Below are 284565 nucleotides of genomic sequence, written 5' to 3' on the forward strand. Positions count from 1 at the left end.
AAAAGCTGTCTACACATCACTGCTCTGCCCCTGCAGCACAGTACAGCAGCTGCTCACCTCACATGGCAGCGCTGCACTTTCCCTGAGGCAATGAAAAGTACTCCGAAGAAAACAAGGCAGCTTTACCCGAGGAGGGAAGAGCTGAGGAGCCGCTCTGGGCACGGCCTGGGCTCCCTGGCTGAGTGGGACGAAAGCAGAGCCTGAGCTCCTCTTTGCTGCCTGGGCTCAGCCTGCTCAGCACACCCGAGGGAGGCTGAGGCCCCACCAGAAAATGAACCAATGTTTGTAAAATAAAAGTCCTTGTCACAACAAGTGAGACACGAGGGGACAAAATCAGTCTGCTTTTGCAACTTTCATCTTGGCATTTTCCATTATGTATATTTTTTGACTTTGCATGCTTTGTACTTTTTCTTTGTTATATACAGGGTGTGTGATTAACCTCTGTTAAAAGGATAAAAGGGCAACTGTCGGGTTATCCTGTGGGATTTTTCAGATGTGAATGCAACGGAGATACAGCAGCAGATAAGAGCCACTACACTTGTTTGCACTAGTGCAGCCACAGCAGAGGTAAAAGTCCCATTGTCACAGCTCTGCCCAGGTATGGGGCCCCTCGGTGGGGGGTGGTTGTTTTTTTACCTTTTTGGTTTCTTTGGTTACCGGCATTCCTGCTTGGATGGGCAGTGTAACCACTCAGTCTAGTCAGTACTTCCTCTCTCTGGTGCATGCCACTTTTCTCTGCATAAACACTAGACACCATTTGTTGCTCAAGACACTGCAATAGCACTTTCACTTCTCCATCCAGGGATGGCTTTGCTTCTTTGGAGCTGTACAATAGAATTACTGCAGTTCTGAAATGCCTTCCTTTTGCTGGCAGGTAGGTTGCTGAATTGTTGGCATCAATTGGATGCCTCCAGTGACATGGATGTGCTGCACACGTTTCCTGTGCCCTGTGTAAGGTCAAGTGCTTGGAAAGGAACCCAAACAGCTTCCTGGCTCAGGAAACGTGGACACAGAGTGAGCAGGACATTGGGGTGATGGAGAGAAAAGAGGACTGACCCACGTGGCCTGCAGGGGTAAGAGGTCCTGGCTACCTGTCAGTGTAATGCTCTCAGGACTGCTCACACAAAATTACCCTGGGGCACCTTGTCTTGCTGTGGAAGCCAAAAACTTTCCTGTCCCATGGACACAAACCATGCCCTTAGCCAGCTCTGACCTTTGCTTACACCCTGAACTGTCATCTGTGGGGACAGTTGTATCCAGACACCCAGACTGTCCTCCCTATCTTAAAACAGCTGCTCAATTTTAAAGAGATTTTGGAAACATTTTTTTGTTCCTGAGTATTGCATCCCCAGAGGAGGAAGGGGTAACAATCCTGTACCTACATTAGTCAACAGTTCTTAAAATTATCAGTGAAGCAGGGGTTGCTTCTCAGAATCACCATTTGGTAAGCACCTGTGAAGAGCTACCAGAAAATATATGATAGACTAAAATAGTAAATTAATTGATGTCTTTGTCTTTTAGTTTTGGTCTTTGATGGTGAAAATTTAACAAGCATAAAGCTCAGTGTCAAAGCAAGAGAATTTCTGGGGGCCAGATGCTTTCCTATGAGTTTTTCATATTTCTAATCTTGATTTCCTTTTTCTCTTTCCATTCAGGATGAAGAAGCAGTCCTGGACTACTTTGTTTGCTGTGGTAGGAACACAAACTGGAGATGGATTTTGATCTGACTGGTACACAACGATGTCTACAGGATGAGGCTGAGTACAATACAGGGGTTTCTTCACTTTTGTGCTGGCTGGAGATGCACCACCCCAGAGCACAAACTTGTCTTTGCTTGGGTTCTCAGGGGGATTTAATGCACATTACACAGCATGAATACTTTGTAAGACCAAAGCAGCTCTGCTTACTGATGTCCTTGATGTGGTCCATGAGGATTGGTTCTATTGATTAGCACTAAAATGCTGTCTCTGCCTATTTTTGCCTATTCCAAAGAAGGTTCTGCTGGCTAAAGCCGAACAAAACATTTTGTACCATTCCACCCAGGTAGCTGCAATAGCTTTGATGTAAATCCCTTGTGATTTCCCTGTGGCATTACTTTTGCCACGTTCCTGGACTCCCTGAGCCTGACACTAAGCACAAGTATTTTGACTGTAACAAAAGGGGTGAGTTCACCAAGTATTGCTTCACAAGGAGGAAATAAAATAAGATAAAATAAAATAAAATAAAATAAAATAAAATAAAATAAAATAAAATAAAATAAATTCCCACTTGTGCTTTGCCCTAACTGACGGTGTCTAGACCTGTGACAATGACGTGGCTGCTGCTGGCAGCCACAGCTGACAATGCTCTGGTGGGTGTGGAGCATCAGGCTCAGTGAGTTCATGGTAGGTATCTCTGTGGACTCAGCTTTCTCTTGTGCAATTGCAACGAAATTCACCACCTGAGCTATGCTATGCAGGACTACTCATTCAGCTGGCACAACCTCCCTGGCTGAGGAAATGCTGTTTATATGAATAAGGGCTGTGGAGCATCTTTGCTGCCCCTTCGGAGCTCCAGTGACTTGGCTAGGAAGTTGCATTTGATGAAGCATGTCCCTAAAGTGCCGTTGACACACTTACTTGGGTGCCACTTGAGTTTTTCACACTCCAGGAGCATTCAGGCATTGTCCAGCTGTTGCTACACTTTTAGACAGGCTACCTGCCAAAGATAAGTCATTTTAATGATAGATGAGACAGCAAACTTTTGAGATTTTTTTTTTTCATTGTTGCTGTCTTTGCTGGAGAAGAGTTGCTGCTGAGAAGAAATGCTTATTATGCCAGCAAGAATACTTGTCTAACACAAACAGTTTCTCCAGTAGAGAAAAGTTTTTGCAGCCTCTGTTAATTTTTAATGTGGCTACAGCTTTTGCTCTTAATATAACAAGGCTTCTTGAAGTATATGTTCTAAGTCACTAGCAGCTCATTGCAAATGCCAAATATAAAATAATTAATAAGAAAATTTACTCCCAAATTAAAGAAAAATGTAATGGTCCAGAAATACTCTCATTAATAATTCTGTAGGCCAGTAGAAATCAAAAGTCATGAATTAGCCCTGTCCTGTTCCTCCCCTAAGCCACAGCTTAAAAATAAGGAGTCATATTTTTGTGGTTAAATAATTCTGAATTATTTTCTGCACTTTGTGGTAACTTGAGTTTGTATCTCATAGTTGGATCATGTTTTCAATTATGATTTGAAGTCCCCACAACAGCTGCAGATTTCCTGTTTAAGGAAAGCCAAGATTCTCCTGCACCTGACCCATTGTGGGTAAAGAAATGAATTTTGTTATTTTGCTAAAAGTGCAGGTGTTGGCTGCTGTGAATACAGGTGGTATGTTTCAAAGACAAACAATAATCTACAGAATCAAGCAATACACTGGACTGACTGTGAAATTTTATCTTCACGTGCTTTTGAATTACTTTTTTGTTTCCTAAAGCATTTTGCCAGATAAATACTCTTTTTCCCCCCTTTGCATTAAGATTTTGCATCTTAAATATTTTTTCTACTGCTGTGCTTCAGGAAAAATTTAAGTTCTTGTATGCCACAATCCACCAGGACTAAAAATGAAGCTAAAATTTCTGATACAAAAGCAGAAAACAGCCCAAGAGGTTTATGAAAAGGCCATAGGAAACCCAGCTTTAGTTGCAGCAGTATTATTAAATTCAAGCCTCAAACAGAAGAAACAGGTGGGCTTAGCAAAGGGTCCTTTATCCAGCATTACCTGGGGAGAGTGAGGATGCTTGTGTAGCTCCCTGCTGCTTGAGCTCTTTTGGTACAGCACTGTGCTTCAGCTGCAGAGCTGTGCAGGCACAAGCCTGGCTGTATGCTGTGCCTAAATTGGGGAGGGGGTGGGGGGCAGATCTGCACATCTACACGTGGGAAGCAAGTTATCACCTGCAGCCTGCAAGACAAGCACATCACCCTCACACATGAAGGCCCAGTTTTGCCCTGTGGTTTCCCCAAACACCCCCCTCCCTGCATCTCTGTGTAGCTGTTGCTCAAACAGGAACTGTTTTGCCTTCACAGCCTTTAGCAGATGATGCTTTAATCTCCCTTTGGCATCTCCCTGCCAGTTGCCAATGCAGCCATGTGCACATCTGAGAGCAAATTTTCTAGGACAGAACTGGGAGGTAACATGCTTTCCCTATTTGTTTTCTTTCTGCTTTCATCCTAGCTCCTCCTGTTCCCTTCTCTGACCCCTTTTTATACCCTCCCCACCTTTTGCTGGCCTCTGACTGCAAAAGCAAACTGGTACTTGTTGCTGGTGCTAGGACCCTTATATAGGTCAGCCCCTGTGAGTCAAGAGTCTGAGCTGCAGTCAGCCTGCAGCTGCTCCATGATGCAGGAGGGTTATTGGGCTTACCACTTCTTGTGCCACTTGCCCCTGCCTCTCTTCTGCTTCTTTGGCAGATCCAGAAGGGCCATGCTGTGCCAGCCCACCTGGCTGCAAGCTGCACAGAAATCCCTGGTTTGTCAGTCTGGGAGCCCAAAGCAACTGAAAGACCTTTCCAGAGCCACAAGCATGGGGCTTGTCCTACTGCTGGGAAATGCTTCTGCACAGTGTCCTTTCAAGCAGACATCCAGAGGTGCAGTTTAAAATGTCACTTGGAAATGCTCTGTGCCTGCAGATGGAAGGGAGGAGGTGGCATCTGCCAGCTGCTGGGTTGCCCTGAAAGGCTGTTTTGTCCACTGTGAGACCCCCTTGCCCTCTCCAGAGATTCAGGTCCATACAAGAGTTGCCTCACCAGAGAGAAAAAGGTTGAATGATGCAGAGCTGCCCTCCTTGTCACGTTCCTTCTTGGCTTGCTTAGGCATTTTTGAAACTCCTCTGAGCCCCCCACACAGTGTTTTGTAGGGTCCTTAGAACTGAAAATCAGTCTCAGCATGAGCCTCAGCCCCTCTCCTATCAGCTTTCAGTAACAATAAATTGAAAGCAAATCCAAATCTTTGCCCCATCAGAAACCGCAGCTGCAAAGCTGTCCTATTGTTTCATAAGCTACTTTTATTTTTGAGCCTTCAGACCTGTGGCACATTCTCTGCAAAGGTTAAATTCAAAATTTGCTGCACAAGCATAGTGAGAAAAGTCTGTTTCTCAGCATACTTGTGAGTCCCCAACCCCCTCCAAAACAAAATGGAAGTGTCTCTGGTTCAAGGCAGCCTACACGGCAGCGAGCTGCAGGAGCTCTAAGCTATTATTTTAGTTCCCAAGAAAAGTAATTACTATAGCAACCAACAAATCCGAATGGCTCTTTGGCTGCTGCCGAGACACAAACAACTTGCACACAAAGGCACATCAGAAACATGCTGTGTAAAATGTTCTTGAGTAGCTCTGTGTTTTCCAGAGCTCTATAAAGTGTGTGTAACAGGCTTCTGAGAAATGACTGCCAAAACAACAGTGAGCAATTGTGCCGTGCCACAATCCCAAAATAACCTAATCAATGGCTCAGTATATTTGCCCCTGAAGAGATGAAGCAAAAAAAAAGCAGAGGCTCCATTTTAAGCCTGTGTGCCGGGAAGTTCCCAGCAGAGCTGAAGATACATTCAACAAACAGACAATAAAATGGTGGGGGAACGTCTCTGCTTTTGTTCTGCCTGCTGATTGCTGATTCCAATTCCCTGCAGGCTTCATGTGCCAGCTCATCCCCTTGGGCTTCTACAGAGAATATTGGAAAAAGGGATTTAATTACAGCCTTGTAATGCTGGAGGGTGTGAGAAGCAATGTCTGTGTTCCTTTCTGTGTCTGTGCAGCAACCAGCCCCCACAGATCACATCTCCAGCTGCAGTGCTGGGCACAGCACTGCTGCTCTTACTGAACAAGGAAGTTTCTTGAGCAACAGCAAGCTGTAACCATTGGCATTGCTTAAGTATTACAGCGTTTGGAGTGTCTCTGTCACATTCAAATCAAAAATGCCACTGGTGTGATAACAGCTTAAGAGCTCCTGGCCTCTGCCTGCAAAGCTGCGCCACTTCATGGTGCTGAGACAAACACCGTGGGTTCCCCAAAACAAGAGATCTGGTCCAAAAAACCTGGGCCAGGAGTATTGTCAAAGTTTCCTCACATGACACACACGCTATCACCTGTCTCGAGGATGGTGAGTGGCATTAACATCCTTCTCCTGTTCCATTGCAGAAGGCAGCTGTGATGAAAATGGAGGTTATGGGTCTGGGTAACTCAGAACAGAGTTGGATCCTATAAGTGAGCACAGCACATCAGAAACCTGAATTGCCCTTTAAAATAATTTTCCTAATCAGTTGAGTCCTCAAATCTTGCTCTGTGTCCAGAATGAACTGAAAATCACAGCTGGATTTAACATAAAGACAAAATGAAGGAAGGAAATGTAGTGATGTAATTTATTACAGAAGTGCCTGATGACCAAATAAAAAGAGATCTCATAGAGACAGAGTTTTGGTTGACTGTAGCCTTTTAAGCAAAGTTACTTTATTTTGGATTAAAGAAAATCATGGGGGGAAAAAGGAAAGTATTTTGAAAAATATATTGAAAAAATAAAAGTATTCCTACAAAAATAGCATAAGCATGTATAATATCCAATGCTTCACTTCTGTTATGCAAAATGGTAGCTGCCCTGCAGGCACTTGGAATTTCCAGGCTCCTGGTCCCAGGTAAATAAATTCTCCTCTGTAATTTTTCTCATAACAACTTTATAGTGATAGGAGTTGACTGTATGTTAAATGGCTCCCTAAAAAAAAAATAATTAAAAAAAAACCCAAAAAAACCCAAAACAAACAACAAAAATAACAAATTTCCTTTTCACAGTGTGCCTTTTTACCAGCTTTGTGGTGGGGGAAAGACAGGATCACTCACAGGCTGACTTCCCAGCTTGCCTCTTGCACTAAACAGAAATATCTTGCCTGGTGTAGAGGAGCTGGGAGCAGTGGGACCAGGCACAAAACCTGCATTCATGTCACTCTTTTTTCTATACCTGCTGTGATAGAGCAGATAAATCCTTGTTCCTCACCAGCATTTTGCATTTTGGCTTGGGAAAGGCTGCTGCATTTCCAAGTGTGAGAGAGGGCAGATAAGGACTAGAGAGCTGATGCACTACCCCACTGTTTTTGCAGAGCTGCAAGGCAGAGAAGTGAAACCAAAGTCTGAGAGATGAATAGCAAGCTCTTCTGAGCACTCCCTGGCTGTGGAAGTGCCCTGCTGCCAATGCCAGGTGTGTTCAGGCCCAGTACTGCAGTTTTCTTCTGGAATGAAAGAGGAGAAAATGAAAGGAGCTTGCATTTGATCATCAGTCTAAGCAAAACTCAGTGTCACAGTGAAGAAGGCCCCAAAACCCCACTTTTTTAAAAGCAGGAATGACTAAAAAGAAAATCCAGTGTGGTGAGATGCTGAACACGACTTGTATCCTGCCCTCCCCCTTGCTCACCTCCCCCAGTCACCAGCAGCAGAGGGGCAGGATGAATGTGAAGGTCAGCCAGGAGAAATCCTCAAAGTCATGGAGCAGGATTCTTGGAATACCTTGCTCAGATCCTAAAGCTGACATTGCTCCTTACTGTTCTCTGCAGGATTCAGGCTTGTGCAAGCTGGTTTCAAGTCTATCTGCCAGCATGAAAATCGTGTGGTTGGTTCATGAACAGATTGGTCTCTGGTATTTCTTTTGCAAGCACACAACCTTAGATGGTCACTGGGGCTCGAGTGGTCTTGTATCTGTGAAGGGAGGTGAGAAAATCAGTGTTCATGACTGTTACATCAGACAAAGAGGTGGATCTGGAGCTTTTCTGGTGTGAATCAGAGAAGTAAATCAAAATGGCACCTCCTCTTGTGTTAAAACCCCCACAGCTTAATGAAATCTTATCTTTGCAGAGCAGAAATGCTTCCTGTGTCAGGAGAAGTACATTAAGAGAGAGGTGTTGAGGGAGCTGAAGTGCTAAGGAGTGAACTTCTGGAAATGCTCTGCACATGAAAACACTCCATGAATCAGTTATAAATGAGACTGACCTCTCATCCATCCATCCATCCATCCATCCATCCATCTGGAGCATTCCTCGCTTCAAAATTTGGGCTGCTCCCTATCCTGTCTCATATGGGAGGTGCTATTGATGAGCAGAAAAAAGGTATGTTTGCTTCAAATGTTTGTGGATAGAGAGCACAGGTTGTGAAGGTGCAGAAGGAAACACAGGAACTGCCTTTGCTAACAAAGAAATGCAGATTTCCAAACCATCTCTGCCCAGCCCTCCGTGGGAGGTTTGGTTTCTGTGTTTGCTTGGAATTCATAGTCGGTCTTGTCAAAAGATGATGGCTGTGTTGGAAATAATTATTTAGCAAACTCTGGTTGGCCGATTAAGTCTTTTTGGTGGGAGTTATTGGTTCTTTGAACAAATTTTGAAAATGGGCCCTCATGGAAATACAACCATACCAAATTGCAGTGAGGTGTTCTTGGGCCTTGACCACTAGAGAGGTCAAAAATGTGCACATACATCACTTCAATGTTGCTTGGGTTTTCCCTTGCGGACTGAAAATACCTGCAAAGACAGGCAGAAGTCAGCATTTCAGAAGATGATGATTTTTAATGGAGTCTGGGTCAAAGCCACAGCTTTGATAATAACAGCACCCTGGCCAGCAAATGTCCTGAGCCTGATTTCCAGCACCATGAGCAGGTGCTGTCTTGTGTCTCTTGTGGAGGGGCTAAGGGAGGGCACAAGGGGAGGAAACAGCATTTTGTCGTGCCACGCTTTGCACGGGCCTTGAAAGCCGTGCCGGTGTGATGCAAGTGGGCGAGAGAAGCTGCTGGAGGAAATGCTCCGGTCCCCGAATTTGCGAGGTGGTGGCTGGGCTGCCCGGCCTGGCGGCTCCCGCAGCCTCGCTCCCTCCCCTCGGCATCCTTCCCGCTGCCCCCGGCACCCTTCCCGCTGCCCCCAGCATCCTTCCCGCTGCCCCCGGCACCCTTCCCACTGCCCCTCGGCATCCGTCCCGCTGCCCTCGGCATCCTTCCCGCTGCCGCCGGCATCCTTCCCGCTGCCCCCAGCATCCTTCCCGCTTCCCCCGGCACCCTTCCCGCTGCCCCCAGCATCCTTCCCGCTGCCCCCGGCATCCGTCCCGCTGCCCTCGGCATCCTTCCCGCTGCCCCTCGGCATCCGTCCCGCTGCCCCCGGCACCCTTCCCGCTGCCCCCGGCACCCTTCCCGCTGCCCCCGGCATCCTTCCCGCCGCCCCCGGCCCCGTCCCGCCGGCCGCTGCCCCGCGGTGACCGACGTTGAACTGTCACAACCGTTCCGCGCTCCGCTCCGCCGGACACGGCACGGCTCCGCCCCGCACGGGAAGCGAACAAGGATTGTTCTGGCTGCCCTTTGGAGCTGGGAGTGCTCCTTTCCCGCCGCCATTGCTTCTTCGTCCTGAGCGTCCTTCCCGAGCGGGGTTGCGGCTCCCGCCGGAGGTGCCTGTGGCCGGCTTTTAGGGAGCGATGACGACGGTGCGGAGAGAGGCGTTCGGGCGGATGCCCCCGGAGAAGGGAGGCGAAGAGGTGGAGAAGTTCGTCCTACAGTCGGACAGCGTGAGAGTGGAGATCCTGTCTTTTGGGTGCATCATCACCACTCTGGAGACAAAAGACAGGGATGGGAAGTTTTCAGATATTGTCCTAGGATTTGACACTTTAGAAGGTGGGTCTTAATACGTTTCTTTGAAAAAAAAAATTAAAAACCCACAATCAGACAGTTTAACCAGCACTTACTGGTTTATTGCCACACTGCCTGACCTGCTTGTAAGGTGCCCCCCCCTCCAATCATGGGCTGAAGAGATACAGTTTCTGCTGCCTCTCCTGGGCTCTGTGGTGGACGTGGAACAGGGACACTGGTGGCAGTGTTCCACTCTGTTGGGGCAGCTCTGAGTCATTCCTTAACTGGCAGTGACAGAGGCCTTTTCTTCAAATCTGCAAAGAATACAAGATCCCATCAGGCTGTGTTAATCAAAGATGCTCACAACTAATGAGCTGTGTGTCCTGTGAAACGCTGGGACTGCAGTCACCTATTTAGCGCTGGAGAGAAGCAGAGAGGGACACTTTGGGTCCATAAGCAGGATGGGGAGGTCCTGGAGACTGCCCATCCCATTCCAGTGGTTCTATTTAACTGTGTGCTGTCTCTCTGGCCAGGTTACACGGGGAAGCACCCGTTCTTCGGTACTGTCGTGGGCCGCGTTGCCAACAGGATTGCAAACGGGAAGTTCAGCGTGGACGGGAAGGAGTATCAGCTGTTCATCAACAACGGGCCCAACAGCCTGCATGGGGGAGCCAAGGGATTTGACAAGGTGAAAATCCCAGTGTCCTGTCAGCATACAACCTGTGGGGCCATGGCAAGAGTGTGTGATGTCTGCACCCCTGAGCCCTGTAGCATTTTCTGGTGGTTACTGAGTTGATCAGGTTACTGAGTTAATCAGCTCAGAAAGTGCTGTGAGTGCAGAAACAGGGGGAAGTGAGACAGATCCTGCAAGCTGCTGGGTTGGCTTGTCTTTGCCTGAGTTTGCAGGACTCACTTATGTCATCCTTGGATGCTGAGCAGAGGGTTGCTGTGCTTCCTCTGTGTGACTGCAGCCCTGAGCCTCATGAGCCCCTGAGTTCTGACAGGGTTGTTCTGGCCAAGGTGCTGCTTCTGCACAGCCTAGGCTGGGACATAACAGTGAGGACCTACCCTCAGGAGCAATGGAGGCTCCCCAGGCACCAGCTGCACCACCTGGAATGCATCATGGAGTTGTGCAAGTGCCCAAAGAAAGTGTTCTGGGGAACAGTGGTCTGTCCATGCAGACTCATTTCCACCTGCAGTTTCTCGGCTGTTACCTGCCCATAGCTCCTCCCAGAGTCAGAAGGACATGAGTTTGCAGAAACTTATCATTGTTGCTTGCCTGTGACAGCACTCCCAAGTAAGGTGAGAGCAGGGTGGTGCTGCAGGTTCAGTCATTGCATTGCCCCCTTTGGTGCCTCTTTCATCCTGCAATATGTCCCCCAGGCTCTCACTCTGACTCACAGCAGAGGGGGATTAGATCAGGCCTGCAAAATGCCCCAGGATCCAGGATCACTGTCTCTCCTTCCCAGCCCTCCCCTATAACCTCCTGTGATGAAACAACCTTTCCCTGGCCCCAGGGCACTCAGCATTTTCTCTGTCCTCCCAAGAGCTGCTGCTCAAGTCAGGTATTTGTGTACAGATGGTAAGAGCAGTGGAGGATCTCTTCTCTTGAAAGCCTTGCTGATATCCCTGCTCCATTGCAGAGCAGGCTCAGAAGTTTCTGCTTTCCTGAAGCCTTGGGTTTTGTTGGATCAAATGCATTTGTAACCAGCAAGCAACAGATCCACCATTTCCCCTAAAGAGCACATGAATGTGCTGGTGCAACTGCTTTTGTGGGTTTAATGGGATTTTTTTTTGTGAAAGGAATCCAGGCTGATGAGAAAAAAGTCAGGGTGCCTGAAAAAAAAAATCACAGTGTGAACTGGCATCAGGTTGGGATGAAATGCTCCTCAGCAGCCTTAGAAAAAAGGGAGTACTGGGGATAGCTTGGCTGTTGTATCCCCAAAGAAGACAGTTTGGTTGGTTTAAAGTTTCTTTATACAGCCTGACACCTGTGATCTGCAGCTGAAAGCATGCATTTCCTCACACCCAGGGCTTCCAGACTGTCTTCTGCAGGCAGGGGATGCGGTGTCTTCTTCTGCTTCTTCACCATGCTTGCTTGCTGAAGTCTCACCAGCTTGCTGGGGACAAGGTAGTGACATCTCCCAGCTGGAGCTTGGTGTCCTCTGCTCCACAGGGCATGCTTGGACACCTGCCCAAGACCCCCTCCAGCCAGGAAACATTCACTGTTCAGAGACAGTGAGCCCTAACTGGTCTACCCTAACAAAGACCACATACTGGCATTTGGCTGTGATTATCTTGGTCATCTTCTGAGCTTTTCCTGATTTTGCAGACATCAGTGCTGCGGTCAGTGTGTGGTCTGATGAGAGCATCTTGCAGCTGCACTTACAGGGCTGCAGTGTGTGACCACACTGCTGGGGGATTTTTGAAAATAACTCTCTTATCTTAGAAAAAAAATAGTGATACCTGTACATTTCCTGGACTTTAATAGCTTTTTTTTCAAAGGACTTAAATAGAAACTCGTACTTAAAACCCGCAGCATCCTTACTGTAGCCATGGGAGCTGCAGTCAAACTGCATGCTGAGTAGGAGGGCCTACTCTGCAGCCAGGTGTTATTTGTCACCCTCAGATTCTGTGTTTGGTGAAAGTGCTGGCTTTTCACCATGCCCCCATATTGGTGATCTCTGTGTAGGACACGAGAGGGATCAACTCAACAGCGTTGAGCTGGCCCCTGTTCCTTAATCTGTCCACTTTGCTTAGACAGTAACTATTCCTCAGGGAAATGTGAAGGTTCAGAGAGCCTCTTGTTGCACATCCATCCTCCCAGCATGAGGCCCATGGCCAGGGCCAAACAGGCTGTCTGGGCAGCTGTGTACAGTGTGCTGGCTTGCTTCCCTTGCCAGCATGTTTGGCTCCAAGCTGAGCACTGGTGCTGGCTGCTGGCAACGACAAGAACCAGAGAGGTCCCAGCTCTCTGGATGTGTCTGACAGCATATCTGGTGCTGCTTAACCCAACCCCAGCCCCTGGGCAGGAGCCCCCACTGTGTTCTTACACTGTCCTAGTGCCAGTGCTGGGTGGCAGCTTGTTGAAGTGGTGTTGCACATGAGAAAATCCGTGGAAAGGGAGATAAGTCCAGCTGCAGGGCAAAAATCAAACATGTGGACTCTCAGGCATGGCATAACACAGGCTGGAACAGACCCCCTCAGACTGCCAAATTGCCTCCTTTGTTTGGCTGCTCCGTGGAAAGCTTGTTCCCTGCTGGTGGTCCTGGCTGACCAAGTGCTTGTGTTTTATTTGGAAAGGTAATTGAAAAAAGCCTTTGTTTCAGTGCAACATCCCTTGTGTGCCTTTTGTCCCTGTTTTTAGGCCATCCTGGGGCAGGAGGGAAGGGCACTGTGCTCCCATTCCTGTCCCACCAAGGCCATGCTCCATGCAGGTTCTCTGGAGCGCCGAGGTGCTCCCAAATGGCGTCCGCTTCTTCCGGCTCAGCCCCGACGGTGAGGAAGGCTACCCTGGTGACCTGAAAGTCTGGGTCACTTACACCCTTAGTGGCAGGGAGCTGGCCATCAAGTACCAGGCCCAGACCAGCAAGACAACCCCCATCAGCCTGACAAACCACTCCTACTTCAACCTGGCAGGGCAGGTAAGTGTGGGGAGATGGGCCCTGTGGAGACACACTGTGCATAGGAAGACAGCCTGGGGACCCATGGGATGGTCATTGGCACCAACGTGCTGGTCTGGGGACACATCATTCTTTTGAGGACACAGCAATGAAGGTTCTCTCTGTGCATCATGGGCTGCATGCAGGAACAGGACTAAATCATGTTGATCTCAGCTGAGGACACATTGTCTCAGGATTTCTTGAACAGAGACATCCAGCTGAGCATGTTGGTTCTCCTTTTGTGTGTAACTGGGGAATTTTGCTCTCTCCTCATCTCTTGGGAAGACTAAGGAGGAGGTGCTGAGCTGGCATGCCCTAGTGGTGGCCTGGCATTTCTTAGTTGTATTCTGTTGGCATTTCTGAGAGGGTGATGCAGGTTGAAATCAGGGCCTGGAGTGGCAGCACCAAAATACCCAGGTCAAAATGGGCAGAAGAAATATCACAGAGAGGGGTGTGAGGTAGCCAGGACTGCAGACTAGCAAGGTTGCAGCAGCAGGACGCAGAGAGCTCCCACACACCTGTACAGGGTCATGTCAACCATACAAGTGAATTGCAGCTGTGTTTTAATCTCACAGTTTATAACTGGGCTTGGAGGAAAAGGATCTGAGAAATAAAGTGTTGCTGGGCAGAGCCATAGGATAATACAGTGCAGTCACACTTGGGTGTGAGATAAAGGCTCTTAAAAGTGTTTGTGAGAGACAACTCAGCCCCTCTGAACAGGAGCCATGCCCAGGCTGCTGCCCTGAGAATGGCTGTGCAGTTGTTGGTGCTGGTGCTCCCAGGGGTGCAGTAATACCAACACTTGCAGTGTGCAACTCAGGCGTGTTCCACAGGAACAGGAGACCTTTGGGCACGAAATTGCTGCTCAGATTACATGGTGACCTGAAGGCTCAGCTTTGAGCCTGCTCCCCTTCCAGCCCAGCAGGTTCCTTGCCAGCATTCCTGAGGCTGTGGAAGAGGAGGAGCACACCCCTGCAGCAATGCAGATGAGACAGGAGGATGGGTTGCATTTCCCCTTGCTTGCTTCCTTCCCCTTCTCCCTGCTGCTGTGTGCTCAGTACCCAGCATGTTTTGGCTAGTCCGTCTGCAGGGTGGTAGCCCTCAGTGAGGTACAAGTACAGACTGATGGCCTCATCCCTGTGGCATTTACAGCTCCTAGGGCCCATGAAGGTTTTTGTCCAGGCTAGTACCTTTGTCCTGTGCCCAAGATCAAGATGGAATGAAGGCCAGGAGGTGCTCCAGGCACTACCAGATCAGCTGGGGCACGACTGTGGACTATCACTTCACAACTGTGCTTAGGGCTGCTTGAACAGGAATCCCAGCATTTCCCATCCTCCTGCAGGGCTCCCGGGATATCTATGACCACCAGATCTCCATTGAAGCAGATTCCTACCTGCCTGTGGATGACACCCAGATCCCTACTGGTAGGTGGTGCAGCACTTGTGGCACCAGGTGGAGGTGATCTTTCTGAGCAATGTTGGTGGGTGTGGGGAGCAGCACTGCCTGGCAAGGGGGACACACCAGCAGCCAGGGGACCCCAGGCACAGCAGGGCCCTCACCTTTGGGTGCAGTGCCACTGCACATGTGCCCCACTTCTCCCTGCTGCTTTCACCACGGAGCTGTTTCACATCTTAGTTGTGGCCAGCTTGCTACCCCTGCCTTTTGCAGTTCCTTCTTGTGTGGGTAGTCTTAGTCTTGGGGTGAAAATAAGATTTGTGCAATTGTTAAAGACAGACTCCTTGTGTGCAATACCTGCTGTATTTTATGTAAATGCCTGAATTGGAACATTTTCATTTTTTTTTCAAGGCACTTATTCTGCCCTCCATGCAAAACCCCTCACCTTTGGGTTGGGGTGACTGTTTTGCAGTGGGCTTAGTATGTCCTGGGGTTGTTTGTGCTGCTTTATCACAGGACACTGTATGCCCATAGCAGTCTTAACAAGGACAAGGGAGAAAATGCTGGGTTTGTACATATACAAACTTTCATGCGTTTTCTTGCTCCTTGTCTGTGCTTTGTCCCTGCTAAGTACTGCAGTGTCTCCAGGAGCTGCAAGCTATGCTGGGGGACAAATAGGCTTTGCTGGCATGTGGCTGAGTGGCTGAGCCTGCTGTTCCCCTTGCTTAGGGGAGGTGGCCGCTGTGCAGGGCACTGGATTTGATCTCCGGCAGCCTGTGGAGCTGGGCAAGCACTTGCAGAAGTTTCACCTGGATGGCTTTGACCACAATTTCTGCCTGCATCAGGGGCAGGATCGACGCCTTGTGGCCAGGTAGGCTGGGACCTTGGCAGGAGTCCCCAACCCTGGAGCCAGGGAGTGCCCATTCAGCCAGTCCCATGTCATCTTCCACTGGCATCTCTGCAGGGTTTTCCACCCGCCCACCGGCAGGACCATGGAGGTTCACACCACCCAGCCTGGTATCCAGTTTTACACTGGGAACTTCCTGGATGGCTCCCTGAAGGGCAAAGGTGCTGCCACATACCCCAAGCACTCGGCTTTCTGCCTGGAAACCCAGAACTGGCCCGATGCTGTTAACAAGGTGAGCTGTCCATTCCCCTCCCACAGGTTACCTGGGTCCTGTGGCAGGGGACATACCCCCACCACCCTCCGTGTCTCAGGGGCCCTAAATGCAGGAACAGAGTCTGCTTGTCAAGGGAGCACTGCAGACCCCAGAAGTGAGGCAGGCACAGGTCACAGTGGCTTTAGACAGGGGTCAGTCAGTGAAGCAGGGACTGTCCTTGTGCAACCCAGCTTCCCAAAGATGTGGGGTCTAGAGCAGATGGCCCCACTGGGGCCTTGTCACATCCTTCATATCTGAGTCATTCCTCACGGCCTGGATTCAACCAGTGGTGGGACTCACCCACTCAGCCCACTGGCAAGTGGTGGGTGGTTACACACTGCTGCTGGAAATGGCTGAGGGGAGCTGTGGGAATATGCCTTGGGAAGAACAAAGGGATTCAGCCATGCTTGCTGGTCCCACGGAATGTGTTCACAGTCACTGATGTGCTGCTGCTTCTCCCCAGCCTCACTTCCCCAATGCCCTACTCCATCCGGGTGAGGAATACAACCACACCACGTGGCTCGTGTTCAACACTGCTTGAGGAGAAGGGCTGCTGACTCCCAGCACTAAGAGGGGTAAGTGCCTCCAGCAGCTGAGCCAGAAATTCTGCCAGGTGCCAAACAGAGCTTTCCAACTACTCTGGGTGAATGCTTCTGATATGGGAGCCTTTATCCTCCTCTCTGGTTTTCACACGTGGTTTATGCTGGCTTTAGCTCCTGTCACCACCTCTGCTGCTATCTGGTTTGTGCAAAAGTCTCACACTCTGTCCAGCCTCTCACCCTGGGCATTGGGTTTTGTTTTGCAATAAAAATGCACTGAAAACACCTTAAGGGGCACAACATCACAGCTCCAACTACAGCAGGGAATATCTAGTAATATTCATGTGGAGCATGTGGGAAGGCTGATGCAGTTGTGGTTGTTTGTTACAACATCTGCTCCTTCCATCAAAGTGCTCTTTCCAAGTGGTGTGCAGTGCTCATGCAGGATAGCTTTAAGGAGGACAGTGTGCTGGGATTATCCCAGCTGGCTGCCCTGGATGCTCTGGTTAAACTCCTATGCTCTGTCTTGGTTGCTGAACCAAAGTGGCCACACCCATTTAGTCCTGAAGATACAACTGCAGGAGAAAACCCATCATCCTAACACTGTGTTTCCACATGAAATCTCCAAAATCTTTTATCAGGGAACTATGTGATGAAAACCTCCGTGTTTCTGAGGGTTCAGAAAATTGGCACAAGCCAGGGGATGACAGGACTGTCTTATTAGGGAGCTAGCCCACCCCCCAGGGAAACAGGCAGACAGTCCTTGCATTAGGCACTGTGTCCCACCTTCTCCTGCCATGCTGCTGCACCCAGGGCTTGCAGCACTTCACCAAGCTTCCTCAGCTGCAGAGATGCAGGAATGCCCTTGCCCCCGGGGGAAGTGCCTGGCCATCGGGCTTGCAAATGTGGCAGCCCTGTCACAGTCAGTTCTGCCACCCTGACACCGAAAGAAGGTGGCCTGCTACTCTCCTGCCCTGCACAGGTCACATTGCCTGTGAGGGCTGGTATCCCTTGCAGAACAAAGCTCACCAACAGGGAACACCAGATCGGAAACCAGGGGAACCGCATTTTCCCTGAGAGTGGGGTTTGCCCACCACACTGGAGACCTCAGATACACTTCCCTTGCCCCCTGCCCCCAGCCAGCCTGTGTGGGGTGTGCACATCCTGCCCAGAGGCACAGGGTCACAGCAGCACCAGTCCCACAATGCACCCCTGTGGCAGGGCATCTTTTCCAACTGCTCCCAAACACTGTGTGGAATTTGTGGTGAAATCCTTCCAAACTCAGGCCAGACCTCAATTTTGGACAGCACAGCTGCACAAAAGCACAGATGCCATCTTTGTCACTGCTCCCCCTCTGCACCTTACAAAGTGCTGGCTGTCCTTTGGAGTGGCTGCCCGCACCAGCACAGCCCCACTCCTTGCTCAGGTTCTCACGTGTGGGTTTAGAGGAACCCCAGCCCCCCCAGAGAGAGCCCAGGCTCTTCTGCTCAGTCTTCCAGTGTCTCTGGGTACTGAAAAACAGGTACCAGTAGAGCTGTCGTGTCAGTCTGCAGGTTTATTGTGGAGCAGGTTTGCCTTGAGAGTACAGAAAAGAAAAGGTGATGAAATTCCAGAGCAGGGGCGTACGTGTGCCTCTCACCAGGTACACAATGTACAACCAGTAAAATATTCCAAACACATATCACAGGCTTCAGGCATTTGGGCTAAATCACTGCAGGGTAACATTTGTGTCAGCTCTGCCACAGTGGGATTTGGTGAGTATGGCCAGAATCCGCCTCCAACACCAATGGCCATGGTGAGCCCCAGAGAGGATCCAGGCACAGTGAGGACCAGGAATAAAGGCCAGAGGATGCTGCAGCAGAACAGCACCTTCAGGATCTGGACTGTTGACTCATCCCCCAGAAAAGCTCCATGCAGTCATTAACAGGAAATCTGTTTCTTGAAAACCATGTGTTACCCCACGTGTAACAAAATCATCTTGCAACTTTATTTAAGCTGTTATGCTGTGGTTTACATAGTGGAAGCAAACTGCTGATAAGAGTTCATGAGAAGCCCAAAGAGGCCTGGCTTTCCATTTCAGTGCTTACTTGCTGCTGAAACTGGCCTTTATTTCTGCTAGATAGCCAATCCCAGCAAGAAGAAAAGATGCTTTTCACCCCTCTGCCTACCAGCTTTTTGTTCACAGTCCAACACTGTTGCCAGTCCCTTGCTGTGATCTGTGTTGAAGCGCTTTATCATGCAATTCCTTCATACAGAATGAGGACAATTTGACACATCTATACACAAATAATGACTCCTGCAGGTTGTGTATTTGCTGTAAGTAATTGGGATCATTCAACAAAGCCATCTCCAGGATAAGGGCTGCTTGACAATCATACCAGTTTCTGTGAAGCAGGTTAGAACTCCTGAAGGCAGCTGATAATCTTTAATTTTAATAATCTTCCCCTCAAAAAAGGAAAATACGCCTTGAGGTACTTTGAAGAATTTTCTTTACATCAATAGCCCAAAGAACTAAAATATGCAACACGTGAAAAGTAGCAATTGTCAAGTTATTAATCATTTCTATTACCTTTAAAGGTTTCTGCATATGTTATTTGTTTAGAAGATGTGTTTTGGAGGAAAGTTTATCCTTAGATTTTTGAGGCATCTGGTATCTACAGTCTAACACCAGAGATTGAGCTTTGCAGAATAAGCAGATCAGGCAGAAAAATGAATGCCCACTAAGTATCAAGAAATGAAAAGGGCATATGCAAATTTTTATCCATCTGCAGACAGAGATGGTATTTAAATTCCATTTCAAGGAGAACAGGAACTGATCCTTTCACCGAAGACCATTCAACAGTAGGTGTGAAAACTGACTACCTTGAGAAGACACCAGCTGGGTTTAGTGATTCCCATTTTAGACATTTTTCATCCACATTACATGGCACACAGCTAAAATTACCCAAACGTTAACAGAAGCAGCAGGGTTACTACAGAGAAGTTTTAGTTAAAAATACACATTTTATTTCAATGTGCCAATAAAAAAAGTCCCACATTTTCATATCACAGGAAGTTAATTCATACAATAAAAAGAGACCTGTGCTAGTCTATTGGTGTGACTAACTCAGAAGACCCAAATCATGCCAAATTTTAGTTGATATACTCTTCTATCTACATTCTTACATTTACAAAGACACCACAAAATCCCTTATAATAATGTAAGCAAAATAACTTTCTTCCTAAAAGATTAACTTCACAACTTTAATCCATTCTTTCAGGACTTGCACTTCGTTGAGGGCTTCCTGATGGTGAACGGCTGAAAGGAAAACAATCCACAATTAACATTTCAGTAGAAATGCTTGGGAATCACAAATACAGGAAAAAGCAACAGGAGTATACCCAGACTCTGGCTCCCTTTAAGTACTTCTTAAATAAAATAACCAGTCACTACTGACAAAAGTTAATGGGCTGATGATCTGGAGATAACACTTTTTTCTTTACTGTTATTTTTAAAATGAGATCACTGTAAGGCCATCCTAAGGGTATTATTAATAGTGACCTCCAAAGGGGCAAGATACTTCTTCACTGTTCTGATACAGCAGCTTGTCAAAACCTATCATGATGATCACTCAGCATTTAGGAGCACTTTTTCATGCCCTTGTGATTGTTTGACTTTAAAGTTGTAAAAATGAACTATTAAAGAATTCTAATTAGGGAAAAATGCTGCTGATTCTGTCACTCTCACACACACATTACTCTGCGCATATACACAGAGAGAGAAAACTATTTACAGACTTACTGCAAAAGAAAAAAATAATCTAACAGCAGTGAACATAACAGGCCCGATCATCCATTCCTGACTGCTGTGGCAGGGTACTCCACTCCATCTTCCTCAATGTCAATGTAGCTTTTAATGAGACTGAAAGCTGATTTCCTACATTTATTCTATGCTTTAAGCTCATCAGTCCCTGTGCAATAAAACTGTCAGTGAACCAAAAGGAGCAGACAACAAGACACTGCTACATAATCTTGAGCATTTATCACCACACATACATATTACCATATAGAAAGCCATAACCACAACATTATTGCTGTGAAGGAGATCACAGCAAAATACCTTTCCAGTACTTTCCTACAAGCAGCAGTCAAACTCCTCAGCAGAGATCAGTGCAGACACCAAAATGCCAGCTCTATGGAGTCTATGCTATTAGTAGGAGACCAACGTACCTTCTCTTTGGAGACGCTGACCGGGACTTGGACCGGCTGCCAAAACAGAACAGCACCAATGCAGCTTCAATGTCAAATCAACTTTTATGTTTAAAAAACCCCCAACCTACCAGAAAGTAAACTATAGGAATCTAGCCAGGTCTTTCCAATGGTAGTTTTCAGATCAACTTTTACTCTGACAGTGATTCTCCATTTATTTAGTGTGGAGTTGCTTTTTAAGCAACTTTCTTCAGCAGACAAACAGAAAAACAAGGGGTGGTACTAAGGTGATGCTTTGAGAAAAGCAACATCACCAGACTGCTGTTTTATGAAAAGCATTAACAGAGCTCAGGTCTTTATCTGATGGATAGAAAAATGTAACAGAACTGAGTACAAAGGCACAAAAATTAGTACTGTGTTGGAAACTACCAAGAGTTAATGAAAACCCGGAGACAGGTAAGGAACCCACCCCAAAGAGCTGCAGAGGAAATGCTGTAATTTCTGTCATATCACAAAGAGATTAGCTGGGGACCCACGTTAGGAGGATATTTTTCTAAAGGACCAGGCTCTGTTAATCATGCAAACCTAAATTTGAGATGCTACTGCAGGCTCTATGTGTGTGTGCTCACCTCTTAGCTGGCGAGCCAGACTTTGATCTGCCATGAGACCTAGACCTGCAAGAAAAAACACAGCTCAGCAGGGAAACAGAACATGCAGGTTCCCACGTTTGGGACAGCAGGATTCACACCCAGTGGATGAGCACTGTCATGCTGAGTACACAGAATCCTGTAAGTTTCCAGGGTTTTGCCTACTAAGTTTCCAAAGAAGTCTTTTTACATGGATGCTGCACATGTTGCTCTGTACTTTGGTTTGGTCCCTAGCTGATGACCAGTGTTTGCTGATGCAGGTGGGAGGAACACAGGAACAACCCAAATCCTGACCAGTATTTTCAGAGAGCTAATAAAAAGCCATGCTCTAAACTTGCAGGTTTTATTAGACTTGAGCAACATCTGCCACTGCAATTGCAGACAGCTCATTCCTAGAAGTATCTTCTCTGTGAAGTTCATCTTATATATCCACTTCAAGTTTTTTTTTTGAACTTTTGAACTTAATCCTTATGAAAAAAAATGTGGAAAATGTCCACCTTTGAGTGAGCTGCTGCACCACAGGAACATTAATATTGCCTGAAAGCCTCACTGAAATTTTGAGGTCCCCCAAGAAGTGTTCTACATTCCACATCCAAGGCTTCCCACAACAATTTCCAGATGTGTGTTGTGACACTGTCAAACCAGCAATGTCATGTACTCATTTAGTTGGTCTCCCTCATGAACCTAGAGCCTGTTTCTGGGTGCAATGCATTCCTTGGGCTCTTCTGTAAAGAAATAATCTTTCAATTACATAAGCACAATTATTCTGCCACTTCTGGCTAGTTGTAGATCTGTAACTTCCTATGCCTCAGTCACTTAATCCCTACTTACAATGCAAAGTGTCACACAACAGTCCAGAAGTGTCACTACAAGTATCCTTAACCCTGCAGAAATCCAGCATGGTACCAGAAGGAGAAAACAATGGTGCTAAAATCAAGATGTTTTCCTCTTAGAGAGTCTTCTGACTGTAGCTGTTTCTGGCCTCATCACTGACAGTGAACAGTGGTGAGCCATGAAGCACAGGCTGCTCTTACTTACTATCAAGTGAAGTTTAAGGGAACAAATAATATCCTGTGTTCCTTCAGAATCTGACTGTTGCTCCTGTGATACGTTTATTGGTACAAAATAATTCTGACAGGTGTTTATCTCAAATCAAAATCAGCTCCTGCAGATTTACACTGATATTCAACAGAGCTGGAATTGTAGCTGTAACACTCAGGACACCAGCAAGCCCTTCAAGACTTGCCAGGCTGCAGACAACCAAACATTAACACACCACTGGAAGGGCATCCTGCTTTCTCAGAAAAATAGTGGGAAGAATCCCAATCCTGTGTGTGCTACACAAAGAAAATGAAACTTTTGAGATTAATTCTACATTTGTTAGCTGTTAATGCAACCTGATCAAACCAGTATTTCTGATGCCTATGGGGACCTAGATATTAGTGGTGTGCAAAAGAATAAAAAGAGGAAGAACAATCTTCTGTGCTGCTTTTCAGAACTACAGACCCCTAAGTTAGTGAAGGGAAAACACATCTTTTCCTGGAAAAAAACCTTAACAGTTGTTAAGAGAGCCTAATGAGACTTCTAAGCAACTTTTGCCAACTACCTATAGTCACGTACCTGCTTCGGGGCCATGTAACAGATCTGGATCTAGATCTGGATCTTGATCTAGACCTGAAATTAAAAATTAAGATAAATTAAAAATAAATAAACTCAAGAAGCAATGACAATTACAGCACTATACAAATTAATGTCTACTTGTGAACTTAAGACATACATGATCATGGATCTACATGATCATTAGACATTTTAGCCAGAGAAATTCAATCGTGGTAGATGCCACTATCTCAAGGCAAGATCTCAAAACTCCTGTGAATTTAACTAGGATTATCAGAAACTTATAAAAGCATGCAGACTTCTAGAGGTCAGCATCTTTTGAAAGCTATTATCCAATACCTTTTGGAATCTAATTAAAACAAGAAAACAGCAACAAAAATAAATCACACAGTAAAAATCAGCACTAATTACCTTGATCTCTTCAAGGAACCCGACCGGGACCGGCGGGGAGACACAGACCTAGACCTACGAGGAGACACGGACCTGGACCTACGATAGGAAGCTGACCTGGACCTGCAGAGAAAACAATTCCAAGAGTTGTTCAAGTGTAGCTTTTTCTAGGCAAAAGAAGGAAACAGGAGTAAAAGACAAACTCAAACACACCTCCTACCACGGCTGCGGCTGCGTGACCGGGAATACCTTCTCCCTCGGGACCTCGAGCGGGATCTAGACCGGGACCTGGGTTTAGGTTAGAAAAAACAGGTATCAGCAGACAGCTGCAGCAACCCGCACGTGTGAGGCCCTGCTGAAGTCAAAACTTTTTTCAGACAACTAAAGAACTAGCATCTGTCAGTTGGAAAAATGTCTGGGCCTACTTGTCTTGAGCATTTTTACTACCTAGAAAAATGTTAAAAGCTGAATTACATTGCAGAATTACATTAGAATAGAAAACACTGTAATGCGTATTTAAAATAAACCTTGCAAGTTTGCAGGTCGACCCTCTTTGGCCCAAGGTCTAGCAGATCTAGACGATCTAGAAGTATCTATAGGCGAGCGCTGCATCTAGGTAGGTGTTCTCTTCAATCTAACGACGATCAAACTGACAGCCCAATGAGCCAGGGTGAGGCTTGATTGACGCAAGAAGATTTTTCTAGGTGGGAATGTGGTCAATCTGGTGTTCCTCTTTCTAAACCGGAGGGGGGCCCCAATTGAAAGCCAAATTTACTGTTACGGCGGTCACCGTCTCAAATTTTCTGCCCTTAAAGAATAAGGTGAAGCTACGTGTAGATGGCTCGAGGGGATCTGGCCTCTTATGCTGATCACCTCAAGGTCTAGGAGGATCTTAAGTGTCGGATTTGCAAGGCGCCTCAGCATGAAATCTTAAGGCTCGTGACATTCTGAATCAAGGCGACTGACTCAAACGAAGAAACCTGAAAGGTTTTGACCAGGTTGATTATTAAAATAGTAACATTTGATAGAAATAGCAACAAATTGTAATATACACCTATACATTTATTCTAGCGTTAAAGTTTAAAGAAAACTGGTGTAACATTGTGTTTTTTGCTAACAAGAACTACACAAAAGCGAGCTGGCGAAGCAACGCGGCCGCCCCGACCCCGCACGTACCTGCTCCTCCTTCGCCGGCTATAGCGGTGACAGTCATAGGCATAGTGGCCTTTCTCACCACACTCGTAGCATCTGTCGTTGGGGTCGAAGGGGCGCCGGGCGGGGGGCCGGTCGTAGCGGGAGCGGCGCGGCATCCCTGTGGATACTTCCACTCTGACTCTGGAGCCGCAGATCACCCTGCAACGAGTCCACGAAGGGTTTGGGTTACACCTCTCAGTCCATGACAGAACTACAAAAGCACAGGGACCAGCGAGATAAACCCCGCTTCTCTCTCAGAAGCCTCGGCAAACACGCGGAATGGACACGTACTTCCCGTCAAGTCCACGGACAGCATCTTCAGCATCCCGGGGGTCTTCGAACTCCACGAAGGCGAACCCCGGCGGGTTCCTGGCGATCCACACGGTTCTCAGCGGTCCATAATAGCTGAAAGCTCTCTCCAGCTCGCCTTTGCCGGCGCCCGTGCCCAGGTTGCCCACGTACACCTTGGTCTCTGCGGGGACAAGCGGACCGGGGGTCAGCGCGGGGCCGGGAGCGGGCTCAGCATCAGCCCCCGCCCCGCCCTCCCCCGGCCGCCGCCATCTTGTCCGCGCGGCCCCTTCCCGCCTTCACCGCGAGCGCCGCGCGCCCGGCCGCGCGCCCTCCCCCACGGCCGCTGACGCAAAATGGCGGCGGCGACAACGGCGGCGGCGGCCGCATCGCCTTCCTCCCCTCCCCACCGGCGCCCGGCACTCGGGAAGCTCCCCACGGTAATCGCCTCTCTCTCAGACCCGTCTCGCCTTCCCGCCCGCGCAGCCGCCCGCCGCCCGCGGCCCCCGGGAACTCTCACCGCCTCCATAGCGGCCGTAACGCGACATCCCGACGGCTCCGCCGCCCGCGCGCACGCGCCGCCGCACGCGCCTGCCCCCTGGCCTGCTCCCCCGCCTCCCCCGCGCCGCGCGGAGGCGCGCATGCGCCAGGGGCGGGCTTCTGAATGGGACTTGGGGCCTGAAATAGGAATTGAAGGAGTGAGTGGGAGCGCCTTTTCCTGAGAAAACGGAGTCCCTGTCCTGTTGCTGGTGCTGCAGGTGATCATCTGCCCGATGGAAGTAAAGCCAGCGGGGCCTTTCTGTCCTGGCACCTCCTGAGTGGGAGCAATCCTTGGACGCATCCAGTATTGGAGGTGATATCCCCATCAGCTGGTGCGTAGCCGTCGCTGGGGTGCAGGCCAGTGCTTATTCTTGGAGTGAAAACTATTAGATTTGCTCTCCCTGCTTTCTAATAAACGAGCTGTGACTGAAAGAAAGCAGTAGCTGAATGCAGTGGCACAAGCCATTCACACAATCCCTGTAGTACTGGAGAGGCTGAATTGAGACCCTCAAAAAGAAAGGAAAAAAAAAAGGAAATAGCTCCTTTAAGCTTCCAAAATATGACTGTCTAATTTTATACCCTTTATATTTTTTGTGTTAGCATTCACAAAACCATTGCGTGTTTGCGTTCACAAATTCCTAACAAATGAGCGAATCAGTGACTAGCAGCTTCTTTGGTTCATCCCCAGGAAGCTCTGCCTGAGTGCTGCTGAAACAGAGCAAGTGTGGGGTGGGTGTTGGAATCAAGCTTCCCACCTTCACGGCGGCACAGCAAAGCCTACTAAAAGCAACTCAACAACCAGGCAGCAAAAATACCTTATTTATATGTAGCAGATGCACAGAGCGTGCATCTACCCCTATTAACACACACGGACGAGGCACGGCCTGGCATGTGCAGGCCGCAATCTCACCGCGCCAGCAGGAGCAGCCCAGGAGCAAATCCAGCAGCTCCAGAGGGGCCGAAGGCAGCGGCATTGAAGTGCCACACGTGCCCCGACTCCTTGTTTTGCGACCCGGCCTGATGCGTGCAAGCCTCCGTGTCATTTATGTGCCTCCCCCCGCAGCTGTAAAACCCCGCACGGGAGCACTTGGTGCTAACCCGGGCCGGGGAAAGGCGCTCGGCGGCGGCGCCAGGAAGCGGCGGCACCGCCTGGGGCAGATCCCAGGGGCCCTCGGCGGGAACGCGAACGGGAACTGGGGCCGGTGAGCGGGAAAGCGGGATGGGGACCGGGGCTCCTGCCTCCGCCCAGCTGGGTCGTGCAGGCTCTTCCTGCCGGGAAGGCATTCCCGGGGAACAAAGCGCCCTCCAGCCCTTTGTGCTCCCCGAGCCGCGCTGCACCCGTCGCTCTGCGGCCCCGCTGGGGGGTGCTGGGCTGGGAATGCTGCACGGGGCGAAAGGAGTGGAACGGCACTTGCTGGTGCTCCAGCGCAGGGGATGAGGAGAGGGTAGGATAGCGCTTGTCCAAGGCGGCGGAAGGGCTCGGGCACCAGTGATGCGCCAGTGCCCAAAACAAAGGCGCTGAACTTTTACCTCCAAGGTTTTGTAACAAAGCAGAGCAATAGATGGAGTGTTGGATGCAACGGGAAAGCTTAATGTTACCAGAACAGTGGGGTTTGAGGCTTTGCTGTGTGCCTTTAAAAACAAGTGGACTCCATGGGGAATTACAGAAGTGCAGCTTTTTACAAACCACTTGTGTGAATGTCGCTTTTAAAAAAAAAGCAAAATTTGCCTTTTTTTTTTTAAAGACAAATCTTTACATAGTGGCAAACACAGTCCTGACGTGAAGAGTGTGAAAAATGCGTATTTTATGATTGGCTTTTTGCAAATATTAAAATGAATATGTGTTATGTTAGAAAATTAATATGCTGTATTAATTTGCTTAAGTAGTGTGTTAAATATAGTTTTAACATAAGGTTAAAATAGAAACTATGCTATGTAGGATACTTTTTTTCTAAAGAAAGGACTCGCACCAAGATAGCAGCCACAGGACACCTAAATCTTTCAGAGAATTTATTGCCCCATTATCAGAAGAAACGAACTTCTTCCTGCCCCGTTCAGCCATGAGACACATTAGGATTCAGAGGAAGAAGTTGACAATGACCAGGCAGAATCCTTTGTTGGAATGGAATTTATGCATCATGTATGAAGTGTATGAATATGCAACAGGGTGTTGTTTTTAAGGGTTAATGCTCTGTTAATGTGTGTCCTATTTTGGACTTATGTTGCCCAGAAAAAGGTACCCAGACATCCATAACTCTTTTTTGCTATTGTCTCATATTGTCCTAATCCAAATTGTCCAAAATTTTTATTACTCTAATTATATTGCTATTTTTATTACCATTTTATTACTATTAAAGTTTTAAAATTTTAAAACAAGTTTAAAATTTTAAAACAAGATTGGTGTTTTTCACAAAGAGCAAACCAAAAAGATTGCATCTGCTGACTGATCTGGTTGTTTTCTAGGTCCTGGATGTAGGAAATATGAATGACTGGCAGAGAAAAAGCCCTCTAGACTGGGAAACGTATGTGAACAAATTGGTCAAAGTTGTTGCAGTTGAGAAACATGAATATGAAGGATGGGTTTTAACAGTTGACCCAGTTTCTGCCACGTAAGTACCAAAGCTTTTATGAAAAGCAAGATTTTTAGGAGGAGAAAAGATTCCAAGGCTGAAGCAAACTTATTTAGAGCACAAAAATGGTTTGTTATCTTGTTAAGTTGCAGTTTCTGCTGATGGCTGCAGCCTCCTTGTCTTCTGGTTTGTACTTCCTGTGCACCTCATCTCTGGCTGAGCATGGGAAACTAAAAAACCCTTGATTTAGAACAAGCACTGCTTAGCAACAACTAAAATATCAGTGTGCTAGGAATGTTATTCTCACTGTAAATTCTAAACTCAGCACTGTGCCAGCTTCTAGGAGAATTGCTAAAAAATCAGCTCTCTACCAGTTGAATGCATGTGTTGAAGGTGAAAGTTCAGAGCTTGCAGCTAAGGCTTCAGCAAACCCAGCTACTCATGCTAAACAAGTAAAGCTAAGTGAACAGCATATTAAATCACACAGTATTATAATTCCAAGTGACTTACTCTAATTTAAAACTTAATATTTAGCTGTACTGTTACCTCTCAACAATCCATGTGTTAAAGATTGCTTTTGGTAATATACTAAACCCTGTTTCATGAAGAGTGCTGGAGTGTTTTCAGTGCTTTAGGTGTTGAAATCCTTAGCCTTTGTCCAGAGTTCTTACATTGATGCCTGGCTTTCCACTCCAGCCAGACACCCAGGAAGGTGTCAAGGCTTCTCTGGAGAGCAAGCAGGGAAAATCAGGGACACTGGACAGAAAGTGGTACCACACATCTCTGATATCCCAAGTGAGTAACTTGAAAACAGGGTTTGAAAGGCAAAATGCACCCGGGAGTAGGCAGAAATTTGTCTCCTTGCTGCCAGAGCTCTTTCATACCTTATTGGATGTGAGCTTGTCCTACATGAACACAAGCTGGAGGCTGAAAACTAAACCATTCAGCTTCTGATGTGTTTCAGAAGACTGGGTTGCTGCTTCAGCTCTGAAGTAGCTCCAGTAATCTCCTGAAGTTTCCTATCGTTTTGGTAAGGAAGGTGCATGGAGCTGTGAGTGATTCTGGTGATGGTCCAGGCCCAAATCAAGGCATATCTCACTGGACACATCCCCAAAAAAACTCATTACTTCACTAGCCTATTACTGCCACTAATGGTGGCAGTAATAGGCTAGTGAAGTGCTGGTATCAAGTTCTGGAATTTTGCTTCCCACAAGAGGAAGAAAATGGTTTCTGATGCTCTTTGTTGATATATGAGGGAGAGATCCTAGAAATATAACCAGCTGCCTTCCTACTTGCATTTTAGGAGTTCTGGGATGCAAGTGCCCTTGGGATAACACGAGGCTTCTATAATGTAAGCCTGAGCCTCCTGTAGTGTGTTCTGTTGTATTTTCATTTCATAAACTGGCAACAGTCATTAAAAAAATATTCTTTTGGCAATGATCAATAAATATTACTTTCTTCATTAAAAGGATCTGGTGTTGTTAGCTGTGTTCAGCATTCAAAGTACTGTATGTATGAAGGTATCACTGTTTCTGAATGTTGAAATGTTTTAGGTTCTTCAGCAGTGTTGGAAAGCTGCACAAAAATATTTAGATTTCCAGACTTGTCTTTATATTTTTTGAAGCAAAGTGTACATTAATATTCTGCTTGATAGTGTCTGGAGTAGTTTCAAATTCAAGACCAGCAATTCTCTGCAGAGCCCCACATTTTTAGTATTTTAAGGGTATAGCAGCATGCTTTTCAAAGGAAAATGCTGGGTGCTGGGTATTGCCTAAGTACCTGGGTTAGGGTGATGCTAATGAGCTCTTATCTCCAAAACCTTGGAAGCTGCTTCTCAATCTTCAGTCAAGAACAGGAACTTACACGATCTTCTTTCCTTGATAGCATTGTCCTTGCAACATTCCCAGAGAACGAGAAAGGATCCATCTCATTCGTCATGGGCCATGCTGTCCAAGAGGTGGAGGTCCTGCAGGAAGGGGACAGTGACATGGAGCAGCGCCTTGCTCGCATCGTCGCGCCCGAGGAAAGCCAAGCCTACAGCGCGGAGGAGCTGGAGAGGAGGAAGAACGCCTTGAAGACGTGGCTGGAGACAAACCACATCCCCGTGGGCGAGCAGGGGGAGCTGGGCAGGACGCTGAGCGTGGCGGGGGTGCTGAGCATCGAGCCCCCGTACGGCCCCGAGCAGTGCAGCAGCACCAACGAGATCATCCTGGCCCGAGTGCAGGGCCTGCTGCAGGGCTTCCTGCAACAGCAGCACTGAGGGCTCCTGCTGGGAGGCCTTTGGACTCCAGGAGCTCTCCTGGTTTAGGAACCACCCTCTTTTAGGAGCTCTCCTGGGTGTCAATATTCACTAGTTGCAGAAATGCTGCGTTTTGCGTACTTTCGTCTTGATTTTTTTGTATGTAAAGGAAGGAATAAAAAAGAATAAACTCAAAGCACAAGCATTTTTTCATGTGCTATTTTTATTAGAAGCAAACTTGGATAATGCTGATGTATTAAACTGATTTGTCAGTTTGTCAGTTTAGAGTTTTTGTAACAATATTGTAAAAGATGATCTATAATACATTTAAACTTTTCCGTTTAAATGTATTTAAATTTTAAATGTTAAATGTTTTCCCTTTAAAACTAGTTTAATTATCTAGTGCTGAAGGCATGTTTATTTGAACTGTTTACCAGATACTTTCCTTTTTTTCTTTAAGAAAGAGAATGATGAATTCCCAAACCAACTTAAAAAAAAAATTCAGAAAAAAAAATGTTTAGAAAGCTGTTTGTTTTGTTTTCCTGGCTGGTTGGTTGGTTGTTTTTCCCATTACTGTTCTCCTAGTTTAGAACATAAACTACAATGGATGTCCGAGTTTGTAAAATTATTAGGGAAGATTAGCAGGCAAGTAGCAGGTTTTAAAACGATTACCTGTCTATATTTGTTATTTTAGAACAGCAGTGCTTGGAAAAACAGTGTTCTGTAAAAGGAAAATGTATTGCAATTCAGTAAGTTTGTGTTTTTTAATGCTCTGTTTCTAGTTTATGCCAACATGTGATGCAGGAATCATTATGTGATTATTCTTGAGATTATTAATGCAGTGAGGAACATTAGAGCCCTCATTTATCTCAGTGTATTTGTTCTGCCTTATTAGGAGATAAGCACACTGGTATGCTCAAAAGCAGCTGGAAAGTCTGCCTAACCCTTGTTCCTAAAAGGCTCTCCTCATTCTTGCTAGGATTTACCTAAAATTACTTTTTATCTGTCAGGTTTATGTTGATTTTTAATTAAAAAATGTCTGCTGCCCATCCATTACTGTGTCTCCCTGGAAAGGTTGGGAGATGCCAACACACAACAGCTTCAGCTCCATGTCAGATACGAGGGGAGAAAGCAGGGCCTGAACTCCCGAGGCTGGTTGGGATGGAGCCAAGGTGTGAGAGATTTGGAGCAACTTGGGGATGCCTTGTTCCAAGGGAGGCACCGCTCCTGGCCGTGGAATACGGACCATGGATGGCGTCAGCTCCTTCACCCTCAGCACAGGCAGAAGCCATGATGGGTCACGCATGAGGGGTGCAAAACGCAACAAGTGGCTCCCGACCGGTCTGCCCCTCAGAGCCGGACAGGAGCTCTCACTGGGGGCTGCCGGGGGCGAGTGTGTGCCCGGGAGGAGCGGGGGCGGCCCGTGCCCGCTGACGTCCCCTCACGCCTGCTAGGCCGCCATGGCCGCCGCGCGGGAACCGACTCTCGCGAGGCCCGCTCGCGCCGAGGCGCGGCCCGCCCCGCCCCGCCCCCCGCGCGGCGCGCAGGCGCAGCGACGGTTCCTCTATATAAGGGTCGCGCCTGCCCGGGCTCGCGCTGTCATCGGGAGGATGTCGCGATACGGACGATACGGTGGGGACGGCGGCGAGCCTAGGGTGTTTCACAATCGCGTCGGGGCTTCCACTGTGGGTAGGGGGGCGAGGAGAAAGGTGGCTGGAGAGGCGGCGTTCTTGCCGCTCCGGCGGTGGAAGAAGGTGATCGTTCCCTCAGACGGCCGCTGAGAGGGATGGTGGCGAAGGGTCGGGGCACGGCGGGGGCGGCCGCCGCGGCCGCGGGGTCTGTGTGGGGCGGGCGCGGCCCGGCGGGAGCGCTCTAAGATGGACGCGGTGTCAAAGATGGCGGCGGGGAGGGAGCGGGGGAGGGGCGGCCGCGTGCCCGGCGCCGCGCGCGGCACTGACATGGCAGCCGCTTGTCCCCTCAGAGACCAAGGTGTACGTGGGCAACCTGGGCACGGGCGCCGGCAAAGGCGAGCTGGAGAGAGCTTTCAGCTATTATGGACCGCTGAGAACCGTGTGGATCGCCAGGAACCCGCCGGGGTTCGCCTTCGTGGAGTTCGAAGACCCCCGGGATGCCGAAGATGCTGTGCTTGGCCTCGATGGGAAGTACGTGCATGTCTGGAACTTCTTTGAGGGCCGCAGCCCTCGATCTCCCTATGCCACACCAATCAGAGATTTCTCATGTTCGTTGCTTGAGCGTGTCAGAAGAAAATATTCCTTTCGTTAATAGCTGCTGTGTCTTGCAGGATAATATGCGGCTCCAGAGTCAGAGTGGAAGTATCCACAGGGATGCCGCGCCGCTCCCGCTACGACCGGCCACCCGCCCGGCGCCCCTTCGACCCCAACGACAGATGCTACGAGTGTGGTGAGAAAGGCCACTATGCCTATGACTGTCACCGCTATAGCCGGCGAAGGAGGAGCAGGTACGTGCGGGGTCGGGGCGGCCGCGTTGCTTCGCCAGCTCGCTTTTGTGTAGTTCTTGTTAGCAAAAAACACAATGTTACACCAGTTTTAACTCTAACTGTCATAAGTCAACAGGTGTATATCACAATTTTTTTTTTTTGCTAATACATATAAAATGTTACTATTTTAATAATCAACCTGGTCAAAACCTTTCAGGTTTCTTCGTTTGAGTCAGTCGCCTTGATTCAGAATGTCACGAGCCTTAAGATTTCATGCTGAGGCGCCTTGCAAATCCGACACTTAAGATCCTCCTAGACCTTGAGGTGATCAGCATAAGAGGCCAGATCCCCTCGAGCCATCTACACGTAGCTTCACCTTATTCTTTAAGGGCAGAAAATTTGAGACGGTGACCGCCGTAACAGTAAATTTGGCTTTCAATTGGGGCCCCCCTCCGGTTTAGAAAGAGGAACACCAGATTGACCACATTCCCACCTAGAAAAATCTTCTTGCGTCAATCAAGCCTCACCCTGGCTCATTGGGCTGTCAGTTTGATCGTCGTTAGATTGAAGAGAACACCTACCTAGATGCAGCGCTCGCCTATAGATACTTCTAGATCGTCTAGATCTGCTAGACCTTGGGCCAAAGAGGGTCGACCTGCAAACTTGCAAGGTTTATTTTAAATACGCATTACAGTGTTTTCTATTCTAATGTAATTCTGCAATGTAATTCAGCTTTTAACATTTTTCTAGGTAGTAAAAATGCTCAAGACAAGTAGGCCCAGACATTTTTCCAACTGACAGATGCTAGTGGTGTGTTTTTGTTGTTTTATTTGGTTTGGTTTTTGGTTTTTCTTTTTTTGATTTATTTTTAAATCCTCTTTTTAGTTGTCTGAAAAAAGTTTTGACTTCAGCAGGGCCTCACACGTGCGGGTTGCTGCAGCTGTCTGCTGATACCTGTTTTTTCTAACCTAAACCCAGGTCCCGGTCTAGATCCCGCTCGAGGTCCCGAGGGAGAAGGTATTCCCGGTCACGCAGCCGCAGCCGTGGTAGGAGGTATGGCTCTGCCTTCTGTGTGTTCGTTCCCACTCCTTCCTCTGTGGGCCCTTCTTTCCTTGTCTGTATTTGTTGTGAAAAGTGCCTTGCAGTGATGGGTTGGTTTTTGCTTTGTTCTGTAGATCCAGGTCAGCTTCCTACCGCCGGTCCCGGTCGATGTCTCCTCGTAGATACAGATCCTTCTCACCCCGCAGGTCCCGCTCTGGTTCTCTAAGAAGGTCAAGGTATGTGGTTGTGGTTAAACCCACAGCATTGTTGATGGGCACATAAGGTGGAGCTGAAATATCAAATATCTATATTTATTTATAGCGTTTATAATGTAATCAGTAAGTTTGTTTTGCAGTTCATGTGTTGATAGGAACTTTTGTGTTGTTACACACACAAGAGCTATTCTGAATACTTTCTTTAAAATCTAAGCCTATAATTTTGGAACTGCTGTTTCTGAGAAGTTACTTTTTTCTTTTTAACATTTTACCAAAGTTACAGCCTCGCTTTGTGGTTAAGGTTTCCAAATTCACCTACAAGTGTACAGGGTGTAATTGCTTAGTGCAGTAAGACAGTGGAACTCATTTTATCTGCGTGGCAGTACTGACCAAAGGTGCTACAGCCTTCTAATAATAAAAATTACTTCTGTAAAACCAACAGATCAACAAAGTTCTCAGTCTTCTGGGACATTTATAAGAACTGGTTTCTGCCTCACCTGTATGAAGCATGTGGTACTAGAGCTTCCATTGTTTTCTTTCCAGATCTAGGTCCAGGTCACGCTCCAGGTCCCGGTCTGTTGTATGGCCTCGAAGCAGGTGAGACACTCATTTTGGTTCAAACCAGTAAGGGATTTGGTGTGTTGTTTGTTGTTTGGTTGTGGTGGTGTGTTGTTTCTTTTTTTTTGTTTTGTTATTTTTTTTTCTTCCCTGGGGGAATTTGTCTGGAAGCACTTAAAAGGCTGTCCAGTAGAGCAATATTTGCACTTAATAATTTATACCTTTTCACAGACAAAAGTAGTGGTGTGCAATTAAAGGTCTGTGGCGAGAATTTTTTTTTAAAAGTTAATTCTTAGGTCTGTAATTAATTGAGGATGGTTTCGTGTGCTGTGCTGCTTTCTACTTAGCAGTGGTTCTGGGTGGTTGTGAGCATTCCCATCCTCAGTAACTGTGGCCCAGTAGGAAGTTTCTTGTTATGGGGGGGGGAAATGGGCCAGACGGCACCTCAGGAGAGTGACCAGGAAGGTTTCAAAGCAGTGGCACGTAATGTTTTGTTTAACATGTGCCAGCAGTGTCCTTGTAGTATTTCTGTGAGGTAATAGGCCAGGTAAAGGTGAATATTGATTACCCCTCAAAAACAGTTCTGAGCAGAAATAGAGTAAAAGTATTCTGCTTTTTTGGCCAAGTGTGTTGAATGGAGCATTCTGCTGTCGAGTGATAGCTTGAATTCTGACACTCTAGGAAGACATTTTTTAAGTAACAACAAATATTTGAGTTGATAAAGTAACATAATAAATGTGGGAGGAAAGTTTCGCTGTCCAAGTAGATTTTAATTCCTGAGATAAACTGGGAATAGTTTACTCATTAGTAGCCAGATATTGGTGCAAAATATATATTATGCTGAATAAAATTGGCATTGGGAACTTGAGCTGAAGAATGCACCAGCCGTTCAGCACACACGCTTACTTGTGGCTGATTCCAGGCTCTTAATGTGCTATTAAAATACTTCCTAAGATGATACTTGAAACGATTCTTCCCTTTCTAGAAGGGATACTTGCAGGTAGGAAGGAAGTGTGGGAGTCTGGTCTGGTGTTTTGTGGAGCTGGCAGCTGAAGCTTTGCTGGGGAGCTTCCTGTGCTTGCACTTGTGCCTTTTGATGAGTGGGGTCTCTGCAGTAGGAGCTGAGGATTCCCTTGGAAGGTCCTGGGGCAGGCCTGCAGCACCAGAGCCTTCCCCCTGTGGCTGGTGCTGCTGCCTGGGGTGAATTTGCTGTTGCTGGTGTAGCTAACTCTCCGTGTGTTTGCATGCCCACTGGCTGCTTTGCTGAGCTTTATTTTTCTCCTGTTGTAGGTCTGAGTCTCATGGTAGATCTAAATCTGGCTTACCTGCTAAAAGGTGAGCGTTCAAATACAAGTACCACTCAGTTGGTTTTTGTTTTGGTTGGTGGGGTTTTTTGTGGGGTTCTTTGGTTTTTTCCCTCATGATTCAAAATCTCTGTTTGGACTGGTATTTCAGTTGCAGGGTTGTTTTTTTACTTTTGTAACTGATTTCAAAAGCATTTTTCATACATTATGGGGTTTTTTTGAACAGCTGATTTTTTGTGGGACAGTAGGCAATTCTTCCAGGATTTTGCATACAGCTGTTACACACTCATTATTACAAAAAAATACTTTTGACAGATTTGGGGCATGTTTTCTCCTACCTCTGTTCTTAAGTGTCTGTAGTTCTCCCTGTCCCTAACTCTGCTCGATTCACTGCTCCTGCTTTGCAGGGTTACTGTGATTACAGCAGCTTTGAAGCTGTGTGTTGCTCTTTCCCCGAGGGCTCCAGCTTCCAGCATTTTTCCTTCTCACCTGCAGCTTCTTGCTTAAAGTACCTGGGTACACTTGATACCAGCAGTGTCAATGCATTTTTAACAACATCAAATTGTTCTGGTTTTAAATGGTCAGAAGTGGGTACTGAGAGCACCCAGGTATACCAGCCACACTGACTGGTCTGTTTGTTTGTTTGTTTTTAAACAGCCGCTCAAAGTCCAGATCACCATCTCCAAAGAGAAGGTAGGAATGTCTTAAAACTGGAGTCTGTTCTATGGTTCAATAGCACTTGAGCTCGAGCAGTTCCTAGAGAAGTTAACTTGGGTAAAGATAAAAGCTCAGGATTTTTAGTTGCCTACATCTGAACTATGAGAAGATGAATTGTTTATGGGCATTTCCTGCTGCTGGCTGTCAGAATGTTATTATACAGCTAAGGAATAAGAATGCTGCTGCTAAGGAAACTTTTAATGAAATGTTTCTGAGGAATTTAGAATCTAGGGAACCAAGTGAGTAATGTAAGGTGTAGAGCAAGCCAATGAAGTGGTGTAGGATTAAATTCCTGCTGGTGACGTGTGAAGGCTCAGGAGTTGCACAGCTGCCAAGCTGTGCTGGGCTCCATGAAGGAAGAAGTTTTCCTCTGTTACCAGAGTATGTGCTGGAATTGAGCTATCTGAGCAGGCTTGATGTCTCAGCTCTCTTAATTAGTCTTCAGCTTTCAAGCTGAAAGCAGTATTTAAGTTAAAGTGTAAAATACAACACTTATTATTTGAAAACTGTAAATGAAAATAGGGGCAGAACTCCACAGGAACCCTGGGGTAGCATGCACAATTTCTGTTGGTTTTACTGTAGGAATTGTTCTTAATGGTTTGTTGTCTTTTTTTTTTTTTTTTTCCTTTCAGTCACTCACCATCAGGAAGCCCTTGAAGGAATGAAAATCCTAAAAGAATGGGTTCAAATTTAAGAAGTTTAGTAAAAAAATTATTTTGTTTACATTGTAAGGGATTTTGTGATGTAAGGGCTTAGTCCTAGAAGGCTGTTTCTATTGACTAGCAATTGGCATGAACCTCTATCTTCTAAAAGTCTTGTTAGCAGACTAATACAAAACTCTTCTGTTGTGTTTGTGTTCTGTGATCTGAAAATGTTGGGCTTTTTTTTTTTTTATTGGTGCATTGAAATAAACTGCATTTCTAACTAAGAAATCAGTTGTGATAAGCCTGCTGTTCATAGTTGGGATGGGGAAGCAAGCAGTGTGCCCCTGGGGTGAAAAACAGCAGGCAGGTTGGGCCAGGCAGCACCAGCTGGGGGGAAAAGGTACCAGTCTGGTTGTGTGTATGCTGGATGTCCATGTCTGTATACCTTTTTAAGGAAGTTTGAGGAGATCACAGGTCCAAAGCACAACCTGCAGGTTGTGTTGAAGTAGCAGGATCTGTGGGGAGTTGAGAGCTCAAGTTGCTCGTGTCTGCCGCATTCCATCCTGGCAGTGAAGCGTACCCGGGGGCCTTGCTGCTGTGCTGATGTGTCCTTGCTTTGGGAAACCAGACTAACCCCATCTCACCACGGATAGGTTACTGAATTAATAAAATAGTTCAGGATTTTTGCCAATTTGCTTTATCTTTGTAGCTGATAATGGCTGTTACCAGAATAGCAAGGAAATTTTGGAGTGCTGGGTAATTTTAGGAATGGTAGGAAGGACAGCATGCTGCTTTCCTGGAGTGGCTGAACACCTGCCTGCCCAAGGGAAGTAGGGAATAAATTCTTTCGCTTTTGTTTTATTAAACTGTATCTCAGTGTGTGAATTTCTCATATCCCATGCTTCTCCCTCTTCCTGGTGCCAGCTCATGGAGGTGGGACAGGAGGGAGTGGAGCCAGCTGGGGCTAATCCATCCCAGCAGAGCTGCAGTGGCCATTCTCTGCACAGTGATGTTGGGCTTGATACTCCTGTCATCTTCCCCCACAGGAGCCTGTGTTGGTGTGAAACTCCTACAAACAATTCATGTGTATTTTTTAAAAAAAACCAAACTTCTCCAAACAATGTTCCTCCCTCCACTCATCATGCCTCAGGCTGAAGGTTGTAGATCAGACTGGTGCTGGAGGCAGTGTTCACTCTGGTGACAGAAAGGTGCCAGCCCAGTCCTGTCACTTAAGGCATGTGGTATTTGAGCAGCTTGGCTGCAGCAGTGCTCAGCACTGCAATTAAAAGCAAGGCCAAAGGGAGGAAATAATAGTTCATAATTGCTACAGCATTTTACCCCACAGTGGAGCAGCCCAGTCCTCAGAGCAGGAGTTTGGCTGAAAGCTTCCAAAAGTGAGACTTCATTCCAGCTGTGCAGGGTGGCAGGAGGACTACCCCATACCAAACAGGTTAGCAATTAACAATGGCAGCTGCCAGTAATTCATTTTAATGCACTACAGCAGTCCCCTCTCAGCTGTTTTACTTACAGTGCAGGCAGGGCTGGAACAGCCTCTCTCAGGGAAAATGTCCACACTGGAGTTTTATCTTGTCACCAGAGCAACCTGCAACTGATCCAAAACCACACTGACTGATCCAGTACATCTCCTTACCACAGAACATTGTCTGAATTGCAGAACCTCAATGCAAAGCTAAAGGCAGTCACTTGTACAAGGACTTTGAGTTGAACTGTAAACAGAGGATCCCTGGTCAGCCAAACTGCCTCAGAAAAGTCTAGTCAAAACGCAGAAGTGAGTTTAAACCAATTTGGGAGCAGCTCCCTATGCCACATGCTGCTTCCAGCTGTGACTATTACAAGAAACAGCTGGCTAGCAGGTGTTTGTGTGACCAGAAAAGACTACTACCAGGGCATAGTCCCATAAAAAACACTCAGAGGTTTCTATTCCTTCTGGAAGAGTTGTCATTTCCCCAGCATATAGTGTAAGTCACCTTAATTTCAACAAGCAAACAAACCCAAAACTCAACAGTACAGTTGCCATCTTGTTTTTCCAGAGGTCAGTGCCACATTTTGGACCAATAAATATGTCAGGACACTGATGTTACTTGGTCTGTTCTCAGGCAGCAGCCATGGGTGATGCTTTACAGAAAGCTGTTTTGATGTCACTGTGTGGTCACAAGCTTGACAATCATCCCGATGATCCGAGAGCCTCGGGGGCACATGCACAAATCCATGCTGGGATTCTTGATTTTATCCTGCAGCAGCTGGTCCAGCTCGCAGCGCAGCTCCTTCACCAGCTCAGCCACCTGGCACAGGGTAAAGCACAGAGGCAGGGGTAAGGCTCAGCTGCAGCTCAGCTCTGCAGCTCTCCCGGGATGGCCCCTCTTCCTCCTCCTCACCTGGTGAGAGGCAGCCACAAAGCGGATCCAGCCATCATCCAGGGAGATGACAAAGTCCCCCTTGAGCAGCTGCATGTGCACCTGGCCGCCGCCCAGCAGCACCAGCGGGTACACGGACACCATGCTGCAGTCCCGGATGAACACACGGCTCGTCTTGATCTTCTCGTGGTACACCAGGTACGGGCTCTCAAAGTGCCTGGTCTGGGACAGGGACACGGCAGCCTGGTCAGTGACACTGCTCTTCCTGCCTCTGCCACAGGGGCCAACTCTGCCTCTTCTGCAGCACTAACAGACCCTCCTGGAGACCCAAAAGAGCTGCCAACAACTGTTGGCTCCAGAGGCTGCAGTTTAACTCTGTGCCCAGGAGGACACTCCTAACTCAGGAATGCACCATCATTTACAGTCCTAATGCAGGACTGGTCAGTCATTAAGATTTTTTATTTTAAACATCAATAGGGATCCTCACTGTAATTTTAAACACTCAAGCAAAAGTGATTTCTTTTATAAAAAGAGAGCATGCTTTACAGAAAAAAGCATCTGACCTGATAATTCACAGACGAAGGATGAATATGAACATAACCATCATTTTTAGTAACAAACTTCAGCTCTTCTGCTTTTGGTTGCATTTTGACTGCTCCTGTACTGGTCTTCTGGTATTTACCCTCTGGCTTTTTCACCTGCATGGTAAGAAAAAAGGTTATAAAAATCTGCTGCGCCAGAAAACCTTTTAACTTCACGTTTTAAAGTTTTCAAAACCAGAAATTCTGTAGTAGCAACATGTCAGGTCACTGGAGACAGGTATTAGACTCCAGCTGCTGTCCAACCCTGACGTCCTTTGTAACCTCAGCCTTCTAAAAAGGTGCAATTTTAAGTGGCTTCTTCACATTTCCTGCTGGCTTCTGTGTGACACTGTAATCAGCCTGTAGGAGCAGCAGCAGTCAGGCAATACAAACTGGAGCTCTGACACTACAAGCAGCAAACTTTGGCAACCCAAGCCAGGCTCAAGGCTGCCACACTGAGCCCAAATGAAAGCAAGGGTGTGTGGATATGCTAGACCAAAGAAGGGAAAAATGAAAAAGCATTCTTTTACCTGGACAACATTGGGATACAGTGCAGCACACAGCATAGCTGAGATCAGCTTGATGTTCTCTGCATTCGAATTTGCCTGTGAAATCAATAGGGGATCATTAGGGATCCTACAGTTCAGTCTGTGAAGGTAAAACCCTGCTCCAGGAATGACTGAATTCCTGAAACTGCTTTGCTTCTACAGCTGCACTCCTGTGCTTTATAGAGTAGGATGAGTCACTGCTCCTGCAGCCTCAGGTTGGACCTGGGCTGTGTTTCCTCCCACTATCAAGGGAACAAATTGGCCGCCACTGTCCTGGTGCCCAGCTGAATTGTTCTCTGACATCTGGCTACAAAGTGGCTTGCACCCTAGAGAAAGCAAGCACAAGTTGTCCCAAAGCACAGGAATCCTACAACTACCAAACCCTGATCACCCTGACCCCAGTCTTTCTGAAGACAGCCCACATGAAAAACTGCAACAGCATTGTGAAGCACCAATGAACTGCTGTGAATTACCTCCTCTCCTGTGGCATCCAACACGCCATCGCCTCCTTGGGACCACTTCTTCTCAATATCCCTGGCTCTCAATCCCTCCTTCACAAAGCCAATGTCAGAAAGCAGCTCTGCAAACTGCCTCTTCAGACTGGCAATTTCCTACAACACACAGAGCTGTGATGGCTGCCACACCCAGCAGGAAGAGTCTTCCCCAGTGGCTCATTTCTGTCACTGGGATTCTGCCAGTCCCTGTGCCAGGCCACAAACACTGACCTACCTGAAGAACTCTTCCTGACAGAAAGTTCTCCCTGCAGTAGTTGTAGCTTGCCTGAGAGCCCTCTTTGATACTTAAACGCCATCCCTGATTGAGAGGATGAGAGGAAGCCTTTAATAAAACATTTCTGCTTGGATATCAAACACATCACAAAACCCCAAGAGAGGCTACTGAGTTTGAACCCACCTTATAGGCCTGGAGAAGAGCCAGGTAGTCACTGTTTCCTACTGCAAACTCCAGCTTCTTTTTGTTTGCTTCTTCCCTTTTATCCCATGGTGACACCTAGACAGGCAGTAACAGGTTAGTGTGTTCTTCCCCTCACCACTTGGACGAGCCATTCTAGAGCTACATGGCACATTCTCTTTGGTATTTTCACAGCACCTCACAGGTCAGAGTGCAAATTTTCCCTGTGGATAACAGAAAATATGAGGCATTCAAAAGAGCACCTGATTCAATAGCCAAAGTGACAGTGAAGACACAGAGACCCAAACTGAGCTCTGCATTCACAGCTCAGACGTGTCAGCTCCATCCATTATCACTATTTCACAATTTATATTACCAGTTATTTTCACACCAAATTCAGACAAAATGTCTGGACTTCTTAGCTAAAAATCAAAAATAACGTTCCCTGTTTCTACTGTATATAAATACCACTCTTGCTGCTACCACATGGTTTTGAACTTCTGCTTATAACTGGACTGTTTTAACAAGCACTGCATTAACACATAAACAATTTAGGCTAAAAAGAAGAATTAAAATATCAAGTGTAGCGTGCTACAAGTCCCAACAGCATTTTGCTGCTGCACAAAAACACGGCCCTCTGGTTAAGAATACTTACAAAAGGTGACTTAAAGGCCAGGCTGGCTGCTATGGTCAGTGCAGGATCCAGGCAGCGGAAGATGGTGCCAAACAGCATGAGCTTGCCAATCCTGACATCCACAGGCAGTGAAGCCAGGTGGTATCCCAGAGGAGTGAGCTTCTCCTCCGGAGTTAACGCTCCCAGGTCCCGCAGCCGCACCTTTGATGCCTGCAAGGACTCAGTCCTGGGGGGCTCGATCAGTCGTGATAAGACAGAGTGAAGACTCTGCTCAGAAAACATCTCCAGGATCTTAATTCTTAAGAAGAGGGGAGGGAAAGTTAAAAAGACAAAACAAAGAAAGAAAAAAAGCAGCTTAGTTCCATATACAGGATAAAAACCCCAAGCTTTTGTAAAAACAGATTGAAAAAAGCAAACAGAAAACATGCATTGAAGCACATGCTCCCTAGAAGAGGGCCTGTAACACAAAGCTGAAGTCAGGGAGCAATGTGGAGTACTGAGTCTGTAAGAACAGATTTCTATTTAGTACACTGAGGTTTAAAATGAAGTTTTTACTGCAAAACTGTAATTGGTGCTGCTTTGTTTCCTTTCAGTACAAAGGGGTGTGCAGCATGCAGCAGGGACAGGAAGGCCTCTTCCTTCAATGTTTGTATGATGATGGTGCTTGCTGTGGGTTGTGGCAGGTGCTCCCTGCATCAAAGGAAGGACATTCTGCACGCTGGCATTTTCAGCTAACACAAGAGCTCACCTTAGACAGAGCTGCTCCAAGGGCACTCTCTGTATTTCTGGCAGCTGCTGTTTTACAAGGTGATGGTTGTAGTGGTGGCTGCTGAAGAGGTGGAAGCAGACGCCTGAGGCCACACGTCCTGCCCGCCCTTTCCTCTGCAGAGCATTGGCCTTGGACACAAAGGTGTCCTCCAGACTTTCCATTCCTTTGCTTGGGTCATATCTACAGGAGAGCAAGAGACAGGCTTGTATTCACACAGCCACAGAATGGTTTGGCTTGGAAGGGACCTTAAAGATCATCCAATTTCAACTTCCTCTGCCACATGCAGGGACAGTTTCCACTAGACCAGGTTGCTCAGAGCCCTCTCCAGCCTGGCCTTGAACCTTCCAGGGATGGGGCAGCCACAGCTTCTCTGGAAAACCTGTGCCAGTGCCTCCCCACAGTGAAGAATTTCCTCCCAACATCCAATCTAAACCTGCCCTCTTTCAGTGTGCAGCTATTTCACCCCTTGTCCTGTCACCCGCCCTTGTAAGGAGCACACAAAGAACAGGCTGGAGGCTGAGCAGGCAGATGCTGCCAACTTCTGTATGGATACAATTCCCACCCCTGCACTTGGATCTGAGCTTAGACTGGCTTTTTCCACCTCACAGCAGCTTTCTACAGCCCAGGTTTCCTTCCAGTTTTTCCCAGCTCTTTGGAAAACTCACGGCTTGAAACAGTTTACAAAACCCCAAGGAATGAATGCCAGTACCTTTTCTCTTTCATCTTTCCAGAGTCAATCACATAGACCACATCATCGATGGTGACAGATGTCTCTGCAATGTTGGTAGAGATGATGATTTTGGTAACTCCTGCAGGAGGCCTGAGGAACACAGACTGCTGTTCTTCACTGGACAGTGAGGAGTGAAGTGGATAAACTACACACCTGCAAGGACAACAGGACAAGATGCTCAGGGCATCTCCAGCCTCTTCCTTCTTGGTAACAATGTGCCTGCACACACTTTTGCCTCACTGATACTGCCCAGAGTGTTACTGCTCCTTGTAACCATCCGAGGCCAAACACAACCACAACTAAATGTAACTCAGCAAACATTCTAGGATTTCAGCAGCCTGGATCATGCAGAGCACAAAATGGAAACCACTCCTCACTAGGATCTCTGAAAACTTCAACAAGTGACCTTCTTGAGCTGAGGAGAAAAACAAAAGGAGGGGGCCAACAAGATAGAAAAGGAATTACCCTGACTGGAGTCAGCTCACACATTTAATCAAGCTAATTTATCCCTGGATAAAGGCGGACTCTGTGCAGGAAATGACTATTTATGGGTAAAGACTGACAGTTTTGGAGCTTTTCTGCCTTACCTCTTGCTGTGCCTGTTATTAAAAAGAGTATTAGTCTGAAGCTGCTCATAAAGCATCTTGATTTCTGCTAGGCCAGGCAAAAATATCAACACAGCACCTATATATGTAGATAAAAAAAATTAAAAATCACTCAACAAAAAGGACAGCACAGTATTTTATTAATGTGCAGTTCTTGTACTAAAAAAGCACACAGGCTGTAACAGTCCTTCACAAAAGACTTCTCAAAATAGACAATTTTCTCACCTTCCCCCTCCAATGTATATCACAAACTTTGGAACTCAACTAGCAATTTATTTTTTTCAATAATAGTCAGTAGCTACAGAACCTCTGCATGCAAATCATTAGCTTTGGGCTTTCCAAGAAACTTCCAAGAATCTTTTTTCATTTATCTCCCAAGGACAATGAAATTACCTGGGGGGTATGAATGTCTGCCAGCAACTATCCATTCCAGCAAGGCTTCAATTAATTCTAGATTAACTTTGTCCAAGTCCATGACAGACATTGTTTTCAACACTGCCTTGCTAACCCCTGGGAAAAAAGAAATAAAAGATGCAGTAAATCCGTGTCTTGTAAAAAACATCTGTGGATGCATGGGACCAGTGACAGCTTTGTTCAAAGAGCACTTGGCTTAGACCTGAAGGGGGCAGATCCATGCTGTGCCTCAAGCAAAACTGCTTCAGCAAGAACAGATACAGAGAGCGAAGTGGAACTAAGAAAGCATCTGAAAAGGGATGGAAAGAGACAGTAGCTGAAAATTGTCCATTTTTTTGCTAAGAGCTAGTTTCAGCCAAGATCTTTGCTTGTAGTTTAAGAGAACAATGGGTTCTCTTTATTTTTTTTAAACTAGCAGGAAGTTTCTCATCTAGAACTTCACAAGTGCAAAACTCTGAATTACAGTTAAGCATTCAGCCTACAGTGATAATATTCCATGCTGTCTGCGTGCCAATTTATTAAATTTAAGAAGGAGTTCACCTTTATATCGTGTAAGGAGCTGCTTCAGAGTTAACTTCTGGTCTGGATCTGAATCTCTGACCACAGTCTCAGTGGTTTCCAGAAGGCCAGCACGCCTCAGGTCTTCCTCTACTTCTTCAAATGCAGTTCTTTTGTGTCTCCCACTCTGTTCTTGCTTTACCTTCCTCCTGTAGGGACTGCTGTCCTCTAAAACATACCTGGGCAGCAAAAGAACATTTGGTAGTGTGGAAAGAAGCCTAACAGTCTCCTTCTAATAATTAACTACAAATAGGGTATCTAAAATATTTTTAAGTCTGAGAGGAACTTTGTACAAATCATAGATAATATGAAGGTCAAGGTGCTTTAGTAGAGCCCCAAGAGTGCAGGTGATGAGGGAGATCTGAGAGGATTTACTTTTAAAATAAATGCACAGAACTACTGCAGTCTCAAGGTCAAAAGTGTAACCTCAACCTCGCCATCCAAATACATCTGAGAACGTGTTTATTTCACACCTTGTCATTGCAATCACATCTTCCAGAAAAAACTGGTCCACAGGAAACGTTCGACCTGAAAGAAAACACGAGAATAAATCTATCTACACAATAAATCTATCTACACAACAGCATGGAGAAAAGAGGAAAAATACCAAAGACTATTGTAATTTTATACAGGTCATTATGACATACACTGGCTGCACAGCTCTCATCTACACTGCACTCTTTAACACAATTTCTGACTAGGACAAACAGTGGGTGTCTTCCAAGCATGGAGTGTTCAAGGCCAGGTTGGATGGGGCTTTGAGCAACCTGGTCTAGTGACAGGACATCCCTGCCCACGGCAGGAGGTGAAACTAGAGGACTTCTAAGGGCCCTTCCATCCCAAACCAATCTAGGATTCCATGGTAACATGCACAATGCACTCACACAGGCAGAGAAGGGTAGATGCACCTAGGGGAACACACCCATGTTCCCCTCCAGCTCCACATCATAACTCAGCAATTTAAAAGGCACGTTGGGCTAAACATGTACACATCCAGCTGGATCCTCTCACTGATCCTTTTCTCACAAGGATACAGGAGAGTCTTCAGCTGTGGTGAAACTAACCCAGGGAACATGTCATGTGCACACCATATAATGATTGTCTTCTGAGGGGGGAAATTCTGCTGGTATACAGACAGCACAAAAATGTCAACATTCCCAAGTCCTTTCTCTCCTAAATCTCATCAGTCTCTCCCCCTAAGTCTTGAGCATCGAATTTCTGGCATACATCCTCATCTTGAATTGAGAAACACTTCGGCAAGAAGAAATAGTGAAAACAAATCTCTAAAACGATGAATGACAATAAAAATGAATGGTTTTCACCTGGTATGTTAATGATTGGACAGGAGTGGAAGTACTGAGAGAAAAGCTCAGCATTCAGGGTGGCACTCATCAGTATAATGCGCAGGTCTGGCCTCTGAACCATTATATCCTTCAAAACCAGCAGCAGGAAGTCACTGAAGAAAACGGGCAAAAGAACTTGAGTGTCTTCAGCATTAACTTTCAGATTATTTTTTTCCCCTTCTGTCTACCTTCCTGGTGTTTTCAACAGTACAGCAACACCATCACAGAAGCATGAGCTTGTTGGAACTGCCTAGTGAAAAGCAATCTGCAAATCTGACTCTTTTCTGGTTGTCCCTTACTGGAGTGTCAGGATTACTTAGCAAAACCATTTAAACAAAAAGTTTTATAAATTACTTACATTAATGAAAACACAAGAACATCAGATAAGAAATTAACTCAAAGTAACAGATGAGTCCTTTTTGCTCCTCTTCTTCACTGGAAGAGTTACTACAAACTTACCCACTCTTCCCTGCTCACTGTATTTTTCCCTCTATTCCTCTATATTTATAGCTTTTGTGGCATGACTACCAGACGGGCTTGAAGTGATTTTAAATGAGAAGGAAGAGGAATCTTTGAGAGACACAAGCACTTTTAAGTGGCTAAAATGCCACTTGAGCTGCAGAATAATGGGTAAGAGACAAAGCCTCCTAGAAACCCATTGCACTGCAGTGTTTGACAAGGAAAACAAACAAAAGGATGCTTTCCACCTAATTTACAAAGATACTGACAGATGGTATCTTTTGCCTGTGATCAAGAGGCAAGTGAGGTAAAACTGCAGGAGGCTAGAGCAGGATAGGATGAGACTGTCTAGTAAAATCTACAGACTGGAAGGAAATGTGAGTATTTGTCCCTTGCTCTGCTGAAGCCTGCATGTGAAGAATTACGGTATTTGATAAAAGTTGAAACAAGAAAACCGTAAGGAACAGCTTTGGTTAAAGTTACTTAACCCTCCAGCCCTATCCAAAACCTCTTTGCAACACTGCTGCAATGTGAGGGCTCTTTGGGGGCACAGCAACTTCTGAGAGATGTGCTTTCTCACAAGCTGCTGCAGCACAATTTCCTACTGCTCAAAGACAAGAACCTAAACCCAGACTCCTTCCACCATCCCATACCACTGCCACAGGATCAGCTACTTGCACCTTAGCCAACTTTAACTAGGTTTCTTCATTTTGCTTACAGGGTAAGAGATTATTTACCTTTCTTCTGTTCTTTCGTGAACTTCATCAACAATAACATGAGTGACTCCCTGCAAAGTCAGATCTCCTTCCAGCCTTCTCAACAGCACACCAGTAGTGCAGTACAAAAGCCTGGTAGCTGAGGACTTGAAGGGTAAGACAAAGCATTCAGTTGACTCTGGGCAAATTAACACAGTGCAAAGAGAGTATGTGCTGCTGTAAAGCATTTGGTTTCAGCTCAGTGCCAGGTTTGACTGAGAGGGAACAAGCAAGCCCTGCTGGAGATGGATTTTTATTTCTTGACTGACACTGACAACACCTGCTTCTTACCTAGGGGCATTGCTACCTATCAAAACATATGAACTGCTTTTCCTGTGGATACAGTTTTCTGATAAACAACTCAGATCTCTCTTCCTAGGAAGATTTGGTGAATCTCTTTTTTAGCATATATCTTGGAAAAAGCAATCAGCTTGTAACACAGACAAAACTTCACTTCCAACACAGCAGTTTCTGTCTGGTTGTAGTTGCACCCTCAGTCTCCACTTGGGAGACACATGGGAATGGCAACAGGCAGAAAAGCAGCCAGCAGCCTTCCAAAGGACAGCAGGATTACTCACACTCTCAAACCCCCTCACCTTGCTCAACAGAAAACAAACCACAAGACACAGCACTGCCCTCTCATTCTGCAAAGTGAACTGTGCAACTTGAGATGAAATAAAATACAGAACATGTTTCATAGTATTTTGTAAATATAGATGATACAAACTTGCTTATGTCACTGCATGGCAGGTTTAGGGCAGAGATTCTGTACACTAGAGAAGCACTAAACACATTTTAATAGGAGTAAATGAAAACCAGCAAGCAAAGCATATGTACCTTGACACTTTCCAGACGGATCTGATAGCCAACAGTGAGTCCAATCCTTTCTGTTCTTTCCTTGGCTACACGTTCAGCCACAGAAATGGCAGAGATCCTGCGAGGCTGAGTGCAGATGATGTTTGCAACTCTGCTTGGAGAGCCTTGCAATGAAGCATCCAAGATAAACTGAGGAATCTGAGTGGTTTTCCCACATCTGCACAACAAAATCAGGAATTAATTAAAAACCCCACAAATGCAACACCTTCCACCCACATAAATTGACTGCATTCCACTGGAAATTTCCTTTGTTTCATTAGTGTGATCCTTCACATGAAGTTCACCTAGGACTGCTGTCACTGGTTACACTGGTCACAGATGAGCCACCACGCCAACCTTTCCAGAACATGGACCGTATTTCATCTTATTCTGTGTATATTTGAGACATAAAGACTGTATGTGCAATCACACTCTTACCCTGTCATGCCACTCACAACAAGAACTTGGTGGCTCTCAAGCAAACCCAGAATGTTTTCTCTCTCTTGCCATGCAGGGAGCTTCTGTCTTTCATACAGCATGGACTGAAAGTGCCTGGAAGACTGATGGACAAAGACAGCACAGCAGTTAAGAACACCACTGGATGGAATAGAACCATCTGAAACAACAGCTTGTCTCTGTAATGTTTTATTTCTCTAAAGTAAGCAACAAAACTGTGTTCTGCACATTGTACCTTTTTCTGCCGAAACTGCGCGCAGATTTTAACATTTTCGTTATACAGAGACTTTGCCTGCACATCATACTTTTTGGAAAGCTTCTTCTTCAAGTTCACATAACTCTCATTCTCCACAACAACTTGTTCAGGCTCTTCCTCCTCCTCTTCTGCCACCACCTCTTCTTCTTGAGGCTCTGACACTATTGAGGCTTGAGACAGAGAGTGTACAGCTAAATATTGTTATTACTAAGGAACAGGCAATGAAGGAAAGAGAGACACGTTCCAGCAGCATTTCCAACAAAGAACCTTGTTAGACTGGGCCTGAGGGTCTGCAGGGCTGTTTCTGACATGTATTTAGCTCAACACCACCAGCACACCTCCCCTCACCTCACCAAATCACCCACAGCTTCTCCAGCCCCATCCCACTTGTCCCTACCCCTGCACCAGGGTCTGGGTGGCCACACATGGTTAAGTGGTTTGCCTTCCTGCACATTTTCCATGTGCCTCAGCTCACTTCTCCAATACACAACCACTCCTATGCAGCACAAAATGCTTATAAATTAGGGTAGTTTTAATTAATTAAGTATTAAGTCACTGCCAAATACTTTTAAACTAAAGCTGAAACTGGACCAGCTACTTCAGCACCTTTGCCTATCAACTGAAGCAGGATTTGCTCAGGCTGTCAGCCAGCCCTTGAAAGTTTTAAGGCTATTTTTACTTAAAAAAAAAGGTATTTTATAACATAAGGAATATTTTATAACTAATGAAAATCATTTGGAATCTCAGTTTCTGGAACACAGCTGTTTTGCTGCAGAAGTGTTCAAAAAATGGAATACTTTGTCTTACTTCAGAAAAAACAGTTTGTCACTATTTAAGAGCTCTAGAACTCTATGCACTTGAAAACTGTCTTGAAAAAAGCTTGCCTTAGATAAAAGTAGTTTTGGAATTGAGTGCTGGAAAGTCACCCTCCCACAAGTGACACAGACTCAACTCTCCCCCTGTGAAAACAACCTGTCTGCACCAGCATAAATAGAACGGGATGATACTTGAACAACATTGTATAACCACTTTCCACATTTGCTCAGCCTTAAATCCACTTTTGTAAGTTAATTTTGAGGAGCTGCTGGTAATTTTAAGTAATCTGAAAAAAGAGGTTTCTGAATTGATGAGTTGCAGATGCAGCAAAGCTTGCAAACAACCTTTCCTGTTCCCTTCCAAGCACACTTCTCTGGTCCATTCTGGCAAGCTCACATCACCCACTGCTTTCCATGGATTGTGTGGCAATGGGCATCACTCACTCTGCCAAAGCAAACCCTGCTCCCAGAACTCAGTTCTGGCCAGCACAAAACCTCTCTGCTGCAGCTTGATTACAAAAGGAACTTCCTGAGGCACTGACAGATCATGGATCTGGCTCACCACATGACTTCAATCTCCAGAAATAGATTTGGAACAGATGGCTGAACTGGGGGCTCTGCCTTATCTCCCTTTTTTCCTTTTAAATCTTTCTGACTGTTCTTAGCCCAGAAACCATAAAGGAGATTTGGTGTACCTTCAGCCTGTTGATTTGAAGCAGGTGCACTCTCTGTCTGTGGCTTTACAGGAGGTGCTGCCAGCAGGGAGACAGGAGGAACACTGAACTTGTGATGAGTATTGCTCAGGAGCTCACTGATCTCGTGTTCATCTTCTAAACAAGTCACCAAGGTGTACACCACCGGCTCATGAGACTCTGCAGCTGCCAAGGCCTTTCCAAAGAGGAATTCAGCAATGTGCAGACGACAAGCAAGAGGCAGATTCTCGTCAGTGGAGTAAAATGCCACAAGAGGTGCTTGAAGAGGATACTTGTTCTCATCAGGAAATCTCACTTCAAGTTCATAGATGGGACCATCACTGTCTCTGAGATGAGCATCGTCTACAGAGTTCTTGGATGTGTTTAATGGATGGTTTGGGGGGAATTCATGCCTAAATCTGCATTTTGAACCAAACCTGCAGCCTCCTTGGAGGTAAAATTTACATATTTCCTTTGAAGTCTGTTTTGCTGTGTCCTTTGTACTTTTTTGTTTAGATTTACTGAACCTGTGTGCTAGGTAGTCCAATTCCAAACTGAAAGTCCAAACACGATTTTTAATCCTTTCTACAAACTTTTCTCCATAAATTGACCGGAGGGCAAAAGCTTCTTCTTGTCTCTGCTCTAAACATTCCTCTTGACTGGCTTCAGCAGCTGCTGCAGAAACCTGCATCTTCTCTCCATACTTTTCAGAGAAGCACTGCAATAGCAAATCCTCCAATGAGGCCCCAATATTACCATTGCAGGATCTCAGCACTGCCCTACAGCGCTCGCAGTCAAAACCGTACCTGCACCAAAACAGAGAAAACAGGGCAACAAGTGAGTGAGAGGCTCGTGTGAAGCAAAATAACCACAGACCTGCTTGACCAGGCTCACAGCAAGGGAGCATGCATGGCACTGCCTCACACCTCAGAATGCAGCACTTAATAGTTTCAGGGTTAGACTTCCCCACTCCACTACAGAAATTGAACCCTTCAGAAAAAGCTGTCACATATAAAAAGCTCCCAAAGCAAAAGTATTGAATAACTATTAACATCTGAGCAAAATGGATGAAGAACACAAGGAGGGCTTACAGAGTATTGAGACCAGAGATCTACCTCTTCATGATACATATTATTCAGTAAAGCATCACCTGGAGAGTTTGTGCACAGCAAATGAAGACACTTCACTGTCCACAATTCTGTGCTCAGCTGGCTCAGCAGACAACCTTGGCATTGCATCAGAAGCTTCCTGTTCTGTTGACCAGCACTGTTCATCATCCAGGTAATCAGGCTCATCATCATCTTCTCCAGCTACACTGATAAAAAGAGTTATCAAGTTAAAATGAAACAAAATTAAAATGTTGAGTAGACATAAAACTCTGCCTCTGCAGTTTTAAATCCTTCATTTAAATGGTAGATTTGGCTACGCCTTTCCCAGAGTTAATACTGTAGACGAACAAAGCAGAGTCAAAACCATAGGATTTGAGATATAATTAAAAGTTAAGGGGAAAAATACTGTTTCCATTTCTAACAGTATGCCTGCTAAAGCACGCTCATGTAGAGAAGATGGAGGTAGTGCCTCCATTTCAACTAACTCTGATTCAGGTGCCAGCTCCTGTCCTTGCAGCTCTTGAAGGAGTTCTTTCACTCTTCTCTGGTTCTCTGATGTCATGTGTATGGTCTGCAGAGGCATTCTTGCTTCAGGTCTCTGCTTCATTTGCCCTCCTCTTCTGGCAGGGGCACTTGATCTGAAAATTAAAATAGGACACAACCATGAGTTATCTGCTGGCTCAAATGTTCTTTACTGAATTGGGATGTTGGGGCCCAAACTTGTAATTCAAAACAGGAAAATCAAAATAAGATAAATCCGTCACCTAAGGATTATTCAGCTGGAGTCACTCTTATGTGACCATGATTTGTGAGTCTTTATCTGCACACACACGTGCATACATGTATTGTATCCTATGTCGAATCCAAAATTATTTAATGAACACTTTGCTAGGTAAAGCTGTTTTTAGACTACAATACAACCACATATTTCTAAGCTAGATGGGTCAGAACTCACACAGGATACTAAAATAATTCTAAATTGCTGATTTTCCGTGGCCCAGCTTCTGTTTTGTAATACACAAATATTAATATCCTGTGTTTATTAATGTGTTCTGACCACAAGTGTCCTGAAATTACTTTATGACCAAAGAAGAAAATTAGAGGTTATAATCTTCAAAAAATGAAACACTTAGCTAGGTATCAAATCCATAAAACATTAATCAAAACAGACATGTAAAAACTGCTTCATACTGAAACACTTTCATCACTCTTTCGCTCTTCTCTGTATTCAAACACATCCAAAAACCAGCCCCAAATGTCTATGGATGTCAACATACAAAAAGTATCTCAAATGGTCCAGAGTATCTCAAACACCTCTATGCCCTCTCAAACACCTCTCAAACCCCCTCCAAACCAACAGAAATACCTGGATTCTAGCCTTGGTTCCTCAAAGAGACAAAAATCATCTCCATCGTCCCAAATTTTGGTTGAACATTTCCTACTTCCACCGAGTTGAGGCTTGTTTGAATGGCCACTGCTGCCTCCTCGTTTTCCACCGCCTCCTTTGCCTCGTCCTCCTCCTCTGTTGGGCTTTCCTTTTTTCCTCGCTAACCAACTCATGTTTCCTTGAAGAAGAAGAGGAAAAAAACAGTCCTTAGTTGTGAAGGTGATTAAGCCCATCACCATGTGTATGTCTGAGCACACATTATTTGTTTTCCTATGTGACAAGGCACCCTCTCAAACCACTGTTGATTGTCTGCATGTTGGTGTGTCTGTATGCACATGGAGCAAAAAGTATTCTTCTGGAACATTGTTTAGTGAGTTCTGTGGCTTTAAAAAATAAAAGTAATATTCCTCAGCCAAAAGCTGCAAGTTTGACAAGACTCTCTGTCAAAAGCATGAGCCTACACTCTGATGGAACCCTCTTGGACACAGAAGCCCACAGGACAAACCTCCAAGGGAAATTTCACAGAAGCCTTGTCCCGTCACTTTTTAACTCAGCAGCGTGTGCAGGGCTGAGGCTAAAAGGTAGAAGGGGAGCTAAAGCCCAAGATGCAATGTTTTTTTTTTTCACATTATCTCACATTGGGCTCCCTTCTGCAGGGAGCTGCCCATGCTGCTGAGCCTGGCCAGGGGAGTGACTGGACTTGTCCTGGCAAACAGGCGGCCTCCTCCCTTCTCTTGGCAGCGTCTTTCCCAGCGCTGACAGCCCAGCCCATCAGCGCTGCCCAGCATTAACACATCCTCCAGCTGCACCTCCTGCTAATGGGACAGGTGAGCAGCTGTGGGCAGCCCGGCAGGAATTTATTCCTGGATCTTTGCACTGGCACCTCCACAGCCAGGACAAGACCTGATGCGGCCGCGCACAAGTATCAGCTCAAACGAGGGCTTGGGAAAGAAGCAAATTTCCTTTTTTCTGGCCGCTTTCCCCACTCCAGCTCCACTGGGGCTGGCCAGGAGCTCACAACCAAGCTGACCCCGCCCGGGGCAGTTCGGCAGAAGCGAGGGACGGAGAAGGGAGACCATGGCAGGTGCCCCGAGGGAGGGAGAAGGGAGACCATGGCAGGTGTCCCGAGGCCTCTGTCACACACGGTTCCGTCTCCTCCCTCTCAGCCCAGAGCACAGAGCCCCGGGCACGGAGCAGCTCCGCCGGCCCGTCCCGCCCTTCCCCATGGCATCTTTCCCATCCCGGCTGTCTGGGGACCTCCATCCTCTCCCAGCCCCGCGCTCCCCGGACCCCATCCCCTGCCCACCTCCCCTCAGCCGAGCCCCCGCGCAGCCCCTTCCCCTCCACCCCCGCTCTCCCCGGAATCGTGACACGCCCCGCAGCTCCACCACTCCTTTTCCTCAGCGTTCCCACCTCTCTGCCCGGTACCTCCCGGACCCCCCGATCCGGATCCGCGGCGTTTCCCTTCCGGGCCACGGCACCTACGCCCGCCCCGGCCCGCCCCGCTCCTGCCGCTCCGCCCCGCTCCCCGCGCACAGCGCCCGGCGCTGGGAATTGCGTGTGGCTTTAGGCTGCCGTGCGTTTGAATATCTGTGTGTGTGGGGCTGGAACAGTGACACCGGCTGTTTGTTTGTTTCTCAGCAGGCATGCTGGTTTTTAAAGTAGCTCTCGTATTCCCGAGTGAAGACGAGAACAATGCTTGGAAATCTTGGTCGGTGCTCGCTGCACCAAGCCACAGGTTCCTGAGGGAGCTGGGGAGGGGCTCGGCCTGGAGAAAGGGAGGCTCGGGGGGTCTTTATCACTGTCTGCAATTCCCCGACAGGAGCAGCCAGGTGGGGGTCAGCCTCCTCCCCTGGGTTACAAGTGACAGGAGGAGAGGAAACAGCCTCAAGTTGTGCCAGGGAAGGTTTAGATCGTCTACTAGGAGATGTATTCAGGGAAAGGGTGGCCAGGCATTGGGGTAGGCAGCCCAGGGAAGCACCATCCTTGGAAGTGTTAACCCCGGGATGTGGCACTTGGGGACTGCCATGGGTTGTTGGTGGGCCTGGCTGGGTTGGGTTAATGGCTGTACTCAGTGATTGTGGAGGTCTTCTCCAACCTCCACTGCAAAACCCAGTGTGGGACTAAAAGGGAGGAAAGTGATACCAGTTTCAGGGTGAGGGTGACATAAGTGACAAGAGCCCCCAAAGCTGTGTCACTGCGGTGGGGAAGGCCTTGCTGCAGGTCCCTGCACACACAGGGTCGCCCATGACAGCTGCCCTGCAGCACATCCTGTCAGGTCTTGACTCTATGGATGGAGATTCCACAACCCCTCCAGGCAACCTGTATTGGGTTGGAGTTTAAAGAAAAAAAAATTACACACTAGCTTGGCTGTGTAAGAACCACCACAGCCCCCAACCCAGAGACAACACCTGCCATGAGGGTGTTTCCTCAGGGTCCTTCTACAGATGGTAGCCACAGCCACCACTCTGGTGGTCCATTTGGGTCTGCTCTGCCCCAGAGAGGCAGAGCACCCCTTCCCCACCACCCCCACAAGGGGAAGAATGGTTCATAGCAATGCTGCTGACTCACATTTCGTGCCACCCAAATGTGCCTGCTCCAGCAGGGCTTATGTACTCCATGGACCCACCTCTGGGAACAGCCTGTCCACAGGGATGGAGACTCAGTTCTGGGAGAAGTGGTTCTCTACAGCTGAAGAAATGCATTGCATGATCTCATGGGGTTTTGCCTCTCAGATGCCTTCTTGTCTTGAAGTGAAAATACTTCTATTCTCATACATATATACACCATTCTCATTTTCTAGAGGCGGACTGCAAAAGGACATCTGAGTTTGTGCTTGAGGGGAACAGTCAATTTTGTTCAATTTTCTTGTTTTTTGCTTCTGAAATAGCCAGCTCAAAAAAAACCCCAAAAAACAACAACAACAACAACAACAAAAAACCCCTAAACCTAAGCAACAACAACAACAAAAAACCCCTAAACCTAAGCAACAACAACAACAAAACCAAACCAAAATAAACACACACACACACACCCACACACACCCACACACACACACAAAAAAATTACTCTGTCCTCTGTCCCTAGACTTTGACTTCATAGGTAGCAGCATCTTCCAGAGAGCTTCTGTTAACTTAGGAGCCTGTCCTTTCAGCTCCTTTGCTAGGGCTCCACATTTATCTCAGCTGCACAGCAATTATACTGATTTAGGCTGTGCAGTTTCACATTTCACATTTTCTGCCTGGAGGGTATCTTTGAAGCAGATCTTTGTCTTTCAGGGAGAAATCAGTCTGCCTTTTGTTACTGTGCCTCCTCCTTTATGTCTCCCTGTTCTTATGCTTCAGAGTAGCTCGGTGGACTGGCCCAAGCACTGCCCGGACAGCCCTGCCCTTGGGTTACTTGCATTCTCCACATGGTCCCTTTGGGGCAAAGAGCCCTCCCCTTAGGGAAGAAATTGAGCAGGTGTGGAGGGCTGCTGCTCCCCACCCTCCAAGCCCTTATTTATTTTTACTCAAGAGAAAATTTTTCATCATCTAGCAAGAAACAGAAGATACTCAAGTGCTGGTTTGTGTTGCTGCTCTCCTGCCATGGCTACTTTGGCAGCCTTGCCCTTGGCCCCTGTGCCTTCTTGGCCCTGGCACCCTTAGGAAAGCCAGGGTGTCAGCAGGCAGGGAGGAGCTGGTCCCGTTTCCCTGTCCCCAACTGGAGGCTGTCTTTTTTGGATGCCACGGGAGGTCCTTAAGGTCCTCTGGGCCTGGCAAAGCAGCAGGGCCACAGCAGCCAGCGCACGGCCCCACATGGCCCCGCCGCCATCACTTCCCAGGGCTCCTTGCCCTCCCTCCCTCCCCAGCCCTGTGCTATGCTAATTAAAAAGTCAGAAATTCTGCATCGCCTTCCTCCAAGTGCACAGTCCTGGTTTTTGCATGGGCACATGAGGATGTGACCCGAAGATTATATAATTAGAAGGTTTTTGTTATGCTTGCATTTCAAATCAGTGATTAGCATGTGACAGTCCCATCCTGGGAAACGTCAAGCCACCATTGCTCTCCTCTCTCTCTCTCTCCTTTCTTGCACAGTGCTAATTCCCAACTCTAGCAACCAGCAGTGCTGAAGGATCTTCAACTAGCCTGGGGTAAGTTTAAAATGTACTCGGCTTGGGATGAAGAGTGGGGTTAATGATGCCATTTTCATATTATGGATAAAGCTAGAGCCATAACTAATTATATTGTGTGTGCAGCACATAAAATGATATTTAAAGTGTTTTGCATCTTCAGTGTCCACAGTTATTTTTAGCTGATTTCTTCTAAGATTCTGATTTCTTCTAAGATTCTGAATGGAGATCTAGCTTCTTAGTGTGCTGGACAATCTTGTTAGGCTGCATTTATAGTGAGGTTTCTAAAATAGTTAAAAAGGCTTTTTTTTTTTTTTTCTCTCACCATTTACAAGCTAAATTGAAGTGTCATGCTGAATTGACTTATTTGGATGACAGCTGCATTAGAGTTAGTTGGACACAAAGTGCAAGAGTGATGAGAGTAAATAACTGATTTTTTGTTCTCTTTAGAGGACTGGGGGTTGTTCTCCAAGTGGGATATTTAAAACAGCCAGCAAGATCAGCCAGCAGCACTGAGACACTCACCAGGAAGATCCCAAGCATTTATTTAGGAAAACTGTGGATGCTTAATAACTGAAGCAGCAAAAGTGCACATGGATTCCTGCACTGTTACCCATGGCATGATTTCAGAAGCAGAATGAGGCAGGAAGCCAGACAAACAGTAACAGTAACAGTTCTGCTCCAAGCTAGGCTGTGGATGCTTTACTGAACCCTGCCTGCTTGCATGCTGAAGCTTGGTGTATCCCTCAGTCTTTTTGATCTGTGATCCTCTGCACAGCTGATTCTCTCCCCCAGCTGTGCCATTCCATGTGGGGGGAGTGCTGGGAGGGGGAGCACGGTCACACAGTTGCAGTTCAGGCTGCAGGAGCTGCCTCCCCTCTCTGCACTGTGCATGGCTTGTGCAGGAACCCCACTCCTGTGCTGCCTCAAGGGCACAAATCACTGGGACCTCATCCATCCATCCATCCATCCATCCATCCATCCATCCATCCATCCATCCATCCATCCATCCATCCATCCATCCATCCATCCATCCCGTCTCCCTCAGGGATCTGATGGGAAGTGGGTGCTGGCCCAGGCTCTATTAACAGGCTGGCTGCTGTGCTGGGCAGGAGGGGCTGCAGTGCCAGCTGCTCGTGCAAGGCACCAGGGCAGGGATCTTTGCTGGCCACCAGTGGCCAGCAGCATGGCAATCACAAACAGCAGAAGTTCTTTGGTTCCAGCAGATTTGGCTGCTGGAGGGGAGATAGAAACAAAAGGGGAAAATACATCTTTTTGCCATGATGGAGGAATCTGGTGGCTTTAACACCTTTGAATTATTTTCTGGGCTTTGCTCTGGAGATATTATTCTGACTAGATGAGAACTGCAGGAGTGTAAATGAGTTTTAGTGCTCACCTCTGAAGAAACAAGCATGTCTTTGCCATTTCTTGTCCCTAAAGTAGGGGACCTGGGCTTGAATGGGAGGCCAAGACAACCTGGAAATGGCTCCCTGTGACTGGGTACTGAGCCTGGCCAGTGGGGAGCTTGCAGAGGAGCAATAACATCTCCTTGCTGATGAGGGAACTACCGTGTGCTGTCTGGCATGTCAGACAAACCTTGGATTGGCCACAGGTGGAGGCCTGGTAGTGGTTTAGGAAAGGACCTTCATGGAGGGCTTGCACTTGCTGCTGATGTGCACAGGGAATCATGTCTGGGTACACAGGGAGGGACTTGCTCAGGACTGAGACAAAAACATGAAGGGGGTGATCCTCTCCAGCATTTAACTGCCTCAAGGGGGCTGGAAAAGATTGAGTCCAGAATCGTCCCAGAGGTGCAGTGTAAGGCACTGGGTGAAGTGAAAGGCACTGGGTACAAGCTGCAGCTAAGGGAAACCCTGACTGGATGTAAGGAAAAATATTCTTCTTCAAGGTACTGGAGGGCCCAGAGAGGCTGTGAGGACTCCAGTGTGGGAACTATTCAGACTGGAGCTGGACTGAGTCCTGAGGAAGTTTGACATTACTCTTGATTTGAGCAGGAAGCTGAACTAGAGCCACACAAGGGCTCCTGCTCACCTTGACTCTGTTGTGAGTTTAGCACTTGTCCACTGCCAGCAGAGGCATGGTTTGACCAGGCAGCCCCCATCCAGGGTCTTAGGGCCAAGTACCAATCTTATTCTCCAACCCATTTTTGCACCCTTTAGGCACAAGCCAGACACTGTTCAGCCAGCTCAGGCTCCCTGAAATCCTGGTCCCTGGTGAGGACAATCTTAACAGCTTCCCCACCCACAGCTGGGGGAACAGAGGACAAATCTTCGCTGCAAACCAGGGCAAGGCTCATGTTCTGTTCCAGTGATGAGGAAGGACTGGTTAGTTTTGCTTCTTATATTCAGCAATTCAGTAGAACCAGGGAGAGAGAGGCAATGTTACATATTCACCAAGTACAGCAGTGAGCACTAAATCCTGGAAGTAGCCAATGTTAATGCAATTATTTAACATAACAAAGAACCAAGGGGTAACTCAGGAAATTGCAGGCTGCAGATAGAGGACACACAGTTATTCTGGTAAAATAGATAAGATTTTCTGGACCCACTAAACCAAGGTCAACCTACTTTGCAGTGCAGTCAGATAGCAAAACTGGTTTGCCTGGAGCAGGAGGGGATGGTGGCATCCCCGGTGTCCCAGTTTCAAAGACTCACTCCTGAGCTCTGCAGAGGACACAGACTGTGCTTAAACATGTCCTTAATAGAATAGGCAAAAATATGCAAAAATGAGATCAATTAATTTCCAGCAAAATGCTGATTTCTTTGTTTTCAGCGAAAACAGAGGAGGTTCATGTTTCTTACATATCTGTTTTGTCTCTCCAACTTGTTCCTCTTCCCCCAGCATTGCAAAAGCAATTCTGAATTTTAAAACTAACAGTTTCTGAATTTTTAATCTAACAGAACTTAACAGTTCTCTGTTAAGCACACTGTTCCTAGTTCAACAGCCCAGTCTCAGGAATTTTCTATGGTGCTGACTAATTTAAATTGGGAGCAAAGTTTTAACAACTTTGCTAGTGAAGTTGAATTTGTAAGTCTGTTTTGCTCAGAGACACACTCTTAAATACCTTGTCCTCAAAACTTCTAGAGAGATTTAGCTACATTAAAAACAACTCGCAGTCTTGTCATTCTCTGGAATACCTAATACCAAAAAAGAATTTTTTTGTTTTTACCATGGGATTGGCTTGGGCACAGCATCATGCCCTCTTGTCCCTGGTTCCCACAGAGGCCACACCTCTGCACATCGAGGTGCCTTGCAGCACTCCTGTGCCTCCCAGTCAGGGAGGCTGTGGACAGAGAGAGCAGGTACAGCAGGACAAGTGCTCCTAAAGTGCTGGCAGAACTGTGCAGCAGCATTCTGAAGGCAGTACTTCTGTGGCCCAAACACAGGTCTCAAGCAGATTTTGGGTGACTGGTTGCCTAGCAAAAAGCTGACCTTGGATGCAGAACACCTGTGCAAGGTGTTCATGTGCTGTTCAAACTAGAGCATATTTTGATTCAGTGTTCATACAGGAAGTATCTTGCTGAGAAAACAGTCTCTGTGGGACTTCATAGAACCTTTTAGTCACCTTTCCATGGAAGCACAAATGGCTTTGGGCTAGGAGGGAAGTGTTTGTACCAGCATCCACTCTGTGGAGGCGCTGTGAAGCCAAACAGATCTTTAGGATGCTTCATTCTCTCTCAAATCCCTCCTCCTTTCTCTGTTGTCTGAACTTTGAGCAGCTCTGCTCAATAAACCCTTTCTGCATCTTTCTGCACTCAGGGTTCAGATGAGCTGACCCAGCCCAGGGCTCACATGTGGGCAGCTCTAAGCCATGGGATGTTCCCAGTGACCAGCCAGAGCCCTCCCGAGTGAGGACAGCAGTCCCTGCGAGGACGCACACCCCATAGCAGCCATGGACACAAACAAACACGAAGGTAAAGCATCCTCTTATTTCACTTCTTGCTAGAATGAAAGGCAGCAAGAGGGAAACATGCTCTCATAGGAGCTGTCTGCTGGCCACCAGCCAGGCCCTGAGAGTACCTCTCAACCATGGCAGCTGTGGGCAAATGTTCAGTACTTTCAGTTCTTAGAAATATCTGGGGGTTGGCATTTTTAGTTATTTTAGAACCATCTCCCTCTACTCTCTGGAAATAATCCTGTGGCATATGTAATGTCCAATGTGGGAAGTCATTCCTTTTCTTGCCTTGTGCCCCATTTCTGCCTTAGGATGTAGAGAGACTTGTGGCTGTCCAAAGCTGTGTTTTACATGAGGGTGCTGTGATGAGGATCTGCTTCTGTCCCCCATGTGCTTTGTAGAGAGGGGTTCTTGTTCTTATCGGTGCCACAACATAGATATCTGCACCAATCCCAATCTTGCAAGCACCAAGATGTATCCAGGCCACATTGCTTGCATGCAATCAGTCCTTGCTAAGGTTGGCTGCATTCTAGAAAGTCTGAAAAGCTCAAATCCAGGGTTTTAGTGGTTACTGATTTCTTTCAGAGGAATGTGGTACTTGCTTTCCACCCCAAAGCCCTTGCATTGTGCTTTGCCTTGCCACCTCAGAGGCACTGTGTCCATATGGTGAGGAACTCTTGGAACTGTGAGCAGGGGGAGCAGCTCTAGGAGTGTCCACAGCTGTCAGCTCAGGAGAGAGACTGGACCACCTCTTTCCCTCTTAAAAGGTGCTTGGTGCTGCCACTATGCATGGCATAGTTATCAGAAAAGTTAATTTCTCTATTATTATTATGATTATTCTAATTTGATGAAATTAGGTCTGTGTACCTAGGCCTTTACACTACAGCAGGCTGAAAAGGAAATTATCTCAGGGATTTTTTCCAATTAATTGTTATGCCCTCATGGGCTGCAGATGTTCACTGCAGAAACTGGGAGATGCACGAAGTCCCTTGTTTCCCACAGTGAGACTGTGAGGAGCCTCCTCTGCTTCAGCTCTTTGCAGTGACTTTATAGAAATGATCTGGGTTTTGACTGGGTACATTCAGAGAGTGCTCATGGCAAAGGAGGCAGTAAAGTCACAGCAGCAGTGATCCTCTCTCCAATTATGGTCTCACTCAGGAGCAGTTCCTCACTTTTAGTAAATCCAAGGACATTACAGACTGATGCACAATCAAATCCACATGAAAGATCCCTACAGATCTCTGCAGGACATGGCTCAGGCCCTCTGTGTTATGTATCAGATTGAAAGACACCCAAAGAAAATTTGAGGAGGCTCTTCTTTGCTGTGCTATGCTTCTACCTGACACCTCCAGTCCTTCACAGAGCTCTGCACTCAATACACCCACCCATGTCGTAAAAACACCTTCTCTTTGTCCTCCCAGCACCTGGTTTGTGTTGTACTATTAATTCAGAAACTTGTCCTCTTGCTCTCTTTGAGTCAGTCCTTACTATCCCCCAGCAAGAGCCCTTGCATGGGCCTCAGTTTCCATGATTTAGGAGAGTCACTGTACACACAGCCCCAGCTCCAGGCATCAGGACAAACTTCTGGCCAAAAGTCAGTTCCTAATTCATGTGGTTGCAGAGAAAATATGGAAAAAAAAGAACCAGAAAGGCCAAAGCTGAAGATGAAAACAACCTGTAGTTTAAAAATTGAAATGTGGGACTTGGTGCAGGCTGGCTGATGAGTTCTGACCCCAAACAGCTGGCAGTTTGCAGTCATAGTCTCTTCTCCCAGTCAGCCTGCTGCTTATTGCTTTCCCTAGGAGGGAGCATGAGAGGATATTCCCCAGAGGCTCAGTGTCTGACCCAGCTACTCAACCCCACAGCTGAGAGAGCCACTAGCACAGGCAGGAAGTGGCACATGGGCAGAGAGGAGCACACAGCCTCTCTGCCTCTCCCTTCTGCAATTCATGGGGGAATTTGCTCTGCAATAATGGGGGAAGTTCCTCTGAATCAGGACAAATCCTAGAGACCAGAACAGGGCCATTTCATAGGTGTCCTTGCTGGTAACCCACATTCCCCCTCAGGGGTAAAGAAAATCAGAATGGAGCTATGCCTTGTACAGCTCTGACTTCCAGGCTTCAACTTTCCACTGGCTGACTGTGCAGAGTCCTCCCTGCATGATTTTCCAGCCTCTGCAGGACTGCATTTCCCTGGTCTTAAAGGCCCAGGTTGGAAAAGCCCCAAGCACCTGTAGCCAGCATGGAAAGAAGGAGCTTGGCTTCCCCTGGAGTTGGGCATGGGGTTACTGGTAGTGTCTGTGACTTAACAGCAGAGATAAGTGAGGCAAATCCTTGGAGGCAAGAGGAAACCCATCTCCTGAAGTGGCATTCCCAAGGGGAATGAGGAACAGAGTAGCATGGTGTTTTCTGGGAGTGAGATCCAGCCAGGGAGCCTGATGGAGGGAATAACACCAAGGCCATTGGACTGCAATTGCCTCAAATGGAGCACAGCCAGAGGTGATTTCTGTTGGACAACTGAAGGTTTCTGCACAAGACATTTGGACTACATGGCCTTAAAAAGGTCCCTTCCAACTCAAATGATTCCATGATTCTAGGATTAATGCCTAGAAATAATGTCTCTGCAGTGTCCCAAACACTTCTGCAAAATAGATATAATCTCCTCCATCAGCTAAGTCTGTTTCAGCAATGTTAAGCTGCAATGTTAAGATCAGCTGAGATCACCATACCACAAACCCCCAGGGATGACAAAACCAATGAAAAGGTGTAATTTTGGAAGGTTAGAAAAGACATCATTACTGCTTGGATTGTATTTTGACAACATAAAACTTAAAATATACAGATAAGGTATTTTGCCTTTTGTGGAGGTAATAGAAATATGTACAGATATAGTAGAGGACAAAATTGACTCTTTCAGCAGAGAACAGATCAGTAATATTTTAGGACAAAAAAAGGTGTTACCTAAGGCTGGTACACAGAACTACACTTCACAGGGAGCAATTTAGTCCTAATTGCACACACAAGCTTTCTTACTTCCTTGCATGGATCAACTCTGGCCAGACAAAGGACAGCAAATAAGGTGAATTTAACATCTGAATTTAGGTGAGTCATTCCTATTTTATAATTGCAGTTTCTTTTACAAACGATATGGTGTTCAGACCTCCTAAAGTGAGACTTGAGTCCTTTAAAACTGATTTGTTCCTCAAGAGGGACTTCAAACCCTCTGTTCCAGTTATTAATAGCAGCCATTATAAGTCATTTTAATTGACTGAAGTTCTTTATTCCCACAGGAGGGACTGAAAGTGTGCCTGTGAGTACCCCTGCAACACAGATTTCCCAGGTAAAGATGAGCAAAATGCCCTAAATAACTCCAAGAGTTTAAAGAGTTACTAATATATAAACAGTAGTTAAAAGCTAAATTAAGTTGAAGGAAAAATGTAGGCATTTACAAGAAACATGGCAACCAAAATGTGCACACTGCATGAATAAATACCATACATCTTGGGCCTCATCTTAAAAAACCTTTCAGTAAAATTTCTCTGCTCACAACCAGTTGTATTTAGACAGGTGATTTGTGAGCTCAGCTAATTAAGCAACTGACATCATTAGCACCAACTAGAGAATGTCAATTCACTGGGCTGGGGGAGATTTCATGACTGAGCTTTGATGAGCTTTCAGCAAACCTGATGAACTGTCCCAGGAGCAACGATCTGTTGACTGACATGGGGCAGGGGTGTCTTATGCAGCTGGGGCCCAAGCCTTCTGTGGGGCTTTGGGTTATCCTGGCAGCCTCCCAGCTCCTCAGACCATGGAGTGCTCTTGCCTGTTAATCCAGAGCAGCCAGAGTGTTGAGTCTTTCTGCATGTCTTTGTCTGGCCTCCCAGCTAGAAACCCTGGTGATCAGTTCCTCCTGAACTCTGCCTTGTCTTTGGGCTAACATTTTTGCTGCTATTGGACACCACAGATGCTGTAAGATTGTCTATGACCACAGCCCAAGGAATATCCATCCTGTAAGATGCAGTTTCAGCCTTTCCACAGTGATGTTTCCTACTCATTTCCAGTCTGCAGGAAATGTTTTAAGCACTTTAATCCCTGGTCTGGTTCAATATGGAACTGTAATCTGAGAGAGGAAACATACCCCTGAAGTGGAAATCCAGACTATTTGAGACCTCCCTTGTCACCATTGCAACACTTATGTCCATAATTGCTTGCAAGTGCACCATGGCAAGTGGAGAAGGCACTGCTTTCCATGAGCTACCCAGCACTTCTGTCATCTCATCCTCTTTTCCCATCCAGACAGCTCCAGGGGTCCAGCACAGTGCATCCAGCATGCACATGGACTGTGTGCTGGAAACACCAAGCACACATGTTGTTTTCCAGCTGACACATGGGTACCTTCATGAGTCCTTACATGTCAGTCACCAGCTGGCTCCTCCCTTCTGCTTCAGCAAAGGCCCTGTGGATGATGCAGTTACCAAAAGGGACTGCACAGATGTGGAACAAGGGCTGATGGGTACTTGTAGCTCCCTTTAAGTCATCCTTCTCTTCTGTACTTTCTCTGCTGCTCTGACTGTATGCCTACCATCCTTGCCTAGGAATATATATGCTGGATATACTCCTAGGACCAGCTTCTTTACCACTGTAAATGACTGCAGCTCTGCTGCTTTCCTGCTGTGAGGCACCGCAAGCCTTCCTAATGCTTGGCTGTAGGAGTGCTGCCCTTAAGCACAGGAGTTAGTAGCTGTTCTAAAAATTAGTTGTTTCCTGGTAAAAGCATGCATCATACAACTCAGAAAAATCAGATCCAGGGCTTGTGTCAAACACTGGACTTTGTGCCAGATTGGTTTCAAGCAGTGTCCTCAGGCAGCCCTCCTTTGAGAGACACAGTGTCTATTTACTTCTTCAGAGCAGCCCCAAAAGATGTGCAGTGATGGACAGTAGATAAGCTGGGGAAGCACCACAGACAGTACTCCTTCAGGGCCACAGAAGGTTCTGCTCTTTTCAAGGATATATTTATAACAGCAGAATTGTTCTGTGCAGTATTTCTTTATCATGAGCCTGTTTTCTACTGCTTTTAACAGGCTCCAGCTCAAGGTCCCAGACAGAAGGTCCTGTTCTAGTGTAGGACTGAGGCAGCTGCCACAGGTGCAAATGGCCATCCCTGTGGAGACAGGGCCCTGGACAGCCTGGCCAGTGCTGGGGGAACCTGTGGGGACACAGCTACTCAGAGAAGGCAGGGCTCCCTCTTATCCTTTCAGTGGCAGCCAGGATAGTGACCCAGCTCACCAAGGCTCTGCTGCCCTCTTTCCATCCCACTCCTTCCTTCCATAAACCATCCCCATCTGCTGTGCAGAACCATCCTCCCTGGGCTGCCTCAAAGCCTGAACAAATCTTTAGGCTGCAAGGACTGTTGTTATCTTTTACTAATGTCTCAAATTGCTGGCACCCACCAAGAGAGAGGGGGGAGACTCTGCAGTTTTGCTGCCTTGGCTCCAGGAAGCAGCATCAGTCCTGTGCACCCTTTGTGAACAGCATGATTTTTCCACACAGAGCTGAAAAACATCAGGGCAACAGGTGAAATAGGAGGCATGGGGCCCAAGAAAGACATACCTACAGACACATGGCACTGGATCCCTCACTGCTCTGCTTTGTCAGGTTTGAGGGCCACCGTCCAAAGCCAGATGGGCGCTGAAATCTGTACCTGGTACTAAATTATTTAGATGCCTAAATGCTTTTTTTGAACAGTTGTTGGACAGGTTTGAAGGACTCCCTGTGACTGTGCAGATTCATTTATCCTCTAGGCATTAGTTCAATTTAAGTTATTGTTTCTTAAATTCCACAACTTAAATGTTAAATTACATCTTTAGTCCCATGAATAAGTGAGCCAGGGCAACACATTACGGTTTAACTGTTGCTGTATTACACAATCTGTCTTTTTTGGTATGTGTTGCACTTAGAAACTTTAGAAACACAGAGTTGGCTTGACTTTCCAGAGGGTCACAAACCTGTGAAGTACCTCTCTGGTCCTGTAGGCATAGGCCATCCCTGTGGAGACAGAGCTCTGTCACTTGGCCAAGACATGGGCAGGGCCTGATACCTCAATGGCTTCCATCTGTTTTAACAGCTTATGGGATTTAAAGGATGGTTTTCTACAGCTTGCTTTTAGAAATGAGCTCAAACTAAAATCCATAGCTACACCATGCTTGGCAAGAGTTTAAAGATAATGTGCTGTTCCTGTACCACTTCACTTGATTTTGGATCAACTCTGCATCCAATGCAACAAGAATGTATTTCCCCTCTATGCTAACCCTGACCTGCTCAGGGTTTCAGCACTTCTTGTTCCATCAGACAAGCTCTGTGGCTGGTTGGTGTTTCTGGCTGCATTCATCCCTCAAGCAGAACACAAGGATGCATTTCAGTGTCTGAAACAGCCACTGCAAGCTGCATGGGGCTGAGGAAGGACATATGGGGCAGGGCAGACTCAGGCTGGGCTCTGGAGCACTGAGATGGACACACAAAGAAACTAAGCTAGCACTGTCACCACAAAAGCAGAGATTGGCCAAAAGCAAATACCAAAATAACAGGTCACTGTCTGCTCTCAGATGCAGAGGATATTTCGTCCAGGCTCTAATCCAAGTCTTTCCTTATGTTGGCTGAACTCTGCTTTCATAGAGTGTTTCAGTGCACATGGACAGCAAACCTTCTGCAGTGGTCCACTTTTGCTGATGCTTTGCAGCATTTCTTACTCTGAAACCTCAAGATCAGCAATGATTCCCATCCCTATACCCTTCAAAGGATCTGTGTAGTTTACCCCCTTTCTGGAAGCATCTGAGAAGGAGATGACCAGGCTTGTGGGCAGAACCATTTCATTCTCAGCTATTCTCCCCAGACCATGTTATCTCCAGGACTGCTTCACTGCTAGCAAGACTTGGGGCTGTGATATCTCCATCCTGAAGCAGATCTCTAAAATGGATAGCATAGGTTAGAATGGAATAGATATTCCAGTTGGAAGGGACAGATCTTGCAAATGAACCCTTGTCACTTGGAGGGCAGTGTGTGATGCCCAGCCCTGATGCAGGCTGGCAGACAGACTGTGCCTTGGCCATGTCAGCTCAGGGGGGAAAGTCTGTCAAGCACCTGCGAGCAAGGATGGGAATATTAACATTTTGCACAGTCACAGTACTTTATAACCCTCCCTCCCCCTTCTCCAGGCACATATGTTAGGATGTCTGATGATGCCATGACCATCTGGGCTGAGATATCAGAAGCAGTGTGGTCATTGTCTGCCCTAAGCACCCCCTCTAACCCTTCAGGCTACATTCACAGGTCACAGGGTGACACTGTGGCCAGGAGGGGTGGGGGAAAGTGTTCATCCAAGGAGTCTGGAACTCCAGCTGGCTTGGGGACTCAGGGCTTCATCCTGATGGAGGAAGATGTCCTCAGCCTCCTGCTCCCCTCTGCACTGTCCCAGTGCCTGTGGTTCCTGTCAGTCCTGCTCCTCCTACCCAGGCACTCTGGAAATGCTCAGAGTGGGGGCTGTGGGGTGAGTGCTGGGGATGGCAGGCAGACATCCTCTGGAAAGACACTGCCAGCCTTGACCAGAGGAGGCTGGTGCGTGCCATTGCCCCGAGGTATCGGAAGCCATCTCTGCTCCATTTGCAGGACTCAAGCGCCTGAGTTCCCGGGGTGGCTCTCCGCTTACCAGCAGTGCTCCCGTTTTGGACTCAGTTTATAACCAGATGTTAGGCCGCATTTCTGTTGTAAAGGTAAAAACCTCTGTGCCGAAGCGCCTTGGGCCGCGACCTCGCTGTGGGCTTTGTGCAGGCAGCACGAGCCTCGCTCACAGCACTGGGGCAGAGTCAGGCTCACCAGCCCGAGCTGCTCCCAGGAGGGAATTCCCTGCTTAGCTCTGTGCCAGCTGCTGATCCCCCTCACTGCCCACCTCCACACCTGCCTTGTCTGCTTGCTCTGCCAGCCTGGCTTGCCCCAGTCCATCTCCTGCTTCACCCAGCTATCACTGGCTGCCTCCAGCTTAGGTGGTGAGCACCAGGGCCTCTAGGGACAGAAAACAGAGAGAGTGGGCACAGTGTCACTGTATGCCAGGGGAAAACCTCCTGTTCCCCCCCCAGCACAAGTTAGAGCTGCCTCCTTCCATGGAAAGGGCCTGTGGCAAAGGACAGAGCTTCTCCACAGCCCTTGGAGAGCGAGGGGTTAGACCTGTGTGGGGAGAGTACCAGCCCCACGAGCACATGTGGGAGGAGGACTTGCTCAAAACCAGACACGTTCTTGATTGCTCAGCTGCTTTGGAGATTAATAATCTGGCTGCTGTTATTGCAAACCTTCTTGGCATGTTTCAGGCTGTCCTCTCCTACTACAGGCTGACAGGCTGCAAACTGCCAGGGAGCCTGGAAAAACTCAAAAAAGTTTTTAAAACAAGTTCTGAAAAAAGGGCACATTGATTGCCCAAGACAAACACCTCCTACTCTGTACCGAGGCTGCAGCAGGGGCCAAACCTCTCCCCATGTTTCCCAGCCATGAAAGGAGGAGGAGAAAGAGGACAGCACCTTACAGGATGGGTTACACCCAGCCTTTGTGACCCTCGGGGACACAAACACCTGAGCCTGGGAGGAGGGACTGAACCCAGCTGTTTGTGGTTGCTGTAGTTGCAGGCATTGGCCTCTGAGCTGAAGGCAGGTTTCACAGAAGCAATGCAGGAGCTGTCACGCATCCAGCATGGAGAGTATGCCCTGGAAGAGAAGGTCAAGAGCTGCCGCTGTGCCATGGAAGAGAAGGTGGCTGAGATGAAGAATTCCCTCAACACGTTCAAGGTAGGAGTGTGACCTGTGGGGAACTGCATGCATTCCACGTGAGCTTGGCTGGCAGAGGGAAGCATTCCCCTGCCTCCATCAGTGCTCCCTGTTTGCAAAGAAAATAAGTGAGCAATTGTTTTGGATACACCTGGGGTACTTCCTTTGGCTTTGGGTCTCCCTTCACTGCTCCAACTCACAAGTATCCCACACTCTGGCCTATTTAGCCTTCTTGACTAGCCATGAGGCAATGCTAAGACTTACCTGGGCACAAAGCAGCCCTTGCTCTGGGCTGCACATGCCATGGGTTTATGGCCTGCTCACAGGCTACTGCTGGGCCACTGTCCCACACCTCTCCCTGGGTCAGGTCTCCTGCATTTCCTGCAGGAACCAAAGCCACTGGGGAGCAGCAAATTAACACAAAACCCTAAAGCCTTTTGAAGTCGCATTTCCACATGGCTGGGAGGAAGTACTGCCTGGTTTGATCTGGCCCAAGAGGATAAAGACAAAGGGCTGGAGAGACAGCCTAGCAAGAAGGCTTGATGTACACTTTAGACCAGCCAGTGTCTCCATGCAGAAACTGGATGGCGAGGCAGGCAGAGGAACTCTTTTATAGTTTTTATTGCAAATTTTCTCCAGGGGAGTTTGCTGAGTCAATAAAATCTTGTGTGCTTACTGAAAAGGCCCATTACTAACCCTGTGACAGGGAGACAGATGGCACCAGGCAAAAGGAGCCCTCAGTGCCAGATGAGCAAGGAAGACAACAAAAAGGGCAAGGGCATATGGGAGAGGTTTCAGAGCAACCAGACACAGGGCTACCCAGGACATTGTCATAGGGGAAAAGGGGATTTAAAATGCAGATACAAAGAATTATGCAAGCAACAGGAGGAGCAAAGGCTGCTCTCCCTCTGCCTTATGCCCATGTTGGCTATTCAAACACTGAGATCCCAGTGAAGTCACCTCCTTACTTGGGGGAAATCCTTTGATTTACATGAAACTCTTGAGTATTTTTCCTCAATCCTGCTGCTCACGTTCATGGAACCTGCAGGAACTTCGTGCATCAGAGCTCTACATCTGAGTAAGGCTTGGCTGAAACTGCTTGAGGGAGGATGGACAGGGAGGATATGGAGGGCCTCGTTTCCTTAGAAAACCAGGCTAAAAGGGCAGATCCATGGCCTGATAGGCAAAAGCTTATACATGTGAGTGCTCACACTGGGATCTGAACCAGGTGCAACATGTGAATACACATGCTGGAAAACTGCAGAGGGAAATGTGCTCCCTAAGGCCCACCTCCAAATGCCATTAAGGGCAGGAGTCTTCCCAGTGCTTTCAGCTGGTGGTGGATGAGTCTCATCTCCCACCAGTGCCTTGATCATGTGGCACCACACTGGCTTGGGTGAGTGGCCTGTAGAATTAAGGATTGCCACACTGTGCCATGTTGTGCACAGCACGTGTCACACATGCTGGCCTTGCAAAGGAACAGTGTCTAATCACAGAGCCACTCCCCAGAGCACCCTGCAGCACCTTCTGTGTACACCAGCCAGCACTCAGAGTTGTGCCACGTAGGGCTGATGGGCACCCTGGGAATGCTGTGCTTTTGCCTGTTTCTCAGGAGGAGCTCAGCGATGCAAAGTCAATGATTGAAGAAATCAGTGCCAAGCAGGAGGAAATGCAACAGAAAATTGAGCAGCTGCAGCAAGAGAAGCGGCGGGAATCACGGAAAATGAAAGCTAAGTAAGGACCCAAACTCCAGGGTCCTGAAAACGCTAATTAGCAGTGGTGTCCATTTTGTTCCTTTCTGTATAGCATAATTTCTTAATTTTTTTCCTGGCTGGATGTGTGTATCAACCCTGTTTATGACCAGAAATGCTACAGCTCACCCCAGACTCCTAGACACACACCTCACAGAGCAAAGACAAAAGAAAAATGCTAACACTTCACTGTGATTCCAACAGCAAAACAGCTCCCGGCAGCTCCTTGGAGAACCAGGGCCCGGTGGAACTGAGACCCACTAAAGACATGCTGGGGCTGTTGAAAGTCAGAAGCCTCCACCATTCAGACAACAGCACTGCAATTTCCCCTTCCAAGCTTGCAGGACTCCATGGGCTCCTGATGGTGCAGTCCTGCCCTGCTTTCCTGTCACCAGCCTTTTCACCTCTGAGCAGTCAGAGAATGTTCTCACACTGATGCTGTGATGAAGCAGCTTGGTCCAGCTTGGTCCTAATTAGCCCCCTTCTGAAAAGAGAGTTTTGATCATGAGTCTATACAGCTGCCTTGATGCAAACACTTTGCAAATCTAGGCTAGCCCCTCAGCTAATTAAGCTATTTAATTAGATGAAATATGCTCTGCAAAATAATAGATCTGAAATAACCTTCTCCTGTAGCCAGTGGAAGTTATTTCCAGAACATTGTTCATGAACTGCCAATTCCATCAAAGCCAGCTCCTTTCCTGGTCTCTGCTAGAGTTGTCCTATTTCTGACAGTGTAGGCCACAAATGTAGTGTAGGAGCTTTACCTGTAGCATTCAGACTTTCCAAGCACCTCATTCTTTGTGTTTGTACAGGAGAGCACAGAAGGATGACCACGGGTCACAGACAGTGCCAACACCTCTCCAGGGCAGCCCGTTTCGATCCATCAACCTCCCAGAACCTGTGCTGATCAATGAAGATTTTACAAGTCTTTTACACAACGTGACTTATGAAAAAGGTAGGAAACAGAGTAGGCAAATGCAGTGCCTTCCTCAAAAAAAAAAAAAAACAGAAAAAGATCACTGGGATAACCTGGGTTCAGGAAGTATTTGCTTTGCAAACACTGTCTCAACAGCCATTTCTTGCCTCCTCCAAGGAGAGGGATACAGGCTGGATCTTCATTCCTGTAGTGCCAGTGGCACTGATACAGAACCAAATGGGGGCTCTTGATAAAAATCCTGGTTTTGTTTCTGTGTGAGGGAGCAGGGCACAGGAAGGAGGATCACACTTTGATGAAGAAAACACTGTCAACTGCCAAACACTTGGAAGTTGGAATCAAAGAAAAGGAGATGGACCAGAGCCTTTCATTATATAATAATTAAGTCTGGAGGTCTAAGCTGGGTCACTCTCTTGCTGTTCAGATAGGAAGATAATAAAAACATATTCATTTAAAATGTCAACAAAGGCAGAGATTAGATGAAAACCATGTGCTGTTTTCTACTCTCTTTTGCTCAGAACCTCCTAACAGTTGTGGCCCTTCTCTGCCCTATGCTCTGAGGTGGCATGTCAGCCCTCTCCCTCACACCCCTCCTGCACAACCACCTTTCTCACCCACTTCTCCCACTGCTCCTTTCTTTCCAGTCTCATTCCTCTTCAGTAAGTTCCTTTCTACTCAAAATATCAGCCCTGTCTCTGTGTCAGGTCTCCATCCTCTTTGTTCTGGTGGAGTACTGTCTACCAATCTGCACCTACATGCCAGGAGCAGCCAAGACTGCTCACATTCCTCTGCAGTCACACAGCACTGAGCACAGCAGGGACCCCACATTATCTGTCTGCAGGGGCTACTGAAACACAGACTTGTGACAAGAGCCCAGCAGAAAAGATCCTCCTTACAGGAGAGTCCAACAGGGGTGTTTTCATAGCAAAACTGAAAGACTGGAGGATTTTACCCTACTGACAGGGCTTGGCAGGAAGAAGCAAGCTCTACAGTTGCCTTCTGTTGCTAAAGTTCCCTTTGTTCTTCAACAGTGTCTGACACCAGGATCATGCCCATGGGAGAAGGAGGTGTGAAAGTCATAGGAGGCCCAGGTAATAAAATATCAAGCATCAAAAGACAGCAGGACAATGATTCAATTAGATTGCTTGCTTTACTGCCCTGAAGAAATGCTTTCAGGGAAGGCATTTCACAGGGATGTCTTTCACTCTGCCCTGTACCTCCATTTTCCTACTTGCAGTTGAGATATGAGGGCAGACCTGTGTCCCTGAAGTGTCTGTGGTGGTTACTGTGAAGGACTTGGCAGAGAAAGCCTTTCTGCTGTTGCTTTCTTAGATAGAATGTGCTTTTGCAGAAAGGAAGAATTGAAGCTTCTTGATGTGACAAAGAATAGTGAGAGCACCACTTTTCCCACTTGGGAAAAGAAGGTGTTTCTGCTTCTCTAACATCTGTCTAATTTTGGACCTTATTTGGCTTGAAAATAAACGCTGGAAGAGTGCAAACTCTTCTGTTCTGCTGAAGAACTTACCAACTGCACTTCCTTTGTTAATTAATTCTACAAGGCTACAGCCCTTGTGAAGCACAAAGAATGCTCCAAATTCACCTTCCAGTGCTTCAAGTGGATGGGAACACTGCTTGTTGCAGCATAACCTGTCCGAGAGATGCTGAGATGTCAGAGTCCATAGAGCTGTCTGTCATTGCAGGAGCAGCCATAGAGACAGATGACAGCCTCAAGCCTTCCCTGGCAACAGAGGGACAGTCGAAAATGCATCTGCCATCAACAGTATGGAAGCAGCCCAAGGACACCAAGGACTGGGGAGATGAATACATTTCCAAAGAGCAACCAGAGAGAGGGAAAGACATGGGCCAAAGCAGATACAGCTCAGCAGACAACATAATATGTGAACCCTCTTTGGCTGGTAAGGAGTAGAAAACTCTGGCTAGGGAGGCTCAAAGCTGGTATGAGCTGGCTGGTGACCAGCATCCATGGAGGGAGACACACAGGCCAGTTTCTGTTGCTGGGGGTAATCTCTCAGGGCCTCACACTCGAAGACCTCTGGAGTATCTGTTGGGCTGTGTGACTGACAGAACCACTCTGTACCCAGGACAGCCCTTCTCCTTTCCAAGACTTGTCAGGTTCAGAGTACTGATGGGATTGCAGCAGAGTAGGTGCTTAAGTGGGTGAAAAATACAACTGCTTATTCTGCAGGGTTTCTTCAGGATGGGAAACCCTAATATGAGTTGTTTTGCCTTTGATTGCTTGTTTTGTTATTCTTAGAAAAATTTTGTATTCATACGGGGAAATACATCTGCTTTGGAGCTTTCTTAGCAAACAGAGGCACTGGTCATGGCTGGGGCATGCTGTAGCATCAGGGTGAAGTTTTACATTTTCAGTAAAGAAGACAGAAAAAGATGAGGCATTGATATAATTTTTAAACAAGTTTCTCCTTTCATGATCCCCTCACCAGTCTAACATGCAGCTGTCCTTGAGGTCAGTATTTTCTTATTTTTAAACTTAACCCTTATCTTCTGGAAGCCAAAAGGCAGAACATCGCCTTGGAGCTGCTGGAGTCAGAAAGGAAGTATGTCATCAACCTTTCCCTCATCCTGAAGATCAAGGCCACACTGCAAGGGCCAGATGTGAAAAGAAGCACCAAAGAGAGAAGGTATTTGATGTAATGTGCTCTCTGTCTTTTGGAGAGTTTGCTTCAGTCAATATTACTTCTGCATTATCACCTCATAAACTTTTCTTACATCCACACAGAAATCTTTCAACACTTAGTTTATTTCTAGTTGAAAACTGGAGGCACTGGGAGGTTTTTGCAGTCATTAAAGACATTCCTGCCTGTCCCTTGCATCTTGTCCACAATCTTCTTTCTGATTCTGGGTGAAATCAACATGAAGTGGCAGAAAGGCAGTAGCACATTTTGACCAGCTCTGCATCAGTGGGTTGTCTTGTGAAAGGGCCTGACAAATGGGACAACACAGAAAGCTGTGGAGCTCTCCTCCAAGCTCTCAGTGGGATGGCTCAGGGCCATGGTCCTGCATCATCAGCCACTGCAGCATTGCCTGGGGCTTTTTAGTGCTGCTAATTCTGGTCAGCTACTCAATGCATTGCAAGGAAAGCCTAAGGAGCTTTCAAAACCCTTTATTAATGGCCAGCTGGAGAGGGTACTTGTGTGTACACAGCAGCCAAACCAGGATCCCCCAATGCAGCCAGGGCTCCAGCTACAGGAGTCAGTAACACCTATGCTATTGTAGCAATAATAGTGCAGTCAATATTACACCTGCAAGGCTGTGCTGAGCACTCAGGAATGCTCACCTCAGCAGATTTCACTTATTAGGGATGAGGTTTTGCTCTGTGTAACCAGTCTGATTTGGTCTCCCATCAGCTTTTTCCCCAACTCTTTGCGGTTCCTGGTGCAGCAGCACGTGGATTTACTGCACGCTCTCCAGGAGAGAGTCCTGAGCTGGCCACGACAAGGGATCCTAGGAGACATCTTCCTGAAGCTGACAAATGATGAGGTATGTTAAAGACCTCTCCAGAATCTTCTGTCATGTTTCATTACATTTTATTGAGGTGCAGGTGGACCAAGACACCTTAAACAGAGGGGCTGTGTTGTGCAGCTGTGGTCTGAAGGGCAAGGCCTTTCAGAAACCCCCTTGGAGCACAGTCCTGGGCCATGGCAGCCCCTCTGGTGTTCAGGGATCCCACATGCCAGATGCACCTGTGCGCAAGCAGCCCCATAGCACAGCTCCATAAACTACATGAGACCCAGACCTGCTTGCAGGAGCCACAGGTGAGCCTTGACAGCTTGAATGGCTGTATTTCCAGTGAGGGTGTGAAAAAAGAGGGGTTCTGATGCTCCCCTGCGCCCCAGTACACCTTGCTCAGAGTTCTGACAAGCAGGTGGGCAGGCACAGGCCCACATGATTTCTTGCATTCACTTCTGTTGCCCTGGTGAGCAGCAGGGATGTGTAAAAACTCATCTGATACTTTATAAATTTTAAGAATCTTAGATAAGAAGAGCCTCTCTACCCCTCCGCACCTGCAGTAAAGCTTTATACACTGTGCTCAACAGCTGAACATATTTTGTAAAACAGACTTTCCTGACAAGTTCCAAGCCCTGAAGGAATGAAACAGCAGCTCTGCTGCATTGGTGACCTTCCAGCAGTGATGGTGGGGAATTAACAGTTTGGTTGGCTCTGTGACCAAAAATCTCAATTAAGTTTGTGTGTTCTTCTCTTTTGTAAGAATAATTTTCTGGACTACTACGTTGCTTACCTGAGGGACCTGCCAGAATGCATCTCTCTGATCCACGTGGTGATCCTGAAGGAGGTAAACTTCCTGCCTGCTTCCCAGCACATGCAAGGCAACATGCAAGCCTGGATCTCTCCTGTTATGCCTGCCCATGATAGGACTCTCCTGCCAATCCACTTGTCCTGTTTCCTGGAGGTTGCCATGGCTGACTGGCACCTACAAAAGGCAGCTTTAACACCTTCCTCACTGTCTGAAATCAAAGCAGCTTTTCTGCTGTGCCATGAAACAATGTCTCAGATTAAACCTCCCAAAAGCTTGCCCATGCAGGTGCTATCCGCTATCCAGACCTTCTCCAGGAACTGTCTCCTGGAAAATGGAGGACTCATCCAAACAGAGGGATTGAGTCCTTTATAGAGAAAAGAGTCTTCACTTTCAGCTTCATCTATTTGGGTCTGGATTCTTGGTTTAAACTTAGAAAGTTAAATATAAAGGTAGTTTAAAGTGCAGTAACCTAACCCCATTTGCTTGCTTCCAATATATTTTAATTTAGAAGTCAATCTCATTTTGTTCAATTAATTTGAGCCTAAACTAAGAACTTCATTCTGAGCAACAGTGTCTTCTTGGGATTTCACTGAAACTTAACTAGTGCACTTTCAACGTGCCCCCCTTCTTTATTAGGCTGAGTGTCCCTAGTAGATAATTCCCAACCTAAATGCCTGGTGTGCCCCTGTGACTGTTGTAACTCCTTACAGCACAACTACTCATTAAACCACAGAACCATCGAGAAGGAGATGTGTTTTATGGGTGGAAAAGACTCTTAAGTTACTTTCTCTATTTCAGGTAGAAGAAGAAATCAAGTCTGATCTCTACATTCTGTTCTTTCATATAGTCCAGCGAATCCCTGAATACCTTATTCATCTACAGGTAGGGCCCCAGGATGGAAACTGTGCTTTGAACTCTAATCACATCAGATGACTTTTAACTCAGAGCTGGTATTTGGGCCTGTACAGGTACAGGGTCCTGACAAACCCAGTGGGTTCTTTGAAGAAAAAAAAACCAACAAAACTTTTAAAGGGAAAGCCAGCTAACAATAGGTTAAGTTTCATCTTTTTCACATGAGGCTTACTTATACTTGCCAGTTTCTCCAGTTGGCCTGACAGAAACAGCTTTTGTCCCCTGGGAAGCCAAAGGCTCTGCTGTCTGCTGCTCTGGGAAAACAGGAGGCCAGAGATGGGATGGGACACATCTGAGAGGGCTCCTAGGGCCCAACAACCTATCCTACAGAGAGATGGCTGATAAAAGGAGTTCTGGTTCACAGAAGGCTTATCTGAATTGTACTGGAACATTTCAGACAAGGCAAATATACAGAAAGCAAGCCCTAGAAAATCAAACCACTGGTTTATTCCCCCTAAGCTAAACTCCACCATTGCATCACCCACATATCTTGTGATTACATTTACAGTGGTTCCTTGTGCATTTGCACTGGGCTAGTGGGAGGCAGTCCCCATCCATATCCCTCAGAAACTCAGGGTGCCTAGCAAAGCTCTCCCAGGGCACTGCCATGAGCACTCCAGAGCGCTAATCCATGGTTCCAATAGTGCCTTCTCCCCAGAAAGGGTCAGGACAGCCTCCAAACAGCCTGCTCTCCTCTGTGCCTCAGAATGTCCTGAAGTTCACGGAGCAAGAGCACCCTGACTATTACCTGCTGCTGGTGTGTGTGCAGCGCCTCCGCGTTTTCATCTCACACTACAGCCTCCTCTTCCAGTGCAATGAAGATCTGCTGATACAGAAGAGGAAAAAGCTGAAGAAGTAAGCACAACATCAGCTCATTCTCTCTGTCACCAGGGAAAGGAGGGGTGGGGGAAGCCTGGCAAACAGGGGGTTTAGGTCCAGGCAAGATCAACAGGCACATTGCTCTGTTGAAATAAAACAAAGCCCTTTGCATCTGAATGCTGGAGAAGAACCACTATTGGCATTTGCCCTCCAAACTGAGGTCAGATTTGGGGTGGGCCCTTCTCCTTAACTCTGAGAGCAAAAGAAAAATCACTTCTAAATCCTTCTAAATAAAGCAGCCACATGTTTCATGGAATCATTTGATTCCTTAAGCTGGTGGCAAAGTCACTCCCAAGTGGGAAAACACATGGGGATTTAGGACTGGCAGCTCCAGGCCCTGCTGAGGGTGAGGACTGTTTCCCTTATGGACTGAGACTCCAAAAGAATGATGTTATTTTATTTTTCTGGGGGAGGAAGTAGGAGAAACAAAAGCCTCCCATAACCTGTTTGAGTTGAACTATGACAGAAATTACCCTGAATGTAGATTCTCAAGTTGCAGTTCAGAACAGTTCATTGAAATCAAGGCTTTTAGTAAAAATCAGAATCTGGTTGCCTTTGCTCTTTGTGATGATTTACCTGAGGAGTAGGACAAGATCAAATTTCAAGGGAAGCTTCCAAGTATGGAGAGTGGTAAAGGGCTGGAGCAGATTGCTGGGGAGGGACTGCAATCAGGAGAGGTGTTAAGAAACCACAGAAAGCAGGATGCCCTGCTGGCTGGAGCAGAATAGGTGGAACAGGCTCTTCCTTGGGGTGGGCAGAGGTGAACAGGAATATTAAGGTCCCTCCCAGTCCTGTTTTCTGTGATTCTACACGCTCGTGCTCATTCCCTGCCTTATTTCTTAGCCCGACGATGGATTTCTCCTCCCTCAGGTCATCCCTGGTGAAGCTGTACAAAGGTCTCACCTCCCAGTGCACAAGCCAGGAGGTTTCTCCAACACCCAGTGCAGCATCAATGCGGGACAGTGGGATCCACACTGAAGAGGCCATCCAGTCATTCCCAGCAGCACCTTCCTCTGGCACAACTACCCCGTAAGCCTGTGGTCCTTGTGGGCAGCTTTCAAAGTAGGCTGAAAATCTCTCCTCACCCACCCCATGCCAGTGACACCAGGCAGCTACAGGCTGTAATTTCCAAAACCACTCCCTGTATATGGAAAGAGAGATGGAGGGCTGGCTCCATCCTGCTATCCCCTGCTGTGTGGTTTACAAGGAGGGGATGTTTCAGAGCTCTAGCCAGGGCTGCCTGCTAAGGCAGTACATGAGGGAGGACATGAATTGGTTTAGGCCTGACAGTGGTGTGCATAATAACACTCTGCATTATTCACTGTTAACATTACAAGAGCTGGGAAACAGGACCAAGGTCTCAGAGCAGGGAAAAAAATACTTTTCCACACAGCACATAATGGAATGATGTGATTTGCTATCACAAGATACAAGTACAAAATGGGTTCAAAAAGACACAAGACTAAGACAGACAGGGCTACTGGTAACACCTGGAAATCTTCACAGAATCACAAAATATTCTAGTTGTAAAGGACAAGAATCATTGAGTCCAGCTCATGGCTCTACACAGAACCATCCTCAAGAGTCACACAGTGTGCCTGAGAGCTTTGTGCAAACACCTCTTGAACTCTGTCAGGCTGGTGCTGTGACCATTGCCCTGGGGAGCCTGTTCAGTGCCCAACCACCCCCTGGGTGAAGAAACTTTTCCTAATATCCAACCTAAACCTCCCCTGACACAACTCTAAGCCATTCCCTCAGGTCCTGTCACTGGTCACCAGAGAGAAGAGATCCATGTCTGCCCCTCTGCTGTCCCTCATGAGGAAGCTGCAAACTGCAATGAGGTCTCCCCTCAGTCTCCTCCAGGCTGAACAGACCAAGTGTCCTCAGCCACTCCTCATATGGTTCCCCTTTGGCCATTTCCAGCCTGACAGGTGCCAAATGAGATGATGATCAGAGAAACACTCTAGACTTACCTTTATTCTTATGCTGGCAATTTGTGGCTATTGTGCTTTCTTTGCTCATTTGATACTAACAAGAGTTTGGCTGCATCATTCCCAGAGCTCCTCTGTTAGCTGTGTTATAGATCAGTCCTTAGCCTCCTTCTCCCCACACTGCCCAAGCCAATCTCCCTCCTCTCACACACAGATTTCTCCAGGCCTCCACCTTGGTAGCCTCAGCTGGCATCACCCCCAAATTCATCCTGAGCTAAAGACTCAGCTGGAACACATGGAGGGTAGGAGCCCTCCAAGTACTCCTGACACATTTTGGGGACAGAGTCACTTTACCCAAGGGGTAAAGACAACCAGACCACAGGAAAGTGAGGCACAGCTCCTACATTACAGAGAGAGAAGAAAAGTTAGAATATAAAATGCAGATGAGCAGGAGAGAGATAGAGCAGTTGGCTTCTCATCTCAGTTTCTATTCATTTCATGCTGTAAAATACAAAAGTCAGACAAAGCTACTGGATAAGCAGTTCTGTCTTTCCAAGTTTAGTCCTCCTAACCAGCCAGGCCATTTCTGTAAGAAACACCTGTTACTGTTCTCCAAGACAGGAGAGTACCTTTTGGCCATAAAATCAACACAAGAGGGCTGGGGGAGTGGAGGGGTGGGGGGAATTTATCATGCTGTCTCTGTCATCCTTTAGTATTCCACTTCTGTCTGTTTTTTTGTTTTGCTTTGTTTTTTATTTCTAAGGCATTTGATGCCGCAGATGAAGAAACCGCAGCCAACAGTGATGGAGAACATCCAGGCTGTAAAGCCCCCTGACTGGGAGATGGAAAGCAGAAAACACGAGAGGCCAGAGAACATCCTTGCCTCCTCTCAGCTGACAGAGCAGGAACTCAAGGCCTTGACGGCCCCCTTGCAATCCATCCCTGAAATGGAGTACGAAGCGCCGCCGGCTGACGCGGTGGGGAACACTGAGAGAGCCATCAGAACCTCCGTGGAGCTGCTGCAGGATGCCAGGAACTTTGCACCAAGCTACGAAGAGTTTGACTACCCTGGGGAGGTTTTCACCATGCCAGGCCCTTACGAAGATGACACCTTCCAAAACCTTGCTCTCTTTGAGAACTGCTCCCCGGCCTCTTCCGAGTCCAGCTTGGATATTTGCTTCCTTAGGCCTGTGAACTTCACCTCAGAACCGGAGAGGACAGACCATGCCTTGCAGCCACTGCCTAAGAGCTGCACTCCCGTGAGCAGCAGCACCTACAAGCGTGAGATGTTCCACAGCAAAGGGAAGCAGCTGAGCAGGTCCCTGAAGGAGCTGCCGCGCAGCGCGGAGGGCGTGAGCACCAGACTCTACAGCACACGGAGCAGCAGTGGGAGCCGTCTGCAGCAGAAGCAGGACAGGAATGTTCAGCCTCACATGATCTCAGCCTCATCCCGAAGCTCCCAAAGGAGCTACTTCCCCCCACAGAGAGGAGCGGGTGAAAAACCGAGCTTTTTGGAAGTAAGGAGGCTTAAATAGGAGGAGGAAAAAAAATGGCACATGGTGGTGCAGCAGCAGCAGCAGCAGGAGAAAGATGTGAGATACAGTTAGAGTAGAACATGCCAAAACAGCTTTCAAGCCCACACATTCCAAGACCTCAACTGCTCGTTTTCACACACATCTTCCGCAGGGACAAGCATGGGTTGAGGTGCACAGCTGGCTGAGCTAGAACACCTTTGAGACAAGGTAGCCTCTTGTGTGTCTCCACTGTCACTGAGCTTCCCCCCCTCAAGGTGAATGTTCTGAGCAGGTCACAAAGTTTACACAAAGCTGTTCAAAATTAGTGCTGTGGTTGGCACCCAGTTAAACAGGTGCCTTTCCATCTGCTGTGAGGAGTGCTGGGTAAGTGCTGGATAAGTCATGCCAGTGTAAACCAGCATGACTTGGCCAAGCTCAGCCTATTTACGCCAGCAGGGATCTGGTCCATAGGTTTTGTTTCACCTGTATTTTTTGCCTGGATTGTACAGACCTATGCCAAACTCTGTGTGAGAACAGTCAGAGCCCACAGCTATGTCCCTCAGATGGGGCATGGCAAGCAGCACTGTAACCCTTCCGGGACACCAGGTCCTGCAGGAGCAATGTTTCTGTAGTTTGCAGTGACTGTTCAGAGACAGCCTTGGGCTGTCACAGCCAAGGAAGTAGAGGCCAAGGGTGCTCTGAGGTGCTTGGATATGAGGCTGTAGTTGCAGATGATGATGGGAGATAGCTTCCAACAGCCTGACTGAAAAGGCAGCAAGGAAACTTCAAAAGAAAAGAAAAAGAAAGCCTAGTGAGTGAAGGAGGTAGTAGAAGGTTGAACAGGGGAGATGAGGCAGAGGGAATAGTCATGGGGACACAGGCACTCCAGAGAAAGGGGACAATGAGCTCTTTGGCACTCACCTGCACAGAACTATGGCCCACAGCAGGGTGCAGATGTGGAGCTTGTCCAGAACTGCAGGACATGTTCTCCCCCCAGTGCAAAGGAAATCACCATGGCAGTGGTGGGCAGCATTGGAGAAAAGGGTCTTGTCCAGTCTTGCTGAGAGGAGCTTGGCACTCTCCCGAAGGAGGGACAGCTCTTTTAGTGGCACATTTACCACAAGGTGCGTGTCCTTTTGCCCCAGAGATATAAAACCATGCAGCAGCAGAGCCTATAGTAGAGTTTTTCACATTTCATCACTGCTCCAAAGCCTGATGCCTCCCTGGTCTAAGGGAGAAAGGAGAGGGTGGGAAGTTCTTCCAACTGCCCAAGCTGGCTTGCTCTCTCACTGGCAAAAGGAGCTAATGAGCTTCTCCTAAACAAAAAGCTTAGCAAGAAAGGCTCCAGTTCCCTCTAAAAATGCTTATCCTTCTATTCCTCTGTCACTGCCTCAGCCCTAGAGCCAGGAACAGGCTCTCTGCAGAGGTACCAGTGTTGCTTCCCAGCCTTGTCAGCACCTCCTCACCCACCAGGTCCCTCCTAGCACAGACAGAGAAATAGAAAGAGAGAGAAGGGAACAAGAATGTGAGGTTGCAAATGCTGGTTAAATTGTCTTTTCCCTTTTAGGAGCTCCATGCAGAAGACAACACCAGGTTCTGCCAGAAGGATGACAATGAGCAAACATCCTTCAGCGACCACAACCCGCGGCACGAGCCCAAGGGGGGGTTCCGGAGCTCCTTCCGCAAGCTCTTCAAAAAGAAATAAGCAGCCCCAAGAGAGGCAGGCCACAGCCAAAGCACAGCAGTGCTTCCCCAGGTCCCCGAGGGTGGAGACAGACAGCAAGGCCCCGGGATCCCCCTGGCTAACACAGAGGGTGGAGGGTGGGGGAGAGGAGACTCTCACAACTGCCTTACAAATGCATCCTGCTCTTTCTAGCACAGGGCAGGGCCAGGCTTTGGGTTGCAGTGGAGCTCAACCAGCAGGTCCAATAAGCACAGGAACTTGCTAGCTTTCATCTCTACCTGACTGAACTTCCCTCAGTTTTGGAAAGCTTTGGCCGAACCCTAATATTTTCTCCTCCCCCTCATCCCCCAAACTGCTTGATTTGCCATACATCTTTGCTCTTCCAAACTCAAGGCAGGTCTTTTCTGGCCTCAACCACAACAGAAGGGTTACCTTTGCAGCCCTGGCATCCTGGCCAGAAGTCTAAAATTCCCTTATTTCCTCTACTTTCCAAGAAAATCACCATCAAAGATGCATTCCAGGAGGCCAGCTCGCAGTACCCAGGTGGTTTGAGAAGGTCTTAGAAGCATCAGCTGAAGCACCTGAGCATTGCACTGCCTCATCAGCAACATCCTTTCTTTTGGACTTCCATCACTCACCAAAATCCTATTTCACCTTTTATGTGAATGCTGTTTTCCTGAATTGTGTCCTGCTGTAGGAATCACTGCTTCTGCTCTCAGAATCGCCTGTGTCTCCAGGCAGGTTGGGCCCAGGGCCTGCCACATGAGACTCTTCTCCACCTTATCCCCAGTGTGGATCACTGCAGACACTGTTAGTGCCAAACAGTGTCCTGGCTCCTGGTCTGTAACACACCTGGAATACACTCTGCTCACTCTTTGCCCTGACACCCTCACAAGCCACATCACGTGCAGCTTTGGAAAGGTTCTTCCAGCTAAAAATTGAGGCATTAGGACAGGAAAGTTGGTGGTGCACCATGTTCAGAGCCATAGCCCTCCTTCTTGTGCAAGGACAGATCAACGAGGCCACGAACAGGCCATCCTCCTCACACCTGGACGTGACAAACCCTCAGTTCCTGACCTCTGCAGAGGACTGAGAGAAGCTCTGCTGTGATACCCGTGTCACACACCAGCAGCGAGAGCACCACTGGCTCAGTGGGTGACCAGTGCAGTCCTGGTGAGCTCTGGTGCCACCGGAAGCTGGGACCTTCTGAGGGCAGTTTCAAGAGAACTCTGGTTTTATCACCTTGTTTTGACACACCTGGGACTCTGGTCTGTCCAAAGGACAGCTTCACCTTAAAAAGTTGTGAATTGTCTCCATGGGGCCCACAGCAATGCCTTGGGGGAAATCCTGTGAGACTGGGGGCTTGGGACTCCCCGCATCAGCACAAGGGTGGTTGGTTTTGGGGCCAAGAGAAGAGCACCCACCATGCTGCATGGCTCTCCTGGCCGTGGCAGCAGGACAGGGAGTCCAGAGCAGGTGTCCATGGATGCAGTGGCCAATACCTGCTGCAGATGCAGGGCCCAGAGCTCTCCAGCGTTGACTGACCTGCACCTACCACCTGCTTTTTCCTCTTCTGCTGGAGGCAGAGGGGTGTGTGTGAAAAGGGCTATCCAGACAGACAAAATCCATCCTTTACTGCAATCAAGGTTTTCCCAACAATTCAAGAATGTGACCAAGCAAAACCCCAAAGATGAAAATGTTTTAGCTGGTCCCTCTCCCATAGATTTTAATGAAACAAATATTCACTTCTCCTCCTTACAAAAAGGAAAGAAGTACCATACTTTCCTCCCCTAGCTTTTGGAAACTACTCTGGGAAGATTTTTTAATGTAAGGCTTTTAATAGCAAAAAAATTCCCTTCCATCTCCTTCCCTTTCCCTCACATCCTCATAAAATTACAAATTCCATGTCCTTTTCCAGTCAGGACTGCTTCATGCTGACCAGCCACTGAATCACAAAGACAGTTCCTAGGACTTGGCAGCTTTTAGTCTGATGCAGGGCCAGGATAGAAATTATATAGGAAAAGTCAGATACTTATAACTGAAGCATCAGCAAAGCCTGTTTGTTCTGCACAGGAATCAGCCACAGACAGAACTGTTTGTTTGTCCATGGAATGAGAACTGTATCATTATGGACAAGTGTCCATTGTAATGCACTGATGCTGTCAAGGGCTCTAATTTTTGTGGTCTCAAGTATGTAATGACACTTTAATCTCACAAAACAAACCTGCTTTTCATATTTGCCAAGCAAAATGGCAGGACAGAAACAGGACAAAGGAAAAAACCCTACCTGCTAACATCTCCTGGGTGAGGAAATCCTTCCAAAGTGGCAGACCCTTGCTTGTAAAATGCATGTGGATTTCAGCTTCTATTTTAGTGATTTAAAGCACAGTCAGAACTGATGGTTATTTCTTTTTGATTCTCTCTGAGTTCTTACTTCCAGGCCTATACTTACCACTTGAGATGTCCTTGTACCTGCTGCAAATGTAAACAGTATGAATGAATGATGCTCAGCACCACACACACACAACCTGTCAGAGGGTCCATTTCAAATCCATCTTTAGTGTACATGTGTGCTCTGGATTATTTTTCTTCCTTTGCCAAATAAACGTTCCCTTTAAATACTGCTGTTGCCTCTTGCACTGAATCAGCCAGAAGGTTGCATCCATTAAGGTGTTTCTCTGGTCCCTCTCTGAGGCAGCATTACTTACACAATCCTCTATCCCTACAAGTCGAGCCATGCAAGCAGACTGTTCCCTACACGAAGTTCTAAGGCCCTTATTCAGAACTCAGCTGATTCACTCTCAAGTCTTCTGGTCAAGATCCTGTTGTTGGTGTAGCTCACTGTGACAGATCTTCATCTACTTAAAGACTCTTCTAGACCACACCTTTCATAGCTACACTCCTGTTTAAGTCAGCCATCCTAGACTCAAAACAAAAAAAGGCTTTCTCTGAAATAGATGCAACAAACTTGTCCAAAGCAATTCCAATAACATGTGCCCTTTATTACTTACCTTTGGTTACCTTCTTTTTAAAAATATTACAGATGTTCTGTACATTTGGCAGCTAAATTGTCATGCATCTGACAAGAGGGTTTTTATTTTATTTCTTCCTTTCAACTTTTCAGCCACCCAGTACAGGATTTCACACTTGCTGGCTAGAAAGGAAAAAAAAACCTTATTCTTTACTTCATTTCCCTCATAATGCACTATTTTCCACTGAACAAAAAAGGTAAATTTGCTCTCAGTGGGCAGAAAAATGCATTTAAGGGTGGTTTGTGTTTTTTAAAATGGAAAATAAGGAATGGGATTTACAAAATAAGTTAAGAGCATTTTATCTTTATGCCTGTATTAGGCCACAGGTTTGTCTCCCGAAGAAGGCCTTCACCTATGCACTGTATTTAGAAATGACAATTCAACAATCTTTTCAATGAAGCACAATAATCTACTATGTTCAACAGTGGTACCTCCAGTGATATCACTGGGAAAATCTAATTTAAAACACACACAAAAGAAAAATGATTAAATAATCCCACAATGTCACTCTGAAACATGAAGGATGTAAAATCCAGTGTATTAGCATGCTCTTACTGAGACAAACCTCTCCCTCCCTTAAAGAGGCATATTAGAGCAGCAGGTTACCTACACTGGAAATGGCTTCTTGAGGATGGAGCACTTCAGTGCTTCCATGGCATCAACCCTGAAAGAGGACAACATTCTCCATGAGCAGACAAGTTTGCTGCAGGGGCTGCTGAATGCCATGACAATACTGTGTCACCATGGGGTCACCAGGCAGCACAACAGTGACTTCCCACATAGCAGCTGGGCACAGGGAAATGTTCAGCACCTGCAAAATCACCTCAGAACCATGAACAGTCTGGGTTGGATAAGACCCTTTAAAGACCTTCTAGTCCAGCCCCCTGCAATGAGCAGGGACATCTTCACCTCGAGCTGGCTGCTGAGAGCTCTTCCAGCCTGACTGAATGTTGCCAGGGATGGGGCATCTTCCACCTCTGGGCTACCTGTTCCAGTGGTTCACCACACCCACTGTAAAAAACTTCTTCCTTATACTTTGTCTAAATCTACCCTCCTTTAGTTTAAAGCCATTATTCTCTGTTCTATTGCAAGAGGCCCTGCCAAAAAAAGGCTGTCCCCAGCTTTCTTATAAACCTATGAACTTCTGCTACATAACCCTGCCTAAACAGCTTGCAGTGGTTTTGGATGACTTTTAGCCATATATCAGCTCTCTACAGTAATACAGCAACTCTCCAGACCTCCACACGTGCCCCTTTCATTGTCCAGGCCACACCAGACCAAATCAGGGTGATTTTACCAAGGAGACAGAGAGCATCATTAAAATTATTTAATTTTCTATCTGAAAAGTATTGTCACTAATGCAAACATGATCCAAGTAAGAAGCCATTCCAGATCAGAAATTATTAACACACAGCTGCCATGACACAAACCAGTGGCTTAGCAATTGTATTCAACTCCTAAATGCTACAGGTTTGATTCTGACCCTGTCCTTCCTGTTTGCAGCTGGGTCAACACCATAATTTGTGCATTGTGACTGACCCCTGGGCTCCAAAGAACGTTTACTTTAGGTTCTTGCATGGCACCCATTGTCACCTGTTGTCTGAGTATCTCACCAGGAAAGCACTTTTATCCTCCACCACAAACAGGGAACAGCATTCTCCATTTCACAAAGGAAAGCAGAAACCTACTGACATTTAAGAAATCTGCTGATTAGTGGGAGCCATATGAGGTCCCTCCTGACTGAGCACCCTGACCACTGGGTGGCCTGCTCTGCCTTGGCTGCACAACAGCACAGACAAAAATGTGCTGAAGAAGAAATACAGATCAGAAAGTCTCAATTTATGGAGTTTTCCTGGTAACCCACTGAGGAGCTAATAATTTAGATAACACTGCCAACAGTATGGCCATCATAGTGTTTTTATCCAAAGAATCCATACCCCAAACTACACCTCCTGTGGCTTGACAGTTTTTATAAAGCTCCCATATAACGTTGTCCTCTGAAGCCAAGGTTTTGAGATTTTCACTCTGTTTTTCTTTTGCCAGAAAAAATGTTTCAAAACAACATTGTTAAAGACATCTAAGAAGGAATACAACTGACAATTTCAAGATCTGACTTTGGTGAAAACTGCCATTTCTGTTGAGGAAATGCTTTCCCAAAGCAATGACCACACCAAAGGATCAAAGGGCCCTGATCAATGGCATTGCTGAAAGCATTAAAAAAGGTGATTTCTGCCATCATTCAACTGACACTATCTGTAAGGGACTCAGCTTTCCAAGATCCTGAGGTGTGTTCTTCTTCCAAAGAGGATATGTGAGGGAATTTTACTTGCCCCATGAGCCACATGAACTGAAGATGAGACACTTTATGCTTCACATACCTACTGCAGAGGACATTACAGAGCTCCTTTTCTTCAACAACTGCCATCCATTACTGTCCCGGTCTGGTCTGGAGTTGAAGAGCAGCAAGCAGGTTTATGGATAAACCATGTCAGAATAGTTACAACATACCTGTTTTGTCATGTGTATTTTGGAAAGAAAAAGCCACTGTAAAGATTAATAGAAGTTTGAGTTTTTCTAACATGTCATACAGGACGTGGGAAACATCTTATAAGGTATAATAATTCACTTTGGGAGTAACCCAGCCTCTCAAAATATTAATGAATTATTATTTGTAACATGCCAGAAACACCTCTTTAGTCTCTCATTACTAAAATACATACACTGAACTAGGAAAAATACGTACCACAAGATGGGCTTTTATCCCCCTCAGTGCTTAACTGAAAAACTAAGTTGAACATTTGTCCATTAATAATTTAACGTATGTCAGCCAAACATATCTTTATCTTTATTTCAATTAAATTAAAAACAATCTGCAAGTATATTTATGCAACATTCACTATATACACACGATTTATGCAACTGCAAGGCAATCCTATGTATGCTGATTAATCTATTGTTAGTAAAACATGACAATAGCTATGGAAGTTGACAAGTGACTGTTTTCATGGCATGACTGAAAAAGAATAGCTACTAGCCATGAAATGGATTATCAGTAAACCTTAAAAAGAACATGACATAACCTAGCAGAGATTAACAGTCTTCTAAATGTAGTATATTTGCTTCAGATGATAGTGCTGCTTTTAAAAAAAAATTCGCTGTCACCTTAATGATGTAAGACTTTCATCAGCTCTATCTAAAGAAAGCAATAATTAGACATTATGCTTCCTGGCAAAAATTTATTTTTGAACTGGCACCACAGTATTTCAGAAAATAATAATAAAGTACCTCTTTGGTGAAGCCTAGGTACCCCCTACTACTCATTGTAACAACTTGTAAACAGGACCGCAATACAGTGCTTTGCCTTAATTCTAGCTCGGTTAGGTACCACAGATCTTCCTCACAGTCCTTCTCATAATTTTAGGAAGGTATTTTAAAGCAGGGAGTAAGTAAAGCAAAGGAAAATTAAGAAGGATATAAAGTTCCCTGTTTGAGATTTAAAAAAAGTGCATAATGTTTTCATTCCGAAAACTGTGCCACTGTATGGAACTGATGGATACAAGACTGTTTTTCCTTCCTGTACTGGGCATTATTGATCATTACACAAACACAGTCTCTGCTCATTGGCCAAAGAAGTCTCTCCAGACTGTTTTCTGGTACAATCAGCTGTCCAATTACTTTAGAACAAAGTCCTGCATACTAAAACAAGAATAGCAAGTTAACCGGGTTTTCCACTAGAAAGTCTGTTTTTGCAATTCCATTTCTGTACACTACATTTCCAACGCATTGGAGAGTTCTTAGTGTTTGGCATACACGTCCCAACTCCTTGACACCACCAGGTTCAGTGCATCCATTGCCAGCAACAGACATAGCACCAGGAAAATGCGACTCCCAGCGCGAGGGACAGTTCAGGAGGAGGGGGCGTTCTCCAGCAAGGGTGGCCCATCCCGATGCATCGATGGGTGCGTGTGCTCCCTTTTGTAAGTTTTTGGAGGAAGCTTTGGGATATGTTGAGAAGTGCTTTGTCGTGGAGGAATGGGTGGTCCAGCAACAGAAGGGAGGTCCACATCCTGCGGTATCAAAGGCGGCGATGGCAGGTGCCTCCGTGCTACATGTGGAGAAGGTGTCTGGGGGGGAGGGGGCGTGAAGGGAGAGGGGCTGTTTGGGAAAAAGGTGTTACCAAGTTCGCTTTTTCTCCCCAGGGGTGGAGGCTGGAGGTGTAGTGGTGAGCTAGAGAAAACATCTGGAGTTCGCACAGGTTCCCGTGGCGGTAACTCGGGGGGGTTGGCAGGGGTAACACAGGAGTCAGAGATGCAGGTCCGATCAGGCACCGAGTACCTTGGAGAATACACTTTAGAGGTTGGCTGCCTAGGAGGGATTGCTGGTGGGTTGTCCAGGTGTGCAGAAGTGATCTGAGGTACACAAACACTTCGGTCAGTAAAATTCCAGAGTGGCAGCAAAGCACAGGACCCTGCTGTCAAACAGAAGCCCCCTCCTGCACTGCAGATTGCTCTTAGCCGGGCTGCAGCAACACACGAGTGAACAGCCAAGGATGGAAGGAATGAAGATGCACAGAGAGGGACAAGGGAAAGGCAAAGAATGGTCAAAGGAACAATTTCCATGCTAGTTCCAGGTCTGCTTGCTGGGGAGGTTTGGATATCTTCCAACACTTCCCCAGTAAAAAGCACTTGGAATGGATTAACATGCCAGGAATTTCTTCAAGAAAACTAGAAAAAGGGAGAGGCTGATGATGCTGAACAGGGAAAAAAATAAGCTATGCTCAGAAGATGGAGTTAAGTAGTCAGAATTATGGAAGTGAGCAGCTCCCAAGTTGCAGACCATACTGATAGGATAACTGATCTTCAACACCGTATCACGTACACAATGTTTTCAAATATATTTTGGTAGGATTTCAGATACATTTTGGTGATGTGTCAAGTTCTGCTGACTGGCAAAACAGTTGCATGTAGTCTGAAAATAACTGCTGAAGAGCCACTTATAAGCTCTCTTCAAAGACATATCTGCTCTGAAGTAATTTTGTGTAGGATTTTCAAATCTGAAGTCACAAATGAGCTTCCACTGAAATCAGGTGAAATTTGACAGTGTCTGCAACAAAGGCTGGATCAGATCCCAGTTGCCAGACAAATGCAAAAGGAAAATGTAGGAATGCCTTAAAGCAGGCAGGCAGACAGGATGGGTAAAGCAAGCACTTGAGCACCACAACATCAGGATCAAATATTCTGGTGAAACTTTCCAGAGGACCGAGTTGTGTACAGCACTTTCCATCATTACTGTTCATCAGTTCTTACTCTTATTCATATTTCCTAAACCTATAGTCTGGAATAATTAATCCCAGATGGAAACACCTGCCTGAAGCCCCAAGTTCTCACAGGCAATGCAAGGGCCTGAGCATAGCACATCAGTAGATGAGACATTTCTAACCCTAAATTTAGGTCCCATCTATTTTCATTTGTCTGAGATCAAGACAGTGAGGTAGAGCTGTGAAGGCCTGAAATACATGGCTGCTTACTTTTTCACATACAGTTCTTAAAAAAATAAATGTACTATCTTTGAGAGTTACTTTTCTATCATACCCTGTCCTTCTTCTCCCAGAAAAACAAATGACCCTTTTTCTGCTTACTTACTTTTGATGGGGAGGATTCAGCTGGGGCAGATTCTGGTCTTCTTCGTGGAGGAACAGGAGGAGGGACAGGAGCATCATCTGAAGTTTTGGTAAAGTTTATGGATGACACAGAAGCAGATCCTAAGGGACATAAAAAAACCCTGTTGATAATTATGAACTTTTGGCTCAATATTGCTGCCAATAGAGGTGCCATAAATAATAAAGCAATTGCTCATAAAAAGCATCATGAATCAAGGAAGTGGCAAATAAAGACAACGAAACAAGCCTCTAACTTGCAGCTGCCAGAGAAACTGCTTTTCTGAATGCAAAGATCTCTGTGGCCATCAGCTCCTGAACTTCCTTAAGTAATCCTTGAGACCAAAACCACACCACAAACTTGTTCTTGTATCACAATATCACTAAAATAATATCCTGAACCTGCAGTCAATGGACCCAACAACAAAGAAATCCTTTCTCCAGAGGCTTTCCAAAGACCTGGCTTGGACACTCAGCAATGGCACAGCTCTGCTAAGGAACTTCTGCCTTTAGGAAGTAATTTCACCTCCCTGTGGCAACCAGCTGAACACAGGAGTAACCTCTGAAAACCCTTGTATGTGAAAGGAGCCTACATCCATTATTAAATACTGAGGACACACCATAAAATATGAGCTTCCTTGGATGTTGGAAAATACATCCAAGAAGAAAAAGAGGTGTGGATAGATCCTGATGGATTTAAAGCAAGCAAATACTGATTTTAACTTCTGCAGGAATACCATCCACGTACACAGAAATCAGTTCCGAACTGCAGGCAGCAGAATAAGGCACCTACAAACAATTCATTTTTTATTCTCAATGTTTACCATCACATACTCACCAAATACATTCACACAAATACATATGGCACCAAATCCCCCAAGTTTGCTTGGGACATATATGGGCCCTAGATATTACCTCTGCCTTCAGTTTTGAAGGTCCTCCAAAGACTTGTATCAGTCCCTATGTAACACATCTAATTCTGTTCAGTTTCTCCTTTACAATCAAAACTTTTAAAGAAAAAGTGAGTAAGAAATATTAAAAGTTTTTGATGCAATGATTTTTACAGTCACTTGGGAAGGCTAGACCTGATTTCCCCTGCCTAACACCACAAAATGTGAGTGGCACGTGCTGCCTGTGAGCACCTACGTGTATGGAAAGGGCTGGAGGGGTCCGAGTCGAAGACGCTGCAGGCGTCAGTGGTGCTGGACGTGGCGGAGGCAGGGGGTGGGGTCAGCGGGGTCCGCGGCGAGTTGGGCGCCGACGCCGTCGCTTCCGTCTCGCTCTCGGGGATGCGGCTGTAGCTGATTTTCCTTGGCTCCTGCTGCAGGGGCGTGGGATGCCTCATGGTGCCTGGCCTTGGATTAGAGGGACGAACACCTGGGGACTTGAGAGGGTAGCTGTACTTCTTGGGCTGAAATGACAGAAAATATCACCCAAAATCAAAAGGCCGTGGGATCACTTAAATGTAGCTTTGTAGTTATGAAGTCAGAGATCTGAAATTACTTCTGCCATCTATGAAAGTCAAATGTAAGCACTTTTGGAAAAATAAATGCAAAAATTGAATACTAACAAATCTTGGAGGAGGCTTGACATTTCGTGGCTCTATCTCCAGTGACTTATTGAAGAGATAATCTGTAAATTCTGTCTCCACGCTGTTTCCCATTGGATTCAGGTTTTCAAAAAATCTCTGCAATACATGAAGGCAGACAACTTGTCAGCTAAGATGCTTTTTAATACTGCTTGTTTCTACAGCACAAATGATCCCAGCTGTTCAAGAAAAGAGAGAAAATGCTGGAGTCAGAGATAATGACAGACTTAAGCTATTAAATCTGTTTGTCACTAGGCCTTTTCTGGACATTGCTACTGCTATGCTTGGCCTGAAAACCAGCTGTGCAAGTACCCTAAATGCTCTCTGCAGTGCAAAGTCAGACCAGGTTTGCCCAAACACTTCCAGAAAAAGCTGCAAACAATCCAACTTTACAGTGATGCAGGGAAGACTGCTCCCATAATGCATTCTGTCAAAGCCTGAGGAGAACAAATAAAAAAAACCTTGCAGAATCTCTTAAGATAAGCGCTTATGTGACTCTCTGAAAGCACACATCTCAAAAAATGTCAAGAAAAAAAGAAAAAAGGAAGAAAGGAAAGCAACCAGAGAAGACACTGCTTAGACAACACCTCAGACCAAGGAAAACAAGTACCATGAAAAGGAAAGAAAGATGTGAGTATCATCTCCATCAACATATGATGTAAACACAGTGCTATCAGGTAAACATGGAACATAAAGGCAGTGTAACAGAGGAGGAAAAGACAATTGGGCAAATAATTGCAATTGAGTGAAGGACAATGAGCATCTGCCAGTTTCAGTTCCTGTCTAACACTGATCAATAAGAAGATCTACCAATATCCCAACAGATGAGAAAAATGAAACAAACCCAAGAAACTGCAAGCATTGAGCTTTCTGCCCTTTCTTACACTGAGACCCAAGAGAGGTTTTATGACAGGTCCTCTGCTCATCTCTGATTCAGTCAGACCAAATCTATGTGAATTCAGTCTGTCCTTATGGTCTGTCAGCTGACAAAATCACCACACAAGGAAATTGTGTCACTTACCCTGATGTCAAATTCCACTCTTAAACAATACGGCTGGTTCTGGTACTGCTGGATTTCCCCTGTTATCTCAGCTACCTTCCTTCTCTTGCTGAAGTTTATAAGGTCTTTCCCATGGCGCTTGAGAAATTCAGGATTGCCTTCTTCTGTTTTCAAAATGTTGGTTAAGTAAATCCCTAAACAGCAACAGAAGAGGTTTTCAACACAGAGTACAAAACAAGGAGGAAGTCAGGACTGGAATGCAAGGAATTCTTAAAAAAATTAATTTGTGCACTGCAATTATTTAGAAAACCCTTTGTTAGGGTCAACAAGAGAATTGCACCTCACCTTCCAACGAGGGCAACAATTTAAATATTTTAACATGCCTTTTCCAGAAAGATGCCTTTTTTGCATCAAAGTCCCAAAGTCTGTGCACCTTTCTATGGTTTAGGAAGCTCATACAACTGAACACTACAAGGGGACACTGAACAGGAATGCTTTCTCTTAACTCCTCCATTAGATATCGCAGCTAAACTCCAAAAATTATTTTCAAGTTTTATCTTGGTTTCATAATTGCATCAAATAATTTGAAGATTAGGAAGTAAAAAGTGCTCTCCACTTCACAGATCATGTGTCTGGAATTGTCATTAGTACTTGACAGAAATAACTGAAGCTATTCACATGTGATCCTGCTAACCTCTACTCATCTCTGAAGCAGGACAGAAGGTTTCTTAGTTGATCTTATTTTTCTTTGCAGAGCTCTGGAGTATATCTTTCCCCAATCTGTAAAAGGCCAAAACCCACTATTTTCTTTCAGTTTTGGCTTGAAGCCTATGTTGGACAAGTGCACTGTCCAGACTTGGAACTGATCTGTAGCAAACATTTAAGTGGATGCTTAAGAACAGGAGTGACATGTGCTTAGCATCACAATCTGCTTAATGTCAGCAATCCACTTCAAAGAAAAACTGTTAAATCTGATGATAAAGAGGATGCTTGCTTTCCAAACTCTGTTCCTACAGAAATTAGACTTTTTAATAGAAATGAAACTCTAACTGTATTTCTTGGCACCCTTGATGAGGAAGAGGATCTTTCTTTTTCTCCCAATGGCAATAATATTTCTAATGTGACCATCTTCTATTGAGAGTATATCTGGATGTAACAATTCAAACCACACTGTAAAACCACACAAAGTAAAAATCAGCAAATATGGATACTGCATAAAATAGGATATTGTAGACATACTTATTTTTACTGCAAACGATATCTTCCTTGAATAGTCACTTTAGGGTTTTTTTCACATATTCGTGTCTGGGCACCTGAAATTCCAACCCATCTGTCCTGTTAAAATTGACTTTTCTTTCTATTGTTCATACTCTGTTTAGTCCCTTAGCTCAATACTTTCCAAATGTTAATGTGGGACATGGCTCATCCAAACCACAGGTACTCACCAAAAAAAGGCACACAAGGAGGATTAATGGACCTGAGTTTTGCCAAGTATTTCTTATAATGGTCCTCACTCAGCTCATAAGCTTCTTCTAAGATCTTCTTCTGGCGACTTGGAATTTGCTTAAAAGAGAGATCAAACAGGTGGTTTGGAAAGAGAAGATAAAGGCATGGCCCAGCAACAGTACTGAGAGTATGGTCTCCCACTGGCACTTGAATCAGGGACCACGAGGACACTGCCCCACCATCCTGAGATGCCTTGCTTAAGTGGGGATGGATTTCTTGCTTCTCAAAGCAAGGAAAAACCCTCTCTCTTCCACCCTGGTTGATTCATTTCTTGGGGGATTTACTTTCCTTGCTCCTTGGAAGCAAATGCTTACTGACAAGACAGGCTTTCAGCGCAGCCAAGGTACCCTGCATGACACTGCCATAGCAAAAGTGGAAAACATTTCACTGTACCTCAAATGTGTGATCCAACCTATAAACTGCTGCGGAGTTCATAGCACTGACAATCTCAAGGACACCATTAAAGTTGTTTAGCTCTTGAAAAACTTGCAGGATCTCAATTATCCGGCTCACTACAATTACTCTCTCCTCTAGGTTTTCTGTTTCTACAATGCATCTAAATACACAAGAACATTGGGGTTTGTATTAAAGCACTGATGAGGTTTCCAAAGTCAAATATTAACTTGTAACACAAACAAATAGGATTTTATCAAATTACTTGAGGTAGTTCTGAAAATGTCTTAGAGATTTGAAAATATTCTAATAATACAAAGCTTGAGACCACTATGTTAAATTTCTCACAGGGACCGGTTTTAGCATCTAAACACCAAAACAGGAATTCTCCTAGAACAGAATTTTTCACAGTATACTTGTCAATGGTCTGTAAATGTCCCAATATGGAGCAGGTGCAGATTCAGGAAAGTCACTTACTTTTCAAACCACAGAGTTAGGTTAGTTGTATGCCTTATCATTTTGAGAAGGTTGGGAGAATTAATTTCTTTATCTTCCTTTGTCCACACACTTCCAACTAGTTCTGATGGCTGCACAGCTCTGGAAAAGTAGATGTTTTACCAAAAAATGTAACTAAAAGCAGGAAGGTATTATTTTTCCAAACCCTCTTGATTTTCACTGAATTTGGAATTCATATTTAGAAATAAATTCTTAAGGTATCCCTTCTACAACATTAGGCTGTCCTCATGACTAAATGATATTTCTACAGTTCTTTTTTAGACAGTAGATATTTCTTAATGTATGTCACTCTTAAGCACCTCTGTACATCTAGATGAAGAATGAAATCTCCATCTCGTTCACTCTAACAAAATGTGAGCTTCCAATGCCTGAATAATTTCTTAGCTGATGAGATCTGACACATTCCTTAATTTGCTACACAAAGCAGGATGTGAAGAAAACTGATTTAATAATTGTTCATACTTCTCAAAGTTTGATCTACTCAGAAAATACCAAGAGAAGGCTGGAGCACAAGACAATTAACAGTATGCAACAATCACACATACTGTACATTAACTTGGGGAGGATAAAACAAATATTGTCTTTAAGAGAGCTTCCACTGAAAAATGGAAACTAATACACAGCACTGGCGAAGTCCCTTAATCTCTGTGGGGCTTCACATCAGAGGCCCACAGAAACAATTTCAGGCATGGAGAATATTTTGGTTTGTGCCACGTGTTTCTCAGTGGAGGAAAGTTACCTGTAAAAATCTGACTCCAGCAAAGTGAGCTGCCGAGCGATTTCTATGGGATGCAGAGTGAGCAAGTCAAAAGTCTCTGTGTGCCCTGGTTTGCTGATGTGCCACTCAATTGCTGGAGGGGGGCTCTCAAAAGTGATGTTGTGGCTCGGCCCAATGGCTTGTGCCTGCTTTTTCCTGTTGATTATCTTTGTGATGGATTCAACCCACTTCTTCATGGCTTTGCCTGGCACACAGAGAAAATTACTATTTAGTTAATACTGTTTTTACTAAGACATCAGTATAATTCAGTAATCAGTAACCCCAAAACCTAATAAATTAAAGCAATCGTATATTCTTTAGGATTGGCATACTCTACACAAATGTAGAAGTATTCAAAGACAGAAAGAATTCCTCAACAGCCAATGCTGAGCACAACTTTGCCCAAGCACAAATCAGAACACCCAAATTAGACTCCTGCCCTGATTTAGGTGCTTTTCTTTCTTTTCTGAGTTTACAGTGAGTTTTTGGGAACAAACCTTGTTTTGCCCAAAATGCACTTCTGCAAACACCTTGAACTTTCTAGTTTGGGGAAGAGCATGTGATTACCTCAGATAACCTAGAAAGTCAAAATAACAAACAGGGAGAAGCTTCTTCCTGTACTGAATTTGCCATCAAAGCTGAGAATAAAATTGAAAGGCTAAAAGCCTTCTTAGCTCTGCATCATAAGAATTTCATGCACCAGTCCATTGAAAATTTACCAGTAACACCCACTGAATTAGCTGCCTCATTCTCCTGCTTTTTAGTGGCTAAATAACCACTAAGTACTTCTCTGACACAGTCTTTTCCTACAAATTGCTCCCATGTCTGTCTTGGCTTTATTTAAAAGGAAACAGGAAAAGTCTGTACAATCACAACAGCAAGGTGTCCTACAGTTCTAATATGCACTGTGAAGTAGCTGGAAACACTTGTTTCAAAGAAATAATGGTTTCCACCATCCAACTTTACAAAAATTACCCCTGTGTAAAGTTTAAAATGACAATCAAAGCAATTATTCTGTCCTCATCATGACTCAGTTCTTATTATTTTTCATTATTTCAGTCCCTCTACAGCAAAACTCATTTATGTAATTGACATATTTAACATTATGTAAATTTAATTCCAGTCCCTCTACAACAAAACTCAATTTATGTAAATAACAATCATTATTCTGAACAAGAGCCAGATTTTGAATAATAGTGTGTGTGTGGGCTTAATGAAAGTCCATTTCACGCTCTTTATGAAGTATTTAATAATAATAGTGTTCATTATTTAATAAGTATTTAATAATGTCCTGTTTTTCCTGAAAGCAAAATTGATCGCACTCTGTATCTCTGAAACGGGATGCTTTAGAATAAATGTCAGCACTTAAGGAACTGTAAATACCTCTTACTGTTCCAATGAACTCCTCCAAACGTTTCAGAAGGTCAGCATCTCTTTCAAAGTCATAGAAATGGTGCTCTACCCAGTGTCGACACACATTTAATACTCTGCAAAAGCAAAGAATAAAGAAACACTCCAGAGCCCAGTCTATCTTCCCTTTCAAAGCAGCTGCAAGAAAGGCCTCTGGCAGCACCAGGAGCCAGTGCAGCCAAAAGGTGGCACTTCAGAAGCAATTCAGGGTGGCTCCCAGGGATGCAGCACTCACCTTAGCTGCACAGGTTGAATGTACTCTTTCCTAAACCTTTTCAGCTCTGCACTAAGGGGTTGGTCTCCGTTCTCCATGGCAATACGGTCGGCCTCCGTGGGCTCAGGCTCTGGAATTTCAAATCTAGCACAGAAGATGGGTGTAAGCACTAGCCCTCTGTTACACCAGTCTTGGGCACAAGCTTCTGGATATAAACTTGTACATTTTACTGGCAATCCTTGAATTGGACAACTTTTTAAAAGGTGTCTGAAGCGACCAAAACCAACTGGAAAGCCAGAATCTTACACACTCCAAGTAAAAAGAAAAAAAATGCACTTCATAAGAACAGTATTTTTAACAGTGGCATACCTTTCTATTAGCAAACTCAGCAACTCTTGAGGTCTACAGAAGGATCTATATGTTGTGAGAAAAGTCCGAACAAAGTTGGGATCTAAGACAAAGAATAATTTTACACTTATGTCAGCAATTACCTGTTTTTTTTCTTTTACAATAACTTCAATTATCCGTTAAAATTAAGGATGTCACCCTGTCAATTTACAGAGAAGGTGATGTAAACCAAAATGGCTTTGGTAACAGTTCAAAACCTCCTAAAATAGCAATACAAAGCAGAACTTAAAACCAATGTTCATTCTCTTGAAGGTTCACAACAATGACTTTCCCTCCCCCCCCCCCTTCAGCTGTTAAAAGACAGGATTCTTTTCCAATGACTTTGAAATTAATGAAGAGATGATTTTATTTATGAGTAAACAACTTTGGTTTTGACAGTGATTGGGACACGAGAACTCAAAAAACACATCAAGTCACTTTGCACTAGATAGAAATGGCCTCTTCCAGGGGAGAATATTTCCCCCAAACTGGCACAACTGATAACCACTCATGGTTAAGGCAGCCTAGATATTTTTTCACCTGACAGCTATGTTAGAGGTTATATTTATTTCACTTCTAGAAAATCAACTGATTTCATTTAAATTGACTAACTACACAGAAATTAATTTAAAATATGAAAATGTGTCTTAAAAACAATCAAAACAATCAGAAAACCAAAGTGTCTCTCATAATTACAAAAGCAAACCCATTTGTTTTCAAATATGAGGAAATGCACTGACAGCTCACTGGCACTGCACAGAGCTGACTAGAAACAAGGCTAACACTGTTATCACTGAACAGAATTAATGAGCACATTGCAACAGCTTTGCATATTAGATCCATATCCAGATTTGAAAACCAAACCCCAGCTGGTAATTGTCCTAACACAGAGTGGCTGAAGAGGGGCTCACAGGACTTGAAGCAAGAATTCCTGTAGGCTATAACATGTAGGATAAAAAGCCTGCATTATTTGACCTAATGCTCTACTGGATTTACTTCCTAAAATATGGATTTTTAAGAGCTGCTTTAAAATCCTCCTTAACTCTTTACCAGCATCTTGTCCATTTGAATGAACATTCCAGCTTCCTTAGATCCCACTGAGTTGTTCATTTGGGCAACAGTTTACTGTGATGTGCTGCACACCTTAACTGTGCCATGTAACACAGCATTTCCTTGCAATTTTGTTGCATGATAATTCTCATTCCTTAAACAATTGGCTATTCTGCTTCTCACATGTCCTCCATTATCCCATTTTCCTAACCATAACCCCTCTCCCACCAGTCTTTGAAACTGTACAGTCCAAAATTATTTTCAAAGGCAGAACTCCAATCTTTTTTGCCCAAAGAAGGTCATCCCTGTTCACATCATCTTCATGATGAAAATACATAAATTCTGCTGTGCTAAAGAAGCACAGTAACTCATACTTTCACAGCTTGCAATCTGTACACAGCATCTACTCTAAATAAGAGATTTTGTTGACATGAAAAAAGAGCTTCCATAGCAATTAAGATTTTCAGATCACTGCAAGCTCTGAGTTGTAGCTATTGCTGTTTACAGGTAGGGTCAGCATAGAAATCCACAATACATATTGAATTTCAAACCAAGTAGATCAGAAAATCAAATCTACCTTCATTATCTTACTAGCAACGACTGTGACTCAAAATAGTGTACAATATATGAGTAAGTGTTAAAAAAATACAGTCAACACCAGTTAGCCAGGATGTCTGCTCATGTGATAATTCTCTCTTCAATGCAGCCAATTTGAAAGCTAAAAAAGAACAATAACTGTTCTACGAGGATTTATAAATAATCACCCTTGAATTCCTTAAGAAAGGAAACGGACACTATGATGACGCACAAACACTCTTAACATATCTAAGCTTTAAAAATAGAAGAGTGCTGCCCTATAGATAAAAAAATGCCATGACTTTAAAATGTTGGTACCACCTAATCCAGCTGCTCTGAAACAAGAATTGGGCAAGAGGAGATAATGAATGCAAAAACACATGAAAGCAAGGAAAACCCACCAGAATATGCAAATAGGGTCAGAACCTGAACTTCTAATTGCAGGGCAATTTCTCTCATGTGAAAATACATGGAAAGCTGCTTTTGAGGAGGAGATTTCTCTCTGTTTTGCTACTCCACCACAGGATAGTTTGGACAGTCTGCCATGCCTTGTGACTATGTGGCCATCAGGGCTGTCTCTCTGTCTGAACTCTTGTAGAAGCTGGATGCCTCCCACCCCTGGCAGAATTGTTTCCTTAGAGCTTTCCCTGTTGCACAGTAAAGAAATTTTGGCTGATAAAATGGTTTCTCATTTGTCAAGGGGGTGAGGGATGACAAATAAAAAGTCCAACACCCATATCTACAAATGAGGTGGACTGTGTGGATCTTCATATATTACAAAAAATTGAGACCTGATTTGACTACAGCAACAACTAAACTGCAACAAATTTGTATGACCTTTGCAAAGTGTACCTGTAATTATTTCTTACACCTCTTGACCTACAAAGATAAAAACCTAGGGAAAAGCCACAGCTATAGTAAATACTGTCTTTAGACTGGCAGATCAAGGGCTGCCATAACCAGCCACACTGAATTTCAGAAAAATTGCCTCAGAAAGGTACACACTTGCTGTTCTGGCATATGAATATAAAGCCAATAAAGACTTTAAAGATCATCATCACAGACACACAATCCTGTGTGGGGCAAGAAAAGCATTTCTACAGACTGTAGCAGTTTTGGTACATATCACCAAGGCACTCTTCCCAGGTCTCCAAGCAGAGGAGAAGCCTTGAACTCAGCTGATGCATGTGTGAAAGAGCTAACCTGGTACTCTGGAGAATTGCTGCCCTACTCACTGCATGTCACAAGATGCAACAAACCCCTCAATGATTTACATCACCAATGGATCATGTTTCCTGTACAACAGAGCATTTTTGGTTGAGTCACTCTATCTTTTATTTCTTTGCTGCCCTGGAAAAGACTGCACAGAATGGGGAGAACAATGATGTTTTTCCTCACAGATAACCAAATATAAAACAGAAGGTATAGAAGATAATAGTGTTGAGAAATTATGCACAATGTAGCAATGCAGCATCACATCCACTAAGATGATTAAGGCTACAAAGACAAGCTACATACATTATAAGACAACTATTTTTATCCTTTTGGTCAAAGTCTTTCAGGCCACCTCTCAGAACCTATATTCTCAGTTTTCTCATACAATACTTTTTGCTAATTCTTTTGCAAAGGCAATGCTAGATTAAAAAAAACCTAATAAAAAGTGTCCTCCTTTCTCTAAAGCTGAGTTGTTTGATTTTACTGTCAAGACTTATGACATAAATTATGTCATAAATCATGCCTATAAAATATAAAGCCAAGAGCTAGAAGTTTAAAAAGGTACAAGAAAATCAAGACAGCTACAAAACTGCCCAGGTAAAAACTGCCAGCACAATATTCCATTTGGCTTTCTAGTAAACATTAGGAAAATCAAAAGAAGAGCAAGAATAGTAATGAAGAGATTAAATATAAATATTTTAAAAAGTAAACAGAGTACTAAACTACAGAAATTATATTCTTCTTACTGCTCACTTCTTTCAAATAAATATTCCTGATCTATGCATGGTATCTAGGACTGAACTGAAGAATAACATTCTACAACAATTAAGAGTGTAAAAAGGAAGAAAAAAAAATTGTTGAATATGAAAAGCACTAATACCAAGATGCACGAAGTTTCAGAATAACTGACATACAGACAGAATCAGAAAAAAAAATCCAAACCCCAAACTAGACCATGCTTTGCAGCACAGCTTATGAAAATCCTGGGCTACTATCAAGAAGAACCCCACACACTGAGGTCAGCCTGAATAACCACATAAATGTCTTTAACATGACATTTAACACAAACAGAAACCCTAAGTCAAAAGTCCTTAAATCAAATCCTCACTGAAGTTCTGATTAAGGCAAAGTTCTGAGGACAAAGTAAGCAAGTGACTGCATCTATCAAGTTGCTATTGGTCCTTCCATGGCACACCAGCATGGACATAGCTGATGGAGTACAACCCTGAACTGAAAACGCTGGGCCCATAATTCTCTCCCACAATGCTGGCCCTTCCTGTGTCACCCAGCTTTAAAAGTCTGGAGGGAAGGCAGTTCTTGTAGCTTGGGGCACAAAGGAAAAAGTATTGTCTAGAGCTCAATTGCTGCAGGCCCCCACCCCCTCCCTTGCATGAGAACAATCCCATACACATGTAATATCCCATGTGAACTGCCAAACATACTCCCTTTTTACTCATTTTATGTATTTTGCTGCATGTATTTAACACTGAGAGAGAAGCATGAACTAGTTATTACCTTGAGTTTTGGGTGCACAAACCAAGTGCCTCACCTGCATACATGTGGTATGTCAGCCTCTCGATGAGCTTCACAACAGTTCCTGCCTTGATGATGGGGATTCCAGATTTGGGCTGCATGTTCTCTTCAAACACAATATTCTCTTCAGAGTCGGGTTCTGCAAATCTATAAAGCTCAGGATTTGGAAATCTCATCTGCTCCTCTTTTTCTTCCTGTAACATTGTTACATCCAACATCCTTTCCAGCGTGCTTCTATATTGCAAAGATATCAATGCTGCCATCCAGTTGTTTTTCTCTTCAGCTGATTTAGCAGCAAAAATAACACTGTTCTCATCTTTTAAGATGATTTCAAAAGCATGTCTATACTCATTAGTGTCATCTTTATCATTGATTTGTACCTTTCGCATGAAGAACTTCTCCTTGAGTCGATATTCTGCATTGCTAGCACCAGGAAGTCTTGGCTGGCCATGATTTGACTTACAGCAAATCATCAAGCCATCAAACAGGAATATGTGTCTCTCGTGCTTTGCTCCTACACGTGTGAGTGTTCCTTCCATGATGAACTCGTTACAGCACTGTCCAATGTCTTTACCCTCCCAACCATCAATATTTTTCTGGATTTCATTCATTTTCTTAATTGCTAGCTGCTTCCCCTTCATCTGCTGAGTATAGAACCGGCATGCGGATTCACTTCAGTGGAGGATGGGAAAAAGGCAGCCTGTTAGTACACATGTTTTTAAAAAAAACACAACCACCACTAACACAAAAGCACCAGATCATCCTTATGAGAAGTGAGGATTTCACTGAGAATGCAATTTCATCATTCAATATCAGCACCATCGCAAAGTCTTGACTAAAGCATCTCATCTGATAAATTTTCTACTTATCTTCAGCAATAGATGTTTACCTAAACACTAACAACCAGAGGCAGGCAAGCTGTGAGTGCTTCTTAGCCCAACAAGCCACTCACTTCCATAACCAACAGAACAATTCTAGATGGCATTAATTTGAAACAAGTACATTCAGAAAAAAAAGCTGTTAAATGTATTCATGTTCAAGCCTAAAGGTTACAGCACAAAAATTGTCTGGCAACAAAAATATTGAAACAATTTTAAGAGTAGTTTCAAATTCAAGAACATTACCTTCTAACCACACAGAAAGGTACTTTTAGAATATTTTTAGGTGGATATTTATTATCTGAGCACAATTAACCCAGCAATGCCGCAACTTTCTACTTACCAGTGAATTCTCAGAACGTCTCAACTACCAGTTTGCAAGGACACATAGAAATTAGAACTGTTTTAAAACAATAACAAATTATCTTGGCTTTGATGTCACTTCCTCTGAAAAAGCAGGCTTGTCACAAACTATTTTGTTCATTGTTTACTAAAAGAGGAAACCGGGAGCCCTGGATTTATAGCAAAGCATTAAGAGCAGAGAGCAGAAAAAGCGGAAACGTTTACCTAAGCCTTCGCTTTGCAAGGCTTTTGGAGCATATCCGTTCCATACTGCTTTGAAGATTTAGCAGGGCAGTTATTGCTTGCTTCAAGCACTCCTTATCCTCTTCATCCTCACTTTTTTCTTCCAATTGCTGTGAACATTGAAAATCAAAGACAGGAAGTGTTACAAGCATTTTGGTATTTGCAAATCGAGAAGTTTGACCCAGGAAGAAGAAATTTAACCTTCTGCTGATTTTCCATGCTCCTGCTTGTTATAGAAGTTAATGGTAATAACCAGGTGTGTTACTGACACAGGTGAGAGACAACTCTCTGCTAAGAGCTTAATCTCATTAAAATACAGCACAGTCACTAAGGTCTCCCAGATACAAACACACTCAGACATGCAGTATTTATCTCAAACTGGTCTGATTTCCCTTACAGCTCCTTATTGGAACCCATTTCAGGTGTTAAATCTTAAGAAGAACAAGAAATGAAGAAGACCCCCATACACACCATACTACAGGACAAGATCAAATGAGTCCATAACACATAAACATCCTGGAACAGGCAAGCTGGACCCAAAGCTAAGCAGAATTCCTTCATCATATTTAAAAATAGAAGATTACAAGGACTCTCACCTCATGAATAACAGCCTAATTAATAAATCAGGTGGAAGCAGACCTTGGAAATTATCTCAAGCCAACCTCCAGCACAACTGCAGAGGCAACACAAATCAAGTTGGCCAGAGCCACAATTAGTTTTGAATTTAAAAACTAAACTAAAACTGGATAAGAAGGATAAGAACACTTAATATTTTGTGTCTAACTATTGTCATGACAGGTAAATTTTTAAAACAAGATCTGCCATGTTAAAGATTGCTTGAAGATTTGCATCTCAAATCTTCATTTAAGCACTAAAATGTTTCACATGAGAGAAAAAATAGGTGACTACAGTTGTGGCTTAGATGTCAAACTGAAATAACATTTGTAGAATTATTAACAGACAAGCATTTTAGACTATCACACACCAAGAATTAGCTCCACACAATTGAAGAATTTGTTTTGGTGGTAGAAGTGAAACAAAGGCCAGTATGAACCAGAATGAGACGCCCTTGCAAAAAGTAAAATTGCGCTGTTTGATTCCAGTGTAAAATATAAGTATTGTCCTTCAAAATTCAACAGAGTACAACAGTCACGTTTGATATTTTAATGGGTCAGAGAACAGCACTAATTTCCCCCTAACTAGAGTTAATCATTCAATGCAACAGCTGTCAATGCCAAAGACTACTTTATTTGTTTTCAGCCATAAGCATGACCACAAAGTTTCTTCTAGGCAGCTTTGGTTCATGTAGTGTCATCTCCTGTGCTCTCAACCTAAGCAGCATTAGGTGGGAGAGCCTACTTGAGTAGCAACCACTGAAATAGGTCAGAGAATGCACCACAGCAGGCATTACTCCCCACAAGATCTTAGGGAGATTACATCATCCAGGAAGGAACAGACCACCCTTTTCATATTCCTCTACTCTGCAGATTTAATGGAGGTATCATCTCCCCTTTGCTTCAGTTTTGCAGATCTGGGTTCAGAGAGGATTTCAGACCAAGGAGGCAAGTCCATCACTGGCAGAAGTCTTGAAAGAAAGCTTTGAAAAAGCTGTAACTACCTCTAAGACTTTGCATATTTCCCGCACAAGGATTCAGAGAAGGCTCTTTGCCTTGTGTGCTGCCTTTTTACAAGCTTCCATCAAAACAGTCTGGCTGGGTTTCCTACAATTTCTGGGTTGCTACCCTTAAGCAGTGGAAGAGATTGTTTAAGCCCAGTCTCCTTGAAAATAATCCTTACTAGGTCCTACAACATTCTGTACATTCTCTTGAGAAACAAACTAATAAAGATTAACATTCATTACTGCAAAGCATTCTGATCTTATGTTGCTTTTTACAGCAACCTCTCTCCAGTTGCAAAAATGTTGGTATTTATCCATGTCCCAAAGCAAAACACATATTTACATATAGAGAAAGCAGTTAATACTTAGAAACTAAATCAAAATCCAGTGAGTGTAATTATGCTCCAAGTTTAACATTTAGAAAGTGCTGTGCAGAAATGTGTGTTGTCTTCTGTGTAACACCAACACAAATGGCAAGTCAAGCAATACTCTGAATCACTATGGAAACACTTATCTGGACACAGGAATTTGGAAGTTTATATTCCAGCATGGTACTGTACAGTTACCAAAACCAGACTTAACCAGAACTCAGTGTAAATTACAGCAATGATTTCATCTTACACTGCCCCTGGACAGTTTAGAAAAGGTGGAAAGTGAAATGGCATAACTGGAAAGCATCCAGAAAGTTTCTCTGCAAATCCCACTCATTCTTCTATAGCTGCACAGTGCCCCCTAATGAAGAAACCAGGGAGATGCTAAGTAAGTGGTGAGGGGGTTTTGTTTGTTTGGGGGTTGTTTGCTTTTGTTTGGTTTTTTACAGAAAGTGCGCTATACACTACAAAAAATAGTATAATATTATATGAAGGAAGTGCAGACTTCTGATTATCAGTAGTATTATAGAGATTGTGGGTTTTAACAATCTTATGAGAAAATACTGGCTTATCATTCATGTGATTCACAATACTCCAGGCACAAGACACTGTTCATTCAAGGAAGAAAACTTGGAAAATAGACTGCTAAGGAAGTCTTTAACAAAAAGAAAGTAGTCTACATTCTAGACCACAATTTCTGAAGAGACACCAAGAAGTGAAAGACAAGGTATTTTGTTCTACCTGTTGCATACCACGGGGATTACATATTTATAAATTCCAAAGAGATAGAAAATAAATCCTTCTCATGCAGTGCACAATTAGACTGTGGCAGTTAACCTCTTACACTGTAAGAGAAGCATCTCTCTGGAAATACAGTGATAGAAAATACAGAGGAGAACCATAGCAGCAGGTGTCATGGCAGACAGGAAGTCTTCTTGAACTTTAGGGTTTGCATCACAACCTAGACTTCTGTCTTCTTCCCAGAAGATTAACCACTGAAATTTGTGAACTGCAAGTTCCCCAACTCCTCTGGGAATCAAGACCACAGCTTCAATACACAGAAGACAGAGCTATTTTGTAATCAACAATAAAAACCAACAGGGTTTCTTCTCTGAGCAAGGCAGGCAGGTCTGCTGGCACTTAGCCACAAACCAATCCTGGAAGGTGGCTCAACTCTCTGACTTTTTGTAATTCCTAAAAAAACCAAAAAAACTCAGTCCAAAGCAGCAGTGTACTGGGGGCAAAAGAAAGTGTTCTCATATCTAGAAGCTTTACATTTTTAGAAAGCATCAGGAAATCATATGGAACAGTAAATGGGGAGAACTGCAGGGAGTACCATGCACTTCTGGAAAATGCTAGCAGACTAAAAAGCAACTCACACCTGAACCTTGAAGGAAACTCCACATGCCATATTCCTGAACATACATACATAGCTTCAATACACTGAAATTTGAAAAGTCATTTTGTTCTCATATAACCTTAGACAATCTCGAGCACAGTGCAGTAAAAATAGTCATACAGTTATCTGTTTATTTAGATCTACATTAGAGCAGGAGTGTCAGTTGCATTGACAGTGGAACAGAACTTAGTATCTTACTGAAGCAATGATAAAAACCTTTTCTCCACTCAAAGTTTAATTATGTCTTCTCAGTTTAATTTTTAAAAGCTACATAAAATAGCACATGACAAATATCAAACCCCAGATATCAGATAATTAGTTACAAAAAGCCTTCAGAATTCTCTTGGAAGTACATTTTAGAAGACACAGATGCTAAAAGGCCCTCGTCTTTTATTTCATGTTATGTTTAACTCACAATATAAAATATGATCAACCCATTGGGAAGCATACTGGACAAGTAAAGCATCAAAACAGAGGAAAACAAAAAGCATTTAAACTTGTAGTACAAGATTCCTTGTTCCTTCACCTCTTTACTATGTGACTTAAAATAGGTCCTAAATATATGTTGAAAATTCAAGTACATCAAATGTCATCCGAGCCCAAAAAAACTTCAAAACATTTGAGCTAAAGAAACATGTGAATTTAAGGAATTGTTACTTTGATTACCCAATGTGAACGTTCTTATTTCGGAAGGGGTGTGTGTGTATGTGTGAAATTAAAATAATTATGTTTCAGAATTGAATTACATTACTCTGAAGTGCAATTTTGAAAATTAGGATGGACACTGAGGAGAAGTCAGGAAGACCCATTGAGAACTGCATACTACACAAGTCTGTCAGCTGATGTTTCACCAATTCAACAGATCAAAAGGTTTCTTATGTGGCCAATTTGCCATTAGCATTCCCATAAAGGGGTACAGCCTGTCAGAAGACCATATTCCACATTTCCTCCAGGGCTACAGAACCTGCTAAAGTGTTTTACCTGGTGTCTCCTCAGCAGGAAGAGGTGCAATTTTGCTCTCAGTTTCTGCAAGTTTGCTCTCAGTTTCTGCAGCTGGGAAGGGATTCAAGTATGCAATCAGTGTTAGGTTACACACTCAGCATCTCCTTCACCAAGGAAGGAATAGAAAAGCAAAGCTTTTTTTCAAATGTCTTCTCTGAGGTTTTCATGAAACTATTTCCTAAACATTCAGACTTTTTGTAGGCTACTAGCAGCCATTTATGCATTTTGCATTCCATTACTGGGAATGGCTACTTTGCCTATAGGAGGCCTTGACTTCTCAAAGTACAGAAAACCCATTTGCTCTGCATTTTTCAGAAATATGGGGTTTGGTTTTTTTTTTTTGCATGTGCTGATGTCTCCTCCACAGCAGCATCATTACCTTTCTGCAACAAATGTACAAGTTCACACAGATCCTTCCAGAGCCTTCATGCTCTGAAACTCTCTTCTCTCTTACTGTCACTTTGGTTTGTCTCATCACTATTAGCAGACCTGCAGAATACATTAGAAATTTAAAACTCATAATTTAGTTCATAACATTTAGTTAGATCAGTATTTGAAATATCACAGAATATTTACCTACGTGCTACCACACTTGTAATTGAGGTCTTCCATCTTCTTCCCCCAAATTTTCCATCAAAGTAAAGACAATGCAATTTGAAAACATCTTCCCTTTCTCTTTTGTAATTCCAAAGTGGATTAAAATCCACTTTTTCTGCTTCAAAACAATTCAAGTCCGATCTTTGCCAGAAAATTTTGCAAGGCTGTAAGCAAAACTGGATGACACCTCTCTGTTTGGACAGAAATGTATGTATTTTTGAACAGAAATGCATGAGTATTTCGATGCTATGTAAGGTGAATGCACAATTTCAGAGATCATTCTGAGAAGCAAGGGTAGAACCCTGTTGATTTTAAGAGGAACCCTGGTGTTAAGTAATAAAACCAGCAGGTGAAATGAACAACCAGCAGTGACAAGAACAAACCACAAATGGTGTTTGTTGTTCCACTTGTGTGTGTTATTTCCTTCGTATTTCCATCAGTTTCCATTGAATATCTCAAAGTATTGACAGAAAACATAAACCTCCATTGTTATAAGAGAAACAAAGAAAGCTGACAGTGGGACTAAATCCATAGCTCCATATCCAGAAGTATTTCCAGTGAAGTTATGCAAGCATATGAAAGTGTCAACCACTGCACTACCTCTTTCCAAGGATCTGCCTTTTGTACACAAGGTGCAGGAGAAGAGGACAGGGAAATACACTACAGTTTTGAAAAGATTATGCAACAGTATCAGAGACTGTATCATGACTGCCATAGTCACAAAAACTAGGAGTTGAAAATCCCAGCTAAAATAAGCTTCTTAACATTCAGTCCTCAATGGATTTTGTCAAAATTTTTATTTAGCAGGGAAAAAAAGAATCAAAATTTGTGAAAATTCCTGTAACACCCATCCATTTTCATGGGAGTTTGGCCTTGGGTGTTCAGCACAGGCTGCTGCCATGGAAGTTGAAGTGCTCTCTACCATCACTAACAGCAGCCCCTGAAAAGTGGGAACAAATCAGTTAACAGAGCTCTTCTAACTCCCACAGGACTACAGAGCATTTGCCATGCAGGTGGCTCTGGAAAATTGATTAGAAAACAGGACTTTGGAACCCTACGGTTAAACACGCAAGTGAAGTCGCAAGTCTGGAGTTCAGGACGTGCTTCATTTGACTTCCCAAAGAAGTCTGGCCCTGTGACATCCTACTCCTGCCTCAAGGGATCAAAGTACAGCCTTTGCTGTTACAGGGCCAGCAGGATTGACTGACACAGCTCAAGTGCCACTGGGGACTGGAAGGCAAAGGGTCACAAGGAATATTTTATGCTCACTTTTGTTATATTTTATCCAGTTTTTGCAGAAAAGCAATTTTAGAGGGATAATAGAAAAAAATATTCTCAGAGGTACCTATTTAGGAAGGAAAGAAGAGTATTAGAAATTATTAGAAAATTTCTTGGAAAGAGACATCTGCTTCTCAAAATCTCAGATACATCCTGTGTGTAAGGAAAAAACCCTACGAAGCAAAACATGCAGCCCCATTACACCTCCACAACAGATGACATAAATCACTGACAAATTAAGTGACACCCATGTCACTTCATGGGTGTGAAGTTTGCATAGATTCATCTGATGCATACACAGGAAACACATCAATGAGTGCCACAGCTAGAAAGAAAATTAAGGACCAATTAATTCAATTAACAATAGCCAAATTTCTGGGAAAAGCGCACACACACCCACAAATGTGTGACAAAGTTTTTTTTTCCCCTTTCAACTTCTCCCTTTTGGCTGATGAACCCATAACTGACTTAAGCCATAAACTCACTACCACTTAAAGGAGAAAAGAAATAGAAATACTGTCAATGAAACCCCACAAGCAAGAAGTAAATACAGAATCTCATTTCCTCATTTCACCTGGCTGTAATCAACTCTGGCTTCTACCACATGACACAACTCCTATACCTTTACAACATTCCAGTTGTAACACAAGTCTTCTTAGCTTAACAATACGAAGTTTCCTAAATTTTTTACCTACTGTCACATTCTAGGAAACCTCTTCTTAGACTTCAGTCCAAATTTTACATCACCCCAGCTTTTTCTCCTAAAAAACACCCAAATACACTGGGTAGTCCTTATCACACATTAGCAACAGTTTGGTCAAGCTACACTTTCTTTATTTAACACACAGACCTCCATCTGTCACAGAGACCCAGAACTACACATTATCTCCAGTGGATGTAATAAGTCATCCACATCTGCAGCTATATACACAGAGAGATGGAAAACTTTAATACTTCTGCTTTTTATTTATTTCAAATGGTACTGTGCATACAAGTTGCTGTCCTTGGAAAGAAGCACTGAAGAAAAAGTGATTTCAGGAAGTAAAATCTCGTGCTGATATTAAGTGAATACATTCTAGAAATAATTGACAGCTTTCAAGTCCATGATTTACTGGTTTTAACAGTAATTAAGGGATACTTTGCAAATTGACTAAAGCAACAGAACCTGCTAACCACAGTGCTCTTACTGAAGACAAGCAGTCCAGACAGTGTTGTGAGACAATGATCTGTAATTGCAGATATTGTAAAACCTTAGCAGACTGACAAAGTTCAACTAATTAAGACTTTGATTCTCCACCCTGGGCTGGGTTACACCACTTACAGATGGCACTCCAAACCGAATTCACTCGATTTGTTACATTCTGGAACAGGACACTGGTGAAACAAGGCTGAGAATCAAAGTGAAGTCAAAGCCCAAAACACTTTTGGATGTGCTGCCCAATAAAACACACAGCAAGAAACTCAGAGGATCAAACTCGAAATCCCCTAGTCCTAAACTAACACTGTACTACCCTGTGCCTTCTTCAGCAACATGTAACAAATTTAATACCAACAGGTTGGGAAAGGGAGAGGTTATCATCTTGAAAGACCTTGCCAAACCAAAATTATTTTTACCATTAGCATGGTGGAAGAGGAAGACAAAAAGGTTCAACTGAGGAGTATTTTACTTGAGCTGAATTGCCAGTCAGTAAAACTTGAAAAGTTACTCATCATCTAAGAACAAAGTTTGAAAAAAAAAATAAACATAATAGATGCTGCTGTGAAATGAAAGTATCCTTTCTTTTAGTATAAAAAATCTTTTAGATTTTTAGTATACTATAGATAGAATTCCAATTAAAATATAAATATTTTAAAATATTAGCATTAATTTAAAATATTAAAATATATTAGCAAAGAGATGATAGTTACCATTCCTAAGTCATGGGACTCAAGTCTGCACTTGGCTTAAAAAAATCCCAACCACACAAAATCCCTACCAAGTTCTCTTGTTGCCCAAAATATATTGTGTTATATAAACAAAGTTTATATATGCTTTGCAGCATTTCTACCTGGAAAAGAAAGAACTTTAAAATAATCTGTTCACCCAATGAAAGAGTATCATACATGCATACAAATGTGTAGCATTTGAAACAGTGCCCAATTCAATTCAAAGGTCTTGAAAAACCCATTCTTCAATTACTAAATATCATAATAATGATTCTATGATTTAGGAAAGCTCATTTATTAGCTGAACACCTGCAAAAAAGTGCAGTTTCACACAAAGCTGCTATTTTACATAGTTCCTATATAAAGTTTGAGGACTTTCAGGTTGGTTGAAGGAAAACACAGCCCTTAGTCCAATGGTAATTACCCAACAATGTAACAGCAAGAAGATTCAGCTAAAAATAGAACATGCATTTGTGCATTCCTGGTACCCTGTCCAACTTCAGGAAGGCTTTAGTTTCTAAATAGGATAACCTTTAGTGAACAGAAATTTACTTTTTTTTTGTAGTCTGGATAGTTAGAAGGTAACTGAAATGCATTTAAAATAGATTACTTCAAAATATGCAACATTATACAACACAGCTCAAAGATAAATGCTAACCTCTCTATCCTTACGTATATCTATATTCAAGAGAAATCAATTTTTTTTTCCACCTGCTACTTTGCCAACATTTTGTCTCTTCATAACCAGAGGTCCATTTTCATAGCATTTTAAACTTGATTATTCATAGACATGCTTGCAATCACTAACTCAGGCCTCTCACCACACAAGAGAATTCAATACCTTGTATCAGTGGAACTGTCAGGATGATATAATTGCACAAATATCCTTCTGTGGCAGATAAAAATCAAGCTGGATTCTGTTCAAAGATTCCAGATATAAGGAAGAAAATGCAACTGCTAGCATAGATTATTTGAGGCAGGGATTCATACTGAATTGCACATTGATGTACTCATTGACAGCTGAAGATGCTGCCACCAGAGATGACACCTCTCTCTTCATGTGCTCCTATTATCCCTCACTGCCTATTCTGTGTACATGACATGTGTGTGCTGACAGACCACAGTGACAGGTGTCCAACTAAAACGTGACATGTGCAACACCGTGGGAAGAAAACCTGGGAGCTTATTATCAGATACAGAATAAAATCCAGCACAACAATATCAGGCTGACACAGGGTAGAGGAGCACTGTGTGTTTGTGTGTGTAGAGCATGGGTATGAAAAGAAGAATTTTTCCGGAAGCAGAGGTCATGAGTTGCAAAAAGACTGATAAACTTTGGAGGAGAGGGGTCAGCTTAGATTCCAGCCTGCCCTAGAAAAGGCAAACACAGGCTGCTCCCTGCTCCATAGGCACACACGCTCTCCTTTCCACCCTAAAATTGCCAGTGGCAAGAAGCAAAGCAGGATGGCTGGGTGTCAGACAGCACTAATCCTTCATGCTTTGTCCATTAGGTAATACAGTGCCATGTTCACATGAAGTATGCAAAGCCCTCAGTACGAAATTTTGAGACTGTGAGGTAACAGTGTGAGCAGAGACACCTTATGTCTGTGCAGGTCTTTACTGTACAAAATGCAAACAAGCTGTGTCAAACCTCACTTCCAATGGACTGCCATGAAAGGAAATGCTTCATATTTTAAAGATGTCTGAAGTCAGACCAAACCCATGAATGAGACAAACAGATCAGGCACACATCCCAAAGTTTTTCAAAAAGCATGTTATACAAGACATACTACGTGCCAAAGGTGTACATGTAGATCTAAATCACTAAAAATGAAGTTACAACTGTAGACACTTATGCTCAAAGATGAACTACTGGCTTATCCAAAGACAACCAACCAAACATTCAAGGAAACACAACACATTTCTTAAAATTGTTTTGGTTTTTTGTTTGCTAGTTTTTTTGTTTACTTCTGATCCAAATTTTCATAAATACTTCTTTGGAACACTGTATAGCTTATGAATTTCCATTAAGCCCAAAAGAAGCTCCTATGGGAATATTTTCCTCAAAATGCTTTACAGTCCTTAAGGATCATTATGCAATACTGTTAAGTGACCCAGAGTAACATTCTGCAGCTATTATATGTGTATGTTATTGCTACCCTATCAATGCAAGGTCTAATTACAAATAGCCCAAGTATAAATATTAACCAAGCCTTCCCTTTGAAGGAAAGATATCACCTTTACAATCCTGTGGGAAGTGCACTGCAAGAACACTGAAGCTTTTATTAAAATAAAATGAAGTCTGAAGGGGAATCTTGCTGTGATTTCAAATTTACAAAGTAACAGCTTGACATTTTCTGTAATACAGCCATGTGCCATCACCTCCTAGCACTGTTGAAAGTCATTCCAAGAATATGAGTGTGTAGATCTCTACTGCTTTCTAGACTGATAGATAATTTAACAGAAATAATTATCAGCTGATATTCAGTTAATTCTAGCATCCACCTGCAGAGCACACAGCCTGCTTTTCTCTCAACACAGCACTTTTATTATTCACATTCTAGTAAAATATTTTACAATTAACTGAGCATCCAAAGCTCTCACCTAACACTGAGAACCATGAAAAAAAACCCAAAATCCCCAAACACATCAGATTTACACAATATTCTTACTTTTAGCAGTTCAAAATAATGAAGACAGTGGTAAACAGGGGCGAGGAGGAGCCGGGGTAGAACATACTGAACAGCTTCTTTAAAGCCTTCACCTATTGACTAGAAACAAAATAAGTTTCAGTCTTAAAACAATACATGTACTGAAGCAATAAGACAATGTAATTAACACAGTAATATCAACAACATGCTTTATTTAAAGGCAAGTTACCTGTAAATAAAATGCTGCTCCTGGCTTTGATAATTGACTTAGAAAATGATCATGAAACCCGGGTCGTAAAATATCTTGTGCATATGATTCATATGGATCAAATGCTAGTTCCTAAAAAGAGACACAGAATAACTTTACAATCACAGAATCCCAGAATGGCTTGGGTTGGAAGGGACCTTAAAGATCTCCTAGTTCCAACCCCTCTGCCATGGGTGGGCATGCCATCAGTTTACAAAACTGATTTAACAGCTAAACTTCATATTTCTTATAGAAAATACATATACTACATATGAGAGACTTTTCTGCATACTTTTCCCAAAACACCTATAGAGAAGAATCCATACTTTTACGTGCACAGACTCATGGATTAATTCAGCCTAAAAGAGATTTCTGCAAGTCAACTGGTCCAGTTCTTTGCTCAAAGCAGTGCCCACCTCAGGGCCAAAGACAGATCCATCATTCAAGCTGGCTTGAGAATGCTCAGGGTCTCTCATCCTGTTGAGTTCTAACTCTAAGAACAGAGGCACCAAAACCTCTCTGGGCAGCCTATCCCAATGTTCAATTGTTCTCATTGCAAATGTCCCCCTCTCCCCCCAGTATCTAATCAGGATTAAACTTTTTGCCATTTTCATGTTCTCTCACTCATCTCTCAGTTCACAACTGAGAAGAATCTGCCTTGGCCATCCTCACACCTTCCCTTCAGGGAACTAAAGACAGCAATAAGATCTCCTGCTTCAGCCTTCTCAAGAATCAACAAACCCAGCAGTCTCAACCCTCTTTCTGCATCCTGGGCCTCAACTCCTTAATCATCATGGCAACCTTCACTACAAGTCTATCTTGCCTATCCTGAAAGCCCAGAACCAGACACAGTACACCAGATTTGGTCTCAAGTTCTACACAGAACTGCCAGTGACACATTCCCTAATACAACCCAGGAGCTAGTTAGCCTTCACATCCATCTCCAAGGATCTCCCAGCCCTGGCAAGCAGTACTGCTCCTCAGCTGAGACATTGCATGGGGTTATTTGTTCCCAGATGCAGAATTTCATGTTTGCCTTTACTCAGCCCTAGGAGGCTCCCATAGGTCCATTTCTCCAGCCTGTCAGGTCCCACAAGCAGCAGCTCTGTCCTTCTGTGTGTCTCCTCACAATTTGTCAGCACCTACCAACTAGATGAGGCAGACCTCCTCCCACACCACCAATACAGACATTAAACAGTATCAAACCCTGAGGAATGCTGGTGACCTTTGTGCTGCTGATAACAATCCTTTAAAAACCTGACAGCTCAGCCAACTGCCCACATTCTACAATCCAACCAGCTAGGCTGCATCTCCCCCATGCTATGACAGACTGTGCTGAAGGCCCTGTTTAGTTCAGATAAGAGATAATAACTGCTCTTCCCTTTGTCCATGGACACAGCCATCACTGAAAACAGTCAGCTGGACAGCTACAGTTTGTCCTTTGGAAATCTGTGCTGGCTTCTGCCAACCACCTTCTAGTCCTTCACATGGCTGGATGTGAAGTCCAGGAAGATGTGCTCATCTTCTCAGGCACTAAGAAGAGGCTGACCAGCTTCTAGTTTTACAGAAACCTCCTCATCAGTGTTGAGTTTTTTTCACCTCCACTCTCTGAACTTTAAACAGCCACTCTACAAACTGAGATTTAGAGACTAAAAAAGATAAGAGCACTTTAAAAAATGGACAGTGCCTTCATCACAGTGGGGTTGGAAGAAGAGATCTGAAACTGAAGAAAGCCAGCTGGAACAGAGATCTAATTGCAAGTAATAAAATATGAATAGCAAAAAAACCCACCAAAACCCACAACACCATTCTCTTACCTCTGCCATATCTTCAAAACAGCTGCCTACTAGTGGGTGAGGACTACCTTCATCTGTCATTTCAACAGTGTCCTCTATATGACCCAGTAACTTCACACTAAGTTCATGGATGTCTGATATACGACTAAATATATTTTCCACATCCTGCAACAAAACAAAAGTCAAACATGCAAAGCTACTCTGTTCTGATGTGAAAGTCAAGAACTTCCTTAAATAGAACAAGATTTTACAGTAATTTTATATTTTTTCTGTGATTTATGTAAAATCATAAAATGTATTTGAAAAATAATGAATATATAAAAATATATCAAACGTACATTATTGAAACATGACAAAGAGCAGTGACAGATATCAAAATTACAGGCCTGTAAGTGAACATAAGTAAATGGGAAGGTTTCTTCCACAGTCCTATAAAACCTGCAAGTGCTCTTTTACTATTTCCATATCAGAACTCAAGAAAAGGGCTTTTTCTACTACTGATACATTAGACTCAACAAGTTAAGTTTGGGAAGTATCCACCTATATTTATAGATATGATAGGAGGTGCCTTTTGTGTTTGTGGTTTGTACAATACTTACATGAGATGAAAACAGTTTGGAGTTGGAGGCATATGGCTCTCTAAAAACTCTGATAATGAGATTCAGTTCCCTTATATACTGTCGAACTTCTGCCATAAATGACTTCACTAGGTCATAATAGGTTTGCTCCCCTGAGGTGGAGGGTTCTTCATCAGATAAAGTTAGTGCACTTAAATCTTCTACATCTTGATGGAACATATCCATTAATACCTAGGCAGCAAAGAGAGGGAAATCTGCAAAATGAGAACCTTCTCGAGATTGACTACTGAGTTACCAATAAAAACAGCCTATTATTCACATGAAATCAGACTGATGAGGAATAAGATTGATGTATTATCACTGCAATCAGGTGAGCATTACAAAACCAACATCCATTGCTATGAATTTGCAAGTCATTATTTGCAGTGGCAATTTCTGAAGACTCCCAGCCACTCACACCAATCCAGGCATCTCTCCAAGAACACGGTTCTAAAATCAATTACAATTTTAAAAGGTGAAGTACACAAAACCAATTAGCATTTAGCTGTGTTCTATTGCTCTGAATCAGCAGTACACAACCTAAGTTTCTGAAGATATTCTCTGAAGTTAAAAGTTGTGTGTATTTTGGCTTTTCAGCTTTAGCTTCACCAGGAACTCACACATGATCATGCTCAGAACCCTGTGACCTATCTGCAGTGAACACTGGCCTGTCCACAGGCTGCACATGGCCCAGTTTCTGTCCTTAACTGCTGAGCTCTCTTGTTAAAATGAACCCTTGAGGAAGGGCAGCAGCTTCAGAAACCAGTCCTGTTGCAGAACTACACACACAACAGGAACTCTAAACACTGACTACCAGACGTGCCAATTCATACCCAAGCAAGATTTACCAAGCAATCAGTAATGTAAACTTCTCAAGAAAAGTGGATCACTGAACACTTCCTCCAAATGTGGGGTGTGAGCCAGGACTCATTACAATGACTCTCTACAAGCAGAAAAATGCAGGACATTTTGCATGAAGCCCAACTTCTGAAGCCCTAAGAACAGAAGGTGATTCATGTTTCAGAGTCAGTGACTGTACACAGAACTTGGGTTAAAATGAGAATCCTAACTAATTCTGGGGAAGGGGACATTACAGCATCACTACTGTAGGAAATCACATGGAATAATCCAAGTATTCAAGGAGACCCCACCATTTCTAACTTTCCTTCACAGATAGAGTTCTAGCACATTGCTAGGAGATTCTAGGCTGTATTCACCAGGCCCATGTCTCACTACAAGGAAAATTGAGCTGAGATGCTAATGAGATGGGGGTTTTGTTTTACCCACTGAAACACTACTTTTTATGTGAAGTACAGTCTAAAGTTAGTGCTGCTTTAATTTTTAAAGTATTCACATGTTGCTGACATTAGGCAGGTACAATCAAGAGAAAGAGAGATTTAACAAGCACAAGCAAGAGCTTCATAAGCTCAATTAGCTTTCTGGTAGTTTTGTTCCATTACTGGAACCATATTTTATGACACTAATTTCTTCTTAGAAGATATAATATTCCATGTACTCACTAAGAAAAAGACATTGTCCACTCAAAATTACCTATAGATTTAGTTGTTTGTTAACTTGACAAACCAGAGTTGTGCTTACCTTATCAGCACACATTGCTACTTTAATATCTTGTTTTGTAATCTCATAATGTCTTATATTCCGCACATAATTCCCAACCAGTTTTAAGATGTCTGCAGAAATGTATTCTAATACTGCTACTATGTAAACAGACACTTGGTGGTCAATTTTGTAGCCTAGAACTTCCTGAAAAGGAAAAAAACAAAAAAAGAAAACAAAAAAGCATTCCACTGTTACTCCATTGATGAAACAGACATTGTAGATTACAACTCAAACCAGTCAGTAAGCTTAAAACCCTGCTCAATAAAGCTTCAACACATACCCACAGCCTATTTTAGGAATAGAAAGAGGCTGTGTGTGCCTACAGGAGTGTTTAGGCCTCGAGAAGAAACAGTCATGTTGGAGATGCTGTTCTATTAAATGTGGAAGTGCCAAGAGCCAACTAACTGTCCCAAAAACCTAATTTAAACATTTAGGGCTATTTCCACGAGTTTCTTGAGTGTTTTCTTAGTCATGGAAAATGAAACACAAAAAAATCAAACTTACACAATGGGTTCTTGGCCTTGTTTGTCCAAGAGAGAATTGAGTGATTTTTAACTCAGAAATAAATATATTCCATTAACTGGAACACTTAGAACTACACACAAACATAGATATTCTAAATTCTTTAGTTCACAGTTCAGGCAGCACACAGCCATTACATGAAAACCAGAGGTTGACCTCTAACTGCATTCTGAATTCAAAGACTCCATCACTGCTTACCTTTAATAAGGGATGGATTTTCTCTACCGGAAGAGACAACGGATTCCTTCGTTTCCTCTTCTCAATAGCAGACTGGGCATCAGCTATTGCCCACTTATCAATAGGATGGGGGAAACTTTTTTGGACACGATCCTTAAGACAAGAAAACATGACCAAGGAGTAAATGCACCATCTGAACGATCTCAGCAATGTAACTGTGTTATCAAACTCCTTTCTATTACTTAAAGAAATGGTTGCTAATATTTGTATTTCAACTATAAAAACTTATACAAGATGTGTAAATGTTATCATTTTGGTACATGCTGCTCACCATGTGCATAAGGCTGTTTCAGAGTATTATCTACTGCTCAAAATTTAAGAATTAAGCTGCAACTGAAGGCACAGTTTGCTCTCCTTGTGCCCATGCCTCATCTTTGAATACATGACTACATATCTGACACTTTATTCCCTGCACAGGATGGTCACTGAATGAAATGATAACAGGCTTTTTGTTTTGCCTTTACTGATCAGCACATGGTCCAGACTGAACACATGCAAACTGCCCTGATGATGACAATAAACATAAGAGGAGAAGAAAATGTCCAACAGCACCCACATATTCTAAACCAGTTTCAGGCTACAGGTGGGCCAGACACAGCCCAGTTTATTTACTCCTTCCAGCAGTGCCTCAGGACACCTGCACACTCCCATGCACTGAACAACTCTCCTGCTGGAACTCACACACAGGTCTCTGGAGGTTTGAAAGCATCACCATTCTTTTTGGTAGCCCTAGTATCCACAGATGCCAGAAATTTACTTTCTCACATAACTTTACATTTTGTTTTTTCAGACCACAGTTCCCACTGACTGTTTCAGTTGTGAGTGCTCACTTACGTAAATATGGCTCCTGTTTGAGTAACCATGAAATGAGGAAGACAAAGTTAATGACCACTTACAGAGAGCTGGCACAGGAAAAAGTACACAAACAAAACTTTTCTAACAAAAAAAAAGTGACAGAGTACTATTCTCTAAAGGTAATACCCAACTTTCCAACGTGCAGGCTTTTTTATTCCTTCACAACACTTTGGGAAAAGGAAAGCGAGGTCCTACCAAAAAAAAGTCTGACTCACTACCTAATACCAATTCACACTCCTAGTGTGTTGACTGAACAAGGAAGGTGTCCCAGGGGAAAAAGGAATGTGTTTGACCATATAATTAAAAACAGCATCACTGTGCATGAACAGCAATGGTGATTGCTTGATTGTCTCTACTTTTTATATTTCTCCTGCCTTCACAGCCATAAGACTCATAATACAACACTTTGTGTCGAGGTTTTTGTCAGTGTTGTTTAAAACAGCATTAAACAACCTTCCCCAAAGCTCTCGTCTCTTGAGCTGCCAGACCAGAATGATGTTGCAAAACAAGTCAGCCATTAAAGGGGACACTGGAACACCACTGGAGGTGTCAGTGCTCAAAACGGAAGAGGAAGAATGAAATTCATCAATCTTGAGCTCTAAGACAGCCACATTTTTAAGGTTTTTTTGTGAGTGAGGTTTTATTTGCCATTAGTCCACTTTCTTCAGAACGTGAGGAAGTCACTTGGCACGGGCCCTGGCGCCAAGCACTGGAAACCAACAGGCACACAGACTCTGTGGCCTGGCACCAAAATCTTTAAATCATGGTTAAGCACCAAGTGCTACCAAGGTATTCATGGTCCTACAAATTTACGTGATACAGCTTCACTAATTTGTTCCTCAGATGGAAAAACTCTTCAGCTCAACCTCTCTTCTTAAACATCAAGCTGCTCTGCTGAGCAGCAGAGGTTGTAGATCTTTGAAGAGGCAATGGTAAGAGATGAGGTCTTTGTAAAGAGGAAAGAAGTGTTCCTAAACTCTTTCTGAAAAAGTGACTGAACTGTTTTTGTTTTAATTTCTGGGACAGCAGGGGATATATCAGCCTAAATTACCATGCTGAAAAAGCAGCACAGAGCCTCAGACTAAGCAGCTGTAGTTTGCATACAATATCAGTGGGAAAACAAAAAGGTTTTTTGAAAGGAACCAGTCAGCTTTTTGCACAAAACTTACACTCACCATCTACTGAAAATAATACAGCACACAGACAGTTTTGCTGTGCATTGAACAAAAAATTAAATTGATATGAAAATGAGCTATTAGGGAACTCAGTAGGCTTTATGCAGAAGGCTGTGCTACATAAAGATACATAATTACTGGTTTCCTTTTTGCATTGTGAAATGGTTAATATAGCAGCTTTCATGTAATAGTTCAAATTATTTGCAATAACATTTGTAATAAGTGTTCTCTATACCTCTACATCCAGAAAACTTCTTGGCTGAGCTTGACACAACATATTTAACAACTGAAGAATTAACTCCTCCACATACTGCAATGCATCTTCAGTAGAGGAAAGCTTAGGATGGACTTGCACCTGAACCTAAAGGAAAGAAGAATTCAAGATTTGAGTTTTGTTCTTCCCCAAACCACATGCTTTACTTGCAGAAAAAAAAATATGACAAAATCCAAGCCAAACAGCCCAGAAAAATACAATAATGTAGCTCTGTTAAGGTCCATCAGACAAACCCAAGTGAAACCCTCGCACCTGACAGAAATAAAAATCTCAAATGCTTTATGTACTCAAATCACTATAAATTGTATTTAATGTCAAGAAAATACTCATTCCATTTTTTTTCCAGACAGTCATGTAACTTCTGAAACTTGAGGTATAATTTTCCTTTGCATTTCTGTAGTTCACAAATTAGCACATATTTAACCACCCTGGTACACAAATTTCAGGTACACAAAGCTCAGTGCTTCAGAGCTTAAACAGACAGTTTAATCTCAGTTCTACACCGATGGCAAATATTATGCCAGAGCAAGCTGACAGATGACTTTCGCAATGCATCTGTCAAGCCCCAATTTCATCATTTTACTGTTCCCCTGCACACAACTCAAAATACCTTCAGTTCTCTCAATCACTAACATGAGAGCCTAACAACTCTGAAGCAAAACCCAACAATCTGCCTCATCCAAATGTTAAACCCATGTCTATATTCAAATAATGCTGCCATAATTATTTAATTTCACACCTGAGTCTTAATTCCTGTTTGCAGTTATAGCAAGAACTAAATGTTATGAAGTTCAAACACACAACAGCCTCAAACAGAAATCCACCTGCCTGCTAAGGCACTCATTAGTCTGAAAGCTTCATGTCTGGGCATAGTCCTGGTGCTCACTTAACTGCTGCTGGGATTCAAATGCGCTGGATCACGCGTTTGGCTTCTTGCAGACTGCACACCCTTATTCAGCAGGTCTTAAAAAACACCTCCAGAAGTCACTGCTTTTTAAACTTAAAAGCAGTCTGGCAAAAATAGAACAGAAGAACTTCTCTCCATTTGACTAGCTAACACAACTATTTTGATTATGCCAACAGTTTCACTTTTCCTAAGAACTTCACTATGCACAGCTAGAGTGTGTTTGTGGAGCTACATGAATAACAGCATGGCAGGCAGTCCCAAACATTATTTACAATTCAAACACTGACATCTGAAATACTGTACCAGCTTGGAACACCTTAACACCAGAAATTACAGACTTGCCAAAGTGTTCTCTTAAAGAGCAGAGCTGATCTGAGCTGTCTGGAAGATGCTGCCTTTAATGTGTGCTTTTTTAAAAGCAGAACTGAACAGATTTGTGTTACAGTGTCCCTGTATTATACTCCAGCACTTTGTATTTCAAGAAGTGTTAAATTACCAAGTCAATGCAACAAAAACACTCTAAAAATACAGAGCATGATGAACTGCAGTGATGAAGAGATTTTCTCCTTTACTTAGAAAACAGACCAGACTTTAATCACCTCATTACAACTCCTTTGGTCTGTAACATACAGCCTACAAGAATAAGAACAAACAAACAAAAATACCACATCAGGCCATAACCTGAAACACTATCCACAGTCAGCCAAAACAGAGTCAACAATGATAACCTACTCCGAGTTCAGGAGATAAAAGTTTCATTTTCCCTAAGCATTTCTGTCTGGGGACAGTGACAACATCCTTCCCAAAGGCCACTGCCCAGCTCCACTTTAACAGAACATCCACCTTGGCAGAAGAAAACATCATGAGTTGCCAGTGGCTTGCCAACACAGCTTATCTATATTAAGTAGATGGTAAATAACCTTCATTGCTACGTGACAGTACCAGTTAGGGTTCAAAGTCATGCAAGTGAACAAAAGAAAACAACCAGACTAACAAGGAAAAGTACAGCATGGTTTGGTGCACAGTTATCACAGAAATGTGTAATTTCAGTATCTGCACTACTGTAGTACCCAAAGGCTCAGACTGAGAATGACAGAGTGTTATTTGAGGGTACTCAGTGCAAGTCCCAAGTCCATTATCTAAGACATGATGCAAGACTGGGTAAGATGCAAGATTTAGTAAAAGAAGACAAGAAATGGGAACATCTGTTAGCATAAACCATCACATGATTAGTTTCAAAAAAAAGAGAAGATCGAATTACCAGGGGCTTTCCATCTTTCTCATAAAGTCATCTCAGATTTTAAATTAAAAAACCTGGGCCACCCTGCCTTATCACCCTTGAAAAGGGGGAGTATGGCTAGAATCCCACCAGATCCTTCAATCCCACTTAGGAAAACACATGATAAAAACAGACTAACAACTTCTGAAGTGTTGTGATGTTTAGATCAGATTCTAATCTAAACATTTAACCTCTCCCTTAAATAATGACAGAACCGTTCCCTTTCCTCCTACATACTTATGATAAGGAAATTACTAAAAAAGCAGTTTAAAAACTTTTAAAACAAGCTTCAAATCTTCAAAATACCCCATAAATTCCAAAGGGCAAATACAACCTACATCAGCTACAAATCCCTGCCACCATGGGTGTTTTCACTCAACTCATGTATTCACTTTTTGAATATCCAATCTTCTCAATCTTTCCTAATTCTCCAAAGAGAAATGGCCAGAGTTTTCGTTATTTAAAGATAAGCAGAGCCAGCATTTCTTGAAGAAGCTTTTCAGGATCTGCTTAAGAACATCAGCAGAGACAAACAGTGCCTGCTTAAAAAAAATATAATTATATCACTTAAAGAAAATGCTACAATATGAACACGGCTTTTTCCCCCCTGCCTTTTTTTGTCCTCTTCCCTTAAAATCCACAAAAGCAAAGGATTTCTACTAGGAACAGCAAGACCTTAAAAATTAGGCAGCCATAAATCTAAACTGGCAGAAAAAGCCAACAAAATCAACAACAAAGAAGGAAGTGATTAATGTATAGTACAAATATAGCTGATCTTTACTTAATAACCCATAGCAGCTTATTCTACATAAAGTCTTCTCAAACAATTTTTTTTTCAAACTCTCCATAATAAATTAGAATATAAACATTCCCACAAGCCTCATGGGGAGCAGTAGGAACTTTAAACTAAACCCTGAGAAACGTTTCATTTCAAAGACTGCAGATCTAACAGCTTTGGGTCAGACAGAGGCTTGGTCTCCCAACAGGTCCAGCACAACAACTCCTAGGCTGGTCACAAGATGACCCAAACCCCAGCACAGAGTGACACTCAACAGCTTGTTCTGCACCAGAAAGAGCTGTTTGATAATAGACAAGGAAGGAAGACACAGTGAATTTAACAATCTGAGTGATACATCCTCAGGAACAGTTTTCAGTTACATCTTCCTCAGTGGCCATGAGAAAAAGCCTAAAAGGTTGCTCGCTGAAAAATTTCAGTTCAGGATGAAAAATCCTAGCTCCAGAAACTTCTTAAAGCAGCTTCACATTACATAAACACCAGCTTTATGCTCCCAAATCATCATTAACAATCAACACAATCAGGTTCACAGGTGCTCTTTTAAATATAGAACACACCAGGCAAATCCTGCAGCTTCCAAAAACAATATCAGACCTGAGTCCATCAGGAGCAGCAGAAGCTCCAGCAGCTTCAGAAAACAGCATAACAAAAGTAAACAATTCTAAAGGAATTCTAAAGGAAGTAATTCTAAAGCTATGTAACAAACTGAAATAAAATGAAGCATCAACTGCAGATTACAGATAATTTTTTCATAACTGGGCAAGACTACCCCTGTACTGCAAGAAGTGACATTATAACCAAAAAACAATTCCTGCTAAAGAACAATTGTACTTCACTGCTGAGCATGGGCTGTGCTGCCAGTCTGCCCTGATGGCAGCTGAAGGGCTTGTAAAAAAGGGTCTAAAGGGAAAAAACCATCATATTTACCACATCATACTGATCATGGAAGGAGTTCTGTAATGAGACAACATGCCAAACCACCCTCCAAAGCATTATCAGAGAAGATGACACTTTACTGACTGTACGTAGTTTTCTAAACTGAAAATTTTCTAAACCTTTGGAAATGGATTTTTAGTAGACATAATCCATCATAGAAACAAATTTGGCAACAGAGGAGATCATTCTGGCAAGAATTTCCTTCAATTCAGCATCTTTGAAAGTCTTCACTAATGCTGTAACTCTCATTTTCACTCAACACATTCTTTCTTTATTTTCCCTCAATGACTAAAAAAACCACTGACAAGCTTACCACTAAACACTCCAGGACAAAGTACTTTATGTACACCTTGCATTGATGAGTGTTCTTATAGAGTCAGCACTCCTTAAAAAGCTTTTTCTTCTATTCTTGTACATCTCTGCTGATATTTGGTAACCCTGACCACGTTTTGTTACCTTGATCAATTAAAAATACAGGAAATTAAATCAAATACAAATGTCTTGGACACTCTTCAGCAACAATTCACCAAGGATGCAGGACTCGGATTTTTGCTAACATTTCTGCTGATGTCTCAAAAGGGCAGCAGTATTATACTGCTCCACTAAGCAGGTGAAAAAAGTCATGCAGTGAAGACTTCAGCTGTAGGAAGTTCTCAGTTTTATCCTCCACAGCCATTAGAAGAACAGATGACCCAGAGTGACCAGAAATTAGGAAAGCTCAACACCTTTTCTGAAGCAATGCTAAGAGTAAGAAGTGCCATTCTGAGTAGCAAGTGGCAACTGGTTCGTCACCAATTTGAAGAGCCAGGTAATTAAAAATCAGGTAGAAATATCTTTGTTAACAGAACTCTGTAGTGACTGAAGCAGCTTTTCCCATGCCTCTTGCTCCACGAGAGGTCCAGACAACACATGGAGTCCCTGGAAGCACGCTGTCAGGAACCTTAACTGAGGAAGCAAATCCCTTCAGCTGCCAAGCCACACCAGTCCAATCGTTCTGACCACAACAAATTCCAGCAGAACCCCTGGTTAATTGCTCAACTGATTCAAAACAACTTGAGGTATGCAAAGAGCAGAACATTCTTTAGTTTTTCTCCATGATCAAATGGCTTAAGGTATCCATCAGTAAGGATGACATGCTTCCTACTGAACCAATGGATCAGGAACAAGTGCATCATACATGTGCAGAGAAATTCTGGCTCTGTGAACAACTTATACCCTTGAGATAAAGTCATAAAGAATGATGTGCAAGAAAAACTATCCAAAAGGTTATGACCAGAATAAAGTGCGCAAATTCACCAGCAGAGGAACACCAGTGCTGGAAGAGGCATCACATGGCAGGTGTCATTCCTGAGTCTGTTTTCCAAGGTGCAATAAAAGCTGTGTGTCTCTGTCTCCAGGTACCCAAGACCTCTGGTGTTTCAAATGTCTTGAATTCTTCATCTTCAGCATCTCCCAGCATCCCACCTTCTGTCCATCCTTGCAATTACAATTTCAGACATCTGTTGTTATTCTTTCTTCCCTCCTTTTCTTGTACCTCATCACCACGATTATTGCCTTTCACCAGCAAACAAAGATCCCTGCAACACTCCTCTTTTGCAGCTTCAAATAACTGTGACCAGGCAGAGAAGAATCTCAGTTGACATCATTTTCTTCCTAATTGAGTGCACTGGAGTCTATCTTGACAGCATCTGAAGAAGAATCAGAAGAAAAGGGATTACATTAAGATCTCAGTGGTACAAGAGCTGCTCTTTGCAAATGCAGCTGTTCAAAGCAAATGCAGCTCTACTGCTAAGGTTCATGTCTAATGAAACACAAGGCATGGTCTCCTCTAAGAACTGCCTGATGTAGGAAGAGATTTATTCTTACTCTATATTCTTGGGCTTGCTGCTTGATAAAAAATAGAATCAAAATAATCCATTGGGGAAAAGAAAGCTATTTGCAATTATTCAACAACACCCATTTTTTAAGAAAGCAATCCCGAGGCTGTAGTTTGAGCACTGCATTAGAAGCCAGCTCACAGTTACAAAAGGGCAATGGCATTTTAATGATTCAGTCCACGTGTGGCAGCTTTCCCTGAGAGCTGCAAACACTCCATCCTGGTATATGTGCTCTTACAACGTTAACTTAAATGCCACTCTCCTCAATGGACCTATTAATTCAACACAAGTCTCCACAAACTGTTAAGTCTAATTTCCAGCTGTGAAATCATCACAGTTCTGCCTCTAGAAGCACCTGGTTTCAGGTGGAGTTCAGCTGCTGTCACTACCTGAGAATGAGTGTCAGCATCTGGTGAGCTAAGGGAGAAGTGAAGGAAAGGTTCTCCTCTAGCAACAAAAGGACATACGTGAGCTTCCAAAAATCTGACTCTCCTGAGACAGCAATGCTCTGGCAATTCAGCAAAGTCACAAGGCACCAGCTGCCCTCCAGGACAGTCCTGCCCTTTGACCCCACCGGGAATTGCTGCCACCCTCTCCACTTTACCAGTCCCACGTGCTGGCCTGTAGGTGCAGCTCAGGTCTTTGGTGAGCTACCCAAGGGGTCACTGACTGCAATGCTGCAGTGCTGCACCTGCCTTGTGAGCCACGACAGAGGACTGAACACCTCAAGGCAAGGGGTGACAGGTTCACTACTTTAGGGGCCTTTATCAGGGCAAAACACCCTACTCAAAACTATCTGTACCTCTGTCACATTAGGAAAATACACAATGTGGTTTGTCCATTAATGAAAAAGACAGTAAGATAATAATTTAAAATTTTCGTCTGTCATTTAGTTTTGCTGTAACTCAAGTATTTGGCTCCTCAGTAAAGCTAGTGACAATCTGGACAGATCCTTTATTTCTATCTTTACAAAAACAGCAGTAAGTAAGTAGCAACAGCCTGAGAGAAGGTAAGAAACAGGTGGTGATCTCATGAAAAGCTGAAGTCAAAAGAGCCAACACCTGCCAGACAGTCACAAGTTTCAGTGTGAAGCCTTCAGAATTAACTCCACCTGCCTCCTGTCACCCCTCTACCCACAAAGAGAAACAGAGCAGACAAAATCAAGACAACTGTACCTTGCAGGGCCAGCTCGTCATCCTTTGTAGCTTGTCCTCATTGGCCTTCTCCTCAGATTGCAGAATTCCTTTCCCCACTGCAGAATTCATCCAGCTCCTTCAGGAAGCATCTTTAAAGCAGGGTGACTTCACAAATGGCTTGTCCACTAGGAAGAAATCTGGCACTTCAGATGTCACAAGTTATCCCAAAGTTTTAATGCTTGCTTGCTTTGAATCCTCGCTCTGTGTATTCCAGTTGTCAGCACTGAGACTCCTTCCAAATCTGACAAACATTTGCTGCACCATGCAGTAAACCATCCTCCAAAGGAACTAGCTCTCTGTGGCTGGGACCTTGGGTAGCTCCATCTTCCAAGCAGGCTTCAGTTGGATGGGTGTCCAAGTGCTCACAAGCACCACAAGTGTGGTTAGTGCTGAAGTTTCAAGGAAGCAACTATCCAGGGATAAGAAATTAACAGCACGTGCTACGGATGAGACAAGCAAAAAGACTTCCAAGAACTGGACAAAGCCACACAATGCTGGAGACCTCAAAGAGCATGCCCAGAGAAGAGAGGCAATACACTGCAAGGGGAAATTAGGAAGAAATACTGCATGGGTACAACTGCAGCGCCTGAGACCTCTCAACCAGCCCATGGAAGGAGCCTTTCAGGCAAAAGTTGCAGTTAATCGCTGTAACTAGACAGTAACTCAGAAAGTGCTGCCGTGCAGGACTAAACCATGTGAAGTTCTGCAATCTGAAGCCAGCTCAGGTAACAGTGTCAGAAAACCTTTTTCTTAAGCCTTCTACTTTCTGGGTTCAGGATGGAAGAGGAGCCCTCACAATTTTTTCCTCTCTTCCGAATAAATTCTTTCCATGCCACAGGCACAAGCCTCACCGTCCTGAGGGAGCAAGACTTGCTAGTTTGTCCTGATTAAGCCTTCTCAGCAAAAAGGTATTTAAACTACGAGAAGGTTAACTAAAAGCCATTAGACACGAACACTAATTAACAAAAATTCTCTCAGGAGCTGCTCATAACAATGCCCCCCCTATTCCCATTCGTGTCACCAAGGGAGACCAGCAGCAACCCGCAGCAGCACCACTTGCGTCCCTCCGGGCCGAGGGGGGACAGGACTGGCGCGTCCATCACACGGTTCTTATCTACACGGCTCCGTCTGTCAGAGCATCGCCCCGGGGCGGCTGCCGGGCCCCTCCGCGCCGGGGCACCCACCGAGGCAGCCGCCTGCGCTGCGGGACGGCGCCGACAGACCCCCGGCAGCCCCGGAGCCGCTTCCGGAGCGCGGGGAGCCCCGCGGCCCGCCCGGCGCCCAGCCCGATCCCGCGGCCGGGCCCCCGGGGCGGGGGCACCCGGCCGCCCCTCACCTTCTTGAGGGCGGGCACCAGCAGCCCCCGCCACTTGGGCGCGTTCTCCTCGCTGAAGAACTCGTAGAGCAGCGCCTGCGCCTGCATGGTGCCGCCGGGGAGGGCCGGACGGGCCGGGAGCCGCGCGGGAGGGCCGGCGGCGCTCAGCGGGAGCCCCGGCGCTCCCCCGCCGCCGGCGGGGGCGGCAGGCCCGCAGCGGCGGGGGGGGGCGGCGGCTGCCGCATTCCCCGCCCCGGCTCGCGGGGGAGGCCGCGGGGGCGGCGGGGGGGGCGCGCGGCGGGACGGGGGTCGCGCGCGGGCCGCGAGGGGCGGGGTCGGAGCGCGAGCGCCGCCGCCTCCCCGGTCCCGTCCTCGCCCGCTCCGTCGGCGGCCGCGGCGCATGCGCGGAGCGGCGGCGCCCCGCGCCTGCGCCCCGCCACGCGCGGCCGCGGCCTTCCTGGCGGAAGTGACGCCGGGGCCGGGGCGGCCGCGCGCGCCCCCTGCCGGCCGGAGGGCGAATGGCCGATCCCTGGAACGGCCGGTGGCCCCGGGGCCGGGACGGGTGGGGATGGATCGGTGTCGGATACACGGGGATGGATCGGGCTGGGACACGCGGGGATGGATCGGGCTGGGATACACGGGGATGGATCGGGTGGGACACGCGGGGATGGATCGGGCGGAGACACGCGGGGATGGATCGGTGTGGGATACACGGGGATGGATTCGGCTGAGACAAGAAATTGGACAAATATTCCAGGAGGCCTTGTGTGGATAGACGAGCTCTTGGACAAACTCTAACACTAAAAGGAGGCCTATGGAGGGTGGAAGCAGGAGCTGAAGCCTGGCAGGAATACAGAGAGGTTGTCCGAGCAGCCAGGCATCGGGTTAGAGGAGATAAAGCTCTGAGAGAATTAAACATGGCCAGGGACATCAAGGACAAGAAGAAAAGCTTCTGCAGGTGTGTGGGTGATAAAAGGAACACTAGGAAAAATGAGGACCCTCTCTGGAAGAAAAGGGGAGATGTGATTACTCGAGACGTGGCAAAGGCTCAGGTGCTCAGTGACTTTTCTGCCCTTGCCTCCACCAGGATGTGCTCCAGCCACACTGCCCGAGCTGCAGAAGGGAAAGGTAGGGACTGGGGCACTGAAGAGTCACCTGCTGGAGAAGATCGGATTCAAGACTATCTAAAGCACCTGAAGGTGCACAAGCCCATGGGACCTGATGAGATGTATCCACACGTCCTAAAGAACTGGTGTCTCCCTCCTCAGACAAATTTCTACAGCTTCTTCTACACTACTCATAGATGACACAGGCATTCCTGTATTTTAGGTGTGTTTCCTTGGAGGGAAGCAAGAAATTTGGGCACACTCCCTATTTTTACCAGCTGTTTTCCCATGCAATCCTTCAAAACCCAGCAGGGCTATTGCAAAAGCTGAGCCCTGTGGGGTGTAAGAAATGTCCCCTGCCTGGGGGACACATCCACCCCCACCAGTGCTCAGCATTGCTGGGCTCCCCCAGACCCACTGCAAGCTCCCCGTGGCAAAGCTGCAGGCAGCCAGCACTGTGTTTCACCTTACACAGCCCTTGCTTTCAGTTAAGGGCTGTGGGATGCAGAATTTGAATCTGAAACCCCTCTTTTTTATGCCACCAGATCCAGTTTCTGACACAGGCAGGCAGCACTTAATGGAGAGATGGACAGGTAAAAGATAAAAGCAGTGTTCATTGCCCTGTGCTCCCAGCTTCCAGGAGCACTTGTGTAACACACACACAGTGCCATTGCTTCCTTTGTTCCCTGTAAGGAGGCTCAGTTTGGGCCAAGGCCCAAACTCAGCCCCTGCACTGATCAGATTTGGCTGCCAGGCTGGTGAGTGCCTGATCCTGTGGTCACATCAACACTCCTGCCTGCCAGCAGCTCCTTCCAATTGCTAGGAACCCGCATGGAAGGGACCAGAAGGGGGAAAAGGGAAGCACAGAGGTGGTTGGAGGAGCTGTGTCCATCATCCATGGCAGAGGCCTTGCTGTAACCTCATGGTGCCTGTGATGGGGTTTTCTGGCTCTGACTGGGCTCCCAGCAGTCAGCCACACACTGATCCCAATCCTACATCAGGATTCCAGTCATAAGCTCCTACCAGGCATGGCTCAGGAGAACTTTAGTTCAAGGCAGCTGCAGGTCTAGCAAAGGAGACCTTTTGATTTACCAGACATCCAGGCTCCTGGGCTCAGCTGTCAGCAGAGTAGGGAAGCAGCCTGAGATGTAGGAAAGGCAGTTTTGTGGCACAAACCCCAAACCCACAATCCTGCAACAGGACAATTCCTCAAAAAAGCAGAAACTCTTCACTTCTTTAAGGCTGGAGAGCAGCATGGAAAAAGCAAAGCTGTTCTGATTATACCAATAGACTGGAAACATACCTGCCCTAGCAAAATGCTCCCTTCTTCCTACATGCTGCTGCTCTGTCCTCTATCCTCAGCCTTTCCAGCTGCATCCCTGCACGCATGCTCGTACCAAAAATGCCCAAGCAGAGTAAAAACCAATAGCCCTTAGCCTCTGGTGCCTATAATTCAGCAATGGCCTGGGGAACCTGGCCCCAGCTGCTGCAGGACCCCCCCAGGAGGAAGCACGTTCACAGCACCTCAGTTGTAGTGCACTCTGCTACATCTGAGTGACTTTCTGCATGTCCAAGTGAGGAACAGTCCACAGGAGGCAGGATGGAAATTGCCCTTGGGGACTTCACAAGAGTGCTGTGAAACACACACAACTTTTCTGAGAACTCAGCTGCTCAGCAGTGAAGCTTATGCCACCACCTCTTCCCCCACAGGGTGAGGTGACACTCAGGACAAGGAACAGCCACGATGGGGCTGGCAGAAGCAGTGAACTTGAGGCTCACAGGCAGAAAAATAAACCTGCTGAAAAAAAAAAATCTGTTTTGCAAGTGGAACAGCAGGAAATGGAGGGAAGAAAGCACACAAGGTGGAATTTGGAAAGACTTAGCTCAAAGCTACATGTCCACTGCCCAAAGGTCAAAAGGGTATTGATGCCAACCCAAACTGAGTGGAGCTCCAGCAACCTCTGTTCATACATTCAGAGACGCCCGGCTTCTGTGTTTGGCACAACCATTTAATAGCAGAATTGAAAACTCTGTATGTTCCATTTTAGTCTTATGTGGAAAATCAGTGCAGGTGATAAGCTAATTGTACAACAACATGTTAAAAAAATTTATTTTACATTATATACATTAGGGAACATATTTCAAAGCATTACCCATCACAACAATAACGCAGGCCATAAATCACTTTTAATTTAGTTTGGTTTTAGTGTATATTATCACAATAAAATATAAAGAACATATACAAAAAAAGGAGTCAAATGTGTGCATTTTGCTTAAAACTTGGCATTTACACACTCCATTGGAAAATAGCAATCAAAAATACTTCTGATCAAAACTAAGTTCCCGTGATGCGTAGTAACCATTGTATTGTTTCAATGAGGTAGTAACTAAATTTTGGCCATGTGTTAACATCCTAAAATCAAGAAAAGTGTGAAAATGGTTATAAGGCCAAAAAAAAAAAAGTCAAAATGGCAACATCTCTGAGCCATTTCCACAATGTGGAATGTTGCTCCTTTTCATCGTGATATGAAAATATTTAGTAAGACAAACAGTAATTAACTACTTTTTATCATTGTATACACTAATAATTCAAACACCTATTGCAGAATTACAGCCAGGTACCACTAGTCTGGGACTGACACCCATCCATAAGGTATTGTTTTCAAGCATAGAGAAGTAATCATAAGGAAAGTTTTAATTAAATATAAAAATACAGGTGTTTAACTGGTTTGTTTCACAAAGGAATCTACCCAAATAAACAAAACAAAAAAAGGAACTTTGAAGCCCAAGTCATATCCACAAAGTCACAGCTTACCTTTGTGACTAAATACATCACATCTCAATACATTGTGCAAACATGAACACCAGTGTGTTGTATTGAAATTAAAACAAGATTGTAATCTGATTACAGCCTTGGTTACAATTTCTAAAAGTTAATATTTATTTGTATTAGTAAATTACTTATAATAAAATACAATAGTGTTGCTAAATGTACTATATTTGTTGCTAGAATCCCACTTTATAATAAACACATGAGACGTCCTTATAATAGTACCCCAATTTAATTTCTGCATCCTCAGTGACTTTTACATCTGTACAGGTAAGACACTTGTACTTAACAGGAGGACCTCTATCTACAGAAAGTCAGTGTAGGGCTTCAGCAAGAAGTTTCACTGAAAAATACTGCATATGTACAAAGATTACATAACAGTAAATTAAGCACTTCTGTGGTATCATAATGCTTCTGTGTCCATACCACAAACAATTCTCATCTTCCTCTCATGCCACAATAAATTATAAAGTAACTGAAGTGGGGTTACTGCAGCTTTTGTGCAATTCCAGCCAGTCACGAGTGCTGCTGCAGCAGGAGTGTTCTCCTCACAGTGAGCTGCTGCCACGTGCTGCTCTCAGTAGCTGTTCTCATGCCCTGCCAGGATGTACAAATTGCTGTTGGCTGTCGGGTTGTCCGTCGGCCTGCTCTCCAGCACCACGACCCTAAAATGGAAATTAAGGAAGCCACAGTGTCAAGTGATCCTTCATTTAAAAACAACCCTGGGTTTAATTAAATATTCTTTCCTAGGATCCATCTGATTGGTTGTTATTTCTCTTTCCCTGGATGCCTTTAGTCCAAAAGCCCCTCAAACCAATGCCAGCCTCAAAGCAAGCTCCTGGTCTTACCCAGACAAGGTCTCCAAGGATCTCCCAGAGCCTCTCTGGGTTCCTACTACAGTGTTGAACCATCCTCACCAATCATGTTTATCCCCTTTATGCAGCTGGAAATTCCCTGGCTGCAATGTATCCCTGTTGCCTCTCATCCTTTTAGTGAGGGTCCCTCGCTGCCCTACTGGGCTTGTGCTTTCCTGGAGCTTTGCAAAGCAAACCCATTCATCAGGCTCCAGTTCTAAGAGCTGTTTTTCTGCCTCTTGCCACAGGAATCACAGATGAACAAAGGTGATTCTTCTGTGAGCACCTCTAGTTAATCTCTGAGGCTGTATAACCTAATCCACAGAAACTGCCTCTGCTCTGAAAGTTGCAGAGACAAAAATTTGCAGGCAAAGAGAATCCTCAAGGAAAGGACTACTATGTGAAGAGTCTTTTCTCTTACTTTTTCTTGCCCCCCACTTTGGGCCATCATTGGATACAAGAGACTGGGTTACATGGGCCTGCAACTGCAAAGGTGATCAGGGGTGTCCTAGACCAGACCTTTCTCTTCAAAGAAGAGAAATTAGCCATCACAATTTTGTTTCACAAACTATTTAAATTTTTTTCATCAGGCAAGAACTGCTAAAACTGCTAAACAGACCAAGACGTTCATGATTGACTTCTCCTCCACAAACATCCTGAAGTGAAGGCAGATTGTGGAAAACCCTCTTGTGGATTCAGACAGGAAAGTTTGCTTGCTGCAAAACTAAAAAACCTGAAAAAAACCGACCTCTACTCAATGTGCTCCACAAAGGGAATGACACCTCATGCAATGAGGCAATTCCCTGCCCGTGAGGAGAAAGCAACACACAAGCTTTTATTAGACTGACATCAGGGTTTTTGCTTCTCTGAACACCAGCTCCTATGAACTGCCTAGGACAGGATCCTGTTACTGGAAAAAGGCTTCACACTCAAGCACAAAACAGGACAAAGCTCCAAGGAAAAGTGTATATGAAGAAACTGGAATTAATGTTTGTTGCAGAGCAAACTCTTTAAACATTGTCTTAGACCTGAAAACTATCAGAGCAAGCCAGAAATAGATGGGAGCATATTTGGGGAAGAGGACACTCTTACAAGGCAATTTTTTGCAATGTCATTCTAAGATGCCACATGGGTTTACTGCAGGCAGTGTAAACAAAGGCAATTCTCAAAAGAAAAGTTAAAGCCTGTCTTTGCAGTTCTTGTGAATTTATTACTGGTGAAACTGTCATATCAGCATGCACTCCCCTGAAGACAAAACAGTTGCTGCTTCTGTGGCTCCTACAGAAGTACAAAGTTCAACACCAGGGCAGAGAAAGTTGAGGAAGTCAGTGACACTCCTAAAAGAGCACTTGGGTCACACACAAACAGATTCCAAAAGCAGATGTCAAAGAACAGCTACACCAGGAGCTATCAAGAGCTCCTACAAGACCTGAACTGTCATGTTGGGAGAACTGGTAGATTTCCTTTCTGGGGTCAAAGTGAGATATTTAAATTTTTAAGTATTTTTTGCACTTATCTCCAGAAGCAGATTTTGATGAGCTACTGCTGCAGAACATCTGAAAGTAAAGATTTCACCAAGCTAAACAAAGAATTACAATACAAAAACGAAAACACTCCTGGAGATTGTGACTGCAGCCAAGGAAAAGCTTCTTGCCTGGCTGAGTACTTCTAGAAGCTCACAAACACTTTTAAAGGTTTTTATTTTTTTAAATTTAAGAAAGAGAAAAGTAAAAGTGAAGAACTGGAAGGGAGACCTGTATACAGAGGAATGTCTAAGATGACTAAAAAAGAATTTGCAAGAAACATGCAAAAAGAACTTTTACAAGGTAGGAAAACACACATTATTCCTTTATTTTAGTATGTCCCGTTTACTTCTCATCTTACCTGTCAGATCCCAGAAGCCTGAATATCCTTGTATTATCAGAAATTTCTTGTGTGATCTAGACAATAAAAAGAAATATTTACATGTTAAGAAAACAAGTGTTTTCATTTTGTTTTTAACATTAGTCGAGAGAAAAGAATTGACTGTGACTGATGTTAACAAATGACTGCCAATTAAAATCCAATAGAGATTATAATGCAACTGTCACTTTTAACTAAGATATAAAAGTTTTCTGTAATTCCTCTCACATTACATGAATTCCTCTGGTAGCCACTGCAAGCAGAACAGCAGGGCACAGCTTGGTACTTGAGTTACCAGTGTCACTCTAGAGTGTATATCCAAAAATGGGTCAGGCAAATCACACATAAAACACATTTTGTGGAAATGCTAAATTATAGTAAGAATGCATTAAGTTCATATTCTGAAAACCTCAGCAGAGAAACAATCTAATCTGTGGTACTTATGCCCACTGCAAAAAGAAAACTTCATCTTCTGACATTTCAGATGAGTGCAACAGACCTGTGTGTTCTGTTGGTGAATTGCACTTGTGTGATACATCTTTATGATTATATGAATATCAAAGCACCCAGAAAATCACCATGTTCATTAATGAAGTCAACCAAAGCCTGGTGCCTACTCCAAAGGGTATTTAGTCACTTTGTGATCAGGCAGCACTGTTTACAAAGCTCTCTTCTACACAGCTGAATTTCACACTCTTGGGGAAAGTAGACATTCTTATCTCCTTTCCAGACCCTAGTAATATTAGCTGATTTAGTGAATTCACTTCTGGTGCAGAGAACTTGCAAGAGAATTTCAATTCACAGCAATGAAATCCTTCACTTTTCTAAGAAAATTAATTTCTACTTTCTGTGAGGCTAAGGCTGTAAAATCTTTGCCCAAATTTTGAACTTCTTGTGTCAGAATTCACAGTTCCCTCTTTCAATTTTCACACTTGATCAAACCACGGCCTAAGGTCACAGCTGTGGAAGGAAATAACTTTGCAAGCAGCTCAAGTCATCCCCAATTGGGCCAACTTTATTAGAATAAGGAGTCTGAACTAATGATGTCTTCAAAGAAACAAATGCTGCAAGTTAAGTCAGTCAGCTTTTTGTCCCAAGCAAAAACTTCCTACCTGCTACGTAGTACAAAATTTCCCCCAAAGTAACAAATATGGTCAAGACCTGAGCCTGGCACTGAAGGCTTTCCATATTACAGCAGAAAATATATTTATTTCTTTTAGCTGCAGCTAGTGGGACAGCTAGTAGAGATAAGGAATTTAAAAAGGCCCAAAAGCTTACCCTAGATATGTTCTACAGAGAAAAAGTTCTAGGTGGCTTGCTTTTCTGTCAACAGCCCAGTTCTGCTTTCAGTTCTTTATTTAGGTTCTGGCTTTGGCTTGACAGGAACAAAGCAAGCCAGTGTCCCTGACATAAACAACAAAATGCATCCATTTGGGCTACAGCCCACTGGGACATGGTCTCTCCCATCTGGAGCAGAGCCACTGAGTGCTCTACCAATGGGTAGAGCAATGCACAAATGCCACAATAAACATTTGCACCTTGGAAATAAGAAGCAGTCTGACCCCAGCCTTTGGTTCACACAGAGCAGGCTCACTGTTAGCACAGACTGGGTCAGCTGAGGCTTTGTGCAAGTCAATGTAGTGCTGGAACAATGTGAGATATCTAAGCTTGGTGTGGTGTGACTGTATGTGTACCTTAAAATACAATTAGTTATAATGAGCTCGATTTCTCAGCCAATGAAAAACTGATGGAACAACTGGTAATATTGTAAATATTTATTAATAACCAAATTAATTAAATTCCTACAAAGCACAGCATTTTCACTAATAGGTACACAACGTTTGCAGCAAGGAAAAATAAAAACTATTGGGGAAGGTAGGTCTAATGGTTTAACTCTGTCTAAAAATTACATCAAATGGGCTAAAAAAGTGACTACAAGGAGATTTTAGGAAAAAAACAAACCAACCATGTTTAGGTCAATTTGGTATTCTTCTACTGAAGATGGAAAAATATTTCTTGTGAAAGCTAAAAAACATCAGGCAACTCATTTGACACTGTGACAAAAAGCTGAAGTTTAGCAGTAGAACCACTGGAAAAGCCCAGATTTTTGCATCCATATGTGAGAGGCTAAGGAACTGACAGTGGTCTTCAAAGCAATTTAAGGTGAATATTAATATCACCAAGGATTAGACTTGGATATTTTCTATGGCATCTTGGCCTGGTCTCTTGTTTCTGCTTTGCCTGTCAGATGTGAGGGGGTTCTTGTTCAGCTCCACCAATGCCTTAGAGCTTATGAAACAAGCTTAGAATGAGAATCCAGCTCCTAGGTCTAACCTAGGAAGTTACTGAAATGTTTCACTCTTTTTCAGACAACAGCATAGTGCATTTCTCCTCCATATGGCTTACATTAGAAGCCAGAATTTGAAGCAAAATGTAGTACTCACCTCATTTGATCTAAAACTCCTTCCTTGCATGCCGTGTTTCCAGAATGCTAACACACTGTCTTGTAGACAGACTGGTAAGAAAGAACACTGGAATCAGTTTTGAGGCATAAACTCAATCCTTGCTTTTAAGACCAAAAGCACAAGACTATAGTTTTGAAATCTGTGCATGTATGTTCCACTGTATGACATCCACCCACTCAGACAGCAGAATGTCTCCCAGAAATCACTGACCCTGCCTCAAAAGTAGCTGCATTTATACATTTATTTGTTTAATGAGCAGGGTTTAAAAACATTTCCACCTAACCAGAAAATATTCTAAATGTCTAGTCCTAAATGTGTCATTTTCTTTGAACAGGAAATCCCTTTAATACTTGCAGACAATATATATGGAATTTTAACAGAAAAGTTCCAAGAGTGTCTTTGGAGACACTGCCAGGACAGTAAAGGCCACTGGAAGCTCATTTTGTAAGAAAAAGGATGAGGACCACAGTACATGCAGAGGTCCCAGAGCAAGAAACTTCAAGTACATTGAATCCTTCTTTCCCCCCCATTCCAAATCATGAAGAGCCATAAAAGTAATGCTTTCAGTGGCCATGTTTTCTTGTCTTCTTCTCTGTGGGACGTTATCTTTGGACAGCCTGAAACTTTAAAGCTTCTCCTCAGAAATAAACTCCCTGCAACTTCTGATGATTTTTAGAACCCACTGTTCTTCCTTTTCTGCTGCTACCGTTCATCTGTGCACACACCCCTCCTACCCCTCTTTCAACAGCAGGTGGTGCAATCCAGGTATGTAACTACTGGAGAATTGCCAAAATAATCTATTCTTTCTGTTTCACAATTCATTCAAATTCTACACAAGGAAACAAAATTTATGCAACCTATGACATATCATATAATTTAGTCTTTGAGCTGCTTTATAAAAATGGACAGCACAAACATACATGCAAAATGAGTTAAGGCATGGGTGATTTAGAGTTTATGTAGGTTCTTTTAAGGTATTGCCTTAGAGGCTAGAAGTCTTCATCATGCTTCCAAGACATTTAGCTTAATCTAAGAAGACTCCAGGATTATTACTCCATTCCAGTTGTTCCTAGGAAAGCATATGTTAAACCTTTCACTGTGTCTTCTCACACAAAGTGAAATGAGTGAGGTAGTGCTCCAAATGCCAAAGACTAGACAAGCAGCATACCTATTCTTTACTGTAACATCGAACAAGTTAATAATAGAAGATCTCAAGTTGGAAGGAACTCATAAGGATCACTTAGAGCATCATCCAGATGTTGCATGAGCTCTAACAGGCTCGGTGCTGTGACCACTTCTCTGGGGAGCTCAGTCTAGTGATCAATCACCCTCTGAGTAAAATGAATTCTCCTAATGTCCAACTTGAATTTTCCCATATGCAACTTCACATAAATTCCATGTCCTTACTGCTGGTCATGACCTTTGGCTGCCAGAGCACACTGCTGACTCATCTTCAGCTTGCTATCAATCCCAACCCCCAGATCTCTTTCTGCAGAGCTGCTCTCCAGCCTCTCATCTCCCAGTTTGTACACATAACTGGGACTACCTCATCCCAGATGCAGAATCCACCACTTGCTCTTGTTAAATTTCATCCAGATGGTGATTGCCCAACTCTCTGACCTACAGGGATATTCAAGACTAATAGTGAAACCCAGCTTACCTATTGATTCAATCTGAAAGTCAAACGTGAGCTCTGATGACAGTTTGCGGCTGGATTTTAACCTGCCTTGCAGATTCACTATTTTTATGCAGCCTAGACAATAAATAAGGATATGTTAACCAAGGATTATCTTCAATACAGAACCTAATTTGAAGACAGTATGCATGTATATGCATACATATATATATATTTAGTTGACTTTAAACTTACAATCCAAACACACCAAAATGGTATCTCTCTCCAGCTGTGTTACATGGACAACACTCGTCTCCGTAGTGTCTGTAAAAAAATGGCAGTGTTAGTTCATAACATACATTAGCATGAAATTTGAAATTCAAGTTCTAGAGATTGAGACATTTTGATGGATTAGTGTGTTTTATCTACTTAAAATCATCATCTTACCAGTGACATTACTCTTCTCTTAGAGATGCATGTCCACTTATCCAACATGTTGGCTGTGACAGGAAAACTGAAGCTACAATACTGAAGTACAGATTTCATTCAGCCTTTTCTGAGCCATGTCACAAACCAAAACTGTCATGTACATTGCTCTCCATTTATTCTCTCTTGGTGCAATTGAATATTGCTGTTGCAAACAGCCAGATATATGTGACTGTCCACACCATGCTGTTTCACTGCACTTTTCTTCTGTCTTTATTTCTAAATCCTGACAGGGACTTATATACTATTACTTAATTCTTGCTGCTATTTGCAGACGTTCCATCCCCAGATATTCCAAAAATAGGGTCTTATTTCCTTCTCCAAAACTTCAAAAGAAGGTCTGTTTTTTCTCTTCTGGGTTACAGCTGCAGCAGTCTCCATCACAGCAAATAGGAATTTGACCCACAAGTGATTAGTGGACATGTCAGCTCAAAAGAGAAGTGTAGTTTTGGTCCATTTGTTTGTTAACATTAAAGTTACATACAAAGCAACTCTTACTAATTCAACATTACTGCCAGATTCTGTAGGCATCTTTCATATAGCAAAAAGAAACTCAGTAAATCCATTAGACATGAGAAATTAGAGCACATTACTTAGAACACAAAAGCAGCTTCCAGTTACAAGTATTAAAAAGAAATAAAAATCTGTTTGCATCATTGCTCTCCTGCCAGCAGGGGACAGGAACAAGCTTATGCAACAAAAGGGTTTAAATTTGATCTACAAAAATAGGAGAAAACAACAACACAGACACAATGTGAGAGCACACAACTAATTAAGGAAATTGTAACAAAGTGTGGAAGGCATAATGCAAAAAAAAAACACAGAAGGGATTAGTACTCTTGTATTTATGCACTAATGCAGACAACATTAAGAGAAATGACAACAGGACATTTCTCTTCATGCTTCTTTTATGGGCTGTGCTATAAATTCACACAGTTACAGGTAGGAAGGAATGAGAATAAAATGCATTGTCTGAAGTAGTGAAGTATGTTAATTGGCCATCCACTGCTCACTTTGGTATTCTAACTATGCTTTAAACTGTGTCAAAATCTGATACATTTTTCAGCAGCAGCAAGGTCAGTGGGTATCTTCCTGGAGGAAACAGCTCTTCCTAGTGAATTCCACAGTACACACTCATCTGGACTTGTGCACATGTGTATGCCAGCACAGAGCTATGTATAAATTCACCATGAACCAAGCAGGGATCTGTGACAGGCAAAACCAAACCTGTTTACTGCTTCTGAACCTGCCAGCTATGACTAGCAATGGTTCCTTACTGCATCTAGGTTCAGGGGGCAACCTTGTAACTCTAAAAAAGTAATTCTTAGCACACTTCTATGAGAGGATGTCTATTGTTGCTCCTCCTATGGTGGCCATGTCAGCTCATGGTGCCCACAATGGCGATGGGCAGGCACTTGGTTTCCTGCTACCAGTGGCCCTAATCCTTTTTGCTTTCCACAAACACCAGAAGAATGCTCTATCTCAGCAGGAGGTGACAACACCATTTCTACCCATAGTGACACATTGTAGGAGAGCCAAAGTACATCTTCCAGAGATGTCAAAAGGAATTGCTCAGAATGCAATTTTACTAAAACATATTAAATAAACAGAAGTCATGGTGCCAGGGTAGAGCACAAACAGCACAGGGGGTAATAAAGTGCTGCCTAATTTATGGAAATGCAAAAAACTATAACTCCATCCTCTGCTATACCAAAAATCTCAAGGAATCCAATCAGTTCAACAAAGAGAAACATAAAAAAAGAGAAGTGCATGTGCAAGCAGGTTCAACCAGATAACCCTTTAAGCAGAGAACTTGCACTCAGCCTTAATGATTTAACCATTTACTTCCTTAGAGAAGTCTGCCTTTTAGTGCTTCAGCTGTAAGAGAAGAGCAAAGAACATTTTGGAATGCAATGACAACAGCACACAAACCTGTTTCTGTAAACCACGAAGAGGTAGAATTTGGGTTGACAGTCTCAAACTTCACCACCTGGTTGAAGTCTCTTCCTCTACTGACACCAACACAAACTAAAGGGAATTCCTGCTCAGGGACTACCAGCATTTCAAACAATCTCAGTGGACAAGGTACAGGAAAATCTATGTGCTAGATGAATAAGCAAAAATAGATATTAGAAGGGAAACAAATGTAGTCTGAGTTGCTATTAGGTATTCAAACTGTATGGTAAATTTTGTGACATAATTTGTAATGTTAGGTTTACTTCTTCGGATAACAGGAATTGGTAAATACAAAAGGCCTGAGTTAAGAAGCTTGGAGCATCTCATGCCAATTCAGTCAAAATAAAATAGCATGTCTTTATCATGTGTATCCTTTGCAGCTGCCCATGGACAACAAGAGTGCTCATCACTGCTCTCCCTGGCTACTGAGCCTCTAAGCCTCCTCTTCCAGGCTGATCAAGTTATAGCAGCTGCCTTTTTATAAACATGAGCCCACCCTGGCTCTGTCTCTTCAGGTGATGTCAGATGGGGAGATAACAAGCATTTCTGGGCACCTCAGGGTCCAAAACCACAGAATAAATGGTCACTTTCTCTCTAGTAAAGGAGCAAGACCACTGTTAACCCATGTCTCAGCCTGCCAGCCTCAGTTTTCTGTTGTGCAACTGAAGGGCAATGTTCATAGAGAAAAGGGCTTGGTTCTCTAACTGAAGTGCACCCCAAAAACAAACATTTAGTTTGAGTCAGTTCATACATGACACATTTAAATAGTTATTTTCAATATAATATAACAGAAGCCAAGAGAAAAGTCTAATAAATCAAGAAATGGCTAATACTTATTCTTAACAAGTCACTACAAGATAACTAGAAGACAACATGAGAGTAATTATAATTTTACCTTGATTAACATAAATTTTTGCATTGGTTCAACCCATTCTAACAAAACAATGCTAGACTGTAGTGCTCCACAAAGGTACTTGTGGCCTGTGTAGGGATTTCTCACTGCCAAGAAAGGATAGAGAATATTAGTGTACTAAGCACATGCAAATTATAAACAATTTCCAACTATGTAACAGTCACTTTACTTTTGGAAAATACTCACTACCCCCACTCTAATCTTTTATATATTTAAAAAATAGCTGATTGCATACACATTTGGAGTGCCTTGGGTCTCCTGTGTTGGTTTGCCTAAGCGATCTCAAAATCACCACAAGCAAGCTGTTAAAGAATGGCTTTTTCTACAACACACAGTTACCCAGCAGGCAGTGAACAGTTCAGCTGCCTTTCAAGCACTAGCACAGCCAGTGTGAAATCCAGGAGCTCTGTAATTCTGATGAACAATTCTAGACCATCAGGAAATCCAGTTGAAACTGAAGAACAATAGAAAAGCAGGAAGTATTGCTCTTCCATTGTCAGAACTCAATTAAAAACTGGCAGAGAACAATAAAGTTGCAAAATTGGGCCCTGTGAAGTTTCACAACTTCAATTCTACAATACTGACAAAATTTCACTCCTTAAGCACTGCCAACATTTCCTTTAAGACAAACAAATGTTATTTTGCACTTTGTACAAATACATCTAAAGACCAGATTTTACTGTGCAGCAAAGTGACTGTGGGCCATCAGGCAATAACACCATTTAGATAACAAGCTTCTACAATCCAGAACTATCACAGAAGTGAAATATGCTCACACTACCTTATTGCCACAGAAACTTATCAGCAATCCCTTGGCACCTTAAACATCAGTGCTTTATTTCATTAATCCAAGTTCTCACTCAACATCAGACTGACTGCAAAGTGCAGTAAATAACGCTTGGTGTGACCCTGAGTAAGGCTGAACTCAGCAACAGAAACCACAAAACAATCACCAACACCTGTAAGGTGCAGAAAGAAGACCAGAAGTTCTTGTCTTTTTCTGCCTCCTGTGGCACTCCTGCTGCCCCAAGGCCAAAAGCAGATTTATGTGCCAGCAGGACTGGAGACTCAAGTCACAAAAATTAAGACTTTTAGAGCCACCCTTGCTGTGTTCACAAATTATCACTCATACCTATCATGCACAAAGGGCTCCAGGCTTAGGAGGCTGAGCCATCTCTGAATATGAAGACTCCCCTCATAATGTCAAGTACCACAGCACCCCTGTTAAATTCTGTGCCTGGCAGGACAGCAATCACAGAATCACAAAGGAGCACACCACAAGGCTTCTTATTTTATGAACCTAGAAACACAGGGACTTCCAAAATTATTTTTTCTGTCAGAAAGTCAGAGTTTTTACATCCTCTGACCCCTGTCACGTCACCCCTGTTATGCCATGAGTGTTCCCTGCAGCATTCATTAACTATCTCATTGGTTTGGGTTTTTTTAATCTATCTGCCTCCCTTTTAGAACATGTCTTAACACAGTGCAGCTTTGAGATTTTGGTAGCTGGCACATTATTAAACACTTTATAAAGGCTTCAGAGACAACACTGTCCTCAAAGAATTAAAAATACTCCTTTGCTTTTTACTCCCCAGTATTGATAACTGAAACTTCTGCTAGGAATGCAGGTGACTTAATCATGATGGCAACTTCTCTAAGTTTCTCCATCCATGGAGATTAGGTTCTGCTTGAGAAATGGTTTGAATTTTGACATCATTCTGGTTCTCTGCATTTCTTGTAAATTGTCTTTAAATCTAAAGAGCTAAAATGGGAAAGTTTCTACTGCTGAAACCCAAGGACTAACTTGAATGAGCTCACCACAGCTTCATAACAATGACAAAAGTCTCTTCTCCCTTTACCTCCTACACTTGACTCAATAATCTTAATATTGCCACCATTTGTGCTGCCCCTTCACATTTATTCTCCAGACCTTCACTTACCAACACAACACTTTTGACACCATTTAGTGTCAGGAATTTTCGTAGATACTGCAAACTTCCTACAAAAGATAAACACAAAATTATTGATCAACTGAACTAATTGAGTGAATTTTCTTTTTAGACATACACTGATAGAAAAACATCTGCTACATCAAAAAACTAAAAAAATACAAGTTAGTATATTTCTTGTGAAAGCATGGAAACAATAATGTGAAAATTTATCAGATAAGCCAAAATGTTATTTGCTGGTAACAGTACTCAGGCACTATTGAGACTGGCCACAGTACTCTTAACAATAAAAACAAGTAATCTGATGCTGTAGAAAAATGGGAATAAATAGATTGATAGACAGATGCTGCACTCAAAGCTATGAATTGAGAAAACAGTTGTGTAACATTTCAAATGGAACTATCCAGAAGTGACTGATTATGCAAAAGGACTGAACAGCATGAAAACTGAGTACTGGCCACAAATTTTCATTGGAACAAGTCATGGAAGGTTTGAAAGGATCTGCTCAAGGACACTCCAGGGAAAGAAGCTGGAAAGGAGACTTATCCCAGACATATTTTCTGCTACTGAATGTCTGCCTACCAAGTATCATAAACTGAGGTTAGAACATTTTGCAAATGAATATATAAACCTCACAAATTACTTCAAATTCAATTTTTCTTTGCCTTTTTTCTACCAAACCTCTGCTTTTACCATTTTGCATGTAGCACTCACCATCACAATATCCAGAAACTTGTTTAAGAATACACTTTATGGTCTAGTAGGAAAAATTACATTCTCTCCTACATACTTCAAATGTCTGTCTTCTGCCTGGCTAAATGTGGCTACCCTGACACCCTATAATCAGAGATAAAACAGGAAAACACATTATTTAAATTAATCTTTCCTGCCTTTGAATGACTGGCTTGGCACGCACATTCAAGTTGTGCTACATTTTTCCTGGGAAGTGACATGAGTGGACAAGAAATTTTCTGAGTCCTCTGCAACTTAGGTGAGGTACCATTCCAGGAAGAATCTAGTATGGTTTTCCTAGCATGATCCTTAAGGTAATTATGGTTATTAGTCCACTGCTGATTCAGTCCTCAAGCCAAAGTCACTCACCAAAGTCAAATTTGGAAGAGAGGAGCAGAACAATAGTGCACGTACACAGAAGGTAACAATTCAAAGCACAAATTATCTCTTAGTTATTTAGAATTTCCCCTCTAGGAAGAACATAATTTTCAGACAAGTGTTACACCATTATATTTGCAGGTAACTGAACAAGAAGAAGCCTTTCTTGAACCCAAGCATTACATGTTAATAGGCCTTTAATAGAACCAAAGGTGGCAGAGAATCAAATTTTCTATAATACAATTTCCTAACAGAAATCCTATTCTATTAGAAGAACCAGTGTGTCACTATGCACTTTAAAAATCAAAGATTTTTTTGCAAACTAAATTCATATTACTACCTGCTTCTGCTGGGATTTGAATGGGCTGCTACTAAGGCTTGTTTGGCAGTGTCCTGGTTCTGGACAGGACAGGGTTACTTTCTGCAGCAGCCAGGAGGGGCCAAAGCTTTTGTTCAGCATCAAGTACAAGCAGGATCTACCACACTAGACTATACCTGAAAAGAGCTACACCCAGAAACAAGAAACCTTCATAACCAGAAGGTAAGGTGTACCAAAATGCATTTCTCTAACAAGAGTAATTCACATCCTGATCCGTGTAAATGTAGGGCTCAACACTCTGATTAATGCACATGAGTCATTCACTGCAATCTGTGAACAGAGCCCCCCACTATTTGGTGTTCCCAGAGCTTCACAAGCATCTCCTGAACTCCCAGAGATAAGATATTTTGATATATCCGATGATGTGTATTTACCTGGGAAGTATTCGGTCAGGGAGTTTATGTGCTGGAATAGCAACAGGTAACTTTTGCATTTGCCTTGCATAATCAAAGAGTCCTGGTAGATTATGGGAATAAAGCTGAGAAGCTTTACCTGGCAATTAGAAAACAAACCACACTTCAAATACGAAACCAAGTGTTTACCAGCGCTACCACTGAAAGATAGCACAGTAACTTACCAGATATTGATAACAAACAATTGTTCATGACATATAACCAGGTACATCTTCGAGGAAATAGCTGATAAATGGAAGGAAAAACAAAGAAGTAGCATTGAATTTGACATACACAAGACAACTATGAATTAGTATCTGCTTAGATGACAGGACAAAACTAATATTGACTTGCTTTTTGCAGTAGAAGTAAGTTTAAGCCAAGTAATGTTTACCTGGATTCCAGAGTTAATTCAGAGTAAATCTTAGGCACACATACTATATTTAATATATGAATTAACATTTAGAGAATTAGCACATTTTATACTCAAGTCTTCAGGTATATTATATTCCATAAGATGTCATTATAAAGATCAATCAACCCTTTTCCAAAAAATTCAAAAACCACTGAATTTTCTCCTTCAAAAAAGAAAAGCTCAATAACAAACTTCAGTAAACCAAGCATGGTCAACAAACCCTGTTTCTAAACAAACCACGCTGTTCTGAAGCCTTTGACAGTCCAAATCTCTTGAAACAATTAAAACTGGCACTTTGAAGGGATTCTTCACCTTCACCTGCATATCACACATTTCCCTTAAATGATGAATGAGTGCAACAAATTTTCAAGGTGGAGCTGTTTTTTTGTCAAATCCCGCAATTCCTGAAGAGATGGGGTTGAAAGCGACATCCCTTAAAAAAACCCAAAAATCCCACAACCACTTTTTTCTTCCTCTCACCTAACTTCTGGAACTTACTGACACAAGATGTCATGGAGGTGGAAAGTACCAACACAAAGAAGGGATTAGACATACTCATGTTCAAGAGGTCCAAAAGGGGACAAAAAATAGGCAGGGATCCTCTAACATCCCTGATTCAATGACTCTAGTGGAGACCAAGCTCATTGACACTTCCCACTGCCACTTTAGGAAAGAGACTACTGGGCTAGATCAATCACTCAGGAGAACAACTATTTTCCTCTTAAAAAAAAATCAACCACAAAAGAAAACAAAACACAACTCTTCCAAAAAAAAGCATAAAATATTAACCCTGAAGCTATTCTAACTCCTGGAAATGTGTATTATGTCTCCTTTGTCCACTGGTGAAGTGAAATACAGAGAAAAATAATCAAGGACAGTACTTTTGCTTTTATGCTGAGTTGTATCAGAGTGAGAGTAAACAATGACATAAAACACAAAACTTGGAAATGCTATTAAAGCCCTACTGACTGTTATCATAAATAATGATGCAATAAATGGTTAGCACAGAGGGTGCACTTCTATTCCTGAAGTCTTCTCACAACCTAAACACACCGTAAGAAACACCTATGGTAATAATCTACCACACTGCTTGTATCAAAATTTAACATGCAAGGTTGATTGACCTTCTGTAGGTACATGAGCATATTGTGACTCAATAGGTTTGGACCTGAGGATTAAAGAACAGCAATTCTTCAAATTAGCAGGTTAATTGACCTGTCACTCATTCCTTGTTCCACATACAACTGGCTGTGTTAGCAAGCATTTCTTCTTGTCTCTGAGTGCTTATTAAAACATTTCCCTGAAAGCTCACTAGGCAACACACTACACAATTTTCATTACAGCTCTTCTCCTTCCTTGCCAGTTAAACCAAACCAAAACCAAACCCCAAACAAGTAAAGAAAAAATCCAAACCCTTCCTTGGTCTGCTTGGCCTATAAAAATTATTATTACATTAGTGATATTTCTCAGGGTAATTGTTACAACTGCAGTGCAGCAGCAGAGTGGTACCTGAGCTAAGTTTAAATCAGGTAACTCGAGCACCAGTATGATTATGGGTTACACTGAGCTCAGTTCAACTAGGCCTCCCTCTCAACAAAACAGACACCTCTAAAATGTCTGGGCCCATGGAGGATGAACAAACACCAGTGCTTCTAGCTACAGTGTGAAGGCTGTCCTTGCAAATTCCTCCATCTTGATGGCAGGTGCACAGCTCCCTATGGCAGGGAGAAGGCAGGAAAGAAACAAGTCTCTTAGAGAGTAACAAAAGAGCTGGAGAATACAGAAAGGCCTGCAACTTGCATTATCTCCTCTGCAACAACCCTTTAAAAAAATTACTTCTTGTAAGACTTTGCAAAGACAGAGCTTTAGGTGGAATTCAGTAAGCTGAGTATCATCAGCAAAGCTGCTTTTAAGACCACAAGAATGGACTCCTGTGAATAAAGGATCTCCTTTCTTCCCTGTAGCTGAATCACAATTTGTTGCAAAAATTCTGCATTGTAATGAAGTTTTAAGGAAAATACAAACTTTCATCCAAAATGCACCAGGAAAATTCCATACTATTTACCTAATCATTTAACTGCAGAACAAGGCACTATGATGAGGTTCAAAACACAGAATAGATGAAGATCTCCTATATAAACACTGCTCAGCCTACAAACACAAACATGACTGAAAAGTATCCTCCACAGCAAATATTTAAGATAATTCTCAGTGTAGCCAGTGCCCATGTAAATATAGTAAAGACCATTTTTACAAGGTTTATGAAACATTAATCTGAGGGGTTAAAAATGTGATTTTTTTTTAACCAGAAATATACCTGCTCCATTGATGTTTCATGAAGTTCATTGAGGTTCAGTGTGTAAATACCTTCTTCTGCTCCAAATATCAAGTACTGATCTGCAAACACAACCAAAAGAGGTATAAATCTTGATTCAGGAAGACGTGTACACCTTTGCAAAAAGCAATGTCTACATACATGGAAACAAATCAAACTATAATAGTTATGGTGTTTGAAAGCATGGAAAATTAATCCTGATAAGGAAGCTTTAAATTATGAACGGGGCTGTTTTAAGTCATTAGGAAAGCTCACAAGGTTTTTTGAGTAATAATTGAAATTTTAAAAAAAAGGCAATTCAACCACAAGCAGGAGATCATGTGAATAATTTCAGCATATCTTACTTAGACATTTCCATATATTATGGAAATATCCATTGCCTTCTTTGAGAGTACTTCTACAGCAGTAGTGACTTGAACATTTTCTCAGTAGCCTGTGGGTGTCTCACCTCTTGAACATAATCAAATCCCTGGATTGTACATAGGCATGCAAACAAGGCAGACATCTCCTATGAGATGATGTCAACTCCTAAGGATTTACCCTTCCCTAATTCCAGTTTCTAAAAAAATCCAAATATTTTCTTGCTGACCAGCTCACAAGTATGTGTACATAGCTTATAATCAAAGGGTGTAATAGCAGGCAAAGTGAGTACAATATTACCAATTACCCCTTTTATCAGGCTAGATATTAAAGCACTAAAATTTATGCAAAAACCAGCTGTAGAATCCTGCAGGGCCAGAAAGATCTCAGCTAAGAAATCAATCTCAGCTAAGACCTCCAAAAGTCAGATTTTTTACAGATAAATTAGGATTGTCTTCTTTTGGACTAAAATGTTGAGAAGAATCTTTAACTTCAATATGTAATTTATTCCTTTTAATCAAAGCAAAAAACTTCATCCAATATATCTTAAAAACAACACACCTAGCAGTGGCATAATTAAAGAATGACTCCTGCTTATATGAATATATGTCTGTTTTAAATATATGAATATATGTCTGTCTTATATGAATATATGTCTGCTGCTCTTCAAGCACTCTTGAAATTCAAGGAGAGGACAAAATGGGTAAAATACTCATCATATAGTACCTCTTGTATCTGGATTTATCCAAGATGTTGCACAATGAATTTTTAATGGACAGCCATTGAAAACCTTTGAAAAGCAAGCACCCATCTGTAGAAGTAAAAATATTAAATACATACATATGAAAAATTAAAATGTGACCTTCCCAAAAGGATTATTTTTACTTCAAGTAGTAGCAAAAGGTTAAGAGTCATACCACTGGCTTAGCATTGCTAAGTCATATTAGGTTTTTTAAGTAAAAAAGCAAATACTACAAACATTCAAAAAATGTGCTCTTTCACCCTGCCCCCTACATGCATTTGTGTGACTCAGCAATACTCACATGTACTTTAGGTGTGGGAGGAAGGCCATTACTAATTGGTTTCTAGAAAATAAAGTTTAAAAGTATGTTTACACTCACATGTACACTATGCTTGAACATGTATATTCCCTCCCCACACACAGCATAACCACAAACATTCAGCATAATTTTCTTTTCATTAAAATCTCCACTGTGATTCCCTAATACCTGCTCATTGAATGTTTGCACAGTCTTATGCAACATTTTCACACTACAGTGGTGCCTGTAAGAATGCCATTTCCAGTACTAGAGAATTTAAGCAATATTGTAACAATTGCTCAACCCTTACAGTATTACAGCATTAAATGTTACCACTCAGTGCTACATGCACTTTCCTGCTCAGTATCAATCTCTCCTAGCACAAACAAGCTTCTGAACAAACCTCTTTTACAGGTAAACTTCTAACACACAATTTCAAATGACAAGTTCAAAGCTGTCCAGGTAATCCTATTTTTTGAAGTATTGCCAGTATTACTGGCACTTCCTTAAAACAAAACAAAGACTTATCACCATGCTTCTAGTCTATTTCCTCTTCACTTCTCACAAAAAAAATTACATTTCCAGACTCACACTTGGAAGGAGCCCTCAAAGAGGGGAGTCTCATGTCACATTTCATCTAGTCTAACTACAGCATATTCCATTCCCTCATTTCCCTGTTTGCTTAAACAGTCATTGCTCAGTACAGCACAAGACATGGCACTCATTATGTCTCTCAGGTGTTGTGAAAGACCAGGAAAATTGCATAAATTTGTGATGATGTTTGTTTCTGAGGAAAATTAAACACTGACAATATGATGTTTGTTTCTGAGGAAAATTAAACACTGACAATCTTCAGACTAAGGCTGTATCACAACTATACAATCAAGGAAAACTGTGTTTTGATTCAAAGTAAACAAGATGCCATCCAGCATAACTTCCATAGTAAAGAGCACACCTGCTCCTTTTCCTTGCACATGTAGTAATGACAACTCTAAAAGGACACCCAGAAGCTTAAATACCTACCAGTATTTCCTTCTTTTCTTTCCTTGAAAAGTTAGTGTCTCTAGCTTCATTCTGTTGATGTGGCAGATCCTCTCTTTCACCATTTAATTGCACAGAAGTGACTCCATTACCTAGAAAGATTCATAGTTAAGAATGTGTTCCTCTGCCTTCACCTCAAAGAGTAATCTAGCCTCAAAACTCTAAGTGGGCCAGAATTTCCAATTAAGCCAGAACATATACTATATACAGTATAGTGTAAAATACCCTAATTTATTTCTGAAGCATACATGTTCTTACATCTGCACATATCCATCAAGCCACATTCAATCTCAGTCCATGACTTTTGGTATTTAATGTAACAACTCTAACATAATAACTCAAATCTAACAACTCTAACAGGAGCACAGAAAGGGACGCAGTCACAGTTACGAGGGAAAATGTGTTGACCATACCTAAAGACATACTTGCCAATAGTGAACACTTCAATTATTGATTCCTTAGAAACACAGCCTTGTTAGAGTCAAATCTTTAAGAGAGCAACAGCAGTACTAAGTATGAAGCAAGGAAAAGCTACCAAAGTAACAACTGAGAGGCAGACATTGAGCTTGCTTAAGAGAAGCCAGTCCAAGACAGCTCTCATGGCATCAGACTGACAAAGGCATAAAATGAACAGTCTCAGCAGACAGTAAACAAACACAATTACCTCCTATACTCCCCAGCCCAGTTCATTACAAAAGCAGACTTTGAAAGCAGAACTCTGTTCTTGACATGACAAATAACAGCTGGCACACTAAACCTAAAACCTACAAACATAATTTACCAATCTTGATACTCTACATTATATAAGCCTGTTGCTTAGGAAAGCAATTGTGTCACCAATGGCATCAGCAGGAATTGTGTCAGTGACTTGGACAGAAGGCACATTTGACCCTTTTAACAGTTAAAGCATGCTTTTTTTCATGACTTTTGGCTTTCATGCACTTTCTGTTACTTGCCCACCATAGAAAAATTACCTCAATATCTTTTAATGTGTGCACAGCTAAGAATAGAGAAATAAAATCCCATAACATTATTTAAGAAATACTGGTATACTCTTTGGGGTCACGTTTATTACCTAAAGGATTAGATTTCTGTGGAGGTAACCGAGGAGGTGGTGGTCTGGGTGGAACATGAGATGTAGATTTTGCTGGGCTCTCTGATGTTGGGCATCTCTTGATTGTCCCTTGGTTTTCATTTTCAGAAGAATAAGTTTCTTGGGGGATAAATATGGATTTAGGCTGGAAGAGACATAGTAATAAACAAAACACAATCAAAAAAGATTCAAAGCACCCATGCCACTCATCAATGAGGAAAAAGCCCTACATGCAGCATCTTGATTCTGAAATTTTCACAAGTAAAGAGCCACCAATACAGCAATTTAAATATTCTCCATTTATTTGTTTATTTAAAGTGCATTTTTCTGGTGAGCAACGAAATCCCCCTCACTTACCTTTGGTGGTAAAGGAGGTGGCACTTTAGGTTTCATAGTAGCACTATAAAGAAAAGAAACAAAACAAAACAGAGAGAAAACTCAAATAGCAGTCTTCAAGAAGAGACAGGGTTTTATAAATGCCATACAAATAAATACCATTAACTTGTCAAGAGCACTATTATATCCAAGTAACTGCATCACAAATACTTTCAAACATTTTGTTATACCTCAGATACTATATGAAAACAAGGATCACATGTTCCCCCCCAGAGAGCAGAGTGTCATGAACTGATTTACTGAAGATGCACAAACTTGTGCAGAACAAAGTAGGAAGAAACAGAAGAAGCCTGACATTTGCTCTGTTGAGAGGAGAAAGTTAAGGGTATCAGTGAGCTGGAGGGGAGTTACAAGAAAACTATTGAAGACCATTCCCTGGAAAATTTACACTGATGACTTAAAACAGCCTTATACATAAAAGTAAAATCCATCTGCAGCAGACAGCTACCCTCATGTTTAGGTTGGCTGGTTGATTTTTGGTTGATGAGTCTCTTTTTTTACAGAAATCTTGGGAAAGACAACTTTTCATGCTAGAGCAGTTTGGTCCAACAGTACAAGATATTATCAGAAAACAACATAGCTGAAGCATCACAAGCATTCTTTCCCTCCTGGCTCTGTGGTTTAAAAAATATGCTGCATTTAAAAAGAAAACACTAAACTCTAAAATTTTACATGTTTTTAAAACCAATTAAAAACTGGTTCCACCGTCCTGTTTCCTAATCTTTCAGGAACAGAAAATTATTTCCACTAAATAAACTAGGAAACCTGACATTCTCCCATAGTACTTTCCTTATTTTTAAATTATGTTCAAGGTAGTAAGATATCTGCCTGTTTGTTTACAGGCCAACAACTTGTCTGCTTGGCTTCATTCTTTCCAGGAGTTTCTGTCCTGGCATCTTATCTGTTGTTTGTATTTCAGAGAAGCTGGAAGGGGATTTTGAGAACAAGTTCCCCCGTGTCATGCATTACAGCTACTTTGGTGGAAGAAATTATCTTCTCTTAGTAATATTAGGCCAAGTTTAAGTCCTCAATCATGAAGGTTCAAGCTCCATTTCCATTTCTTTTGTATCCTTCCTGCACTTCAGACAACCAATGTTACTGGGCAGCCAAAGAAAGCAAAAAGGCAACAATCTAGCATGCATGTGACAGATGTGTGTACAAAGGACTGTGTGCCCTTGTCTCAACAAGAGGGTTTAGGTGCAGTTTGTCACTGCTATTCATGCAGGGCAGTGCCCCAGTAATTGCTGCTTTCCATAACCAGGAAATTCAAGTATCGGCAGCCTTGCTGCACATGAGAGAAACAGAAATATCAAAACAATCAAAATTATTAAATGAAGAGTTATAACTTTACATTGTTCTCTGAAACATTCTCTGCTGCTACTATCACTCGATTTCATGCAGTGGCACCAGTTTGGGCTGGAAGAGGTACACTGGATTCACTGGCTTTGTTCTGGATCTGAAGGGAGAAGTAACTGATGTCACATGTGCTCCTCAACTGCAGCTCCAGCTCACAGAATATAGATCAAACCAAAGCCTTGAATCTTCAGTGGATTCCACAGAAAGATATTCAAGACCAGGCAGATGAACCAATAATTGCAGCAGATGAACCAATAATTGCAGCAGATGAACCAATAATTGCAGCAGATCTTTGGGCTCCAGCAGATATCAAGGGAAAGGAACAGATGCAGAATTTGTCTGATCCAAGGTTGAGGGATTCAAGCTTTTACACACTGTCAGACCCTCTCTGTAGAGCAAAAGTACTTAGGATGATACATCAGAAGAAACAAACAGTACCAAGACAATTCTGGAAGACCATCAGTGACTACTGGTCCCCAGGGTCAGATGAATTAGAACCTCTCCAGAAGCTATCTCAGGTTCTTTCTTGCCTAACATAAAAAAGAAAATCTACAGAAACACAACAGCCACATAAGCAGCTGAAGCCAATGCTGTTTGAAAGTTCTGATGGAGCTCAGGCAAGGAACAAGGATCTCAAAGCACTCAAAGAAATCAGTGCTAGCATTTCAAGACTGCAGGGATCAAGAGGTTCCAAGCCCTGGAATATTACTGAATTGATGATACTGGCTGCAAATAGGGCAAGAAGTGTGTGTGGGGGGGGAAAGAAACATTAAACAAAAATGAACAGACACAGAGCTGTACACAAAAAAACATCCAGAGGTTCATATGGATGGAGGAACCAAGCTGAGGTGGTTCACAAAAGCAGTAAAATGACTCAAAGAAAAAAAAAAGAGAGGTTATAGTTTGGTTCTCTGCAAGAGAGAGATGCCAGCAATAGATAACACATGCTTTAAAGTTTTCTTGTATGAAGCAACAGCTTTCCAAATTACCCATTAACAGAAAGCAAACAAAAATTATGTCTCAGTGACATAATTCCTTTTGGTCTTTACACCAGATTTCTTTAGGAATGCAAATCTACATGTACTGGTTTTGCTATTTAAATTGTTTCAGCTCTCATCTATAATCAAATGGAGCCCAAGAATATTTATACCAGTGAGATTTAATATGAACATCATTAATTTGACACATGCCTTTGCAGTCACAGGTGCTCTCTCTGTAACATTTGCTCTCTCTGAGTAAAGGAAGTCAGCTCTATTACAAAAACCAAGCACCCATACAAACATCCCCCTAGTTGAGAACACGGACAGAACAAACTCAAACATCAGAGAAGCCTGTAATATATATATTTCATCTACTTTTCACGAGCTTTATTTTGATATATAGCTATCAGTTGTAAAGAAGGCACACTAGGACTGTAGTTGGATATATTACTGGCTCAGCATAATGATGCCAAAATTTTGTTCCATAAAAGAAAATAAAAAGAAAACTGTATCACTCAAGGAACACTATTACCCCCTCCTCCCAAATTATAAAAATCAGCAGAATGAGATGACTTATGGTGATGTAATCTAGCAACAACATGAAAATACTTATCTTTAAGAATGCCATTGCAAAAAGAATCCTGAGTTGTTACAGAATGTGATTCAACCTTTTTTTTTTAAATACTCATCTTTTCAAGAATCTGATTTTATTTATTTTTACAAGAAAGACTTACTGTTTAGAATCATCGTCTGCATCATCATCATCTTCTAAATGTGCCACGTGCCCCCTAAGAAAATGAACAAAGTATTATGGTTGAGTGAGTTCTATTAAATTTACCTTGACTGTTGTGAAAGATACTGAGCTCAAAATCTACCTCTTTTATAGAATTTTACTGTCTTGTTAAAAATCATTATTGTTCTTTCAAGTACAGCTACAATCTAGGCAACTATGCCTCTCTCACAGGCTCTCAGCAAGCACAGGGACAAACAAGAAGCAGTTGGGACAGACAAAAAAAATCAGTGCATTAATTACTTTTGAAACACAAGAGGAAAAAAGAAATAGAATTACCGCTGATGTAGTTCTTCTTCAACTGATTTTAAGAGACTCCTTCAGCATTAAATAAGAACAAGAACATGATTTAATTGTGGTACACAAGCATGATTATCAAAAGCACCTACGATTCTTTCAGTAAATAATTCAAAGTATGTTATTTCAGCTGGCTTTCAGAATATTCATCCAGTATCCATATAAAAACCAACACAGCTGCAAATTTTTAAAATTTATTGTTCACACAACACCCTTTCATGTGTGCTTATTAATGTATTGCCATTAAGTGTAATGGTCCTTTTTCCTCTTACTGTAAAACAAGGACTGTGTTACTTTAATCCAATTTAAAAGAAATCCTTAAGAAAATCCTAATACTAAACAAAATAAACAGACTTTCAAGTATGAAACTACTCTTGGGATAAAATAATTCTTCCCTGGTTAATTTTTTGTAACATTCTGGACTTCATACTCATGTTTTTGTCTGAAAACACAGAGAAGAATCACAGGACTAAGGAACAAGAGGATTTCAAAAATTATCAGTACTGATTTTTTCCCAATTAAAGACTGCAAAAATAGCATGCTCTATGCTTAGGTTTTCTGCATTTTTAGTATGATTTAATTTAGCAAATCAAAGGTAGGCATCCTAATTCTGGCATGCATAAATGTAATTAAGTAATTGTGTGCAAAGAGAAAATTACATGGAGAATTATTTCATATGATTAATACATCAAGATGATTAAAGGTATGAGCATGAAGTTAAAGGGCTTGCTAAGAAAAGTAAGTTTTATTTTTTAAAGCATCTATAACGGCATGTTCTAGTGTCCTACAAGATAAAGAAGGGCATAAAGTAATTTCAAAGAGCAGCACTGGCAGTTCCCAGATGGGGTAAAATTGTGCTCTGTGGGACCTATCATGCAGAATATTCCATAAACAAGTAGACCAAGATAACAGCTCTTAAAAGGAAGCCTATACCACCACAAAGACAATATGGTCAATACAGCCTCTCATAGTGCAAAGTGCTGCACTTTGCACTGATTCTCTATCATTAGAGTTAGTATTATTTTAGAAATAAATAAATGATTTTGGAATTTTAACTGATAGAAACAAGTTTGACTTATTTTACTACATCTATTTCAGCTACTGAGTCTTTATATTAAAATAGTCTTGAATGAATTAAAGACAGAAAATGCAGTTGCTTACTCACTTATTTGCACCCAAAAAGTAGCCACACTGAGGACCATGACCATATTCTAGCTGTAGATCCTAAAACATAAGAGAATGAATCTTTTAAGATGAACAGTGAGCAACCAACACACACCCTGTGCCATGCTGCTGTTATCCCCTCTGCAACACCTGAGATACCAAATAAGCTGAATTCTCTGGCCTTCCTGCCCCCAACACCACTTTCAGGCCCACTGCACCCAAAAATCTCCTTTCTGCCAGTTTGCTCCACCTCTAATTCCGTTTAACTCTGACCTTTACCCCTTCCTTGCACACAAGAGATCCTTTGCTCAAATACAGTCAGCTGCATAAAAGGGGAAAAAAACCCAATGAAACTAATATAACAGCAAGAGATAAAAAAATTCAGGAATTTGCAATCTACCAAATTCCATAGAGAACCCAGCTACCCCTCAGTGGAACATTTAGTAGTCATTTCAGAAGGGGAGTAGTTCTGGTAGGGAGCCTGAAATCCTTTAGCACATGGAAACATTTAAAAAATAAGCAGATTACAGTTAGTGTTTTTATCACTCTGGTTATACCAATATGTGTATATGTTAGGAAGACCTTTTCTTTGGAAAAGAAAGCCAAAACAGAATTAACAAAGTCAAATGCTCCAGCAGTCATGGAGTGCAGACTACACAGAAAAAGATGTGCTAATAGGCCTTCAACACTATTTTTAAATAAAAACCATAATGGTATAAATATTTAATGCATTAATGGAATACAGGGACCCCACAGAAGCACAATCAAATCTCTATCTGCTGGAAGAATACTGCTATAATTGCAGTCTATTTTTTTTCTTCAGGTGGATCACAACAGGAGAAATATGAGCATAAATCTGCTCCCAAAATAGTGAGTGTATTCACCAGGAGAAACAAATTATTGATCACCTAAATTAGTGATAAATGGAGCTATGCTCTTCCTTCTCAGGAAACATTTTAAAGGTCTCCCAAAGACCTTCTGTTGAACCTTTCAGCTGTAACCCAAATCAAAAAGTATGTCACCCTTCAGAAAGAGGCCCAGATATCCAAGCTTTAAGAGGAATAAATCTGGATTAGATGGGGATGATCTTTCAAAATGACATTTTTAAAAATCAGAGGAAAGTCTCACACTAGATTTATCAATCTTCCAAGCTGATGAAGTAGAAACCACTGCAGCCCTCAGTTCCAGGCTGAAGGGCAATCACATTAATACAAAGCTGTAAATACTGTTTTTTGCTTGCCAAGGAGTTTCAAGTTGTTTACTGCACCCTTTAGTCTGCCCTGCAAAGCTAAGTAGTAGTTTGCACATGGGTGTGTCTACCACAGCTGTCAGTAGCATTTGGTTGCTTCAGTGACTTTGTGTATTTTCCCAAAACAAGTGAAATACTGTGGAAAAAACACTATGTAACTGATAATTACTTGACACAAAAGAATGTATAGATCAGAGGGCTGAATAAAAATTGCAAATGCAAGCCTGGTGCTGGCATTTCCTGAACCATGGAAAGACTGACTTTTCAATCTCTTTATCAACTTTATTATACATCTTTATTCTAGAATTAAAAGATCCCCCCACACCACCAAACTCCATCTACGTCTATTGATCTGACTCCTCACCACCAGTGGATGTTCTACAATCCACCAGCAAGAAACAGATGCAGCTTTCTTTGCTCCAAGTACTTCTATTACTTCTATGCAATCTCAAAAACTTCCACCTGCAAGCACAGATATTTTGAGGATTCAGACTCTAGAGCAGAAAATCACAAGACTGGAAACATAAGGTGTCACTAGAGTCACAAGCAAATAGGTTAAACAGGTTGTGTCAATCTCTGTAACAGGACAAAGACTGGGAAATTGTGAGAAAAGTAACCCTGGAACAGTGGGGTTACTGAGGGGTGACAGAAATCTGAGATTTTTCACCTTGAAGGGACAAGCCGTCGATGTTGCAAAACACTGGGCAGATCCAAAATGTCTGTTCATCTGAATTTACACACAGTAAATGTATGGATACAGATAGACAGATACACTGTACAGCAATGACAAGGAAAATATTAAGAGAAAATAAATAAATCCACCTAAAACAAAAGGAGCCCTCCTCTGCCACCAGACCTTTTAAGAGTTACTAGAATTTTCCTTATCAAAGATGACATCTGCCAGAATTATTTATGTCTAAATGTTTTAAAAGGCAAAACCTATCTTTTGGTTCCATTTACTGTTGTGTAACATTCATTTGACTATGATTTTAATTGGACATGTATACTCTTCCTAATCCCTTTAAATACTTCTGGTTTTCTCTCCAAAGCTAGGGTCAAGTACTCCATTACCAGGGAAATTTCTCCTTTTGATCTCTTGATAAATACTGAGAGCTAGAGAGGTTTTAAAAGTGAAATATATTTTTCTTCTACCTTCTATTTCAAATATGCACAGAATTTATAATTTTATATTAACTAACTAAACCTATTCTAGCTACATATTTGATACAGAAACATTCATAAAAACTGCATGTATCCAGCAAAGCCTCCAGTGAGCTGTTACACTGCACCAGAATACCCAGAAGAAATAGATTTCTTTAAAGCCACACATAAAGCTATCAAATCTTCTAAGATATGGATTTCTACTGGGAAGAACATATTAGCATCAATTACTAATTTATGCAAAGTTACCCTCAACTTCATCAATCTACATTAATATTTTCATTTAACACACATACATACAATGCTGGTTAGTTAACTCAAATTCTCTGATTTTTGATCAGACAAAATTGACACTGAATAAATCTGAGTGACTAGACAGATGCATTCCAATAGATCTTGAGATCTACAGCCAGTAGCAATGAGAAGAGGTCTATGATCTTGGTATTGAATCAAAGATGCAACCCCAGGTTACCAGCAGCTCATTCCTGAAACAGCTCATCCATGTGCAAGACCAGAGTGCTCTTTGCTGGTAGGGATTGCTTTGGAAAAAAAGGTAATACAGGGAATAATCACCAGCTCTTCTCAGCAGCTTAGGTAACATTAAAGGAAGCTGCCATGTAGAAAGCCACATCATGCCCTTAGATAAATCACATGTGCAAAGTAATCAATGACTAAAAAGAGTATTAAAAACAGTATAGAGATTTCCACAAAACATTTCATGGTAAGGCCATGCCATGAAAAAAAATCCAAAAGAATGATCAAATCTACAATACCTTCTGTGGCGTAAGTTTAAAAACCTGCTATTTAATGTCTGTAGAATTTCACTGTAAGCTAACTGCTACTGTATCTTTAACAGTCTTATCATCCTAATTTGTTCTATAGGGCTGGGCTGTCCTGGAAATCTATTTTTCAGTGTTCAGGCCTTCAAAAACAGAATGTATACAGCAAACCAGGAATTCACAGTTACTTCCTACATTTGCTGTTCTTGAAATCTAACAAGACCAATCAAAGTGGCAAAATTAAGACTTGAAATATACAAAATGCTGTGGGAGTAACTCTGAATTTCAAAGAATACAAATCACCTTTGGACTACTAACACATTAAGTAAGAAGGCACATACACATCTCTATCTCAGTAAAATGACAAAGGAATTCCTATCTCATTGCTTCATCAAAGAGGAAGTTAATTTTTAAAAGAGCCTAGCACTACCTAAGGCATATTCTATATTTTAATGCCTTTATTTCAATAAAAAGTGCATTCTTGAATTTCTCTGGATAGCCTAATGCATCAGAAAAACATCAGAAAAACCAAGTTGAATGTATTTTCTTTTTTGAACAGGCTAAATATAATTCTTCCCTGGTGGATGAGTGAGGTTTTACTGTGCATTACTGCTACACAGCTACTGTTCCCTTCTTCCTTTGTATTTCAGTTCTCCATGCATTTTGTCTGTGAACATCCCCTTGCCTCCTAGCAGTAAAACTGAGCATCTCATTCTCTTAATTACTTTTTCCAAGCAGAAAATACCCAAAACATAAAGGGGAGGAAAACAAAAGACCAAAAGCCACTGGTACTTTTCCACCATTTCCACTTATTTTCTTCTCATCTAAGTATCATGCTCCATTTCACTACCTAAAGATGGAAAAGGTATGAAGACTCTCTGAAATCCAATACTGATAGCTGCAATATGTTTTTAGAGCTAGGTTAGCTAAAGTAGGACAGGAGTCTTCATGGTTTGCAGCAAAGAAAAAGCATATGTATGTATGTGTAGTGAGGAGAAAAATTACTTAAAATAAAGGAAAATGCTCCTGGGTAAGGTTCTGTTATCTATGTCAATCTCTTCAGTTCAATCTTTTCCTACCAATATTTTGGCTTTTCTGCCACACTAATTAAAAAATCACAGAATAGCTATGAGAAACATTACCTTCCTAAAAGTAACTGCTACCAAAAAATGATCACAAATTATTAAACCCAGAGTGTATTTATGAGGCAAAAGAAAACAAAAACCAACCATGACAAAAGTATTTAAATAGGATCAAATGTGTAAACGCACCTGGCAAGGACAACAGTGCAGACAGCATGGGAGCTGCAAACCTCTAACTGAATTCTTTGCTAAAGGAGTCCTGAATGCATGTTACATTTGTAACAAGTGAAAACAATTATAGGTTGGAACCTGAGATACCAAAGCCGAGTTTTATTCAACTCCTCTGTCACTTTAACAGTAGAATTCCACACTTTTTACTGTGTGTTATATCCTTCAGGTTAAATTACTCCAGGCCCCTAGTTTAAACAGAAGTAAGCCAAAGATCACCAGGGGTTCCTTCCCACTTCATCCTTTTTTTGGAATTCTCTGATGATATTTCTCACTTAACAAGGTGTGCAGAACAGTTCTCCATGTATGAACCAGAATTATTTTTCAGCTCACTACAAATGGGAAGAAAAATGTTTTCCCACAGAATTTCACTGTAGACCAGGATAAGCTAAATGAAAATATTTTCATTTGGTTCAATGTGATATTTTGTTTTGAGTCAGAAAAACAATAAGCTTTTGTGACTTGGGTTCAATAGCATAGGTTAAAAATGTCCCAGAATAAGGAACACATATTTTTAAAGGTGACTTTGATTTAGACCATTTCCTGAGCTCACTGCAAATGCAATGCTCAGCTCTGCAACTTATTTGAGCTAGGATCCAAACAACTGCTTTTAAAATATACAGAAAGATGGTGAAAAGATCTACCTTACACAAAGTCTAATGTGCACATAAGACTAAGAAGACAAAATAGGAACATGAAGAACTCTAAATGACAGGAAGTAGCATGTGCAAAAGAATCTTAAAGGATGGAAGGTACCCAAGAAAGTTTCTGAGAAACTTGTTGCCTAGTTGCAGAAAAAAGAAAAAATATCTATCCTGAAAGACAGAAGAGCCTGTATCTAGAGCAAAACAGTCTGTTATTTATTTAGCTATGAATCAAAGGAGTATATTTGTATAAGATGAAAGAGAAGCACTATCTTGTCCTTGCTAATTGCAATTTGCATTTAGGGATACTGGGGTTTGGATACAAAATTTTCTGTGCAAACAAGATCTGTACTCAATTTCTCCATTTTTTGGCAGATCCAGGTAGGTCCCTCAAAAAAGCACAGGCAGAAGGAGGGGAAGAAGAAAAAGAGAGAAATTATTTTTAAGGGTAGCACATCATAGGCATCAAATGTTTGAAAGGTAATGTGCACAAACTGCCATATGATCAATCCAGCTGTACAAAATCCTGTACAATTTTGCTTTCAACATCAACTGTATGTGGCCCAAAATACACCTCAATCTATGGAATTTTTTTTAATGATCTTAGCTCTGCAAGAGAGTTGTTACTTATGAGGTATTTTATAAAACCAGTACAACAGCAGGGAAAGAGCCCCACAGTAGTAGGTGATATATCATGCTTCTGAAAAAGTGTAATTGTTTCCTCTTGATAACATTTGAAAAACTCACATTCCACTTCTCAATCAAGATATCTGAAACCAATACTGTCAGAGCAGGAGTGGGAAAAGGAAACAGAGAGAGAATCTCTGATTAGTGCATCCTACAGAAGAATGAACCAACTAGTAATTATCTCCTCTAAGGGTCAGACCTTACTGAAGAATCTCACAAATAGGTGATGCACTACCATCAACTCTAAATTCTCTACTTTGATTCAAAATAAGCACAGGAGGATGTGAAGAAAGCAGTGAAACAGACAAAGTGCTGTTGAGTGACTTTAAAAACACATCTCATGACTGTGACAACAACACTACTTGCTAAGTTTTAGAATAGTCACAATTTTTGAAGAGTGTATTGAACAGCATGGAGTAGAAGAAGGATGGGAAAGGACAGTCCACTTATGAGACATGTTCTTATTCTGCTCTTAGACCCACAGATACCAGGCTAGCAAGATATGTGACAACACTGAAAATAGCCTTAAACAAAAAAATTAAAAAGTGTTAAACTGCAAAGAGTAAACCAAATGCAAACCAAACTGAAAAGCCAAAACCACAGTCTCAAAACGAGAGGAACTGCACAGGATGGGGTGTTGCCACCAGGTAGGGAAATCTAAGCTACTAATCTCAAAACAATTTGTGAAACATTCTTATAAGGAAGCAACACAGAAATTTCTTTCCAAGAAAGGCAAAGACAGTCTAAGCTTTCACTAACTATGTTTCTGGCAGATTCAAGTCACACCAGGCCAACAGATGATGTAACAAACAAACAAAAAAAACCCCTAAGAACAAAAAACATCACATAAAACCCAAGACATTCTCAAACACCCCAACCTCCCATCTTCCTCTCAGTGCACTTATATTAAACATCTCACAAATCCAAGGAAGTTAGCAGATTAATCCTCTTAATTTACTACAGAACGTTTCTTCCTTTTTCCCAACAGTCTGTGCTTAACTACACAAAGAGAAATAAGAAAACTCACTTTCTAGAGTAATTTCCACAGTGTGATGCTAACAAACCAAATTTTTTAGCAGTGCAACAACAGAAAATGTGGAAAATTTATCAGACTTTAAATGATGCCAAATGCCATTGAAAAGAGTTATGAGCACAGTTTCTGTTATTTCTATTAAGTGTATATTCATTCTGTAACAATTACCATCTGGAGAATTCACAGACTTACATAATTTTATAGTTTTGCATGGGATCATTAAAAAAAACCCCTACCAGACAGAAATACAAAGAAAATGTTTCTTCTATATTCAATCACCCTCCAAAAAACTAACAAATTACACACAGCATGGCAGTAAAGAAATTACAATGAATGCATGAATGCATAACATGGAGCCCCTTCTATAAGAGTGATTCAAGTAAATATGAGTACAGGTTAAATACTGTCAATGCTGCACATAATAAGAATTTCTTTCTACACTACAGAAATACACATACAGACTAATAGTTACATTTAATGATTTTTACAGATGAAAACACTACTACTACAACAACAGGACAAAACATGAACTTTGAAAAAGGAAAACAAGGACAAAACTAACACTGACAAAGAAAGGCATAAGACGAAAAATACCAGGTTAGATCTTGCAGTGTAGTATATGTCTTCTGAATTGTCCAAAAAATCGCTACTGTCAGGCTGTTCATTAGATAGAGATCAAGAAAAGCAAATTATTTATATTGTGACTGAAAGCCAGATGCACATAAAGGTAAATTTTCTTGCTAAAAAAAAAGAGATACTGAAAGTTAGTTAGTTGAAACTCAAAACCATGTTAAGACAGTTCTTTCAATGGAGGTAAAACATAGCTAAAGGAATGGTCACATCATCAAACACCAAAATGATGAATTACTGTTCATCAGCTGAGCTGTGATAATGTGTGACAAACTGTCTCAGCAAGAGTCCAGTTCGACATCTCAGTGCAGCACTGACAGTAACTTCTCATGCTGCAGGGGTCCAGGGCTTTGTGCACTCACACACAGAAGTAACTGAGTGTAAGCTTAAGCCTGCTTGGTGAGACAGAAGCAAAAGCATCAGAACTGCTTTAATGAAAACAGATCCACACTGTTACTGCTGGAGGAAGAGACAGTCATCTCCCACTTCCATTTCAAAGACTTCCTCTGCCAGAGTGGGCAGATTGTTACAAACTTCTCCCACAGGCTGGTTTGTGCTGAGGCTCTTAGCTAAAGCTTCCATTCTTTGAATAGGTCACTTGTTTGCAGTTTGCCATGCCAATTTAAATTGTCCTTTGGTGCTTCAGCTAATCTATAAATATATGTTTTTAATTTGGCCTCTGGACCCAACATCACGTCTATATCAGGTATGCATGCTTCTTTCTGACATAAAGCATGGAGCAGTTAATTTTCCTCTTCAGAAAGATTCAAACAGTTACAGGTGTTCTGTATAGACAGGGAGATGAGGCAAGTTCCTTGGACAGGTTTCACATATGCAACATCTGACCAGAACAAACAATGCTAAGACATTTTCTTATCGCAGAATTCGTCTGGATGGTTCCAGTCCCTTCACCGAGCAGCAAGAACTTCTGAGATTCCAAAGTACAAAGGTCCTGACTGCTAACACACAGTGCAGGAAAAGGCTCAATTCCTCCCTTCCAACAACACCTGTCAAAGAACTGCTCTCAAAAGCTGTGCTTTCAACCCCTTAGAAAATCTCTCTCCAGATTAGCAACGCAAGTTCCTGAGGTGCAATAAAAGCACCACTGCTCCATGGAGTTATCCACTATGGTTTATCCACCACTGCTCCATGGAGTTATCCACTGTATCATCAGTGACTGATAAAAAGAAAGAAATGGGAAAAGTATTTTTAAAACTTCAAGCTCTCCACTAACATATTTTTACGATTATAACTCTGTGTGTGTATAAATAAAACTCTTAATGAGCAAAAACATGACGGTTTCAACTATACAATGCTTCCAATTGTATTTTCTTTACAACAGGGAGGCAAAGACAAAATAACTTGGAATCAGTTCAAAAATAACTTTGAGTTAAATGATGGGGTTGTAGTGGAAGCACTGCCTTCATTATCATACTTAATAAAAACTTACATAACCAGGGCTCCTAAATAATGCTGTTATGCAGTTATGCCAAGGTCTAAGCAACACATCTGAAATACTTGTCTAAATCCCACGTGTCATTTGGTAAGCTGCTCTCCTCCATCTCAAACAGGCACTAGAAACTAAGGCTCCCTGTCCAGCCAGTTCTGAGGACAAGCAAGATTAAATACAACCTCTTACACCCAGAGTCTGCTGACCCCCTAGCAAAAGGCAAAGCACTTGGAAGGATTATTTCAGTACAACCACAGAGCACCACAAGGAAGTCTGCGTCAGAAATCCGACTCACATGTGGTTTGTAGACTACAGAAGTACATTCCTAAGTACACACCCTTCCAAAAACCAACTCTGAGCAAAGTCAGTGTCCCTCCCACATATTTACTAAGCCAACTTTTTCTCCTTAACACCTGCCTTAGAAAAACAGAGAGAACACATAAGTCTGCAGTGAGGAAGCAAAGGAGTGTCTTTTTATCTTGAAGAAATTGCCCAAGTGCACAAATGTGGAAAGCAACAGTCTCCATAGAAGAGAGGAAGCTACTGCAATTGTGAGACTGCACAGACACCTCTTCCCTCACAGCCTGAGTTCTCACACCCCTTGTACTGATGGGTCCACAGGAGGAAACCATTGGCAACACACCTTGACAGAAAATAGCTGCCAGACTCAGCATGGCTCAGCTGCGATGCAGGGCCACAGAAGGATTATTCACAGAGGAGTCTTTTAAAATGCATCATACCTCTTCCCCAAGCTCTCAATTTTATTAATTCCATTGTCAATACAAGAACAAGGGGGAGAAACAGATGAGTACACACAAGAATTCTACAATCAAAAAAATAACTCTGCAAATAAAGGGAATGGTATACTGGGCAGTAAGGGATAAAGGATAGAGGAAACCTGCAACACAAAGGGCTGTTGCTTAGCACATACAGCACACCTGGCAGAAACCACAAATAAGGTGGTTTGCTGCCTATAGTGAATATAATGGCACAAAAAACCCACTATGTTACAACTTGTCAGTAAAATCACTAACAAGTTCAGTAGTACCAAGGAAACATGCTACATATCTTGGATTTCTCCTCCCCCACAGATATTTGTAGGGATTAATGTGTAGTGCACAGCCCATGCTGCTTGTTACTCACAAATTCATGATGTGGCTCTGTCTCTTTCCTCAATGGCGGATCAAACTTTACTTGGCCAACTAAAGAGGAGAAAAGGAAAACAAGAAGTTGGACTCCAGTTAGAAAAGACTTAGCTCCAAAGGCTAACAAAAAGAAAAATTCAGTTTAATGAGTGTATCATATCCCCACTGGCAGAAACTTGTGACACATGGGCATATCAAACCTGTGACTGCTAGAGAACCTAATGGGCACAGAAAGCACTCTTATCACAAAGACAGCCCAATCAGCATTTGCCTCACCTTCTCATTAGAAGGAACAGGAAAACCACTGAGCAAAGTGTCCTCCTCAGAGGTGCAATACAGCTGTACTTTACAGAAAAAACTGTCCTTGATGTGAATTCACTGTTGGATCTGTTCTTCTGAGAGACTCACGAGCACTAAAGAGTCCTGAATGAAGTTTGGTGTGAATTCACCAAATCTTCCAGGACAACTCTTTGGCAGGACTTCTTGAACACTCCTACACTTGATTTTACCTTAAGAAAAGACAGCTAAAGCTCTAAGTATTTAATTCAAGCAAAATAATTACTAGAATTTGGGGAATGGAGTCTGCTTTTAATGGTCAATCAACCTCCTCCCTTTCTGACCTTTGTGTGACTGTTTAAATTCAAAAGCAAATCCAAGATACTAAATTAAGGAAGAAAGAATAATCCATTCTGTTATCCAGCTGAATCTGGCATTGGTCTGAATATCTTTCCTGGAGTAAAATATAAAACAATGTCTATAAGCTCTCAGAAGAGCTCAGGCTGTGTCTTGTTCAGTTAAGATGAAACAATAATGAACTTTGCTGAAGTGCTGACAAAGGGTGTATAAAAATATTTTACACATCTTATATCCTTAAGTGAAACAGCCTAAGCTTTTATTTTCTGATGTATCACTAAAAATGTTTCTATGTATGTCAGATACCCAAAATACCAGCTGAAATAATATCAATGATTAAATACATCATATTGTCACATTACACATGCTTACAGTTTATTTCAGAGCGTGTCTTTTCTTCTCTCCCATTTCTACTTGTTGAATGAATTCTGTGAGGCACAACGAGAGGCTAGAAGGGAAAAATAAAATATTTAATACCAAAATATATTCACTTGAAACCTTGTATTGTGTAATACTTTTTAGCAGGCTTCTTTAGCATAACATAAAAAAAGGAAAAAAAAAATCAAGTGAAAGCTAAATGTAAAGATTGTATGTATTTTTTAATATATTAAAGTTAGAATTATTTGGAGACATTTTAACTGTTGAGTGCCTTCAGTATAAGGGATTTTCGAACACTGCATTTGAGCAAGTAAAGCTAATGCTGGCCAGCTTTTCTCTTTGCTCATACAGCATTTTCTTTTTTCACTATTCAGTTTAAGGGTATTAGTAGTTTTTAAAATAAGCAGTAAGACAAAATCTGACTTACTGGCAGATTTCACTCCATGAGATACTGAAATAATTTTCCCAGCTTTTAACTTAAACTGATTTCTAAAATGTCATCAGTTACATTATTTAAGCAGATGAGAAATTTACCTGAGGTTTTCAAAGCTGACTAGAAAGAAGTATTCCTAGTACTCCTGTACTGCGTAGCACGACAGATAGCAAAATTTCTACAAATTCACTTTCATATTTATATTCCACTTCTATTTTTTCCCTGAATTTTCATTTACTTCTCTACAGGATGAAGTGTTCTGCACTTCAAGACCTGGCTTTCTTTTTTTGCCTCTGTTGGATTTTCTCTCTTCTTTCTACATTCACCACTGCAAGCTCCCTTAGAAATGTGGGGGCACCCTTTTTCTGCATTCTGCACCCTTGTTCACTGCTTCAGGGTCCATGGTGAGCATCTTTGCATGTGAATCACCCTTTTGTTACTAATACTATCGTTGCTGTACTTTCACAGAGTCATGAATAGCTCAGAGACTCTATTTATTCCTAAAATACAATCTGCAAACATGATTTCCCTTCTCCCCTTTGCACCACACACTACTTCCTTCATTCCTGTTAGGACCCAACACATACACATGATGTTTCACCTCCCATTTTTGTTCACTTTGCTCTTTCTTGAAACTGCAGAGATTTACAGACTGTGGATGTGTATTTTCTCCACTCTCACCAGCAGTTTTTTTTTGTTTCTCACAGCTTGTGTTAATTTTTCCTTTCCACAGTTCCATTTTGTCTATTGTGCACTCTTCAGGCTTTGAAAATGGTTGGCTACAGCATGTCAAGATTTGATCTGATACCATGTCCTGAAAGGTTGCTCATTTATAATCTTTCATTAAGAGGCACTGTCTGGTCATGTCTGATGTGTGTGCATCTGCAATTCCAGTGCCAGGAGCCCAGCTGGAGCAGGGCTAGGAGGTATTTTTACCTTTGCAGCAATACCGTGAGAGCACTTGCACCCTGACACAGATGCCTGTGTTGCACTACAGACAGAGGCTGTTCTCCTATCATCTTCTCTATGACCACAGAAGTACATTCAGGATCAAATCTTCATCCCTCAGTCATGAGGACAAAGTCCTCAAGTCACCTTGAAATACCTGCACTGACAACAGGCTGATACAAACACCTGACATCTGAGCTGTGTAGGAGAACAAAGGAATGTAGGTTAACTTCCTGACACAATTGCCATTTGGGCACAATTCCCATCATGGCACAGATCTCACAAGCATCTTACCCCCAAAATTTGCAGTGTGCTAAGCATAAAACATGAACACCTTCCTCTTTGCAACCTTTTCAGCTAATATGACATTCATCCTGGGAATCACTGTCATAGAAATAGGGAGAACAGGCAATCGTCAACATCTCCTAAGCCCAGAGTCCCAAAGCAGCAATCCTGCCCATGACTGAATAGGAAATTAAGTGAAGCCCTCCATGAGCTGGGGTAGGGAAAAATACTGGAAATGCCAGTTTCAGATACAGTTGCTAAATGAACAACAGCTGCATGAACAGAAGAACCTTTTTAATTACACCCAAATAATGGGATGAGTTTTAGTTTTCACACATTAAAGACTTCCTCTTTGAGTTTCAAATTATTTAAAAATGTAGCATGGTACTCCTCAGAGTGGTGTCAAATTCAGATGTGCTTCACAGCTCTGCAGACTATCCAAGCAGTAACAGATTGCATCCTCCTAAAAGCAGCACGGGCCAAGTGAAGACCTGTCACCACAGTGGGCAGCAGACTGACCTTCAAAGACTACTGACAGACAGAAAAGCTCTCTCATCTCCAAAAAAAGAAAAACAAGCCACCAAAAAACTTTAAAACATAAACACGACCACCCAAAAAAATCTATAGCTGTAAACAAATTGAGGAGTAGGTCTGAAGCTCTCAATTCTCAATGGTGTTTTTGGATATGTTATGTTGTACCACATTTTGTCACTTCTTTTGATTTTTGATGGATGCATTCAGGCAATTGTGACAAGCACAGGACTGGCCAATCCCTATATTAACATCTCCAGCTGCCTGTGTGAGCAGGTGAGTTTTGAAGAATGTTAAATTGTGCATAAAAGAAGCACATACACTTCCTACTACACTTGTTTTTATTACCAGAAAGACCACAATGCCAAGATTGCCCTGCCTATCATCTGAAATACAAAACTTGCTGAGCTCCTCCCCAGAAAAGACACAGCTTTTGCTCCTGATACCACACTTCATTACAGGGTAATTGATAAGTCACACAGCAGACAACAGAAGAGCCCTCTTAATGCTAAGTCACAAGGGACATATAAGAGGGAACACTATTTTGTAAGCTAAGAAACACCTCATAAAGGGCCTCACAGCTCTCACTCATCACTGAGCAGTGAGAGAACTAAAGGACAGTAAAGGGCTTATGGTGAGAAGATCCAAGTTACTCAGTGCAGACTCCATGTGGAATCAGACATCTTTCTCTTAAGTGACCTGAAAGTCAACCACATTAAGGGACTTCTTGTGTGTTTGATTTTTAATTTTTTTTTTTAATCAGAAAAAATCTACTAAATTTTTCTCCCACTCCCACCAAGTACATTTGCTTTTAGAAGTACTGACTATTATTTCATCCTTATGCCTTCATCTCTTTCCCTCTTTGGAAAATGTGTAAGCACTGCACTCTATAACACAAAAAAATATCTATTTCACTTTGGCTTCTTCCCACACTTTTTATTTTAGCTATTAAGAAAGACTTGGTGAAAGTCAGCTGGTCTTTGCTGTTCAAGTGCCTAAAAGCTCATTTAACTTGTAAAATCTGAAAAGTCCCTTAAATTAGTTGCCTCTTCTAAGCTTCTCTTCCTCTGAAGGCATTTTTAGATTAGTTTACCCATTAAAAAGAACCAAAAATATGTAATTAAAGAATCAATGGCATTTGTGTTAAAAGGATTACATTTTTTCTTTAAAAGAAAAGGCCATCAGTTAGGGAACTGTAAATATTTGAAAAGTATTCACTAATGTGCAGGAAAGTATGAAGACAGGATGGAGTAACAGAGTATCTCTTTTCTCTTATTTATTAAACACTTCAGTCCTGTGCTGTTTATCATCTTACATAAGCAGACTACTCCTTCCCAGCTGTTTGAGCAGAAAATCAGAAACTCTTTGATAAAACTGTAGGTGAAATCAAGTTTCAGAGTATTCTAAGATGGAAAAATACAATCTGCAAAAATACACACATCAAACTATTGAACAAAATCAACTACAGGATCGTTCTCTTTTACAAGGTTAATGAATCAGTTTTATAAATGCCTTCTTTGCAGATGGAAACATAACTTCATAAAGAAACATACAGCAGAATGCATGACAGAACTCAGGACTGGAAAAGCACATCACATAAATGCTTCAAAATTTTGTTCATTGCTGTTCTTCAACAATTTTGAAATAGTAAAATCTCTTTTTCTTCAATCTTCCCTTCCCAAAAATATAATTATTTTTGCTAAGTGCCTGTATGAGTGAAAGAACAGCACAACTAAAAGTAAAAGCAACCCCTGAGACTATTCCCAGATCACAAAAAGTCCTGGGGCTCAATAAATCACAATAATTTAGTTTTGTTGGCAAACAAAAACTTAATCTGATACTATGATTAGAAGATATTCCTACCTCAGGATCATCATCATCAAAATCATGGTAAGTGGAATGATCAGGATTATTCATTTTATCCAAAAGTTCAATGGCAAGACTTCGATTTAATGGCTGGGTAACAAAGGGATGCTGAAAGACAGAGGGTAACACAGAGATTAAAATTCCAGCCACTCACACTAAGCATATTTTAATTTTATAACTTTAGAAAAGACTCCTCATACATAAATTTATACCTGTAGCAACTTTTCAGCTGTAGGTCTTTTTTTAGGATTTTTTGTAAGTGCCATTTTCACAAAATGATGGAAACTATTGGACCTGCAAAACAAAGTGCTAAACATTAAAATCAATTTCCAAGTACAGTACATTCACTATCTACTGAAACAAAAAAGCACTTACCATTTCATTTTGTCCTTTAATTTAGGAGGTTGGAAGTTGCTTTTTGTCATTAGAAAAAGTGCTCTGAAAAAAAAGAACAACACCATTTCTGTGGGTATGCTGCAATACATGAGATAAATTATTAAACACTTTATTTAATAGGCAAGAAGAAGCCACATCAGTTTAAGAGACTCAACCAGGACTTTATACATTTATGCACCAGAAGGAGTTGTTACAATTTCTGTCCAATTTCTGTTCACTCAGAACACTCACAGCCCAGTGCCCTTGCAGTACACCCAAAACCCACGAGCACACACAGCCATTTCTTCAAATGGATTATTTAATTAGCTGCATTTACCCACCAAGCTCTAACCCTTTACTAACCTCATTGGATGTAGGTCAAACATTGGAGGCTGAAGTTCAGCAAGCTCTATTGCAGTTATTCCAACTGCCCACAGATCACAGAGTTGGTTATAGCCACCTTTCCTTTCTACTGCAGCAACTTCTGGTGCCATCCTGAACAGTAAGAGACATTTTTAGGTAAACTTCTCAGCACAAATCAAACATTCTTTGTACACATAGTATTCTCTTCCTTAAAGCTCTCAATTGATAAGGTCACAGTATATTATAGATATACACACACAAGTGAGTGTGTAAAAAATTATGCAATATACACCTGAAGTTTCCCTCAGTCATCTTCTGATAACTAACAGACAGTTTCTACAATGGTCATTCAGCAGGAAGTGGATGAAATCAATCTGTCTCAGACTAAATACTACTCAAAAACCAAAGACCCTGAAGTATAATTATTCAACTACAATAAAATCCACATAATACCCAAATTTATATATTGCCCAGAAAGTGATCCATTGACTTTGAAGAAAAGAATTCTAACAAGAGAAAAAGCAATAAAATGTCAGCTTTCTTGTACCCTGAAAGCATGAGACTCATTGTCACCTCGGTATACAGCACTCCCTGTTTGTAAAGTCTGTCTCACTCATGTCAGGTGACCTCTTTATGTCAACAAAGTGGTTTCACATTCTTAGGTGGCAAAAATGAACAAACATAACTGTCACATAAATACCTAAAGGAAATTATTCACTTGGAATTGTCACATGTTTTTAATGGCCAAAGTGAAGTATGAATTTGATTGTTCTATGTAGCCCTACAAGGTGGCCAGCATGTAAGTATTTCTTAGCTTTAAGCTTTATCACTCCTGATCACCTGCAAAGTAGCACTAAATAACTCATAAATGTAATACAGATGTAACAGTCACTTAGAGAGTGCTCCAGGAGATCATCAAGCAGCATCTCAACTGATGCACTATTCAAATACAGATATCCTGTGGTCACAGCACTGAGCCTGCCAGAGCTCAAAAAGTGTTTGGACAATGCTCTCCCACACATGGTGTGACACTTGGGGTTGTCCTGTGCAGGGCTAAGAGCTGGACTCAATGGCCCTTGTGGGCCCTTTCCACTCCTTATCTGTAGATCTGAAAACATCAGCAGGTTTGGTGGTAGAACTTACTTCATGTTTGTAAAACTAAACTATATTTAGAAACATTTCTTCCAGAGTTCATTAAAATCCCCATCACTCTAAATCAAAAATGAGGGAGTTACCACAGGAGAGGGGGAACATGAGTTAAACATTTAAATGGAAGGGGGGTTACTAGCACTGCAGTTCACCTGCCCTGAGACACATGTAGATCTAATGACCACTAAAACCTTCACATGGCCTGTTTCAACTAAATTTTCTTCTCTGCAATCTCAAAAATTTTGCTTCCTTGATTCTGCTCTCAAATCTCTCAGAAGCTTTGCAAAGAACAACTGATGCTTTTCATCAGCATTTAACCTATGTAATACTTTCAAAGTTATTATTTAAGGTCATTTGAGAAGCCTGGCAGGATTTGAAAGTTACAGGACTTTCAAGCATTGAGGTCACCCAGACTTCTTGGGAGAGAGACACAAACCAATCACATATTCATGACTGATGGGTGTTTGTGCTATTCTGAAAGGGAAGTGAAGCCTTGGTGTGAAGAAAAATGCTAAAAATACTGTGCTTGGCTATTTCAAGTCAATACTTGAACATAGGGTTTTTCATTATATATATTTTTATCTTGCACCTACTATGCTGTCAGACTACAGAATTTTAGTATTTGTCTGTGAAACATATCACAAAAGTGCTGATTTACAGAAGAGAATGTCTCACATACTTCAAGGTGAAAGGGGACAACCACTTTCAGCAGGAAAAGGATTAAATGAAAGGCAGAACTCCAGATAAGAAAAATTACACACACTAGTTTAATGGGGAAGAATAGAGATGCAGCATAGGTAGAGCTGTATCACAGAATTCAATCAGTTTAGGTAAAAAAGGGAGAAAATGGCTTAGAGAAACAGTTCACAAGTGGCAAAAGTCTGTGCATCTGTGAGGACAAAGGAAACTCGTCAAGTAGAAAAGCTGTATCTAGGCTGGAAGGGAAATAACAAAAAATACCAAAATGAAAAATCAGGGAATAAAAAATACTTAAGATTAAAAGCAAGATTAAACTTGCTTTAAGTTAAAAGCAAGCAAAATTGCTGTTAGTTTTTAGGTTTTACTAAATGAAGATAAATTAGTCAACAGTGATATGGCACTACAGAGTCTTTCAAGTTTTCAGAGCATTAAAGCCTCTTCCCTGACACTCAGCTAATTCAGGGTTTGGAATAAGTAACACAGATATGATCACCAGAAAGTCTGACACAGCCTTTAGAGGTTAGTCTACCTAGGAATGACAGAGCATGCCTTTATCACAATTTTTCAACAGTATTATATATGTTACCATTATATTAATGGTCAAGTAAAAACAGTTACCAATATGGGGTGCCAATGAAGGATTTCCTTTTGGCAATTGTAGCTGTTATCTGTGCAGATACTCCAAAATCAGCTATTAAAAAAAGAAAGCAAAAACAAAATGACAGTTAACAAGTGATATGAAGTAATTAATTGTTAATGAACACAAGTTTAGTTTCCCCACTGTTAAGAGGTCCTTAAATATACTGGAAATATTTAACAAAAAACAAAAAACAGAAGCAAATAATAGAAACTTGGTCTGTCTCAGATACCATTGGTCAGCTCCCCTCAGTCACTTGCCAGACATGCACACCAATGTCCCTTATAGACACAAGGAAGAGCAGGCTGGCACAGAACATAACAGGTACATGAAGGGCTTCATAAGACAGAGCACCTCATTTTGTGTTATCAAAGAGATTTTTTCAGATAAGCTTTTAAGGTACATTTCACATTTAAGGACTCTGGATGGAAGATTTTAGTAAAAAATTTATAAACCCCTGTGATTTAACTTTTTTTTTCCTTTACAATATCAGGTCTTTTACCTCACTGTTCCAAAATTACTCCAACTAATCCTCAGATACTAACTCAATGGTTTAGTTAGATACCACCAGCAAGATAAAAAGAATTCTGATATTCAGTAACCCCTTACATGAACCATCACCTCATTAAACAAAACAGAGCATGCTGCTCCTTAGAGCACATAAAAAGATTAATTTTTAAGCATTAAGATATATTAACTCACCTAATTTTACATGTCCATTATCCGTTAAAAGAATGTTTGCTCCCTTTAAAAAAAGAAAAGTTTACTTGAATTAAAACATGCCAATTCCTCCAATCCAACATTAAAAAAATAAATGTGTGGGATTTTATAGCAAATTAGGGGCCAAACACAAAGCAAGGATTGCGTTCAATAAATCTGCAGCCTTATCAAGGAAATGTTTGTGAAATTAGCAAGTGCCATTCTGTTATTAAAAAATCTCCTTGGATATACAGTGTTTTTCATTAATTTTTAGTTAAGCCTATAGTACTACAGAGTTTGCATTGCACACAAACCTCTCAATAAACAGTATTTGCCTGTGCTGATTATTTCTTACTTTTTTCTATTTACAATGACTCAAAGGAAACAGGAACTCAAAAGGTCAAAGTGGAAACAATTTTATTTTCTTTTCATAAGTAGGAGCTCATTTTCTCTTGTTTGAGAGCCATGCTTATAATTACAGCCTTAAGGACCTGCCTCAATAATCAAGCATTTAGCAAAGCTACTTCCGTCCTTATGCAACAGAGATTCTGTTCCTGCTGGACTTGGAGAGGTCATTTTTGTGTGGCTGTGTGTTCCACTCACTTCAGCTCAACAACCAAAATTAACCCAAAGCAGAGGTTTGTATTACAAAATTACAAGGTAAAAGGACTGAGAAAAACCTGATTTGAAGACTGAAACCAGGTACAGGTTGAGCTGAGTGAAGATTAGAGCTGGCTAAACACAGTTCCAAACATCGGCACTGCACTCCCATCAGGTAGATGGAAAGGCAGCAGAGATGAACCTCCAAAGATCTGTGTTTTTACAGATTATGGCTTTTCCCAGAGCAGGAAAAGTCAGGCCTGCAGCTAACTTGGCCCACACTGCACAAGCACAGTTAATGAGCTTGGCAAACAGTGTAACAGCCCTGCTTACATGCTCTTGACCTTGTTCACCTTTCAAGCTAACAGGACAGGTACTCTAAACATGGAACTTAGTTACTGGGGGAAGCAAACACAGTTCAGCAGTCAGGCAATCTGCAGATGAAGACAGCACTTTCCCATGCTCATGAGAACAGATTAAAAAAAAAATCTTCACAATGCAAGCACTGTAAGCATTTATTAGCACAGTTCTGCTTAGAAAGAGTACCTATGGACTATATCCTTACAAGCATTCTATGAAGTATAGTGGAAAACATTTAATTTTGGTGCCTGAAGTAATCTTTCATTCAGAAATTACTTTTGTGATTGCTCAAAACCCAAATTACTTTTGTGATTGCTCAAAACCCACATATTCTTCTGCAGCCATTGAGAACAACTTGGAATCAGGCTGCATGAAGGCAACTACAGTTAAAGCTGCTGGGGAAAAAAAAGAAACCAAAACCAGCCAAAAAACCAGCACACAACAACACAAAAGAATATGATGATTTACTGTCAGATTTCCAGGAGGAAGCCTGCCAGGTTTGGAAGGGCTTTGGAAAGACTAGGTAGTAAAACTTCAGGAACAAAAAGTCAACAGGAAGCACCAGAAGGAAACTATAACAGAGTATAAGAGTCTGAACAAGCCACTTTTGATGTAGCTTTGCTGAGATGGAGATTTAAGTAAGTCAGTACTAATAGCCTGATTTGCAGCACCCTCTCTATTTTTAGCATGCGAGGGAGGGGACAGAAGTAGTCTCCAAGAACTGCACAGAACAGCAGCCTCTGCCCTGCAATCTGCTCACCACGATGCAAGAAGCCAAAGCAAGAGCTCTGCTCACTAGCTAGTTCAAAAAGAAGGATATATGGAGATCCCTGGAAAAGCTGTGGGAAGAGCAAACTTTTCTTTTGCACAGAGGGCACACCCTGACAGCCATCTGAATACCTACTGCTCTGGACACCAGCTCGTGGCTAAATTCCAAAGCACTAGTCCACATAAACAGTTTGTGTGGTTCCAAGGAAAAGAAAAAACTATTTCCTTGCATATATTTTAAAGAAAGATTTTTTTTTTTGCCTTGGGCAGAAACTTTTATTTTATTCTAATAGATTAAAAATCCCTACATATTCAGAAATGTACTGAAAACTGATACAGAACAGTAAAGACCACTGGAGGTGATGTAACCTATTTTTAAAGCACCAAAGAAACCTTCAGTTTTTACTCACCTTTATATCTCTGTGCATTTTTCCTTTACTGTGAAGGTAATATAGTCCCTGCATAAAATATTTAAATAGTAATTTAGTACAACATTTTTCATTTGACATACATTTCTTATTTAATTACCACATATATTTAGGATCCAATTTAATCATCTAAATGACTCACTGACTGAAGAACATTTTTATATTTCAGTGTAATTTGCTGTAAATTTGCAGATTCAATAGATGTAGCAGCATATCTAATATCTTTATATAAAGCAGCATACCTAAGCATCTTTGTATAAAGATATTTAGACATTCCTCTAAAACACAGGATAGATGGAAGTAATACCAGTCACCACACCTACTGGAAGAAGAATATTCCCCAAACAAGTTTTTCTCTGGACATGGTAACTGTCACCTTTTTAGACCAAAGTAATTACTGGCAAATGGCCTAGGAGTCTTCTACTCAGCAGTCAGATCACTGGAGCACTAGTAAAGCTACTCCTGTATCATTACATCTTTCAATCAAGCCTAGAAGTGCTGGCAGTGCTTTGGGTCTAACACCAGGCTTCAACTCTATTTCATGGATTTTTGCAAAAGTATTTGGCCACCTGGGTCTTGTACCAAAACATTTTAAGACTCAACACAAGTTAGGAACTAAGTTTAAATTCTGGAAGAACTCTGTAGAACCAAATCCCTGCATGGCAAATCAGAGACTGTGTCATTTTGGACATTCTGGGCTTATCTCTAAAATTCTCTTCCAGATGTAAAATCACACATAAATCTTCCTTGCTCTGTGACAATGAACCTTCACAAGGCTCCATGTTCATGGGAAATATACATGTAAAGATTCATATTTTTTGGCCAGTTCATGCAAGACATCAGAGAGTTGACTGCAAAATTTAAAGTGTAAATAATCACAGCATCTACCAGACCACTGCAACAACTGGCATTAGGGAGAGTAGTCCCATGTACACTCCTTAAATCTCTGGATGCTACTGGCATACAAAGGCCATTAATTCACACACTTTTAGTACTGCCCTGGAAAGAATGTGAAGTCACCATTTTCAAAACTGAATGTCAGAGTTTTATTACTTTAAAAGTCATATTTAAAAGATCTATCTTTTCAGAATCAAATCTCACAGATTCCAGCAAAATGGACAGCAGGTATATTTTGAAAATGGAGGATTCAATGGGCTTCTAAATATGGAAACTGAATGTTAACATCAGCATCCAAGTGAGACTCTGGATTCATGGACACTGGTAGCAAAATTAATGTTGGACAAATTACTTCTGTGGATGGACAACAGCCTATATTCTCAGACTTCTTACTTGAGAAAATGGTGTTCCATTATAAGCTGCAACAAGTTATCTGAAACTATATGCATTATATTTGGTCAGAGTATTATAAACACGTATTTACAGACAATTTAAAATATAGAAAAATGGGTCAATGAATAACATTTAGAAAACACAATATAGTAAGCTTTTTTTCTCACATACAATTTATACATATTAACCAAGATATCTTCCCATACAAATAAATGGCTTCATAAATTCCTTTCCAGACTACTTACTCCTCCATATCTAAGAAGATTATGGAATTGATTGATGGACTATCTGGTGGGTAATGAATTGCTACATGATTGTATCCAGAGAGCAGTGGTAAACAAGCTCAATGTCCACAGTGACAAGTGGTGTCCCTCAGGGTCCCACACTAGACTTTTCAGTATCTCCACTGTTGATACAGACAGTGGGATCAAGGGCATCCTCAGCCAATGTGCAGAGGTCTCATAAGAAAGATGGGGAGAAACTTTTAGCAGCGCCTTTTGTGACAGGACAAGGTGTAATGGTTTTCAAGTAAAGGAGGGTAGATTCAGATTACATAAAAGGAAGAATTCTTTTATTGTGATGCTGATGAACTATGGGAGAGGTTGCAGAGAGAGGTGGTGGATGCCCCATCTCTGGAAACATTCAGGGTCAGGTTGGACAGGGCTCTGAGCAATGTCATCTAGTGAAAGATGTCCCTGCTCATTGCAGGGGGGTCTTTAAAGGCCCCTTCTAATGCAAACCATTCTACAAGTGTCTAAGAACAAAAGGGTTTAAAGACTCAAACCCCTTAACGCTCCCAGATGTCACATAAGCCTGATCTGTAAGTAAAAACTAAGCGCCACATCCTGCAAGTCAGAAGGCAGCAGTGTCTGGCATAGCACAGGGAGATGCTAAGTGACAACCAAGGGAGATGGCTTGGAACAGAGCCATCTTCAAAGAGTGAGAGGCAGCAGATTTCAGCTGATGGCATTCAACAGGTTTGCCCTCACTACAATTCAAGAACTGCTCTCTCAGAGGGAAGTAAGACATCCATCAGAAAAGCAGTCTCTGGTTAAGTTTTACTGCTGTATTGAACCTGTAACTTAGGAAAGAAAAATGAAAGCTAGCAAACCCACAAGGAGAGGCTAATGGCTTCAATATCTCAAGCACACAGGCATTTTTTTTCCTATTGGCACAGATCAATTATTAGATATGCAAAATGGAGTGTTTTAATTTTCCTTCAAACATGCAGTAACTAATTTATACCATAAATACAGATTAAGAAAACACACTGCTTCCCCCCTTAAAAAAAAAAATTAACAGCAGAAAGATGACAAGAGCTTTCTTCAAGTGATCCAGGGTAATTGAGGTTATGCAATTATATAAATTTCTAGGCTTTAATATGGGACCTCCTCAAAAGTCCGAGAAAAGCGCTGTGTCATCCAGTTACCGGATTTCCATGGCATCACATGTTATTTGTAGCTTTTATTCTTAACTTTTAATACTTTTACATTAAAAGACAACCACAAGAACCTGAGGAGACACTACCTGTAGTGTTTCTCTGCTAACATAAGCAATCTGTTGCTCTGATAGTGGTCCAGTCACTGAAATAGAAGGGAAAAAGAAAAAAAAAATCTCAAAATTGGGTAAGATACTGCCCATTCCAAATCCATACCTCAATTACTTTCATTCAAACTGACAGGACCTTACACTACTAGTCTCTAAGTTAATGTGCTTAGTCTTTATCCCAGACTGAGCACCCTAAAGATCATAGCATTTTTTAAAGTCAAAAATGTTCAGTATGGTTAGAATGGAAACTACTAATTCTTCTGTATTTAAATCTCACAGTACTTAGGAAAAAGAAGCACAAGTAATGATTTAAGCCTAACTCTTTCCCCTGAACAAACCCATTGTGTTCTTCTATAGAGGGCTGGACTTTCAACTCAGTGACTCAGAGCTGCAGCCAACTCTGTTCAGTCCCCTTTGAGCCCTGGGCAGTTCTTTGTACCATTTGTGACCTGATCTCTCCTTCCATCCTTCCCACTGCCAGAGAAACTGTTCCCTCCAGCTTCTCAGCCTTTCTCTGAAATCAGCTGGCAGCACTGCTGCTCCTGGGCCTGCCACACCAAGCACCTTCTCAAACTCCCCCTGTAAACAGGTTCAGCAGTTTCCCAAGGGAAGGAGAAATCTTTCTCTCCCTCAAGGGTCCAGCTTCACTTACATCTCTTAGAGGAAGACAATTAAATTCTGAACAAATACGCAAACAAAACAGCGAGTGGCAAGCAAGGAATTGTCTGTGACTCGTTCCAGTCACTGGACTTTGATCCTGAAATTAAAGGGGTTTAAGACCAGGAAATGCAGTCCTGACTGTAAGCTCTTCAGGTTTTGCACAAAAAACAAAGAGAAGGTGGATGGAGTTTCTCAAAGGACACTGAAGGAGTAGAAAGTTAAGAACAAATCTAGATTAAAGAATCTAAATGCTTAGCTTCTACAATGCTGGTATCATGCAACATATCTTCAAAGTAAGTCTACACCCAACTTCTCTTTTCTGAAAGAAAAGCTCCAAACCCACACAAAACTATATATACTGGCACCCACAGTAGACGGATATAGGCATCTATTTTTGTTTTGAGAAATTTCATTCTGATTAACTTAAATGACTCAAGGTTACAGAGGCCTATAGTTCAACTGGAATAGGACTCTCTGAAACATAATAAAGAGCAGAAAAGAACCTTCCAGTCTAACTACCAGCAGAGAAGCCAAAAATCAGCTGCAACGGGAAGCCACTCCTGTAGACATCTGCTCAGGCATTTATGTGGCATGAGCTCATTTCCTACTCTACAGGTGTCCCACAAAACAAAGCCTATTAAACACGATGCTTTTCTCAAAATTAGCAAAGAGTTAAAGGATCACCAAGGCCACACTGAAACAACTATGACAGGAACAAGGCAGGAACTTGTGAATTGGTGCTTCTTTTAATTGCACCCAAGGTAAACGTAAAAAGCTGTTTATGCACAAGAGACCCTCACACGTAAAATCTTCACAGGTTAGAATATAAATAGACTTCCTCAATAAAAAAACATCACCTGAGAACCCCAAAGCCATTACTCACTTAGAGCATACTCCTTTCCTACAAAGGTCTTAATTCCAGGGCAATAAAGTCCTTCAAAACTGATTTTGTCTCTTGAAAAATAGCAAGCAGTTGATTGATCCTGTCTTTATCCAACAGATTCACAGACAGCCCTTGTTTCTTTGACTGCTCACTGAAGCCAACCCTAAAGCAAATATAGAGACCACCTTTGCTTTTCACATGTCACACATCCAGCTTAAAAAAACCCTGAAAAAATTTAGAAATATCCTCATGGAATACAATACTGGTATGAAAACATCCAAACAGTTTACAAAGGACAAGAGCATCCAAGCTAATCAATCCACATACCTAGGTTTCTGTAGGAAGTGGTATAGATTATATTAAAATAAAGGTCAAAAGCTCAGAAACAAAATGGCTATGAAGCAAGACAGCACAGATCAAGACATCAATTTTTTCTTTTTACAATGTAAGATTGTCAAATATTTTACAAATATTGCCAAAAATTTTACAGCCTTTGAAAAGCAGTGATGGGCATATGAGGCCCTGAAGGATGGAAATAATTTCTGCAGCACACCCCCCCACCCTGCCCCACTAATGTTATTTACAAAACCCAAACCAATTAAGTAAAAGATAAGCTAAAATTAACCTTCAATGAATTATTATGGACACTAAAATTCCTCCTCTAATTCCAAAACACTGCAATCATTTCAGTTTTTGAAAATAAGCTGTACTTAGATTTTAAGGAATAAAGTCTTAACATACCATGATAAATATCCTGTAGAGAGCCACCTCCACAGAACTCCATGCAGATCCATAGCTTGTCTCGTCTAAAGAGTGAATAAAACCATTCATTAGCTGTCAGATTTGCAGAGGACTTGTAAAAGATAAGTCAGAGGACTCAAACACTATAAAGCACAACACAACATGCTCTATATTATGGAAAGTACAAGTCAAATAATGAGTATAATTTAGTCCTTATGTGACACTTCACTGTCTTAACAGTAACGAATGAAAAAGTCAAAAATATTCTACTTTAATGAAAAAAGAAAAACAGCATTAGTGAAACATTCACACTGATTTTTGTTGAAATACATTTTTCTGAGAGTAGAGACAAAACAGATGTGGGTTCTTATTTCTTCCTTATTTTCACTTCTCCACTTTTTTCATAGCATAGGAGTTAACACAAACAAGAAAAAAAATACAAAACAAAAAGCCCCAGGAGTCTCTCAACTAAATTTCTTTCACAGCAAATTAAATGAAACTGTAGTGCTTTAGTCAAAGCTAGGCAGAGCACAGCCCTGGCTGTGGGTAAGTACCTGCTCAGATAAAGTCTTTTCCTTCAAAAAAACCTATGGATATTTTTGGTGGCAGGGTCAGAAGGTAAGTTATTTAGCTCTTCTTCCCTCACTAAGGGAATCAATTCAGTGTGATTCACTGTACCTCCACAAAAGGTGCTTTCCAAGAATAGATAACAGGCTGAAGGATTTAAAAGTATCTTCTATCATGGCCATTAAGTATTTTCACTCAGTAATTTTCATTGCTAAGATGTGGCCACAAAAAGGCACTGTGCAGAGCAAAAAATCTGGGACTTGCCTAGTCATTCCTGGCCATCAAAGTGCTCAGGTGGAAAAAAAAAATCCCATACAACCACCTTAGAGCAGACAGTAACACAGGAGAACCAAAAGAAAGACTGATGGTTGTTCTGCAGCTCCCTGATGACCTGGTCTTGCACTCCTAAGGCTCTGTTAGAACAGCTGAGACATTTGTGTCAGGGTTTTTGCAAGGCAATGGTGGAAGTGCTGATCTTATCTCCTGAGCTGCAAACTGCAAGTGCTCTCACCAGCAGGTGACAGCTAGAATAGCTGCTGCTCCAAGAAGAACTCTGTCTTTCTTGGATGTCCTCCCCTTTTATGTCCAGGGTGCACATGGTCCTCACAGCTACATTCCCAGCTGCTTCCTCTAGGGGTGAGAAAGGTATTGTCCAAGCATTACAGGAGTTTTAAGCAGCAGAATTCTCTGGCTGTTAACTCTATACGTTTTAAGGGCTCAATTAATGCCTTGCTTGAAATAATATTAAAACTTTCCACTGAAATAGCTGACCAAAGCCAGACACAGAAGTACTGTGACAACCCGTGCAAGAAAGCTGAGTAAGAAAGAACCACTGAAGAGGCATTTCCAAGTCCCTTCTTTGTTCCCCACAATGATGCAGGACTCAAGATAGGGACACTTTTGGGGGCACTCATGGGCCCATGTGGCTGCATCCTGTTTGCTGCCAAAAGTAGCAGCACTGTGGAAGTGGGAAGAAGCCAGAACTCTCCCAGCAAAGTAAGAGACATGAAGAATTAAAGTACTGCAAATTCTCACTTGCTTACTGGGCATTCAATTCCCAGTGTGCAAAAGCCCTACAGAAAACAGAAAAAGAACATAAGAGGATCAGAAGAGGTGACTACATTTCTTAGTTTCAATCTAGCCTTTTATCACTGTGCCTAAGCACTTCGAGACAGGTAAAGATCCCTGTAACAACCAAGAGCAACAGTGTAGAGTCTTTCTACGGAGCATATGGCCTGAGCAGCAAGCAAAACAGAGACAGGACCAACAGTACCATTGAGGGTCTGCAACTTAACACCCAGGCCAACAGGAAGGCAGAAATGTCACTGTCTGAAAAATCCCTACACAAACAAAAGAAATCCTTGGGGAACAATATGCTGATGACTAGCAAGTATAGGACAATGGTATTTTCCTTATTCTTCTTAGCATTGAAATATGCTTGGAAAACAAAAGGTCAGGCAGCAAAAGATCTCAAACAGAGTGACTTGATTGCCCAGACAAAAAAAGAAGCACTCTCACCTCCAGCTTGAGTACAGAAGAGTCAGTGTTTCAATACAAAAATGGTCAAGAAAGTTGAGTGCAACAATAGTAGTTGTTTCTGCACTGTCTTCACACGAAATTTAAAATATCACCAGCAGCAACTTTTTATTAGTTATGCTAAGCAATCTGTTCCCACTACGACGGGTTAAAAGAAGTAGCTGGTAAGACAACTGAGTACATTTGTCAATGTTTCTACAATGCAAATAACCTCACCTCCAGAAACAAACACAAAACCTTCACATTCTGGTCAGAAGTTCACATGTTGGAAAAACAGACATTCTACTGAAACAGATTTACAAGACACCATATACACAGACACTTCATACTTGACATACTTCTGCTTAATTTTCCACTTATGTATTAGATTCAAAGCTTTTAAGCATCAACTTATTTGCAAGAAAACATGACTATGTGGTCACTGAACAATTTTGCTGGAAGAAAGATTATTTAGAGAGAGACACTGTAGTAAATAGAAGATATTTGAAGGTGAATGAAAAAAATACACAAGTGGATAATACTTGGTAAATTATATTTTGCCCATGTCACCTTATAGATTTGTCCTTTACAAGGCAACGGGGACACATTTTTAAGTGAACAAAAGAAACAAACTGTACCTGAGATAGCTGCCAAAATAAGCAACAATGTTCGGATGTTTACAGTCTTTCATCATAATGATTTCCTGCTGCACAACAGCAAAATCTTCTCCTGAAATGCAGTAGAACGAGTATTTTCTTTGGCCGGGGTTATAGTCACATCTTAACTTTCAGCACATGTTTATAAAATAAACATTCTTAGCAATTAAGACTAATTATCTGCAAGTCTCACAGACATAAATCAGCTGTAAATCAGTATTTATTAGCAAGGGCTTAGCAATAAGTAACGATATTCTGAAGTTTCATTCTGGGACAGATGGACCTCACATCTGCTGATAGCTCTTTCTCAAGTCCTTATTTTCCCTGAGACCCCACTGTGTCCATCTGCATAAGCCCTGCCAATAGCCTGGGTTCCTAAAAGCATAACAAAACTTTGCTATTTTTGGCCACATGCCCATTCTCGTTAGCTCATCTTCCTAAGCAAAAAAAAAAAACCCAAAACCAGTCACTAGTAGACTGCTGCTGCAACATTTCAGACTCCACAAGAATGTAAATTTATGGACTGTAACTCACATCCAGAAAACATTGACACAGGGGTGACATTTACCTGAATCTCACCATTTGGTACCATGGTTGTCCCAGTCTTTCTATTAAAGGTTCTTACCAGATGTGCACACTGAGAAAATCATGTGTGAAACTTAACACATGAGATATTTTTCTTTTGGGAATGTTTTAAGTTTTTCCCCAGTACATTAACATACTGATGACCTATCCATTGAGTTATTTATAACCAGAAACATGATACTCCCATATGTTTTATTTAACTGACAGCAAATTTCAAATCATAAGCTGCAAGTCAACATCTATCTGTAGTGTGCTGCTGATGGCTTCCTGGCTAGACTTTTAAACACACAGACACTAAAGAACAGAGGAATTTATTTTCACACATGGACCTCCCTGAAAGGACACAATTCCTCCAGTGTGTGACCAGCATTTTCACTGCATTCAAAATAAAAGTAGCATAAAGCCTTAAAACAAGTCCCTAAACATTGTTAGCCCTCAGTCTGCACACTGTACACCAATCTGCAAAGCTTCCAAAATTAGGCAGCTGAGGTCTACTCTCTGAGCACCACTCAGGTGTCCAAAGGCTGCCAAAAATACTGAAGTGCAAGATGCCAATCATTCACCCATCACCAGAGCACGGGGGTGTTTCCCCAGGGCATCCCCATGCTCTGCCCACAGCACAGTTACTGGACTGATAACCCATGTCATGCACAGCCAAGGACTCCAGCAATGGGAACTTACACAAGAAAAACAAAGAAGCAGAACTTGACAGAAGCATTTGAGATCACACTTTCAGTGTGAGGAAAAGAAGTGTGATTAACACACACTTTTTGAACTACCTAGTAACATACTGTCCTGTCTTGAACTTTTAAATGTGTACGTACTGTGAAAACACAACATTTCTAACCCCATCCAGAACTGCAAGGGGAAAAATGGAAAAAACTGAATACCTTCTTTCCCTTCTTGCCCACACAGACCTTAAGGATCAAACCAGGTAGTTAAAGTATTACACACACCCCAACATTAAATCTGGAAATGGAACACCAGCAGTTAGACAAAAAGTCTGGATGTTTTATTTCCCAGATTAATCCTATTCAACAGGCCTACTCTTATTAATAGAACAGACTGCAGGCTGAGAACTGATCTGTAGGGCACATGTGCTTTGTGAAATCACCACAGAAGCACAGTGCAAGCATAAATCTAGCAGTGATGTCCTAATCAGACTCTCCAAAAGATTTTCAGGAAATGTACTCAACTCCCAGATACTAATGTTCAGCTATTATTTCACCCTTCTTTTAGTTCTTCCTTTACTCTTTTACCAGGCAAGTTTTTTGCCTTGCTGTCTTCTTGTGTTCCAGAAATTTTTATAACACATGGGTCGAACACAGGACAAAAAAACCCCACAATTCTCAATGAAATTTTAATCAGCTTTCACTTAACTGTACTCCAATTACATTTTTCTTCTTACATCTTGTTTCCCATGATTTTTTTTTAGAACAGTGTACTTTTTCCTACATCTTCTTTCAATAAGTGGACTTGATTGATTTTGTACAATTGTTATCTTAAGCACAAAAAATATTTAAGTTAAGTTTCTGTGTCCTACTTAAGTTAAGAAACCACTTACCTGGTTCTAGTTTTATTACTTTAATTGCTGCAAGCTCACCCGTGTTGACATTTCTAGCCTATAAAAAAACAAAAAAGGAGTGTTTAGAACGCAGAATGCAGCACCCACCTCTGCATTCTTGACTTATTGCTCTCTGACAGCAGTAGTCAAAAGAGCAACTGAGGCACACAAGGGTTTAACACAGTGGAACCACTTGTTGGGGAACACTAAACAGCTGATTTATAATGAGAGCTGAAGCTTTAAGTCTGCTTGAATTATGCAAGCCCTCAACCACGCTGTGCTTCTATGTGAAAACCCATAAACAAACCAACCACTGAGAGTCTGAAAAGCAGGTGTAACACACGTGGGTCACTCAGCAGCCAAGGGATCCAGGGCACACCAAGGGCTGTGCTCTGCAGCGTGTGGGACCACTTGCAAGACTCCAGGATGAGCAATGCAATGCTTCTTCTTCATTTTGCTATGTGCGAGACCCCTTGAACCTTCTCCAAAAACAACAGCCTCCCCTTGCTGCAAAGGGTTGAAAAAAGCAAGGCAGCAATAAAGGAGTTAGGGAGCATTCCCCTCAAAACATTCCCTTTAGACACACAGCAGCCAACTGCAGCAGCAATGACTCAGGAGCTTCACTGCATTTTCACACATGGAATGTTCTGAATTGGAAGGGATCCACAAGGATCAGTCCAGTTCCTAAGTGAATGGTCCATAGAGGGATCAAACCCACAACCCTGATGCCATTAGCACCATGCTCTGACCAACAGAGCTCTGTCCTGCTAAGGCCTTGGTTCTACTGAGCAACCAAGGAAACTACATTTTTGAAAAGCCATTAAGAAGCAACATAAATTACTATAAAAATTATTTCTCTTCTACAACTGTACCATTGGACTTCTAAGTGAAAGCCAAGAAGCCATTTGCCCAGGCCTTTCAGAGCATTTCTGTGCCTGTGCACCCAGCCATGGAGAGAAGGCAGCAAAGCTGCTTCCCACCACTAAAGCAGCAACAGCAGCAGCTCCTGAAGGATGCCCAGCTACAGCCTCTTCTCTCCCCAGGGGAGGCTTGCTACCTCTAGGAGTACAGATTGCAGTGCCCAGGCAAGCAGGGCTCAGAGGCTGCTTTTGCAAAGACCAGAACTACAGAACCTAACACATGTAGCCAGGGATCCACCTTGTAAGCTGCTAATAGTCTCATTTAAGTCACTTCAGGAAGTCAGGACTCAGAGCCTTTATGGACTCACCAAGTATGTGCAAGGTTTGTTACATGGCAGCTTGGGACCTAGTTGTGGAACCGAAAGTGGAGGGGAAAATATCCCTAAGACTATAAAAAGTGAACAAGAATAAAGTCTGGAAATAAATGCAGAGGGTATTCCTGTGTTTAGAGATTTACTCAGCTCACTCCTTGGACAGCTATCTCAAGCTTCTCACTATTCTTTGGCATAGCAACACTGCTGCAATGCTGGGAGAGCTGGCATTTGCAAATCATTTGCAGGCAGAGAGATTCTGAGACCAGTGGGAATCCTATGGAAGTCAAGGAGTAGTCCAAATCTGATTGACTGTGGAAGAAAACAGTTAACAAATAAATTTTCTCTGGCAGCCTTCCCTGTAAGTCATTATTTATCCACCCCACCAATGGCAGCAATATCTCCAACCCTCAATGGTGGAAAAGATGCATAGACATTTAGAACAGCAAAAACATGAGTTCCTTTCATCTGTACCACAGAATAAAGGCAACACATGAGAAAGTGCCACCACTGAAGCATGAGCTAGGATCTTTACTCCTTATTTCTTTTCCTAACATACTCTGTTCACAGCAAGAAACAAACAGAAGCAAAATGTTCATTAATCAAACATCAGCATTTTTTAACCTCCAAGACAAACAAGAAAAGTTACTGAAGCTTTAACCAAGCTGACCTGTGATCATCAGGGGGACTTGTTAACACTTACAGACTTGTTTTAGGGCAAACTTGTACCAATAGTATGATCAAAGAGATACAACTGTAGTGGATACAAGAGAGAAGATCCTGAAGTTACACACTCTGCACAAGCCAGTATGAAAACATTTCACAGGCCTCAGAACCCCTGCTCATGATTTTTTTTTTATTTATTTTTAACAATACTATGTCCAGCTGTCAGGAGTTTGTGTCACTGACTATGGCTCCATAGGTCCCTATGGAGACACTGGGACAGAAAGTTTTCCTGGGCTTATGAAAGCCAGAAAGGAGGAAGAAAATCTGATTTAATGCAGGCCACCAACACCTTCAGCAACAGCAGGCTACCCTGTGCTTAAGGGCATAGATTAAAAAAACATGACTCCAAGTTGAGAGCCTGTATAAGTTATAATTTTGCATCTTGTTCCATTTGGGTTATCAGCATTGAAGGTGTTATCAACAGCAGGAATATGAATTGTCTTTGTTAATCTGAATAATAAAAAGATTATTCTGATTGTAGTGACACAAGGGCTCCTTGTAAAGGCTAGGGATGGGAATAAGATACCCCTGACAGGTTTTACTAGATCCCAAACACCTTTCAAATAATCAGCTGTGAAGCAATTCCTTCTCCAAGCTCACTTGAATGAGAGACTGAGAATGACTGAAGCACCGTATGGTTCTGAACACCTGCTGGAGCTGGCTGTGACCCTGAATTTGGGGGTGCCTAAGTATGTACCACACAGCACCTCAGAATGTGGAGGACACCGTCTTAGACTTTTATTTAGGAAAATCCCACTGAAATTGCCAGTTCCTTATGGGTTTTGAGACTGGAAAATCAATAAGCAGTAAGTGGGTGAAGAATGATTTCAAACAGGTATTTCAGAGCTGACAAAATGCAACTTAAATTTTGAAGAGGCTCCGGCAAGAAAACCCTGGCTCATTTTTTGTTACCAATTACACTGTTACCTGCTCTAATTCCCAGCTTTTGTGATGCTGGGGTTTACAGCACCACCCATTTCCATGAGCAGCATCCTTCAAATGCACATTTCACTGTGTCAATGGAAATATGGGTTTTCCAGAGGCAAAGATAGGCCTAGAATGCCTTCATCCACATGCAGACACTTTACCAAATGTATACAGCATTTATAGAATGTTTGCTCTTGAAAACTATAGAAGAATGCTAATTCTATCAGCAGCTGAGAGAACTACACTCTTGCAGAGATCTAGACTGCCATCTGAGCAGGAGTTCCAACTGCTAGGTCAAGCTGAAGGAGCACTACCGAATTAAACAGGAAATAATTACTAGTGTACTCTCTAACAACAGCAGGATATCAGAAAAAAATTTTATATTAAAAATTGACACCAACTAGAAATAAAAGCTAAAAACTGTCAGGCTTTGATTATCCTTCAAATGGAAACTGATAATATAAAGCAAATAATGCTGCAACAAAGCCGAAAAAGCAAAAGTCTAAGACAGAGGCTTCTGTTTTTGACCACTTCCTGTGTGAACTATTGAACAAAATTATTTCTAAACAGGTTACTACTCCATGGGAAAACTGGTCCCAGTGTACAAAGAGGCTTCCTGAGTCTGATTAGCTCCACTCTACAGGAAAATGCACCCAAGCAACTCCCCAGCCCTTAGAGCCCTTCTCTTCAGCCTCTCTCAAACCCTCACACCTCCCCCAGCTAAAAATAATTAGCTTCCACATTCTGGTAGAAAGTGTAATACCACAACCCAACAGAGTCACAGTTTTAGAAAGCAATGCTTTGATAAAGTTGATGTTAAACAAAAACCTCTATGCAAGGCACAGATTACTGGTTAAGGAAACCACAGTCCCAGAAACGAAGCCCCATAGCACTTATTCAGTGCAGTAACAACAGGATGGCAAAACATCCACCTCACTCTCTGCCTACCTGACAAGCTTCAAAAACCAATTAAAGCTGAACAGAAAGATGTCAAAACATAGACATTTATTCCTAACAAAGTGAAGAAGCTTTCAAAAGCTGTAATGTCAATCAGGAAGAATGGAAGACTAAAATGCCTATCAAAAAGCATCGTTTCAACATTTCAGAAGCAGCAAATTGAAGAGGAATTAAAGCTCTTGTGGATCACCCCGAGAAAGAGGAGCAAGGGCACACACATGTAGAGAAGAGGACACCAAAAATTAGAAGTTCATCAAAATTCAGGTTCATCTGACCTGGACACATTCTCCCCCAGCAACACGCAGAAGCTCTATCAGCAACCAGACACCCCAAAATATGGATGGCAGCAGAAAGCAGTAATAGTCAGAACCTGAAGTTTTCAGCATGAGGCAGGTAAGCTGGTGGACACACGACTTCCCTCACCAAAACCAACCTCCCTGCCCAAGGGCTGGTGAACAAAAACCAGGCTTTCCTCTCTGAAAAATGAGACCTCAAACAATGTGCACCCCAATGAGTTGTGTTGTCTTCATTTGTTATCTGGTTGAAGCCATAAATGCCAAAAAGAACTGAAAGAAGACAAACACAGTATAATATATAACCTCTCCAGGAACAATAGTCTCACTAATTATCACAACTGTCCAAATTTCAGCAAAATAAGGGCCTTTTTTGCAGTAAGGTGATGAAAATCTTTGGAAGGGTCCACCTGCACTAGACAAATGACCTGTGAGATGACAAATGAAGCTCAACCTTTATTAAACCAAAGCAATATTGTTTTTTAAAATATGCTACGATATAAATTAATGACATGAACAAAATGGTCCTACATGCACCTCAGAAAATACTTCCAAGCTCTGTGCAGTTACTCCCAAAATCAAACACACAGGGATAGGGACAAACAGGAAACCTAACAACACAGTCTCTGTCAGAAAACCATGGGAAAGCTTTTGTGACCCAAACCTTAAAAGAACGGCACAACTTACAGAGTATCTGGGACTAGAGATTGTTACAATGCCAATTTCATAGCAAGAGACAGAAAAGTCTTCCTAAATGTGAGAAGGATAACTGCAGAGCAAACAAAATTAAGCAACTACCTCATGTGACTTTAGGAATATTTCCTGAAACTGAGCAGGACAGGACATTATCTATGATTCACAATCAATAAACCCTAATTCTTCTCTTACACTTTGCTGACCACTGGATACAACTAAATTCTTTGCAAAAATGAAACATAGAAATACAAAAATCAGAAATGACCCACACAAGAAATACATGCAGAACTAAGCAATTCACATAAGACTTCATCTTTTACAACAAAGTTTCACTGGTGCTAGCTAGAATATACACAATATTGTTGACTGTGAATATTTGATAGACAGCTAATAGCATGACATGTTACCCATTACCTTTCTTGCAATGCATCCATTATGATTTACTCCAAGGCCCTTTTGAAAGCTGAACTTTGGTGGGAGTGCAGACAAGTGCAAAATATTGGCTTGAGCCAAAAATCCGCACTGGCAGTGCACTGACGTGCCCCTTTCCAGATACCAGCCTAGAGAGCAGGACTCACAGCAGCAAGATTGTATCCATCTGACCACATCCTCCTTTCCTTCCAACCCTTGTAGTTCAGTCCCCACCATCAGCTCTTAGGTCAAATTCAATAAACTCCAGACCAGTGACTCAGCCTCTCTTTAATATATATATTTTTTTCCTAAACAAGCAAACATTTAAACCATGGCCTGCCCTAGCTCAGCTCAACTAGAACAGAGTAAGAGAAGTAGATGTCACTCTGCTCTGCATTCAGCTCCTGAATACTTTGCCAAGAAATAAGGTTGCAGAAAGTCAGCATTTAGCAAGACTCAACATAACAAGACTGTCAGCTTATTAAGGCAATAATCCCTGCTTGCTAACAGCAGAAACCCTTTCCTACGTGGCTCTCTCTGTTAAGGGGGCAAAACCACAAATTACAGCTTGAAGCTGCCCAAGCACTCTGCTGAAACCCCACCACAGATGAGCACTGTTGGCACACAGCTGATTTCAGCTCCACACAATTACTTCATCCACTCAAAGTTCACCTACAGGTGACAGGTGAAGGCAAAAGAAAGGGCTTTATAAAACCACTCACAAACAGAAGATAAGGCATTAGTAAGCTCACAGGTGGATGACACTTCAGACAATATTACTACTTGCCACAAGTAACTGGCTTTCATTGTTGTTTTTGGGCTACTTTTATGCTTCACTTTGAAGACACCTTGGGCAAGACCTCATCTCAGAATGAAACAGGCAATAACCCCCACAAGAGCAAAGCACCTCTCATTTTCCCTACAGGGTCCACAATATAACCAGAAAACACTTACTTCTCATCTAGAAGAAATAATTGTAATACCAGCCTAGTGTATCCTGGTCCTGCTATATCACCATCTATCTCAGCTGGTACAGGCATATTGTAAGCATCAACAAATCCACTCTGTGCCTCAAACAAGAAAAAGTCACAAGCAGTGCCAAACTGAAGGTTACTGCAATCTAAGTGTGATAAACATCAAGGAAACCTTCACAAATCTTTAACAGGTTTCACATGCACAGTGGTATTGCATACGTAAATATTCCAAACTCTGCGGTTGAAGGTAACATCCTTAAAATGAAACCAAAAAGACAGATGACTTGGTTAATTCACATCCTTCAGTCACACACAGAACATTGAAAAAAATTCAATTGATAAGGTATCAGAGTCAATATGCCAGTTAAACCTGCAGCAGAAAGATACACACACAACATAAAACAGTTCGCAGAAAAACAAAAACCCAGAGCATACGGCAAGCAGACCTGGACAAGTAAAAGGTCAGCACAGTACACAAATACTCAAAGAAAGCTAGCAAGGTGGGGCAAACAACACAAAACACCCTTTCAATTAAACAATTAATAAAGCAGGGAGTTAGCACACCAAGAGTGCAGTAACAAGAGGATTTAGGTCCTGAAACTTCCATGACATTTAAGAGATGAGATTAAACCAAAATCAGCCCAACTCCAACAAGACTTCATTCTAGGCACATTCACCTAAAGTGAAAGGCAGCATTAGCACCAGTTCTGTGCACCTCAAACTGTGGAATGGCTCTGCGTGTTTCTCTACAGTCCTGCCTCCCAAAGCAAGTTCCCTCACACAAACCCTGTGATGACAAAAACAGGCTAAGAAGATGCTTGGAAAGCACACAGTTCAAACAATGCTTCCACCAGGCTGCACACGACAAACTTCAGCTCTCCCCTCTGCTCCAAGGCCACACAAGAGCAGGTTACAACCAGCGTGATCCTATCCCAGGGAGAGGCTGCCACATCCCAACAGCCAGCTGGATACACAAGTAACAACATTCACTGGCAGAGCAGACAAAAATTACAATATGCATTATAAAAAAAAAAGAAAAACCAACCCAAATTATGTTTAGCTGCTTTTGCTTTGATTCTCCTACGTTTGCTGAAGTTAGGTCGGAATTCTGAAAGACTCTCATCCTAACAGACGAGAACAACTGAACAACAGTTCGCCCTCCCCAGGGTCACGCTCACGTCTCACACCGGCACAAACACAATACACCGGCATTTCCACACAAGACGGCGACGGGAGCAGCGACCGGGACTAATACGATGACATTTGGGCAGGAACGGAGCTAGTAAGCTCCCCACACCCCTACACCCCCCGGCTCGCTCTGGAAGAGACCCGACCCCAAGCTCCGCCCGTGACACAGCCGCCGGAGCCGGCACCCAGCAGCAGCGGCCACAGCCGACCGCCGGGGCGGCTCCACGGCCGCCGGAAGCCGGGACGGGGCCGGTCCCGCACCGCCCGCCGGCCCCGGGGGTCGCTCCCTCGCCCGGTTCTGCCACCCGGGGGACGCGGCCGGGCGGGGGCGGCAGGGCCGGGCGCCCACCGGGGCCGTGCCGGTGCGGCGGCGCAGACCCCGCCGGAGCGGGGCGGCCTCTCTGCCCTCGGGAGGGCCAGGGCACGCCGCCGGGCGACGGAAGCCCTCCCAGATTTTGTAGGACCGGGGTGCTTGACAGCGGAGAGGGGGACACAGGCGACAACCCCGCCGGGTCGCGGTGCAGCGCCCACCTTGTAAACGTCGCCGTAGGTGCCGCTACCGATGCGCTGGATGAGCTCGAAGTCCTCCTGGGGGTTGCGCCGCGACAGGTCGCACACCCGCCCGCCTCCGCCGCCGCTCATGGTGCCAGGGGAGGCCCCGCTCGGCCGCGACCCCCCGGGCCCCGGGCGGAGACGGGGAGCGAACGCGGCGGCCCCGAGCGCTCACCGCCACCGCGCAGCCCGCCCCGCCAACATGGCGCCCTCCGCCGCACCGCGCAGGCGCGGGGCAGCGCCCGCCCCCCCTTCTTCCCGGGGCGACGCGTTCTGCGCGTGCGCGCAGCCGGCTCGGGCTGTGGCGGAGCCGGTCCCGTCACGGCACCGCCGGCCCGCCCGCAACGGGGGAGCGGCACCACGGGTCCGGGGACCGCCCGCGCCCCGCCCCAGCAACCCAGCGCGCCCTCCCGCTAAGGCGGAGCCGGAGCGTGCAGCCGCCCTTCCCCGCAGCCGCGCTCAGGGCTCGGGAGCCCGCGGGTGCCGCTGAGGACTCGCAAACTCAGCAACCCCCGTGCCCCGGGCCGCTGGAGCACCGGAGCCCAACGACACCGCGGTGCTGACCCCGTGCACCAGGGACCGCCCTCCCTGTTCCCTGGTATCCATCTCCGGCTCTCCAGCTTGGGACAGGGCATTTGCCCGCAGCTGGATGTGTGGGAACCCAGCGCTCCTTGTCCTAGCGCACACAACTGGGAAGCCACTGAAATCCCAGCGTTGTCCAGTTGCCCACATCCTCCTGCCCAGATGCATCCTGCGGGAGTTCCAGAGGCTCTTGCTGGCTTTTGGGAGGTATCTGCCTTTCCCCAGTGGGACATGGGAGCCACACGTTACAGATCTCCCCACATCTGTGGACATGCCAGTTCCCTGCCACAGCCTCTTTGGACACCCATCCCATGCACTCCGTCTGGGCAACGTTTTCCTTTCGTCCATGGGATGGCTTCCTCTTGTTTTGTGACTTTTTGGAGTTCTGTGCATGTCCCCATGGGATAAAGACCCCCCTCCTCTCACACTAGTGATGCCACTGTAAGATTTTCTCTCTTGCACACAGGTTTTCCAGCACGGAGGAGGCATGTGAGGTGCTTGCCTCCATCCCTGTCTGCGCTCTCGACCCCCTCTGTGTGGAGAGCAAGCACCAGACAGCTGTGGGAACCCTTGTCCCCAGATGTGCAGTCCCTGAAGTTGTGTGGTGAGTGGGTGCAAGGGCGCATCTTGGGCTCTGTGCCAGTGAATCATACGCAGCTTTTCCCACTGCACTTCTGCTGCCAGTGACTGATGGGTGAAATAAACAGAGTGGGATGAGGGGGAACATTGGACAATAGGATACGCCATCTGCTCGCTGCCCCTGCCTGCCTTGCCAAAGACACTGGTGTGGGGTCTTCCCTCTCTGCTGAAAAGGACTGGGACAGGGGGCTGGGATTGGCCTCATTTCCATGTGTGATTATCAGAGCAGAAACAAAGCTGTGAGGAGCTCAAGAGGAGCTTGAGCTGTGGCAGCTGATGCCTGTGAAATTGCAGATTGTCTATCAGTGTGTTTGTCCTTCCTACCACCCTGGGCCATGCCTTACTGTCCTTGGCTTGGTTTTATGACCTTTGCTCTCACAAGCAAAATGTTCTCAAACCTGCCAGATTCAGATTCAGGTGTCAGTAATTTTTCCTGGCGCGTCACCGAGGTTTTTGCGGCACACTTTGCTGCTTTCTGCAGCGGAAGCACCGGGATAGGCACAGATTAGCTGTGCAGGGCTGCCACAGATGCTCTGAGAGGCAGTCCAAGGGGACTGGGCTCTGTGACAAGTTCAGAAGTAGCAGCAGCTCTGAGTTACAGAAGGAAATGCCAGGGAATTTGAGCTCCATCCAGAAAGGCTGACAGATATCCTGCTGGGGAAAGCCGATAACCTTGTCACCCTTCTGCTCTTGCAGTCTTCATTTTTATCCCATTAGAGGGGAACTGGCTTATAGTTGTTCCCATATTGTGTTCTTGCCAAGTTCTGCTTTGGTAGAAATGGTTATGAATGAAGAAAGCAGGATTATTTTCCCTCTTAAATCCTGCTTTCTATCCATGGCAGCTGCCTGTTCTTCCTCTGCTCTTGTAAAAACACCCACAGGTTTCTCTGGGAGTGTCTGTGTCCCTTCTCTTCAGTAAAAGAGACAGATGGAGCAGAGAGGTGTGTCCTCCACTGCCTTTGGAAACAGGTCAGATCAAATTAGTATCAGGCGTCATTTGCTTTCCCACGCTTTGGGAAGACTTCTCTCGCTTTCTCTTTTTCCTCCTATTCCTTGGATGTGGCTGTGGTAGGACAGTCAAGCCATATGCTGCAGAGAGGCAGGCTGGGCTCCTCTTCAATACCATGGAGGAAAGTCAAATGAACTCAACAGAACTGCATTTGGGTATTGGACATTATCATGAGAGTTCAGTCACTGCCCAGAGCTTGAGGAGTTTTGGTGCCTTCAGGGACCACGAGCCCCAGCTGCAGTCAGTGGCATGGCACCCCACAGCCACAGAAAATACCCTGCTGAGACTGGATGCCTTGTTGTTTCCAGCTGTGTTCACAATCCATCCATCTTGCTGCTACTGCTCCTGCTTTGATCTCAAATGCTGGTTTGTGCTCTACAGCCCCAGGTCCTGGCCACTGCTTCAAGTGGGAGCTCTGGTTCTTTCACCAGCATGCATTGGCAGACTCCACCTGGCTCCAGCCAGGTGACACCAATGCAATTTGTCACAGTTGAAAGCCTCTTTGCAACTCTCTGGCATCTTTCCATGCCAGACTAAAGGGCAAGGCACTGCATCTGATGGTGCTGCAGAGGGAAAGTGGCCACTGGCCTGCCTGTCCCTTTTGTTTATGGGACTGGAGCTGCTGTGAGAGGGAAGGTGTCCTTAGAGGGTCCTGTTTGTGCCAGGTGGGATCAGACATTGAAGCTGGAAAGTTATTTCTGGAATGCTGAAGGTTGTCTTGGTCAGGGAAAGAGCTGCATTTTTGTTAGTCCCAGGGCAGGTTGGTTTAAAAAGTGTAGGAAAGAATTAATGTAGAGGTATGAGCGAGGGAGGGAGGGAGGGAGGGAGGGAGAGAAGGAAGGCAGGAAGGAAGGCAGGAAGGAAGGAAGGATGGATGTGGGATGCCAGTGTATACTAGTCCTATACTGATATAACCCTGCTGCAGTCACTCCTGATATCCAGACAGAAGAGCTATGCCTCACACTTTCAGGGATGACTCTAAGACTGTAAAAAAGCAACTGTACAGCCTGGTAATTTTTCCACTCTCCTCAAACATGAGACTTCTACATTGTACTTCACAGAAAAAAGACAATAAATCTTTCCAGCACGATGCCAACAGTCAGAATACTTGGCTTCTTCTATGCTCTCTTCCTGTTTTAACAGTTCCCAGAGCAGTGTCTGACCCCCAGCCCTTCCTGACCTCAGACAGCATCTCCTTGGTACCTTTTCCTTGCATCCCATGTCCACTCCCATCTGCTCCCAAATGCCTTTTGCTGGTAGCTTCCCATTCATCTGAGCAAGCTCAGCTCCACTTCCCAAAGCACCCAGCGCCCTTGCTCCAGGAGGGGCACCCTGCAGGATGGCACCCTTTGCCCTGAGTACCTGCTTTATTTGTGAAGCAACTGCACAGCCTTTTAAAAGCCTTTTAAAGAAGCCACCTCCATGGTGTCAAGCTAAGGAGCGAGGTGCCAGCAGTGAGAGCTCATGCTAGCATTTGTTCTGCAAAGAACATGGAAGGCACAAATGCCTTTTTTGAGGTAAATGGTGCCCCAGGGCAGCAATGGCTGCAGGGGCAAGGTAGGTGACATCTCTGTGGCATTTGCCAGATGGTGGCCCTTCAGGGATACCAGCTGGTGGTGCAGCGTGTGGCAGCTGGAATCCAGCCAGACCCCTGCATCACTTTTTCCTTCTTTTTTCTTACCCTGCCCCCCTTCCCCTCTTGCAAAAATAAAGCCTGCATGAGGTCCAGGCTGATCCCTGCCTCCTTCTCTCTCTGCAGCAAGTTCATGTTTCAGCCAGCACTGCCAGTGGCCAGCATGGGCTGCTGGAGGGAAGTTAGCAATAGCCAGTTCCCAGCAGGCAGAGTTCCTGCACACAATTTTGCATTAGTCAGAGCCTTGTTTCTCCTGCTGCAGATCAAGCCTTTTCTAGGAAGGTTTTTCTTTACCAAGAGGGGCATGACTATAGTGTGAGAGGAAACACACTGATCATTTTTCCCCAGAAGCCCAGTAGTAAGCATTTCCTCATGTTTTTACATTTCTGGGAAATACTTGTTTGTGTCTTTCAGAGAGAAGCAGTATCCTTTTGGAAAGGACAAGGGGAAGGGAAGAAATCCAGCTCCCATGTAATAGGTTATGTTTTATGAGTGCTGCTGGCCATCTGTGCACTGGCCATTGCTGCTGGTGGATCCAGGGTAACAGCTTGAAGCCCCACATTCTGATTTCCCTGGGAAGGGTCCAGCAGGAACCATGTCAGAAACTGACAGCAGAAGCCACATGCTAAAAATAATTATGGCAGGACCTGTCTGCATGGAAACTCCACAGAATTTAGAAACTGGAGCATTTCTTTCCATCCAAACTACTTTAGATTTGAACTCTAGAAGGAAATAAAGAACAAGAAGTGTATCACTGCACAAAACCATGCTGCGCCCACATTCTGAAGGTCATATGGCTGAAGCTGTATGATTATATGGTTTATATGATAGTGGGAAGCTCATAGCATAACAAAAAACTGCTGGTTTGTAGGAGCATTGCTGCAGCAGCAGTTTCTACTTACAGGTACTCACTCATAGGTGTGGGATCACTCCTACTGCAGGTCTGCCTGGCACTGACCAGCTGCCCTCATGGCTATTTCTAGATGTTCCTCCACTTCCTCCTGCTTGTGTGCCCACTCTTAATTTCTTGGGTTTGGTAAAAACAGACTGGAGAAGGATCATGGCTGGATTTCTGGGCTGCAGCTGTTCTTTGCAGGTGTGTTCTAGCAGCCAACAGCTTCTTTTGAAGCAAATCCTCATCCAGCATGTTGCTGGTCTGCTCTTCGTGACTGTGGTGTTTCTTCTCCTGCTCTTCTAGGCCACTCTAAGATCTCAAGAACTCCCATTAGGCTTTGGCCTTTGTGTAATATGTTGGACAGTATCCCGTGGACCACACCAGGAGCTCTTGATGGCCAAGGTGGAGCTGCCATGACTGTACTAGGAACATCTCTTGCCTGACCAAGGTAGGGAATCAGAGCAGGATAATCAGCCATCCCCTCACAGCCTTGGGATATCACTTACCCGAGGTGTTGCCCAAGTGAAGTGGTACAATTTTTGGTGGGCTTCAGAAAATTCCATTAACTGCCAACATGGATTGTGGCCAGGATGGAAATTTACCAAACTAAAGCAAATTACCTTGTGACCCTATAAACATCGGTCCTAAGTGAGACTCTTTGAGCTGAAAACCCTGCCCCTGCCATGCTGTGGGTGGTATGGAATCAAACAGTTGGTATGGTTAGAAGAAAAAAGGAAGAGGGAGGGAAGAACTTCAGTGTTTGGTGTTTAATACCACCATGTCACAGCTGGAGGATGTGGTTTCCAGCATAAAGCCCCTGGAAGTTCAGGGACTCTTCCCTCAGAAGCAGAGAGGTGAGGGAGTGTGGGACCTCAGCAACATTGACTTCTTTCAGACAAACAGTTTTTCCCGGTTGTTTTTCCCCCATTCCCTATTATTTGTTTGTCTGGAGGAGGGAGTTTTTAAACTACAGAGACTCATTTGCCATATGGCCCAGAGTGGGAACAGTGCCATCCCTTATTTGGGGACAAACTGGAAATACCTTTTCTGCATTTGTGGGTTGAGGCTGAACCATTTACCTTTGTATCTTGTGGTTATTGCTATGTTTTCTTTTAGTAAATTGTTATTTTTTCATTTATATCTCTTTGCACTTGTCTTATTGGTAGAAGGGAGAGAGGTTAAACACTGTCAGGAGGCAACTTAGTTTGGAGTCTCCACTCCATAAATTGTCTCAAAATGAGACAATAGTGGTAGAGACTCCACCCCTTTTTTTATTACCCAGGACAGGATGTCTCTCAGAGCTAGCAAATCCTCATGTGAAGCTGATAATAGGACCAAAATCCTTGAGGTTCAGCCATGGCTCATTGAGAAATGCCAAACATTTCACTGAACACGAGGGGAGGAGATTCTGTCAGAATTCATTCAAGGTTACAATCCCCCCCCCTCCATCACACAAGCGCCAGTGTTGCCCATGATCCACAGCATCCACACATTCATTGCTGGAGCAGTGTTTCACACCTATGGAACACAGGGAAAGAATAGGACAGGCCCCTGGAAGGTCCCCTGGGCTGCCCTGCAAAGGGCATGAGCTCTGTCAGGAATGGAGCAGGCTCTGTTGATGGAACAGAGAAGTCCATTGTGCAGTAAGGGTGGATGGTACAAGGTGAACACGAAAGGGAATGGCAGAGGGAAAGGGTCAGGTACAGATCACTGTGAGCATAGGACTGGGAAGAAAAGAAGGGAGATGGGAGAGAAAGGTTGCTTGAAGGACAAAGGGGTGGGAGAAGAAAGAAGGGGAGCTGAGAGGCAAGGGTGGTGGAACACTAAAGTATTGCCTTAATGCAATAACCATCAATTAGATGGTTATTAGACGACAGCAGAAAAAGTCACTGCCAAATGAGGCTAGGAAGCACTACCATACAAAGCAGACTAAAACCCAACAGATCAATTAATTGATCTGGGAACAATCAAGATGCCTGGAAGCAATGGTAGGAGAAACCAGCAACAGCACTAAGTAGAGCTTTGTGGTCAGCCTTCCCTGGACTTCCATGCTTGGCTTTACCACTGAGCAATGTCTTTCAGCAAACAGGTAGGTCCTGTTGGAGTCATCTCATACCTGTTTGTGTGGTTGTCTTGTCCTACGCAGGTCAAGACAGAAATACTCCCTCCAGGGGGTTTATAGATTCAGATCAACATGAAGTTTCATCTTGGTTCTACTTTGGGTGAAGAGCATGAACAGCCACTGGTGACATTAAACTGGGAGGGTGGCCACCTAACAAATGGCTGCCCAGAGGGGGCTCAGTCAACATGAGAAGTAGCACCCTGTGGTGTCCAAGGAGGAGAGGAGCAGAGCTCTGCACAAGGGGTGACACAACTCTGTGCATTCAGCCAGGTTGGAAGATTCAATCTGCTCAACAGCCCTTCTGAGAAGGACTTGGGGTTTCAGCAGACAACAGGCTGACCATTTACCAGAAATATGTTCCCATCACAGATAAGATAAACAGGCTGCACTAGCAGCCACATGTCTAGCACAGCCAGAAGAGTGATTTCTACCTGCTCTGTCCAGAGGGTGAGGCCTCTCCAGGATTTGTGTCCAGCATTAGGTCCTCCAGTTCAGAAGGGATGTGGCAAAAGAGTAGAGGAGCCACCTGAGACTACAAAAATGGTTAGAGACCTGGAACACAGTGCCTCTGAGGAGAGAGGGCTGGTCTTGTGTAGTTTGGTGAGAAGAAGGCAGAGGGGACATCTTCCAGGAGCCTGTGACTGCTGGAAAGGCAGTGACAGACATGAGAGCAAAACTCCTGCAGCATCAGGCAAAGCAGCAGGGATCACAACCATAGAATGCAGCTTGGGAGGTCTAGAAGTAGATCTCAACAACAGGAAGTTTTAGTCTCCTGAAATACAATTAGCCTTTAAAGTCTCTTCACTTACCCACCCAAAGCACCTTGCCAGAATCAAGGGAAAAAACAAACAAAAGAAAGCAACAAAAACCCAAACAGCCCAAACTCCAGACACACTACTAATTGTATCTCCATCCTAATCATAGCAGATGAACACAATGCATGAGTCCATCTCAACTTGCCAAGATGCAAATGCTTGTCCAATGTAGCATCTGAAAGCAATTTGCAGTAATTTTCTATAAAAATACTTCACTGTCAGATCAACAGCAATAGGAAAGCCTTGAATTAGACCATCCCCCTCCTACCCCACAAATACCTTTTGTATAGGCTGAAAGAACTACTAAGAGCTCTCTCTTTTTGGTAGAATTTTTCCACATGTTTCTTTGCAGGTAGACATCATTCTCAGTTGTTCATCCACTTGGCAAGTTTTCTGTCTTCCACACTGTGCCCTTGGAGTAACATTACCAAGTGAGGAAAAACGTTCTTTTTGCTAGAAATCTCTTCTCTTCACATGAAAAAGCTAAAGCATACCCAGTAGACACATGCAAGTGCTGCAAAGAAATAACACAGAAAACAGTTTATTTTCCACTCCAGGAGATCTCAATAACAACATCTCAAACTCACCAGAAATAAGCTTTAAAGTAATGCTGCAAAACACATGGGAAAACATACATCCAGCTCTCAAAAAGAGCAGGAAACTGCTTCAGGCAAGATGTGCTTCTAAAAATATTGCTGAAGGTGAAAATACATTTACATTTAATATTACCACATTTGGTTTTGCAGTTTAATTGAATCATTTAGGTTGGAAAAAAACCATTAAGACCATCCAGCCCAACCATTAATCTAACACTGTAAAATCCACCACTAAACCATGTTCTTATGTGCCACATCTGCACATCTCTTAAACACCCCAGGGTTGGTGACCCAACCACTTCCCTGAGCAGCCTGCTCCAATGCTTGACAAACCTTTTGGCAAAGTCTTGCTTTACGAAAGAATCTCCTCTCAACACCAAGAGACTTTGACTAAACAAGGATTTTGGGACTCTTATCACATAACACTATTTTACAATACAAAGATTTTAAAGAGTTTTAGGCATCTTCCACCTCTCCTTATAATGAAAGAGAGAAAAGCAGTACCTTTGGATGCCCAAAGAAAGTGAGGTGAGCTAACAAATGGCACATGATTTGTTCCAATCAGCAGGGTTCCACTGGATCACTGCCATACTGCTTTTCAAGGATTATCAGGATTTACATTATGAAGGTTAGGTGTTCATCCTGTTCTGTCTGTGCAGAACTCAACACCACTGAACCTTCAGATGCCAGCTGCAAATATTAAAACACCTAAGCATGTCAAGCATCATGGCTCTACTCAGTAACCTGCATCTCCAAATGGAATTTAAATTCCCTAACTTCATAACTTCCTAAATGGGATAAATAGGCCCTAACCTAACTCCCAAACATTTCTAACCTAAGGAGTTCTTTTCATTAGTTTAGCAAGGAATATGGATCCAGCTTTTTCAGCCTTGGTATTCTTCCATGGATCAAAGGCACCTTCAAACCCCATTTTTGGGTTGCTTGAGCCTCCCACCAGTCTGCAAATGGAAACCCTTCCCAGGGCAGAAAAAACTTCTCAGGTAGAAAAGGCAATTCTGAAGCGAGCTTTTGCTTTGGAAACTTTAAAAGATCTGTCCTTTACCTGTTCCACTGATTCTTAATGGCTTTCAAACTCAGAAAATGGGAAAATTGACCATTTTTTGCAATCCACTCTTCCTAGTATATGAGGAAGGATTACACTTGACTTTGAAAGAGGGGAAAGGAAAGAAGAGTAGCCTGGTTCTGTTCATGACAAGTGGAAATCTTACTGATGGTGCCAGCCATTCATGGTGATGAATTCCCTTCCTCACCTCCAACTTCCCAAGGAAATATTTTGCTTAGGATGGCCCAACAGAGTAAATAAGACCAGAAAAGGATGGGCCAAGGGAAGGATGATCAGTGGAAACTGACAGAAGATTCTCCTGCCATTCTGTGGGGCTGCCTCACCTTCACCATACTGCCACCATATTCCTGCACTGGGTGAGATCGATCAACACTTACTGAAGACCAGTCCTACAGAAGGGGCTTCTTTTCAGCCAAGAAATGAAATAAAAGGAGCAGATGGTTTGAAGTGCCCAGTTGAAGCAGCCCACTATTAGCTTGGCTCAACTCTGAGGCAAAATGACAGAGTGAAGGCTGAAAGGAAACACCTAAAAGCAGATCAGGTGGTGAGCTGGATATCCCAATATACAGGAACAGAAAGGAAAATACACACCAGTGTTTTCTGGTTTGAGATCCTTCCTGCCAAGGGGGACTGGTGAAAGCCTGCTAGTAAATCTGCAAGGAAGGCCTATGATTTTAGAAAGTAGACCTCTTCCAAGAAAGATTATTGCTTTATTTGCCTGGCCATGCTGTCATCCTTTTCTCTTTCTCCTTTCTGCTGTTACCATGCCTTGTAAAGAATATTTGTGAGTGTGGCCTCTGCAACAAACTCATTTCTTGATAGCCTGCACTGCCACTTCCACAGCTTGCAAGACAAGCCACAACAACCTCCTTACGACAAGTAAAGGATTCAGACTTCCCCAGCCTGCACAGGATCAGACCACAGAAGTAGAGAATCTTTGGAATAAAGCAAACCTGAAGCTGATGAATGTCACAAACCATCATGATGTTTACACAAAACCCCAAGCATGTGAAAGGTATCCATTTCTGGGACAATATCCAGTAGGAGCTATATGTCTTTTGTGATCTTCAGCTTCTTCCCAATAGAACATTCAAAGTCACAGAGCCAAAGCTTTCTGAAGGCAATGGCAATGCTGCAGAATAAAGGCAGGTCTTTATCTGTGACACCCTGAGAAATGAGCAGCAGCTAAGCCCCTGCTCACCTTGCAAAACTGCCTGCCAGCTCTTCCATGGGTTATGCAGCCAGGTTCATGCTCCTATTCTTATTCTCACAAACAGCACTATAAAGCCACCAACCCAATGCAGACTGGGAAGTGAAAAATGCATGAGAGTGTGGTTTAGCTTGCAGGTTCCCTGTTATTAGTGCTATGAGAGTATGACTCCTAACAGTGGGCTGCATGGTTGCAAATTAATTGCTGCTTCTGAACATTTAGTACATCTTTGCAAGCAAAATGCAAAAGAGGAGCTGATCTTCAGAGCACTTAGCACAGATGTTCAGATACACACTGACAAATGCCTAGGAACCCCATGTTAATTTCTCTTCATCCCCTTTTTCTCCTTCCAAGGATCGGTTTACAGCCCAAATCACTTGGCATCTGCCAGAGCCAGAGTCTCTGATGTATTTCCCAGGAGCTTCTGCATCCTGGGAACTGTCAGTTCTCTTGACAATGGTGCTACACTGCACCCTTGTGATGATGAAGGCCGGTCACATGCTAGGCTGTACTGGCCAGAGTGTAACCAGCATGTGAAAGGGCAAGATTAAAGGTCCTCCATCCCTCCAGGTGCTCAAAACTGACTGGACAAGGCCCTGAGCAATCTGACGTAGCTTTGGAGTTAGCCTCACTCCCAGCAGATGACAGGATGAAAGATCTCCAGCATCCCTTCTCACCTAGACCCCACTGTGATTCTATGCCAGCCTTTCCAGAACTAGAGATGCTTCTTGGATCAACACTTGCAACACAACAATTTTATCTACAAGAAAAAGGACAAATAACCTACAGTTCTTCTCAAAACATTGGAAAGTAACAGCTTCTGACCAGTGATAGAAACAGAAGTATTTGTTGCATATTAGAAAAGCTTGACATTAAAGTAACTCATTATCCTTGACACCAAAGCAAATCACATCTCTAAAGTAAGAAATCAAGATACATATATTGTTATTAATAGGAAATAATATTTCTTACCATTCCTGTAAAAAATAATATTGCAACATAGCAAAAAAAACCCCCACATACTTCATCATCCATGCACATGGGAAAACCACCTCGCTTTTGTCTGAATTTTGTGAATTTCCTATATAGGACTCACCTAGACACAGGCTTTAAGGTCCAGAATGAGGTAATAAAATTATTTCCTTAAATCCATCTCATGAAGGAAAAGAGATTCCACCTTGTAGGAGTAATGTCTCTTCATTTAAAATACTCCTACTGCAAAACATCAACAGTTCAACACTGAGCTTTATGAGTTCATGTGTACATTTAAGTTACAAGCAACATTTTATCTGGATTTGCCTTGTGTGTGGTCCCATTAGAGAGAAAAAAAACCCCTCTGATTATATGTATTTTTGTGATATTTACAAGTTTACCATTATGGTCTAGGATAAGTGTAAAGCCACACTCAAGATAACCTTAAGTTAATTAAACCCCATAAAAACTGAAAGAGCAAAATGGGATCACATGCCCCACAGTTTTATTTGTTCCCCCACAAAGCTGTTAAAATGTCATTCAGAGCCCTCATCTTTCAGCAATGGATCTTAACCAATGACAACTTCAGCCTATTTACATGCTGAATTTTATGTGTATTGGATTTTGAAATAACTGCTTTTGATACAAACAAGCCTATAAAATAAAATAAAGATTTTGCTTAAAATTAAATAGTGGTTTAGGGTTTTCTTCTGATTCATGGTGGTGTCTGATAAAAAATTACATTGATTTATCCTCTTAAGTACAGGTGCAAGTTTGCAGAAGTTCCTTTTGCATCTGTGTTTGGGGGTTGAGTGGTTGAAGCCCATTTATAGCGCTTCTCTTAGCCTTCCTGGGAATTTCAAAGAAAGGACACCTCTCCATTTCTCCCTTTGTGTCTCTGTGCAAGAGTTGACAGATCCACCCTCAGCCTGAGAGTTTGTTCTTTGAATCAGCTCTGCCTTATGGCAGCTGCTTTGTTCAGCTGCCCAGCGAGGTGGGCGAGGCAGATGCATTTTTGCTCCTCTTTTTGCTCCACCATGCTGGGGCTCCAAAAATAAAAGTAATGTTAACTGTAAAAATACATTCATTAACACTAGATTTGCCTATATATTATTGCATTTTCCCAAAAAGCTTCTATTAGAAGTCCATTCAAAACAACAATTTAATGTAATCACAGGATAGAGCCTATGGGGTAATGCACAGGAAATGAATGTTGTTAATTTGACTTAATGTGAACAGGACTCTAGTGAAAATAGGATCATGACTAAAGCAACAGTAGTGATAATTTTGCTTACAGAAAATTACTTACCACAGGTAATAAAAATGTTTGCTTAAATTATTTTTATCATAGCTCAAGAAAACCTTATCAGAGACACAGTTCCTGTCTCTTGTGGCGTGAAAGCTGTTTTGGGGAGTCAGTGTAAAACCTCCCCAGTGTGAGGATGGAGAACATATTGCACTGTCTGTACATAACTGTTCTCTGCTGGGGAAGATCTTCAATATTAGAAGAAAATATTATGATAGTGCTTTTATATTTTTAATATTTCAGAAAATCTTAATCAGAGAACACTTTTTTGAGGGGACTTATTTTTCCACAGCTGTTCTACATTTTTGTATATAAAAAGTAAGCAATCAAACGTTATGGAATATCACGAAAAAAAATATTTTGTGCCCCATCATGGAACTGAGGAAAGATTTAGAAGGAAAAACCTGAAATTTCCAAGCTTGATTGGTGCTCCAGTTGCATTTTTTGAGGGGTATGTGTAGGCGTCATATTCCCATTATGTCAATATATCATCCACCTTTCTCCTCAGAACACCATCCAGCACTGTAGACAAATGTTTCAAGTAATTTTCCTTTGGTACCTTGAGGCAGTTTGTTCCTCTGCCACCTGAACCGGGATGGTGTAAAGACACGATCCGTTTGCAGTCACAGGCAGAGGCGATTACAGCAAAACCTCTTCATGTCTTTCCCAGTGTTTGCAGATCCAATTGCAGACGCTTGGTGGAGCAGGATATTTATAAGTTGCAATGAACGCTTAATTCTGCGTGTGCATAACGAACAGCTCACGTTGCTGTTGGAAAAACCATACTTTTTCACTACAACCACTTGTTTCTTTGCCTGCTCTCGGCAAAAAGGATGGTAAGAGGACAATGGTACAGGGAGCTCATGTACCCTTCAGTTCCGTTCTCGCCCTCAGCTGAGGAAAGGAAACCTGCATATGCAGTAGCACTGCCTTTAAAATTAACCCAAACAGTAGGTTTAAACTAGATATTCAGAAAAAACCTCTTCACTGTGAGGGTGGTGAGGTGCTGGAACACCGCTGTCAGGACCTCTGGTTACTTCTCCAAAACCCAAAGGAATTGCTTTGGGTTTTTATTTGTTTCTTTCTTTCTTTCGTTCCGCGGGACGCGCGGCGGCTCCTCTGTTGGGTTCGCGGAGGCAATGGAGGAACGGCCGCGAGCTCCGGTGGCTCCGCAGCAGCAGCAGCAGCAGCAGCAGCAGCAGCAGCAGCAGCAGCAGCAGCAGCAGCAGCAGCAGCAACAGCAGCAGCAGCAGCAGCAGCAGCAGCGCTTCTCTCGATCGGTTTTCCGCTCGACTTTCCGCTCGCTCTCCGTCCCCTCTCCGTCTAACACTCCCTCCACTCCCGTCCCGTCTCGTCCCGTTCCATCCTTGTTCCGCCTTTCCCAGCCCGGCTCATGCCGCGTCCCGCAAGGCGCCCGTGGGTGGGTCGGTCCCCTGCCCGACCCTGCCCGGCCCGCCGCGGTCTCGCCTCCGCCAGGCTCCCTCCGGACTGGCTGTAGCGCCTCTGCAAGAGTCTCTGGAAGAGTTCCTCCCCCTGGGTGTGCTGGGGCAGCACCGTCCTCTGGCTCCGCCTGGTGCGAGCTCTGGCCCGGCCCCGGCCCCGAACAAAGCCCCTCCCACGGCTCCGCTCGCAGCCGCCCCGCGGCCGCCCGGCTCCCGCCCCGTCCCCGGGAGCTCCCTCAGGAGCTTTCCCGGTCCGAGCTCCGCCGCTCGCCAGTTCGGTCGCCGGCCCCGAGCCGCCGGTGCCCGGGGCGTTCGTGTGCCCCGGGCAGAATGGCGAGAGCGCGGTGCCGCCCGCACGGGCGCAGAAGCCTCCCCTGGAGCAGCTCTACCGGGAGGGCCTGCTGCTGGGCAGCGGCGGCTGCGGCATCGTTTGCTCCGGGACCCGGCTCGCCGACGGCGCCCCGGTAAGAGACGGGGCCGGGTCGGAGGAGACGGTGCGGGGGCGGCGGGCGGCAAGCTCAGCGCGCCGCTCTCCTTAGCTCGCAGGTGGCCATCAAGCGAGTGTCCCGGGACCGCATCCCGGAGTGGGCGAGTGAGCGGGGCCAGCGGCAGCAGCCGGCGGGGCGTGCCGGGCGGGGCTGAGGCGGGGCCCGGCAGGGCGGGAGCCGGGGCGCTGCGAGGGGAGCGGGCGTGTAGTGAGCGGGGGCCGCGCAGCGTCCCGGGCCGGGCAGGGGGTGCCGAGGGCGCGGCGCAGCAGCGGCCCCGCTGACGGCGTCGCGGTCCCCCCGCAGCACAAGGGCGCCCTTGTGCCCCTGGAGCTGGCGCTGCTGTGGATGGAGTCGTGCCCTGGCTTCCGCGGCGTCGTGCGGCTCCTGGACTGGTTCGAGCTGCCCGACGGCTTCGCGCTGGTCACGGAGCGTCCGGAGCGCTGTCAGGAGCTCTGGTACTTCCTGGACGAGCTGGGGTTCCTGACGGAGCCCGTGGCGCGGGGGCTGTTCGGCCAGGTGCTGGAGGCTGTGCGGCACTCACTGCAGCAGCTGCGGCGTCCTGCACCGCCACATCAAGGCCGAGAACGTCCTGGCCGACCTGGCCACAGGCGAGGCGAAACTCATCGGCTTCGGGTGCGGCACGATCCTCCAGGACTCGTTCTACACGCGGATGTCAGGTGCGCCCAGAGCCAGGGCTCAGCCGGGCAGCGGAGGTTGCCCCCTTTGCTGGCAGAGGAGGAAGAGGGAGGGAAAGACGGGGAATCGTCCTTCAGCCGGCTGCAGCCAAGTTGCTTTTCGGCGGGGCAGGGGCTGGCTGTTGTGGAACGGGAGCTGGCTGGCAGGGTGGGAGGGATCACCATGGGCCTGATGAGCTGCACCCGTGTCCCATAGGAACGCTGGAGTACAGCCCACCGGAGTGGATCCTCTTTGGCTGCTACCATGGCCAGCCAGCCACTATCTGGCCCTTGGGCATCCTGCTGTATGAGCTGGTCTGTGGGCACCTTCCTTTCCACACCCGTGAGGGCATCATCCGGGGCCAGCTCTTCTTCCCATCCTGGGTGTCTGAAGGTGGGGATGAGCCTTCAACACATGGGAGGAAGAAAAGGATTGGGAGAGGGCAGCTGGCACATGAGCATCCTGCTAGTGAGGAGGTTGATCTCCTGGGCTTAGCTGGAGGAGGTGGCACGTGTGCCTCTGTGCTGCTCTCCTCTGAAAGGGAGGATTGATGGGAAGCTTTGTGTGCAGCCCCGAGCCCTCCTAGTGTGGCCTGGGCACCATTGAATCCAGGAGAGCATGGACAGAAACGTTGTCCCGCTGACCAGCGGTTTCTGGTTTGTCTCTGCAGAGTGCCAGCACCTCATCAGGTGGTGTTTATACATGGATCCCACAGAGAGGCCATCCTTGGAAGACCTTTTTGAGCATTCTTGGCTGCTGGACCCCCATGTGGCCCAGGAGACAGCAGAGATCCATCCTTCTGCACAGTAGGATCCAGCAAGTACTAGCTGCATGTGTCTTGTGGCACTGGATGAAAACCCCAGAGCATTTCCCTGTGGCTGTGGCACAGAGTGTAGCCGAGAGTGCAGCTGAGGAGATGCTTCCACTGGTCCCTGGCAAGGTGTGGAGGGAGCTCAGTGCTCCCTGTCCTGTTGGAGAATTGGTGGCAGTGTGGTGAAGTTGCCACGGACTGGGACAGGAGAAACATCCCCCTGCAGCTCAATGACATTATGATGTCCCCACAAGCCGAGGCACAGCTGGCGTGTTCTTCTGGAGCATGACGTGGAGCTGGGAACACCATCCTGGAACTGGCTGCTGGCAGGGCAGAGCTGATTGGCTTTGGCTGCGGCCCCTGCCTGGAGGACACTCTCTGCACTGTCGGGTCGGCGGAGGAAAAGCGGCACTCAATATGAGTGAACGGCAAATCCCAAAGTTTATTGATAGCTCACACATATTTATATTGGTGTTAATGAAGCTTATACATATTACAAAGCTGAGCTCATTATTGGTTAAACACACATAAATCAACCACACCTACTTCTATGCTCTAATGATTATTTTGTTTCTACATCTACATTCCTGTGGCTATTCTACCAAGGCTATCTTCATTTTTCTGGCAAAAGATTCCCTGCCCCACCTTCATGTTGCAACAAGGTCACCATGACTCTTGTCAGTGATTGGACACTGACTACTTAATCCCCAGCTTGTCTCCTTGAAACTTATCCAATGGTATCATATCAAAGTGACCTTTCTCAGCTAGCCAATTATCCACAAAGCTCTCCACATTTCCCCTGTTTTTCTGTTGAACAAGCATGGTCTGATTGAATGTGGCAGATATCATTTTTGCACCATATTCTGTAAGCATATACAAAAACACGGTAAAATTAATACTAACAACAAAGCTACAATGGCTACTATAATGCCAACCTTAACAATAGAGCATAACCATGATCCTAAGCTTAAAGATTTGAGCCATCCATCAATACCAAGGCCTGATTCTACCTGTAAGTTCCCAGTTAACCTCTGCAATTCAGAGAGCTGTGAGTGAACAGACTGTGCATGATCAGAAAGATTTATGCAACACATGCCCTCAAATTCTTCACAATCATGGCCTTTCAAATTCAAGATCAGAAAGCACTAAATGCAAGCTTAATATATTATCAACAGATTTGCACCGATCAACTGCTTGATCGATGGCAAAACTACACTGTCCTTTCGGTTTAAGAAGTATTGGTCGAAGGATGATCAACAGCCTCGCCTCCACTCGCTGACGATCCTCTTCGCTCAGTTGATCGAGGTGTTCCATCTGACACAGCTGCTCGGGTCCACTTAGCAGGTACCCACAGAGATCCTGTAGGGGTAGAAACACAAAGATATCCGCGACCCCAATATAACACCTTAGCAGTACCTTGCCATTGTCCTGTCTTAGGATCTCTGTATCTTACCCATACATCTTGCTTTCACACCATCCTTTTCCTGTACATAATGACGAATCACAGCAGGAACTTTATTTTCCCCAAAAACACACAAGTGGTTCAAAACAAACACTTCAGCAATCTTTCTTGTGGTTCTCTGATATCTGTGTATTTACTCAGATATGTTTTCAAGGTACCATTTGCTCTCTCTACGATCGCTTGCCCTGTAGGAGAATTAGGGATGCCTGTCACGTGTTCTATCCCCCACATTTGCATGAATTGCTTTATTCTTTTGCTACAGTAAGCAGGCCCATTATCTGCCTTGACGCGCTGTGGCACTCTCATTACTGCAAAACAACTACTGAGATGTCTCTCCACCTGCCCTGCTTTCTCACCAGTTTGTGCTGTGGCCCATATAAAATGACTATAAGTGTCTATGGTAACATGCACGTACTTCAACCTCCCAAACTCAGCAACATGTATGACATCCATTTGCCAGGTCTCATTTGTGTTCAGCCCTCATGGGTTAACTCCCAGACCTAGTCCACAGCCTCCATTATGATGACTACATATAGGACAGGCTTTGACTATTGCCCGTGCCTCCTCCATAGATATCTGAAATTCTCTATGAAGGTCTTTTGCATTCTGGTGGAACATGGAGTGTGCCTCTCTGGCTATAGTTTGCTTGGGAATTGGAGTTGCTTGTGTGATTGAGACTAATTTATCTGCTCACATGTTACCTTCTCCCAGACCAATATCCCATTTGTGACTTCTGATATGGATAACACAAAAAGAACGCTTTCTTAGCTTAATTGCTCTCTGCAACTGTATGAACAGTTCATGCAACCTCCTGTTTTGAACCTCTTTTATAGAGGCATCCTCTATTCGTTCACACACTCCTGCAACATACAAAGAATCTGTCACAATGTTGAGAGGCCCAAAGAAATGCATCATAGCCCATACAAGAGCCAATAGCTCCATCGTTTGTAAAGTATCCAACTCAGAAGCCTGGAGTATTTGATGGTGCCATTGTCCCTCTTCCTGCCAGGTTACTGCAGCAGTTTTGGATTTCCTTCCTGCATCCATATAAACTGTTATAGCATCCAACAGGGGCTTCTGTGATCTTTTTAGGCATTGAATCCAACCCCACTGCCCTATCCAATTCAACGGTATATTGAGAATATCATCAGTGGCAATCACACTACCGGCTCCCAACAGAGCCTCTTGTAATTCCATACTGTTTGTCAGGTACCAGGTCAATGTGTCTTTTCTTCATTGGTATCTGTATCTGATCAGGTTCCTTTCCCGTAATCTGTAACGCCCGTTCACGACCCTTTTTGAGCAAATCAGCTAAAATTTCAATTTTTTGAAGAAGGGTTTTATGCTGTTGAAGTGGAGGAGATATCCATTCCAAGGTCCATATCTCCCCCGTTTTTCTGTTTTGCTGAGTAAGCGCACCCAGTAAAAACTTAGCTCCACATCAAACTGTCAGCTGTATGGGAAGGTCAGGATCGCGTCTCCGAACACTGCCTTGTGTGACACAGTCCAGTATCTGTTGCAGTGTCTCAACCTGTTCAGAGGTTACATGAACAGGCTGTGCCGGATCAGTTCCCTTTAGTAAAGGTCAAAGTTCATCTAACAGTTCATTAGGGATACCAACAATCGGGCGCAGCCATTGCAGATCACCAAGTAACTTTTGAGCATCATGCAATGTATGTAATTTAATGTTTAATTGCAATTTCTGAGGGGTAACAATTTGATCAGTAAGTATCCACCCCAGATATTTCCAAGGTGCAGATAATTGAATTTTCTCAGGAGCTACAGTCAGTCCATAAAGCTTCAAGTCATCATATATTGCTTGAATTTGTTGACCTGTAAAAGGTTGTGGCTGTGCAAATAAAATATCATCCATATAATGATAGGTGATTGTTTCAGGCCAGGCTTGCCGCAAAGGTTGTAAAGCATTGTCAACATACAGTTGACACAAGGTGGGGCTGTTGTGCATGCCCTGGGGAAGAGAAACCCATTCAAATCTCTTGTCCGGCTCTTCCCTGTTTAGAGCTGGCAGAGTAAATGCAAATCTCCGAGTGTCTCGAGGGTGAAGAGCAATAGTAAAAAAGCAGTCTTTCAGATCAATAATCAAAAGTGGCCAGTCTCTTGGCAACATAGCCGGGTTAGGTAATCCTGGTTGTAAGGCTCCCATAGGCTCCATTTGTTCGTTTACAGCCCGCAAATCATGTATTAAGCGATACTTCCCTGACTTCTTTTTGACAACAAAGATAGGGGTATTCCATGGGCTTGTTGACAACTGTAAATGTCCTTGTTTATATTGTTCATGTACCAGTATGTGAACTTGTTCCAGACTCTCCCTTTTTAATGGCCACTGCTTAACCCATACTGGAACGTCCGTGGTCCAGGTTAATGGGATTGGGAAAGTCCATGCAATGGCCATTAGCCCAAAGGGTGCTCATTTGTCAGTACCACCCCTATTTGAGCCAAAATGTCCCGACCAATAAGGCACTGTACAGTAGGAGGCAAAGGTACAATTGAGAAAACACTCCACACAGTTTTGCCATCAATAGTCACAGATAGCATGGGTGATTTTTTTGCAAGTGTTAGGCCTCCAACCCCAGTAAGTGGCACTGTGGTTGACTGTAATGGCCAGTTGCGGGGCCAAAAGTCCGGACTAACAATGCTGGAGTCTGCGCCAGTATCCAATAGTCCTTCCAAGGATTGCCTTTCACCCCGATAATCTAGTATTACAGTGCGCTTTGGTCGCTCATTCAGGTACATTGTTAAAAGAGTAAGTCCTCCAGTGGAACCAAATCCATGCTCCCCTCTCGACTGTGTTTGACGAGGGGGTAAAGTTTTATCCAACTGTTCCAAAGGAATCAATTGAGCTATCCTTTGTCTTTTTTCAATTTGTATAGGTGGAAAAAGAATATGCACCATAACACAAATTTCCCCCGTAAAATCAGAGTCTATTACTCCAGGTAGAACAAATAATCCCATCATGGTAGCTGAGGAACGACCCAAAAGTAAAGCCCCCATAGGTAATCCATCAATAATGAGTGGTCCCTTTATTCCAGTTGGAACTTTTTCCGGTTGGGTGGTCATCAGGGTTACTGTTGCTGCGGCTGCCACATCCAATCCGAGGCTCCCGGCGGTGGCTGGTTGAAGGGAAGTTGAGCTGAAGCGGTGACAGCTGCTACTTGTGTCTGAGCGCGGCGGCTGGTGGACGTGCTGGCTCTCCCGTTTCCCGGACGGCGCCTGCAGGCTCCGGTGTTGTGGGTATCCAAGCGACAATTTTGGCACCAGACGCTGACTGCTGGACAAGCCTGTCGCGTGTGCCCTATACCTCCACACCGGTAGCATTTGAATCAGCCAGCAGCTGGAGCCCGTGGAGTATTTATTGTCGCTGTCTGGAGGGGTGTGAGTGCAGCTAACACCTGACTTTGTGATGTTTCTGCCTGTTTCTGTAATCCTGCTCCTAACTCCTTAATAGCATCTACTAACATTGCCTGACTTCCTAAAGGTACATTTGCCAATCTTTCTAAAGCTTCTTCTATAGACCAGTTAGCTCCCAGGATATTTAACACATTCTTAGTAGCCTGATTACTGTTCTGGAGAGCACATTGCTTTAGCAAGGTCCCTTTCATGAACTCAGGGACTCCTGCCCGCTCAATAGCATTGGCCACCTTATCTATAAAAGCTCCAAACGACTCATCTCTACCTTGCTTTATTCCCATGTAAGAAGGAATTCCCCCCGGTTCTTTTATCCTGTCTATAGCCAACCGTACCAGACGCATAGCCTCCCGACACTTATCAGGACCAATTAACGCTTGTGCCTCTGTCCGAAGAAAAGGCCCGGGACCCATTAACTCATCTAGGGTAATTCCGTGTAACGGGTCACCTGGCTGCCGCATTACTGCCACACATTCTTGACAGAGTGACTGCCAGTGTGCGTTAAACAAAAGCTGCTGATGCTGAGTGAAGATAAGCTTCACTATTCCTCTGCAATCAGCCGGCAGCAAAACCTGAGTCCCCCAGATATAATCTAGCATTTGTTTTGTGGGCTCACCGGTTACCCTAAATTGACTAGCTGTGGACCGTAACTGTGATAGCAACTTCCAATCCAAAGCAGTTATTGTTGCTTGAAACCCTCCCCCTGCCACAGGAGAATAAATCACCAGACAGGCAACATCCATAGCAGCTTTTATAGCTTCCTCATCCCCCGTATCCATGATTTCTTTTGCTACCGCTGCCCATGCCTTCCTTCGCTCCTGTGCAATGGCCCCCGCTAGGTCATTTTCTGACCCAGGGATCGGCGCATTACTAGGAGGAGGAGATGGAGGGTTTGACACAGGCGGTGTGGACGGTGCTGTTGCAGCACACGCGGGGGCAGGGGCTGCTGCCTGAAGCAGAAGCTGATGCTGGTGGCAGATTGACTGTGGACGTGGCAGGGGGTAATGGACAGTTATACCAGTCCCCATAACCCGTGTTCTTTTCATGCGCCACACTAGCTTGCTGAGCAGCCTTTTCCTCTGCCTGATATTGCAACAACTCCTCATGCACAACTCGCCACAACTTTCCCAACTTTTTTGCAGTTTTATCATCATCTGTGATTGCCTGCCACAACTTATCCCCAAATTTGCGCCACTCTGTTAACTCATGTACTGTGTGAGGATTTTGAAAAAGTCCCTGTTCATACCCATAAGCTAACAACCCAGGAAGCTCTTTCTGCAAATCTATACACTTAAGCTGATGCTTTTGTAAAAAGCAAGTAAATAAATCATATGCTGCTTGCCTTTCTTTATCCATTTTAAAAATAACAGCGTGCTTTTTGCAGCCCTTCAAGGTCTCGGCAGCACGTATCGGCCGGGCTCTCCGTTGAGGTCACCCAGGGCGCGGCACCTTCCCTTTTTCAGCAGTGCTTTCGCCGTCCTTGCTGCGGTAGGACCCAAACTCCTCACACTGATCCACCGTGGCTACCGGCAATCACGTCTCGGGGTCACCATTTGTCGGGTTGGTGGAGGAAAAGCGGCACTCAATATGAGTGAACAGCAAATCCCAAAGTTTATTGATAGCTCACACATATTTATATTGGTGTTAATGAAGCTTATACATATTACAAAGCTGAGCTCATTATTGGTTAAACACACATAAATCAACCACACCTACTTCTATGCTCTAATGATTATTTTGTTTCTACATCTACATTCCTGTGGCTATTCTACCAAGGCTATCTTCATTTTTCTGGCAAAAGATTCTCTGCCCCATCTTCATGTTGCAGCAAGGTCACCATGACTCTTGTCAGTGATTGGACACTGACTACTTAATCCCCAGCTTGTCTCCTTGAAACTTATCCAACGGTATTATATCAAAGTGACCTTTCTCAGCTAGCCAATTATCCACAAAGCTCTCCACACTGCACCCTGATGAAATCAAGATGAGTCCCCAGCCAGTGCAAGGGTGGGGGATGCTTGTGCTTCCAGGCATGGCAGGGCTCAGCTGGACCATGTGCTGGAGGTTCCCTGCTCAGTGGCGGTGGGGAATATTAATTTTTCCACTGGTCCCCAAGCTGCTTTGTGGCAGGACAGGGGATTGGATGTTGTGGAAGGGGAACTGGCTCCTGGCCTTGCTGACAGCTTCTGCCAGCCAGCCTGGGGCAGGAGCAGCCAGCCTGACAAAAGCATCCATCCATGTGGATTGGGGGCAGAAGAGGGGGACGGGTTCCGAAGCTGTGCCCCAGCTGGTCTGATTTGCAGGCCCTTGAGGAAGGGGTGGGTTTATGGGAGGGAAAGGTGGGGTTTTTCTCCACCCATGAAGAGGTTAAATTCTCACGTGGAGTGGTCAGACCCTCCCTAGGCTTGTGATACAGTGATAACCTTTGACAGATTTTCTTGTTTCCAGGTCTTGTTTTGAATTGATTTTCACGCAATTGTTGTTTTTTTCTTTTCCAGGAAGATTGCACCTGGTGCCCAGACCAGACGGGGAAGCACCTGAACTGTCTGTGGAGCATGTCCAGTGCTAGCGCTGTCCCTGTGGGGGGCATCCCTTTCAAGAAGGACAAGGATCTCGTGTGGGATCTGCTCCTCTCCTGGCAGCAGGTCTCCAGACGGGGGTACCCGGCTCCACAGCTGGGCTGGCAGAAGGGCTCCGGGCAGATGGCAGCGGGCACACGGGCATCATCACACTCTTGCAGCTGCTGAGGAGGTTGCCGTGCTGTGCTGAAGCAGAGTGGGTGGAACATGGAATGCCACACTGCTCTCCTCTAAAAACGGAGAATGGGTTGGGAAGTTTGGGCTCTGAGCACAGCCAGCAGCCTGGCCCGGGCACAGGCTGTGCTGGGACAGGGGGGACAGGAGCCTTCTGTGACTGACCATGGCTCTCTGGTTTCTCTCCACAGGCTGCCAGCACCTCATGCCATGGATACAGCACTGCTCAGCCTGCCGGTCTGGGAGGGCTGGAGGGTGGCGGGTGTTCATTTGCAGTCCAAAATAAATCATTGTGTTGTTGTCATCATTGGAGCTTTTCTTTCATCCTTTTCTGAGCTTTTGTCTCCTTTCAGGGTATCAGCCATAAATAGCATTTTGCAGAGGGGGTAAAGTTACCTAAAAAATTCAACAACAGCTCCTGTTGCAGGCCCCTGGACACAAACACTGGCCCTTTTTTATGGGAAACAAAACTCACCACCCCAGTTTCCTGATGTCAGTTTGCAGGAGGTGTTTGGCACTGCCAGGGCAGCCCGAGTTGTAGGTGGTGGCAGGTGGGGTCAGGGAGACATCCTATGCTGTTTTGAATTTGAGGAGGTGGCAGCCCACTCGGGGCCAAAGGCCCCTGGATGATAAAAATGCTGGCCCTTTTCGGTGTCAAAAAACCTCATCCCCCCAGTGTGGTGTTGCCAGTTTGGAGGAGGCATTTGGCAATCTGAGGGCAGCCTGAGTTCTTGGTGGTGGCAGCATTGGTCTGGGACAAATCCTGCGCCATTCAGAATTTTAGCAGGCAGAAGGCCACTCGGAGCCACAGGCCCCTGAACATGAACACCAGCCCTTTTCCATGGGAAACAAAACTCACCCTCCCCAGTTTCCTGCTGTCAGTTTGCAGGAGGCATTTGGCACTGCCAGGGCAGCCTGAGTTGTAGGTAGTGGCAGGTTGGGTCTGGGAGGCATCCTGTGCTGTTTGGAATTTGAGGACTGCACTTGGCTCCTTCTCTCCTCATTGTGTCCGGCACACACAGGAGCCCAGAGCTCCTGCAGAAACCATCACAGCACTCAGTGGGAGCAACTTGTGTCCAGTGCTCACACAGAGCTGTGGTGTCCAGCACTGCACCTCATTGGGATGAGGAAGTGTTCCAGCCCTCTTGGAAGGAGCTAAGGAGCTTTGGCCTTCAGATCAGCTCCTTCCCAGCTCTTGATTTGCTGCCCTGGCTGAGCTGCTGCTTGTGGCAACACTTGTTTCACAGCTGACAGCCCTGCTCTGCTGACCAGCAGCCATTGCAGGAGCTCGTGCTGGTGACATTGAACCTTTCAGATCTTCCTAAGGAAAGCTCAGGGCAGAACTTGTCAAAAGAGCATTGCCTGGGCGATGCCTTTGACATGAAATCTCTCCTCTGTGTCACACACAGTAAATATTTGAGGAAGCAAGTTTGCTGCTCCAGAAATTCCTGAAATCAGTCAGTTAAACTGTAACAGAACATGATCTGGGATGTGTAATCTCACTTGAATTCATTGTGCAGAAAACTACAGGTGCACTGCTTATGAGCTGTGTGTCTAACCTAAGTGACCATGCCACCAAGAACTTAGAAAAAAGGGGAGACATGGAATCAGTAACACAAGGATCTGCGTTGTGATTCTCCCACAGGCCTGAGGACATGGCCCACTTCCACTGGGCCATGGCTTTTTCCCCTCCATCAAAACTTGGTGCTTCAGATTGTGGTGGTGAATGGGCCCGGCCTTGTCCGGCCCCACGGTGATCTGGGAAACGCTTGTCAGGCCTGGGCCTTGCTGAACAGCCCCTGGGCTCAGCTCCTGCTGAGCTTATCAGGGACACGGAGTGCTGCCAGGAACTTGTGCTGTCTAACGAGCTCCTGGGGTGTCCTGGGAACAGCCTTGGAAACCACTTTTCTTGCCTGAATGGCACGGCATCCTTCTTCTCCTGCTGTCCAAGACAGGCTGCTGCCCCACAGTGCGGCCATGAGGAAGCATTTTATGGCTGAGGCCCACTCTCTTGTGGCCCCTAAAGAGCGCTCCAAAGGAGGCCCTTGGAGCTCTCCTGGACCACAGTGGCTGCCAGCAGCAACCTCCCTCTGAGTGGGGCCTCTCAGGGGCAGCGAGCTCTCAAGTTTGCTGCACTGTCAGGATCACCGATCAGCAATGGATCCTGGGCCAAGAGCCCCACTCCTGGAGGCTCCAGTTTAACCACTGTTAATCTGGAGTGCTGTTAAGCTATTAGGCCATATTCCTTTTTAGCCTTGCCCTTTCTGTCCCTTTGTCAAAAGCACTTAAACACACACACACACACACACACACACACACACACACACACACACACACAAAATTCTCAGAATGTTTCTTATTTGATTGACTGAATTTTGTTTTTTGCTATTTTTTTCCTTGTGCTCTAACCAACTAGTAAGTAATAGTGTGAATGTTGCCAATGAATTTCATGGGCTGTTGCTTAATATTCAATCTGTTTTTTACTGAAGCTTGCCTGGGAATTTTTAAGCAATCTCAGATACTTGTTTGTAACAAGCCTTGGGAGCATGAGGGGCAGGGTTGACACTGTAAAGCAGGAGGGTCATTCCAAAGGGACGAGTTTAACTGTCCATTTTATTGCTCTTCTATTTCTTTCACTCTACTAAGCCAAGCCAAGCTTTTCTTGGAGGCAGAATGTGTGTGGGATGCACTACAGCATTGTCCCATAGCTCTGGGCTGAATGGCACCCAGGCTGGAGTGTAAATAGATTTGAGGAACCCTTGTCACTTGTTATTGGCCTCACAGTCCACTCATCCTTCTGCAAACAACTTGCAAATAACACAGCTGGGCTGCTGTCCTGGGTAAATATACATACAGATGACTTTTCCAAAGCAGTGCACCATTTCCCAGTGAAATACACAACCTCTCCTTACCTATGAAATTGTGATTGAAGACACCTGTGAGCCAGATCTGTGTGAGATTGCAAAGGAGCAAAGCTTTGCCATTTGGGCACACTTCTCTATGTTTATTTGCTCAGGCCTTTGGTGAGGACAGAACTCATTCAGGTAGAAAACTTTTGACTCGACAGGATCCTTTGGATCCATTGTCCCCCAAATATGTCAATGTATGGCCCTGTTGTAATGCCAAGTAAGAAAGAGCAGGACAAATGGCACAAAGAAAACATGGCAAAAGAGGAAGAGGAGATGCGCAGTGAGGAAAGGACGTGGCAAGACACTGGCACATCAAGTGAGCTGCACTCCTATAACCCTTAGGCCAGCAGGTCATGGTTGCACATTCTCCTTTTGGTTTATTTAAAGTTAATTTCTTTATTTATTCTTTAATCATCAAAATAAATGATATACAATTAAAAAGATGTCATCAAAATTTGAAGATACAATCAAAATTACATATAAATATCAGAATATAAATCCATCTGTAACTATGAAGCCCAACACATAAATCCTATTCTTGTGACACTCTTCAGACAGGCAGCAGCTTCTTCTTGAGCTTGGAGGAAAGAGAGCTCTTCTGGATGGGAGGCAAGGAGAACATTGGAAGTGTCCAGAGAAAACTTCTTGATAAGACTGAAGCCAGTCAGATCTGCAAAGGGGAGACACAAAGTATAACAGAGGCTGCAATGCAAACCTAAAGCATCTGAAGCTCCGTATTACATGGGAGAGATTCCTTGGAAACTTCTAAAGAGCTGCACAGGGAAACATGCTCCTGCTGGCAGACACTTGAGGCAGGCCAGGGGAAAACCCTGAGCCATTTCCCCAGAGCTGCCACAGGAACAGCCTGGCCTCTGGGCTGCCCTGGGACAGCAGGGAGCCCAGAGCCCTGTGCTCTCCAGGAATGCCTCAGCTGCACAGGCACCCTCCTGCTGCTCTCCCTGCCCCACAGCTCAGCAGCCCTACAGCTCCAGGGGCACTGCCAGCAGCACAGCTCCTTGCAGGGGACACATGCAGGCCACAGCTGTTCCCTGCCAATGTGCACAGCCTCTCTGGGCTGACACAAGACCCCTCCTCCCAACAGGGAGCGGCCCAGCTCCCACCTCACCTCTGTGTGAGGCTGAGCCATGTTCACCTAACACCCTTCCTTAGGCATCCACAGCTCCTCTGGGCAACTTGTTCCCAGTGCCTCACCTGCCTCACTGTAGAGAATTTCTTCCAAGAAAATCGCTCAGAGGATAAAAATGTTTCTGTAAATACATCAGCAACAAATGGGGGGCTAAGGAGAATCTCTGTCTTTTCCTGGATGTGGGGGGAAACATGGAACAAAGGTTGAGGAAAAGACTGCACTCTTCCCTGGTAAAAACTGTCAGGATGGCTGGGCCCAGGGAGTGGTGGAATTCAGTGGAATTAAATCCAGCTGGTGCCTGGTCACAAGTGGTGTTCCCCAGGGCTCAGCACTGGGGCCAGTTGTGATTCACATCTTTGTCAATGATGTGGAGGGGAGGACCAAGGGCACCTCAGGCAGTTTACAGACGATGCCAAGCTGGGTGGGAGTGTTGATCTGCTGGAGGGCAGGAAGTCTCTGCAGAGAGATCTGGACAGGCTGGATCATGGGCTGAGGCCACTTGCATGAGGTTGAACAAGGTGAAGTGCCCCGTCCTGCCCTTGGGCCACAGCAGCCCCATGGAAGGCCACAGGCTGGGGGCAGAGTGGCTGGAAAGCCACCCAGCAGAAGAGGACCTGGGGGTGCTGGTTGGCAGTGGCTGAAGGTGAGCCAGGTGTGCCCAGGTGGCCAAGAAGGCCAATGGCATCCTGTCCTGGGTCATGCTTTAGTGGTGGCCTTGGCAGTGTCAGGGGTCTCAGGTTATTGGAAGGACTTGATGATCCTAAAGGTCTTTTCCAATGGAAACAGTTCTGCAATTCACACCTCCGTTTGTGCTTTTGAAGGATGCAGTCCCAAACACTGCATTTGTGTTTTTAAGGGATTTAGCATTGACCTCTCCTTGAAAGTAATAGGAATCAGGCTTTAATTGCTCTCAAAACACTTTTATTCCTTGATCTTAAGCTGTATGCTTGAATTGAGGTGCTTTTGTACAGGAAGGTTGGACAAATGGGATAAATGCAGGCAATTTAGCTGCAAGGGCACTTGTTTAATCTGCTTTTCTGCTTCCTTTCCCCATGGGTGGCAGATTTGGGAGTCTTTTCTTGTGCTTTGACTTCTCGTTCAGACTTGTTCATGGATGTGTTGTAAAATCTTAGCTACCCTTTGTAGTGAAAAATGCTTTCAGACTGGTGGGAATTGCTAGAGACAAGGCTTACAAAGCAGTGCCCAGTATGATTAGCCCAGTGTCCCTGCTTCAATCCAGGTATGCTTGTATTAAAAAGGAACTAACTGTTCTAACTGCCCTGCCCCCTCCTGTTTTTAAAATTTTTTGTAGCACTTGGGGCAAGTCCTGTGTGCCATTCCAACTCTTTGTTATCAAATGTGTGAAGTGATGTTGCTGCTGAAGCAGCAGGCTGAGTTCAGTGGGAACAAGCCCAAAGCACTGGGTCCCTCAGCAGTGGGCACGGTGGGAGAGTTGCCTCTGCTGCCATGGCCATCCAGCCATGGGGAGAGCAGCTGCTGGGGCTTCCCCCATTCTGCCAACAGCAGTCTGCCTCCAACATGTGGACTGTATGGCCATGATTTTGCCAGAATGTGGAAAACACATCGTTTGAATGTATTTTGATATTGTTTGACATCACCTGAGCGGAGCAGTTTGGTGGGCAGGATGCCCTGTGGGCAGGATGCCGTGTGTGCAAGGGCCGTGGCAGGGATGGGTGGCTGGCCCTGGCACTGGCAGTGTTATTTTCCCAGGCAGGCTGCTGATCCAGCTGTGGGGGAAGGCAGCAGCAGCTGTATCAGCGCAGCCAGCAGCAGCACATGGAGGAGACCCTCATCTGCACAGAGCCCGTCACCCCCATTGCTCCCCCCATGGCAGCGAGGGATGATTCCGCCGCAGGGGAAGGGCTGCAGCAGCCTGGAGACTCCTTCAGCCAGGACTTGTTGCAATCTCCTTCCTGCAGCTGTGCCTGGAGCATGTTGGCCTGCAGTGGTGCTGCAGGGTCCCAGGGATGCTGCTCAGCTCAGGGGGCAGAGTGTGTACAAAAGCTGATTATATCGGCCCACTGAACACTGGGGGCACCTAATGCAGAGTGCAAAGGTTCTTAGAATAGATAGGAGAGATGAGACTTGAAGAAAAAATTCTGCAGATGCAGAAAAAGGGAACAGACCCATGGGTCCCGTGGCTCAGGCTTAGTTCTGCCAACACAAGGATGATTAATTTTATCTGCTCTGTTGGGGAGTATTTTAAAATTACCTGCCCCGTGCTATTTCCATTAAGAAAAATTTGGAGTTGTCAGGAGCTGCCAGGATCAGAAATGTTTCAAGGCAGATCAGGTTTATGTTGGGTTTGGGTGTCTCTGCAATAAAGAAAGAAGAAAACAAACCCCTGGTACAAAGAGATACAGTGAAAGAGGAACATTTGGATGGTCAGAGAGCCTACAGCTCTTGGACAACTGAATTCTGGGGTGATGTACTGGGGAGTGCAAAGCTGCTTTTACTTCCAGTGCCTGGTGCCATTGTCTCTGTCCCACCACTTTGTTTGATGTGAAGAGAAATAAACAACATCGGACACCCACAAACCCTGACACACTGAAACCCAGAACTGCATGGGAATTACAGAATTAAGGGCATTTAAAAGTAGCTTTGGAAAGGGTCTACATCCTAGACAGTGTGAAAGCCTCAGGCCTGGCCTGGCTGGGCTTAGGGCTGGTTGGGCTTGGGAAGGGAATGGAAGGGGATGGAGTTTGCAGCCATGGAAACGAGAGAAGCATGGGGAGCGTGTCACAAAGGGGCAGCCCCAGGCTGGGCTGGTGCAGGTTGTGCTTGACACGGCCCCAGTGGCAGCAGACGCGTCTGGCTCTGCCTCTCTGTGCCGAGCGCTGGCGATTGGAGTCACCCTTAGGCCTTGTTCTAAGGCTGGGTACCAAGCTCCCGTCGCTGCCACCTCCCAGAGCCATCCCAGATTCAAACCCAGACACTTCTGCCAGGCAGAAGCACGGGTTTGAAGATGGATTCTACTAGAAAAGGAAAGGCCATGGAAGGAAAAGGTGTGGATAGAAGAGAGCTGTAGGTCTGCTGAGCTGTGGGGCAGGGAGAGGAGCAGGAGGGTGCATGTGCAGCTGAGGCATTCCTGGAGAGCACAGGGCTCTGGGCTCCCTGCTGTCCCAGGGCAGCCCAGAGGCCAGGCTGTGCCTGTGGCAGCTCTGGGGAAGTGGCTCAGAGTTTTCCCCTGGCCTGCCTCAAGTGTCTGCCAGCAGGAGCATGTTTCCCTGTGCAGCTGTTTAGAAGTTTCCAAGGAATCTGTCCCATGAAATATGGAGCTTCAGATGCTTTAGGATTGCATTGCAGGCTCTGATCCATTTTGTGTCTCCACTTTGCAGGCCTGACTGGCTACCCTCTTGCCAAGAGGTTTTCTCTGGCCAGTCCCTCCATGCTCCTTCCCTCCAAGCCGTTACCTCCCATCCCCAAGAGCTCTCTTTCTCCCATGGCAAGCCAGATATGCAGTGGAGAGCAGGAGATTGGGAAACCTGGCACAGGAAGGGAAGAGGAGATGAGAAGGAAACAGCTCAATTCAGAGGGAAAAGTATGTATGGTAAGGAGACCAAGCTATGTCCAGTGTTGTAAATTTTCAGTTTATGTGCTGTTGGCAGAGCTCTGAGACCTTTTTCCTGACAGGAACTGAACCCTTTCAGTGAACTTTGAACAGGTCCTGATTTGGCTCTTTAGCTGGGCCAGCAATAATGGGATACTAAGGGTGGGTGTGCATCTATGCCCAGTGCCTTCAGCCTCATTCCTGGCCATGGCATGGGGGCCCTGGAGCAGCTTGGGCAGGCAGAGAGCTTGCAGAGAGCAGCAGGGCAGGGAGCTCTGCTGAACTTCCCAAATGCCAGTGAGCCTGAGCTGATGGATGTGTGGGAGCTGGAGAGCAGCGAGCATGCCGAGAGCTGAGCAGCATCTGGGCTCAAAGGCTGCTGGGGAACTGTAGGAGGGAAGGGCAGCAGCAGCAGAACTGAGGGCCTTGAGAAAAGCAGGTTTAGACATCCTGCAGAATGGCTTTGTGGGGCCATGGCTGGAACTCAGCAGTGGCTGTGAGACACCTTAGGGGCAGGGAGAGAACAGTGATCTACAGCCACTGCCATGCCATCCCAAAGGCCAGTGGGGGCAGTGGCACCCCAGAACATCTTGATGTCAAACATGGGGATGGCAGCTGGGAATGTAGCCACATTTCCAGGGAAGTGAGAAGGCAGGGAGTGCTTGGAAATGTGGGACATGGTCTCTCCCTCACCAGTTCCCTTTGCATTCCCCATCCTGTGCCAATCTGCTCCATCAGTTTGACTTGTTTATTCCTGCCAGGTGCCAGATGAGGGCCTATCTAAATGTCCTGAGATAGGATTGGGGGCAAGGCAGTTTGCTTGATCTGAGCACTGTGTTCTACTCTTTCCAGGCCTCCTTGCCATATCCCAGTGGTGGGGAAATGAAGAAGGCATCATTTGGACTGCCTTTGATCCCCCCAGTTCGCAAGGCAGGCCGCCCCCATGTTGGGAATGCAGCGGGGTCTGTCGGAAATTCTGCCCTGCTGGATTTGCAGGAGTCCAGGGAGATGAGGTAAGCCAAGGTGTCTGCTGCTCCAGTGTGCTGTTCACCTCACTCTTCCCATCTCCTGTGGTCATTTTGCACAGTCTCCCATTTAGGCAAAGCTCTGTGTATTCACCATTTTGCCCATCCAATGTCAAAGCCAACAGGAATGTCCCAAGAGCAGAGATAGTGGTGAGGAAGAGGAGGCAGGGCTTGAAAGCACCTCCAGAAGCATCCTCTGATGGATTTGGTTTTTGATTCCCTCTGTAATTGTTGTGGGGTCGTTTGGGAAGTGTTTTGCATGGGCCTGGATCCTGCAGAAGTTTGAATGCTGAGATCCTTGACTGTTAAATTCTGCAGCCAGGAGAATATGCATGGGCAAATATTGCCTCCTGGAGAGGTGTCTGCAAATTCAGGTGCTGCTTCTGCAAACATCAGGTGTAATTTCTCTGTGCCTGGGCCTCCACTGTGAAATGAGATCCCTGATAAGTTTTGGGATATAAATGTATAATCTGACTAATGTTTAGATCTGGGCTTAAGATCAAAGAGGGCAAGGTGCTAGAGAAGAGTTCTAGGACTGTACCTGATGGAAAGATATTGGCTTGGGATAGGTGTGAGAAAAGGAAGCTGTGAAGCTTATCCAAGTGATAACCATAAAGAGGGAGGCACAGAAGTATCATTCCAATTGAACATCTTTGGTAGGGCTTTGAAAGTGCAACGTGAATATCCTTCCCTAGCAGCTGAGTAGGAAAAGGCCATTTTGTTCTGGAAAGAGCCAGGAGGTGTAATATCATTCTCAGGAGGAAGCAGCGCTCTGCCCACGTGTAGCACAGGGCTGCCACCAGTGCAAGGCACGAGCAGGCAAAGTCAAACTTTGTGAGCAGTACAAAAGTAGCTGCCCTCCATCCAGGCTGGTGTCTCAGCCCAGCAGCTCTTGCTGCTTCAGAGAGGCTGCAGGAGATACTTGGCTCTGAAAGGAGAGGCAGCAGAATTGGGGAGTTCTGGTGCAAGTTGAAGTTTCAGCAAGTCTATGTTTCAGCCAGAGTTTGGCCAGCTCTGTGTGGCTGCAGTAACTGAAAGCTTAAGGACAATTAATCATCTTTGCATCCTTTTGGGTTTATGTGTTGCATTCCCTCCTTCAAAGAAGTGACCGTGCTAAGTAGCTTTGTCTCCTTTCATGGTACACCCATTCCCTCCCTTCTCTTTCTACCTCCTCATATGTTCTTTTGTCCTCCATTTTCTCCAGGCCAAGATCCAGCAGCAGAAGCCCAGAGAAGACCTCTGAACATGCAGGTGTGTACAGGGCATGTCTGTCCTAAAATGGCCATTGGAATCTTGACTCTGAGGTGACATTTTTAAACCTTGGTTAAAACGCAAACTTTTGAAAATTTCTTTAAATTCATTTCAATTCCTTGATGGGCTCAGTGGATTCTCCCAGAGCCCAGTTTCCTTGGGAGTGTTCTCTGGTGGTGCAGTGAAAATTCCTCCAGTGTGAATGAAGTGTTGAGTGGCAGGAACTGGGGTGGTACCTTGAGGTCCTGGAAATGCAGCGCTGAAAAGAAAACATTCCTGTCCATCCTGCACATGCCTTTTATCTCCCTGCAGACTTTATAATGTCAGAATTAGTAGAGAAAAGGAAGGCATTTATCAGGAAATGAGAAATGTTCTGAATCCTTCTGGCTGCCCGTGTAGTAGAAAAGATCTTTCCTTGGGGTGTTTCTGAGCTGAACCCTATGGGATGTGAAGGAGATTCATGGACATTGCCTGGTTTTGCAATGAAAGGAATAGGGAAACCTCTTATGACAAAAAGTCTCTTTGACTTTTCCTTTTAAAAAGGAGCCTTCCAAATGGGTGCAGCCTAGGCAGGGTGTGAGTTTGTCATCCTCTGACAGCACAGTCCCAAAGCCACCTATGGCAGGGTCACAGTGACAAATCTCTTCCCTGGCTGTGTCTGCCTGTGTCACTGTTGCAGGCTGAGGCTGGGGCAGGAGATGCCTTGTGCCTTGTGCCTGTCCCTGCCTTGCCTGATCCCTGACAAGTGGAATTGTGCCAGACAAAATAATGCTGGGTCAGGTGCATCTGGTTCAGGGAATGCTTTCAAGTTGAAAGCCTCATTGACACTGTTGTTGTTCCGTTAGCATCTCTGGGTGTGTAACAATAGGGGAGGTGAGACTTGGAGAAATAATTCTGCTGATGCGGAAAAAGGGTTCAGATCCCCTGGTTCCTTGGCTTAGAGTTATTTCTGCCAAATCCTGGGTATGGCCCCTTTGGAATGACTCCTTTTATGCTGATCTGTAGCTGCAATGCTTAATGCAGCTCGGGAGAAGTGTTGAAGAATTTAAATTTTTTTTCTGGATTAATTCTGGACTAGAAATGACCTATCTCATTATTCCTTACCTCTGTCTCTATTATTACTTATCGGGACATTTTACAAAGGGCAAGAAATCCCATTTTTCGACAGGATTTTCTCTCATAGTGCTTGGCTGCCACATGATTTTATCTTTTGAGAAGCCATGTAAGGAATTGGTTCTCCAAGTTCCAAAAGCTGTGTTGAGGAATATTTCAGAATGACCGTCCATCAGTTATTTCCATTAAGGACATTTTGAATTGTCACTATTAGCCAAGATCAGAATTGTTTTCAGATAGGTCGTGTTTATTTGGGTTTGGGTGTGTCTGCTGAAAAGAAAGCAGGGAATGAACCCCTAGAACAATGATGCACAGCAAAAGAGGAACATTTAGATACTCAGAGAGCCTACAGCTCTTGGCCAATAGAATTCTGGGGTCATCGACTGGGGAGTGCAAAGCTGCTTCGACTTCCACTCCCCAGTGCCATTGTCTCTGTCCCATCACTTTGTACGATGTGAAGAGAATTAAAATCCCTCACCAACAAGCTGCAACCCAGAACTGCATGGGAATTACAGAATGAAAGGCCTTGAAAAGTAGCTTTGGAAAGGTCTACATCCTAGACAGTGTGAAAGCCTCAGGCCTGGCCTGGCTGGGCTTAGAGCTGTCTGGGCTTCGGAAGGAATGGAAGGGGATGGAGTTGGGGTGGGGTTTTGCAGCCATGGAAACGAGAGAAGCATGGGGAGCGTGTCACAAAGGGGCAGCCCCAGGCTGGGCTGGTGCAGGTTGTGCTTGACACGGCCCCAGTGGCAGCAGACGCGTCTGGCTCTGCCTCTCTGTGCCGAGCGCTGGCGATTGGAGTCACCCTTAGGCCTTGTTCTAAGGCTGGGTACCAAGCTCCCATCACTGCCACCTCCCAGAGCCATCCCAGATTCAAACCCTGACACTTCTGCCAGGCAGAAGCACGGGTTTGAAGATGGATTCTACTAGAAAAGGAAAGGCCATGGCAGGAAAAGGTGTGGATAGAAGGGAACTGTAGGGCTGCTGAGCTGTGGGGCAGGGAGAGGAGCAGGAGGGTGCCTGTGCAGCTGAGGCATTCCTGGAGAGCACAGGGCTCTGGGCTCCCTGCTGTCCCAGGGCAGCCCAGAGGCCAGGCTGTGCCTGTGGCAGCTCTGGGGAAGTGGCTCAGGGTTTTCCCCTGGCCTGCCTCAAGTGTCTGCCAGCAGGAGCATGTTTCCCTGTGCAGCTGTTTAGAAGTTTCCAAGGAATCTGTCCCATGAAATATGGAGCTTCAGATGTTTTAGGTTTGCATTGCAGGCTCTGATCCATTTTGTGTCTCCACTTTGCAGGCCTGACTGGCTACCCTCTTGCCAAGAGGTTTTCTCTGGCCAGTCCCTCCATGCTCCTTCCCTCCAAGGTGTTGCCTCCCATCCCCAAGAGCTCTCCTTCTACCAAGACATGCAGTGGAGAGCAGGAGATTGGGAAACCTGGCAACGGTGGGGATGAGGAGATTAAAAAGAAACAGCTCACTTCAGAGGGAAAAGGAAGTAAGGTAAGGAGACCACGCTAAGTCCAGTGTGGTAAATTTTCAGTTTATGTGCTGTTGGCAGAGCTCTGAGACCTTTTTACTGAAAGGAACAGATCTTTGCAGTGAAGTTTGGCAAGGCCCTGATTTGGCTCTTTAGCTGGGCCAGAATTGATGGGATACTAAGGATGGGTGTGCATCTACGTTCAGTGCCTCCAGCCTCATTCCTGGCCATGGCATGGGGGCCCTGGAGCAGCTTGGGCAGGCAGAGAGCTTGCAGAGAGCAGCAGGGCAGGGAGCGCTGCTGAGCTTCCCAAATGCCAGTGAGCCTGAGCTGATGGATGTGTGGGAGCTGGAGAGCAGCGAGCATGCCGAGAGCTGAGCAGCATCTGGGCTCAGAGGCTGCTGGGGAACTGTAGGAGGGAAGGGCAGCAGCAGAAGAAATGAGGGCCTTGGGAAAAGCAGGTTTGGACATCCTGCAGAGTGGCTTTGTGGGGCCATGGCTGGAACTCAGCAGTGGCTGTGAGACACCTTAGGGGCAGGGAGAGAACAGTGATCTACAGCCACTGCCATGCCATTCCAAAGGCCAGTGGGGGCAGTGGCACCCCAGAACATCTTGATGTCCAACATGTGGATGGCAGCTGGAAATGTAGCCACATTTCTAGGGAATTGAGAAGGCAGGGAGTGCTCGGAAATATGGGACATGGTCTCTTCCTCACCACTTCCCTTTGCATTCCGCAACCTTTCCCAATCTGCTCCATCAGTTTGACTTGTTTATTCCTGCCAGGTGCCAGTTGAGGGCATATCTAAATGTCTTGAGGCATGGATGGGGGCAAGGCTGGATGCTTGATATGAGCACTGTGTTTTATTCCTTCCAGACCTCCTTGCGTTATTCCAGCATTGGGCAAATGAAGAAGGGGGCATTTGGAAAATCTTTGATCCCCGTAATGCGCAAGGCAGGCAGTCTCCATGTTGGCAGAGCTGCGGGGTCTATGCGTAGATCTCTCCCGGTGGATTTGCAGGAATCCCGGGAGATGAGGTAAGCCAAGGTGTCTGCTGCTCCAGTGTGCTGTTCACCTCACTCTTCCTGTCTCCTGTGCTGATTTTCCACAGTCAGCTGTCCTATGTAATCAGGCAAACTTCTCTGTATTCAGCATTTTTCCCATCTATGATGATCCAGCTCAATGTCAAACCTGACAGCAATGCTGCAAGGGCAGAGACGGTGGTGGTGGGAAAGAGGAGGCAGGGATTGAAAGATTCTCATGATGGGTCGTCTGCTGGATTTGGCTATTATTTCAGCCAGAGCTTGGCCAGTTCTGTGTGGCTGCAGCAACTGAAAGCTTAAGGACAATTAATCATCTTTGCATCCTTTTGGGTTTATGTGTTGCATTCCCTCCTTCATGATAAGAAGGTTTGCCTCCTTTCATGGTACACCCATTCCCTCCCTTCTCTTTCTACCTCCTCATATGTGCTTTTGTCCTCTATTTTCTCCAGGCCAGGATTCAGCAGCAGAAGCCAAGAGAAGTCCTCTGAACATGCAGGTGTGTACAGGGCATGTCTGTCCTAAAAGGACCATTGGAATCTTGACTCTCAGGTGGCATTCTGAAAGCTCTGTTTAAACCCATTCTTTTGAAAATTTATTTGAATTCATTTCAATTCCTTGATGAGCTCAGTGGATTCTCCCAGAACCCAGTCCCCTTGGGAGTGTTCTCTGGTGGTGCAGTGAAAATTCCTCCAGTGTGAAGTGTTGAGTGGCAGGAGCTGGAGTGGTACCTTGGGGTCCTGGAAATACAGCATTGAAAAGAAAACATTCCTGTCCATCCTGCACATGCCTTTTATTTCCCTGTTGACTTCCTAGTGTCAAAATGAGAATAGAAGAAGAAGGCAATTAGTAGGAAATCAGAAATTTTCCCATTCCTTCCTTCTGCTTTTGAAGGCGAAAACCTTTCCTTGGCGTAGTTTCTGATCTGAACCCTATGAGATGTGAAGGCGATTCATGGACATTGCCTGGTTTTGCACTGGGAGGAATTGGGAAACCTCCTATGATAGAAAGTCCTTTTGACTTTTCCAGTGAAGGAGAAGGAGACTTCCAAATGGGTGCAGCCTAGGCAGGGTGTGAGTTTGTCATCCTCTGAGAGCACAGTCCCAAAGCCACCTATGGCAGGGTCACAGTGACAAATCTCTTCCCAGGCTGTCTCTGCCTGTGTCAGTGTTGCAGGCTGAGGCTGGGGCAGGAGATGCCTTGTGCCTTGTGCCTGTCCCTGCCTTGCCTGATCCCTGACAAGTGGAATTGTGCCAGACAAAATGCTGGGTCAGGTGCATCTGGTTCAGGGAATGCTTTCAAGTTGGAAGCCTCCTTGACACTGTTGTTGTTCCTTTGGCATCTCTGGGCGTGTAATGATAGGAGAGATGAGACTTGGAGAAATAATTCTGCTGATGCGGAAAAAGGGTTCAGATCCCCTGGTTCCTTGGCTTAGGGTTAGTTCTGCCAAATCCTGGGTATGGCCCCTTTGGAATGACTCCTTTTATGCTGGTATGCAACTGGAATATTGAATGCAGCTAGAGAGGAGTATTGCTCATTACAGAAGTTGCCAGTTTTGCTGGATTAATTCTGGACCAGGAATGACCTATCTCATTATCCTTTACCTGTCTCTTCTTTATTACTTATCGGGACATCCTACAGAGGGAAAGAAATTCAGTTTTATGATAGGTGTTCCTCTCTAATGGCTTGGAGGCCACATGATTTTATCCTTTGTATAACCATATAAAAAATTAACTCTCTGAGTGTTAACAGCTGAGTTGGAGAGTATTTCAGAATGACTTCCCCTCTGCAATTTCCATTAAGAAAATTTTGAATTGTCAGTATTAGCCAAGATCAGAAATGTTTTGAGGCAGGTCATGTTTTATGTTGGTTTTGGTTGTATCTGTGGGAAAGAAAGTAGAGAGAAAAAGCCCATGGAATAGTGAAGCAGAGCAAAAGTGGCAATTTGCAATTGGATGGCCACTTTTTTTCCCCTGTAGATACAGACTCCTTGAATACTGGGGATATGAAATGTGGATTGCAAAGCTTCTTCCAACATGAGGTGCCACTGCTTATGTGCCAGCACTTCCTCTGTTGTGAAGAGAAATAAAAGCAACAAACAAAACCCAACCCAGAACTGAGTGGCAATTACAGAAACAAAGGCCATGAACAGCAGCTTAGGTGTAAGGTGTAATTATCCTAGGTGTAATTGTCAAATACTGGAGACCACTGTGGATTGCCAACAGTGTTGATGAAAAGGAATTTCAAAGTAGTAGATGAGCAAGGAGCAACACATAAGCAAAGCTGTAGAAGCTTTCTCTCCTGGCTTGCCAGCTCCATACAGTTCAGAGGAATTGTAGTGAGGCTGGTTTCATGAAAACTAAAACCAGAATGATCTTGTGAATAATGAAAAGACGCCTTGTATTCCTCATCCATGAGATGGATTGATTGTATAGGTGGGAGTTCACCCAACTCACTTCTTGCCTTGTGAGCATGGCTCAGCCTCACACAGAGGTGAGGTGGGAGCTGGGCTGCTCTCTGTTGGGAGGAAGGGTCTTGTGTCAGCCCAGAGAGGCTGTGCACATTGGCAGGGAAGAGCTGTGGCCTGCATGTGCCCCCTGCAAGGAGCTGTGCTGCTGGCAGTGCCCCTGGAGCTGTAGGGCTGCTGAGCTGTGGGGCAGGGAGAGGAGCAGGAGGGTGCATGTGCAGCTGAGGCATTCCTGGAGAGCCCAGGGCTCTGGGCTCCCTGCTGTCCCAGGGCAGCCCAGAGGCCAGGCTGTGCCTGTGGCAGCTCTGGGGAAGTGGCTCAGGGTTTTCCCCTGGCCTGCCTCAAGTGTCTGCCAGCAGGAGCATGTTTCCCTGTGCAGCTGTATAGAAGTTTCCAGGATATCTGTCCCATGAAATATGGAGCTTCAGATGCTTTAGATTTACTTAGTGGGCTCTGATCCATTTTGTGTCTCCACTTTGCAGGCCTGACTGAGTCCAGTTTTTCCAAGAGTCTTCTCCAGACACGTCCCTCTACACTCCTTCCATATAAGCCCCTGCCTCCCATCCGAGAGAGCTCTTCTTCCAACAAGCCAAGTGCTACGTATGACAGAGAGAAAGAGAAAGGGAAAATGAGCACTGGCTACAATGATATCAGAAGAAGCATCCTGGCGGAGAGTTCAGAGGGAAAAGGATGTATGGTAAGGAGACCAAGCAAAGTCCTGTATGGTAGATGTTCAGTTTATGTGCTGTTGGCAGAGCTTGGAGACCTTTTCCTGTGCTGGGAGCCCAGGGAAGCAGCTGAGCCAAGGAAGAGCTCAGCTGGACACTGCGCTTCAGGCTGTCTTTGCAATGGGTGTGCAGGGCAGACTTCATGTCCTCAGCATGTATCAATAACAGGAGAGGTCTCAGAATGGTTTCTGGGCTGTGCCGTGGTTCCTTGTCTGTCTTATGGCTGAGAAAACACCAACAAGCAGTCAGAGCAGCTCAAGTTGTCCAATCTGGAAAAGCAATCCTCCTCCATTCAGTAACCTACATATATCCATGAAGAACCTCTATGTCTTGGTGGTGTTTTCTGTGTCAGCTGTGTCTGCTTTGGTTGGAAAAAGGTGTTTGCAGGAAGCTGGCAAGTCAGGTTGTCTCAGCTTGTGAGTTGTACAGTCATGCCCTCTGCACAGCTGTCTCTGATGCTATTTCCAGATTCCATCAGGTCCTGGGCAGCTGTGTGCTCTGGCATGGCTTTGTCCAGAGGGAAGGGATGGGAAGTGGCCATGGGGAGAGCAGCCCAGAGTCCAGGCACATGATTGCCTTTGCAGCAGGGCCAGGACCTGCAGTTGTTTTGGGTTTGCTGTGGGGTGCAGGAGGAGGCAGATGAGCAACAGCTTTGGTAGAGAGAATGTGCAATCGAAGGCTGGGGTACTTGATTTCAGCCTTGCAGAGAAAGGCCCCAAGGTACCCCTGACAGGAACTGACCCTTTCAGTGAAGTTTGAACAGGTCCCGATTTGGCTCTTTAGCTGGGCCAGAAATGATGGGATACTAAGGATGGGTGTGCATCTACGGCCAGTGCCTCCAGCCTCATTCCTGGCCATGGCATGGGGGCCCTGGAGCAGCTTGGGCAGGCAGAGAGCTTGCAGAGAGCAGCAGGGCAGGGAGCTCTGCTGAACTTCCCAAATGCCAGTGAGCCTGAGCTGATGGATGTGTGGGAGCTGGAGAGCAGCGAGCATGCCGAGAGCTGAGCAGCATCTGGGCTCAGAGGCTGCTGGGGAACTGTAGGAGGGAAGGGCAGCAGCAGCAGAACTGAGGGCCTTGAGAAAAGCAGGTTTGGACATCCTGCAGAATGGCTTTGTGGGGCCATGGCTGGAGATCATCAGTGGCTGTGAGACACCTTAGGGGCAGGGAGAGAACAGTGATCTAAAGCCACTGCCATGCCATCCCAAAAGCCAGTGGGGGCAGTGGCACCCCAGAACATCTTGATGTCATTGGGAATGCAGGCACACTTAGCCACACTTGCAGAGGAGAGAGCATGCGGGCATAGGTGTCAAACGTGGGACATGGTCTGTCCCTCACCCCTTCCCTTTGCATTCCCCATCCTTTGCCAATCTGCTCCACCACTTTCCTGACAGGTCCCTGCTGAGGGCATATCTAAATAATCTTGAGGCAGGACTGGGGCCAAGGCTGTTTGCTTGATCTGAGCACTGTGTTCTACTCTTTCCAGACCACCTTGCCATATCCCAGTGGTGAGGAAATGAAGAAGGGGTCATTGAGACTCCCTTTGATACCCCCAATACGCAAGGCAGGCAGTCTCCCTGTTGACAGTGCTGCAGGGTCTCTGCCAAGCTCTCCCAAGCAGAATTTGCAGGAGTCCCGGGAGATGAGGTAAGCCAAGGTGTCTGCTGCTCCAGTGTGCTGTTCACCTCACTCTTCCCATCTCCTGTGGTGATTGTCACCTGTCCCATGTGTTTTGGCAAACCCCGGTGTATTCAGCAATTTCCCCCATATGATGATCCAGCACAATGTCAAGCCCAACAGCAATGCCCCAAGAGCAGAGGCTGTGGTGGGGAAGAGGATGCAGGGCTTGAAAGCACCTCCAGAAGGGCCCTGTGCTGGACTTGGCTATTATTTCAGCCAGAGCTTGGCCAGCTCTGTGTGTCTCCAGCAACTGAAAGCTTAAGGACAATTAATCATCTTTGCATCCTTTTGGGTTTATGTGTTGCATTCCCTCCTTCATGGAAGTGACCATGCTAAGTAGGTTCGCCTCCTTTGATGGGATGCCCAATCCCTCCCTTCTCTTTCTACCTCCTCATATGTTCCTTTGTCCTCCATTTTCTCCAGGGCAAGATCCAGCAGCAGAAGCCAAGAGAAGTCCTCTGAACACACAGGTATGTACAGGGCATGTCTGTCCTAAAATGACCCTTGGGATCTTGACTCTGAGGTGACATTCTTAAAGCTTGGTTAAAAGCCAAACTTTTGAAAATTTCTTTGAATTCATTTCAATTCCTTGATGGGCACAGTGGATTCTCCCAGAACCCAGTCCCCTTGGGAGTGTTCTCTGGTGGACCAGTGAAAATTCCTTCAGTGTGAAGTGTTGAATGGCAGGAGCTGGAGTGGTACCTTGTGGTCCTGGAAATGAACTGCTGAAAAAAAAACATTCCTGTCCATCCTGCACATGCCTTTTATCACCTGCATCCTTCTATTGTCAAAATGAGACTAGTAATGGAAGGAATTTATCAGGAAATGAGAAATGTTCCCACTAATTCCTCCTGCTTTTGAAGGAGAAAAGCTTTCCTTGCCACTGTTTCTGATCTGAACCCTTTGAGATTTGAAGGAGATTCAAGGGTATTGCCTGGTTAGACACTGTCAGAAATAGGGGAACCTCCTATGACAAAAAAGTCCTTTTGACTATTCCAATGAAGGAGAAGGAGACTTCCAAATGGGTGCAGCCTAGGCAGGGTGTGAGTTTGTCATCCTCTGAGAGCACAGTCCCAAAGCCACCTATGGCAGGGTCACAGTGACAAATCTCTTCCCAGGCTGTCTCTGCCTGTGTCAGTGTTGCAGGCTGAGGCTGGGGCTGGATATGCCTTGTGCCTGGTGCCTGTCCCTGCCTTGCCTGATCCCTGACAAGTGGAATTGTGCCAGACAAAAAACTGGTTCAGGGAATGCTTTCAAGCTGAAAGCCTCCTTGACACTGTTGTTGTGCCTTTGGCATCTCTGGGTTTGTAATGATAGGAGAGATGAGACTTGAATAAATAATTGTGCTGATGCAGAGAAAAGGATCAGATCCCCTGGTTCCTTGGCTTAGGGTTAGTTCTGCCAAATCCTGGGTATGGCCCCTTTGGAATGGCTCCTTCATTGCTGATCTGCTGCTGGAATGCTGAATGCAGCTAGAGAGTAGCATTACTCAGTAAGTAAGGTGACATTTTTTCTGGATTAATTCAGGTCTAGTTTGACTTATATCATTAATCCTTTCCTGTCTTGTATTTGTCACTGCCCCGAGCATTCTGCAGGGTGAAAGAATTGAGTTTTGAGACAGATTTTCCTCTCATAGTACTTGGCTGGCACAGGATTTTATCCTCTGTGAAACCATGTAAAGAATTAGTTCTCCTAGTTCTAACACCTGTGTTGAGAGGTAGTTCAGAATGACTGGCCATCAGCTATTTCCATTAAGGACATTTGAAATTGTCAGTATTAGCCAAGATCAGAATTGTTGTGAGATAGGTTGCATTTTTTTGGATTTGGGTGTGTCTGCTGAAAAGAAAGAAAGGAATAAACCCCTGGAAGAAGTAAGTAGAGCACAAGGGGAACTTTGGGATGAGCACTTTGTTCCTTACAAATACAGGCTCACAGAATACTGGGCACATCTAATGGAGAAAGCAAAGCTGGTTTTACGTCTAACATGGGGTGCCATTGTTTGTGTCCCAGACCTTCTTTTGTTGTAAAGAGTAATATAAAAAATCCCCAAAACTGCAAAACCTGACCAAGAATTGAGTGAGAAATACAGAAACCAAGGCCTTGAAAACTCCTTTTGAAAACAATGACTTCCTTGCCAGTGTCAGATGCTAGAGAGCGCTGTGAATTCCCAAGTGTTTGGAAGGAAAGGGATCCTGTAGTAGTGGGGAGGCAACGGGCAGCACATGAAGTAGTAGAACCCTTCTCTCTTGGCTTGGCAGCTCCATATTGTTGAGAGAAATTAAAGTGCTGCTAGTTTCATGAAAAATAAAAAACCAAGCCATCTTTTCAGTAACTAAAATACACTTGAATTCCTCACCCGTTAGAAGGGCTGATTATAAAGGCGTGTGTTCAATTAACTCACTTCTTCTCTTGCACCTGGTTGACAGCTTCTTCTGAATCTATCTCAAAAACCCAGAGGAAGAATGAGAAGATCTCTCAATGTAAGACAGGACCTGGGATGCCTCTGTTCCCAAGGGATCTCACAGACCCCTTCAGTTTGGAGACTCGTGTGCCGGACCCCGGCCTTTGGAATGGAGGTCTGGGCTCCCAGCTGGCTCAGGGAGCCTTGGCCCAGGACCCCCAGGAGCATGGATCAGTTTCACAAAAAGGTAAGGTGGGAGCTGGGCTGCTCTCTGTTGGGAGGAAGGGTCTTGTGTCAGCCCAGAGAGGCTGTGCACATTGGCAGGGAAGAGCTGTGGCCTGCATGTGCCCCCTGCAAGGAGCTGTGCTGCTGGCAGTGCCCCTGGAGCTGTAGGGCTGCTGAGCTGTGGGGCAGGGAGAGGAGCAGGAGGGTGCATGTGCAGCTGAGGCATTCCTGGAGAGCACAGGGCTCTGGGCTCCCTGCTGTCCCAGGGCAGCCCAGAGGCCAGGCTGTTCCTGTGGTATCTCTGGGGTTCTGCAGTCTGGAACCTGTCTTGCCTGTTGCCCAGCATGGCATTTTTGGGGGCTTGAAATGCACCAGAGATTTACAGGAACCTTTGCTTCCATTCCCAGGCCTCCCACTGAGCCAGGCCAAGGAGATGGATCATCCCAGCAGTGCAGGTGTTACGAGGGACCAAGAGTTGAGGGACAGCTCTGGAAAGGTAAGGGATAAGGAGAGGGATGAGCAGACTTCCTTGTCAGTGGCTGTTTATGCCCTAAATGTCCTGAAAATCATAATCTTCCACTCCTTGGGGGGTGGGGATTCTCTTGGGAATTTATTTGACATCTCCAGGGCAATTGCTTGGCCATTTCCAGTGGTGCCACAGTCACTGGTTTGGAGATGGTGCTAAGGTTATACCAGAAGCATTCTTTATGTGCAAAGGCTGTTTTAGAGAAGTTCTGAATGGCAGAGCAAGCTACACATCAGTGAACGTGGGCAAAGTGCATCCTTAGAAGCAGAGAAGCAAAGATTCTGATGTTGAGTGTAAGCAAGGCTGCAAAATCAAATGGGAGAGTTTGATTTTTCCTGGTTACCTTTGTGGCTGTATCTCACAGCCCTCTCACTCTCAAGTTTTCTGCTCATGAACATCAGTGCTTCTGCAACTTGTTTTCACAAGACTCCTCCTTTTGGTCTGCTGGTCTCAGAGACCAAGTCCTTGAGAGCTGAGGCCTTCAGAAGCCAGGAAGTGAGAAACAGCTGCAATTGCTGGCCATGAGTGTTAAGCAACAGCTCCATTAGGCCTCCTTGCTGGGTATTGCACATGGTCTTTATTCTCCTGCCATGGCCTGTAGGAACTGAACTGCCTTCTCACTGTCATGTGAGCTCTTCATCTGTCTTGGAGCACTCCTATGAGTTTCATGCTTCAAGTAGGGCTTCCTGACATAGGTTGCAGTTGCAGCAGTGGAAGGTTGTGGCACTACAGTGTTCCACCTCACTGTGTGTAATTGCCAAGGTGAGGACTGGAGACATTCCTCTGAAACTATTGGAATGTATATGGAGCTGCCTTGAAGCCTATGGCACTCTGTGGACTCTGTGCTCCTGATGAGGTGTTGTGTTTGCTTTGTGTGTCTCTGCTTCCAGTCTGTGATGTATTTCTATTGCACCTAGGTCCGTGATGCATTGGCAAAATTGGCTGAAAAGAATGTTGAGAGGAAGAAAATGGAGCTTTTGGAAAAGGAGATGAGGAGGAAGCAAAAGGAAACATCCTTGCAGCTTCTTTCTAAGGCAGTTGAGCCCAGGCATGCAGCTGGACCAAGTAAGTGGTGGCTACACTTGTGGTGGTCCTTTTTGAGCACTTGCTTGCCCTTTGCACAATGTTGCAATCAGACTGGGGGGCCGTTCTGCTTGCATCTGAGTGGAAGCTTGCATAGGATTTAATTCTGTTTCCCAAAGAAAGAGGTATGAAGTGCCCATGGCCTCACTGAGTCAGTAAGAGAATATCAGCTTCCCACCTTCACCTCTAAATTCTTTCAGAGTAGAAAATTCTGTCTTGCAAAGTACACTGGGGCTTCAGACTGTCTCCTGGAGAGCAGTCTCCAGGGAAGGTGAGGCCAAAAGAATGCTTTTCAACCAGGCTGCAACCTGGAAGAAACAAAATTCACCTCCAGAGATCCTTCTCCTGCCGCTCCCTGCTGAGGAGCTGGCGCTGTAGAGCTGTGCTGAAGCCCCAGGCAGGGCTTCTGTTGTAGCCCCAGGAGCAAGCAGCGTTCCCGGCTGAATCCCGGCTGAGGGGCTCTGCCTGCAGGGCTGTGAGCGCTGCCCGAGGGCGGCAGCAGGGCCCTCAGGAGGCAGCACTCAGCCCGAGGGCATCACGCAGGGCTATCTGCACTTTCTGTGGAACTTGATCTAGATGAGGATGTCCCTGCTCACAGGGGTTGGACTAGATGGTGGTTAGAGGTGCCTTCCAACCCGAACTCTCTAGGTTTTTATCATTCTGTGATCCCTGTCCCATGTTGGTGTGCCATTGTTATACTTGAAGTTCTTTGGGATAACAAAGAGATGTTACCAAGCTCCAGCAAGTTTTCTGGCCTTTTCCATCATTGCCTGGTCCAGCACCCTCCACTTACAAGCTGCTCTCTGGTCCCTGCAGCCTTTAGCCTACCACCTATCCATGGCACAGCTCCTAGGCTGCAGAGGAAACCCCCTGGTAGTGCCATGAAGAAAACGGGCGTGAGGAAGCAGGACAACATTCCCTTACTGCCCAGTACACCCACCCGCCATGGGGATGGCAGCTTCCCACGCAGCTCCTCAGGTAAGCCTGCTCCCTGGCAGCTTTTTCCTGCAGGGGTTTGTCCTTGCACAAGGAGCACAAACTGCCTCCGGCCTCAGCCAGCACAGCCGGGATCTTGGGTCCATAGTCTGTCCTGAGAATGAACAGCAAATCTAGTTTTGAGTTACTCCAAAAGTTGATAGTCTAGAATATTTGAAGTCAATGGAAACAGAGGTGCTGTGAGGTGGGAAGGGTCAGGTATGGCTGTTCCCTGGTTGTTGCTCCATGGGGATTGAGCCAGGCCCAGCAGGGCTGGGTTGTTCAGGCTTGGCTTGGTGCTGTCACAAGGCAGCTGCAGGTCTTTCCTCAGGGAGGTGCAGAGTGGCCCTATCCTCATGGGTGGGGGAAATCAGGGTGCTGAGACAAGAGAGGCCCCTGAGGGGTTCCCTCCTGGGCTGGCCAGTGCTGCTGTGGGCACTGTCTCACAGGGAGTGGGAGCTCTGCGGCCTCAGGAAGCTGCCGCTGGCTGTGGCACCTGTGGCACTTGGAAGCTGGCGCCGTGGGGGCAATTGTCAGGTTCAGCCTGGAGCTGTGGCCAGCTGGGGGAGGCTGGGAGCAAGCAAGGAGCCCCAGGATCCAGGCAGCAGGGAAGTCTCTGAGCCAGTGGCAGTGTGTGCCACACGGAGCCCTGGCTGGGAGATGGGGCTGCAGGCCGCGCCATGGCGGGCGCCTCGCCCGGGGCTGCAGCAACGCCCATGGCCGACCCTCTCCTTACAGTGACCCCGCAGACGGCCACTGGTGCCAAGCGGCGAGAGGAGCCGCTCCGTGGGCGTGGGCAGAAGGACAGAGCATTTTCAGACCCACAGCAGTCCTTGCAGGAGGCACTCTCCATGCTGGGCAGCGATGACTGGTAAGAAAGGCCCCGCCGTTCCCTCTGTGTCCCTCGGAGCGTTAAGGTTGGTCAGAAGCGTGTCTTGCTCGTGCCTCGGAGCCCCGAGAGCCCAGAGGGCCAAAGGGCACTGGTGAAAGCCCTGCAGAGCAGGGAGAGCATAAAGATTGGAGAGCAGCCTTTTCTTGGCCTTGCTCTGCAGCAGTGCTGCAGCTGCAGCAGGTCCGTGCTGTTTCTCGCTTTGCCTGCTGCTCCATGGAGCTGCAAAGGAAATGTGGAGGGAAGAGAGAAAGCTGTGGGATGAGATGATTTGCTGGCTGAAGGCAGAAGCAGGATGGCAGCAGTTTTGAGTGTAGAGATTTGGGTACCTTGGGCCACTGGCCCAGTGGGACTGAGTAAGATTCCTCTCTGCTCCCACTGCTGTCAGCAATGGCAGGGACTTGTGCATGTGAGTCCCAGAAGCAGCTCCAGGGAGCTCCTCTTTTTGAGAAATGGACTGCGTTGTGATTTCAAGTCCCTCAGCCTGCCATTATTTGAAGGCCTCATAGCAGAAGAGAAAGAAAAAGAAATAAAATCCTCTAGGAATCTTGCACTTTGGGAATTCAACTTTTCCTTCTCACTGCTTCATATGGGCCTGAGATGTTTTGTCAAAACTCACAATGTGTCCCAAAATTCTACGCAGACAGAAGGAGGCCCAGAGGTGATAACTCTACAAATCTGAGGTGATATTGGTTGTCTTTTTGATGTCTGGGTTAGTATCCACTCATTGGCGGGTGCTTCATTCTCACAGGGATAAACATAAAAAATCAGCCACAATGCATCTGCTTTGCTTTGCCCTTTCTCTTGTGCTTTCTCTTCCCCATTTCTCTTTGGTGCCCTGTGAGGTGCAGAGAGCTTCTGCAGGTGTGGGAGGGTCCTGGTGACACTCAGGGTGCCCGTGGGATCAGTCAGCAGCCCTGTGCTGCAGCCCTGATGCCTCACATACCTTCCTGAGGCTGAGGGCCTGCACAAAGCAAGTGCTGAGAGCTGGAGTTGTTTGCACCTTTTAAATAACATGTTGCTGTTGTGGGGCTTGTTTTAGGTAGGAGTGTTGTGGGAAAAGCCAGAGTTTCAACAGTTCTCGCCCAGGGGTGGAATCCAAATCTTCTGGGATGACATCCTGCTGCATTTTTGGGGAATGGGTGAGGTGGAGTGGAGTGGGTGACACACAGGCCTAGACTGTCGAGCGGAAACTCAGCTCCAGAGTGGCAGTGCAGACTCTCAGGGCTGCACTGCTTGCTGGGGCTGACAAAGAAGGAAAATCCTGTCCCAGTAACAGCCCAATGGGACTGTGTCTCAGGGACAGGTACAGGGAGGTGACAAGAAACAGCAGCATGGCCCGGCCTCACAGCTCTAGGAAGCAGTGACAGAGGGACTTAATAGCAGAGATTTTCAGAAAGGCCACACATGAAGACTCTGAAAGCCCTCGCTTTGCCTCTTGGATTTGTGTATGCTTTTGACAGCCACAGGATCCTGTGGCAATGTGTTCCATGATTTCATTAAGTGCTCCTTGAAAAGCACCTCCCATGCTTTGACTGAGCTGCCAGCCTGGTCATTTCAGAGGGTGCTGCCTAGTTCTTGGGTAGAGAGAAAAATCAGTCTTTTTGGTACTTGTCTTTCAGGGAACTGAAGAAGAAGGGACTCTTCACCATCCCACGCCTGGCTGAGTCCCATCCAGAAGTCCTGCTCGGTCGACTTCGTGAGATTTGCTTGGCAGCTACCAGCGAGGTGAGAACATTGTTCTGAACTGTCCCCCATCCTTCATACATGGCTTGTAGAGTAGATATGTGCTTGTTCATCTCCATGTGTGCTCAGGGACTGCCTTCATTTCTGGTTTTTCATTTCTTCTATTTCTAATGTCTGTCAGCTATCTGTAGGGTCTGTGTGTATGTGCAGCTGTATTTACTGGCAGGTTGGGTATCTGGCACTTGTCTTTGAGTGTGGTGCCTTTATAATGCAAGGCAGAAATGGAGACACTAATGACATTATATGCCAGAGTCCCAATCTCTGCCCAAGCTGTCATTGAACACTGCAATGAGTCTGTAGATCTGAGCCTGTGTTTTCTGTTTGCTGTCTGAGTGCTTCAACTACAGGTGTTGCTTTTTTGAACAGGAGCACCTGACTGGTTTATCTTTATGACTTGTGCCTTTATGGTTTGAAAGCAACCCTTACTATACTTTGCTTTGTTTTTCAAATCAAAGGGCCTAAAATCAAAGCAGTTGATATTATAGAAGGGTTAAGTAGAACACTTTAGTGAAACATATGTTTTTATGCCTGCAGTAAGCAGGTGTGAGGCCAGAAATTGGTGCCAGAGTAAGTGCCTTTCTGTGCTTGGGCTCTTCTGCTCTTCCTGTGCTTTTATGTTGCTCTATACACAGTGGGACATGCTGTGATTTCCTGGGAGTTTTGTCTAAGGAAACTGGTTTACTTTTGAAGGTGATTCTTATGTTTCCCCTCATGTCTTCCCCAGGTGACCAACCTCCGGTCCAAGGTGTCCTGCTCAGCAATCGTCACTCTGGGCGAGCTCTTTGCCATCTTGAAGAAGGACATGGACTCCGAGGCAGATGGGGTTGCTGCGGTCCTTCTCCCCATGGTGTGGAACTCCCCAGAGTTTATTCAGAAGGCAGCCTGTCAGAGCCTGGGGATGATGGTAGAGAACGTGACTCCTGCCCGAGCAATGACCGTTCTCATGGACAGGGGAGTCAAGTAGGTTCTTCTTCTTTAGTGATGTTCTTCACCTTCCAGTGTGTGGGTGGGGGAAGGGATCCGAGAGAGAGAATGGGAATGCTGGGAGGGAAGGGTCCTGTATCCAGCATCTTCTATGGACTCAGGGTTGATCGATTCTCTGATCAACCTCATTTCTTTCCGCTTGTCACCTATTTCTGCCCTCCTGCAGCCCATTAGGCCACAGAATCACAGAACTGTAGAATAGGGGAAGTTGGATGGGTCCCATCAGGACCATCCAGTCCAGTTCCTGGCCTTGCACAGAACAACCCAAGGCTCACAGCGTGTGCCTGTGACTGTTGTCCAAATGCTTCTTCAACTCTGTCAGGCTTGGTGCTGTGAGTACTGCCCTGGGGAGCCTGTTGCAGGGCCCAAGCACCCTCTGGGTGAAAAACTTTTTCCTGACATCCAAACTAAAGCTCCTCTGACTCAGCTTCCTGATGCTTCCTGGAGTTCTCCCAGTCTGTCAGAGTTTCCTAGACATGGTGAATGGAGAGGAAGTGAAAGTGCCTGCAAAGGCTGAGGGTAGAGCCTTGTGCTTTTGTGGGAAGAGGGACAATTGCAATTGCAGCTGTGAGCACTGTTGGTATTTTTCAGTGCTAAGCACAGAGGCCCTGGGGAAAACCAGGTATCCTCATGATGCCATTAACCTGAGAAATAGTGAGGGTCCTTGCTGGAGTGTGGAGCACATGGGGGAGAATGTGCTGGGTGTGGCACAGCCTGCACAGCAGGTGCAGCTGCTGCCAAAGGGAGTCTTCTATGAGTGTCCTGGCCTTCGAGCTCTGCTTTCTATTCAAAATGATGTTTCATGTTAGCCCTGAGATGATGATTCACTTTCCAGGCACCTTCACAGGCCGAGGGCCATGGGACAGCTGAAGCAAATGCTGCCCTAAGTGTTGGTGCTGGGCCTGATAGTTCCCAAGAGACAGTCTCTAGATCAGGACAACCTTGATAAACTGACTGCCACCATTTCCTCAGCTTTGCAATAGGGGAAAACACTTAGATGTATCCCTTGCCAAGCTTTACAAAAGAAACAAGCTGCATTGCTGGATATTTTGCAACTTCACGGCCCACAGCGTGTTTTCCCTGCATTTGTTTCTTTCCAGAGGTCTGCAGATTTGGGGATGAATGGGTGGAAAGAGCCTCATCCTGCTGCAGCTCTGTGTACTGGGTGCCCTCTGATGGGTCAACATGAATTGTCCTTAATTTCTAAATAATTCATATGTGATCTATTACTTTAATCTTTTCCTGAGTATATTTTGGGAATGAGTATGAGCTAGTGCAGGGAGACTGAATTCTTCCCTCTTGCGTGCAGGCAGTCCTTCTGTACAGTGCTAGCTTAGTGCTTCTCCAAGGACAGAACCTTGTGCAGGTGTTGGAAGGTGCAGGGAGAGCCCAGGCTCCTTCCCCCAGCAAGGCCGGGGAGCACACTCTGGCCAAGGCCTGTGCTGCTGCTGCTCCTTGTCCCTGTGTCCCAGGGTTTGCTCTCTCCTTCCCAGGAGCCGCTACGTCCAGGTGCGGAAGTGTGCGGCCGAACTGCTCCTGTCCTTGATGGAGAAAATGGGAGTCACCACGCTCGCAGGCACCCCCAGGGCTGAGAGGCTGGCACATGTGGCAGGGACACTGGCTCAGGACTGTCACAAGGACACAAGCTAATGATCTTCATTTCACCTCCAAAACCAGGAAAACCATTTTGTGTTTGGCTTTAAAGGTAAAACCACAAAAGAGTGGAAAGGAAAGGAAATAATGAGTGACGTCACTGTGTGGCTACGGGGCATAGAATCATGGAATATGCTGAGTTGGAAGGGACCCATGCAGGTCATCCAGTCCAGCTCCTGGCCATGTGCAGGACAGCCCAAGAGTCACTCCATGTGCCTGAGAGCATTGTCCAAACGCTTCTTGAGCCCTGTCAGGCTTGGTGCTGTGGCTGCTTCTCTGGGTTTCCTGGGGAAATGACTGTACTGGGTAACCTGAGGCTGGCCAGCAAGAGGGAGCATTGCCAACTTCCAGTGACTTGAAGGATTCTTTACTGAAATCAAAAGAGCTCAGATTAGCCAATCCAACCGTTTTGATTGGCCTTAGGTGCACAAGGAAAGCCAAAGTGTTGGCTAATGTTCATCACTGAAGGATCTCAAAACATCTGTTTCTCATTAACTTAAGACTTCCCTAGAAATATTTCAGAGGTCTTCAGCCAATGTATTCAGTCTTTCTAAACCTGGAATGCTGTTATCTGTGGCTCAGTGACCTCCAAATTCCTTCTTGAAGAAAACCATAGTTTCCTGGCAGCAAAATCACCCCAAACCATCAAAATCCCCTTACTTTGATGATGAAATTCCCATTAATAGCTGCCAAGAACACCAGAGCAACTAGCTGCCCCTGTACATCCACATAGTATAGAATAATCAAAAGCAAGCATGAGGTGAGAAAGGTAAATTACTGTGCAATGGCAGCAGGACACTGCTAACAGGCTCTGACAACAAAGCAGATGTGTTTTGCTTGTTCCCTGGGATCCTTTGATCCCACAGAAGCACATCCCCAGTTTCAGAGAGAAATGGTATTTTTCTATTGCCCCACATTCTCCTCTTGCCCCTTGTGTTCAGCTACAGCACTGTGCAGTGTCAAGTGAGGTAAATCTCCCTCTTTGCTGAGTAGGTAATGGCTTCTCATGCAAGCATTGCACCTGATGAGTTTAAGGCATCAGCCTCTTCTGTTAACACGCTTCCTTTGTTAATTTTCTTTTATTTCCTTCCTTCCTTCCTTAGGCATTATGGACAGGAGATGGTGAAGATGTTGCTGAATAATCAAAAATTTAAAAAGCTTTTGGAGCAATCCCTTTCCCCACATGACCTGGAAGATATTCTGACCAGAATTAAGAAGAAGGTAAGTGCTTGGCAGGAGAAATGTCTCCTTTGTGCAAGTATTGCCACTGCTAATACGAGATCAAACATACCTAATGTGTCTTTATCTCATTCCACTTCTGCTGATTCATTTTGCTCCTGGGAATGAGCTGTTAATCCTCAGCCTGCTCATTTGCAGACCACAGAGGAACTGCTATTATTAGGGGGAAAGTGGGGTTTTGAATACTTTGAATATCTGTCAGAAAGAGGAAAGGGAAAGAGGAGAAAATGGGTTTGCACTCATGTGTATGCCCCCACCACACTCTCTCTACTCTGCCCCAGTAATGCAACTAAGTGAGAATAGTACTTCTGAACGTAAGGGAGTCTTTGCAAAAGAGACTGGAAGTAGTAATGCCAAGGAAATTTCCAAATATACAAAAGATGTCCAAGTCAATCCTAGTTACTGCAATTGCTGTCTGTCTTTTGGGAATACTGCCCTACTGCCAAGCCCTGTGGATCTGGAAGAAGCTTGGTCAATTCAGCTGCATCCAGTGGAAAACCATTTGTTTGTTTGGGGGAATTTTATTCTTTCCATCTACAATACAGAAGGGAGTGTGCCTTGGTGCAGGAGCAGGGAGAGTAAGCCTTGAACCAAATCAACTTCCAACACAATGGGTCAACCCCCAAAGAGTCCAATTTTTTCTGGTGCTTTCTTTAAGACCACTCATTGCCTGTCAGTTTGCATTATTCCCATTTATGCTCAAGACTAATGAATTTGGGATTTTAGACTGCTGCTCAGTGTGGTAGCACCCATAACCTGCCTTGGGCTATTGAAACCAAAGAGTTGGCATCACTGAATCTCTGGTGTGTTTTTTTCTGTACGTTAGGAAATGTTTCCCTAAGCCTTGGTAGCAGTGATCCTGGTTCTAACTTGTGTTTTAAAGAGGAAATTTCCTATTTTAGATTCTGAAGATTCATGGGGTTTCTTTATGTCTTTGTAGGGGATGGGAAACCAGAAGGGTGAATGCCCCTCTGTCAAGGAGCCAGTGGAGAAGAGGAACGACAGCCCGAAGAAGCCCCAGGCCACATTGCCCCCTATCAAACGGTACTGAGCACTTTTGTCAGATGTGAGAAAGCACATGACAAGCTTTACATGCCTCTTCCTCAGACAAATCTTTCTGCTGGAAATGACCAGTGCCAGAGATTGTTTCCCTTCCCTACAAATGCTCTAGGATAAAAAAATGTCTATTTCTGCATTCTACTTCTTGACAATCGAGTGCAGTAGCAAGGGCAGTGTTGTGGAGGCTAGGAAAGGGCCAAGTCTCTGCTGCCTGACCTGAGACAAGTAAATTCAACCAGGGTTTTTTTTCATCCAGGTGGAGCCCTTTTTAGATGGGTGTTTTAACGAGAAGTCCCAGTCTAGAAGCAGGATGCCATTCCCCAAACAAGCAGTTCCCATCCATGTGGTTTGGCCTGGGTGATTCATGGTTTTCTTACCCTCAAACAGTACCAAGTTTGAGTAGTAAGGAGCAAGGCAATTCCTGAGCCATTTTTGTCAACAGGTGTCTCAGTGTGGACTTTTTGTCTTGCTATTCCTGTCCTTCATATAGTTTGCTTGATGGACAGCGTGTTTGGTTTATTTCCCCCTGTGCTGCAATCAGCATTTAAGAGAGGGATTTGGTCCTTGCTGTCTTTCCATGCCAGTGGCAGAGTTACTTGTACCTCTTCTCCTCAGATACCAGAGGGGGTTTATTGAGCTCTGTCCTGCTCAGCGGTGGCAGGAAAGTGACCACATGCCTCAGTAGCATGGCTAGCATCTTCCTGTGCTCATGGAAGAGACAGGTTGATCCAAGAGGATTATTCCCAGAGGATTTGTTAAGCTTTGCATCTAGTCTCTAGGGAAGCAAATGAAATGTGAGTGTAGGTCAGGCCTGTCTGGCTTCTGTTTCTATCTCTTTTCCTGCTTTTCTGGATGCTTCAGATATGCCCCTGTTCACCTGTTCAGATGCATCTGAGCTAATTTCCCATATTGTCATGCCTGGTGTAGAGATACTTCTTTAAAGTGATGAGTTTCCTTATTATAAGACATACTCATCCCATATGAGGAGGCATTTAAACTTGGAAGTAGTATGTCCCTACAAAGCCATGTGTGCCTTGGAAGGCATCTGAAGATAGATCAGATGCATCTCATCCTTGGTTTTCCTGAGTGAGCAGTGGTGAGAATGTCACTTGCAGATTGTCTCCCATCATGACTGTCACAAGGTCCACGTTGTCCTTCAGAGCCTCATGATTTTCTAGCTTGAAATCACATCATTAGGAAAGCTCCTCAGGATGTTTTGCTCACAATTAACTGAAGGTCTTACCAGCAACAGGTCCTAATTTGGTTTTGTTTTGCAGGGTGAAGTCTGCCCCTGGTGGACGCCTCCTCCACCGTCCAAAAGCCCAGGTCACGTTACCTGCAACTGTGGAAGGAAGGGAGTCACTCCAGAAGCTTTACCATCTCCTGGAAGCCAAGGGGTTTCAGACACGCATGGAAGGAGTGGCACTCCTCCTAGATCTGTGCAAAAGCAGCCCCCAGCTGATCTCCAGTAACATTGTCCAAGTATGTAGGGTATCTTCATGGTTCCTTTCCTTTAGCTGCTTTCCCAAGCCTGTAGAAGTGAAGTGAATTCAGTGTGTCTTGGCACTACATCCTGGCTGTTTGGGACAGGCTGGTGCCTCTTACCCAGACAAATGTAATTGAGGTCCAGGCTTCAGGACAAGTTCTTTCAGTCCAGCTGTATTTGTCTGGCAGGTGCCTATTGCTGCTGTTCATCAGATGATGGCAGAATTTTCTGCTGGTGTAACTGCTGCTGTCTCCTGCTCCCAGTTGGGTTAAGTGAAGGGAATCCAGCCATTGAAAGCATGGCAATCATTCTCTAGAGAAAAAATAGGTTTGCATGGGGAAGAGAAGTATCAGGCTGGGTTGGTTTAAACAAAATGTTTTTAAAAGGATACTTCCGTAAACTCCACCTTGTCTTGCACAGGCACAACTCTGGCTACTCATGTCCATCCTCATCCCTATTCCTCTTGGTAAAGATGGTGCTCACCCTTCTTGGGGGGCCATTTTTTCTCTTTGGAAAAAGAGGAAAACAGCTAAGGACAGATCCATCCTTTCTCCTCCCAGGAGCAGCTTTTTCCCTTTTTCCAGAAAATGGTGCCTGATGCTGTGGCTGTCAAGGGACTGAGCCTGCTCTAATGAGAGCTTACAGCACATTACATTTCAGAAGTCTACCTGTTAGTTAGAGCAATGGTCTGGTTCCTGGAAGAGTTGACCAGAGGCCTGTCTCTCTCCAGACACAGGTTCTGATTCAGACAAAATAAAACTTAGATCTCCTCCCGCTACAATTTTGGCAAAATTATAACTGCCCTCAGTACTTGAGGCAACTGTATAGAAAAATGGGCATGGTAAATATTGGCTTCCATACTTTAAAAGCAAAGGTAGCCTTTTGAATCAATAAATGGAATTGATCTAATGATCTATAGGTGGAGAGAAATGCCATAGGAACATTTCTGTCCCCAGCCAAAACTCTTAAAAACAGATGAAAATCTTTCAAGCAGCATCAGGTTGTGCAACCATTCTTGTGAGTGGCCCACAGGAAAACAGTGAAATTGTGCAAGCAAGTGCTGACCTGACAGAAGGGATCACTTTCATCTTTTATATTGCTGAGTGCTCATTTCTGCATCCCCTCTTCAGACAAGGTCATTTTAATCCAGCTTTCATGTTGTTTGTTCTCCTCACAGATTTTTGATCATTTTGTCCTGAGAATAAATGACACCCATAAGAAAGTGAAGCAGCAGGCGCTGGAGGTGCTGGCAGAAATGCTTGGACTCCTGGAAGATGCCCTGAACCCGGTGCTGATCCGTTTGGTGGAGGGAATAACAAAGAACCTCAACTCAAAGGATCCCGGGGTTCATGCCGCAGCTGTGAACGCACTGGACCAATCTGTTGTTCATTTAGGTAAGGCTGGGCCCTGGCATGGACTCTCCTCAGCTGTGTCTCTGTCTGTCCCACACAAGAGAGTGCTGAGTGCCTTGGGAGCTGTTGTTGTCTGTGGAAGGCTGCAGCTGACACCCACCAGAAGCTGTGCAGGTGCAGTCCTTATGCACCATCCCCAACAGGCTGGAATGTGCAGCAGCATTTCCCAACAGTCCCAGGCTCCCTTGGCCCTGTGCCGCTGGTCTGAAGAGCAAGTCCTGGACTCCAGCTTTGCTACAATTCAGGGGCAAAGGGGTTTTGGAGTTTGCTTGGGCCCCGTCTGACTTCCCAAATGAACAGCTTTGCTGTTGGCATGAAGGGACACTGGCTCATCAGAGCTTCTGCAGAGCAGCCACCTGGAAGGCTCTACATTAGAGGCATTAGCTGCCTATTTCCAACTTTCTTCATTGTCTTCTTTTTCCAAAGGGGAACTTGTGATTGACCAAGTTCATTTCTTTAGAACAAACGGATCTAAGTCCAGCTGTCAATGATGCCTTGGTCCACATGTTGTTTTGGATGGGGCAAGATGGCAATAGCAAATACCTGCCCAGGCAAGGGCTGCTGTAAATTCCTCTGCCACACAGATTATGTCAGCTCTGAAAATGCCTGAAAAATGGAGTGTTGAAGAGTCAGGTCTTCAGGGGCAGTTTCCACTTTCTCCACCTCAGCTGCTCTGTGGAGTCATGAACTGCCTGACTCAGTGCCTTTCTGTGTCCCAAGTATGGGCTTCTTCCTTTTTGCTCTGGGATGCAAAACCTTTGCACTGCTTCCATGTGACTGGACTCTTGAGGTCCCTGATGTGAAATGTTTTAATATAGCTCCTGGTCCAGCAGACAGCTTTGGATTTACAAATGTGAAAGGAGTACTTTTCTTTTGGAATTTTAAACCCTGCCAAGAAGGCTGGAAGGAAAGAAGAAAAGGATTAAAAAATCAGCAGAAATTGACTTTATTGTAAAAAATGGGGTTGTCCCTGCCCTTTCCCTCCGCACTGTGCTTTCTCCTATGCCCTCAGAAGAGTGAGCAGAAACGTGTGTTTCACTTGTAGATGAAGTGTCACTGATGAAAGAGCTCAGCCACCAATGGAGCCAACTGAGTGGTGAAGCTCTGCTGGAAGTCACAGAGTGTATCACAGGTATGGCCTCCCCTTCTAAGCCAAGAGGTCTCTGAGGGAGTATTGACAGGGAATGCCTGTGAACAGACAGCAGAGCAGATCCTCCACATCAGGAGGTGCTGAGCTTGTCCCTCCTGCCCAATAGCCAAGGCAGGTGTATTTGGCAGGCTTTCCCTGGCTGCTGCAGAGCTGTGCAGCATCTGAGATGGGGGCAGCGCTCGGCCTCGGGGCTGAGCTCTCACTGGGGCTCTTCTCAAGTTCCACAGTGACCAATGTCTTTAATTGCATTTAAACTCAAATGAAGTGAACCCTTTTCCTGCTTAGCAGAATTGGTTTTGGGTGCATTCAGGAGCTGTTTGAATGTTGATGACTGCTGGTGGATTAATAGCATAGAGAAAATGAAGTCTCTTCCACCACAGAATAATAAATAGCTACTACATAACATTTTGCCTGATCAGAAAATTAGACTGGTCTCCTGAGCATTTCAGGTTTTGATCTCTCAGCCAAATCTGCCAATGAAGGTAGCCTGTTGGTAGTAAATTTTTGTTTGTGTTTGATATAGTTCAGTTCAGAAAATGAGCAGAGAGCAGATTCCAGGGACAATGTGAGGAAACACTTGTCTTCTGGCTAAATTTCAGTCCCGTGTGTAGCCTTTTTCTCTCTCTATGCCTCTATTTCAGTGCACATTGTAAGAAAAAATGCCACTAGCATTGAGAGGGGAAATGCCATTAAAATGTGGAGATGCCCAAATGCCAGGGCAATGGGGTCTGGGTGATTCTCTAAGACTCCCTGAGGTGTGAAAGAGCTCTTTGTTGGCAGCCACAAAAGCATTCTGCCAAAGACACCAGCTAGGCACTGATGTTTCTCATCCAGCTGTCAAGCAGCACCCATCTCTGGTGGGCTGGAGTTTTGAAGTGTGTTCTAATACTGCCCTTTGCTGTGTGCCACGGAGCAAAGGGAAGAGCCAGATGAGACCTCTGGCCCTTGACATCAAAGTTACAAAACTGGAATCATTCCTTTTATTAGAAATCTCTCAATTGCCTCTCTAGGGTGCATTTGCAAATCTTCCGTGTGGGTTTAGACAACTTGTTAATGGAAATAGAAGGCAATTTGACATTTTATTCATTGTTCATGCAGAAACAAATAGTGAAATGATTTAGTAAAGGTACAAAGTCTACCGCAGATACAAGGCTCTGGTTGGAGAAATCAGTCCTGAGGGGTTGGTGGTTCTGTTTCAAGGATGATCAGCTGCATTGCCCGTTTCTGGGTCATGGGGCTCTGAGTGCTATTTCACTGCTCTTGGCCAGAGAGGCTTGCCAGAAGCAAAAGCAGAGGTGGATCCTTGTTTGCATTGAGGCTGGTGGGTAAGGAGCTGTGTCTCTGTCCCGGCAGTGCTGGTGGAATGGGTCCATGCCAGGAGCCCTGAAGTGGTGCAGCGCTACGCCCTGCCCGTGCTCTGGTGCTGCCTGGAGAACAAGGCGCTGCCTGTGCGAAGCGCCAACGTCTGCGCTGTGGTCACCAAGCTTGCCTGTGCCCTCTGCGAGGTGATGGGCACCCAGCTGATAAAGTGTGCTGAGAGCAAGCCTCCACATGTGCAGGAAAACCTCTCCAGCCTCTTGGGCTGGTGAAGGTTTCATGTTCTCCAGAAAGCCGACCGAGTGCTGAGTTGGACACCTCCGGTTGGGACTTTTCAGCTGTGTCAGAAATGACAAAATACTAAGGAAGGGTGTGCATCTGCCCCTGCTCTCTCCATCGCCCTTCCTAGTCATGGCATGGGGGGCCTGAAGGAAATCCAGACTGAGGGCAAGGTGAAGACCAAGGATGGCTCAGCCTCCCAAAAAGGTAAGCAGGTAGCAGGGCCACTCTCTGTTGGGAGGAAGGGTCTTGTGTCAGCCCAGAGAGGCTGTGCACATTGGCAGGGAAGAGCTGTGGCCTGCATGTGCCCCCTGCAAGGAGCTGTGCTGCTGGCAGTGCCCCTGGAGCTGTAGGGCTGCTGAGCTGTGGGGCAGGGAGAGGAGCAGGAGGGTGCATGTGCAGCTGAGGCATTCCTGGAGAGCACAGGGCTCTGGGCTCCCTGCTGTCCCAGGGCAGCCCAGAGGCCAGGCTGTGCCTGTGGTAGCTGTGGGGAAGTGGCTCAGGGTTTTCCCCTGGCCTGCATCAAGTGTCTGCCAGCAGGAGCATGTTTCCCTGTGCAGCTGTTTAGAAGCTTCCAGGAAGTCTGTCCCATGAAATATGGAGCTTCAGATGCTTTAGGTTTGCATTGCAGGCTCGGATCCATTTTGTGTCTCCACTTTGCAGGCCTGACTGGATCCAGTATGTTCCCAAGAGGTTTTGTCTGGTGCTTTCCGATGTTCCCTTATCCACCAAATCCTTGCCTCCAGCCCAGAAGAGCTGTCTTTCCTCGATGATCAGGAAGAGGCCGCCGACTGACCGAAGAGTGTTCCACCAATAGGATTTATGTTTTAGGCTTCATAGTTACAACTGTACATATGTTATTTAGATGTAGTAATTTATTTATGTACATTTATAAATATCTTTTTATTTATTATTATTTATTATTTATTTCTTCTTATTATTTGTTATTGTTAATTTATTATTTATTCTATTTAATTTTTTAAATTATTATTATTATATGTAGTTCTGAATAAATGTGTTTTGATTGTATCTTTAAATTTTGATGACATCATTTTAATGGTATATATTTTATTTTTTATGATTTTAAAAAACTAAAAAAATAAATAAAATTTAGATAAACCAGAGGAGATTGTGACACCAGGACCTGCTAGCCTAGAGGTTATGGGAGTGCAGCTCACTCGATGTGCCAGTGTCTCACCACGTGCTTTCCTCTCTGGGCCTCTCCTCTTCTTCTTTTGCCATGTTTTCCTTGTGTTATTTGTGCTGCTGTTTTTAATGTGTCATTACAATAGGGGCACACATTGACATGTTTGGGGGACCATGGACCCAGAAGATCCTGTCTAGTCAACAATTTTCTACCTGGATGTGTTCTGTGCTCACCAAAGGCCTGAGCAAAGAAACAAATTGTGCCCAAATGGCAAAGCTTTGCTCCTTGGCAATCTCACACAGATCTAGCTCACAGGTGTCTTCAATCAGTTTCATAGGCAAGAAGAGGTTGTGCATTTCACCACGGAATGATGCACTGCTTTGCAAAAGTCATCTGTATGTATACTTACCCAGGACAGCAGTCCAACTGTTTTGTTTGCAACTTTGTTTGCAGAACAAGAGTGGACTGTGAGGCCAATAACAAGTGACAAGGGTTCCTCAAATCTACACCCCAGTCTGGGTTCCATTCAGCCCAGTGCTGAGACATCATTTGTTCCCATGGAGCAGTGCTTGCCAGGGTAATGAATTCCTGCATAGCTGGAACAAGTAATTCTGGATTCAGCTCCAGCTCTTGGTGGGCTGCATGATCATTGACAATGCTCCCTATTGTCCTTGGTTACAGTATAAAGATGTATTCTATTCCCATCCTTAAGAGCTGTTGAAACCAGGAGTGGCATTGTTCTTTTCCTTATCTCCTGTTAATGGGCCCATCAATGCCTTTCCCCATGACTCAGAGGTAATTCCCTCTGGGAGCCATTTCTGTCTCATGGACCCACCCCATGACTCATGAAATGATAACAGCCCGTTGTGAGATGCTGTGCCCAGTGGGGAGGAACTTAAGCATCCCCACCTGGATATAATCTGGAGTTTGGGCCAGAACAAGCAGCCTTTTCACTGGATTCCCAGAGGAATGGCCACCTTTTCCACTGGATCTTCAGAGGAAGACTACACCCTTCTCCAGGATCACATCTGCCACTCCAGGAGGAGTGCAGCCACCAATCCAACTGGACTGCTACCAACATCCTGACCAGGAGGGTGTCAGCTTGTATTCTGTCAGTGCTTTTTCTTTTGTATTATTGCATGTATTTTGGATGGTGTTCTTTTGTTTTGTTTTGCTTTGTTTTTTCTAATAAATTGTATTTCTGACTTGGAGTCTCTCGCTGGTTTTGCTTTCAAACCAGAACACCTATCCAGAAATTATTTTGCAGTTTTCTTTCATAATCATTTATGAAGCTTTTAAACTTCACATTTCAATTTGCTTTGCCTTAAGGAAAACCACTTCTGGTCCCAGTGCATACTGTAACCTTTTGCCAGCAAAGTCCTCATGGTTGCCAGCTTCTGATGTTACAGAAGAAACTGCATGTGAATGTGTTAATTAGGTTTTCTGATGGAAAAACTCTATGTCACATGGCTGCATGCATTTGCTTAGCTATGGGTCTAGTCCTGGCCTAGTAAAGCCCAGGCAGGGTGGCATGTTTCAGGGAAAACTGCTCCATGAGCTTATGGGGTTGGCATCAGCAGGAGATTGAATGTGTCCTTTGGGGATTTCTCTGGAGACAAAATTAGCTCCCAGTTCTATGCTGCAATATTCTTGTATATCGTTCAAAAATATCCTAGAAAAGGCAGTGAAACTTCACATCTCCTTTCACAGCCACTGTTGGAGGAGGGGCATTCTTGTCCCTCCTCAAAGCCATTGCTCTTGCACACCAGAAACATGAACATCCACAAACAGCCATGATGCATGGTCCTCCTGCTGCTGCTTCAGAGCTCTGGGGAGTGCAGAGCTGTGTATTACCAATGGGAACACTTGATGAGCATTTCATGCTCCTTCAAGATATCCAGATCTCAGGGCTTTTAGTCCCAAAGCAGCCACTGTCCTGGCTCTAGGGAAGAACAGTAAATGGGAAACAGCGACTGCCAGCCTTGCAGGGGAGTGGGGATAAACCTGGAGTGTCTGTGTCAAAACATGAATGGGAAGAGTGTAATTCCAAAGCCAAAGCTTCCTTAGGAGAGCAGGATCATTTCTTTACTGCATGCTTGCATGAAAATCATTTGGGACCTCCTTTTTGTATCTCATGCAGAAAAAGGGGGCTTAATAATACCGTGTTACTTAAAAACCCATTGGGATGTAGCTCTGTGATGGTTCACAATGAAGCAGACTGCTTGCTTTGTCTCTGCCCGCCCTGGTGATCATGCAAGGGACTGTAGTTTATCCCATGCCTGTTTTGCCTCCAAGCAAAGCTTGGTTTTGCTGATTAGTTGTGCAATAAATACAAGAGTAATAAAATGGACAATTAAACTGGTCATTTTGGAGGATATGCTTATGCTTTCACACATCAGTCCTGCACCTCTTGCTCCCAGGGCTTGTCACTCATCATGAAATATTTTAATTAAAAAACTCAAATCCCATGTTACATCTGAATAAAATTGCATCAGATCATCAAGAATTCTGGTGGTAGGAACAACACAAAAGCCTTCTGCCTCTCACTTTAAGCTGTTCTGGATTTCTGCAGCCCTTTGTGAAAGCTGTTGGAGGCAGAGTGTTTGTAGTTGTTTTTGTGACCATAATGAGAGATATGTGGAACAGTCTGCAGGGCTCTCCTGGCAGAAATCTGTTTGTCCAAGCCCAGGGACACGGTGCCAGCAGAAGGGGAGCGGCCCCGCTCCCAGCCCGAGAGTCTGTGAGCTGAGCCATACCAGGGAGAAAAGACACCGAGGGGCTCCAGCCCAGCTGCTTCACCTGCCGTGGCTGCTCCATGGAGCTCTGCCATTGGGAGAAAGTCGTCGCTGGACAAGCCACTGAACGTTCATCTGCTGCTGGAACTACTCCATGATAGCTCCTGTTCTTCCTGAGGGAGAACCCGGCGCCATCTTGGAACGTGTGTCCTGGGGGGATTTTCCTCTGGCATTTTGGGTCTTTGTTCCAGTGGGGGGACGGTGAGGTCTGACAGTTTGATATCTAGAAATCATTGGCCTTTTTCCTTGCTTTGTAGGCATGCTGTTTGTTAATAAACTGTCGGTTTCTTTCCACTTTCATCTATTAGTATTACTTTCCTATTGCTGGAAGGGGATTGTTGGAACACATTAGAGGAGACGACTTATTGCAGAGTGTCCTGTTTTAGGTTGTCTCCAACTGTGTGAGACAGATGGCTTCACACAGGAGCATCCCCAAAGCTGCTGAGGGGAAGGCACAGAGGGAGACAAACCCAGTATCTCTGAGGGAAATTCCTTGACACCAAAGCAACCTGAGTCATCAAACAGCTGACCTGACATTTTGAGACATGGGCCAAAGGGGAAACCTTTCAGGGTGTTTGGTCCAGGCTGGGTTATGCTCAAGGCAAAGGTGTGACAGGGCACATGGCTCCTTCTCTCCTCATTGTGTCCGGCACACACAGGAGCCCAGAGCTCCTGCAGAAACCATCACAGCACTCAGTGGGAGCAACTTGTGTCCAGTGCTCCCACAGAGCTGTGGTGTCCAGCACTGCACCTCATTGGGATGAGGAAGTGTTCCAGCCCTCTTGGAAGGAGCTAAGGAGCTTTGGCCTTCAGATCAGCTCCTTCTCAGCTCTTGATTTGCTGCCCTGGCTGAGCTGCTGCTTGTGGCAACACTTGTTTCACAGCTGACAGCCCTGCTCTGCTGGCCAGCAGCCATTGCAGGAGCTCGTGCTGGTGACATTGAACCTTTCAGATCTTCCTAAGGAAAGCTCAGGGCAGAACTTGTCAAAAGAGCATTGCCTGGGCGATGCCTTTGACATGAAATCTCTCCACTGTGCCACACACAGTAAATATTTGAGGAAGAAGTAAATATTTGTGCAGAAAACTACAGGAGCACTGCTTATGAGCTGTGTGTCTAACCTAAGTGACCTAGCCACCGAGAACTTAGAAAAGAGGGGAGACATGGAATCAGTAGCACAAGGATCTGCATTGTGATTCTCCCACAGGCCTGAGGACACGGCCCACTTCCACTGGGCCATGGCTTTTACCCCTCCATCAAAACTTGGTGCTTCAGATTGTGGTGGTGAATGGGCCCGGCCTTGTCCGGCCCCACGGTGATCTGGGAAACGCTTGTCAGGCCTGGGCCTTGCTGAACAGCCCCTGGGCTCAGCTCCTGCTGAGCTTATCAGGGACACGGAGTGCTGCCAGGAACTTGTGCTGTCTAACGAGCTCCTGGGGTGTCCTGGGAACAGCCTTGGAAACCACATTTCTTGCCTGAATGGCACGGCATCCTTCTTCTCCTGCTTTCCAAGACAGGCTGCTGCCCCACAGTGCGGCCATGAGGAAGCATTTTATGGCTGAGGCCCACTCTCTTGTGGCCCCTAAAGAGCGCTCCAAAGGAGGCCCTTGGAGCTCTCCTGGACCACAGTGGCTGCCAGCAGCAACCTCCCTCTGAGTGGGGCCTCTCAGGGGCAGCGAGCTCTCAAGTTTGCTGCACTGTCAGGATCACCGATCAGCAATGGATCCTGGGCCAAGAGCCCCACTCCTGGAGGCTCCAGTTTAACCACTGTTAAGCTGGAGTGCTGTTAAGCTTTTAGGCCATATTCCTTTTTAGCCTTGTCCTTTCTGTCCCTTTGTCAAAAGCACCTAAACAGACACACACACATACACACACACACACACACACACAGAATTCTCAGAATGTTTCTTATTTGATTGACTGAATTTTGTTTTTTGCTATTTTTTTCCTTGTTGTGCTCTAACCATCTAGTAAGTAATAGTGTGAATGTTGCCAATGAATTTCATGGACTGTTGCTTAATATTCAATCTGTTTTTTACTGAAGCTTGCCTGGGAATTTTTAAGCAATCTCAGATACTTGTTTGTAACAAGCCTTGGGAGCATGAGGCACAGGGTTGACAGTGGAAAGCAGGAGAGTCATTCCAAATGGACGAGTTTAACTGTCCATTTTATTGCTCTTCTATTTCTTTCACTCTACTAAGCCAAGCCAAGCTTTTCTTGGAGGCAGAATGTGTGTGGGATGCACTACGGCATTGTCCCATAGCTCTGGGCTGAATGGCACCCAGGCTGGAGTGTAAATAGATTTGAGGAACCCTTGTCACTTGTTATTGGCCTCACAGTCCACTCATCCTTCTGCAAACAACTTGCAAACAACACAGCTGGGCTGCTGTCCTGGGTAAATATACCTACAGATGACTTTTCCAAAGCAGTGCCCCATTTCCCAGTGAAATACACAACCTCTCCTTACCTATGAAATTGTGATTGAAGACACCTGTGAGCCAGATCTGTTTGAGATTGCAAAAGATCAAAGCTTTGTTTCTTTCCTCAGGACTTTGGTGAGGACAGAACTCATTCAGGTAGAAAACTTTTGACTTGACAGGATCCTTTGGATCCATTGTCCCCCAAATATGTCAATGTATGGCACTGTTGTAATGCCAAGTAAGAAAGAGCAGGACAAATGGCACAAAGAAAACATGGCAAAAGAGGAAGAGGAGATGCGCAGTGAGGAAAGGACGTGGCAAGACACTGGCACATCAAGTGAGCTGCACTCCTATAACCCTTAGGCCAGCAGGTCATGGTTGCACATTCTCCTTTTGGTTTATTTAAAGTTAATTTCTTTATTTATTTTTTAATCATCAAAATAAATGATATACAATTAAAAAGATGTCATCAAAATTTGAAGATACAATCAAAATATTTATTCAAAATTACATCTAAATATCAGAATATAAATCCATCTGTAACTATGAAGCCCAACACATAAATCCTATTCTTGTGACACTCTTCAGACAGGCAGCAGCTTCTTCCTGAGCTTGAAGGAAAGAGAGCTCTTCTGGATGGGAGGCAAGGAGAACATTGGAAGTGTCCAGAGAAAACTTCTTGATAAGACTGAAGCCAGTCAGATCTGCAAAGGGGAGACACAAAGTATAACAGAGGCTGCAATGCAAACCTAAAGCATCTGAAGCTCCGTATTTCATGGGACACATTTACTGGAAGCTTCTAAACAGCTGCACAGGGAAACATGCTCCTGCTGGCAGACACTTGAGGCAGGCCAGGAGAAATCCCTGAGCCACTTCCCCAGAGCTACCACAGGCACAGCCTGGCCTCTGGGCTGCTCTGGGACAGGAGGGAGCCCAGAGCCCTGTGCTCTCCAGGAATGCCTCAGCTGCACATGCACCCTCCTGCTCCTCTCCCTGCCCCACAGCTCAGCAGCCCTACAGCTCCAGGGGCACTGCCAGCAGCACAGCTCCTTGCAGGGGACACATGCAGGCCACAGCTGTTCCCTGCCAATGTGCACAGCCTCTCTGGGCTGACACAAGACCCTTCCTCCCAACAGGGAGCGGCCCAGCTCCCACCTCACCTCTGTGTGAGGCTGAGCCATGTTCACCTAACACCCTTCCTTAGGCATCCACAGCTCCTCTGGGCAACTTGTTCCCAGTGCCTCACCTGCCTCACTGTAGAGAATTTCTTCCAAGAAAATCGCTTAGAGGATAAAAATGTTTCTGTAAATACATCAGCAACAAATGGGGGGCTAAGGAGAATCTCTGTCTTTTCCTGGAAGTTGGGGAAACATGGAACAAAGGTTGAGGAAAAGACTGAAGAACTGAATGCACTCTTCCCTGGTAAAAACTGTCAGGATGGCTGGGCCCAGGGAGTGGTGGAATTCAGTGGAATTAAATCCAGCTGGTGCCTGGTCACAAGTGGTGTTCCCCAGGGCTCAGCACTGGGGCCAGTTGTGATTCACATCTTTGTCAATGATGTGGAGGGGAGGATCAAGGGCACCTCAGGCAGTTTACAGACGATGCCAAGCTGGGTGGGAGTGTTGATCTGCTGGAGGGCAGGAAGTCTCTGCAGAGAGATCTGGACAGGCTGGATCATGGGCTGAGGCCACTTGCATGAGGTTGAACAAGGTGAAGTGCCCTGTCCTGCCCTTGGGCCACAGCAGCCCCATGGAAGGCCACAGGCTGGGGGCAGAGTGGCTGGAAAGCCGCCCAGCAGAAGAGGATCTGGGGGTGCTGGTTGGCAGTGGCTGAAGGTGAGCCAGGTGTGCCCAGGTGGCCAAGAAGGCCAATGGCATCCTGTCCTGGGTCATGCTTTAGTGGTGGCCTTGGCAGTGTCAGGGGTCTCAGGTTATTGGAAGGACTTGATGATCCTAAAGGTCTTTTCCAATGGAAACAGTTCTGCAATTCACACCTCCATTTGTGCTTTTGAAGGATGCAGTCCCAAACAGACCTGCATTTGTGTTTTTAAGGGATTTAGCATTGACTTCTCCTTGAAAGTAATAGGAATCAGGCATTAATTGCTCTCAAAACACTTTTATTCCTTGATCTTAAGCTGTATGCTTGAATTGAGGTGCTTTTGTACAGGAAGGTTGGACAAATGGGATCAATGCAGGCAATTTAGCTGCAAGGGCACTTGTTTAATCTGCTTTTCTGCTTCCTTTCCCCATGAGTGGCAGATTTGGGAGTATTTCCTTGTGCTTTGACTTCTCGTTCAGACTTGTTCATGGATGTGTTGTAAAATCTTTGCTACCCTTTGTAGTGAAAAATGCTTTCAGACTGGTGGGAATTACTAGAGACAAGGCTTACAAAGCAGTGCCCAGTATGATTAGCCCAGTGTCCCTGCTTCAATCCAGGTATGCTTGTATTAAAAAGGAACTAACTGTTCTAACTCCCCTGCCCCATCCTGTTTTTAAAATTTTTTGTAGCACTTGGGGCAAGTCCTGTGTGCCATTCCAACTCTTTGTTATCAAATGTGTGAAGTGATGTTGCTGCTGAAGCAGCAGGCCGAGTTCAGTGGGAACAAGCCCAAAGCACTGGGTCCCTCAGCAGTGGGCACGGTGGGAGAGTTGCCTCTGCTGCCATGGCCATCCAGCCATGGGGAGAGCAGCTGCTGGGGCTTCCCCCATTCTGCCAACAGCAGTCTGCCTCCAACATGTGGACTGTATGGCCATGATTTTGCCAGAATGTGGAAAACACATCGTTTGAATGTATTTTGATATTGTTTGACATCACCTGAGCGGAGCAGTTTGGTGGGCAGGATGCCCTGTGGGCAGGATGCCGTGTGTGCAAGGGCCGTGGCAGGGATGGGTGGCTGGCCCTGGCACTGGCAGTGTTATTTTCCCAGGCAGGCTGCTGATCCAGCTGTGGGGGAAGGCAGCAGCAGCTGTATCAGCGCAGCCAGCAGCAGCACATGGAGGAGACCCTCATCTGCACAGAGCCCGTCACCCCCATTGCTCCCCCCATGGCAGCGAGGGATGATTCCGCCGCAGGGGAAGGGCTGCAGCAGCCTGGAGACTCCTTCAGCCAGGACTTGTTGCAATCTCCTTCCTGCAGCTGTGCCTGGAGCATGTTGGCCTGCAGTGGTGCTGCAGGGTCCCAGGGATGCTGCTCAGCTCAGGGGGCAGAGTGTGTACAAAAGCTGATTATATCGGCCCACTGAACACTGGGGGCACCTACTGCAGAGTGCAAAGGTTCTTAGAATAGATAGGAGAGATGAGACTTGAAGACATAATTCTGCAGATGCAGAAAAAGGAAACAGACCCATGGGTCCCGTGGCTCAGGCTTAGTTCTGCCAACACAAGGATGATTAATTTTATCTGCTCTGTGGGGGAGTATTTTAAATTACTTGCCCCGTGCTATTTCCATTAAGAAAAATTGGAATTGTCAGGAGCTGCCAGGATCAGAAATGTTTCAAGGCAGATCAGGTTTATGTTGGGTTTGGGTGTCTCTGCAATAAAGAAAGCAGAAAACAAACCCCTGGTACAAAGAGATACAGTGAAAGAGGAACATTTGGATGGTCAGAGAGCCTACAGCTCTTGGACAACTGAATTCTGGGGTGATGTACTGGGGAGTGCAAAGCTGCTTTTACTTCCAGTGCCTGGTGCCATTGTCTCTGTCCCACCACTTTGTTTGATGTGAAGAGAAATAAACAACATCGGACACCCACAAACCCTGACACACTGAAACCCAGAACTGAGTGGGAATTCCAGACTGAAAGGCTTTGAGAAGTAGCTTTGGAAAGGTCTACATCCTAGACAGTGTGAAAGCCTCAGGCCTGGCCTGGCTGGGCTTAGGGCTGGCTGGGCTTGGGAAGGGAATGGAAGGGGATGGAGTTGGGGTGGGGTTTTGCAGCCATGGAAACGAGAGAAGCATGGGGAGAGTGTCACAAAGGGGCAGCCCCAGGCTGGGCTGGTGCAGGTTGTGCTTGACACGGCCCCAGTGGCAGCAGACGCGTCTGGCTCTGCCTCTGTGTGCCGAGCGCTGGCGATTGGAGTCACCCTTAGGCCTTGTTCTAAGGCTGGGTACCAAGCTCCCGTCACTGCCACCTCCCAGAGCCATCCCAGATTCAAACCCTGACACTTCTGCCTGGCAGAAGCACAGGTTTGAAGATGGATTTCACAAGGAAAGGAAAGGCCATGGCAGGAAAAGGTGTGGATAGAAGGGAACTGTAGGGCTGCTGAGCTGTGGGGCAGGGAGAGGAGCAGGAGGGTGCATGTGCAGCTGAGGCATTCCTGGAGAGCCCAGGGCTCTGGGCTCCCTGCTGTCCCAGGGCAGCCCAGAGGCCAGGCTGTGCCTGTGGCAGCTCTGGGGAAGTGGCTCAGGGTTTTCCCCTGGCCTGCCTCAAGTGTCTGCCAGCAGGAGCATGTTTCCCTGTGCAGCTCTTTAGAAGTTTCCAAGGAATCTGTCCCATGAAATACGGAGCTTCAGATGCTTTAGGATTGCATTGCAGGCTCTGATCCATTTTGTGTCTCCACTTTGCAGGCCTGACTGGCTACCCTCTTGCCAAGAGGTTTTCTTTGGCCAGTCCCTCCATGCTCCTTCCCTCCAAGCCGTTGCCTCCCATCCCCAAGAGCTCTCTTTCTACCAAGACATGCAGTGGAGAGCAGGAGATTGGGAAACCTGGCAACGGTGGGGATGAGGAGATTAAAAAGAAACAGCTCACTTCAGAGGGAAAAGGAAGTAAGGTAAGGAGACCAAGCTAAGTCCAGTGCGGTAAATTTTCAGTTTATGTGCTGTTGGCAGAGCTCTGAGACCTTTTTACTGAAAGGAACAGATCCTTGCAGTGAACCTTGACCAGGTCCTGATTTGGCTCTTTAGCATCATGTCCCAGAAATGATGGGATACTAAGGATGGGTGTGCATCTACGGCCAGTGCCTCCAGCCCCATTGCTGGCCATGGCATGGGGACCCTGGAGCAGCTTGGGCAGGCAGAGAGCTTGCAGAGAGTAGCAGGGCAGGGAGCGCTGCTGAGCTTCCCAAATGCCAGTGAGCCTGAGCTGATGGATGTGTGGGAGCTGGAGAGCAGCGAGCATGCCGAGAGCTGAGCAGCATCTGGGCTCAGAGGCTGCTGGGGAACTGTAGGAGGGAAGGGCAGCAGCAGAAGAAATGAGGGCCTTGAGAAAAGCAGGTTTAGACATCCTGCAGAATGGCTTTGTGGGGCCATGGCTGGAGATCAGCAGTGGCTGTGAGACACCTTAGGGGCAGGGAGAGAACAGTGATCTACAGCCACTGCCATGCCATCCCAAAGGCCAGTGGGGGCAGTGGCACTCCAGAACATCTTGATGTCCAACATGTGGATGGCAGCTGGAAATGTAGCCACATTTCTAGGGAATTGAGAAGGCAGGGAGTGCTCGGAAATATGGGATATGGTCTCTTCCTCACCACTTCCCTTTGCATTCCGCAACCTTTCCCAATCTGCTCCATCAGTTTGACTTGTTTATTCCTGCCAGGTGCCAGTTGAGGGCATATCTAAATAATCTTGAGGCATGGATGGGGGCAAGGCTGGATGCTTGATATGAGCACTGTGTTTTATTCCTTCCAGACCTCCTTGTGTAATTCCAGCATTGGGGAAATGAAGAAGGGGGCATTTGGAAAATCTTTGATCCCCGTAATGCGCAAGGCAGGCAGTCTCCATGTTGGCAGAGCTGCGGGGTCTATGCGTAGATCTCTCCCGGTGGATTTGCAGGATTCCTGGGAGATGAGGTAAGCCAAGGTGTCTGCTGCTCCAGTGTGCTGTTTCACCTCACTCTTCCTGTCTCCTGTGCTGATTTTCCACAGTCAGCTGTCCCATGTATTCAGGCAAACTTCTCTGTATTCAGCATTTTTCCCATGTATGATGATCCAGCTCAATGTCAAACCTGACAGCAATGCTGCAAGGGCAGAGATGGTGGTGGTGGGAAAGAGGAGGCAGGGATTGAAAGATTCTCATGATGGGTCGTCTGCTGGATTTGGCTATTATTTCAGCCAGAGCTTGGCCAGTTCTGTGTGGCTGCAGCAACTGAAAGCTTAAGGACAATTAATCATCTTTGCATCCTTTTGTGTTTATGTGTTGCATTCCCTCCTTCATGATAGGAAGGTTTGCCTCCTTTCATGGTACACCCATTCCCTCCCTTCTCTTTCTACCTCCTCATATGTGCTTTTATCCTCTATTTTCTCCAGGCCAGGATTCAGCAGCAGAAGCCAAGAGAAATCCTCTGAACATGCAGGTAGGTGAAGGGCATGTCTGTCCTAAAAGGACCATTGGAATCTTGACTCTGAGGTGGCATTCTGAAAGCTCTGTTTAAACCCATTCTTTTTAAAATTTCTTTAAATTCATTTCAATGCCTTGATGGGCTCAGTGGATTCTCCCAGAGCCCAGTCCCTAGCAGTGTTCTCTGGAGGTGCAGTGAAAATTCCTTCAGTGTGAAGTGTTAAGTGGCAGGAGCTGGAGTGGTACCTTGTGGTCCTGGAAATGCAGCGTTGAAAAGAAAACATTCCTGTCCATCCTGCACATGCCTTTTATCTCCCTGTGGACTTCCTAGTGTCAAAATGAGAATAGAAGAAGAAGGAAATTAGTAGGATATCAGAAATTTTCCCACTCCTTCCTTCTGCTTTTGAAGGCGAAAACCTTTCCTTGGTGTAGTTTCTGAGCTGAACCCTTTGAAATGTTAAGGTTATTCATGGACATTGCCTGGTTTTGCACTGAGAGGAAAAGGGAAACTCCTATGATAGAAAGTCCTTTTGACTTTTCCAGTGAAGGAGAAGGAGCCTTTCAAATGGGTGCAGCCTAGGCAGGGTGTGAGTTTGTCATCCTCTGACAGCACAGTCCCAAAGCCACCTATGGCAGGGTCACAGTGACAAATCTCTTCCCAGGCTGTCTCTGCCTGTGTCAGTGTTGCAGGCTGAGGCTGGGGCAGGAGATGCCTTGTGCCTGTCCCTGCCTTGCCGGATCCCTGACAAGTGGAATTGTGCCAGACAAAATAATGCTGGGTCAGGTGCATCGGGTTCAGGGAATGCTTTCAAGTTGAAAGCCTCCTTGACACTGTTGTTGTTCCTTTGGCATCTCTGGGCATGTTAATGATAGGAGAGATGAGACTTGGAGAAATAATTGTGCTGATGCGGAAAAAGGGTTCAGATCCCCAGGTTCCTTGGCTTAGGGTTATTTCTGCCAAATCCTGGGTATGGCCCCTTTGGAATGACTCCTTTTATGCTGGTATGCAACTGGAATATTGAATGCAGCTAGAGAGGAGTATTGCTCATTAAAGGACTTGCCAGTTTTGCTGGATTAATTCTGGAACAGGAATGACCTATCTCATTATCCCTTACCTGTCTCTTCTTTATTACTTATCGGGACATCCTACAGAGGGAAAGAAATTCAGTTTTATGATAGGTGTTCCTCTCTAATGGCTTGGAGGCCACATGATTTTATCCTTTGTAGAACCATATAAAAAATTAACTCTCTGAGTGTTAACAGCTGAGTTGGAGAGTATTTCAGAATGACTTCCCCTCTGCAATTTCCATTAAGAAAATTTTGAATTGTCAGTATTAGCCAAGATCAGAAATGTTTTGAGGCAGGTCATGTTTTATGTTGGTTTTGGTTGTATCTGTGGGAAAGAAAGTAGAGAGAAAAAGCCCATGGAATAGTGAAGCAGAGCAAAAGTGGCAATTTGCAATTGGATGGCCACGTTTTTTTCCCTGCTCATACAGACTCCTTGAATACTGGGGATATGAAATGTGGATTGCAAAGCTTCTTCCAACATGAGGTGCCATTGCTTATGTGCCAGCACTTCCTCTGTTGAGAAGACAAATAAAAACAACAAACAAAACCCAACCCAGAACTGAGCGGCAATTACAGAAACAAAGGCCATGAACAGCAGCTTAGGTGTAAGGTGTAATTGTCCTAGGTGTAATTGTCAAATACTGGAGACCACTGTGGGTTGCCAACAGTGTTGATGAAAAGGAATTTCAAAGTGGTAGATGAGCAAGGAACAACATATAAGCAAAGCTGTAGAAGCTTTCTCTTCTGGCTTGCCAGCCCCATACAGTTCAGAGGAATTGTAGTGAGGCTGGTTTCATGAAAACTAAAACCAGAATGGTCTTGTGAATAATGCAAAGGCCCCTTGGATGCCTCATCCATGAGATGGATTGATTGTACAGGTGGGAGTTTACCCACCTCACTTCTTGCCTTGTGAGCCTGGCTCAGCCTCACACAGAGGTGAGGTGGGAGCTGGGCTGCTCTCTGTTGGGAGGAAGGGTCTTGTGTCAGCCCAGAGAGGCTGTGCACATTGGCAGGCAAGAGCTGTGGCCTGCATGTGCCCCCTGCAAGGAGCTGTGCTGCTGGCAGTGCCCCTGGAGCTGTAGGGCTGCTGAGCTGTGGGGCAGGGAGAGGAGCAGGAGGGTGCCTGTGCAGCTGAGGCATTCCTGGAGAGCCCAGGGCTCTGGGCTCCCTGCTGTCCCAGGGCAGCCCAGAGGCCAGGCTGTGCCTGTGGTAGCTGTGGGGAAGTGGCTCAGGGTTTTCCCCTGGCCTGCCTCAAGTGTCTGCCAGCAGGAGCATGTTTCCCTGTGCAGCTGTTTAGAAGTTTCCAGGATGTCTGTCCCATGAAATATGGAGCTTCATATGCCTGAGATTTACTTAGTGGGCTCTGTTACATTCTTTGTCTCCACTTTGCAGGCCTGACTGACTCCAGTATTTCCAAGAGTCGTCCCCAGACACGTCTCTCTACACTCCTTCCTTATAAGCCCCTGCCTCCCATCCGAGAGAGCTCTTCTTCCAACAAGCCAAGTGCTATGTATGACAGAGAGAAAGAGAAAGGGAAAATGAGCACTGGCTACAATGATATCAGAAGAAGCGTCCTGGCGGAGAGTTCAGAGGGAAAAGGATGTATGGTAAGGAGACCAAGCAAAGTCCTGTATGGTAGATGTTCAGTTTTTGGGCTGTTGGCAGAGCTTGGAGACCTTTTCCTGTGCTGTGAGACCAGGGAAGCAGCTGAGCCAAGGAAGAGCTCAGCTGGACACTGCGCTTCAGGCTGTCTTTGCAATGGGTGTGCAGGGCAGACTTCATGTCCTCAGCATGTATCAATAACAGGAGAGGTCTCAGAATGGTTTCTGGGCTGTGTCGTGGTTCCTTGTCTGTCTTACGGCTGAGAAAACACCAACAAGCAGTCAGAGCAGCTCAAATTGTCCAATCTGGAAAAGCAATCCTCCTCCATTCAGTAACCTACATATATCCATGAAGAACCTCTATGTCTTGGTGGTGTTTTCTGTGTCAGCTGTGTCTGCTTTGGATGGAAAAAGGTGTTTGCAGGAAGCTGCCAAGTCAGGTTGTCTCAGCCTGTGAGTTGTACAGTCATGCCCTCTGCACAGCTGTCTCTGATGCTATTTCCAGACTCCATCAGGTGCTGGGCAGCTGTGTGCTCTGGCATGGCTTTGTCCAGAGGGAAGGGATGGGAGGTGGCCATGGGGAGAGCAGCCCAGAGCCCAGGCACACGATTGCCTTTGCAGCAGGGCCAGGACCTGCAGTTGTTTTGGGTTTGCCGTGGGGTGCAGGAGGAGACAGATGAGCAACAGCTTTGGTAGAGAGAATGTGCAATCCAAGGCTTGGGTACTTGATTTCAGCCTTGCAGAGAAAGGGCCCAAGGTATCCCTGACAGGAACTGACCCTTTCAGTGAACTTTGAACAGGTCCTGATTTGGCTCTTTAGTTGGGCCAGAAATGATGGGATACTAAGGGTGGGTGTGCATCTACGGCCAGTGCCTCCAGCCCCATTGCTGGCCATGGCATGGGGGCCCTGGAGCAGCTTGGGCAGGCAGAGAGCTTGCAGAGAGTAGCAGGGCAGGGAGCTCTGCTGAACTTCCTAAATGCCAGTGAGCCTGAGCTGATGGATGTGTGGGAGCTGGAGAGCAGCGAGCATGCCGAGAGCTGAGCAGCATCTGGGCTCAAAGGCTGCTGGGGAACTGTAGGAGGGAAGGGCAGCGGCAGAAGAAATGAGGGCCTTGAGAAAAGCAGGTTTTGACACCCTGCAGAATGGCTTTGTGGGGCCATGGCTGGAGATCAGCAGTGGCTGTGAGACAACTTAGGGGCAGGGAGAGAACAGTGATCTACAGGCACTGCCATGCCATCCAAAAGCCAGTGTAGGCAGTGCCACCCCAGAACATCTTGATGTCATTGGGAATTCAGGCACACTTAGCCACACTTGCAGGGGAAAGAGCATGCGGGGAAAGGTGTCAAATGTGGGACATGGTCTGTCCCTCAGCAGTTTCCTTTGCATTCCCCATCCTTTGCCAATCTGGTCAACCACTTTGACGTGTCCTTTCATGCCAGGTCCCTTCTGAGGGCATATCTAAATAATCTTGGGGCAGGACTGGGGGAAGTCTGTTTGCTTGATCGGAGCACTGTGTTCTACTCTTTCCAGACCACCTTGCCATATCCCAGTGGTGGGGAAATGAAGAAGGGGTCACTGGGACTGCCTTTGATACCCCCAATACGCAAGGCAGGCAGTCTCCCTGTTGACATGGCTGCAGGGTCTCTGCCAAGCTCTCCCAAGCAGAATTTGCAGGAGTCCCGGGAGATGAGGTAAGCCAAGGTGTCTGCTGCTCCAGTGTGCTGTTCACCTCACTCTTCCCATCTCATGTGGTGATTGTCACCTGTCCCATGTGTTCTTGGAAACCCCAGCATATTCAGCATTTTTCCCATGTATGATGATCCAGCTCAATGTCAAACCCAACAGCAATGCCCCAAGAGCAGAGGCTGTGGTGGGGAAGAGGAGGCAGGGCTTGAAAGCACCTCCAGAAGGGCCCTGTGCTGGACTTGGCTATTATTTCAGCCAGAGCTTGGCCAATTCTGTGTGACTGTAGCTACTGAAAGCTTAAGGACAATTAATCATCTTTGCATCCTTTTGGGTTTATGTGTTGCATTCCCTCCTTCATGGAAGTGACCATGCTAAGTAGGTTTGTCTCCTTTGATGCGATGCCCATTCCCTCCCTTCTCTTTCTACCTCCTCATATGTTCTTTTGTCCTCCATTTTCTCCAGGCCAGGATCCAGCAGCAGAAGCCAAGAGAAGTCCTCTGAACACACAGGTATGTACAGGGCATGTCTGTCCTAAAATGACCCTTTGGATCTTGACTCTGAGGTGACATTCTCAAAGCTTGGTTAAAACACAAACTTTTGAAAATTTCTTTAAATTCATTTCAATGCCTTGATGAGCTCAGTGGATTCTCCCAGAACCCAGTTCCCTTGGGAGTGTTCTCTGGTGGTGCAGTGAAAATTCCTCCAGTGTGAAGTGTTGAATGGCAGGAGCTGGAGTGGTACCTTGGGGTCCTGGAAATGAAGCGCTGAAAAGAAAACATTCCTGTCCATCCTGCACATGCCTTTTATCTCCCTGCAGCCTTTCTAGTGTCAAAATGAGACTAGTAAAGGAAGGAATTTATCAGGAAATGAGAAATGTTCCCACTAATTCCTCCTGCTTTTGAAGGAGAAAATCTTTCCTTGCCGCTGTTTCTGATCTGAACCCTATGAGATGTGAAAGAGATTCAAGGGTATTGCCTGGTTAGACACTGTCAGAAATAGGGGAACCTCCTATGACAAAAAAGTCCTTTTGACTAGTTCAATGAATGAGAAGGAGCCTTCCAATTGGATGCAGCCTAGGCAGGGTGTGAGTTTGTCATCCTCTGAGAGCACAGTCCCAAAGCCACCTATGGCAGGGTCACAGTGACAAATCTCTTCCCAGGCTGTCTCTGCCTGTGTCAGTGTTGCAGGCTGAGGCTGGGGCAGGAGATGCCTTGTGCCTTGTGCCTGTCCCTGCCTTGCCTGATCCCTGACAAGTGGAATTGTGCCAGACAAAAAACTGGTTCAGGGAATGCTTTCAAGTTGAAAGCCTCCTTGACACTGTTGTTGTGCCTTTGGCATCTCTGGGCATGTTAATGATAGGAGAGGTGAGACTTGAAGAAATAATTCTGCTGATGCAGAGAAAGGGATCAGATCCCCTTTTCGCCTTGCTCAGGGTTAGTTCTGCCAAATCCTGGGTATGGCCCCTTTGGAATGTCTCCTTCATTGCTGATCTGCTGCTGGAATGCTGAATGCAGCTAGAGAGTAGCATTACTCAGTAAGTAAGGTGACATTTTTTCTGGATTAATTCAGGTCTAGTTTGACTTATATCATTAATCCTTTCCTGTCTTGTATTTGTCACTGACCCGAGCATTCTGCAGGGTGAAAGAATTGACTTTTGAGACAGGTTTTCCTCTCATAGTGCTTGGCTGCCACATGATTTTATCCTCTGTGAAACCATATAAAGAATTAGTTCTCCTAGTTCTAACACCTGTGTTGAGAGGTAGTTCAGAATGACTGGCCATCAGCTATTTCCATTAAGGACATTTGCAGTTGTCAGTATTAGCCAAGATCAGAATTGTTTCAAGATGGGTTGCATTTTTTTGGATTTGGGTGTGTCTGCTGAAAAGAGAGCAGAGAATAAACCCCTGGAAGAAGTAAGTAGAGCACAAGTGGAACTTTGGGATGAGCACTTTGTTCCCTACAAATACAGGCTCACAGAATACTGGGCACATCTAATGGAGAAAGCAAAGCTGCTTTTACGTCTAACATGGGGTGCCATTGTTTGTGTCCCAGACCTTCTTTTGTTGTAAAGAGTAATATAAAAAATCCCCAAAACTGCAAAACCTGACCAAGAATTGAGTGAGAAATACAGAAACCAAGGCCTTGAAAACTCCTTTTGAAAACAATGACTTCCTTGCCAGTGTCAGATGCTAGAGAGCGCTGTGAATTCCCAAGTGTTTGGAAGGAAAGGGATCCTGTAGTAGTGGGGAGGCAACGGGCAGCACATGAAGTAGTAGAACCCTTCTCTCTTGGCTTGGCAGCTCCATATTGTTGAGAGAAATTAAAGTGCTGCTAGTTTCATGAAAAATAAAAAACCAAGCCATCTTTTCAGTAACTAAAATACACTTGAATTCCTCACCCATTAGAAGGGCTGATTATAAAGGCGTGTGTTCAATTAACTCATTTCTTCTCTTGCACCTGGTTGACAGCTTCTTCTGAATCTCTCTCAAAAACCCAGAGGAAGAATGAGAAGATCTCTCAATGTAAGACAGGACCTGGGATGCCTCTGTTCCCGAGGGATCTCACAGAGCCCTTCAGTTTGGAGATTCATGTGCTGGACCCCGGCCTTGGGAATGGAGGTCTGGGCTCCCGGCTGGCTCAGGGGGCCTTGGCCCAGGAGCCCCAGGAGCATGGATCCGTTTCACAAAAAGGTAAGGTGGGAGCTGGGCCACTCTCTGTTGGGAGGAAGGGTCTTATTGCAGCCCAGAGAGGCTGTGCACATTGGCAGGGAAGAGCTGTGGCCTGCATGTGCCCCCTGCAAGGAGCTGTACTGCTGGAAGTGCCCCTGGAGTTGTAGGGCTGCTGAGCTGTGGGGCAGGGAGAGGAACAGGAGGGTGCATGTGCAGCTGAGGCATTCCTGGAGAGCACAGGGCTCTGGGCTCCCTGCTGTCCCAGGGCAGCCCAGAGGCCAGGCTGTGCCTGTGGTAGCTCTGGGGTTCTGCAGTCTGGAACCTGTCTTGCCTGTTGGCCAGCATGTCATTTTTGGGGTCTTGAAATGCGCCAGAGATTTACAGGAACCTTTGCTTCCATTCCCAGGCCTCCCACTGAGCCAGGCCAAGGAGATGGATCATCCCAGCAGTGCAGGTGTTACGAGGGACCAAGAGCTGAGGGACAGCTCTGGAAAGGTAAGGGATAAGGACAGGGATGAGCAGGCCTCCTTTCCAGTGGCTGTTTATGCCCAAAATGTCACTGAAAATCATAATCTTCCACTCCTTGGGGGGTGGGGATTCTCTTGGGAATATATTTGACAACTCCAGGGCAATTGCTTGGCCATTTCCAGTGGTGCCACAGTCACTGGTTTGGAGATGGTGCTAAGGTCATGCCAGAAGCATTCTTTATATGCAAAGGCTGTTTTAGAGACGTTCTGAAAGGCAGAGCAAGCTACACATCAGTGAACGTGGGCAAAGTGCATCCTTAGAAGCAGAGAAGCAAAGATTCTGATGTTGAGTGTAAGCACGGCTGCAAAATGGGAGAGTTTGATTTTTCCTGGTTACCTTTGTGGCTGTATCTCACAGCCCTCTCACTCTCAAGTTTTCTGCTCATGAACATCAGTGCTTCTGCAACTTGTTTTCACAAGACTCCTCCTTTTGGTCTGCTGGTCTCAGAGACCAAGTCCTTGAGAGCTGAGGCCTTCAGAAGCCAGGAAGTGAGAAACAGCTGCAATTGCTGGCCATGAGTGTTAAGCAACAGCTCATTAGGCCTCCTTGCTGGGTATTGCACATGGTCTTTATTCTCCTGCCGTGGCCTGTAGGAACTGAACTGCCTGCTCACTGTCATGTGAGCTCTTCATCTGTCTTGGAGCACTCCTATGAGTTTCATGCTTCAAGCAGGGCTTCCTGACATAGGTTGCAGTTGCAGCAGTGGAAGGTTGTGGCACTACAGTGTTCCACCTCACTGTGTGTAATTGCCAAGGTGAGGGCTGGAGACATTCCTCTGAAACTATTGGAATGTATATGGAGCTGCCTTGAAGCCTATGGCACTCTGTGGACTCTGTGCTCCTGATGAGGTGTTGTGTTTGCTTTGTGTGTTTCTGCTTCCAGTCTGTGATGTATTTCCATTGCACCTAGGTCCATGATGCATTGGGCAAATTGGCTGAAAAGAATGTTGCGAGGAAAAAAATGGAGCTTTTGGAAAAGGAGATGAAGAGGAAGCAAAAGGAAACATCCTTGCAGCTTCTTTCTAAGGCAGTTGAGCCCAGGCATGCAGCTGGACCAAGTAAGTGGTGGCTACACATGTGGCGGTCCTTTTTGAGCACTTGCTTGCCCTTTGCACAATGTTGCAATCAGACTGGGGGGCTGTTCTGCTTGCATCTGAGTGGAAGCTTGCATAGGATTTAATTCTGTTTCCCAAAGAAAAATACAGAGGTATAAAGTGCCCATGGCCTCACTGAGTCAGTAAGAGAATATCAGCTTCCCACCTTCACCTCTAAATTCTTTCAGAGTAGAAAATTCTGTCTTGCAAAGTACACTGGGGCTTCAGACTGTCTCCTGGAGAGCAGTTTCCAGGGAAGGTGAGGCCAAAAGAATGCTTTTCAACCAGGCTGCAACCTGGAAGAAACAAAATTCACCTCCAGAGATCCTTCTCCTGCCCCTCCCTGCTGAGGAGCTGGCGCTGTAGAGCTGTGCTGAAGCCCCAGGCAGGGCTTCTGTTGTAGCCCCAGGAGGCAGCAGCGTTCCCGGCTGAATCCCGGCTGAGGGGCTCTGCCTGCAGGGCTGTGAGCGCTGCCCGAGGGCGGCAGCAGGGCCCTCAGGGGGCAGCACTCAGCCCAAGGGCATCACGAAGGGCTATCTGCACTTTCTGTGGGAACTGCCCCTGCCTGCCTCTGGAACAGAGCAAAAGCAAAGCAATACTGGGTTTTTCTTGGTTCTCAGGGGAAGCATCACTGCAGTTTGCTTTCAAGCTAGAAGAAGGTAGATTTAGATTAGATATTAGGGAGATTTTTTTTAATTGTGGGGATGAAAAGCTGGCAGGATTTGCCCAGAGAAGCTGTTGTTGGTCTATCCTTGAAGGTGTTCAAGGCCAGTTTTCATGGGGCTCTGAGGAACCTGATCTAGATGAAGATGTCCCTGCTCACAGGGGTTGGACTAGATGTTGGTTAGAGGTGCCTTCGAACCCAAACTCTCTAGGATGCTGTGATTCTGTGATCACTGTCCCATGTTAGTGTGCCATTGTTATACTTGAAGTTCTTTGGGATAACAAAGAGATGTTACCCAGCTCCAGCAAGTTTTCTGGCCTTTTCCATTGTCGCCCAGTCCAGCACCCTCCACTTACAAGCTCCTCTCTGGTCCCTGCAGCCTTTAGCCTACCACCTATCCATGGCACAGCTCCTAGGCTGCAGAGGAAACCCCCTGGTAGTGCCATGAAGAAAACAGTCGTGAGGAAGCAGGACAACATTCCCTTACTGCCCAGTACACCCACCCTCCATGGGGATGGCAGCTTCCCACGCAGCTCCTCAGGTAAGCCTGCTCCCTGGCAGCTTTTTCCTGCAGGGGTTTGTCCTTGCACAAGGAGCACAAACTGCCTCCTGCCTCAGCCAGCACAGCCGGGATCTTGGGTCCATAGTCTGTCCTGAGAATGAACAGCAAATCTAGTTTTGAGTTACTCCAAAAGTTGATAGTCTAGAA

The 284565-nt window shown here is 44.7% G+C and overlaps 9 protein-coding genes and 1 long non-coding RNA gene across 22 annotated transcripts; 5 read left to right on the forward strand and 5 right to left on the reverse strand.

Moving 5' to 3' along the window:
• Nucleotides 1–6372: 6372 nt before the first annotated feature.
• On the reverse strand, nucleotides 6373–10109 carry LOC129117841 (uncharacterized). 3 transcript variants are annotated; one of them, XR_013181529.1, is made up of 4 exons: nucleotides 9751–10109; nucleotides 9268–9591; nucleotides 7427–8522; nucleotides 6373–7244 (listed from the first exon to the last, which is right to left on the reverse strand). It is a non-coding gene; the product is annotated as an uncharacterized LOC129117841 (long non-coding RNA). The 3 variants fall into 3 exon arrangements; XR_013181528.1 differs by having other exon boundaries at nucleotides 9252–9591; nucleotides 9727–10109; XR_008533922.2 differs by having other exon boundaries at nucleotides 9727–10108.
• GALM (galactose mutarotase) lies at nucleotides 7988–23384 on the forward strand. Of its 3 annotated transcripts, none has more exons than XM_077176029.1 (8): nucleotides 7988–8114; nucleotides 10144–10298; nucleotides 13048–13254; nucleotides 14615–14696; nucleotides 15397–15538; nucleotides 15632–15806; nucleotides 16291–16402; nucleotides 19627–19798. In XM_077176029.1, exons 1-7 carry the CDS (start codon nucleotides 7988–7990, stop codon nucleotides 16366–16368), a joined length of 966 nt encoding a protein of 321 aa, XP_077032144.1. In that variant the 3' UTR covers nucleotides 16369–16402; nucleotides 19627–19798. The 3 variants fall into 3 exon arrangements, with proteins under 3 accessions (XP_077032144.1, XP_054484722.1, XP_054484721.1); XM_054628747.2 differs by lacking the exons at nucleotides 7988–8114; nucleotides 19627–19798 and adding exons at nucleotides 9460–9655; nucleotides 23245–23384; XM_054628746.2 differs by lacking the exon at nucleotides 7988–8114 and adding an exon at nucleotides 9460–9655.
• LOC129117839 (serine/arginine-rich splicing factor 7) lies at nucleotides 19350–25324 on the reverse strand. Its single transcript, XM_054628748.2, has 9 exons — nucleotides 25211–25324; nucleotides 24694–24874; nucleotides 24385–24561; nucleotides 23422–23496; nucleotides 23230–23331; nucleotides 22822–22875; nucleotides 21184–21228; nucleotides 20576–20611; nucleotides 19350–19664 (listed from the first exon to the last, which is right to left on the reverse strand). Exons 1-9 carry the CDS (start codon nucleotides 25236–25238, stop codon nucleotides 19610–19612), a joined length of 753 nt encoding a protein of 250 aa, XP_054484723.1. The 5' UTR covers nucleotides 25239–25324; the 3' UTR covers nucleotides 19350–19609.
• GEMIN6 (gem nuclear organelle associated protein 6) lies at nucleotides 24870–31092 on the forward strand. 3 transcript variants are annotated; one of them, XM_077176030.1, is made up of 3 exons: nucleotides 24870–25130; nucleotides 27694–27839; nucleotides 29685–31092. In XM_077176030.1, the coding sequence occupies exons 1-3, from the start codon at nucleotides 25047–25049 to the stop codon at nucleotides 30058–30060; spliced, it is 606 nt and encodes a 201-aa protein (XP_077032145.1). In that variant the 5' UTR covers nucleotides 24870–25046; the 3' UTR covers nucleotides 30061–31092. The 3 variants fall into 3 exon arrangements, with proteins under 3 accessions (XP_077032145.1, XP_054484724.1, XP_054484725.1); XM_054628749.2 differs by lacking the exon at nucleotides 24870–25130 and adding an exon at nucleotides 25346–25562; XM_054628750.2 differs by lacking the exon at nucleotides 24870–25130 and adding an exon at nucleotides 25618–26432.
• A 476-nt stretch (nucleotides 31093–31568) lies between these two features.
• On the forward strand, nucleotides 31569–37842 carry LOC129118689 (serine/arginine-rich splicing factor 7-like). 2 transcript variants are annotated; one of them, XM_054630189.2, is made up of 9 exons: nucleotides 31569–31671; nucleotides 32021–32201; nucleotides 32342–32518; nucleotides 33476–33550; nucleotides 33673–33774; nucleotides 34297–34350; nucleotides 35602–35646; nucleotides 36273–36308; nucleotides 36965–37842. In XM_054630189.2, exons 1-9 carry the CDS (start codon nucleotides 31650–31652, stop codon nucleotides 36987–36989), a joined length of 717 nt encoding a protein of 238 aa, XP_054486164.1. In that variant the 5' UTR covers nucleotides 31569–31649; the 3' UTR covers nucleotides 36990–37842. The 2 variants fall into 2 exon arrangements, with proteins under 2 accessions (XP_054486164.1, XP_054486165.1); XM_054630190.2 differs by lacking the exon at nucleotides 35602–35646.
• A 1042-nt stretch (nucleotides 37843–38884) lies between these two features.
• Nucleotides 38885–54723, reverse strand: DHX57 (DExH-box helicase 57). 3 transcript variants are annotated; one of them, XM_077176027.1, is made up of 24 exons: nucleotides 54640–54723; nucleotides 53206–53404; nucleotides 52325–52477; nucleotides 51881–52045; nucleotides 50734–51536; nucleotides 49203–49393; nucleotides 48950–49071; nucleotides 48494–48689; nucleotides 47639–47763; nucleotides 46422–46555; nucleotides 45573–45627; nucleotides 45082–45278; nucleotides 44521–44637; nucleotides 44110–44206; nucleotides 43502–43675; nucleotides 42772–42972; nucleotides 42045–42321; nucleotides 41393–41488; nucleotides 41210–41293; nucleotides 40954–41091; nucleotides 40463–40537; nucleotides 39915–40049; nucleotides 39373–39573; nucleotides 38885–39279 (listed from the first exon to the last, which is right to left on the reverse strand). In XM_077176027.1, exons 2-24 carry the CDS (start codon nucleotides 53397–53399, stop codon nucleotides 39136–39138), a joined length of 4074 nt encoding a protein of 1357 aa, XP_077032142.1. In that variant the 5' UTR covers nucleotides 53400–53404; nucleotides 54640–54723; the 3' UTR covers nucleotides 38885–39135. The 3 variants fall into 3 exon arrangements, with proteins under 3 accessions (XP_077032142.1, XP_054486160.2, XP_077032143.1); XM_054630185.2 differs by lacking the exon at nucleotides 54640–54723; XM_077176028.1 differs by lacking the exons at nucleotides 53206–53404; nucleotides 54640–54723 and having other exon boundaries at nucleotides 51881–52040; nucleotides 52325–52461.
• Nucleotides 54724–57239: 2516 nt separating this feature from the next.
• Nucleotides 57240–86587, forward strand: ARHGEF33 (Rho guanine nucleotide exchange factor 33). 2 transcript variants are annotated; one of them, XM_077176031.1, is made up of 16 exons: nucleotides 57240–57358; nucleotides 61118–61272; nucleotides 64543–64592; nucleotides 69916–70080; nucleotides 71672–71793; nucleotides 72623–72765; nucleotides 73776–73835; nucleotides 74445–74660; nucleotides 75278–75407; nucleotides 76134–76266; nucleotides 76997–77080; nucleotides 77843–77926; nucleotides 78663–78811; nucleotides 79706–79864; nucleotides 81530–82283; nucleotides 83848–86587. In XM_077176031.1, the coding sequence occupies exons 2-16, from the start codon at nucleotides 61251–61253 to the stop codon at nucleotides 83983–83985; spliced, it is 2409 nt and encodes an 802-aa protein (XP_077032146.1). In that variant the 5' UTR covers nucleotides 57240–57358; nucleotides 61118–61250; the 3' UTR covers nucleotides 83986–86587. The 2 variants fall into 2 exon arrangements, with proteins under 2 accessions (XP_077032146.1, XP_077032147.1); XM_077176032.1 differs by lacking the exon at nucleotides 64543–64592.
• Nucleotides 86588–89819: 3232 nt separating this feature from the next.
• SOS1 (SOS Ras/Rac guanine nucleotide exchange factor 1) lies at nucleotides 89820–133153 on the reverse strand. The gene is made up of 22 exons (XM_054630186.2): nucleotides 132773–133153; nucleotides 124407–124532; nucleotides 122103–122234; nucleotides 121362–121526; nucleotides 119745–119954; nucleotides 119167–119310; nucleotides 117332–117442; nucleotides 117124–117222; nucleotides 106243–106370; nucleotides 104814–105469; nucleotides 100406–100487; nucleotides 100058–100180; nucleotides 99796–99899; nucleotides 98395–98617; nucleotides 97617–97736; nucleotides 97140–97302; nucleotides 96686–96803; nucleotides 95262–95434; nucleotides 94223–94339; nucleotides 93799–94063; nucleotides 92639–92757; nucleotides 89820–91405 (listed from the first exon to the last, which is right to left on the reverse strand). The coding sequence occupies exons 1-22, from the start codon at nucleotides 133151–133153 to the stop codon at nucleotides 90902–90904; spliced, it is 4263 nt and encodes a 1420-aa protein (XP_054486161.2). The 3' UTR covers nucleotides 89820–90901.
• A 2787-nt stretch (nucleotides 133154–135940) lies between these two features.
• On the reverse strand, nucleotides 135941–201420 carry MAP4K3 (mitogen-activated protein kinase kinase kinase kinase 3). 3 transcript variants are annotated; one of them, XM_054628632.2, is made up of 34 exons: nucleotides 201159–201420; nucleotides 193225–193282; nucleotides 191058–191148; nucleotides 188338–188402; nucleotides 186033–186088; nucleotides 183198–183245; nucleotides 181063–181105; nucleotides 180342–180414; nucleotides 177876–178007; nucleotides 177513–177575; nucleotides 177350–177431; nucleotides 177135–177245; nucleotides 173069–173144; nucleotides 172062–172120; nucleotides 169433–169495; nucleotides 161977–162035; nucleotides 160794–160832; nucleotides 160459–160512; nucleotides 157350–157392; nucleotides 156975–157137; nucleotides 155882–155991; nucleotides 154862–154903; nucleotides 154545–154629; nucleotides 153441–153520; nucleotides 150894–150954; nucleotides 150691–150802; nucleotides 148819–148877; nucleotides 146861–146964; nucleotides 145942–146113; nucleotides 143779–143847; nucleotides 143569–143661; nucleotides 141888–141958; nucleotides 139426–139481; nucleotides 135941–137352 (listed from the first exon to the last, which is right to left on the reverse strand). In XM_054628632.2, the coding sequence occupies exons 1-34, from the start codon at nucleotides 201267–201269 to the stop codon at nucleotides 137265–137267; spliced, it is 2691 nt and encodes an 896-aa protein (XP_054484607.1). In that variant the 5' UTR covers nucleotides 201270–201420; the 3' UTR covers nucleotides 135941–137264. The 3 variants fall into 3 exon arrangements, with proteins under 3 accessions (XP_054484607.1, XP_054484606.1, XP_054484611.1); XM_054628631.2 differs by having other exon boundaries at nucleotides 150691–150808; XM_054628636.2 differs by lacking the exon at nucleotides 169433–169495 and having other exon boundaries at nucleotides 150691–150808.
• Nucleotides 201421–201828: 408 nt separating this feature from the next.
• On the forward strand, nucleotides 201829–219005 carry LOC143693665 (serine/threonine-protein kinase pim-1-like). The gene is given in 8 exon segments (XM_077176324.1): nucleotides 201829–201968; nucleotides 202228–202365; nucleotides 215594–215948; nucleotides 216031–216072; nucleotides 216282–216506; nucleotides 216508–216649; nucleotides 216864–217040; nucleotides 217318–219005. Coding segments are annotated over 8 exon segments (1359 nt in total). The 3' UTR covers nucleotides 217458–219005.
• The last annotated feature ends 65560 nt before the right edge of the window (nucleotides 219006–284565 follow it).

This window comes from Agelaius phoeniceus, chromosome 3 (assembly GCF_051311805.1).
Source record: "Agelaius phoeniceus isolate bAgePho1 chromosome 3, bAgePho1.hap1, whole genome shotgun sequence".
Classification (NCBI taxonomy): Eukaryota; Metazoa; Chordata; class Aves; order Passeriformes; family Icteridae; genus Agelaius; species Agelaius phoeniceus.

Bases quoted from the DNA above. Each gene is read 5' to 3' on its own strand.
- GALM (XM_054628747.2), top strand. From the start codon at position 9,460: ATGACGACGGTGCGGAGAGAGGCGTTCGGGCGGATGCCCCCGGAGAAG. The intron at 13,255-14,614 runs GTAAGTGTGGGG...ATCCTCCTGCAG, and splicing joins ACTTCAACCTGGCAGGGCAG to GGCTCCCGGGATATCTATGA. The intron at 15,807-16,290 runs GTGAGCTGTCCA...GCTTCTCCCCAG, and splicing joins GGCCCGATGCTGTTAACAAG to CCTCACTTCCCCAATGCCCT.
- GEMIN6 (XM_077176030.1), top strand. From the start codon at position 25,047: ATGGCGGCGGCGACAACGGCGGCGGCGGCCGCATCGCCTTCCTCCCCT. The intron at 25,131-27,693 runs GTAATCGCCTCT...GTTGTTTTCTAG, and splicing joins CACTCGGGAAGCTCCCCACG to GTCCTGGATGTAGGAAATAT. The intron at 27,840-29,684 runs GTAAGTACCAAA...TTTCCTTGATAG, and splicing joins GTTGACCCAGTTTCTGCCAC to CATTGTCCTTGCAACATTCC.
- LOC129117839 (XM_054628748.2), bottom strand. From the start codon at position 25,238: ATGTCGCGTTACGGCCGCTATGGAGGCG. The intron at 24,875-25,210 runs GTGAGAGTTCCC...TTGTCCCCGCAG, and splicing joins TTACGGCCGCTATGGAGGCG to AGACCAAGGTGTACGTGGGC. The intron at 23,497-24,384 runs GTACGTGCGGGG...ACCTAAACCCAG, and splicing joins AGCCGGCGAAGGAGGAGCAG to GTCCCGGTCTAGATCCCGCT.
- LOC129118689 (XM_054630189.2), top strand. From the start codon at position 31,650: ATGTCGCGATACGGACGATACG. The intron at 32,519-33,475 runs GTACGTGCGGGG...ACCTAAACCCAG, and splicing joins AGCCGGCGAAGGAGGAGCAG to GTCCCGGTCTAGATCCCGCT. The intron at 36,309-36,964 runs GTAGGAATGTCT...TTTTCCTTTCAG, and splicing joins TCACCATCTCCAAAGAGAAG to TCACTCACCATCAGGAAGCC.
- DHX57 (XM_077176027.1), bottom strand. From the start codon at position 53,399: ATGAGTTGGTTAGCGAGGAAAAAAGGAAAGCCCAACAGAGGAGGAGGA. The intron at 45,628-46,421 runs GTGAAAACCATT...GTTTTCTTTCAG, and splicing joins TCCAATCATTAACATACCAG to GTCGAACGTTTCCTGTGGAC. The intron at 39,574-39,914 runs GTCAGATGCTTT...TCCCTGTCCCAG, and splicing joins CTTCGTCTGTGAATTATCAG to ACCAGGCACTTTGAGAGCCC.
- ARHGEF33 (XM_077176031.1), top strand. From the start codon at position 61,251: ATGGACACAAACAAACACGAAG. The intron at 64,593-69,915 runs GTAAAGATGAGC...TGGTTGCTGTAG, and splicing joins CTGCAACACAGATTTCCCAG to TTGCAGGCATTGGCCTCTGA. The intron at 70,081-71,671 runs GTAGGAGTGTGA...CCTGTTTCTCAG, and splicing joins ATTCCCTCAACACGTTCAAG to GAGGAGCTCAGCGATGCAAA.
- SOS1 (XM_054630186.2), bottom strand. From the start codon at position 133,153: ATGCGCCGCGGCCGCCGACGGAGCGGGCGAGGACGGGACCGGGGAGGC. The intron at 119,311-119,744 runs GTAAGTATTGTA...GTTTTGTTGCAG, and splicing joins CCAAACTGTTTTCATCTCAT to GATGTGGAAAATATATTTAG. The intron at 92,758-93,798 runs GTAGGTGCTCAC...TATGTCCCTTAG, and splicing joins CTCCAGCCCTTTCCATACAC to GATCTGCTTCTGTGTCATCC.
- MAP4K3 (XM_054628631.2), bottom strand. From the start codon at position 201,269: ATGAGCGGCGGCGGAGGCGGGCGGGTGTGCGACCTGTCGCGGCGCAAC. The intron at 177,432-177,512 runs GTAAGTGCTTTT...TTTGTTTTGCAG, and splicing joins TTAAAGGACAAAATGAAATG to GTCCAATAGTTTCCATCATT. The intron at 157,138-157,349 runs GTAAGTGAGGGG...TGTCTCTTCCAG, and splicing joins CACCTCCTTTACCACCAAAG to CCTAAATCCATATTTATCCC.